This window comes from Wyeomyia smithii, chromosome 1 (genome assembly GCF_029784165.1).
Source record: "Wyeomyia smithii strain HCP4-BCI-WySm-NY-G18 chromosome 1, ASM2978416v1, whole genome shotgun sequence".
NCBI lineage: Eukaryota > Metazoa > Arthropoda > Insecta > Diptera > Culicidae > Wyeomyia > Wyeomyia smithii.
This window is the reverse complement of record NC_073694.1, coordinates 175,871,140-176,129,239: the sequence shown is the minus strand read 5'-3', so window position 1 is coordinate 176,129,239 and position 258,100 is coordinate 175,871,140. Positions and strand designations below refer to the sequence as shown.

General features: G+C 38.9%; 2 protein-coding genes across 6 annotated transcripts in view; one reads left to right on the top strand and one right to left on the bottom strand.

Moving 5' to 3' along the window:
* Nucleotides 1-59,520: 59,520 nt before the first annotated feature.
* LOC129732761 (uncharacterized) lies at nt 59,521-250,548 on the bottom strand. 4 transcript variants are annotated; one of them, XM_055693990.1, is made up of 7 exons: nt 250,232-250,548; nt 181,484-182,944; nt 130,019-130,115; nt 117,062-117,244; nt 73,462-73,724; nt 73,301-73,393; nt 59,521-60,152 (listed from the first exon to the last, which is right to left on the bottom strand). In XM_055693990.1, the coding sequence occupies exons 2-7, from the start codon at nt 182,162-182,164 to the stop codon at nt 60,045-60,047; spliced, it is 1,425 nt and encodes a 474-aa protein (XP_055549965.1). In that variant the 5' UTR covers nt 182,165-182,944; nt 250,232-250,548; the 3' UTR covers nt 59,521-60,044. The 4 variants fall into 4 exon arrangements, with proteins under 4 accessions (XP_055549965.1, XP_055549937.1, XP_055549946.1 ...); XM_055693962.1 differs by lacking the exon at nt 250,232-250,548 and adding an exon at nt 196,638-196,802; XM_055693971.1 differs by lacking the exon at nt 250,232-250,548 and adding an exon at nt 196,399-196,565.
* Nucleotides 250,549-255,838: 5,290 nt separating this feature from the next.
* Nucleotides 255,839-258,100, top strand: part of LOC129729249 (uncharacterized) — a 2,367-nt gene continuing 105 nt past the window's right edge. Inside the window, exons 1-3 of one of the 2 annotated variants that reach the window (XM_055687767.1) lie at nt 255,839-257,603; nt 257,663-257,779; nt 257,937-258,100. The exon at nt 257,937-258,100 is cut by the window's right edge and continues 105 nt beyond it. In XM_055687767.1, the coding sequence (XP_055543742.1) occupies nt 256,287-257,603; nt 257,663-257,779; nt 257,937-257,954 (1,452 nt within the window). In that variant the 5' untranslated portion in view covers nt 255,839-256,286 and the 3' untranslated portion in view covers nt 257,955-258,100. Of the gene's footprint in view, nt 257,604-257,662 lie in introns of both variants that reach the window. The other variant, XM_055687761.1, reaches the window with a different exon arrangement.

Sequence of the window (258,100 nt, the reverse complement as noted above, 5' to 3'; positions counted from 1 at the left end):
TTTCTGATCGATTGATGCCAAAACCTCGAAAACCTGATTATAGATGACTGCAAAATAAGCGCTCAAAACCTGACCACTTTTCTCTGGTTTTCCCTGGTTGAATTACTAGATTTTCAAATTCAGGGGCCTAACTTCGGTATAGACGTTAGCAGTGGTGGGCACCGCTAACCGAAAATTTAGCGACGCTAATCGCTAAGCCGCTAACCGGAAAATTTAGCTCGATAATCGCTAAACGCTAAACGCTAAACCCACATTAGCGGAACTTTCGCTAATCGCTAATCGCTAACTTTTTAATATGTAAATAGTCATATCGCTATATTAATTGCTCGTGTTTCGTAAGATTTGGACCACTTTGATCTGTTTTGGTTAAACAAATGAAAACAATTACTTTTTAAAGCTATTTACAGCAAGAGGTTCACGAAACGGTATTCATATTTGATTTTGTAAAAACAAGAATAACAAAAGTTATTTAGCTTGCATTGAAAATAGATACTCTTAGGAATGTTTTCGTAAAAATTCAAATATTATCTGAATCCAAAAAGTAGAACCAAAGTTGTCATGATTTCAAGCGCATTGCAATTTACCAAAGTTCTTGGTGTACCGTAAATTCAATCTAGAGCTTGTGGTTGTTCTTTAAAATGCTCCTGTGGCTTGTACGATAACTGGAACTCCATTCTAGGGTAAAAAAACTGACAAAAGTAACTTTCGCAGTAAAGTATGTTCATCGTTCAAAGCAATTTACGTACGCCATCAGCAATTCACAGTTTTTCCAAATATTTCTATTGTCGCTTCTCTACAAAATTTAGCGAATTAGCGATTAGCGTGTCGAAGGCTAAAATTTTAGCGACGCTAACAGTTTCGCTACCCAGCTCAAAAATTAGCGAAATCGCTAAATCGCTAACTGAATTTTAGCGTCGCTAATTAGCGAATTAGCGAATTAGCGGAATGGTGCCCACCACTGGATGTTAGTCAACGTCATAAATGACAGCTGTCACATTTTACCGTTAATCTCGGTTCAACCTAACTGAAATTTCGCCAAAAAATATTACCGCGTCATCACTACCGAGATTACGGATATTTTTTGCCGAAATTTCAGTTAGATGAACCGAGATTTACGAAAAAAATGTGACAGCTGTCATTATTTTTTTAACCGAGCACTCAGTAGTGACGTTCCTGGAAAAAGTTACCGAGACCCGGCAATAAAATTTAAAAGTGTAACATAACGTACCGAGCAATTCGGCGATTTACACATTCCTGATAATAATGGATTCTGCTGTGGTAAGGTCGTTAGGTCTCTCTAAAACTCTTTAAGCTTAAAAAGCTATGTGTTGGTTTTTTAACGTTGACTAACGTCTATATCGAAGTTAGGCGCTTGAATTTGAAAATCTAGTAATTCAACCAGAGAAAACCAGGAAAAAGTGGTCAGGTTTTGAGCGCTTATATATCAGTCATTTCTATCCAGAATTTCGAGGTTTTGGCATCAACCGATCAGAAATTCTTTTACGGTTAAATGTATGTAACAAAAATAACCTATTGTTTGAGATAAACTATTGAAAAGTTGATAAATAACATCGATTGTCTAAATTATACCGAGCAACCATTCACCACCTCTATTCACAAGCACAGTCGACACTAACGGATACAACCGATCTGACTTTGCAAACGACTTGTTGTTGTTTCCTCGAGGTCGCTGTCTGTTCTTGATATTTTTTAGAGCTATGTTGTAACTTACGAACCAGAGACAAACTGGAAAGAACTTGTAATAAAGGCGGAGTCTTACAAGTACAAGACTCCGCCTTTATTTCAAGTTTCTTCCTGTCTCTGGTTCGTAGTGCGAATGCACAAAATATTAATTTCATTTCATACTGGCAGCTGGACCGGTAGAGCTCTCACACACGCAGCATTATACCTAACACGTATAGTTTTGTGTTTTGGAAGACAATCGAATTCTTCTTTTTATCGGTTGCGTATTGTACATATACAGTTATTCTATACGTGGCGGATGAAGGCAGATAGCAGGCAAGCAACAGTATAACATCACGGTGTTGCGTGTTTCCATGACTGACCGATACCACACGAACGTTGGATGCTGATCGTGACGGAGAAAGAAAAGCCGGGTTTCAATTTCTGGCTGATCACGCTGGGCGCGTTGATACTTAAGCACCTGTCTATCTGGCGGCTGTTATGGAGTTTTCGGTAGCTGCAGAATTATTGGAAGTGGCAGGCAATTCTACTAGAGAAAACGGGAGAACTAGAATCATCGGCGAATGGTTATCCAAAATAATGATAACTGAACAAACTTGCCAGTGTTGTTACTGATATGAAATATACCTTTTGGTGCTCTACAATTATGTGATTGAAGTACCTAGTTAAGATTTTTCATCATGTGTAATAGACGGAAAACCGTAAATTTCAGCATTTGCAAGCCAAGAAAAATTCAACTTTGCCTCAAGAACGTGTTGGTAACCCTGAGCAGGGCTAGTTGTAATTTATACTTGTTCTCGTGCTGGATGGCAGCAGATAACAGAAATGCAGCACTTACGCTATTGCGTCTTAAAACAAAACGTTTATAGTTTGACATCACAGCAGAATTACCACCTTCATACTCATGTCTACCATAGGCGATATCAAACACGCAACAATCTGCTTCTATTCGACACGGAGGCGGGAACATATTCTTCTTCCAAGCCGCACAACACAACACTATACATGTTATTTCGTTGCCTCTATGAGAGCTCTATCGTCCGGCTTGACAGAATGTTCACAAGAAATCATTTTTGTACATCCGTGTTACGAAACTGAGAAAATCTGTAGGAACTGAAAATATTTTTCGTACATTAGTATTACCACATACGAAATAAAAAAAATTCGACCGCTGTAGAATGGTATAACTGGAAATAATTAAGTCACACCCCTTTTCCCAGTTATACTATTCCACAACGTACGAAAAATTTGTTATGTCAGAGCGGATATCGCGCGCTTTCTGACCATGAAGCATTTATGCGATAATTGAATGAAAATTGCAATTGCAGCAACCGGCCTTTTTCAAGGCTACTAAATGTATTTGGAAGAGCATAATGAATGGTTATTAGTAAATTGCAGCTGTGGTTTGATGCTGCTGGAAATGCACAGCAGTGTGATGTTTATTACGATTTGTTGATACTGCGATTCAATCCGATTGTAAACAGAAAATTTCTGCTCACGGTGCTGAGTCTGTTTTAAAAAATTCACAACACTATTAGCAAGGATGTAACGTCTTGGAGAAGACGGTTATAGTTTGACATCACTGCAGAATTTCGATCGCTTCATACCATTAAATTGATTAACCCTAATCGAGTGTATTTCCAAAGCTATTGCCAAAAATTTATTGACATAAGACAAGCTGTCGTAATTCCATGTTAACTTGCGGTCGTATATTATAAACAACCTCTTCCACTTTTTTCAAATACATGAAGTTATATGCTGGGCTGGAGCTAACCTAGTATAAGCTTTATAAATTCAATGTCAAACAATTTTTAAATTTAAAATTTCCCTTGAATCGTTCTGGTCTCCAATTTCAGATAGTTTCGTGGAGTTTGCTTTTTGCTTAGATAGGAAAATTTTACCCAATTCGCTAAATTAAATGATTGTCTTGGTAGTGCAGCTATGAACAAAGGTTTGATTCGAATATGTATGAAATGACAGCGATTGAATAAGAGAGATCCATTCTTTTAGTATATATTATTATTTATAACGTTTTAAGGTCTCAGCATTCAGAAATGCACTGTTAGATAAAATTGCAGCAAATACTGGAGTTGCAATTCCCTCTACTTCTTGTTTTAATGGAATGTAAGAATACCGTAGTCAACGTCATGCGGTCGTGTCTTGAATACCACCCTCCTACTATTTACGGTCTCTCTAGAATTCTTTTTTCATCACGATATCTTGACAAAACTGAAACCAGAAATACTAATAGCACTTTATGTCTTTGAAAAACTAATGAATTTTATGGCAGCACGGCACTAGGTCAAGTGCACTCTACGGCTTTGTCATCAGATGCTACTGCAACTTAAAGTTCTGGTTGTGCTTTCTAATATTAAAAACATTAAATAGTATAAATCTATTATATATTTTCAATGTTTTATTGAAATAATTTTTAGATGCTGTACAAGATTGTTCAGACCATCGAAAGCGGAGGAGCTTTCCTAAGTGTTATTTGCACTAAGTGGGAACTAAACGAAACATTGTAGGTATTGGTCGACCAAAAAATCTCATAGCAAAGCTATCACTTGAAAAATTGGAAAATTTTAACTGCATGGAGAAGCGGTAATTTACAAGTCGTAGAATTTTGAGACAATTTCTCTTATTTTTCCGTTTGAAGTTACCATTATTTCAGTTTTATTCCACTTATTAGCCATTATTTAATAAAACTTTATAGTCTCGATATTATATTAAGACAAAAAGAATCCTTTGACACAAGTTTTAGTGTAGTTGTAAGGGTTTGTTTTATCGTACCGTTGTATCCCTATTTAGTAACAGTGAATAATGCATTGAAGAAAAACATGAATCTTAAAGGCCCAAATACACACACGGCGCAATGACACCTTCTCCATAAAAAAATAGAAGGCGTGATCGCTTCATTTTTACAAAAGTACATATAAAAAATAAAATATTGCAGGTGGTTGTATGCGATGACTACCGTCAAGCTACCCATTATTACATCATTGTCGATCGCGTCGTGGCGACCAACGCTTGTGTGTTCCCCGAAACTGCAAGCCCTCGGTTGTCTCATGTGGCGAAGTTAAAAACCATCGGCTCGCGTGTTAACGAATGGATCTCCGGTGTTTTGTCTTTAGTTAGCGACGGAGGGTAATACAAATAGCCCTGCGTGGTGTGTTTGTCAGCAGATGGGCCACACGCGCTTTGGTGTGCTGTATTTCACCCATGCCTGAGGTTAACTAAAAAGACCGTGGACATAACTTCTTCCCCATACCTGTAATAATTCTTTTTTATAAGGCACTTCCTAATTTTTTCCTTATTTCTTCAAAAGTTCTTGATTAAATAACCATTTTGAATTTCCCTGGATTGTTTCCTTATTTCAAATTATATTATTATATTACGTTTTATATTTGCAGAAAGGAGTCTTAACTAAGCATCGACTAAATTTACCGTTTCAAGTGCAGCGCAGCGACTTATATACTTTCGTGACAATGCGTAACATTTTATTTCAATTCATATTTTTAGCTGCAAAAAGTAGCACAATAACCTCTCTTGACTAGAGATATTCAGAGGATGAGATAAGCGATAAAAAATAGTAAATTTGGTAACTGGCTCTTATGTAAAAAGCTGCCGAAATCCTTTTAAAAGTTCAAAGTTGACTGCATCGCAATTTCGAAACAACCGTGGAGGATTCAGTGAAGCACAATTAAAATGTATAAATTGAGTTTTCACGTTTGCATTAAAAAATGGACTTTTTCGGTTGATGATAAAAAAATAACTAAGACAGATGATTGAGTTTGATAAATTTCACATGACCTTAGTTAACCGGAACGTTCGCCATGGCGGACGAAAACATGCGTGTAGGTATGTTTTTGAGCTCTTTCTTCGTTTTGTTTATGAATTCTTCCTCAATTTTCACCACAAAATTGTTGGAGTTGGAGTCTTACATTTCAGGTTTGCCCAGAAATTCTCGATGTGATGCAGCTGAGGGACGTTGGGCACATCGATAATCCGATCCATCTCCTTCAACGGACGCTTCGAGTAGTGGGGTCAGCCAGATCCGGCCAGAACACCGCGTCTTCTCCCTTAAGATATTTCTTGATTAAACAGGCAACTCACGACAGGCACTTCGTATTATAAATTTCCTCGTTCACAACAAGTCCGGAACGATAGAAGAACGGCTTTGACATTCGTTTTTCGCTGATTGTCGGCCACAGCAGTACCTTCTTGGGGAACTTGGTGTGTCAAATGCACTTCACCTTGGTGCTCACTTCTTTCGTAGGGGAAGTAAAATACGAAGCGCCCTGCCAGTCGTTACCACCCTGGGTGAGATTGGTCTCGTCGTCCATCACCACCGCCGGGGATGGGACACGAGGCATATGGACGCTAGGCATATGGATGTTAGGCATAGTATGCTAGGCATACAGACGCGAGGCATAATGGATGTGAGGCATAATGGATACGAGGCATACTGCCACAAGGCATAACGGACGCGAGGCCGAATGGACGCGAGGCCGAATGGACGCAAGGCCGAATGGACGCAAGGCCGAATGGACGCGAGGCCGAATGCGATGTTGTACGATCGCATGAGATCCAATTATGTAGTTCAGGTGTTATTATATTCCTAGAGTTTAAGTTGGGTATAATACCTTTCTTGAAATCATGCGGCGAAGACGCATAATCGAGGGCAAGGAAACGAGGCGGCACTAAGCCGCCGTGGTTTCCGCAGTCCGAGCCGGCCGCCGACCCGCCGTCGGAAGCGGTGGCCTCTCGCACCCAAACGACTGATCTACTGGTTTGCTAGGTCTACTCAAACAGAGTTTTCTTCCCTTAGTTCCCTTAGACTCGGACAGCGAGTCGGCCGAAGGCCGCGAGTGTATTGCTTTTCAAATGACACTTTGAAGCGAAATACATGTTATCGAATGCTGTGTTGATGATGACGATAATAACACATTCCATATCACTTCCCCTTGGCCTTGTGTCCTTTCGGCCTAGCGTTTATTCGGCCTCGCGTCCGTTCGGCCTCGCGTCCATTCGGCCTCGCGTCCATTCGGCCTCGCGTCCATTCGGCCTCGCGTCTATTCGGCCTCGCGTCCATTCGGCCTCGCGTCCATTCGGCCTCGCGTCCATTCGGCCTCGCGTCCATTCGGCCTCGCGTCCATTCGGCCTCGCGTCCATTCGGCCTCGCGTCCATTCGGCCTCGCGTCCATTCGGCCTCGCGTCCATTCGGCCTAGCGTCCATTCGGCCTCGCGTCCATTCGGCCTCGCGTCCATATGCCTCGTGTCCGTATGCCTGCCGTCCATTATGCCTAGCGTACTATGCCTCGCGTCCGTATGCCTCGCGTCTGTATGCTTAACGGGGTGTCATCACCACCGCCACCTCGTGATTCGTGGGGAAAATCGACTTGACCATTTTTACTCAGCCGCTGCGTCATTGCCTGCGGCTCCGAGACCAGTGGACTAACGTTTGCGGTAAAAAACGGGACTTTTTCAGATGATGATTAAAAAAACTAAGACAGATAATTGAGTTGGATAAATTTCCCATTGATGGTAATTATATAATCTTATTTGCAAAAAAATCTACGTTTTTGCAAGCAGCCTTCCGGTAGTTAAACGGAGCATTCGCCATGGCGGACGAAAACATGCGTGTAGGCATGTTTTTAAGCTCTTTCTTCGTTTTTTTAATTATTTCTTCCTCCGTTTACGTGACAAAACTGTTGGAAAAGATCTTGCGCTTCAAGTTTGCTCAGAAATTCTCGATGGGACGCAGCTAGAAGACGTTGGGTGGATTCGCCGACTTCGGTACCACATCAATATACAGCCGCTTCATCTCCTCCAACGATCGCTTCGAGTAGTGGGCCGACGCCAAATCTGGCCAGAACACTGTGCCCTTATGGTATTTCTTGATGAACGACGCAACTTCTAACAGGCACTTCGTACTATAAATTTCCTCGTTCACGGCCAGCTCGGAGCGAAAGAAGAGCAACTTTGACATCCGTTTCTCGATGATTGTCAGCCACAGCCACAAATTCTTGGGGAACTTGTTCTGTGAAATAAACTACACCTCGGTGCTCACTTACTTCGTGGGGGAGGCAAAATACGAAGTGTCCTGCCAATCGTTGCCATCCAGGGGGAGATAGGTCTCGTCGTTCATCAACACTGCCACGTCGCGATTCGCCGGAAAAATCGACTTGACCATCGTATTCAACCGCTGTCGTTGCGTCATTGCCTGCAGCTCCGAGATCAGTGGACGGGACGGTCGCTCGGTCTTCCTCTTAAGCATCCTTTGAAGCTTCTTGTCGCTCAGGGTCGTTGGCAGTCCAAAACCGGGCTTTCTTTCGATGCTCTGATCGTTGTGTCAATAGTGTCAAGATGCTGTAGATGCCAAAACGGGCATACCCGGCGTCCACAAAGTACCGCACGATGTCCGTTTTTGACGCGGCGAGGTACCGTTCTTTGAACGCGCAACGGAGTAGCTTCACTTTTTTCGCCATCACAGTTAGAGTTTGACTGATAGAGCTGTCAAATTTTCTTTGCTTACTCATGGGTTACTATGATTGATGATGCATGAGTAGTTTCGTCAGTCCAATAGAGGTAAACTATCAATACTCAGAGGGAGAGATATGCGAAGAGAGTGTTGTGAGCCAAACGAACATGTCAAAATTCTAGCTAAACGAACAAGAAAGGTAACACATTGAAAGGTATTGCAATAAGGGTCAATTAAGAATATATTTATTATTACACGTTTTTCATGTTTTATTGCCAAAACATGAATTGAGAGAGCTCCGAAGTTGCTTCATCACAGTGATTTTTAACTGGTGGTTCACAAACCCTTTGTATAGTCTACAGAATAATGATGAAAGTATATAAAATTAAACATAAACATAAAATTTAACACCTTCACGGTTTTTGTGATGCACTTCCACCGTCACCATCAGTTCTACGAGCCGAATCAAAAAGTTAGTGAACATTGCGCTCTGAGAAGAGATCTGGCACCTCTGATATGTGAAACCTAGTTGCCAAATCAGTGGTTTTTTTCATCGCTTATCTCTTCCTCTGAGGAACTCTAAGGTATACCCAGAGTGGGGAAATGTACTGGTACGCTACAGTATTCACACGACAGAAGCAAGATTTTTGTTATTACCTTTGTGGAATGAAACACTACGCGACAGTAGCCGCTACCGAAGTTTCATACGATCTGCTTTATCTCTTGCTTTTTGTCACGAATTCAATATGAACAACAATTCTCTCACTCACTTCTTTTTATATTGTTGTCATTGTATAGACAATCTCTGGTTCGTGTGTTATTGACTGTAGCTGTCTGTGCTATTTATTGCATTTATTACGAATTGAAGTAGAATCAATTTACTTAGCATCGATTTTTATTTGGGTCCGAGGACGTAAATTGAATTTTTAAGATTCATGCTTTTATTGTCCTACTTTTGCTTAAATATACTAAATTTGTATGAGACTTTCGCCACAGCGAACTATTTTCGAATGAAAAAGCTCAGAATTTGGGATTCAAATCTTCTGGTGTCAACGATTGATGATATTTTTCGGCAATACATATAAAGAAATTATTTATTTTCCATCTTATTACTGTACTAAACTGTCGGATGATTGCTAATTATTGTCATTCGCACAATGCTACAGTCGAGATATCGAAGCGGCCGGAGATGGGCACAAAAGATATCCGTATTGGTTTCTAGTCACACGAGTCTCTCAAATAGGGAAGCGTACAGTTGAACGCTGCTGTCGCAGTCTGCAAGAGAGGCAACAGTACTTTTCGATACGGTGTCACGCAAAAATGTCAACTGTTCGACACACTGGGTATACCCATGAAAAATTTGCAATTTTTGTCCATATTTTTTACCACAAACGTTAAAACGTATGTTCATGTTAGGTAGGTACTTTTTCACTGTTTGGCCGGTTGTACTGACATTCCGGCGATGTAGCCAGTTTTCCATCGACCTTCCTCTTCAGCATCCTTAGGAGCTTCTTGTTGCTCAGAGTCGTCGGCCGTCCGGAACCGGGCTTTCTTTCGATGCTCTGATTGTTAGTGCCCAGATGTAAAAGGGCGTATGCGACGTCCACGAAGTGCCGCAGAATGTCCGTTTTCGATGCGGTGGGATACCGTTCTTTGAACGCGCATATTTCTGAACGGAGTTGATTCACTGTTTTCGGCACCACGGTTTGAGGTTCACCGATAGAGCAATCAATTTTTATCTGCTGACACGTGGGTTACTATGATTGATGCTGCATGGGTAGTTTCGTCAGTGCGTGCGAAGGTAAACCCATGAGCGGCAATTTTTGTTCATTTGTTTTACCGCAAACGTTAGTCTATGTGTTAATGTACTTATTTTATATATTCGTAACAGTTAGTTTATCACAGTTTTTGTTCTCGTCAATGAAATTTTCGATATTGATCATAATTCAGGATGCCCGCTTCTTTGTCTAATGAAAATAGTGGACTCCCGGTTAATACGCCTACAGAACGAAAATCAAATACAGCTCAACTCTAACTCTGACTAGATTTGTAAGTGCAACCCCCGACTGAAGATGGCTTACAAACACACACGTACAGACTGCTGGAACAAATCTTCCTCCCAATTCACGAAATAATCAAACCGTACCCATTGGCAAAACATTCGTCATCAGGTGGCCATCAAGCAGAACAAGTAGACGCAACAAGATGCTGGTATCCTGTCTCAATGAACCGAAAGAGTGGATAAATGGTCAGCATTGTAAATCTATCGTCCTGCTTCTGACTGGGAGAAAGTCTGGCTTCGACGTTGATTCGAGGATAAAATAAGTTGGTAGGCATCCCAGCCTCCATACATAATCGAACAGGGCCGAAAAGCAATAAACTGCTATTATCGTCATCAGCGTCAGCATCATCATCATCATCATCATCATTGTTGAACAGCTCGACAAGCGTCATTCAACGGCTTCAATACACACCAATTTTGTTTTGCCTACATTCTCAGTGATCGATTGAAATTTTTTCACCATCCCAGTTTGTGGAAGACAAAAGTGTACAATGATTTTCCAATAATAAAACAATTGTGCTCGATAGTAATTTACATTTATGCAGTTGAAGTGAAAAATAGCGTGTAAATCGGTTCCCTAGGTTATTTCTATGATCCAAGTCACAGGTCAAAAATATTCGACGTCATAAAATTGGATTTATTCTCCATCAAAAAGGTAGCATGAATTGTAAGCAGGTAGGTAGAGTAAATGGACGAAAAGAGAGTACACTGAGGTCGCTTTTTACGCGGGTTGTTTTTATGCGTTTTTTCAAACGGGATATTTTTAAAATAACGCGGATTATTTTCACTCGATTCGGAAGATTATTCGTACGCCGTATCAAATAAGTTTAGTATAAGTATATCTAAACTAATCTTTTAAATGTGGCACAACCAACCGCGTAAAAAGCGACCCCAGTGTATGTGATATGGTACGAGATTGGCATTAAAAAGCTACGTCGTGCATCGTTTGGGTTTTATTTTGAGTTTCAGCAAAAGCGGATTAACTTTACTGTCGGATTTCCCCAGAGGCGAAAAGACCTTCAGTCTGTAGAGATAGGAAGCAGGAACTTTGCTACGTGGCGTTATTGTTTTTTCAACAACTATCGATGTAATGATGCTTCAGTTCAGTAACGTCGTGTATTGATGAAAACATTGTTCGTCCGCGAACGGCTTGAGTTGGTATTTAAGTGATATTGCACTTTGACTTTGCATGTATTCTATAGAGCTCCGGTAGGAGCTAGGATTGAATAGCTTTCGACCGCATTCAACGCTGCTCGCCATTCCGAAACAACCTGCTGCATATTTATTTCTTCGGATGCTGTGTGCAACGGATCGGTGGTATCTTTGGAGGGCCGGCCCTCCACCCTCGACAGTATTCTATCAATTGTAGAAAAGCACCATTCTAGTAGTTTCACCAACAGTTATTTCGAATAAATCTAACTATACGCAATTCGAGTTGTAATTGAAACAAGTACGTAGGGGCAGGGGCCTGAAGGAAACCAAGAGGAAGAAACGTTCTGATCAGTGTTGCCATAAAATCAAAAAGCTTTTACTACTTCAACTACTACTTCAACTAAAGAAAGTACAAAAAATATTACCGTCTGAGGTTTTTAACAAAAATCTTTCATCCTTCATTTAAATTGATGCATATAAATCTGTTCAAATGGCAACTTTGGTTGCGATTGTAAATTGAGTAAATTGTTAATGGAGTGTACTTTCCGGTTGCGCGGTTGAAAAAGAGGTTGAGTTGTGCAGCTGTTGCCGTTCCGACAAATAATGTACATTCTTATTGTAGAATAGAATCATCCTTTTCCTCTTGCTCTTCGTGTACTTGGGTCTAATGAATGTGTACCTTAAATGTAATAGTAAGCCTTCGTTGAAAACTACTGGAGAAAGTAAAATTAGATTCAATTTATTCAGCGGTATACGGTAACGGTATCTCTGTTATATCGTTATAGTGCTTCAATTCTCAGTTACTGACTACTATTACTACTAGGAGAACTGCTCCACTATCCATCTCATCAAGCAGATATTCACGAAGAATGTACGGATTAAACACCAATTTTCTACGAAATCATTGAACAAATAAACTAAACATGCCTACGTGCTCTTATGGAATCGTTCAGTATTGTATATTTAGTTAAATTAGCTAGATTTATCCTGAATTTTGTAAAACAAACCATTTTTCACAACGCTTCCATACCCATCTCAAAACTCGAATCACTGCTCAATTATTCATCTCATGACCCCCATATTTATCACACTGTTATTCATGAATGAATCACATTATCATGAATGAACGTAGCCGCAGCCCGTCGTAGTAGGTTATCTAGATATCCGCTGTAGTTGTTTACGTGCATAATTGGTAACCTAGGTAACCACTACAGTGCTGTAGATCTATGTCAATTATGTCGGAATAATTCAACATTTTCAGTATGATTTTTTCGTATCAACAGAAATTGATTTGGCAACTTTCGACTTCCTTCAACGCAGTGAAAACAGATGAAAATACTTACAGTAGAAATGAGGGAATTGTAGAAATTCATTTCATATATTTCTACTAATTCAATCTTGTTTAAGGAAATTTGAAGTGAACATCTTAAAGATTAAAGTATTCTTAGTGTACTGAGTGATTTTGTTTAGTGATTAAAATAGTGATTAAATAGCTAGTGATGAAAAAAACTTTAGCTGGCTGCTGAACGAGTCCCGTTGTAGCCGTATAGAACAATGCGCGGATTTCGTTTTCTGATTGAATTAAATGAGTTTTCACATGCGGATGTGCTTCTAAGTGAGTTTTTGAGGATTGTACTTTTTAAGGAATCTAAAGTGAACTAAGAAGAATCCATTCCATGGATTAGCAGATTGGTTTTTGAATAAAGTATGCGTTTTTTCCTGTTTTAAATTTTGTTTTCATGTTGTTTGAGGTGAATATATGGGCTGAGATGAATAATAGAGAAGTTCCCCTATCTATTGAATTATTTTTACAGCCTGTTTGAGGATTATCGCTCAAAACTCCGTTGAAAGGCAGCGCCATCTCGGTTTCAGAGTGATTCTTACACCTATCTAGGAGAGGTAAAAATATGAATACCACAACAAAAATGGCGATTGTGTTGCGCTCCAACTTGACTTCTTTTATTACTAGATAATATCTAATAGATATACGACTTGAATTGTGTCAGAGCATCGTAAACAAAAGCGGTATACGAATTCATTAAACCGTGTGTGTTCCATCGGTAAATCCGTTTGGAATCGTTAGCACTTTTATCCTTCGATTTACTTTCACTGGGTTGTGGTTCCGTGGTTGGTGGAAGATAAACACCTGTTGGTTGGAGCTAGTACAGCACAATAGTTCCGTCGGAGATTTTCCCGTAGGTTGTGAATCTAATTTTCATTCTGAACAGCCGTCGTTTTATTCGTTCACTTTTTGTTTGCGCTTCAGACGAAAACAGCAACTAAATTGTGCACTCCGTTAACTCTCCGGAAGCTCCAATCGCGCTTCTACCTTCTTTCTCACGTTCGTCGTATGTGGGAGTATCTATAACTGTGGGATAACGATCACCGGACTCCAATGGCAATAGTTTCTGTTGTTCAAGTTTCATTACAAGTGCATTAGTGTACGTGACTGATTTTTAATTGTGTTCGCTGCTCGTGGACTTCCACCGATTACCGGAACAAAAGTATTAAAGTTGAACTAAAAATGCTTTTAATGGCAAATACTCTGCTGATGCGCCGAAAGATTTACGATTCCATTATAGCAGCCTGCGAAGAAAGGATTGAACGCGGTCACAGTTCAATAAACATTCAAGTTTCGAAGACATAAATTGTCTCGTGTTTGGCTACACTGTAGAGCTTTGCCACAAACCAGCAAATCAACAACTCATACATAACCAATGAAATAGGAATCTCGAATTCGGAATCTGAAATTTTTATAGCCACCTATTTCACCACCCTGGCGAACCACGAATCCAACGCTGTGGGTTCTGCAAAACGAGCACTTTCAACAGGAATTCCGTTTCAAATTTTCAACTGACGACAGCAGCGCGGGGGCGGTTTATTTGTTGTTATCTGCTTTTTGGCGTACTTTTAGGTGTGATGCGATTTGAATAAGCTGACTCTGCACTTGCTCCGGCTCCATTCACACAGGATTTTTGAACAGTAGGAAATGTTCTGAAAAGCGCTTCTGTTACAACAAAGAATTCTATTTGCGCCCCAGTGCCCTGACAAGATTGTGCGTTTTGTGTGGGTGGATTTGGCTAGAGCTTTTCCCCTATGTTTATTGCCATCTCGCGCGGCAATATACTGGCATTAGTTGCGTGTTCGGGATGGCAATCGGGTGTTTTTTTGTGAGGGAATTTATTTGCGTGGAGAATGCCGCTACTAATCCAATTTAGATCGAATTTAAGAGGGAAGATTTCGTGGCTGGAACAAGTTGTAAGAGCTGCTCGGCGAGGATTTGGTGATCACCTTGCTACGATTCGGGAGTTTTATGACTAGGACTCAAGGACATTGGAGCGATTTTGCGTCAACCTTCCGGTGAGGTTTGTTTCTCTCAACTTGGGAATTATTTGTTGCATGTAGGTACAGTCAAACCTGTTTTTGTGCGAGGGATAGAGACCGCACAAAAAAAATCGCATAAAAAATCATTTGAAACTTTACGTGCAGCTACAAAACAATATTCCCACAGTATTATTGAAAAAAAAAACTTTTTTTATGCGGTGGATAGGGACCGCATAAAAAAAAGTTTTCAGTTTAAAATAACTCGAAAGTTGTTGATTCTGATTTAGAATACCTATGAGAACAATTTTAAAACATCGGATTGATAAATGAAACTTCTTTAAACATGCTAATCCTTTCAACCGCTTTCCTTCGTAGGCAAGCAATTCATGACTTTTCCTACGTAAAACTGGATCAAATAGTAATTTTTGGACGCAACACTTCCGTAATGCGTTGGAATTCATTCCAAGAATCGGAAAAACTAAATGGTTGAAAATGTTGTCGGAAGTGGTCCTTTTTCATATGCCGCACAAAAAAAATCGCACAAAAACAGTCGCACAAAAAAAAAAAAATCACATAAAAAAAGTCGCACAAAATAAATTTCGCACAAAAAAGAGTCGCACAAAAACAGGTTCGACTGTACTAATTTGTTCTGTAATCATGTTTTCGAATAAATCTTGGTTCTCCTCATTCCTTTCTTTACAAGGCCATAAGATTCAAAGACTCATCCAAGGTCTTCTTTCCGCACAAAAAAATGTACGTGCAAACAAGTATATCCGAAATTTGATCCGAAACGGAAGTAGCATTCAGCTTACACTGATATTTTTGACAGTCACATTCAATAACGGTATCGGTCGTTTTCGTGTCGTATTCACTCTTTACGTACTTGAAAACGATAGAACTGATCATCTGGATGGGACTTCACCGTCTGTCTACATGCTAGCTGTCGTAGTATACTTAGTAGTTAATAAAGTTCTGAATTGTTAGAAAATGTTGCCGAGATAGTAACAAAACGAGAATCATTCAATGTTATATGCAAGTGAAAATCGGCAATGAAAAGAAAGAGAATTTACATAAAATTACCAGGTGTCAATTTCCCCAGCAAAATTCTTCGAAAATTACAGCCAATCATTTTCAATTTTCACTTCCAACTATCTCAGCACTATTTCAGATACACTAGATTTTCGTCCTAGTAACGTGATGTTATACTCAGTTTAAATATTTCGCGCGCATCGTTCGAATCCAACCAAATAATCTTCAATGACGAATCCAACAACTAATCTTCGCTGTTTCTTCGTCAAAGTGAAAACGAAAAGCAAACATGCGTTATCAAGACGAAACGTCAAAACTGATCCAAGCAAGAGTGAATCCAAGAGAACAGTAGTTAAAATGTATCCCCATTTAACTCAACCGTTCTTTTGCCCTTTTTTTGTTCTTTAGTGCCGGTTTGTTTCTGAAGCATGAAGAAAAACTATGTGATTGCAAGCCGCTAAGGATTCTGGTTGCGGCTGTGTCATTTTGTTCCCTTATTTTCGAAAATTGCAGATTGAGATTTCACCAAAACCGGGAGAAGCGGTGTTTTTTTAGTAGCTGGTGGCACGTCGTTTAAATATGAATGATGCAATTGCTGTGACGCAGAGTATCTGCAGAGCAGTTGCACAAAAAAAACGGGCAACCAATTTATTCAACCATTTTTGATTTGTCTGAAACTTTGCATAGACGTTTCTATATGCAAAAGATTCCATTTTGTGCTATTGGTTGAATTTTTTTGGAACACCACTCATTTTTGAGAAGCTATTGAAAAATACTATATTGCGAAGGTATTAATGATTACAAATATTTTTAAGGCCTAAAACGGTTTGTTTGATCGATGTGACGTCTTCGGAAAAATTGTAGATAATAAGTTTATTTTTCCGAAAAAAATGTACAGCCTTTTTATTGTAGAAAAAAAAATTGTTTTTTGAAGGAAAATATTGATATCTACAACTTTTCCAAAGACACTATGCCAAACATTCAACCCGTTTTGGCTGTAGAAATATTTTCAATTTTCAATAGAGCCCTCTATGGGGAATTAAAAAAATACAGTCTGTTTGTTTGATTGGCATAGTGTGTTTGGCGAAGTTGTAGATAATAGTTTTGTCTCTCCATAAAAAAATTACCCTGTGGAAAAATAATTAATTTGTTTTTTTTTTTCAAAAAATCATACCTTTTTTTCTCGATTTCTCCATGATCGGATCGGTTGCATTTTTTAGGTGATTTTTTGCAGTTTTTATAAAAAAAATAGATTTGAAAAAAATGAGCTTTTTTAGATAATTGTATTCAGTTTTTTTTAACTTTTTTTCAAAAATTAAATTGGTTTTTTCAGAGTGTACATTTTTTTCAGAAAGATAAAATTATTATCTACAACTTTGCCGGAACATCACACCGATCAAAAAAAAAAAAAAACGGTTTCGCCCAACAATTATTTGTAATCATCAATACCTTCCCAGAATAGCATTTATCAATAGCTTCCTAAAAATTAGTCGTGTTCCAAAAAATTCAACCAATAGCACAAAATGGCATCTTCGCCTTTAAAAACATCTATGTGGATCTTCCAGAGCCAGTTTCTTGTTTCGTAATATTTTTGTCCATGTTGTCGTCGATCGCTATTTCGTTCGACTCAGCCAAAATGAACCTCACCGAAACACATTTTCACTGACACTGACCGATGACTTGACAATCTTCGTTAACGAATAACGAAAGAACGAAGAAAGAGTATATGAACATAGCATGGAAGTGAAATATTCCATAGCCATAGTAAAAAAAAAAAAAACTAATTTTGCTGTATTGTTTCCATCGCATGAAATATAACGAGGGGCCATCCACATACCACGTGGACAGATTGTGTAGGGGGGGGGGGGGTTGTGGATTGTTCACGGTCCTTACAAAAAAAAAAGAATTTATATGGGCATTTGTCCACGGGGGGGTTCAAAATCGTTAAAAATCTGTCCACGTGGTATGTGGATGGCCCCTGAGGTGTGCTGACACTTTACTTCCATGCAAAAAGCGGGAAGGGAGAACTCTGAAAGGATTGTAAAAAAATTAACACTTTTTTTCACTTTCACTCAAAAGTGTCAACAAATATTAACCCTGATTGCAACACACCAATCAGGGATGCTGTATGTACCTATGGACGGATTTCGCGCCAAATGAACCCGCGGTTGGCAGCACCCTCTCCAATTGGTTGAAACTTTTTGGGTGTGAAGACATCACCTAATTAAGCATATTTGATACTTACTTTTTCCAAAATTAGTCTAGACTGCCTTCTGGAAAGGGCGAAACTTTTTTTGCCGATTTTTGTAAATCAATATAATTCAAAAACGGTAAATTCTACAAAAAAAAAAGTTCTATAAGTAACTTTTAGGAAATTGTCTGAATTTCATAAAAAATATGGAAGTAATTATATATCAAGTCCTACACTGAAAAAAATGCAATTTAAACACAAAACATCGATTTAATAACAGGAGGGTTGGGTGCAAATTTTTAAATTTTGCGATGAATTTTTTTCGGATGTCGTGCTCATAACTGAAGAAAAAGATAATTCAATACGTTCTGAGACACGAAACTTAAGTAAAATTTATAAGTTTTACAAATTTAAAAATGTAAATTAACATCCTGAAAAGGACAATTCGTAGTTGAATTTAGTATGGGATAAGATGCCGATTACATCTTTGCGTTGTCTTGACAGTGCGAACAAAGTATTCGTTGTGATAAAGTAAACAGTGAAATGCTGATATAACACTCAAAACTAGACCGCTCACGTGTTGTCAAAATGAGTCAACTTTTCATTGAATGCATTTACTAGTGCCCACTATCACACAGAGACTGCATTTCACTAAGTGCCTCACTGCATCAGCCGCTATCGATGCTGAGATCCACTGCAACTGGTTCGCTATCCATAGCCATGCCACAGTTGTGGCTGCTATACGCTGCCGTTGGTGTTCGCTGTCCCTGCATCAGCTGGCCTAGCTGCTATAGCTGCTGGGATCCGCTGCAAATAGTGCGCTATCCATTGCTACGCCACAGCTGTGGCCGCTTTTCGCCATCGCTGGTATCAACTGCACTGCTAGTGCTGCTGCTAAGGGAGGACGACTGCTGTTGTCGCTGTCTAGAACTATTATGAGCGGCTCCGGCTGAAACAGGCTCTTATATAGGCTAAATAGCATGTTTTAAATTGCAAGGTATAAGATTCTGTCGACCGTGCTTGGGAAGCAATCATATAACGACCAATCAGAGGTCGAATTTTTCGTTTTGACAAGGCTTGACTATTTTCAATAGTACAATAGTTTGAATAATAAAATTACCATTATCTTTATTTGGGAAGAATCTTAGAATATTTTCCAATTTATTGCTGCAAGAACGAAGGAAATCCATCGAATACTAACCGATTTATTTGCAGTTGAATTTGGACATATTTTTCACTTTTTTCGGTTTTAGATTTTCATTTCACATCCTGTAGCCGAACTTCCTGAGAGAAGTATTCTACTTAAAAAAAGGTCATCTCCGAATTGGCTAAAAAAATTTTTGGTGAAAGACAACATTGTTGGCTGCATTTCGTTCATGCATCGCAACTTGACCATATTTAAGGATAAAAAGTTATTCTCTAAAATAAAAAATGAAAATGCAAACTAAAACCAAGGTATATTATTTTTTAGTGTAAAACACCTTGATAGAATGAAATACTTGTTATGTTGTGTAAATGTGTAATGTCTATAAATTAGGTAATAGTTCAACCAGTGTTTGAGTGTTGTTTTTGACTCTGGAAGCAAAATCCTGCGTGAAGCATGTGGCCACTGTAGAACATAGGTAACCCAAACGCGGTAGGTAATTTTCTCCCGAGGGGAGTGCTGCTGCTGGTGTTTTGACTGCTACAATACATGTTTAGTCTACCTGCAGAATATATATTTATTCTACGTACGTATTTTTTACCTATTGTATCTGTTGTGATATGTATGCACGTTACTTACTTACTTACTTAGATGGCCGTACGTCCTAAGACATGGCCTACATAACGTGGTTCCGCCAATTCACTCGGTCCATGGCTCCCTGCTTCCAGTTCCGCGGGCACCCGGTACTTTGCAGATCGTGCTCCATCTGGTCCACCCATCTCGCTCGTTGCGCCCTTCGCCTTCTCGTTCCCGCCGGATTTGAAGCGAACATCAATTTTGCAGGGTAGCTATCCGGCATTCTAGCTACATGCCCTGCCCAGCGTATCCTTCCAGCTATAGCCACTTTCTAGATACTGGGTTCACCTTAGAGGCGCGCAAGCTCGTGGTTCATCCTACGCCTCCACACTCCGTTCTCCTGCACACCGCCAAAGATGGTTCTTAGCACCCGACGTTCAAAAACTCCGAGTGCTCGCAAGTCCTCCTCGAGCATTGTCCACGTCTCATGCCCGTAGAGAACGACCGGTCTTATTAGCGTTTTGTACAGGATACACTTGGTGCGAAGACTCAGATTATGCGACCGTAGTTTTTTATGGAGCCCATAGTAGGCACGACTTCCACTGATAATACGTCTTCTTATCTCCCGGCTGGTATCGTTATTCTCAGTTACCAGAGAGCCGAGGTACACAAACTCGTCGACCACCTCGAACTCATCCCCGCCGATTGTTACCGTATTGCCTAGGCGTGCCCTGTCGTGCTCGGACCCACCTGCAAGCATATACTTAGTTTTTGACGTATTAATCTTCAGTCCGATCCTATCTGCTTCACGTTTCAGTCGGGTATAATGGTCTGCCACCGTCTCAAATTTTCTGCCGACAATATCCACGTCATCCGCAAAGCAAATAAATTGACCTGATCTGTTGAAAATCGTGCCCCGCATGCCAAACCCCGCTCGTCTCATAACACCCTTTGGCGCGACGTTAAACAATAAGCAGGAGAGACCATCACCTTGTCGGAGCCCCCTGTGAGACTCGAATGGGTCCGACGTTCCACCCGAAATTCTCACACAACACTTTACATCCTCCATCGTAGCCTTAATCAGTCTTGTCAGCTTCCCCGGGAAGCCGTTTTCGTCTAGAATTTTCCATAGCTCTTGTCGGTTTATTGAATCGTATGCGGCTTTAAAATCGACGAAAAGATGGTGTGTAGGGACTCTAAACTCACGGCACTTTTGGAGGATCTGCCGCAGTGTAAAGATTTGGTCAGTCGTAGACCGTCCTTCCATAAACCCGCCCTGATAGCTTCCTACAAACCGGCTGGCTAATGGTAACAGGCGTTGGGAGATGACCTGGGAAAACACTTTGTAGGCGGCATTCAGGACTGTGATCGCTCGATAGTTCTCGCAGTCTAGTTTGTCGCCCTTTTTGTATATGGGGCAGATAACCCCTTCTTTCCACTCCTCCGGTAGCTGTTCTGTTTCCCAGATCTCGACGATCAGCCGATGCAGCGAGTTAGCCAGTTAGTCGGGGCCCATCTTAATAAGCTTAGCTCCGTTGCCGTTTTTTCCGGCCGCTTTGTTGTTCTTGAGCTGCCGGATCGCCTCCCTAACTTCGCTTATTGTCGGGGGTGGCACATCTTCATCGTTCGTTGCACCGACCACGTCTTCTCCGCTCTTGTTGTGGTCTCCTGCTTGCACGCCATTCAGGTGTTCATCGTAGTGCTGCTTCCACCTTTCGATCACCTCACGATCATCCGTCAAAATGCCTCCATTCTTATCCCTACACATTTCGGCTCGTGGGACAAAGCCTCTTCGGGATCCGTTGAGTTTTTGGTAGAACTTTCGTGTTTCGTGTGCGAGGTGCGGCTGCTCGAGTTCTTCACATTCCTTCTCTTCCTGGCGACGCTTTTTTTCCTTGAAGAGTTGGACTTGCTGCCTCCGTTTCAATCTATATCGCTCCACATTCTGACGAGTGGCTCTACGCAGCATTGTTGCCCGCGCTGCGTTCTCCTCGTCCAAAATCTGCCGACATTCTTCGTCAAACCACTCGTTACGTCGATTCGGTTGCACGTGTCCAAGGACTTCCTCCGCAGCACTGCTGATAGCTGTTTTCACGGCATTCCAGCGATCCCCTAGAGGGGCTTTTTTAAGCTCTCCCTATTCTGGCAGTGCAGTTTCGAGCGTTACGAACCTGTTTAAAAGCTTGATAAAATAACAACGCTACTCAATCAACTTACAGCAATTGTGAAGAGAAGTTCGACTAAGTTTTGTTATCATGTATCAAAAGGATATATCACGGCTGAAATATTCGAAATGCTGTGCAGCTGTTGGCAATAAGAAGTGTATCCCCCGCGTGAAAAGCGACTCTAGTGTATATGGAAGCCCTTTCCTTCCAGAGGAGGGAGAGGTCTCAAACTACCACATAAATATTTCCTGCCTCCAAAAACTTCTGCGTGCCAAATTTGGATCCATTTGCTTGATTAGCTCTTGAGTTATTCATAAATTTGTGTATCGGAGCCCTCCCTTTTAAATGAATGAGAGACCTAGAACCACCATAAGACCCTTTTCCGGCTCCAAAAACTCCTACATAAAAATTTTCACTTTTGAACAGTAAGCTGACCGGCGTTTGTTGTTATACACGTCTCAGCACAAAAATCACGCAAATAAGGTGAAATGAGGAGAAATATACCCCGTGGTTCTGTGGTTAGCGATGTCGGTCGGCTAGCTCTCCCACACGGTTGTGACATCCGGTTCGATTCCCGATCAGGTCGAGGATCTTTTCGAGCTGGAAAATTTCTCGACTCAGCACTGGGGCACGGTGTATCGTTGTACTTATCCTACACATGCAAAATGTGCCAAAAAACAATATCGATAACGAATTCTCTCAACTAATCTAAAAAAAACTTTCATTTTTTAGGACCTTCGCAACAAAGATAATTTGTGCGTTAGATCTTCTTCTCTCCAACGTCTCAATCCCCAATAACATGCAGCGGTGTTCATAGGGAGGCAGCCTCGTAGCGTCATGCCAAGGAAGATGCCTTAGTGCCATACGCACGATTTTTTTCTGAACAGCTTCCATGCAATCAGCCCAGACCTTGGTGTCCAAGCGACAACCGCAGATTCGAGCATCGATCTTACCAGGGCGCAGTACAAAGCTTTCATGCACAGTGGATCGCGGAATCCATCGGCAATTCTAAAAATAAATCCTAGTTGCTTGTTGGCGCTTGAAATGACATCTTCGTAGTGTGCCCGGAATGTAAGCTGACTATCCAAAATTTTGCCAAGATCTTTAACTTGGCTTACCGGCTGAAGAGCTTGCCCAGACAATATGTATGGAAAGCTAATTGATTGAAGCTTTCTGCTGAAGGTAATCACATGACATTTTTCTACACACAGGGTAAGAAGATTACGATTGCTCCAATCACTGCAAGCATGTAGTTCCAAACAGTCTCCAAGACAGGCCGGAAGATCCGGAAGACATCCGGAAGATTTTTACATCGTCTGCGAAAAGGAGTCGTGTAGCGCGCGGTAAAATTGTAGCAACGTCGTTAATAAACAGTGAGAATAAAAGTGGACCCTTGCGGCATTCCAGAAGACGTTGTAAATGGCTCGGAATGTGACGACCCTAGACTGACACATACAACTCTGCCGGTCAGGTACGAACAAAACCATTTCACGAGCATGCCGGAAAGCCCCAGTGTATCCAGCTTTCGTAGAAGGATGTCGTGATTAACACGATCGAACGCAGCCTTGAAATCCGTGTACACAGCATCCGCTTGCATTCCCGCGTCCATTGAGCGAGAGCACAACGAAGAGAACTGCGACAGATTGGTTGTGACGAATCTCTTAGGATAAAAACCATGTTGGTCACTAGAAATATAGTTTTTGCACGATGAAAACAGCTCTGTTCTGACGACTATTTCGAAAACTTTGGAACAAGCACATAATGATGTAATTTCTCGGTAATTAGCTATGTTGCACTTGTCCCCTTTTTTGTGTATCGGTGTGAGCAATGAATATTTCCAACTAGTAGGAAACAATCCTTGCTGCAGGGAATGATTAAACAGCTTAACATGAGGCGCCACCAATTCGTTCGAGCAGTTTTCCAACAATAATGGCGTCTGGCACACAAGTGAAATGTTTCAGCTTTCGAATTGCACTCAAAACGTGCGCTTCTGTCACTTGGAAAACTCCACAATCGAAACTCTCCTGCGAAGTAGCGCGTATTGCAGCGTCAATCTGATCTGGCATAGCAACTGAAGATGAAAAAGCGGCTTTAAAATGCTCAGCAAATAATTCGCATTTAGAAGAAGCTGAGCTAGCAGACAAATCACCGAGGAACATGGAAGCTGGTAATCCATTTTCCTTTCGTTTAGAACGAACTTAAGACCAGAACTTTTTGGGATGTCGACGTAAACTTCTTTGAGTTCGCTCAATGTAACGAGAGTACAGGAATTGATTGTAAAATTTGTATGTGTTGCTTGCGAGTTTAAACCGCTGCTTTGCTTAGAAACGTGCGATTTGTTTGGTAGTTTCGTTGAGCAGCTCGTCTACGGCGCTTCAGCTTACGGAGATGTCGATTATCCCAAGCAGGTTTCATCGCTTCAATTACTGTTCGAATCGTTGCGGAAAACATGTCGACAATGTCTGTCAGATCCTTTTGCGAAGCTCTCGCTGGTTATAATAAATGGAACCATCCCTATAGAGTCCTTCCGCTAATGTATTCGTTTTGTTCCTTTTTGGCACAAAAAATCAACGGCAATCGTAGCTGCGACAGAGTAAACCCAAAAATACGCAAATATAGGCTGGAAAAGGGCAAAATAGACCCTTTTCCGAGCCCTACACAGGTTGAAACCATCACCAATCGATTTATTGACAAATTTTACATAAGTAGTGCTATATTCAAAGTTGCCAGCTCAGCGGTGTTTATTACCTGAGAATTGGGGTCCATTTTATTCCAGTGTGCAGTGCTACCAGATCAACAGATATGCGAATATTTATTTATTTTGTTGTTGTTATTGTTTATCGCGTGTTCGCTTGTAATCAGTACAGATAAAAATTGAAATATATTATCATTATCTCAACTGAATCAACTTTTTTTTTTCTTCATCTATAGTTTATTTGACACGACACAAATACAATTCAATGTTTAACGGCGCCAATTATATCTGGTAGCTTACTTTCTAAAGTATCTTAATAACTAAAAGCAAATTTTTTATCCTCGCTGCCGACTACGAGCTGAAACTAAATCTTACTTAAAGCTAGAATATTTTGCATTGAAAGCACAGGTTTGCTGTTTGATGGTTTTCATTGCCATAGGTAAGCAGCATATTAAATTTGTTCCGCTGCTGGGCCAAGACATAACGGACTGGCATATTGGGTTGTCTCCCTCGGGCCTTGAGAATATCGTGCGGGTCTGATTACTGTTTCCGGATCTGGGGTCTTAACGTGTTCTTGTCGTTTGGTTGGATGTAGGCGGAAGGGGATAGGACAAAACTGGGGCGTGGATGGATTTCAGGAAAACGTATATAAGGGACATGTAGGATAGATCACGGCTCGCCAAGACATCACGAACAGGAACAGCCGGCTGCCTACCTTCGGCCTGCAGGGAAGCTATTAATTTAGACCTGGCGTCACGGTGTACAGGGCATGACCAAACAACGTGCTCTATGTCGTGATAACCTTCACCACAGGCACAGATACCACTTTCCCCAAGCCCAACACGACGGAGATGCGCGTCAAAACTATAGTGATTGGACATAAGCCGGGACATCACGCAAATGAAATCCCGACCTACATCCAACCCCTTGAACCACGGGTTCGTCGACACCTTGGGGATTATGGAATGTAACCACCTTCCCAGTTCCCCCTTGGTCCAAGAATTTTGCCATCTGATGATCGTATTCTGACGTACAAATGCGAAAAATTCATTAAAGGCAACTGGTCTTTCATAAATTCCACCGTTTGTTGCTTATGTCCAAAGAGTCCACTTTCTCATTGCCCAGTATCGAGCAGTGAGAAGGGACCCACGCTAAGGTAATCTGAGTAGATTTTTCGGATAAAGCACTCAGATGTTCCCGTATTTTCCCCAGGAAATACGGAGAGTGCTTAACATCTTTCATCGATCGGAGAGCCTCAATGGAACTGAGACTGTCCGTAAAGATGAAATAATGGTCCGTGGGCATTTTTTCGATAATCCCTAGGGTGTACTTAATTGCAGACAATTCTGCGACGTAAACAGAAGCAGGATTATCGAGCTTATGGGAGACGGTTAAATTGTTATTGAAAATACCGAAGCCAGTGGACCCATCAAGAAGTGATCCGTCAGTGTAGAACATATTGTTGCAGTTGATGTTTCGATATTTATTGGAAAAAATTTTGGGGATCTGCTGCACGCGTAAATGATCCGGGATTCCACGAGTTTCTTCTATCATGGATGTATCGAAAAACACAGTAGAATCAGAAGTATTTGATAAGTCGACACGATTTGGAATATTCGAAGAAGGGTTAATATTATGGGACATGTGATTGAAATACCATGTCATAAAACGGGTTTGAGAATTAAGTTCGATTAACCTTTCAAAATTTTCAATCACAGGACGGTTCAAGATCTCACATTTGATAAGAATACGAGAAGACAGGCTCCAGAAGCGGTTTTTCAATGGTAGTACTCCAGCTAAGATCTCCAAACTCATCGTATGGGTCGATTGCATGCAACCCAAGGCGATACGCAAACAACGATACTGTATTCGCTCCAGTTTGATCAATAGTGTGTTCGCTGCGGAGCGGAAGCAGAAACACCCGTACTCAATAACAGACAGTATCGTTGTTTGGTAAAGCCTTATAAGGTCTCCTGGGTGGGCTCCCCACCATTGTCCGGTTATTGTACGAAGAAAATTCACTCTTTGTTGACATTTTTTCATCAAATACCTCACGTGACAACCCCAGGTGCCTTTAGAGTCGAACCAGACACCAAGATATTTGTGTACCAAAACCTGAGAAATCATTTTACCCATTAATTGTGTTTGAAGCTGAGCAGGTTCATGCTTCCTAGAAAAAACTACTATCTCAGTCTTCTCCGGAGAGAATTCGATACCTAGCTGTAAAGCCCAAGCAGACAAATTGTCCAAGGTATCTTGTAATGGTCCTTGCAAATCGGCAGCTTTGGCTCCTGTAACAGAGATTACACTGTCGTCTGCAAGTTGTCTTATCGTGCATGAATTTGCCAGACATTCGTCGATATCATTTACATAAAAGTTGTAAAGAAGGGGGCTTAAACATGAACCCTGGGGAAGACCCATGTAGCTAATGCGAAAAGTTGCCAAATCGCCGTGCGTAAAATGCATGTGCTTTTCGGACAACATATTGTGCAAAAAATTGTTCAAAATTGGAGAAAATCCCTGTCGGTGAAGTTTACCCGAAAGAATGTCAATAGAAACGGAATCAAAAGCCCCCTTAATGTCCAAGAACGCAGACGCCATTTGTTCTTTGCGAGCCTACGCCAGCTGAATATTTGTTGAAAGCAACGCAAGACAATCATTCGTCCCTTTGGCACGGCGGAAGCCAAATTGAGTATCTGATAGTAGACCATTTGATTAGACCCAATAGTCTAAACGACGGAGTATCATTTTTTCCATCAATTTCCGGATACAGGATAGCATTGCAATCGGCCTATAAGAGTTGTGATCAGAAGCTGGTTTCCCTGGTTTTTGGATGGCGATCACCTTCACTTGCTTCCAATCCTGCGGTACAATGTTTTTCTCCAGGAACTTATTGAACAAGTTTAACAAGCGCCTCTTGGCATTGCCGGGTAGATTCTTCAACAAGTTGAATTTGATTCTATCTAACCCAGGCGCGTTATTGTTACAGGACAGGAGGGCAACTGAAAATTCTGCCATCGTAAAAGGTGATTCTATCGCGTCGTGACCCGGAGACGCATCGCGAACAATGTTTTGCTCAGGAACAGAGTCCGGACATACTTTCCTGGCAAAATCAAATATCCACCGACTTGAAGACTCCTCGCTTTCGTTGACCGTTACGTGATTCCGCATTCTTCGGGCTGTGTTCCAAAGAGTGCTCATCGATGTCTCCCTCGACGTCTCGTTCACGAACCGACGCCAATATCCGCGTTTCTTTGCTTTAGCCAAGCTTTTAAGCTTGGTATCAAGCTCCGAGTACCGTAAATAGTCGCCAGGTATACCTCCCTTCTGGAAGGCCAAAAACGCGTCGGATCTTTGCGTGTAGACATCGGAGCACTCTTGGTCCCACCACGGAGTGGGAGGCCGTTCTTTGATCGTTACGCCGGGATATTTCTTCGTTTGGGCTTGCAACGCGGCGTCGAGGATTAAGCCCGCGAGAAGGTTGTATTCTTCAAGTGGTGGGTGATGTTGAATCGACTCGACCGCTTTTGAAATCATTTCCTCGTATAACTTCCAATCGACATTCCGTGTGAGGTCATACGGAACGTCAATTGGTCGCATGCGAGTTGAACCGTTAGTAATTGAAATAAGAATAGGCAGATGGTCGCTACCGTGAGGATCGAGTATTACCTTCCATGTGCAATCCAACCGTAGCGACGTCGAACATAAGGATAGATCCAAAGCGCTTGGGCGCGCTGGAGGTTTCGGGATACGTGTCATTTCACCGTTGTTTTAAATAGTTATGTCGAATTCATCGCAAAGGTTATAGATTAAAGAGGAGCGGTTATCATTGTAAGGGGAACCCCAAGCCACACCATGAGAGTTGAAGTCTCCCAAAATCAAACGTGGCGAGGGAAGAAGTTCTATTAAATCAAAGAGCAGCCGTTGCCCAACCTGTGCTCTGGGAGGAATATATATTGAGGCAATACAAAGCTCTTTACCTTGTATTGACATTTGACATGCGACAACTTCGATGCCTGGAATCGAGGGGAGGTTAATACGATAGAAAGAATAGCACTTTTTAATCCCTAGAAGTACTCCTCCATATGGGGTGTCTCGATCAAGGCGAATAATATTAAAATCATGGAAGTTAAGATCAATATTTGAAGTAAGCCAAGTTTCACAAAGGGAAAATGCATCGCATTTGTTTTTATTTATCAAAACTTTAAGTGAACCAATTTTTGGTAAAATACTTCTACAATTCCACTGTAAGACAGAGATAGAATCCTTCATATACGCAGTTGAATTAGGCATCGAAGGATACAATCGCTGCAAGGAGGGGCCATTGGGCAGTCAACTGCTTCAAAAATGATCTAACTGTTGGGAGGAATGCTGTAAGAAAAATTTTAATTGGATCGGGTACATTGAAATTTTCAAAAATCCAGTCCACAATGTCAGAAAATTTCACTAATCCAGAGTTTGTTTCATCAACTGGATGTGCAAAAGGAACAACTGGAGTTTTAGATGTTCCTCGGTTTTTCCGCAGCACTGTCTGGTTTGTTCGCACTTTTCATTACACTTCGGGAAATCTTAGGACCTTTACGGGGAAGTTTAGGAGAAGAAACATTTTTTCTCTTCCTAGACTCCCCAGGATTGGCATAAGATGTTCCCGCTGGTGAATCGTCAGAATCGGTTTCATCAGAGGACAACAGATCAAAGGGGTTCGATGTTAGGGTAGAAGTGGTCACGGTCTTCTTCAGCATCTCAGCGTAAGATCGCTTTGAACGCTCCTTAAGTGACCGCTTGATTTTATCTCTGCGCTGCATGTACACCGGGCATGTGGAGAGCTCATGCTGGTTTTCCCCACAGTGAATACATTTTTCAGCATTAACACTGCAGGAATCTTCCGCATGAGTCTCCCCACACTTGCTACATCGTGCCTTATTGCAGCAGTAGGCGGCTGTGTGGCCTAACTGCTTGCAATTGGTGCAATTCATAACACGGGGTACATACAATCGCACAGGCAGATGAACCCGGTCGATCGAGACGTGGCTAGGGAGTGCAGATCCGGCAAACGTAACGCGAAACGAGTCTGACGGAGTGTACACTTTTGTGCCGCCGACGAGAGATACAGACCGCAATTGCTTGCAGTCGAGCACCTTCACATCGGGACATGTGCTATTCTTGAAGCACCCTTTAGCACTTTGCAAAATACACTCGACGGACAGACTCGAATCGGTTATGACACCGTCGATCTCCTCGTCTCGTGCGGGTATGTACACGCGATACTCGCGTGTGAAGAGCTCAGAGCAAGCGATAGCATTGGCCTGTGCCAGATCACTGACCACGACACGGAGCTTGTTAGGTCGGACCTTGGAAATTTCCGTCACGGCCTTGTACCCCTTCGTCAGGTCTTTAGAAATTTGCAGTATGTTTAATCGCTTTGAATTTACTCCTGCCTTTGGACGAAAATAAACAGTATAGCTGCCCTGTTGAGATCCGTCCGGGTAAAGCCTGGGGCGAGGGGGGACTGAAGAATGAACAGGGGAGGGGGTAACAGAAGGGTCAGGGTCAGGGAGGTTCGGGGATGGTGGCACGGGAGGCGAGGGATCTATATCCTTCGCGCTAAATCTAGCGCACTAGCGCACTAGCGCCGACAAGAACACGTACCTCTTTACTTCTTCCTTCCAGCAGTGGTTGTCCGATTGTTCGAAGTTGCACCCAAAGCAGCCAGCAGCACCAGTATAGCAGCACCAATACAGCCACCAGCAGTGAGCCGGGTGTAAGATCACTCAGCACAGCGACACGACTCGACTGTCAACTGATGGCCTTGAACTCGAAAGATCTATTCACTGTGCACAGATCAAAACTGCAGCTGGTATTTTGCACCAATACAGCCAAGTTGCGAGCCGGGTACAGAACGTAGCGACACAACTCACAATCTAGTTGACCTTTAGCGCGAATAATATACTCTTTTGTTTGGCTATTCGTACACACGGACCGGATTGTAATAGAACGACCACTTTGCACGTCTGTTTCTGTCGTGTGTTCGACGCGGAATGAGCTGAATCAACTTGATGGTTGCGATACAATCACTTTTACAGCGACTACTGTAGATTAAAGTAGGATTCCTTCTAAGATAAACAGATACCAACAAGATACACACGAGGCTTCTGAAGTCTTTGAAAACCGCCTACGTTTTGTAACTAAACTATCTATATAGTTGCTGGTAGACTCTCGAAGAGGTGGTTTCATTGCCATTGGCAAATCATCTTGAAAGTCGACAATTCCATCGAACTCAGTTGGAATTAATTCATTGGCATTTAACCCATCAATCTTGGCTTTTTTTACTTTCTCATAGTTTCATGTTGCTACCAACCGCAATGTCGAGCAAAGGAAGATTGTGGGAGGTTGAACAATGTGAAAAGTGCCTGCGGAAAATCAGAACGCAAAGGTCACATCAGCTATTGACAATCTGCACAGTTTATGATTGTTCGGTTCGCATATGATGGGGAACGACCGTTCGAGACTAGAGGGTGAGTGAAGGATTCTGTTGTACTATATTTATTGCTTCACTTTACAATAACGTACTCATCCCAAAAAAACAACTTTGAACATCACAATTGTGACTACGCTGCATTCATAATCCATTTAATGTATATGTGCTTCGATTCCTACATCGCAAGCTACTGTATCTGCTGATGGTAACTGCAAAACTAATATGCTTAAAATTGCCAAGAAAATATCGACTATATCTAGCCATTGGCTTTGCAGATACAGTATGGCTTAAGAGCTTATGGAAATTTGTAATCATGTTACAAGTGGTCGGCTACCAGAGCAGAAGGACACTCGCATGATGAACGTAAAGTGGATTACAGATCAAGCATGTGTGCAAACCGACCACAATGAACGGTGAGTCTTTTTACGAACGGTGCTAACACAGGATTTGTTCCTGTCTCTTAAATTTACTGAAACGAACATAATGTACGGGTAATGACGGTTAGATTAAATTATCGTTCGACTAAAGTACAACGTAATTCGTATCGTTTGGGTTCTAATATTTTATAAAATGTAACGTAAAATGTCCAAGGCAATTCATAATCTCGATTGAATAAAATAACCATGGGCGATTTGGGAAATGATTGAATCTCCATTTATTAAAATATCAATGTTGTGGTAAACCCTTTGGCGTCACTGCTTACATACGTTAAATTTTGTAAGCTTTCAAACCAGAGTCGCCATAACAAAAAGAAAAATGATCATTAATTAAGCTTAGAATCGTCGTAAAATAATAGATAGAAAAGGCTAACATTAAAAATTATCTCTTTTGAAGCCAAAATAAAAATGATCTCAAATAGGCCAAGAATAATACTTAAAACACTTTTGAAGGCTAGAAAAGGCCATATCAGAAATTAATCCTAAATTAGGCTCGCTCGCCAAGAACCAAAATGATCCCAATTTAGCCTTCGAAAGAATCAAAAAAAGATTCTGAGGCCAGAAAATATCACAGTAGAAAACGGATACAAATTAGCTTTACAATAGGTGAAACAGCTTCGAAATGGTAAGACAAGGCTAGTAAAGAATAACACAGGTCAGAATAGAAAAAGATCGTGATTGCTAGATCGCTAGAAAATCTAGAAAAAATCAAGCAAATATTACAAGGTAGGGTAAATCAGCCTAATATAGACCATTTCCTTCAGTGGACCACCTGAACTTCTCACACCAAATTACACATTATAAATATACTTATTTTGATTTATGCTTTGACAACTTCAATAATGTTCTTCATTAGAAATGTTGCAACAGACGTGTACTATAATATTCTTCATTAAAGCTGCAAAAATGTCTTTCAATAACAGCTAACTGTATTGACATCACACTTTCCGAGCGAAAATAATCAGATTTTCGATGAACGGGTAGGATAAGAGTGTCTTTAAAAGATAAGCAAAAAGTTTTACTAGAAAAACACTTGAAATGTTGAAAAAAAAAATAGTGGCCCAATTAAGGGTGGAAATAATACTGTTTTCCTTATTCCGGCATGCTTCATTTCGAACAAGAGCTATCATGGAAATAACGCCGCGAATCATAGTTACCATAAATTTGTTATGATTGAGTTATTGTATAAAATTGCTGCTAAAATGGAAAAAACGCCGGAAATTGGTAAAAAATACTCTGAAGTAGCTGTCACTGATAGCGAATTTCTTCATTCCACCAGCTCACCTCGTTTTGACCTGGAAGCGCACTAACTGCTGTCAAAACCCTTATTTATTCGGTCGGTCGATATTGACCCAGTTTTGACCTGGCGTGCTACCCGAAGCGCACTGTAAAATTTGTCAGCTTCAACCCACCACCGCACGTGCTAAGTTCGTAAACAATTATCTGGCATCTCTTTTTTACTTGCGTCTCATTATTCCTCGGCAGTTTTGCCCGCACACAGTGGAATAAAGAAATTCGCTATGGGTGTCTTCAAGCAATAACAAGTGGTGTTTCGACTAGAGAAGCTCGCAGGCGCTCCAATGTTCCACGATCCACCGTAATGTTCCGTGCAAGCAGCAAGTGGTCAGGAAAGCCACGAAAAGGTAAACAAACTGCATTGACTGCCGCGGAAGAGGACTCATTTATTCGCTGGATAACTCGGATGGAACGTACAGGATTCCGTATTACGAAAGAACGGGTGCAGTCTACAGTTGATCCAGATCCAGAACTCTCAGTGCGTAAGCCAGAGTTAGTTTCATCAGCGGCAGCTACGGATGAAGAGATGTATTATTTAGACCTGGCCCAAATTAGGAAATTGATGTGGTCCAAATAAGAAAACGGAGGCCCATTAAAGGAAACTGAAGCGATGATTTATTTCTTTTATTATGAGAAAATAGAGGTATTATCTAGTTATTTTTCATGCAGAAAAGATGATAAACATGTTACTTCATGTTTATACATATAGAAATACTTAGGGTGAATTAACCCATAATGGACCCCTCTTTTATGGTGGACCATCCGCCAGAATAACTCAATTTACGTGAAAACTCGAAGAATTTTCAGGAAACTTTTACCGGGAAACATGTTATCCAGCCAATATGCATCATAATCACGAGAAATTCCGATTTAATGTTAAGAGAAATTGAGTTAATCTGACGAGTGGTCCACTATAGTTTGATAAAATAAAGGGGTCCACTATAGGTTAATTTACCCTAATTCAGTTTAGATATTTACCCTTTTTCTTGCAAAATTTTCAGCGACGCTACTAAGTGGTCCATTAAAGGCAGTTATACCCTATACAGCCCTAGGGGTTGTATGAAATGGTGACGTAGGACTAAATGTATATATTATATGCTGCACTAAACTGTTTATAGGCAAATCTCTCGTTTCGCAATGTCGCGTACCTTTAACAGCTGCACTGCACTCGCTATTGTGTAACAAACTAAACTGAGCACACGCAGTCATTTGTTTCGAGTTCAGAGTAGATTTTTGCCATTAGGGCGTGGCCACACAGCTTGGAGAAAGATAAACAAAACAAAACACCTTCGATACTACTGAGTGATTTTCATAAGCATCAAAAGAATGTTTTTGTTTTCCCGATGCGGAAATCACTCTGGTTCTTAGATTAACTAATTTTCGTTTCTAATATTTGACTGATAATGGTGTTCGAGTGGGCACAAACAAACAATTAAACCGGAAAATCACTCAATTTAGCAGTGAAAATTCTTGGAATGAGGGTTATATCTTGTTGTGATAAATTGTTCATAGGCAACACTACCGATTATCTTTGGTGCGCCCTGGTCGTTATTGTAAAAATGATTATTGAGAAATAGATAAACATTTCACACTAGGAGTTGTTGTGAAAATTCTCATAACTGTTATCTTCATGTATTTATAGTTCTGAAAAGAACCGATTTCATAACCTTCAGCTCGAAATGTGTGCTACAGAATGCTGATGATCGCACCACCATCGGTAGTGTTGAATATTTTGTTGGCCGAGCATGAAATTTTCTATCCGCTGTTCCCCTCAAAATATCATGCAGTGTACGATGGAGCCTGTTACTGCCATATGCAAAATAAAACCGACCCGATTCCATAATCTTCACGTGTGCTACAGAGCGCTGATGATCGCACCAACGGTAGTTTTGAATATTTTTCTTGGCCGCGCATAATAACATTCGCTCTCCGCTGTGCCCTCCAGTAGCTGTGCCAGCAAAATATCCTGCAGCGAACGATGGTAACTGTTGCTGCCGTATGCAAAATATGCAGCTCTCGTTTCTCAACGTCGCGTACCTTTGACAGCTGCACTGCACTCGCTATTGTGTAACAAACTAAACTGAAGCTGAATTTTCTGCACGCAGTCTTTTGTATCGAGTTCAGAGTAGATTTTTGCCATTAGGGCGTGGCCACGCAGGATGGGTCGAAGCAAGCCATGACCGAAATCGGACGCAAAAATTTTTCGCTCGCATGTTATATCGGAAGAAAAATTGTTTAATTTAGTTGTGCATGTTCGTTATAGATGTTATCGCGGAGTGAGTTTATTTTCTAAATTTAAAATTGTTTTTTCTTGGAAAAGTTCGCGGATGGTTGTGCGAGGCCGTGATCAAGATTGGCCAGCTGGTTCCTGCTTTGAAATCATCACATTGTTTGGTGATTTTCGGTTATTTTACACCTAAAGAATTGTTAAACATATATACAGGTGTTCTATTGAAATGTGCTGAGTGCGAAAAGTGTGAAGTTCCACAAAAAAAAAGTGAATTTAATTGTGAAAATTGAATATCATTGCGTTGCTTTTTAGATTCACCAAAGTGTTTATTTTTTTTTTTTTCTATCGGTGTCTTGGCGACGGTTTGAAAGTGTGGAGTGTGTGGTGTTATTACATACAATAAGGAGAGTGTTTTTCGAGCAGCTGCTCCACATAGTTTTATAGTGATTGAATGCTCATTAGGGATTTATTCATTGGCATAGTGCAAATTATATTTGGCTTGTATCTAATTAAACTTGAAGTGAAAATTTGCCAATAAGATCAAAACCATGCATCGCCGTTTACAGTTTTTATGTGCTATCTTTTTTCAACGAATGAAATGTTGTATGGATTAAACGAGTGTGTGAAGGCATATATGCATGTTGCCACTGTCCTTCCATTTAAAGAAAAGTCCAAAAACGATGAAAACAACTGGAAAATGAAGAGATGAAAGCTAAGTATACGTTTTGTTCTGTCTGTATTGTAAAGTGATATTTTGATGCTTGTTTCTAGTTTTACTTTATGTGAGAAAACAGATACAGAGAGATTTTGATTTCATCGTTGAAATTGTGTGCGCGATATTTTTTTCCGCAGGGTTTCAGTAACAAGTTTTATTTTTGTCCACAAAGTGTTAGTGTGGTTTGTGGAGTTTGGAGTATGTGTTTCTCAGGAATCATATGCTTTGATTTTTTGATTGTTCTAGCTTTTGACCAGTTGTTTTACATAATTTGTTATATTTATGACTAGTTCGGCACTTTGTCAATAAATTTAAAAATATATTCAGGCTTATATGTATATTTGCTTTTATTAAACTGTTGAGGCTTTGGATGCATGGAACATTGCCAATTTTCATATTTATTAGGCGTATTAGGCGTACATTGTTAAGAGATAATCGACGTAAACGCCGAGTTCCTGCGCGTATGTGTCGGCCGGGGGGATTAAAGCGGTTGTTCGTAACGCTTCGGTGTAAACGCGTATTCAGCCCGGGCGAGTTTTGCTGATATATGGACTTCCGGCGTGTGGTGATTTCGCGAAGTGAACCCAGATATTTCATCATATCTTTCTCATCTGCATCAACGTTAAGTCGGAGACTGCTCGCGCGATTTCGTTCAGTCGATAAATATCATTTAAACCCCCGCGTCGGTACCTTCCATGAGGTCGTATTATCTACAGGTGGATCAACAACGCGCAATAGTTTTAGGTATAAAGAGCATCACCTTACGAGGAGATATACGGTAATTTTAAGTTGTCTCGGTTTAGTCAAAAGTCCAAATCCACATATTACACGCGCATCGTTCACGTAAAGCGAAAAAGGGAATCAAACAGTGAGCATGATCAAATTGAAACGTTGAAATTGATTCAAGAGCGGATTTTCAGAAGCTAGTTTCTTTCGGGATAAGATTTTTCCCATCGAAATCGAAATTATAAAATTACAGTCCACTCAACAAAAAGTAATAAATTTTCAAAATATTTGAAACGGTGAAAATCAAACGATTATGTTTGCACTGCGACTGACGGAGACTTGACACTCGTTTTTACGAATAATAAAAAAACGAAGGATGTGAGAATGAACATTACATGAAAGTGCATTATTTCATTGTCATGATAACTCAAACGTTTGATGTGGCTATTCATCTAATGAAGGTGAGGAGGTTGTATGAGTAAATGCTGCAAATGTAAACAACTAGGCGAGCTCAATGGTAAATCCAAATAGTTACGTCACTATTTGCCATCAACTGTGAGCAGAGGGGTTTGTGCAAGTGTTAGTAGGTTTCCCCCTCATCTTTTTTATATACTCTTGCAATTCATCCAAAAGTGCTGAAAAATATCAGCCCTGATTGAGAGATGATTATAAATAGAATGAAACACATGACCTTTAACCTCTAACGTAATTTATTATTTTCAACAAAAGTGAATTTTCGTACAGATTGCTTAGGTCATTCCTGGTTATGGATGGAGAAATTCTAATACCCGCCTCTGCCTTTCTATTAATACGTATATGTATACGTAAGCTTTCGCCATTCAGCGCAATTACTGGAGCAAATCCTGTACAGCGTATTTTAGATCCCTGTTTTGCATGACGCTGCGGGGCCACAAAATTTTGTGCTTCGTGGAATATCTTCATACCACCGCCTACCGGAACGGTATTATTTGCATTCTTCTCGTCATGCACCGGAACGGAACCGAACGTAACCACTTTTTGCTTGCTGCGCAAGATTTATTCTAGCGATGTCTGGAGCATCAGCTGGTGGTAAATTCAGCTGGAAGTTGGAAGTGGATGCAGTGTGGGATGTGATACCTGGTTGAATGTTTAATTAAAGTTTGGTTGGAATCTGTGGTAATGGGATCAATTGCATTTATGAGTGGGTAAGATAAAATATACCAGGAACTGCGATTCTACTAAGAAATAGAATGTATTAGTTTGTCCATCGAACAAGCAAGTCGCCCCACATGGATGGGAATCGTAATGCAATTAGAAATGAGCAATAATTTCATTTCAATTACCGTCCCAGAATTGAATGAAAGGAAGTACTAGGAAGATAACTATCAGTTAGTGCTTTTTCCAGGCCAAACTAAGTACCGTAATTATGATAGCATCACATACAAACATCAGAGTAGCAACTGTATACAGCTGGTAGAATTGCAACACATTTTATACTCTTTCGTGTCGTCACAGTTTAGTTGAGATATGAGACCAAATCCAACAACATTATCAAAACCCTCGTCCGACAACCCGTTCGTATTCTACCCTGTCGAAAGCTTAGCAGTTTAGCACATACTGTGTCGATACATCAAGCGGAGCCTTTCGATGTCCTTCGGTGCAGAACGAGTAACTTTTATTATTGCGTTCCAGCCAGCCAGATGGACACATAACTTAATTTCTGCGTGCTTCCACTGTCGGAAATGGTTTACAATTTATTTTTCTTTGTTCTCTAGTCAATCTGCTGGCTAAATCTGAACCAAGCTTGGCAGAAAATAAGAGGACAGCTGTTTCCTTTGTCCCACCAATTCGCTGCAGATTTGAACACTTGTTATCAGAACTTTAGTAACAAACTTATCCCGGCAAACGGTCACTGTTTCAGATTAGTATTAGGTGTCATTGCGGAAGTGACTTTAACACAAAGAGGTAAAAGTTCTTTTTTTATTGATAACATAATTAAGTTACTGCGGAATTAGATTACGACCTACAAACACTTTTCAAAATTATCATGAGTCACACGCACCTCACATCTTCACCAGAAAAATATTTTAAAGTATCAAAAGTCATGAGGATCTTCGTGACATCCAACTTCCCCAGCGCGTATCTCCAGATGACACTCCGTTAGGCATACCGACGCAAGGCTTGCTGCTGACGGAAGTATTGAATGTGGCGATAAAAATAATGTGTGTTGCTTGGAAATAGCTATCAAAAAATACTCAAGAACTAAATAAACGTTGATAAGTTGATGAGTTGATGAGTAGTAGGAAATGTCAATAGTGTGAATGAAATGAAATTTGAAATGCGTAATAGTCAATTCCAATGAAATTTTTGCTATGTGCAAATTTCCGGTGCTCTGTTCGACAGAAGCCTTTCGGTTTTTTCTCTTTTTTTTTGTGCTACATTGGGACATAACAACTATTGAAATCTAGTTGTTCTTCTTTTTGTTTAAAGTAGCCCTCATGCAATATCACCCCTATGGCATCGTGCTATGTTTCAAGGGCTAATATTTCAACATATGAGTAAACGAGATAGCGTATCACCGCCTCTTTTCATACATATTTATATTACTTCTGACAGCGGGCACAAATTAATTTGAGCCCAGGACATGAGTTCAGTGTCATTCACTGTTGCTCGGTATAGGGATGCCAAAGGCTCGTGAAATATTTCATTTTTTCAGCACGACGCTTGCCAGTGTTTCCAAAAATATTTAATAAAGAAAATATCAATATCTGGGATTTTTCATTTTCTGATTTTGAATATTATTAATTCATTTGATAATGGTTGCAAATTGAATCTTTATATGATTTAAAGATGTATTTCGGATTTATTTGAACTAGTCAAAATAAATCTGCAACCGTTTATGACACTTAGTTTCAAAACCATGATTAATATTTCGAATGTTGATTTTTACAGATATTACACAGTCCGGTGTATGGAAAAATTTCGAAAAATTGCTGAACCAAACACAATTTATCCACTTGGTAAGCAAAAACAGTACAAAAATATCGATAGTTTTTATAGCACGGCCAATTGTACCGCCTAGTAATGAAATTCAACGAATGTGCTGAATAAAATCGATCAATCCGAGAGTGCTTTTCCTAGAAAGAAACCACTTGATTTTCCGCCATAAATATCTCCTATAGAAATCATAAAGTTATGTCACAACACTGCGAGACGTGGTCACCTCCAGTTGTACAATCATGAACCGCTGATGGTCGGTGAACATCTCTGGATCTAAGGGGAGACATCTGGCTTCTAACTCTTCTTCCTCACCCATTTCGATGATCCCTGTTGTATTTTTCCTAACTGATGCCATTCACTCGGAAAACACTTGAATGTTTTTAATGCTTTCATCAGCATTAAGCACAATTCCTTCTGCAGGTGATAGTTTCACTATCTGAGGGTTTTTTTCTTTTCCTGTATGGGGTTCTTCACTGCGACCAGAATCGTAGATCTATTGTGAGATGTGCCCGGGTGTCTGTTGTATCCCGCACTTCTATAATTAGCAATACCGCTATTGAGAAGTGGCATGCTTATTATTATAACAATAATATTAGTGCTTTTCTGCCCATAATTCCAAAATTGGCTAATATGCTAATATGGCTAATATGGCATCAAATCGAGAAAAACGCATTTCAAAGCTTTTGTCGGTACAACATATTTTGACTGTCCATGATAACTTTTTTATTGAGTATATCACCCTTCATATATGCTGGAACCTTGCCGTTGAGTTGAAACAGAGAAATCTGCAGGAAAACACCATCCACCACGTATTTTTAACGCAGTAGCCGTTTTGAAGTAGAATACTTCTCTCAGGAAGTTCGGCTACATAGGGATGTGAAATGAAAATCTAAAACCGAAAAAAGTGAAAAATATGTCCAATTTCAAATGCTAATAATTCGGTTAATATTCGATGGATTTCCTTCGTTCTTGCAGCTATAGATTGGAAAATCTTCTAAGATTCTCAAATGAAGATAATTGTAATTTTATCATTCAAACTATTGTCCTATTGAAAATAGTCAAGCCTTGTCAAAACAAAAAATTCGACCTCTGATTGGTCGTTATATGATTGCTTCCCAAGCACGATCGACTGAATCATATACCTTGCAATTGAAAACATGCTATTAGGCCTATATAAGAGCCTGTTTCAGCCGAAGCCGCTCTCAACGTCAGCTTTGTGCAACACTGGCACAACTCAAAAATCATAGTTTGGAGAAAAACGCGTTTAAAAATTTGCGTCAAAAATTTATTTTTCGATTTTCAAGAAAACTTTAACCCTCTAGTGCCCAAGTTAATTTCTAGACGGGCTTCGGTGAAATCACTATGAAGCATTATAAACACTTTTTAAGTATTTATTGATGCTTTTTAGAGGTTTGACTGAAGCCCGCCAAATGGCGGCATTGGGCACTAGAGGGTTAAAGTTTAAGATTATCAATCCTCATTTAACACTTTTAGGTCTATTATGCACATATTATGAGCACGTTGTCCAAGTTAAAACCTTAGTTTTACTAACTTTATGGAGAAATTTCAATTTGTGCAGCAAAGGCACTTGTACTCATTTTTAGGGAATTTTGAAACAAGGTTTCGTGGGATGAAACTTAACTAGATTTCGCATCGTTTGCCATCAAAAACTCAAAAATGCAAAATTTTGAGTTGTGCCAGTGTTGCACGAAGCCGACGATAATAGTTCTAGACAGCGACAACAGCAGTCCCCCCTTAGCAGCAGCAGTAGCAGTGCAGTGGATACCAGCGATAGCACTAGCACTAGTATGCCGTGTCAAATAAATGTTGTGTGTGTGAGAGCACTAGTTGCAGCGGATTTCAGCATCGATAGCAGCTAGGCCTGCGAATGCAGGGACAGCGGATACCAATGGCAGCGTATAGCGGCCACAACTGTGGCATGGCTACGCATAGCGTAGCAGTTGCAGCGGGTATATCTGACCATGAAGCATTTATGCAATAATTGAATGAAAATTTCAATTACAGCAATCGGCCATTTTCAAGGCTACTATATGTTTTTGGAAGAGCATAATGAATGGTTAGTAATAAACTGCAACCTAGGTTTGATGCTGCTGCAAATGCACAGCAGTGTGATGTTTTTTTATGACTTGTTGATACTGTGCATAACAAGCGGTATATACGAAACAAATCCGATTTCAAACAGAAAAGTTCGGCACGTTCTGCTCACGATGCTGAGTCTGTTTTAGAAAATTCACAGCACTTTACTAACAACGATGTAACGTCTCGAAGAAGACAGTTAAAGTTTGACTTCACAGCAGAATTTCGATCTTCATACTCATGTCTACCATCGGCAATATCAAACACGCAACAATCTGTTTTTATGCGACACGGGGACGGGAACATTTTCTTCTTCCAAGCCGCACAACACGACACAATACATGTTATTGTTTTGCCTTAATGAGAGCTCTATCAGCCCGGCTCGACAGAATGTCCATAAGAAAACATTTTTGTACATCTGTGTTACGAAACTGAGGGAAAACTGTAGGAGCTGAAAATTAAGGCGGGGCTTACCAAACGATCGCTCTGAGCCAGAATGAATGAGATGTATTTTCGTACATTAGTATTACGACATACGAAATAAAATTTTTCGAACGTTGTAGAATGGTATAACTGGAAATAATTAAGTCACACCTATTTTTCGAGTTATATCATTCCACAACGTTCGAAAAATTTATTATGTCAGAGCGGATACCGCACGCTATCTGACCATGAAGCATTTATGCGATAATTGAATGAAAATTGCAATTGCAGCAATCAGCCTTTTTCAAAGCTACTAAATGTATTTGGAAGAGCATAATGAATGGTTATTAAAAATGACTGACATGCAAGCAGCCGGGTTATCTTTCTCGTAAAAGTATTTTACTTCAACCTGCGGTCATGGCTTTGCACATAACTCTCTTGTGATTTTTTTCAATTATAAACGAAAGGTCAGTCGACAAACCGGTGTGCAATATGGCTAATATCCATACGATGTGAATTATATCGTGCTCGTTGGTGATGAAAATGGTTTCAAATTTAGTAGAAAAACACGTAAGCACAAGTGAGGACGGAAAGGACGACGAGACAATTGTTTCTTGCAATATTATAACATTACAACGAAAATATTATTATTCATGATAATCTCACAATCCACTTTGCTATTTTTCCTCATCAAATTTCAAATGAAATCTTAATCTTCTCTTTATTATTACTTCTAATCGAAGAGCTAAATAGTATTTTAAAGAATGTAAAGATTTATGACAAAAGGAAACAGTCACGCGTTTTGATCATTGAGTTTCGCAGCACCGCAAATCAATTCTTGTTGCATCAAACATATTGTTCGTAAAAAAGTCAAATTTGATGCAAGGGCCTTACGATCGCTTCCCTGTCGCCAGTAACCGCCAGGTTACAACACACTCGAAAGTTTGATGAAACAAAGTACAGTAATAATACACTGGTTCGTGAACATGCCACAGGTTCATATTGGATATTGGATATTAGCCAACTTCTCAATTATTTTGGATATTAGCCAAAATCGTTTCACATTTGCTGCCTTCCCAAATGCATTTTTTGACAATCGGCTTCCGTAGGGACCTTGTTTAGGGTGCTTACCGTCACGAGAAACTGTTTTCTCGATGTTGGTGAAAATGGCATATTAGCCAATTTTTGAATTATGGGCAGTTGTGTGTAATGTGATACTCTTTCTTTTACCCGCTTACTGTTCTACTATACCGATGCTCGTTCCTCTTGCCAAATATCACCAATTATAATTCCCTGGAGAAGTTTCGTAGTGCGTCCTTCTGGCCAGTTTTATTAATAAGAGGGACTTATGTATTGTTAAGAGAAAGTCACGCAAAGAGTGTTATAGATTCCAACGTAAAGGAAGGGTAAGTGGTGGGGAGCCTAAGAATGAACCCATACTTAAAAAAGTCCAGCTTTGACATCGAAAGGCCTGATTCTACTAAGATTCGAACCTACGATCGTTCACTTGACAAAGCGGACTTTGTAACCTTGCGACTACGCAGCTCCCCTAGATCTGAGGGTTACCGGAGAATCTGCATCTTTAATATCCTTAAAATCAATCGTGTAATCCATCAATGATTATGATTCATTCATTGACCCATCTGAATTGTACTCTTCGCACAAGCAATATGCCTGAACAGGTATGCTCCAAACTTTATCCAGAACGGGTTCAAAAGTAAAAATAAGCTTACACTACACTATTTACTTCCGACATTGAGCTGCGGTATGCTGTTCTTATGCTTCACGCAAAACCGTTTAAACTCCTTAGGCAGTTTTGGATCTTTTGGTAATTGATATAAGTGATTATCCAAGTTGGATCTCTTACTTCACCCGTATTTGTACGCTTTGTACTTTATTTTGAATGCTCACTTGAAAATATTTGAGATTATAACAGGTGACATTATAAAAAAAACATAAATCAAAACAACGAAACATGTTGTTCAGCAACACAGCCAGCAAGCCTGATGATAAATTTTAACGCACTCGGGGTTTCTAATTTTAACCAATCAGCGAGTGGTTCCCAAAGTGGATGCAAATCTATACCCAGTTGTCTCCCCTTAGCTTTGGATGCTTAACTGTCTACGAGGATGTTGACAAGTGGAGGTGCAGATGAAAGGTAAAACTGTCCAAACATAAAAGTGCGCTCGAATAGTTACAAATTAAAACGAGGTTTAAAAGGAATTTCTTATATTGATTGAAATTGGAATTTATCTTACAACATATTATACCTAAATCTAACTTAAACTATCAGTATGTGTATTTTTATAAAATAATATTGCCTGGTACATAAGGTAAAATTAAAATTAAATCTAATCACTTAACCTAAAATGACACGTTTGTTGCAGGAACACTTTGTTATAGTACGGATTGTTAAAGTACGTGAGTAAAAATATAATTTGTTAACTAAATGATTAAAAAATTGTTCTAAATCACAACTGGACATGCAAAGTTTTGGACAATTCTGCTCGGATAGTGGTCTAAACGTTAACGCTGAAAAATGTTCAGTTATGACATTTTCTCGTAAAATATATCCTATCGAGTTTAAATATCATTTCAATGGAACTGAGTTACCACGTAAAGAAAAAGTTCGTGACCTAGGCGTTATATTTGATCGTCAACTTTCGTTTACAAACCATATCAACTCACTCCCTAGGACCCCAGGACGAAGTAGTAATGACGGAATAAATTGTATTTTTGTAATAATTGTAGGATGGTGTTTTATCCTTGCTGTCTTCCAACAACTGGGACGCAATGATAATAGTAATATGGAAGCCCCTAATCCCCCCTCCGCAGTCGTGCCATTCCAGCCAGCGACCAGCAGCCGTCCCAGGCCTGCGTGTGGGCGTGGAGAAGGGGTCTTCCAAATATCTAACGCAGGCAAGTATGATTCTATTTCAACCCTTGACAAGATCTGATCTGCCTATCGCTTCCAGCATTTCCTCGTTACCGCCTACCATATCTCATCCACTATCTGTTACGACCGAGCTAAGACGTCCTTTGGTCAATGTACGAAACGAACGAAAGTTACGCATCTTTTACCAAAATGTTCGTGGACTCCGGACAAAAATCGACACTTTCTTTCTTGCTGCTTCCGACTCTGAGTACGATGTTATCGTTCTCACTGAAACATGGCTGGACGATTGCATTTTATCGCCGCAGCTTTTTGGCAGTTCATTCACTGTATTTCGAATGGATCGCAGTAGGGTGAATAGTCGAAAATCGCGTGGTGGTGGAGTCTTGATTGCCGTTTCCTCCAGGCACTGCTGCTGCATAGACCCAGCACCGATTAGTAACACGCTTGAGCAACTGTGGGTAAAAATCCAACTGGATAGGTCATCCGTAAGCATTGGAGTGTTGTATCTGCCCCCTGATCGTCGCATCAAGATCATGATGCTATTCAGAAACATGCTGACTCAATTGGATCCGTTCTATCCCGTCTGAATCCCCTTGACATTGCTGTTCTTTTTGGGGATTATAACCACCGAGAGCTACATTGGGTACCTTCGGAAAGCAGTGGCCTTGTTGTTGATACAAGTATATCACGTTAAACCGCAGCTGGAAGTGCTCTGTACGACGCATTCTGTTTCAACGGTTTGACGCAAACAAATCCAGTCAAAAACGCTCGTGCTAGAACTCTCGACCTAGTGCTGGTGAACGAGCCAGCGCTTCAAAACCTTTCTGTGATGGAGGCCGACGATCCTATGGTGAAAATTGACCCGGATCATTCCGCTCTGGATGTGACTGTGACGGAAGTAGTGCCTATTGCACTTGAATTAGCTCCACAACATCGGGGATTAAATTTTAAGTATGTTGATTACGATGTGTTGAACGAAGCGTTATCAGCAATTGACTGGCAATTCATCGATTCGCAAGAGGATCTGGCGGACATTGTCGACATGTTTACCGCAACGATTCGAACAGTAATTGAAGCTCATGTTCCACTGCAACGACCGCCGATGAAACCTGCTTGGGATAATCGACATCTCCGTAAGCTGAAGCGCCGTAGACGAGCTGCTCAACGAAACTACCAAACAAATCGCACGTTTCTAAGCAAAGCAACGGTTTAAACTCGCAAGCAACACATACAAATTTTACAATCAATTCCTGTACTCTCGTTACATTGAGCGAACTCAAAGAAGTTTACGTCGACATCCAAAAAAGTTCTGGTCTTATGTTCGTTCTAAACGAAAGGTAAATGGATTACCAGCTTCCATGTTCCTCGGTGATTTGTCTGCTAGCTCAGCTTCTTCTAAATGCGAATTATTTGCTGAGCATTTTAAAGCCGCTTTTTCGTCTTCAGTTGCTACGCTAGATCAGATTGATGCTGCAATACGCGATACTACGCAGGAGAGTTTCGATTGTGGAGTTTTCCAAGTGACAGAAGCGCACGTTTTGAGTGCAATTCGAGAGTTAAAACATTCCACTTGTCCTGGGCCAGACGGGATCCCGCCATCATTGTTGAAAAACTGCTCTAACAACCTGGTAGCGCCTCTTGTAAAGATGTTTAATCTTTCTCTGCAGCAAGTATTGTTTCCTACTAGTTGGAAAAATTCATTGCTCACACCGATACACAAAAAAGGGGACAAGTGCAACATAGCTAATTACCGAGGAATTACATCATTATGTGCTTGTTCCAAAGTTTTCGAAATAGTCGGCAGATCAGTGCTGTTTTCATCGTGCAAAAACTATATTTCTAGTGACCAACATGGTTTTTATCCTGAGAGATCCGTCACAACCAATCTGTCGCAGTTCTTTCGTTGTGTTCTCGCTCAATGGACGCGGGAATGCAAGTGGATGCTGTGTACACGGACTTCAAGGCTGCGTTCGATCGTGTTAATCATGACATCCTTCTACGGAAGCTGGATAAACTGGGGCTCTCCGCTATGCTCGTGAAATGGTTTCGTTCGTACCTGACCGGCAGAGTTGTATGTGTCAGTCTAGGGTCGTCACATTCCGAGCCATTTACAACGTCTTCTGGAGTGCCGCAAGGGAGCAACATGGGTCCACTTTTATTCTCACTGTTTATTAACGACGTTGCTACAATTTTACCGCGAGGTACACGACTCCTTTTCGCGCGTATTCGTAAAAAATTCGTGCGTATGGCACTAAGGCATCTTCCTTTGCATGACGCTACGAGGTTGCCCCCCTATGAGCACCGCTGCATGTTATTGGGGATTGAGACGTTGGAGAGAGGAAGAGCTAACGCACAAATTATCTTTGTTGCGAAGGTCCTGAATAATGAAATAGATTCACCCGCTATTCTCGCAGAATTGAATCTCTACGCTCCAGAAAGGAATCTGCGGAGACGTCAGCTTTTGAACTTGGAGGCCAGGTATAGTCGGTACGGCCAGCATGATGCAATTAGGTTTATGTCTACGAGGTTCAACGAGGTTGCAGAACTGTTCGACTTCAACGAACCCATCAACACTTTTTTACGTCGCCTGCGGATTCGCTAATTATTTATTGTTAATCGTCTCTAGTTGTTAATTTTATTCATTAAGACAAAAATTGTCAGATGGAATTTGTAAATATAACATAACATAACATAACATAACATATCGACAATGTAGTAACAGTCAGCTCAAAATTGTTTTCTCTTGTGAGCAGTGCTGATAAAAGTCATTCTCCCCAGCAAAATTCTTCGAAAATTACAGCCAATCATTTTCAATTTCCACTTCCAATGATCGCAGCACTCTTTCATATACACTAGATTTTCGTCCTAGTAACGTGCTGTTATACTCAGATGAAATAGATCGCGCGCATCGTTCACGGTTACGGAATAAAATTTGACGACAAATCCAACCAAATGATCTTCACTTCAAAGCGAAAAAGAAAAACAAACAGTCCACTCAACCAAAATGAACCTTACCGAGACACTTTTTCACTGACACTGACCGATGCCTTGACAATCTTCGTTAACGGATAAACTGATTTTGTTGTCTTGCTTTCATCGCATGAAATATAATGAGGTGTTTTGACAGTTCACTTTCATGCAAAAAGCGGGAAGGGAGAACTTTGAAACTTTCACGCAAGAGTGTCAACAAATATCAACCCTGCTTGTGAGACGGTACGGACGGGATCTCAAAGACCCTTACTCTATATTAGCCATTTACAAAGCGTTAGTGCGGAGTAAGCTAGACTTTGCGTTGTTTGGCGCCCCCAATATGTAATACATATTCAACGAATTGGAGGAATTCAAAAAAAGTTCGTGCGTTTTGCTTTACGGAACCTTAGATGCAATGGGGATCAACTACCTGCCTATCAAGAATTGTGTGCATTAGTTAACATTGACATAGTACATTGCCGACATAGGATTGCTGACATAGTATTATTCACCAATGTATTGGCAGGATGGACTGATAGTCAAACCCTTTCAGCTCGAATACATCGTAATAGCAATACGGTTACACTAAGAAATCCAAGAGTGTTCAACCCTCCGCAACGAGCTCGGAATTATTCACAACATGAACCTACAAGCCGTTTCATGAGCTCATTTAATGAACTACAGCATATTGTTAACCTCGACATGTCGCCTGAAACCTTAAAAAAGCAGACTAAGTTTATATTTGAGAGGACAACTTCATGAGTGTTAATTGATTGTATTTTTGTCTTTAATTTTTTGTATTTTAATAATAAGTGTGGATAACGGGCCCAAAGCCTATATTTTCCAGAAGAAATAAAAAAATAAAAAATAAATGTTACATACGTAAGGTAATAAAAATTGTATCATTATTAATATCCCCCAAAGAGATTTACAACTCTCTTTCTCTCTGTTATTCCCCAATGTTTTTTTTGCTAGTTGCGTCCCAATCACAAATTACATCGCGATCTGTGAACTGCGTTAGGAAAAAAACACAAACATTTGCTTTCTCGCAAGCGGATGCAAGTCATGTTGAAAATACACTCATCGCTTCATGGAAGCTCATTTGGACCTATATTCGCATCTCTGGCAACTCTAGTCACCCGGCATTAGGTAATAGGGAGCGAAACAGTGATGTTTCTAATTAGAGTGTTTGCGTATGCGTGAGCCTCCCCACCTGGTCTCGAGGTACGATGCTGGCCTAACAAGCCAGTCGTCGTAGGTTCGAGTCTTGACTCGGAAGAGACCGTTAGTGTTAGTAGGATCGTAACGCTGGCCCCGCAACTGTCCTGTACACTTAGCGGTTGACTGCGAAATCAGTGTATAGTAAACAGAAGGTCAAGTTCCGAATCGGAATGTAGCACCAAGGCTTTGCATTTTTTGCGTATGTGTGAAATAAACCAGATCGCTGCATCAATACAAATGCAGTGGATGAAGACTCGCTATACATGCATTGTGACTCTTGGTTTTATATTCCACTGCAGAAACGCATACAAGCGCGGTGCTGTTTTTATATTTTATTATATTCAGTTTGGTACTTTTTTATCTAATGCGCGATCACAAGACCCAAGAAGTAATAAAATGTTGCTTAAAAGTGATAAAATTTTCTCCGTTTGTGTTGGGTGTAGTGAGTACTGTTTAGGAATTTGCTATCCGGAATAGTGTTAACTCGCGTGGTTTATTGAACAAAAGTTTGCGATTCTTTCGTTACGCTACACTACCGAGAAGCAGTTTGCATTGCGGAAAAAATCCAATCGATTGGAAGAATAGTACTGCGTACAGAACAATAAAGGGTTTCGGAATGACCGGCGGGAGAGCAATTATCAAAGGGATGTGTTTGATTTCAAGTTCTTTATTAGACTGATTATGTGACTGTGATCTGAGTGAGTGCATGGGTGTACCGTCTGAGGAGCTTGCGTGGGTGCTCATTATACACTTGTTTATGAATGTTTCCAGCCAAAATGACCAGGAAATTCGTTTTTTTTCTCCTAAAAAACTAAGTATCTTCAACCGTTAGAGTTATTATTTTACCTAATGTATTTTAAGCAAATTAAAATCGAATCTCGATTTACTAAAAAACATATTGAATTTTTTGCTCCATTATTTTAAATGGAGAATCGCCTGCCCTTTTTTAAGCCTAAGTATGAGGCATTTTTTAACCTTTTTTGCCTTTCTCCTAGAAAGGTATAGCAATCACTGGAAAAACCGAAGGTATAAAAGTGGTCCCAATAGCCGAATGTCATATACCACTTGACTTCTTTCGACGAACTGAGCATTTTCTGTATGTATGTGTGTATGTGTGTGTGTATGTGCAACTTTTTTTTCTCACTCATTTTTCTCAAAATGGCTAGACCGATTTTCATAAAATTAATTGCAAATGAAAGGTCTAGTTGCGCCATAGGTTGCTATTGAATTTCATTGTAATCGGATTTTTAGTTTAGAGGTTATGTATCAAAATGTAAAAATCACGAAACATCAATATCTCAGAAACCACACAACCGATTTCAATAAAACTGGTTTCAAATAATTGGGCTGTCCCCAGAACCCTTAACTTCAGAATTTCGTTATGATTGAACATATGGTTCAAAAGTTATGTAAACAAAAGTTATCCTTCGGTTGTTTAAACTCACTCGTTTTTCTCAGAGATGGCTGAACCGATTTTCACAAAGTTAGTGTCAAATGAAAGGTTCAGTTGCCCCATAGGTTGCTATTGAATTTCATTGTAATCGAATTGTAACTTTGTCCGTTGTTCATAAAAATGTGAAATCACATAACGAAAGTAAACATATTGACTTCCTCCCAACGATCACTGGCTAGTTAAAAGGTAGAAAAGTGATCCAAATAGCCGAATGTCATATACTACTCGACTCAGTTCGACGAATCGAGCATTTTCTGAATGTATGCATGTATAGGTGTATGTGTGTGTGTGAGTGTGGGTGTGTACGTGTGTATGTGCCCTTTTTTTCGCACTCACGTCTCTCAGAGATGGTCTGACCGATTCTTTCTATCTTGGTGTCAAATGAAGGGTCAATTTGCCGCTTAGGTTGCTATTGAATCTCATTATAATCAAACTTTTAGTTTTGGCGCTGCGTCAGAATGTGAAAAACGCTTTTATATCTCAGAAGCTATGAACATAGTTGAATTCAAATAAATGCGCTTTCAAACCCTTAAACAATGAATTTCATAATGGTTAAACAAGTGGTTTGCAAGTTATAGAAAGAAACGAAACCCGCAGACTATTTAAAACTATAGCTGCGATCAAAATATGTGGCCTCAACATTATTTAAATTTGATATTGTACTATTTCAATGTTTGCGGCTTTGCTCGGGATTGAAGTTGAAATTAAATGCCATTTCTATCATTTCACTTTTTGCCTTTCTCCTAGAAAGGTATAGCAATCACTGCAAAAACTAAAAAAAAGTGTGCTCAAAGTGCTCAAAAGGGCCGAATATTGTAAACTCAGTTCGACGAGCTGAGCATTTTCTGCATGTGTGTTTGTGTAACGCTCTCCCAATCTCACTCGATTTTCTCAGAGATGGCTGAATCGATTTCAATGAAATCAATTGCAAATGAAAGGTCTAGTTACCCTTTAAGACCCTATTGAATTTTATTGTAATCTGATTTCTAGTTTAGAGGTTATGTATCAAAATGTAGAAATCACGAAACACCAATATCTCAGAAACTACACAACCGATTTGAACAAAATTGGTTTCGAATGAACGGGCTACATAAAAACCCTCATATTTTGAATTTTATGAAAATTGAACATATGGTTCAGAAGTTACAGAAAGAAACGTGTTCTGGAGACTGTTTAATCTCACTCATGTTTCTCAGAGATGGCTGGACCGATTTTCATAAAATCAGTGTCATATGGAAAGTCTTGTGGCCCCATGTGACCCCTGATGATTTTTTTTTGCGAACGGATAATTCCTTTCCTGTTATGTTTAAAAATGTGAAATCACGTGGTTTCAAAGTTTGGCTCCCCCATACGTTCCCTTTTCATTTGATTGTAATCAAACTTAAGCAACCCTTATGTTTTAATTTGAAAAACAACGGAAGTCTATTATCTCAAGTATTACACGACTTATTTGAACATAACTAGTTTCATACAAACGAGTTATCTCTCAAACTTACAAATAACAAACTTCATAAAAATTTGATACACTGTTCAAAAGTTTTGTAAAGAAAAGAAATTCAAATACTAAAGCTGCTTTGATCAATATATATGGCCTTAACATGATTTAAATGTGGTATCGTACTATTTGAATGTTCCCGGTATCGCTCGTGATTAAATTGTTCGAAATTAAGAGTCATTTCTTATGTTTCGCTATTTCTGAAGCACTAACATTACGTCAAATTTCATATTTTATACTTTAATTACAACATCAATATTTTAGAACCCAAAGAGTGAATATACCTTTTTGGATTTAAGCATTCATGTAAATCTATTTTCACAAATAATAAGTTTGAATGAGTAATGCTGAGTCTGACCGCTAGGTGGAATAATTTAGGTTTTTTCCATACTTTTCCTAAATACTATCCAAAACTATAAATATACTTTCCAAAACTATTTGTTTTCGAGATGTTCAAATTAAGCATTAGGAAATTTGTGTTACACTGGTCATTAATAGCGAAAAAATGTTGCCCTTAAGTTCAAGTTCCAAAACGATAGAACATTCCTTTTTAAACATTCCTGTGAGGCCATACTGTATGCGGAAGTGCGTTGAATGGCCGCAAAGTAATTGATCTCCAGGTTCGTCGCTTCTACTTTTGTTTACAGGAAACCTCATTAAAGTCGCTGTAAAATATATGTTTGCTTGGTATCAAAATTTGCAGAAATGGTTAAAAAGCTATGATCTTTCTTTTTTTTTTAGTGTTAAAGTTCTAGGGCGAAACCTGTGTTTGCCAGTGTTATTCTCAAAATTAGACCTTCATATTAACTTTTTGTCTCCTTCGTTATTCACTGGCAACTGCCGTAGGTTCATCGGAATGTATGATACACCACAATACACCACAAATAACTCGTCGGTAGCAAGACGATTGGATGAATAATTAAGAAGTTGAACCTAACTTTTGTTTGCCCGATTCGCAGGTAGAAACAATGGTCTTTAGAAACTAATAAAAATAACGAATGAGGGTCCCGCTCCTGTTGGTTTGGGTAAAATATGATTTCTCCGTAAATAATTTAGTTTGAAGAGTCCTCATAAAATTTATAGACATTTTTTTTCGACTGTATAAGCTTACAACAATTTTTAGTATTTATTGGCAGAGAAAATTTTCCAAAAAGAACTTGAATGTTATACAATACAATAATACGGTCATTAAGGAAGTCTCTCCATCGGACGGAAGAAAGCGACACAGAGAAATGATGATTTGCATATATTAAAAAAGTAGTTTGAACATGACAACAATTTTTCCAGAGAATCCAGAGTACGCCTCCATAAAACGCGGCCTTGAGCTGCTCTTTTCCAGGCGCCCCTTACATCCGCTCCTCGGGCATCCTCGTCGACAGTACACATCCAACGGGTACGGGGTTTGCCTCGAAGTCTACGTGGCCAGCCCACACTAACCTGCCGTGTTTCGTCAGCTTGACAATATCAGCGTGTTTGTATACGTCGTACAGCTCGTGATTATTGCGCCTGCACCACAACCCATTTTCTTGTTTGCCACCGAGTCGCAGGATTCTACACTCGAAGACCCCAAGCGTTCACTGATCAGGCTTCTTCCAAGTCCTTAATTCATGTCTGTAGAGCACAACCGAAAGGATCAGCGTCATGTAGAGCGCAAATTTTGTGCGGATCTGTAGGCTGCGGAGCCTAAGCTCTGTTCCCTGCCACAATCCGTCTCTTCACCACGCGACTCACTTCGAATAACGCGCTACGAGTGTACCTAAATAGGCAAATTCATCAACCACTTCAAAACTATCCCCATCCATCACCATCGCAGCACCAGGCCCGTAGGACTACCCTGCTCTCTGCCAACCACCATGTACTTCATTTTGGCAGTGTTTAGGATAAGTCTAATTCTCACAGTTATCTTTCTGAGAGCTGTAAAGGCTTCCTCCACAGTTCTACGACTAACACCGTTGATACTGATGTCGTTCGCGAAGCCTAGAAGTATGTGTGGCTTCGTGATTATGGTGCCGCTCCTCTACACACCTGTACATCATACAGCATCTTCTTAGGCTATGTTGATGATCGAGAGTCTGTCTCCTTGCTTCAGACCATCCAACGTTAACACGTCCAAAATTTCACCCGATGTCCTGACGCATGATGTAAAACCGCCAAGAGTCACACGACTCAGCTTAATCAGTTTTATTGGGAAACCATGTTCAAGCATAATCTGTCACAGATCGTTACGTTTCACTGAATCGTACGACATTTTGAAGTCTATAAACAGGTGATGTGTCTGCAAGTTGTGTTCTCGAAACTTGTCGAGGAGCTTCCTCAAGGGTAACATCTGACCCGTTGTAAATCAACCAAGGCTCCCTACAACGGCCTCAGTCTATAAAACTCGTTGCGGGATAGAATTGCAACACTCGAGTCAGTAAATTTTTAATAAACAGGGATTGAGACCCCTCAGGATAATTTGGTGAATTGCATTATATAGTGGTGCTTATTACGGGAGTCACTTCACGGTGAAATCGAAGTAAAGTGAATAAATCCCTATTACGGGACTCACCTTAATGAGGAAAACGTCGCAAATTTTTGAGCTGCGGTCAATGCAATGGTACGTAAGAGAAAAAATGACCTTGGAATTTCGTTTAGCGGCTCAATAGTTTCGTCTTCTTCGAAAATATCCTCATACACAATTCCAGCTCAATCGACTTTCTGGCTCTTAGGAACTTTTGAGCTGGAAAACTCCCTTATGTTCTCATTTTCACTTTTCTGTCAATCTCACTTTACGGAGCTGATTTTCTTCACTACATTATAGGTGGCGTGAGAGTGCAATATATTTCACCGTAAAGTGACTTTCGTAATGAGTACCAGTTACTCGCTCCCAACGGTGAAAATTTCGGCTAGTAAGCCGTCCTTCCCAGCGATTTTGTGCTCTTCAGTTATCCGCAGGATTTTTTCGTCTCACTGGGCCTTCTCCAATTTCACTCTTGTTCCCCTCGACGACTCTCATACCTTTCTCACCAATGCAAAATGATGTCTCCAACGACTGGCAGCTCGCGACTTATCGGGAATCAGGTTCCCATCCCTGTCATTTCACATGACTTTCCGTTTGAGTTGTCAGTTGTCAGCGACGAATCAGTGTGCTCGAATCCCGCATAATCAATAAACATGAAACGTGTCTAACAGCTTGTTCGGGATATATTCTCAGCTCTATGGTTTTTGAAGTAGAATACTTCTCTCAGGAAGTTCGGCTACATAGGGATGTGAAATGAAAATCTAAAACCGAAAAAAGTGAAAAATATGTCCAATTTCAAATGCTAATAAATCGGTTAGAATTCGATGGATTTCCTTCGTTCTTGCAGCAATAGATTGGAAAATTTTCTAAGATTCTTCCCAAAATAAGATAATTGTAATTTTATTATTCACGCTATTGTACTATTGAAAATAGTCAAGCCTTGTCAAAACGAAAAATTCGACCTCTGATTGGTCGTTATATGCTTGCTTCCCAAGCAAGGTCGACAGGATCATATACCTTGCAATTGAAAACATGCTATTTGGCCTATATAAGAGCCTGTTTTAGCCGGAGCCGCTCATAATAGTTCTGGACAGCGACAACAGCAGTCGTCCTTCCTTAGCAGCAGCACTAGCCCTGTGGTTGGTCACCACGTCTCAGGAGCAGCGCGGTTTTTCTCAGCGTGTGTCGCCAGACAGCCATGATTCCCCCCGTGTTGGGACAGCATGATGATTGCCATCAGGGAATCCAATTTCGGAAATCAAAATGCCTTTTTTAAGGCAAACAAACAAGTCATTGAAAATTAATAATTTTTGTCAACGCAAGCAAGCATTCTGTGTTGCATCCTAGCAATTCAAATTTGTCGCACCCGTCTAATTTACTGAATGTGAAATAGCTTCCACAGTGCATGTTGTCCGTGTATCTTAATTCCCCCAATGTTAGGGCAGCTCAAAGGTTGTAATTAGCAACCGATTTTGAACCGCAACATGCTTTTTTCAAGGCAAATAAAAAATAATTGAAGGTTAATAATTTTCTGGCATCAACACAAGCAGACATTCTGTGCGGGATGCAATCAAATTCTGTTGTAGTTGTCTAATTTTCACTTTATTTAGTTAACTCCCCACTGTATGGGCAGCGCAAAGGCTGCCATCAGCATAACCGACATTGAATAATAAACTGCCCTGTTAGAACGCATTCACAAAAGCAGTTAGTTCGACTATGCAGAGCTTATATGAAGACGATTCAATCAATCAGCGTAAACAGAATTTCGTCGTCTCCCAGCTGCCAAGTTGTCACATGATGCAACACGCAACAGCGAGCAAACGAAATCGCTTGATGTTACAAACCGCAATAAGATACGGGTTAAAACCGTTGCGTGTGTGAGAGCACCATCGGTGTTTATTCGCTGGATACACTATCTACTGTCTACTGAACGCAATAATCTGCTTACATGCGACACGGGGACGGGAACATTTTCTTCAACGAAGCTGCGCAACACGACACAAAACATGTTATTTTGTTGCTTCAATGAGAGTGCTATCGGTCCGGCTCGACAAGAAAACATTTTTGTGCATCCGTGCTACGAAACTGAGGAAAAACTTTAGAAACTGAAAAAAGAGGTGGAGCTTATCAAATGATCGCTCTGAACCAGAATGAAGTCACACATATTTTTAAAGTTATATCATTCCACCACGTACGTAAAATAATTCATTCCTATTTTCATCCCTATATAAGAGCCTGTTTTAGTCGAAGCCGCTCATAGTAGTTCTGAACAGCGACGACAGCAGTCCTCCCTTAGCAGCAGCGGGAGCGAGCAGTGGGTACCATCGATAGCGGATAGCGGCCACAACTGTGGCATGGCTGCGAATAAGCGTAGCAGTTTCAGCGGATCTCACCATCGATAGCAGCAGGGCCAGCAGATGCAGGTACAGCGGATACCAATGGCGGCCACAACTGTGGGCTACGGATAGCGTTGCAGTTGCTCAGCAGTTGGGCCAGCGTATAGCGGCCACAACTGTGGCATGGCGATGCAAAGCGTAGCTGTTGCAGCGGGTATATCAGCATCGATAGTAGCAGGGTCAGCTGATGCAACGACACTCCCTTCACTGAAATGCTGTTTCAGTGTGGTAGCGGGAAGCATCAGCAGCAGGCTTGCATGAAGTGAATACATCAGCCAGCAACTTTCTCTAAGGCCTCTGCCATAGTAGACGCGAAAAGCGGCGCGAACCGATTCGCTCGGCCGTAGGTTGATGTACAGCTCTACTGATGGCTGTACATTAACCTACAGCTGAGCGAATCGGTTCGCGTCGCTTTTCGCGTCTATTATGGCAGAGGCCTAATGGGAAAGTTGTATCATTTTGTTCAGAAGAATATTATTGTCGGTAATATTACAGAGATGCGATTGCGTAAATCCGATTTTGAATTGAACAATTGTTCTTTTGAGAACAAATAACACACTTATTTGAAGAGTTAATAGCTTTTGGTACCAATAGCAATATAGTGACAGCCTCAGCGGTAGATGCAGATGCAGCCGGTACTTCCCTGAGGCCGATGTAAAGGTAAATGGGAGCAGCACGGCGCAACAGTTCGGGTTATGCTTAGACGCGCGTCATTTTTCGTTGTTGATATTCCCCACATGAAACGACGCGCTTTCGTATGATAGCGGTGGTATTAGCGGTAGATGCATTTGTCAACACTTCCTCCAGTAAAGCCGTGTCTAGTTTTCAATGTGAAAACACCTTTCTCATTGTGTTGACCGTGCGCCTTAGTCCTCACTATCAAGGTAACACAGAGATGTAAGATAAACACTACATCCTATGATAAATTGAAGAATTGTCCTTATAAGGACAACAAATGAATTAATGAAGGTTTAATTTTGAATTGGAATACTTCTCTCAGGAAGTTCGGCTACATAGGGATTAAAATGAAAATCTAACACTGAAAAAAGTGAGAAAAATTTCAAATGCTAATAAATCGGTTAGTTTTCGATGGATTTCCTTCGTTTTTGCAGCAATCGATTAGAAAATCTTCTAAGATTCCTACCAAATGCATGAAATTGCAATTTCATCATTCGAACTATTGTACTATTGAAAACTCTTAAGCCTTGTCAAAACACAAAATTCGACCTCTGATTGGTCGTTATACCGCGCTTTCCCAAGCACGGTCGGCAGAGTTATGGACCTAGTAAATTGGGATTGCATCATTTAGCCTATATAAGAGCTTCATCAGATAATAAACAAACATTTCATCGGATATTAAATTGAACAACTGAAATTTGAAGAACACAAATGATTATTTGAAGAGTTAATATTTTCTCGTTTTGCGCTATAATCCAAAGTTAATTATCTTCATCTACATGCATACTCTGATTATTATTACGTGTTTGCGTCGCTTAGTGTTTGGCTACGGTCATGCAGAACGCAAATAACGGCGCGATGCGATTCGGCAAGACGAAATCTGTTGAAATGTATAACTCTACTTCGCCTTAAAAAGAGCTGTACATTTCACCACGGTAAGGCGAATCGCATCGCGCCGGCATTCGCGTTCTGCATAACCGTAGCCTTTGTTCCGTTCCCGTTTAATGATGTCGTATTAAATGTGCATATTACAATTCGGCAGCACTTCAACTTCTCATTTGCACAAAATTTAAAAATATCCAATGAACTTCATTCAAAATATCAGACAAAAAGAAATTACAATACTGCCAATGAACGGTAAACGTTTATTTACTAGAAAAAATGGCTGACACGCAAACAGCCAGGTTATCTTTCTTGTAAAAGTATTCTACTTCAACCTTGCGGTCGTGGCTTTGCATACAACCTTCTTTTGATTTTTTTTTTGACAAAAAAGCTGAAGAGACTCCCTTGCAAATACTTTCATGATTATAGCGAAGGAAATGAATTGTTTGACCGACGTAAACGTATGAAATAAAGAGAATTCTCTTGGAAAAAAAAATCCTTTTCAAAATTCAATGTTCAGTTTGAAGATTTCATTAATAAAGTACGTAGCAAATGTTTGAACGAGTCCGCTTCACGCTTAACACCAACATGTATGTTTAAGGAAAGATCAGCCAATAAATAGGAAAACTTAAATCAAATTATGATTGAACGACTGCTATTTTACACATCCTTGACAACAAATCTCAAGCACGGCCTTGTACTAACGGAAAGTAAATTAGTTTATCCAACGTGCCTTATTTGGCAAAACTAAAATGAACTTAACACCATAGTGGGACGCGATGGTGCAGCGAGGGGAAGCGAAGCGAAACTGGAGAATGTTGTACATGTGATCCGGTTGTGACCAGACCATTTCTTTTGTTCGTTCCTGACGTTGCCGGGTAAAGATCGAATCACACTCATCCGAACTATCAGCATTATGGCATGGTGCCACCATTAGTGGCCCCGCTCCGGGACGAGGCTGAACGAACGAATAAATAACCCGCAATTTTCGATTACGTTTCGCTCCGGGATGCTAACAGTAGCCAATCGGGGAAGCGAACCATTGCCATTGCCCTGTAATGGAAGTGTGTGTGTGTGTCGGTTCGGCTGGACGTTTCTTTATTCATGGGTGATTGAAGGCCTGCGTTTTCTAAAGTGTGGTATATTTTTGCAGTATATTTTCAGTCGTTTCTTGTTCGGTTGTTTATTACTTATTGGCAAGAGTTTTGTTTCAACCTAGGTATATTTTACACTTAATTACACGCTTGTTCAAATATACAGTTAGGTTTAAATGTACTATCCTCTAGGTTTGTGATGCTTAGCAGTTAAAAGTATGTAATAATTTATTGTCATTTTCTAATGCCGCATATGCAATTGACGGAAGACCTTTTTTTCGTTTATGTCTAAAAATGGTGATGATTTTAATCAGATTTAGTTTGTCGAAAAAAAATTTAATATTACTTTAAAAAAACAAAACACATACAATTCATACGATTGGAGCATTTGGATGTCGTTACTTTGATTCCTACAGTTCACTTAACTTGAGCGTTCCGATACTATACAAAACGTTAGCATTACACGAAATAAAATACAACCACAAATACGCAGTCTCGTTTTTGCTTGTTACAGGCGGTCGTGTTTAGGTGCTTTGAGGTTAACTATTAGAGCGCTCAACAGGTAACGCAGAGCAGCCGCTTCCAGAGTGGCCGCTTTCGGTCGAATTCCCTCGCCTGGAGTGCGTCCCAAATGGCGGTGTCGAAAACCTCCTTGATGCTTTCCTGCGGAAAAGTACAAAGAATTAATAGTTAATACGTTTTGAGGGGACTATAAACAGAAGATTGGTATGTAATTGGTAAACTCTAGTAAACTGTTTGCCATCACAATACACAAATCATTTCGAAAAAGTATGTGCAAATTGATGCTAAAGTTTATAGGAAATTCAATAGCCTTTTAATTTCGATAGGTTTAGTATCCGTTACTTATTCCCGAAACACGTACATCAAATCATTACAGCGTTATACTTCTGTATGAATGCAATACCTTTGCAGCAGCGAATCGTTCCGAAGTATCAAATAGTACGAGGGTGGTATCCAAGACACGACCGCATGTTTGACGTAGGACTACGATAGTTTCATATTTCATTTAGAAAATTCAGACTTTGTTCGATTTGACTACGTTTCACTTCCGACACGGTTTGACTTTGGCACACATAAGCCAAAAACGAGCGGTTATGTTTGATCATAATTTATAGTTTTCTTTTTTTGCTTTTAAACAATTCAAACTCAACAACCACCAAGAGAAAGGCATTTTGTCCATTATGTTGCCGAAACCGAAACCAAAATGGACATGATCAAAGCAGTACTTAATACCGTGCTATACCTCTAATTACTCGGAAGGGTCATATCAAGTGTCTGGGTCGTTGAAGGCTTCATGCGGACGTTGCGTTCCGAATACTTTCAGATTATTGAGCCTAAATCCATCAAACGACACCTCTAACAACTTACAGTCCTAAAACTAGTTCATTGGTGGCCACATATTGTTATGGTCATATGCCACCAGAAAGTTATAAAAAGAAAAGCGTTTATTTAAAAAAATAATTTAGATTATTTATTTGCAGACATCTATTTAAGAAGAAAAAAATACTGTTTTTAGCATTGATGAATACCTTTCATCCAAAGGCAGTCAAATTTCTTCAACACGCGATAAGACAATTTTTTACATAGGTCTTAATTAAGAACGATTTAGTAGAAAGCAAACTTCCTTTCATCTTCAGTTGCGCTTGTGAAAGATAGTTCACTCACCGATTTCAAAGCAGTGTCATTGTCAGTTTCTTACAACTGCTTAGCAAAGCAGTCACATAAAAAAATCCTGTATTTACAAGTTCGTTGGAAAAGTGACGATAAAGAGTTGCAGTTTTTAGTGGAAAGTCTATATTCACAAAAAAATTTAAATTGACATTGGAATTTATGAGGATGTAACATGTAACAGTCATTTTTTTTTTTTTCATTTTAGGCCAATTGAAACATTTATTCATTAAGCAGAACCAGAAGAAAAAAATCAGTTTTAAGACACCAATGAAATTCAAACAACAAAATGCCACATTTAAAAGTCATCCGTCTGTTTCCTTCAAAATAAACCTAGCTCGGTTTGATAAACAACATTAACCTCTCCAACTGATGTTTGCATAATGTTGTTCAATTACAAGTCTGGCATGACAGGTTGTGTTCATATGTTAGTATCTTTACACGGTTGTGTTTATATGTTGTGTTGTGCGACAGGTTGTGTTTATATGTTTAGTAATATTTTCTTGCAGATGCTGATGTAATATTTTTGTAATTGAAAAATACGAATATGATTGTTTAAAACCTAACGTCAAGATGCATATAATTTGGGTTTTCTCTATACCACAACCGCGTAATGCAACTAGGATTGTCATATTGAATTAAATTTATTTAACCCGTAAAGACCCGGGACGGAACTTTTTTTTAGAAAATGGTCGTTCTCAGCGATGCTGCGGCCGATTTGAGTAAACTCGGAATATTATTCAAGGGGAATAGTTGCTCTAAGTTTTAGTAAGGGTGCCACCCCTCTGAACCCCTCCCAGTTTATGTGAGACCCAAATATGTCTGTGCCTTTTTTTATTTTTTCCTACTGATTGAACAAACGCATGGATTTATCATACGTATCAAATGTCCTTTGCATCAAATCATGTCGAGTAGATGAAATACGATTAACAAAAGTAAATTTTGAAGTTACCAAATTATTTCAGTGCAAAATCACATAACTACGTATTTTCATAGAAAGTCAAAAAAGATGTTCTACTGAGGGAGATTGTAGATGTGTCCTTCAAGTTTTCTACTCTACATAATATGTTAAAAGATTCATTCTAGCATATACAGATTTTGAGAAAAACAAGTTTGAATTCACTAAAGTACGAATTTTCATGGAAATTCGATTTTCTCAATCTCTCACAGTAGGTTTCTTTTTTGTTTTTCCATTTTTCAACTTTGCATTTCTAGAAAAAGGTCTCCTGAATTCAAATATGGCGAAAGATTTATTCTAGCATGAACAGATTTTGAGTGAAACATGGTTAAAACTATCAAAGTATGTACGTCTTAGACAAGTAATTATATCTGTTTCTAACTAGATACCAGCAACTCGGTATCAAAGTTTTGGTTCATAGCATAGAGCAGAATTCGTATATTTATAAACCATACGGAATCTCGGGTTGGTTTAGAAATATACGAACTGAAAAAAAAAAATTAAAGCCTTTCAAGTTTTAAAACAAAAAAAAGAGTCACGTGGCTTGTGATTAGTCTTTAGAGTAAATAAAGCGGACGATAGAGTTTTTTTTTTGTTTTCTTGGACAATTTATACGGAGACTACGGTCGGAACTACGAATAACTAACCAAACCAACGAAGATAAAAAAATCGATGTGAGCACTGGCACCGCAAAAAGTTTGTGTTAGTGTGTACCTTAGTGTACCTTAGTACCTTAGTGAGTTCAAACTCGTTTTTCTCAAAATCAGTTCATGCTAGAATAAATCTTTCGCCATATTTGGATTCAGGAGACCTTTTATAAAAATGCAAAGTTAAAAAATGGAAAAATAAAACAAAAATCTACTGTGAGAGACTGAGAAAATCAAATTTCCATGAAAATTCGTACTTTGGTGAATTCAAACTTGTTTTTCTCAAAATCTGTTCATGCTAGAATAAATCTTTCGCCATATTTGAATTCAGGAGACCTTTTTCTAAAAATGTAAAGTTGAAAAATGGAAAAACAAAATAGAAACCTACTGTGAGAGACTGAGAAAATCGAATTTCCATGAAAATTCGTACTTTAGTGAATTCAAACTTGTTTTTCTCAAAATCTGTTCATGCTAGAATAAATCTTTCGCCATATTCGAATTCAGGAGACCTTTTTCTAAAAATGTAAAGTTGAAAAATGGAAAAACAAAATAGAAACCTACTGTGAGAGACTGAGAAAATCGAATTTCCATGATAATTCGTACTTTAGTGAATTCAAACTTGTTTTTCTCAAAATCTGTATATGCTAGAATAAATCTTTCGCCATATTCAAATTCAGGAGACCTTTTTCTAAAAATGTAAAGTTGAAAAATGGAAAAACAAAATAGAAACCTACTGTGAGAGACTGAGAAAATCGAATTTCCATGAAAATTCGTACTTTAGTGAATTCAAACTTGTTTTTCTCAAAATCTGTTCATGCTAGAATAAATCTTTCGCCATATTCGAATTCAGGAGACCTTTTTCTAAAAATGTAAAGTTGAAAAATGGAAAAACAAAATAGAAACCTACTGTGAGAGACTGAGAAAATCGAATTTCCATGAAAATTCGTACTTTAGTGAATTCAAACTTGTTTTTCTCAAAATCTGTATATGCTAGAATGAGTCTTTTAACATATTTGGACTTAGAAGACCTAATTCTAAAAATGTAGAGTAGAAAACTTGAAGGACACAGCTACAATCTCCCTCAGTAGAACATCTTTTTCGACTTTCTATGAAAATACGTAGTTATGTGATTTTGCACTGAAATAATTTGGTAACTTCAAAATTTACTTTTGTTAATCGTATTTCATCTACTCGACATAATTTGATGCAAAGGACATTTGATACGTATGATAAATCCATGCGTTTGTTCAATCAGTAGGAAAAAATAAAAAAAGGCACAGACATATTTGGGTCTCACATAAACTGGGAGGGGTTCAGAGGGGTGGCACCCTTACTAAAACTTAGAGCAACTATTCCCCTTGAATAATATTCCGAGTTTACTCAAATCGGCCGCAGCATCGCTGAGAACGACCATTTTCTAAAAAAAAGTTCCGTCCCGGGTCTTTACGGGTTAACTGGAAAAATATAACCATCAGTACAGCTTAAACGAGCTATCTGAACTATTTGTTTAAAAATCTTTACGAGGCATATTGGTTTTCTATTGTCTTTTGAATAGCCTATAGTTGGTCATTTAAATAAATCTGAGAAAAACAGACCCAATGCAACCTCTAATATTAGGAGTTTGAAAGAAGGTTTTTTCATTAAACATGGATATGAAAATCGCTACGGTTGCAGTTCAAATGCCATCTACTCGTCACGACAACCAAAGGGAAACGAGCAACGGGGTAGCAAACTTCTGATTAGTAGAATGTTAACACAACTTTTGTTGAAGAGATTTTTTAATTATCATATAACAATCTTTCGCAATATTCTACCTGTCGATTAAGACATCGGTGTTTGAAATCTGTTCAGGGGTAGTAATACAATAAGTACTTTAAAACGATGAGAAAACATCTGTTGCAGCTATATAAAGCGAGCTCGTGATTGGTTGAAAGCTGCGAAACTGAACTAGAAGAAGTGGATTTCAACTGAACTTTTTACTAATTTACTGTTCATCGTACAATGTACAATGATATGCCAATTATTGTATAACATGCTTTGGCAACCGTCGTCGTTCGACCAAAGCATTGGTGGTCAAAATCCGTTCAGTTATAATCACATATTGGATGCAACATCCAACATCGGGATATGCTGTTGCGTACAGAATTTTTTTTATCCCCGGTCGCACAGCGTAGTGTGCGAACACGCACCACAGTACTTCGACAGCAGCTACATTGTTTCCACTTGGATTGACTGCACACACGACGAGCGACCGTCTTCTCATACATGGATCGGTGCAGTACTGTTGCCTGTGTCAGCATGTTTTCCTACAAGACATCAGTTTTAATAAGATTCTCACAACAGATCGTTTAATTGTCTGATAAAGGAGGTTGTTACGAACTTTCCGAAAAAGCTTTACTATCAAGACATCAAAATAGTCTAGATTCATAGAAGAAAATATTAGTTGACCTATTGGGACGGGGAGATTCTACCAAATTTTTTTTTGCCACTGAATAGAGGTTGCCAATAGAGGTTGTCATAGCAGGCAGTTGGTGTCCACTCATGAAGTCTGTGCCAGGAGTGCTCGCATGTGATTGGTACATTGTTCATCATTCATTCCGATCTTTCATTCCGACGTTACATCTTGGTTTTTAGTTTCCTCAGAATGTATCTCGATATAGTGCGGTTAGACGTAGTCCTACGTCAAAAAACCGATCAAAGCAAAAAAAAAACGTGAAAATGAAAATGAACACCTGAACCGCAACAGTATCATGATGGAGTACTTCCGATATTATGATGAAGCTGATATTCTTAAGATTCTGAATAGTAAACAACGAATCACAAGTTGATAGAGACGTATTAAAATGAGCTTGACCGTTCAATATTTTTAATTTTGCAATAACGTTTTCGTTTAATTTGCGTAAGCTTGATGAGCACCGATGATCAGGAAAGGGTTAACAGCATTTGGGCTTGGTGTATTCATCTTCCGAAATTTTAATAATTTTTTAATATTTTTTTTGTATTTTCCGAAATATTAATAATTTTTCGAGCTTAAATTTAAAATAACTCGAAAACCGATGCCTTTAGAATGTTTACTTCCAAGAGTTTTATGATTCAAAATGACTCTCTGCATCTTTTAAAATCATCAGAATACAAATATTTTGAAAATTTTTATAAAAAAAATAAAGTACCATTAAAAATATTCTTCATTTGTCCATCCTGGACTTTTTTTTAAAAGTTGCGTATTAACGTCAAGTTTCCAAAAAAAAAAAAAATAAAAAACATTCAACTCTTTTTTTTAATTGAAATTTAATGTTTATTTTTAATTTTTTTTGGTCAAAAAAAAATTTTTTTTGTACAGTGTATATTTTTTTCAAGGTGCATTTTTAATTCCCTACAATTCATTCTCAGACTGTTTTTCTATAAAACCAACGGTTTCTGGGCTACAATGCTTCGAATAAAACCTATGCCAAAAGGCATACGCCCTTTTAGAATATAACTCATGGGTGTAAAAAATCTCTCCATCTGTGAAAAATGCTCAGTTTGCTAAGCCAAATACGTGTGCAAAGTTTCATTCAAATCAAAAATGGTCGATATTCGACCATAGGTCACTTGGCGCGATCTTGCTCTAAAGGAAAAAATGCTGTAGAAAATTACTCATTGGGTATTTTGTCTTGAAAATGTTGGTAGAAGTAGTTTGGAGTGTATTGTTTACACACTACACTGTCAGTTTTTCGAATTGATTTGGCGTAAGCTCCTGCAAAATCGAAATTCTGAGCATGGAACGGAAGGGAAAATGCGGTCAGAATGGATGTTCTGTTAATGATCAGGACCTCAAGCGTATTGTGGAAGCGTTTACGCAGAATCCCTATGCTTTGGTCAGGGATGTGAATCTGTCCAAGAGGGACTGCATACGTACAAAGTTCAGAAGGCTCGAAATCGTGACGAACTGCAAAATACGGTGGAAAAGACACGGGCCCTGAAACTGTACATTCAGATGCTGACGAAGCCTCTTTGTCTCATCATGGATGATGAGACTTACGTCAAGGCGGACTTCTGGCAGCTTCCGGAGCTAGTGTTTTTTACTACCCATGATGTTTCGGAGGAAGTAACGAAGCTGAACTTTCGAACTTTACCAAGAAATACCTGATTTGGCAAGGAAACTGCTCATGTGGCTAAAGTCTTCTAGAAATATCAATATTGAGGGCTATTGAAATATTTTGCTTAGTACTATATATCTTTGAAGAAACCGTCGACCTCAATTCAAAGAAGTTTTGAGGTGTCGGCTCGTTTACAAGTCCTAAGCCTTTTTTTCAAGGTGGTGGGAAACCTGCTAACAGACACCTGAGAAGATAACTGCTTCGGGGCAGGGCCGACGGTTGATGCTTCGATAGGCTATGTGCGAGTGCCAATACAAATCCGTGGGGTGACGCCTACAGGATCGTAATGGCCAAGACTAAAGGCGCGCTGGATCCTGCGGAGCGATCACCAGCGATGCTGGAGCGTATCATCGAGGGACTCTTTCTGCGCCACGAGCCAAGTCCTTAACCTCCGGCGGTCGAGTCTCACGTCCGACGTTCCAGTATTTCAGACATAGACCAGGGATGGTCGGCCAACCTGCCGAGCATCCAATCCGTGAGTGACGACAGCCGTGTCGAGGCAGGGTTACGAATGAGGAACTCATCGTGATCGACAAATCCCGAAAGGTGAGCAAGGCACCGGGACCGGATGGTATCCATAACCTGGCGATCAGGCTGGCGATAAAAACGGCCTCCGGGCTGTTCAGGGCAGTCATGCAGAGGTGCCTGGATGACTGTCTCTTTCCGGACAGGTGGAAGCGGCAGCGACTGGTCTTACTGCCGGAGGCTGGAAAACCGCCAGGGGATCCATCGGTATATAGGTCTATCTGCCTGCTGGACACCGCGGGCAAGGTGCTTGAGAGGATGATCCTCAACAGACTGGTGAGGTACACGGAGGGTGTACACGGTCTGGCAAGTTCGGCTTCCGTAAGGGCAGGTCCACGCTGGATGCAATCTCTCCCATCACCAAGACGGCGCACACTGTTTCCAAAGCTGCAAAAACGTGATCGAAATTATTTTGACCCAGAAAACTAGATTTTAGAGCCATAGTGCCTCCAGGAAAGTTGATCCATTACTTATTCTCCATTTCATAGAAGTTGCAATTTTGTGATTAATCCATTTAACAGTGAGAAGCGAATATTACTTTTTTCATTTTTGCATATAAAAATTCACTTTGTTCAGCAAAGTTGTTGCACATTTTATAAAAAACAACTTTCTCAAACGTACCATACTTCTATCTGCCTTTTTAAATGGACTTTTGTGAAGGTTTCTATAGATGGCCAGTAAAAAATTTTTTAATATAACTTTTAGTGGTGATTTTCCACAATTTTCCAATGTTTTACATTGTTGTTTACTATCACAAAACACACAATTTTATCCAAGAAAGTTTATTTTTATCTCTCATATTTCATCGGTTATTGACGATTTTCATTGAAACAATGCACTAATTTACTAACAGATATCTTTAAAATCTGCAAATATCTGCAGACTAAACCTTTCCTATATTGAAGTATAAGTGAAACGTCATTTAGTCCAGATATAGGCTTTTGTCTCTCGCTGTCTCCTGTGCAGATATTTGTAAATAAATAAGTGCATTATTTTAATGAAAATCTTTAATAACTAAATAAACTTGAGAGATAAAAATAAATTTTCTCCGGTGAACTTGTGTGTTTTATTGTAGTTAACAACATTGTAGAACATTGAAAATTTTTAGAATATCACTATAAAAAGTTATATTAAAAAAATGATTTTAAGGGGCATTCTAGATAAAACTTGACAATAGTTCATTCAAATGACCAGATACAAGTATAGTGTCTTCGACAAAGTTTTTTCTTACAAAACATTACGTTTCTCACTGTTGAGTGGATTAATCATGGAATTTTAACTTCTATAACATGGAGAATAATTAATGGAACAACTTTGCTGAAGACGTTACGGCTCTAAAATCAATGTTTTTAGGTCAAAGTAATTTCGATCACGTTTTTGCAGCTTTGGAAACAGTGTGCGGCGGAGGTAGCAATCCAGCGCAAGAGAAGGGGAACACGCTATTGCGCAATCGTTACGCTCGACGTGAAGAATGCGTTCAATAGTGCCAGTTGGGACTCCATAGCGCTCGCGCTCAGGAGCATCCATGTACCGGTGTCGCTGTACACGATTCTGGAAAACTATTTCCAGAATCGAGTACTTGTTTACAACACGGAGGAGGGTCAGAAGTGCGTCCCAATTACCGCAGGAGTTCCGCAAGGTTCTAACCTGGGTTCGGTGTTGTGGAATGTCATGTGAACAGGCCTTCCAAGAAATTAGGAAACATTTTTGATTCTCATAAACTTTTGCATTACATTCCCATGGACAGGAATATCCTTGTCCATGCATGTTTCTTGAATTAGGAATAAATCGCGACATTCCGTTCTCACAGACAGGTTCTAAAATAATAGCCGCGCGTGTATGGTTAATAAGCATTTTTGAATGCACTTAGCAATTCTACTTATTCCGATGAGAACGAAACGATGACGGCCACATAGCCAACTAAAAAAATAAATACCGAACGTATGTAATAATCGAGTAAGTAAATGATGAGCGTGAGTCCGCGAGGAGTAAATAGAGCGAGACAGAAGATTGTGAATAAATAACTAATTGATCAAATTTGATAGGATTAGACAAGGACAGGACGAAGAATCGGACAAGAGAATTGTTTCTCTCTGGTACTTTCGATAGGGTAGAATTGAGTTGAGTTATTTTAATAAATTCAATCTTGTTTCATCAAGCGTTCCGCATGGTCGAATGACCATGCGTACAGGACTCTGATGTTTTATTTCGATTTATTACAGGTCCTGGCGGAGTCTACACGGGTAGGCTCCGCACATGTATGACGAAGTGTTGAAACTCAAGTTCCCTGTAGAGGTTGTGATCGTCGGCTTTGCAGACGACGTACCGCTGGAGGTTTACGGCGAGTCGATCGAGGAGATCGAGTTGACGGCCGCGCACTGTATACGCAAGGTCGAGGACTGGATGCGCTCCAGGAAACTGGAGCTTGCGCACCATAAGACGGAGGTCACGGTTGTGAACAACCGTAAATCGGAGCAACAGGTGGTGGTCAGAGTCGGAGACTGCACCATCACCTCAAAGCGATCTCTGAAGCTCTTGGGGGTTATGGTGGACGACAAGCTCGCGTTCGGGAGTCACGTCGACTATGCCTGTAAGAGGGCCTCATCGGCTATTGCAGCACTATCTCGTATGATGTCCAATAGCTCAGCGGTTTATAGCAGCAAGCCAAGACTTCTTGCCAGCGTGGTTTCGTCCATACTTAGGTATGGAGGGCCAGTGTGGTCCAAAGCGCGAGATACTAACAGTTACCGCGGTAAACTGGAAAGTACCTACAGGCTCATGTGCCTGAGAGTTGCGAGTGCGTATTAGGGTGGGGAATCGTTATATTGAAAAAACGAAACTTGGTAGCAGAAAGCCAGAACCAGGTTTTTTTGTTTTCTTTGGAGCCCCAAACAACCCTAAATTTATCGGAAGTTGATTGGTATAGTCTCTGCTTGGCGCATTGCATTTTGAATTTATATGGAGATTTGTATGTAAAACCCAACGTTTTTGCATTTTCCATTTTTAAGAGCTCAAATTGGCTCAAATCATTGGTTTCATAACTTCAAATGGTAGGTTTTTTTAATGCCTAACAACATGGCCGAAGACATCAAAGAGCTAGGGTGTCCAAAAAAAAAAATACTGAAGCTGTTCAAAGTTGAGTATGTCGAAATTTAACAAGATTTTCAGCATTCAAATCGACATACTCAACTTTGAACAGTTATAGCTCTTCTTAGGGACATCCTAGCTCTTCAGTGCCTTCTGCAAAGTTGTTAGGCATCTAAAATACTATACTTTCACATAATGTAGTGCATTATTAGATCATTATTGAGCTCTCTAGAAAGGTAAATGCAAAAAAGTAGGTTTTCCCATATAAATTTTCATACAAATTTGAAATGCAATGCGCCAAGTGGGGACAAAACCAATCGACTTCCGGTAAGTTTAGGGTTGTTTGGGGCCCCAAAAGGAACCAAAAAAACTTGGTTCTAGAAAATCGATCACTTTGCCCCACCCTAGTAATTATATTATTGACCTCGTAAATTTACCAGTGGTGGGCACCATTTCGCTAATTCGCTAATTCGCTAATTAGCGACGCTAAAATTCAGTTAGCGATTTAGTGATTTCGCTAATTTTTGAGCTAGGTAGCGAAACTGTTAGCGTCGCTAAAATTTTGGCCTTCGACATTAGCGATTAGCGCTAATTCGCTAAATTTTGTAGAGAAGCAACAATAGAAATATTTGGAAAAACTGTGAATTGCTGATGGCGTACGTAAATTGCTTCGAACGATGAACATACTTTACTGCGAAAGTTACTTTTGTCAGTTTTTTTACCCTAGAATTGAGTTCTGGTTATCGTACAAGCCACAGGAGCATTTTGAAGAACAATCACAAGCTCTAGATTGAATTTACGGCACACCAAGAACTTTGGTAAATTTCAATGCGCTTGAAATCATGACAACTTTGGTTCTACTTTTTGGATTCAGATAATATTTGAATTTTTATAAAACATTCCTAAGAGTATCTATTTTCAATGCAAGCTAAATAACTTTTGTTATTCTTGTTTTTACAAAATCAAATATGAATACCGTTCCGTGAACCTCTTACTGTAAATAGCTTTAAAAAGTAATTGTTTTCATTTGTTCAACCAAAACAGATCAAAGTGGTCCAAATCTTACGAAACACGAGCAATAAATATAGCGATATGACTATTCACATATTAAAAAGTTAGTGATTAGCGATTAGCGAAAGTTCCGCTAATGTGGGTTTAGCGTTTAGCGTTTAGCGATTATCAAGCTAAATTTTCCGGTTAGCGGCTTAGCGATTAGCGTCGCTAAATTTTCGGTTAGCGGTGCCCACCACTGAAATTTACCTATACGGTTTTGAAACGCATCTAATGTGAAGTGATTTCAACTATTCAAGTGACACGTTATTTTTAAAAAAAATTCTTTGTTTTCAAATTAATTTTTTAATATACTCTATATCCGCTTAAGTTAAAACCGAAATGGCAACGGTAGAGGTATGTTACACTACATTTCAAGTACCGTAAACTGGGGTGACTTTGATCACCGGGGTGACTTTGATCACTATACCTCTTTTCTGAAAGTGTGGTAAGAAAGCGCTCGTAGTGCTTGGGATTTGTCGTAATCTTCACTGATTGTGTGGATATATGTTCGCATTGCTACTATTCATGCATTTCCTGCTATTTAAAGAGTGTTTTTCATGCTAAAATATTATTTGAAAATAAAGTGTATTTTTGGCGATTTTTGTTGCACACAAACAATTGGTTCAAGCAGATTCAATACAACAAGTTGCAATACGTAAAGTGTTTTTATTTTGTTCCCAGATTAGTTCATAAGATAATTTTTCTCCACAGCGTATTACATATTTCTTCTTAACAAAAACCCAAGACGTGAAGTAACATGCAAATTTGGACAATTTCATAAGTCATATTCCTCGTGGACTAGTTTTTGACGATTTTAGACCACCATCTCTCTCAGTGAATAATCATTCATATATATTCTAAAAATTTTGTATGAATCTTGGACATTCGCCATTATAAACTGTTCACGTAGAATGTGAATGGCCCCCAAATTGCTTTCCATATTTATAAACTTGTTTAAGTCGTTTAAGGCTGTTCAATTTAGTGAAAGTAGCAAAGTGTTACTCCAAATTCATCAAAACAATGAAGTGATCAAAGTCACCCCGGAATGATTATTGGTGTAAAATTTTTAGAGCATATTTAAAAACAGCAAAATTGTTGCTAAACTTTTGAAGTAGTGACTGAATCTTTTTCAATGCATGCCAGTACTTATTTTGAAAATGTCAAAGAATATTGTTTTCAGTATATTCTGAAAATATTTGAGATACGATCAAAAAAATGATCAAAGTCACCCCAGTTTACGGTACCCAAAAGTACCTCTCTAAATTTCACTTTTTCCCCTTATTTGGAATATCCTTCAAACTATGGGAGTGATTGCCATTGCTCAAGTTTGCTCTTTCAAACGAAATTCGCGTTTTCGAATGATACCTCAGAAACTATGAGTATGCAATTTATCGTACATCTGTCCCTTATTTTTATGTATAATACGTAATTTACATAAAAGATGCCTGCAATAATGAGGTCTAAATGTTTTACAACAGTAAGGCGACATCCATAAATTACATACCGCAAAAAACCAATTTTTGGACCCACAACGGTTTGAACCCCCATTTTTCGTGTCACACCAATTTAAAAGAATACTAGAACGGCTGTTATGATATTTATCCCGCGCTCCCATACACTCAACGTACTGTGCAGTGGGACTGTTTCAGCGGAATCGCTCATTGAAACAATAAATTTAACAATACCTATGTACTACTTCTCGATGACACTTACCTTCCGGTGCGAGGACGTTTCAATGTATTTGGCTCCAATTTTGCGGGCAAAGTCCCAAGCTGCCGATACTGGGACCGGTTTCTCTCCTTGAGCCTAAAAAAAATCAAAAAAAAGTTCAATCAATATTGAAATTCGAAACGAGAATTGTTTCATCAACCTACCTGCAATTTGAGTATAGTTTTACGGTCGTTACGCAAATCGGACTGGGTTCCCACCAGTACAAGTGAGCAACCTTTTAGCTTGGCCACTTCCGGTTCCCACTTGGTAGCCACCGATCGGAACGAGCCCGGTTGAACGACGGAGAAGCATAGCAGGAAGACGTCGGATGCGGGATAGCAGAGCTGCCGAAGCGGATCCAGCGCATCCTGGCCGGCGGTGTCACAAAGCGTCACGCAGATCGGACGACCATCGACGCTGACATCAACTGTGGAAAAGAACAATGTAGATAAGCGTTATTTTCTGTGTGTTTTTGAGGTGAGGCTAGTGCTAGAAGATTCCAACGAAAAGATAGAAGGTAGAAATAATACATTTGCTTGAAAGTAAAACAAAAAACCCAAATAAATGACTAATCTTCAAAATTGCCTAATTGCCGATGTCACCAAACCGCCAAAGTTTAATTGAAATCTAAAACAATCTCGTGTGACATCGTTTCATATTTCAATCCGAAAACTTAACACAACTCGGCTACATATTCTGGGTAGAATCGCTTGCCCGGAGAAAAGTTTCGTATCATTAAGCATCACACTTCAGTCGATAATTACTCTCATCCCAATGCGCAATGTGTTCATCTTTGTTTGACTTTGGAACCGGTGCCTATCGGAATTAATTGGCCCTTGGTTTCCTAAAACCGTGTCAGCTCATCTGCTGCTCCTTCCGGACGGGGATATGTTTATCGATGTGTACTTCATTAAAGCAATGCATATGCATGAGGATTCAAAGTTCGAAAGACTTGTGGATATTTATACATTCGCTGAAGCTTGTGCTTGGCACCGTTTACTCCTCCGGTGCGGAGCCTGAGAGAGCATTACACCACACAATCATCATCAACAGCAGCAGCAGCAGCAGCAGGCAGAAAGGTCATCCAATCCGGGTACGTTATTAACATACTATAAGCGATTTCCTCCATTGCCATTGACCCCCACTGTGGGTTGGGATATTGACAGGACCATCGTCGGGCAGGGCATGGCAATCCACACCAGTTTACGATATAGCTCCGCTTTTCTATCGAAGTACCATCGACGACGAACGATCGAGCTCGAGATAATAGCTAGGAAAATTTCCATAATTAAGACATCAGCTGGGCAGCCGTTTCTAATCAAGTTAAAACTGGCTCCTGCCGTCGCTCGGTCTCGGTTCCGCTTTGGGCTCTGCGCCCACGCTTGCGCTACCCAGATTTGATGGACCTGCAGTTCAGCGGGATGATGGTATGCTGAAGATCAATCGCAACCGCTCTGCCATCGCGTTGCATACAGTGTGAACTCATAAATATTACCCGGCCAAACGATCCAAACGAACGGTTTCATTTAGCGTTGGCGGGGCCTCAGGGCCGCCTTTGAGACTAGGTCAGAAAATGGATTCCGCAGAGCGTTGTAAAGCTGTTATGAAATACGATAATAAAACAACCACTCATTATTGACCAGCGGCCTGGTGCGTTGACTGGCGAGACTCGGTGGAGACGCTCTGGTGAGGAATTGCGAGAACAAGTTTATATTTCCTTTTATAATTATACTGGATCTGGCTCGACTGAAGTAATTTTTTTAAGGTTTTTGTAATCTTGCATAGTTGTTCGAAAACTGAGTGAATTTCATTGTTTCAGTTCATTATTTAGGGAAACTGCTCCATTATTCATCTCATTAAGCCGATATTCACGAAGAATGCACGGATTAAACACCAAATTTTCACAAAATCATTGAACAAATAAACTAAATATGCTTACGTGTTCTTATGGAATCGTTTAGCATTGTATATTCAGTAAAATTAGCAAAATTTATCCTGAATTTTGAAAAACAAACCATTTTTTACAACGCTCCCATATCCATTTAAAAACTTGAATCACTGCTCAATTATTCATCTCACAATGCCCCCATATTCATCACACTGTTAATCATGAATGAATCACATTATCATGAATGAACGTAGCCGCAGCCCGTCGTAGTAGGTTATCTAGATATCCGCTGCAGTTGTTTACGTGCAAAATTGGTAACCTAGGTAACCACTACAGTGCTGTAGATTTATGTCAATTATGTCGGAATAATTCAACATTTTCAGTACGATTTTTTCGTATTAACAGAAACTGATTTGGCAACTTTTGATTTTCTTCAACGCAGTGAAAACCGATGAAAATACATACAGTTGAAATTTAGGAATTGTAGAAATTCATCTCATATATTTCTGCTAATTCAAGTTTGTTTTATGAAATTTGAGGTGAACATTTCAATGATTAAAGTATTCTTAGTGTTGTGAGTGATTTTGTTTAGTGATTAAAATAGAGGGTGGTCCTTTAGTGATAAAAAAACTTTGGTTGGCTGCTGAACGAGTCCCGTTGCAGCCGTATAGAACAATGCGCGGATTTTGTTTTCTGAGATAGGTGATTGAATTGAATTAGTTTTCGAGTGCAGATGCCCGACTATAATATCAAATTTAGTGCTTTTAAGTCAGTTTTTGAGGATTAAACTTTGAGGAATCTAAAGTGAACTAATAAAAATCCATTCCATGGATTAGCAGATTGGTTCAAGAAGAAAATATGCGTTTTTTCACGTTTTCAATTGTGTTTTCATATTGTATGAGATGAATATATGGGCTGAGTTGAATAATGGAGCAGTTGCCTTAGTTGTTTTAATTCACGATTACCTTTTATTTAGAAAAGACACTGCTGAATAAAATATCATGAGATGAAAAATTGAAGCATTTGATTTTAATAGTCTCTTTTGCAGATAAATGTAGTGTAGGGAGAGAAATTGAAAACATGCTGGTTCAGGTAACAGCAAACTTAGTAAAGCACACACAGCACTTGGGCAGAGCCGAAAAAAAGCTTTTCCTTCCTTTCTAACATACACTCGGTGCTTGATGCTCGTCTTCGGATTGGCACGCAACGAATAAAGAACAGCACAACACAGCGAATAACTCCTTTTTGGGCCTATCTACAGTAGCATGGAGTGTGGAACGACTCTGAGATTGTCTGTTTGATTTCTTTGATTTGTGCCGTCTTGTGCGACAGATCAATCCCAACAAACAATTGCTTATTAAGCTGCAATCAGGGGATTTTGGTTGACCTACAGCCTAATAAGTTTGTATATGTACAACAAAATTGTTTGTTGGACTACTGACAATATGCTGTAGTTTATTGGGAGACCTGATAAAACGGCATGTAGATGCGTGTTGTGAATTTTTCCGAGTACTCTTAAACTCTTTTACTCTTTCACTTTTTTACTCTTTTACTTTTTAACTCTTTAACTCTTTAACTTTTTAACTCTTTTACTCTTTAACTCTTTAACTCTTTTACTCTTTTACTCTTTTACTCTATAACTCTTTTACTCTTTTACTCTTTTACTCTTTTACTCTTTTACTCTTTTACTCTTTTACTCTTTTACTCTTTCACTCTTTTACTCTTTTACTCTTTTACTCTTTCACTCTTTTACTCTTTTACTCTTTTACTCTTTTACTCTTTTACTCTTTTACTCTTTTACTCTTTTACTCTTTTACTCTTTTACTCTTTTACTCTTTTACTCTTTTACTCTTTTACTCTTTTACTCTTTTACTCTTTTACTCTTTTACTCTTTTACTCTTTTACTCTTTTACTCTTTTACTCTTTTACTCTTTTACTCTTTTACTCTTTTACTCTTTTACTCTTTTACTCTTTTACTCTTTTACTCTTTTACTCTTTTACTCTTTTACTCTTTTACTCTTTTACTCTTTTACTCTTTTACTCTTTTACTCTTTTACTCTTTTACTCTTTTACTCTTTTACTCTTTTACTCTTTTACTCTTTTACTCTTTTACTCTTTTACTCTTTTACTCTTTTACTCTTTTACTCTTTTACTCTTTTACTCTTTTACTCTTTTACTCTTTTACTCTTTTACTCTTTTACTCTTTTACTCTTTTACTCTTTTACTCTTTTACTCTTTTACTCTTTTACTCTTTTACTCTTTTACTCTTTTACTCTTTTACTCTTTTACTCTTTTACTCTTTTACTCTTTTACTCTTTTACTCTTTTACTCTTTTACTCTTTTACTCTTTTACTCTTTTACTCTTTTACTCTTTTACTCTTTTACTCTTTTACTCTTTTACTCTTTTACTCTTTTACTCTTTTACTCTTTTACTCTTTTACTCTTTTACTCTTTTACTCTTTTACTCTTTTACTCTTTTACTCTTTTACTCTTTTACTCTTTTACTCTTTTACTCTTTTACTCTTTTACTCTTTTACTCTTTTACTCTTTTACTCTTTTACTCTTTTACTCTTTTACTCTTTTACTCTTTTACTCTTTTACTCTTTTACTCTTTTACTCTTTTACTCTTTCATTCTTTTACTTTTCAACGCTTTTACTCTTAAACTCTTTTACTCTTTTACTCTTAAACTCTTTTACTTTTTTACTGCTTTATAGTTTTAATGTTTCACTGTTTTACCACAGACTAACAGACATAACACTTCGAACAAATTTTCAATGAAATCATCGTTCGAGTGATACCAGTACTTAACGATAGTAACACTAGCACCATCTGCTGTAGTGTTCGCGCTGCGTTCATGTATTTCGCTAGCGTACGTGCATGTGTCACATTGGGAACCACAACACATGTATGAGGTTGCATGACAACGCCCAGGCGATGTTATCGCGCGATGACTGTTATACGTTTGGAAATTTGAAAACATCGTTTTTTTTGTGGCGATGGAGCTAGGATTCAGTGTCACGTCTGTTAGTCTGTAGTTTTACTATTTCACGGTTTCACTGTTTAACTAATTTGCTGTCTTATTTGTTTAGTGGTTTAGGGTTTTGGTGTTTTACTGCTTCACTGTTCAACTGTTTTACCAAAGACACACACACGAATGATGACGTTTTTTTCGACCAGAAAAAAACGGTTATTTCGAAGTTTTGTCTTGCAGACAACGTGCACATTTATTATCAAAGACAAAAACTCACATGGTGGCACATGAGTGTGACGTTTCGAATAAAGACGAAGATTCAGTATTTTGCTTCGAAGAGGCACGTCTGTTTCTCTGTGGTTTTACTGTTTTGCTGTTTCTCTGCTTGCTGTGTTACTGTTTTTATTGTTTAGAGTATGTTTTCTTCTTTTGAATATATATTTTTTGGGTTTTCGGGGACACTGATATACGTAAGCAATTTGTTAATACTTTGTGGATACTCATTTTGTAATGGCTACGGGTACCAAAATTCACAGGAGCTTAAATATTAGCTTAAAAGCTATGACTTTCCTAAGGCAGCTATTTCGAACTTTGGGGCAGCACTTTTTTCGCTTCTGTCGATCAGTGTCTTTCAACTTCATGCTTTTGTTTTCAGCAGCCATCGTTCTTGTGTCATTGTTTCGTAGTATTTTAGTTAATATTTTCTCGTTTTTTTGTTTTTTTTTTTGTAACAGTCTCCAACAAGAAATCTTTGTCAGATCTGGTTTTCCAATACACTTAACAGCGTAAATCTGATTTAAATGGAATTCATCGGATTTTAACAAACACTTTTCAAACAAGCTTGGTGAGAGTTTACAAAGCAGTTTTATGTTTGTTATTCGTTAGGCAGATTGATAGCATGGAAAGCTACACATGAAAAACGGAAATGAAAAGTCGATTTTGATTCACCATTCTTATTAGAGTTGATTTTCTGTAAGATGCAAGAAATTAATTCGATTAGTTTCTGTAAGCTGATTCCAATTACTAACTTGTGTCAAAGACTAACAGACGTAACACTGAAGCATATCTCCCTCGTCGTAAAAAACAGTCATTTCTATCATTGAAAGCATTGTTGTGTAATCCCATACATTTTTCGTGGTTCCGAAGTTGACACATGCACATACGCTAGCGCTGCTGTCTAAACAAAAGGCACAGCACGAAGTCAGCAGTAGATGGAACTCGTGTTACTTATGCAGGAGATACTGTCAAGATGTGGTCTGCTAAATTATAACCTTTGAAATGCGAGTATTGCAATAATAAATAGTGTATTCTTGAAAAAAAATTGTGTTTCTCAGTCGAGAGGATAACATAATCTCTCCGATTCTCAAACTCCTATCAAGCGTTCATTTCTTACTGTTTCCTTAGCTTCGCACCCCGTCGTGCATCCTTCTAATGCCGCATTAGCCGCCGGGTTTTTGCGGTTGATAAAATAAATAGCAGGTGTCAGTTATGGTTAATATTCCCACGGCACCGACGGACTCGCTTGAGCCGGTGGCCATGCCATTCCATCGCACAGTGGGGCAGATTGGTATGTTGGTGGGACAAAACCTCAAACCAACTTCTAAATGGTTGTTTTCACAGTGTTTATGTCTTCGGCAATGTTGTACAGCATAAAAATATCTTTATGAAAAAAGTATTCGAGTAGCTTCAATTTTCTTCCTGCAGATGGCGCTGACATCTATCTTCTGAATAAATGGTGCTAGCCATTTTGTTTCTTCAGAAAAGTTATTCATATCATCAATTGATATAAAGTTGTCGAAAACATCAAAATTTTAGGATTGACTGTTAACGAGATAGAACTAATTTTATTGTTCACAAAACAAAACCCCATAACTGCTCAAATTCAAATCATAGAATATTGGTGTCTTCGGCAAAGTTGTTCGAATGATTGTGATCTATCTTCAATGTTTGGTCTAGATCGGTTTATCCTTATCTAAATCACTTTGTTTGAAAAAATAAGCCCAATAACTTTTTAGATTCATGTTCTAGCCCTTTCCGACCGGGCCCATATGAATGCGTAGATAGAAGGTGACTTAAACTAAACCTTCTCTTCCGCTTATTGAAAGTTTTATTGTTTAATTGCTCACAAAGCTAGTGTTAACTTCGCAGCTGCTACGAAAAATAAGAAACTGAAGCAAGCAAGTGTTTTTATACAGGAATTACTTTGATTTAAGTTTTGTTATCCGTCATTTTTTACCTACACAATTGTGTGGGCTCGGTCGGAAAGGAATAGAGGTCACATGTTTCACGCGAAGTTGATCAACTATATACGATTTACCATTTTGCACATCATGTTTTGATCCAGAGGACTTTTTTTATTTATAATGTCAAAATAAGAAGGTTTGACATTTTCAGGTGAATTTGTTGGCAGGATTTCTAGTACATTCATGTACAACATGCCTGGATTACTGTTTGATCTAGATCGCTCAATTTTGAAAGTGAAAATCGTTTTGCTACTCAAGTTCAAGTCTAAGCAATTCTGTGTTCTTAGATCAGTTGTTAGGGTCATTTAATTGTTTGAGTCATGCATAAAAAAGTTAAAGTCACTTATTTCACACACATACACATACACATTCTAAATGTATTGATCATGATTAATGATATATAACAAAATGATTGAATTTGGATAGATTACAGAAACATTAATTCATCGTCTTCCATATCATTTTCAACGTAAAGGAGTTTCACGACCGCTTTTTTGTTTTGCGGGTATCAGTTGAATCGATGTTTGTTCTTAAACTGGACGAAAAAGGGGTCAGATATAACCAACATACCGTTTAATACATCTTGTATGGTTTCAACTCTGCTGGACTTTTGGATGTGCGCTTCACGAATTCGTTAAAATGTGATGTCGTCATAGAAAGCTGCCGCGGAACGCATGATTTATACTAAAAAACATGCTGTACCAAAAATCGAATAACTTTTGAATAGGCAAAAAGTGGCAGCAAAAGTTGGATTTTTTGAATAGCTGAGACTGGCATCTTCAAATTTGAGAAGAATATAGAGTGGGTACTCGCTGGTAAATCATTTTTTCAAATGTTTGAAATTAGTGAAAAATTGGGTTTTTTTATCTGCGTGAAACGTTGTGCTCAATCGTGGTATAGTAGGATATACTCAGCTATCTAAGTTTTTTCCTTTAATTTAACTCATATTGAAGAGATTTCATGCATAATATCATTATTATTTGGGAGCTCCTGCATTTTGTAGGTTGGTAAGGATGATCGAAATATTTTTTTTGGTTTTATGAAATGTTAATCCCCAACTTCTCCTACCTCACGATGTACTAAAACATGCGAATTTTTTACAACCTATGCTTGATTCTTGGTCTGTAGGCATTTTAGTTTCTACAAAAAATCGATTTTGAACCTAATTCCGGAAAAAAAATTAGGTTTTGTCCGAGCTTTTGTATGAGGCTGTCCCAGTGTGCATCGGTTGTCATCATATCAATAAAATGACATCTTCTGCAGCGGTTTCTGTACGGGTTTATAATGTTGTCATTCGTTTCCGGACCACAAAAAAGCCGAGCGTGGGCTGGATCGGATCGATTCAATAGAATCGAATGGATTTTGGGACCAAAGTGAAAGCTGTTCCAAACCTGCCAGCCGGTATCTTAGCGAAGTGAAAAAATTAGAATAGATATCATTAGTATTATACTATTGATAGAAATGATGACGTTATTAATCACTGTAATAGAGCACCCACGCTAGCCATTAACCAATGCTGCTAGTTGTTGACAATATTTTTCTACCGTTCTTCTACTACGAGCTTCATAATTTGATGGAACACGATTAGTCTTATTGAAAAATCAAATCTAATAAACACTCTAAAACTTAACATTCAAGAATTGAATTGATCGTTTCCTAAAACATTTAACACTGAAGCTAGAACTAGTAAAAAAAAACATAACAATAAACTGTCAAATACAAGCCTATGAAAACAATGTTAGCAAGCTACATTAATTGCCCCTAGTACAATTACCTCCTTCTCCAATCGAATCAAGGCAGTCGGAGGCCATTTTCGGCGGAGTCCAATTAGTGGCATAGTGTGCTACTACCCAGGGCCAACACGGCGGCAGTTTGTCCAGCAGCATCAGCAGCTGAAAGGTTTTGCAATAATCGGACACCAAAACGACCGGCACGGCTGACCAAAAGCATCAAATTAGTGATGGACATTTTGGTTTCATCGTTTTTTTTTGCTTCTACTTCAATCTAGGACAAACCACATTGAACCCCTCGGGCTAATAACCTTCGTGGCACTTAAGCAAATTAATGGTCAAGTGATTACTAAACAAATCTAAATTGAAAATATTGTGTACCTACCTATGAACACAAAAAAAATGCAATTCGAAAATGGTGTGTTATTCCGAACACAGCTTGTTTCGAATAATGTTTTGATTCGGTTACTGTCCCCGGGGTCTGAATTGAAACTTTCAGTGCGAAACAGCAGGTCAAACTCACCGTTGTGCGAAGGTAATGTGCAATTTTATTGTTTCTAGCTGCACTAACTACCGAATCGGTTATGTGTAATGAGTGTAAACGCATGTCCAGCAGCTTCCAAACCCACCTCTTGCGTTTTAGGGTGGAGGCACGATGTATCGGAAGTTAACGCGAAAGTTCCGGTGTACATGTTTTTCCATCGAAAGTAGCTTCATTGCAATACACGCAAGTATCTGTTTGCTTTCGTGGTGCCCTCGTTTGCCTCGGTTATTTTAATGTTTTCTGTTGGCCAAGTGGAAAAATATTCAAAAAGCTTGTTCACCAGCGACAGTGGTATGTTATGACTGTTTAATTTGACAAGTCTGACCAACTTCTCCCAGGCACTAGGCAGTAAGTAAACAAAAACACTTGAATGGTGCCGTTGAGTGCCCTGCGCTCTTCTGTCTTCTGTTCACTGAACCCGAACGTCGCGCCCAAGTGCGAGCATGTTGGTAATTTCAGTGGAGTTGAATCGCTCTGTAATGCTCTCAAAATTCAATTTTTTTTTCGTCAACAGTGAAACAGTAAAACAGTTAAACAGTAAAACAGTAAAAGAGTTAAACAGTAAAACAGTGAAACAGTAAAACAGTTGAACAGTAGAAAACAAAACTTTCATAATCACGAAAATTAAAATAACGTAATCAAACTCGTAGAAAACTCAAATAACTGATACAATTTGAACAAATCAAAATAAAAAAAATAAAAAATGAAAGATCAGAAATCAAAAAATGATAAAATCTGCAAAGCAAAAGCAAAAACGAAACAACAGTAGGAAAAATTAAAACAACAATAAACACACAAACATACTAACACAAAAGAGAACAAATCGAAATAAAACAAAGCAAAAAACAAAGAAATAGAAAACCAAAAAAATAACATGATACAATATTAGGAATAACCAAATTTTGGAAAACAAAGATAAACAAAATAAAGAAACCAGAAAAACAAACAAGCAAAACTCCAAAACAGGGTGGACTCGAATATCCAGAACATCAAAAAAAATTCAATCCGGTTAATCGAGTTTCCCGGATAATCGAATCACAGAAAAAAAATTCAAATATGCTATTTACGGACATCAAATAAATATTTCCTTTATTTTATTTTTCTTGTATGATGGCGTAACCAGAATTTAAAAGGGGTAAAATCTTAGGGAGCAAAAAAAATTGGACATTGGTTAGGTTCACTTAATTCGAACATATTCCAAACATGCCGGAAGAGACATTAATGGACACAAACATGCCAGAAGGGATGGTAAAGGTTAAATTTCGGAATAAAAGTTAAAAAGGAACACAAAAAAAATTAAATTCCGGATAATCGAGTCCGACCTGTATAAGAGAAATGAAACAGAAAACATAAAGAAACAAGACTTACTAGAAATAAGAAAAGAGAACAAAAGAAAATCAATAAAAATTGAACAGATACTTAGAATACCAGATAAAGTAATAAAAATAAAAATAGACCCTGAAAAGAGGTTCGAAAAACAAATAAATAGAGGGACACAGAGCGATACAAGTGAAAAAAAACATTAATGAAAAAAAAAAATAAACATAATCATACGAAAATAGAGGAGAAGGTCTAACGAATTAATTTAGGAAAATCAAAATAATAGGAATTTGAAAATCTTGAAAAATATACAAAAAACAGGAATAAAATAATAATAAGATGAGCAGAAAAACGGGTCGTCAAAGTATAGAACTTCTGCACAAAAGTACAAAGCAAGTAATATGAAACGAGCACGAAAAAAAAACAAAAACAGAAGAATAAAATCTGTTAAATAACAAAATCAAAACAACTTTCAATGCAATGCAAAACAGAGCTACAAAAAAAAAACAAAAAGTAGCGCGTATATCTGACACGCAACCGCATTCTTGACATAGGACAACGACGAGTTATCATTTATTACAACACAATAAAATTATCACGTCTTTAATTGTTGCTTGCCAAAGTCATAGGTTTCAATTTCATCACCGTTTTAATATTATTTGGTCTCATGGTAATGACATATTCAGCACATAACTTCTCCCTAACCCCCAATTAGAACCGGTTGTTGGTATCGTTTGTGCCTTGTTATGTCATAAATTATGTTTTATTGTGTGTAGAGAGAAAAAAAAGGCCAGCTTCGTAAACGCAGAAGCGAGAATGACGGAACTTGAAAAAGTTGTATAGTTGCATGTGCTTCATATCTCGGAAGATATTTAAGAACTGCTGCAGATGCCTCTGTGTCAGAAGCCAGCTTGGAAATGAGCGCGTGCCTCAAGCCTGTGCTGCTTTCATGCGTGAAATGATGCGTAAGGCAATATTCGGTACATTTTTTCGATATCTGTGTATGGGGGGTGTGCTCGTGGTTGATTGAATGATATTGATACTGAATTAAATTTGGACTTGTTGTTGTTTTTTTTTTAAATAATAACTATTGTAACATATTATGCCTTACTGTTGATGTTGCTAACAAATCTTATAAAATACAGGAATCGAATGATGTATAAACCATGAACATATGTGTCGATCTTACATCGCTATACATGATTGAAATATTACATATAAAAAAATTCACAAGATGCGAGAGAAATCTCAAAATGAACCCTCACGGAAAGACGTAGTCCTACGTCAAAAACGTAGAAAGAAAATGTAATTTTCAGACTAGATTACATATAGTGCAATTTTTTTTTACGATTGCAAATATGAATTATCTAAAGCTAACATGTCGTAAGGGAACTGGGTTGGGAACTACCTGACAAAGCGGTGCAACCCATACGGAAAATTTTAAAGATCTGTACAGAAGAGGAGGTCGAAAATAGTCATTTTAGTGCTACGTAATTTATGGACGTTTTTTAACTGATTTATGAATTTAATAAAAATTTTCGTTAAATTTTTTTTACGTTTGACAGCAATGGCATTTAGAAAAAAAAAGAAAAATAGAAATTAGGCAAATATAAAAACAGAAAAATAAAAAGAAGGAAGGATTGAAAAACTACATTAAAATTCAACTAGAAAATTGAAAAAATGATAAACACACTAAAAATAACGATAAACATTTGAAAAGATTACAATAAAATTGACTTTAGTAACTCAAGATTTTCTATTCATGGGGCGTCGTACACAAATTACGTAACACAAAAACGTGAAAGGGAGCTGAGACTGCGTTACTTATTGTTGCATATGTTGGGAAGATGGGGAGTTAGTAGAGACAGTTAACTAACTGTACCCAGATCTCGACAACCTATCCATTTCTAAGACATTTGCGTTAAACAATTTTGAGGTAGGACTACGTCTTACCGCACTATATCGGGATACATTCTGCGGAAACTAAAACCAAAGTGTGACGTCGGAATGAAGGATTTCAAACGGTAACTGATGTAACCACATGATCGATCACAATAGTCAATAAATCGTTGGATTGATGAAATGATGGACATTTTTTTGATATTTTAGTAATCCTTATTACTTCATTGATTAACAGTGAAAATCGAATAAAAGTTTCAAGGTCGAATTTTCACGAACAATATACCATTCATATGCGAGCACACCTTGCACAGACTTCATGAGTAGACACCAACTATCTGTTGCGATATCCTCTATATCAGCGGCGAAAAAAAATGACAGAGTCTCCCCGTCCCAATAGGTCAATTAATGTTTTGCTTCCCTGAGCCTAGACTATTTTGATGTCTTGAAGTTGAAGCTTTTTAGGGGAGTTCGTAACCACCTTCTTTATCAGACAGTGAAACGATCTGTTGTTAGAATGTTATTGAAACTAATGTCTTGAAAGAAAATATGCTGGCACAGGCAACGGTACTGCATCGAGCCTTATATGAATAGGGCGCATATCACTCGTCGTCTGTCAGTGCAGTAGAACTCGATATTCATTTGTGTGCAACCAAGCCAAGTGAAAACTACATTGTCACTGTCGACGCGTAGTGGGGCGTGTTGGGCTAACGTGTTGCAATATGGAAGACAGTCGAATTGCGTTAGAATTGTTCTCTTCTTCTTTCTGTTTTGTACGGAAGCAAATATCAGATGGTGCCGCATAATACGCTCTTCGCAGTGGACAACAAAATTCTGTTCCTTTCGGTAGAGGCAGATAGAAGGTTAAATAAATTTGGAGCATTGTACAGATAAAAATCGTTGTTCATTTTTGAGCTCTGTTTTTCTCAGATTTATTTGAATTACTAAATATAAAGTACCTATAAAGAAGACAACAGAAAACCAAAATACTCCGTATTTTTGAATAGGCAGTTTTACGATATTTTTCTAGCTCAACAAATTTAATTCAATATGATAATCCTAGTTGCATCCCGCGGTTGCAGTATAGAGAAAAACCAAATTCATTTCATCTTTGTATGAAGGTTTCCTCAATTATATTTGTATTCATCAAATCATTTTTTTGCATCAGCATCTGCAAGAAAATATTTCCTTCCAGTACCTTACTTGTAATTGAACAACACTATGCAAACATGAATTGCTGAGGCTAATGTTGTTTATTACTCTGGCATGGTTCATTTTTGGTGAAAACAGAATTTTCGCAGTTTATTGATATCTTGAAACTGATTACTGATACAATGTTTAAATTGATCTGAATTGAATGTTAACATGTTCAAAAAGTTTTAGATCAGTTTTAAAATTTCAGTAATACAGGCAAACTTCGATATAAGGTACCCTCGTTATAAGGTACCTTCGATATAGCGTCACTCGATATAAGGTACATTTTACCTCAATATAAGGTACATATTAATATTATTTTACAAATAACTCCGAAATTGGTATGGAAACTTTTATAAACAACATATTGGTTATCTTGTCAACATGTCTGCTTACTATTGATTATTCAGGGAGTGTCCAAAAATCACGTTTCACTTAGCGGAAGTTTGAAAAAACGTACAAAAATTTAATTTTGCCGAGAAAACATGATATAGTGTGGATGGGAACGGAGAAGCTGATAAAAAAAAATATTTCAATGTTTGACCCCTGAACAATCTGTTTAAAATTCAAAATACAATGTTCAAAAAAAATCCCAATCCCAGTTTTTTTTTTTCATAAACCGCACTTGAACACCCTCTCAGCTGAAACAAGTTTTGATTTAAAAAAGAGCATTTTTATCAAAAACGTCATAAAACCTAGGAAAAAGATGAAAATAAGCTTAAATTATGTTCGGCAGAATAATGTTTTTCGCAAATATGAGAAAATGTCTAGAACATAGTAGGCCAACTTTGTTAAAGATTTCATTCAAGATTTGATAAGTAATAATAAAAATAAATTTTTCATCTCACTTTTAGGCAGATTAATCTAAAATCTATTTTCATCAAAAGTTTCTCCTTAAGATATACTTCGAATACACTACAGCATTAAAATGGCATTTTTACACTCAAAAGATTGACGATCACGTTTTTCACGTTTTAAACCACTATGCAAAGTGCATTTTTGAGCCACTTTTATGTGTAATGAAAAGATAGTTCAAACGGTTTTAAAATTCAACGAGGAAAATGCAAGTTTCGAAATCCTGAAGGTTGGAGAAATAATTGAAATAGATCTCAATCCGCAAGCAGATATTCATGGTTCTTATACATCGGACCAAAAATTAAAAAATAACAAGAAGAAAAAAAGAAGTAGTTTCGATAAAAATTTGTATGTAAAATGGTAAATAAAAACTAGTAATAATAACATAACGGCTTGAAAATTTTTCACCTTTTAATGCTCTAGAATACTTATTTTTTGAATTCGGCTGAAAGTCTCCTAAAAAGCAAAAAAAAACTATGTGATTTGAATTGTACTTATAACAAATTGGTTCACACTTATAGTTGGATTCTATTTCCAAAATAAACTATACTTAGACAAAAGACAACAAAATAAAGTGTTTGAAGCCCTCTTGTTGGAAATGTTTCATAATTCGATATAAAGTACAAATTCAAATTCGAAATGTACCTTATATCGAAGTTTGCCTGTATACATTTACAACAAGAAATTGTAATTTTTTTCGTTACTTTTCTCGCGTACTTGTAAGTGCAAGAAAATATTTCATGTGACATCTTTGCTTCGCAGTTGTGAGGCACAGACAGGAAAAGCTAACAAGATGCTGCTTTGGTTTCTGTGAATGAACCATCTTTCACAAAACAATTAAACATAGAAGATAGTTCACTTTTTACTAATTTGTACTTAATCACAAATAATTTCAAAAATATGATTGAACAAAATCGCTCGTTTTTGGCACATGTGCGCCAAAATCGAACCGTGTCAAAAGTGAAACGTGCTTAAATCAAACATAGCCTGTAGTCAGTCTCAAAATGAAATATAAAACTATTGTAGTCCTACGTCAACTTTGCGATCGTGTCTTGGATACCACCCTCCTACTTTTTTTCGATATCAAAAAATTAAGTGTCTTTTTAGGCCAAAAAAGTGAAGCTTTAATTCCTTCGAGACACGACTTCCAGGAGTCTGATTGCAAAGGCAAAGGCTAAGTCCTTTCCCAGGGATTTGTAAAACAGAATTCTTCATATGTGCGGAGAAAATAAAGATCGCCCGGATTCAAGTCTGTTTCTTTTATTTATTTTATTCAACAAATTTCACTGAATCCCGGAGTGGAAGAATTTTCTTCTCCGATTTTTCCCCCTGTCCTTCCCTAGTTTTTTATTTCTTGGTTTTGAAAACTTTATCGCTATCCTGTTTTGTTGCCTACTTAAATGCGGACGTCGTTGGTTCTCCCATGGACAACAAGGTGTCTAGTTTCAACACTTTCCGGACGAACACATAAGATTCGCATGATTCCCTAAGATTCCTCACATTGGAATCGTGAAGCGTCCTCGATAAGGAATCCTGAAAAAGGAATCCTCAGGAATGCCCTGTCTATAGTGCAAGGATTCTTGAATGAGAATCGTGTAATGAGAATCCTTAAGATACCCTAGGATTCCTCACATTGGAATTATGAATCTTCCTTGACAAAGAATCCTGAGAATAAATCCTCAAGACTGCCCTGTCTATGGGGTTAGGATTCTTGAATTAGAATCGTGTAATGTGAATCTTTCGGATTCTCTAGGATTCCTCATATTGAAATCGTGAAGCATTCTTATTGAGTTCTGAAAAAGGAATTCTCAGGAATGCTCTGTCTATGGGACTAGAGTTCTTGAAAGAGAATCGTGTTAGGAGAATTCTTAGGATACGAAACCTTTCGCTTCAACCTTTATGTGCTCGACGGGGTTCTTGGGCACCCCAAATTAAAGCACTAGTAACTTTTGCAATTTTCATTCGATACTTGATACTTGATTTGATACTTGTAGCATCGAAAGATTCAGTAACTTATCTACTTTCAAGCGTTAGCAGTGCCTCGAAAAAATTCTCTCATAGCCGGAAATCCGGTTTGTCAGGCATATATTCCGAAACTGGGGAATTATATGCATATTTGAACAGAATCTTACAATTAATGGTTCAAAGTTCTTAAAATTACTTCCACAGAACATTTGCTAGTGTTTAATTTGAGTGTTTAAGTGACTGTCGAAACCAGATGGAAATTGCAAAAGTTACAAGAATTTTAAATTGTGGGTACCCTTGTACCCTGTCGGTCACGTAAGGGCTAAAAAAACAAGTCCTCATTATTCACACCCCTTTATTATTATATGAAAACTAATGTTATCAGAAGTTACCTTTTAATGAGTTCTGATATGGTACTGATTTTTATCACTATTGATTGAGGTGAACTATAAAATTTCGTCTTGTGAAACCTAAAGAGCTGCCTGGGTATCCCGTCTAGCATTTAACTAATAAAGTAAAACGTTCTCGTGTTCGTCCGGGCGTTTCAAATTCCGAGAATCCTTTAAAGTGAAAGCTTTCGAATCCGATGGATTCTCTTTTTACGATTTTCATTCAAGAATCCTAGTACCATATACAGGGCATTTCTGAGGATTCTTTTTCAAGGATTTTAATGTGAGGAATCCTAGAGAATCCTGAGGATTCTTTCATCAGGATTCCTTTTTGCGGACGCTATGCTAATCTTATATGTTCGTCCGGATATGTGTATGAATTTATTCTATCCGGGACGTTACCCGGGCGAACACACAGGTATCACACAGAGTCCGCGATAAAGAATTCTGCGAAAGAATCGAAATGAAAAGTGCAAAAGATACAAGAATTTTAATTAATCGGTACCCGGGAACCCCGTTGAGCACAAAACGGTTAAAATGAAAAGTTTCGTATCCGAAGAATTCTCATAACACGATTTTTACTCAAGAATCCCACTCCCATATACAGGGCATTCTTGAGAATTCTTTCGTCAGGTTTCTTTATTGCGGACGCTTTACGATTCCAATGTGTGGAATCCTAGGGAATCTATGCGAAACCTATGGTTGCGACTAACGTATATATGAATTTATTCCAACCGGGACGTCAGTCATGTCGAATAGTCTGTCCTCGTTAGAGTCAGTTGTTCAAATTTGTAATTCTGTTCGCATATTCAAAGAAGTTTCGTTCGCATTCTAATAGGTTGAAACAACTTCGGCTTTATGCTAGAAGGACGCAAAGCCCATGTACAGTCGAAGTGTTCAGTTTACTTTGAGCGTCTTAGTAGAAATTAAGTTAGATATTGAGAATATGCAATGTTTCCATTTAATTCTACTAGTACTGAAAAAAATCGAATACCGCTGAAATCGTCCGCAGATACATATTTCGGTTATTACTTATAACCATCATCAGTGTCTATGTGGACTGCTGAAAAAGGATCTTTTTAAGAGCGAAATTTTCATTTGTTAACCATCAGTTACACGATTGTTTGGTCAATATCAATTCCAGACATAGGTTTTGTATACCTCTAAAGTAGAATTACCAAGTTACAGGATTAAATTAGGAAGTAGAACACTCTGAGAAAGAAATAACTAACTTTCTCAGAAACGCAATTTGATCCAAAACGGGAGCAAGTTTACCGCCTCTCGTGATAAGCATAATATTCTTTATGATGTTGGTTAGATTCTTCAATTTCATCTGGAAAAGAGATAGACATATGACGACACGTTTTCCTCAGTCTTATGCTATACACTCAGTTTTTTTTACGCTGGGAATACGTACCTCGTAAAAAACACGTTAAATACGCGGAAATCAAATCAGCGTTGAAAAACCGCGGTAATTCGAAATCCCGCGTAAGAAACATGGTTGATTCGAAAATGCGCCTAAAAATACGCGTTCATTCAAAATACCGCGTAAAAATATCCTCGTAAGAACCGCGTAAAAATATTCTGTCCGGATCGTATAGACGATTCCTCTCACGATTCTGTCACCGAGTCGCCGAGATTCCTAAATTTGGATTCTTGAGGTTTTCCATAAGCGATTCGAACAGATTCTGTCCGTATCGCAGAAACGATTCCTCTCACGATTCCGTCACCGAGTTATAGGAATCCTGGGAATTTTTACTCAGGATTCTCGACGTGTTAGTTTGGGTTTATTATGGCGAAGGAGTGTCGGAAAAATATACTACACTAAGGTCGCTTTTTACGCGGTTTTTTCACGCGTTTTTTTACGCGGTTTTTTTTTACGCGGATTCCGGAATTAACGCGGTTTTTTTTCACGCGGGTTCCGGAATTTACGCGGTTTTTTTGACGCGGCACGTATCCCCCGCGTAAAAAGCGACCTTAATGTATTTCAGACTATGCAACAGAAGGTTGTATCAAATGTCTGTATGAGGGAATGAAATTTTGTGACTGTACCTCTGGGTGAGAGGCTGTTGCTTTTTCGAGAAGACAGCGTTTATGAAACCTACTGCCAAACGAAATTCCAAAAGTTGATTTGAATGTTGTTTTCAAATTGATTGTTGATTGAACTACGCAACGGTTAATTTGAACTGCACGTGCGTAGCACGGTGAGCAGTATCGCTAACGATAGCAGAGAAACACTTTATCTCCTACGTTGTCCTTTCCAATTCTCTCTTTTCAATACTCTCTCGCTCTCATTTCTCCACTGCAACGCAAGCCGCATCGAGAGTAAGTGATGTGAGCGCGCCAAACCACTGCTTTTCTGATGCCGTTTTGTAACCTGATAGTAATTGATTTAGGTTACTACCTTTCTTTTTAATACTATCAAAATTAATTTTTTTTTATTAAACCAACCCAGACGGAAATCCTGGCAACGCCACTGTCATAAGACGATTATACGCGCATCCACCCGAATACATAAAATTTTGATTTGATGAGGGACCATCCATTAATAATATCACGCATTTAGTGAGAGAGGGGGTTTAGATTATTGTTACATTTTGTGACATATGTGGAAGGGAGGGGCTTGAGTGTGACATCACATTTCAACTCAAAAAAAAAAAAAATAAAGAAGACACATACCCGTAACACAGAGTTCAGAACTTTTTATGATGCTTGCATCACTCATCCATAGTTCTACGATCCCTTTTTTTTCAAGATATAAGATATAAAATGATGGATTTTTTTTTTGTCATTTTAAAATCATAATCTCACACGAATAACTCATTCTGTGCCGAACACGCATCAGTACTGGACGTGTTTGGTGATCGGTCCGATAGAGTATAAAACAAAAGACGTGTGAACAAGTGTTGGCATTGTTTGCCTGGTCGAGTGAAATAAATCCGGGTTCAAGGTCGTTCCTTTGTGCAACTGTTTCGCATCGTGACTGCCAGCTGGTGCGTAAGCCGATTTGGCTGCTGGCTGGATTGTGCTACAGCAGTGGACGAGACACAAACGAGGAAAAAGAAGAAGCCATCAGTGTCAGCGAGTCGTATCGCTGTGTGGAGTGATCTCACACCTGGCTCGCTGCTGGTGGCTGTTTGGTGCTGCTGTATTGGTGCTGCTGGCTGTAACGGCTGCTACTTCGAACGATCGGACAACCAACCTTACTGGAAGGGAGAAATAAAAAGGTACGTGTTCTTGTCAGCGCTAGTGCGCTAAACATAGCGCGATGGATGTAGATCCCTCGCCTCCCGCGCCACCATCCCCGAACCCCTCTGACCCTGACCCTTCTGTTACCCCCTCCCCTGTTCATTCTTCAGTCCCCCCTCGCCCCAGGCTTTACCCAGACGGAGCCCAGGGCAGCTATACTGTTTATTTTCGGCCAAAGGCAGGACCGAAATTGAAAAAGTTGAACCTCTTGCAGATTTCTAAAGACCTGACGAAGGAGTACAAGGGCGTGACCGAAATTTCCAAGGTCCGGCCTAACAAGCTCCGTGTCGTGGTCGGTAACCTGAAAGAGGCCAACGATATAGCTTGCTCTGAGCTCTTCACACGCGAGTATCGCGTTTACATACCCGCACGAGACGTGGAGATCGACGGTGTCATAACCGATTCGAGTCTGTCCGTCGAGTGTATACTGCAAAGTGCCAAAGGGTGCTTTAAGAACAAAACGTGTCCCGAAGTAAAGGTGCTCGACTGCAAGCAATTGCGGTCAGCATCGATCATCGGTGGCAAAACAGTATACACTCCGTCAGACTCGTTTCGAGTTACGTTCGCCGGGTCTGCACTACCAAGCCACGTCTCGATCCACCGGGTTCGTCTCCCTGTGAGGCTCTACGTGCCCCGCGTCATGAACTGCCTGAATTGCAAGCAGTTAGGCCATACAGCCGCCTACTGCTGCAATAAGGCACGTTGTGGCAAGTGTGGGGAGTCTCATGCGGAAGATTCTTGCAGTGTTAACGCTGAAAAGTGTATTCACTGCGGAGAAAATCTGCATGAGCTCTCGACATGTGCGGTGTACATGCAGCGCAGGGATAAAATAAAACGGTCTCTCAAAGAGCGTTCAAAGCGTTCCTACGCTGACATGCTGAAGAAGACCGTTACCACTTCTCCCGTTACTTCGAACCCCTTCGATCTGTTGCCCTCTGAGGAAACCGATTCTGACGATTCACCAGCGGGAGCATCTTACGCCAATCCTGGGGAGTCTAGAAAGAGGAAAAGTGTTTCCTCTCCTAAACTTCCCAGAAAAGGTCCTAAGATTTCTCAAAGTGAAATGAAGGTTACAAACAAACCAAACAGTGCTGCGGAAAAACCGAAGCAAACTCCTCCTGGGCTGGCAAATTTAAAGTCCCAGAAGGAGTTCCCAGCACTGCCAGGAACATCTAAAACCCCAGTTGCTCCTTTTACACTCCCAGTTGATGAAACAAACTCTGGATTAGTGAAATTTTCTGACATTGTGGACTGGATTTTTGAAACTTTCAATGTACCCGATCCAATTAAAATTTTTCTTACAGCATTCCTCCCAACAGTTAGATCATTTTTGAAGCAGTTGACTGCCCAATGGCCTCTCCTTGCAGCGATTGTATCCTTCGATGCCTAATTCAACTGCGTATATGAAGGATTCTATCTCTGTCTTACAGTGGAATTGTAGAAGTATTTTACCAAAAATTGATTCGTTTAAAGTTTTGATAAATAAAAACAAATGCGATGCATTTTCCCTTTGTGAAACTTGGCTTACTTCAAATATTGATCTCAACTTCCATGATTTTAATATTATTCGCCTTGATCGAGACACCCCATATGGAGGAGTACTTTTAGGGATTAAAAAGTGCTATTCTTTCTATCGTATTAACCTCCCCTCGATTCCAGGCATCGAAGTTGTCGCATGTCAAATGACAATACAAGGTAAAGAGCTTTGTATTGCCTCAATATATATTCCCCCCAGAGCACAGGTTGGGCAACGGCTGCTCTTTGATTTAATAGAACTTCTTCCCTCGCCACGTTTGATTTTGGGAGACTTCAACTCTCATGGCGTGGCTTGGGGTTCCCCATACAATGATAACCGCTCCTCTTTAATCTATAACCTTTGCGATGACTTCGACATGACTATTTTAAACAACGGTGAAATGACACGTATCCCGAAACCTCCAGCGCGCCCAAGCGCTTTGGATCTATCCTTATGTTCGACGTCGCTACGGTTGGATTGCACATGGAAGGTAATCCTCGATCCTCACGGTAGCGACCATCTGCCTATTCTTATTTCAATTACTAACGGGTCAACTCGCATGCGACCAATTGACATTCCGTATGACCTCACACGAAATGTCGATTGGAAGTTATACGAGGAAATGATTTCAAAAGCGGTCGAGTCGATTCAACATCATTCACCACTTGAAGAATACAACCTCCTCGCGGGCTTGATTCTCGACGCCGCGTTGCAAGCCCAAACGAAGAAATATCCCGGCGTAACGATCAAAGAACGGCCTCCCACTCCGTGGTGGGACCAAGAGTGCTCCGATGTCTACACGCAAAGATCCGACGCGTTTAAGGCCTACCAGACGGGAGGTATACCTGGCGACTATTTACGGTATTCGGAGCTTGATACCAAGCTTAAAAGCTTGGCTAAAGCAAAGAAACGTGGATATTGGCGTCGGTTCGTGAACGAGACGTCGAGGGAGACATCGATGAGCACTCTTTGGAACACAGCCCGAAGAATGCGGAATCGCGTAACGGTCAACGAAAGCGAGGAGTCTTCAAGTAGGTGGATATTTGATTTTGCCAGGAAAGTATGTCCGGACTCTGTTCCTGAGCAAAATATTGTTCGCGATGCGTCTCCGGGCCACGACGCGATAGAATCACCTTTTACGATGGCAGAACTTTCAGTTGCCCTCCTGTCCTGTAACAATAACGCGCCTGGATTAGATAGAATCAAATTCAACTTGTTGAAGAATCTACCCGGCAATGCCAAGAGGCGCTTGTTGAACTTGTTCAATAAGTTCCTGGAGCAAAACATTGTACCGCAGGATTGGAGGCAAGTGAAGGTGATCGCCATCCAAAAACCAGGGAAACCAGCTTCTAATCACAACTCTTATAGGCCGATTGCAATGCTATCCTGTATCCGGAAATTGATGGAAAAAATGATACTCCGTCGTTTAGACCACTGGGTCGAATCAAATGGTCTACTATCAGAAACTCAATTTGGCTTCCGCCGTGCCAAAGGGACGAATGATTGTCTTGCGTTGCTTTCAACAGATATTCAGCTGGCGTATGCTCGTAAAGAACAAATGGCGTCTGCGTTCTTGGACATTAAGGGGGCTTTTGATTCCGTTTCTATTGACATTCTTTCGGGTAAACTTCACCGACAAGGATTTTCTCCAATTTTGAACAATTTTTTGCACAACTTGTTGTCCGAAAAGCACATGCATTTTACGCATGGCGATTTGGCAACTTTTCGCATTAGCTACATGGGTCTTCCCCAGGGCTCATGTTTAAGCCCCCTTCTTTACAACTTTTATGTAAATGACATCGACGAATGTCTGGCAAATTCATGCACGATAAGACAACTTGCAGACGACAGTGTAATCTCTGTTACAGGAGCCAAAGCTGCCGATTTGCAAGGACCATTGCAAGATACCTTGGACAATTTGTCTGCTTGGGCTTTACAGCTAGGTATCGAATTCTCTCCGGAGAAGACTGAGATAGTAGTTTTTTCTAGGAAGCATGAACCTGCTCAGCTTCAAACACAATTAATGGGTAAAACGATTTCTCAGGTTTTGGTACACAAATATCTTGGTGTCTGGTTCGACTCTAAAGGCACCTGGGGTTGTCACGTGAGGTATCTGATGAAAAAATGTCAACAAAGAGTGAATTTTCTTCGTACAATAACCGGACAATGGTGGGGAGCCCATCCAGGAGACCTTATAAGGCTTTACCAAACAACGATATTGTCTGTTATTGAATACGGGTGTTTCTGCTTCCGCTCCGCAGCAAACACACATTTGATCAAACTGGAGCGAATACAATATCGTTGTTTGCGTATCGCCTTAGGTTGCATGCAGTCGACCCATACGATGAGTTTGGAGGTTTTAGCTGGAGTACTACCATTGAAAAACCGCTTCTGGAGCCTGTCTTCTCGTATTCTAATCAAATGTGAGGTCTTGAACCGTCCCGTGATTGAAAATTTTGAAAGGTTAATCGAACTTAATTCTCAAACCCGTTTTATGACATTGTATTTCAATCACATGTCCCAAAATATTAACCCTTCTTCGAATATTCCAAATCGTGTCGACTTATCAAATACTTCTGATTCTACTGTGTTTTTCGATACATCCATGATAGAAGAAACTCGTGGAATCCCGGATCATTTACGCGTGCAGCAGATCCCTAAAGTTTTTTCCAATAAATATCGAAACATCAACTGCGACAATATGTACTACACTGACGGATCACTTCTTGATGGGTCCACTGGCTTCGGTATCTTCAATAACAATTTAACCGTCTCCCATAAGCTCGATAATCCTGCTTCTGTTTACGTCGCAGAATTAGCTGCAATTCAGTACACCCTAGGGATTATCGAAAAAATGCCCACGGACCATTATTTCATCTTTACGGACAGTCTCAGTTCCATTGAGGCTCTCCGATCGATGAAAGATGTTAAGCACTCTCCGTATTTCCTGGGGAAAATACGGGAACATCTGAGTGCTTTATCCGAAAAATCTACTCAGATTACCTTAGCGTGGGTCCCTTCTCACTGCTCGATACCGGGTAATGAGAAAGCGGACTCTTTGGCTAAGGTGGGCGCAACAAACGGTGATATTTATGAAAGACCAATTGCCTTTAATGAATTTTTCGCACTTGTACGTCAGAATACGATCATCAGTTGGCAAAATGCTTGGACCAGAGGGGAATTGGGAAGGTGGTTACATTCCATAATCCCCAAAGTATCGACGAACCCGTGGTTCAAGGGGTTGGATGTAGGTCGGGATTTCATTTGCGTGATGTCCCGGCTTATGTCTAATCACTATAGATTTGACGCGCTCCTCCGTCGTGTTGGGCTCGGGGAAAGTGGTATCTGTGCCTGTGGTGAAGGTTATCACGACATAGAGCATGTGGTTTGGTCATGCCCTGTACACCGTGACGCCAGGTCTAAATTAATAGCTTCCCTGCAGGCCGAGGGTAGACAGCCGGCTGTTCCTGTTCGTGATGTCTTGGCGAGCCGTGACCTATCCTACATGTCCCTTATATACGTTTTCCTGAAATCCATCCACGCCCCAGTCTAGTCCCGTTCCCCTCCGTCTACACCCAACAAAACGACAAGAACACGTTTGAGCCTTAAGCACAAAACCAGCAACCAGACCCCGCACAACAGAACCAGGACCCAAGGACTACGAGCCTCTGTCCCAACTCACGACATCGTGGCTCAGCAGAACGAATCCATACATGCCATTCGACGATTATCAGACGACCATTGAACAACAAAACACTGATTGGAAATCCCATGCTAGTTTTAAGTTAGACTTAATTTCAGCTCGTAGTCGGCAGCGAGGATAAAAAATTTGCTTTAGTTTTTAAGTCATCAGATATAATTGGCGCCGTTAAACATTAAATTGTATTTGTGCCGTGTCAAATAAATGTTATGTGAAGAAAAAAAAAAAAAAAAAATCATAATGTTCGTTAGTTCTGTTTTACCGTGCATGTTTGTTCATGAATGATAGCGCAATTTCATTTATTTTTTAGTCTCTCTCAATCCTACTAACATGTGAAGAAAATTTGGGTTGTGAATTGATTGAGGAAGAGGAACGGAATATTTCAGAATTCAGCAATGATGCTGCAGTTACTGCCTCGGCTTTCTATGTCGTCGATTTGCGACTCCATCAACAGAATCCTTGGACTGAGGAATAAACGCCTTCTCTAGTTATATTTTATGATCTTCTTTTCCTTCTAGTTTAAGTTTTTCTTTCAGCAAAATCGTTTTAATTTCAAAAAATGTAGTTTTTACACATTTCTCAATTTTAAGTCAATTATAACCAAACAAGGGGGAGGGGCATAAAAACGTGACTTAATTGAGTGGGGAAAGGGAGGGGGCGTCAAGAAAGTTGTGACAGTTTGTGACAAGGGGGGGAGTAAATTTTTTCCAAATTTTGCGTGACATCATTAATGGATGGTCATTTATTTAAACTATCGTGGTATTGAAAATTGTCAAGGCTTATTGGAGCTAAGAGTGTGCTTCTTCTCAAACAAATCATTTTGCTAGCTGCGAGCAACAGCACCAAGCTGGATAATTTTTTTCTAGTATTGGGTTTTTGTTGAGTAATTCTACTTTGAACTTGCGCTATTGGGTTTTTGTTGAGTAATTCTACTTTGAACTTGCGCTCGTGGCCTTGCACACAACCCTCTTGTTAATTTTTTATTTGCCATTGCATTACTGATCTGTAATCAAGTTTGAAATATATAAAATAATGTAATACTAAAACTCCTTGCTATTCTATACTCAGTAGGGGTACAATAAGCAAAAATGTCAAGCAAGTAACGTTTTGTTAATGGCGTCATTTGTTTTAATTCCAGCTGGATTGTTTCATTCCGTTGAACAATCGGAGCTTGCTTGCCGCGTAACAAAAACCAAATTAAACGACTCATTTCAACCCTTCCAGTTTATATACCCCAGCCACCCGACCGCCGAGAAAATGGCCAGGCTTAATGGTAGCTTTTCCGCCGTTTTAACTTTGCTTCTGCCAGAAAGGGATGTTAAAACAAACAAACAAACCAGGTGACATTGCGAAGAAATAGTCTTCCATTATCTCTAGTGGACATCATTTTTCACTCGGCGTCTTCCGGTTGAACGTGTACGTGTGTCTGTGTGTGTGTGCGCGAGAACACTTTTCTCTGCCACTCCGGTTTCCCAAAGAGCATTCTAGCGTTTAACAAACAGTCGTTTGCCGAAAAAAGGTGAAAAAAGCCACCGAAACATCTTTGCAGTTGACAGTGATGTCAGAATTTTCGCCGATGGATCCTTCAGGTGGACACTAGGGAGGTGGCAAATGGAAACGGGTAGGATCCTTTACATTTCGAAGCTTCTGGTTTCAAGAGACGATTGCCTGTGGTCGGGTGAAAAGTAATCCTATTCACAGCAGAAATTCTAGGTATTTCTGACCGACTGGAGCGCGGAATCTTTGTGTTTGAATGGTCTCCGGGAGAGGATACATCGTCTAGCGGTGACAGGTTTTTCGTCCCGTGTGGTAGTTGATGGACACATTAAGGTTTTCTTTCTCATGCCGGAATACCATTATCGGTATATGGTTTTCCCGTAAATTCTATCCCTACGCATTTAGGCCGCATTGACGTGAGCTGTCGATTAATGGTGTTGATAAAACCCCACGGGTTAAAATAACCGAGTAATTTTATGTCGTATAAAGATTTTTTTTTTAAATTTGTCATTTCAGATTGACACATGGCTTGGTCCTTTCAAGAGAATAGTTCAATCTTGATTTTTTACCCCCATAAATAGTACACAGTAAAGGCACTAATGAATAAGATATACCATGTTGGAAAAACATTCAGTTCTACATTGTATCTTTCCTATAAAGCATCAATATGTAATGGAGTTTGAAGTATGATATAACACGCATGGCGGTTTCATTTCCGCTTTCACAGAATGTACACCAGAATAGAAAACAACGCCGGAGTCATATGTCAAAATATTTTAGGAATTGAAGCGTATGTAAATTATATTTTAACCACAAGGATAACTTGTTTTGTTTTATTATGTATTCGTACGAGCCTTTATGCATTCAGTAAATCATGCCCAGCTCGGGTCAGAAAATGTGACACGCAATACTCTGTTTTTCAGCAAAAAAAAAAAAGAAAGAACTTCAATCTGCAAGTGCAATCATTCGAGTCAAGTATCCGCGGAGGCAGGGATGTAGACCATGACTGGATGCAGGTCGCTGGTGTATGAATATTCAACGACAACATTGTTTCTACCACCTTTCTGAAGCGGTGACTGTTGATAAAGTGCAGTTCGCTTGCTCGTTGACACACACATGCATGCACGGATACACGTTGACTGCCGAACCCATCAAAGTCTCTTGGCGGTCGAATGAATATTTACAGCCATGTTTTCGTCCCTATCGACACAGCTGTCGGGAAATGACACTTCGCCAAAGAGTGCACTTATCTGATGGGAGAGGCGTGGAAAACGGGTTGCAGATGGAGAGGGGCGTCGGTAACAGTGTATACTAAATGAGACAGCGTGGCGCGCTCGATCGACAAGTAGACAAGCAAACATGGGGTGGGGGAGCATGATAGAAAACGTCGTCCGGCATTGCTGCTGGTTCGATTCATCACCACCAGAGGTACTGCCAGTAGGGGAGGCCAACAGAACGAGTTGATAATTAAAAATAAATACAACATAGTTACAGACCGGGTTCTGCGTCGTTCATGGAATTCAATTTCCTTCGGTGACAGTTGAGTGTGCGCAACTTTTCAAAGCGATAATTTTTGGAAGGGGGGAAGGTGAGCTGTAGCCTTTCGTAAATAAAAATGCACGCTGCAGCGGGCGGCTGTTGCAATAAAAATGGAAAGTTTGTGCAATAAAATTTATCATCTTCCAATCGAGCACAGGTCTCCAAAGTTTCGCGAGTGAATTGAGGCGGCTGCGTGCAATCGTGTCGTAATGGGGCCCTGTGGCTTCGCGTGAACACAGTGTGCACTGTGCTGCACAGTACTAAAAAATGAAATTTACAACTAATTCAAATGAAAGCACATAACGGTTTCTAGCACATAAAGTGGAAAACATATACATTTTCACACCGAATAATGCACAATACATAATTGTTTTAAGCCATGTTAATTTGTCCTTTGATTGATATAAACTTAAAGTTTCGAATATAAATATGCATGCAAAAAAAAAAAAAAAACAATATATTCATTTACATTGCATGTGAATATAATGTCACACGGAATATTACATGGTTTCCAATGCTCCATTTATGTGCATTTAAGAGCCAGTTCGCGAGAGCCGCAACCGCCTTTCTGAGGGACGTTGTTTTGATGTTTTCCGATTGGGCTTAAATTTTCAGCGTTTGTTTGCCTATTCAAGATAGGAAGTTTTGCAAAATTCCATTTTTTTTTCATTGAGGTTAAGTGGGGTAAAACGGCCCTTGAAAATGATATGTCCAAAAACGTTTAAATACTAAAAAGTGCAATAACTCCTGCTAGACTTGATGAATTTTTCTAAAAATTTGTGGTATTATTCTACACTAAGAGTACTTCAAAACGCATGATCACTATATATGGCAAAGAGGTAACGTGACGAAAAAAACGCATTTTTTTTTAAATTGTCAATTTTCAGGGTCATCCTACTCTTCTCAACATCACTAGAAAAAATATCTGAATATGGCGTTTTGTAGAGCAACTCAAGAGCTTCAATGTCATGTATAAGCCAAGTGCGCCAAATGGGGTAAAACGGCCCTAGTAGGTTTTTTTCAGAAAACCGTCAAAATCACAAACCTCACTATAGTTTATACTAGTCCTAATAGATTTTATTGAACATTTGGATTATCACTTTACCTTACCAGAACTACCTACTTTACCAGAAGATACGCAATTTGGGGTAAAACGTTCCTTGAAGATTTTTTTTTTCGAAAAAAGCCATCGAAATCATCAAAACTGCAAGAACTTGGGTTAGACTTGACAGATTTGCTGAAAATTTAGAATATTACTCTAACTTAATACGAACTTGAGGGCAAGATGACAAAAGTGACAAAGAGATTTACATAATGAAAAAAAAAAAATTTCTTGAAAAATACTTGGCAATTTTCTGCATGCTATTTTCTAGATACAGAAAAAGGTCCAGAACCCGAAGTTAGCATTTTATAAAACAACTACAGAGCTTTTTTTGGCATAATGTTCAGATGCATCTTTTGGAAACTGACTAAAAACTGACCAAAAAAATATTCAGATATTTTGAGATGTTGAGAAGAGTAGGATTACCCTGAAAATTGACAATTGCGTTTTTTCGTCAATTTACCTCTTTGCCATATATTGTGACTTTACGTTTTGAAGTACTCTTAGTGTAGAATAATACAACAAATTTTTAGAAAAATCCATCAAGTCTAGCAGAAGTTATTGCACTTTTTAGTATTTGGACGTTTTTGGACATATCATTTTTAAGGGCCGTTTTACCTCACTTAACCTTAATGAAAAAAAAAAATGAAATTTTGCAAAACTTCCTACTTTGAATAGACAAACAAACGCTGAAAATTTCAGCCCAATCGAAGAACATCAAAACAACATGCGGTTGCGCCTCTCGCAAGCTGGCTCTTAAACAAATGAAATTTTTTTTTTTACTGTGTGGTTTTAGAGTTCACAAAAGGCACTTTGGTTTAAACACGGTTAGTACGTTTCTAGACTGTGCTCCTAAATGTTTACTCTATCATTATTAGATGAATAGGCTAGAGTAGAAAAATCCCTATTAGGTTGATTGAATTGTCCTCATGAATCAAAGAAGAAAACCTTAACTAACCTGGTCTTTATAAATTGGTATTGGTGAATTCCATAATATTTGGTAGGATCAATCCTGATCGAATAATAGTAGATCCGATTTTTTTATTTTGTAAATTAGGCCGTATTCTACGTAAGACGATATTTTTATGTTTCGACGTAGAATTACGTCCTAGGGCAAGATTCTCAAAGAAAATTCACGAATGTTATCCAATTTCAAGTGCTTATAACGCAGTCAGTTTTCAACGTATTTCCTTCATTCTTGCAGTAATCGAATGGCTGAATTGATTACGCGTCCTCCAGAATGCTAAAAATCGCGATTTTATGACGCTAGCTATCAAAAAATATAGAGCTTTGTTTTGAATGCAGATTTCGACCAGCAGAGTCATATATCATACAATAAGAGTATTTTCGGAACCAACATGATATCCAGAGGCCAGTCTCAAAATTTTTAATAGGGGTCATCCACACTCCACGAGAACACCCGCTGGGTGTTATGGGATACGCAAATGGCACGTACGTCCACGAAGAAGGGGGGGGGGGGGGAGGGGTAATGATAATGACCACATGGACACGAAATTTTTCCAAAAAAATGGAAAAGATACACTGACTTAAAATTCTATAGATATACTACTTTATAGAGTCGTTGTCAGTTATATTTGAGATAAATTTGGAATCTTTTTTTTTTGACCTCTTTGTTTTTTTAGACAGCTTTTTCAGACATGTTGAGCACATGTTACGTACCTGTCAAGAATTTCAGGAGAAATCTAAACATATAAAAATGCAGTCCTCTCTGTCTGGCTCAGAAACTACTGAACCGACTTACGTGAAATTTTATATATAAGGGTTTTAGGGGCCGAGAAAAGTTCCCAAGATAGTTCGAACCCCATCCCTATTTGGGAAGGAAGGGGCCCCATACAAATGAAACACAAATTTCTGCACATCTCAAGAAGAGCAATTCTACAAAAAACGGGCAACCAATTTAATCGAACATTTTTGATTTATCTGAAACTTTGCACAGACGTTTCTATACGCAAGAGATGCCATTTTGTGCCATTGATTTTGGAACACAAGTCATTATTAAGCAGCTATTGAAAAACGCTATTTTGGGAAGGTATTGATGATTACAAATATTTTTTGAGCCAAAACGGTTTGTTTGATCGGTGCGACGTCTTCAGCAAAGTTGTGAACAATAATTTTGTCTTTCCGAAAAATATATACACTCTAAAAAAATATTTATTTTTTGAAAAAAAGGAAAAATTAAAAATTAATTATCCCAAAATGCTCATTTTTTAAAAAACTGATTTTTTTTTAAACTACAAAAGATTACCTAAACAATGAAACCGGTCCGATCATGCGAAAATCAATAAAAAAAAGTTATGATTTTTCGAAAAAAAAAAATTTGTTTTAGTTATTTTTTCCGAGGGAAACATTTTTTTTAAAGACAAAACTGTTCATTAAGCAGACAGTATGTGAAGTAGGGAGAGCGAAAAATAAGCGAACTGGAAATATGACACAGATTTGGGAAAATTTACCGCATCCCGACGGGACTTGAACCCGCAATCTCAACTAATAACTTTTTTTAATAGCTGCTCAAAAATTAGTTGCGTTCCAAAAAATAAACCAATGGCACTAAATGACATCATTCTATAGGCAAAAGAAACGTCTATGCAAGGTTTCAGCCAAATCAAAAATGACGATTCAAAAAAATATTAAAACTGGGACGTTTTATGTGGAACTGCTCTGACTGATCATGTAAATAGAACCAAATTTGGCAGCTAACAGTTTTTAAGGCACCAGCTCGAAAACCAACCAAGCAAATAAAACCAAATTCGGCATGATAAGGTTTTTGAGAGCAAGAAAAATGTTGATGAATGTCGAAATTTATATAAGCTAAAAGAACCAAATTTGGCGTGGCGTGCGATGGTTCACAAAAGCAAGCAATATTTCTGTGGTAGATCGACACCGCTCCCTTTCCTTAAAAGGGGGACTCCCATACAAATGAAACACAAATTTTTGCATAATTCATAAACGAATCTAGTACATAGAACCAAACTAGGCATGTGAAGGTTTTTGGGGGTAAGAAATGTTTCTATGGTGGTTTGACATCCTTTCCTTCTCTGAAAAGGGGAGCATGACTCCAGAAATAATCAAGAAAATAAAACCAAATTTGACATGTGAAAATTTTTTGTGGCAAAAAATATTTTCATGTTAGTTTCATACAAATAAAACACAAATTTCCGCACAACTCGAGAACTAATCAAGCAAGTGAAAACAAATTTGGTATGTGAAGGTTTTTGGGGATGCAAAATGTTTCTATGATGGTTTGACACCCCTCTCTACTTTGAAAAGAGGGGGGTTGGAAAACAGTCGAAAGTTACCATATACCATCAAATATGGATATTTCCGTAATCGTTATGACGCACAAAAGCTAAAATCCACCCTCAGACACCATTTTGAATTCTAAGATGGCGACTTCTGGTTTCTGGGAAACAGCACAAAATGGCCGAATATCACCCTATATAGGTGTTTTCGGAACCAGAATGACTCTCAGAGGCCAGAAAGCCATTTTTTTAAATCCAAAATGAAATCAGTCGAAAATGACCGAATGTCATCCAAAATGGGTATTTTTTAAATCGAGATGATGTACAAAAGCTGAAAGGCAAGGATGTTCTCATTTCGATAAAACTAATCATTTCAAACGATTTTTCTTTTAAGTTTGAACGTATCCAATGTCCGATTCGTTATGCATTTGCAAACTATAAACAAATCGGAAGTTAAATCTTTGGGTATAGGTGAAATCAATTAAAAGTGTTTGAAATCATTCAAATAAAAAAAATGGACGAAACGAAGTTTGCCGGGACAGCTAGTTAGAATTTTTTTTTGGGTTTTTTTGTTGTTGGCAGCGGTACTTTCAAGTTTATTTAGGCCAATTTAGAACCATTTTTCATAAACTCTTTGAGGCACTCAGTTGAAAGGCCGTGACCTCAATGTGGATTTAGTTTTGTCATTAGTCTCATTCATCTATGGAACCACTTTTAACTAAATCTGGAATAAATTTCTGCTTCGGCTTACATTCAGAAAAGTTCTCCAAACATGAATTCAAATTAATTTTTTTTTGCCTTTTCCTACGTCTTTACTATTTTAAACCAAATTTAAAATCATTTTCGTTTTCGGTTTTAATTGTATTTTAGAAGCAGTTCCCACTTTTGGAGAAAAATTTATAATTCGTTACATTTCGATTTTTCTTACCGTTTAGAATTTTTGTTTTTCCTTGACGTGTTTTTAGTCACGTAGATTGTTCTTATTTTGACTTTTGACGTTGACTAACGTCTATATCGAAGTTAGGCACCTAAATTTGAAAATCTAGTAATTTAACCAGGGAAAACCAGGGAAAAGTGGTCAGGTTTTGAGCGCTTATTTTGCAGTCATCTATAATCAGGTTTTCGAGGTTTTGGCATCAATCGATCAGAAATTCTTTTACGGTTAAATTTATGTAACAAAAATAAACTATTGTTTGAGATACACTATTGAAAAATTGGTAATCAATATCGATTGTCTAAATCATACCGCGCAGCCAATCACTACCTCTCTTCCCAAGCACAGTCGTCACTAACGGATACAATCGATCTGCTTTGTTGTTATTATTGTTGTCACTTTCTGTTTCCGATGTTTATTTGCGTTCCTTGTCAATCCATTCTCTATGCAGCCCCTCCTTCTTTCTTACTAACTGACGAAGCCTTGGTATAAAACGTACCGTTCGAACATTCACCCCATCAGTTTCATTACTAAACCGTACCGATTACATGCGGACGCTAGGTGTTAGCAGCTGAAAGGAGGAAAGACAAAAGAGCACCGGTCATCTCGTGCCAGTTTCACCCGTAATGCTGGTGGCTGTTAGTAGTGAATGGCTACTGCAAAATACTAAAATGACTGGATTCCTGGACGGAATAACCAGAAAACAAGAATATAATCGGCAACTGGCACCTTTTGGTGACTCGAAGTTTTGTAATAGACGCGTTGCAATTCCCTCTACTATTTGTTTTAATGGAATATAAGAATACGGTAGTCAACGTCATGCGATCGTGTCTTGAATACCACCCTCGTACAATTTTTCTGGATTTTAGGGATGCTTTTTAGCAAAAACTTTGTTTTCTCTCTTTCTACCTTTAGGAGACGTTTTAAAGTTTTTCGAGGTTAATGTAGGATAAATTTTTGATAGTAACTTTTAACTATTCCTTTACGCTCAATTTATTGGATGTTTTTGTACTTCCTGATTTAAACGGTTTCTGTCAGTTTGCTTTTCGGAGCGTTTTCATCAAAAAGTTTTTATCTTTCTAGCTTCTGCAGAAGTTCACAGCCATATTACTCTCACTGTTGAATACTTTTTTCATCTTTCATTTGATTTCTTCAAGTGGTTAACAACTCAATTAGTAATCAATTTTTGTTTTGGCCGAAATATGTTTTCTGGAAGTTTGAGCTATAATTTGGTGACTTTCTGTTTGACCAGCAATTATGTTTCGCTAGAAGTCATTCATGAGTAGGTTTTGGAGTCTATTGTGTTGTTTTTCTCGCTTTCAGAAGTGTTTCCAATTATTGAAAGCATGTTTTGTAATTATATTTCTTCTGGTTTCTTTTAGACTAGAAAGGCGTTTCAAGTATTAGGATTTCTTTGCTGGTTTGAAGAAAAGCTATTAGGCCTTTTGCATCAACCAATATGAGATCAACATTCAGCTTTCTTTTCAACAACAATTTTCAGCAACCGGTTTTGAGCTGAATTTTGATGAAATTTTTGTTTTCATTCATGATTTTTCTAGTCTAGATGGTTTTAAGCTGTATCTAAAATTATTTTTGTTATTCTTTTGCTGACATTAAACTCAGGAAGTACTTTTTTCCGTTTTCCTTCCATTTCTTAGTTGCAAAAAATCACAAGAAGGTTGTATGCAAAGCCACGACCGCAAGGTTGAAGTAGAATACTTTTACAAGAAAGATAACCTGGCTGCTTGCGTGTCAGTCATTTTTTCTAGTAAATAAACGTTGACCGTTCATTGGCAGTATTGTTATTTCTTTTTGTCTGATATTTTGAATAAAGTTCATTGGATATTTTTAAATTTTGTGCAAATGAGAAGTTGAAGTGCTGCCGAATTGTAATATGCACATTTAATACGACATCATTAAACGGAAACGGAACAAAGGCTACGGTTATGCAGAACGCGAATGCCGGCGCGATGCGATTCGCCTTACCGTGGTGAAATGTACAGCTCTTTTTAAGGCGAAGTAAGTAAGCTATACATTTCAACAGATTTCGTCTTGCCGAATCGCATCGCGCCGTTATTTGCGTTCTGCATGACCGTAGCCAAACACTAAGCGACGCAAACACGTAATAATAATCAGAGTATGCATGTAGATAAAGATAATTAACTTTGGATTATAGCGCAAAACGAGAAAATATTAACTCTTCGAATAATCATTTGTGTTCTTCAAATTTCAGTTGTTCAATTTAATATCCGATGAAATGTTTGTTTATTATCTGATGAAGCTCTTATATAGGCCAAATGATGCATTCCCAATTTACTAGGTCCATAACTCTGCCGACCGTGCTTGGGAAAGCGCGGTATAACGACCAATCAGAGGTCGAATTTTGTGTTTTGACAAGGCTTAAGAGTTTTCAATAGTACAATAGTTCGAATGATAAAATTGCAATTTCATGCATTTGGTAGGAATCTTAGAAGATTTTCTAATCGATTGCTGCAAAAACGAAGGAAACCCAGCGAAAACAAACCGATTCATTAGCATTTGAAATTTTTCTCACTTTTTTCAGTTTTAGATTTTCATTTTACATCCCTTTGTAGCCGAACTTCCTGAGAGAAGTATTCTAATTCAAAATAAATCTTCATTAATTCATTTGTTGTCCTTATAAGGACAATTGTTCAATTTATCATTGATAGTGAGGACTAAGGCGCACGGTCAACACAATGAGAAAGGTATTTTCACATTGAAAACTAGACACGGCTTTACTGGAGGAAGTGTTGGCAATTGCATCTACCGTTAATACCACCGCTATCATACGAAAGCGCGTCGTTTCATGTGGGGAATATCAACAACGAAAAATGACGCGCGTCTAAGCATAACCCGAACTGTTTCGCCGTGCTGCTCCCATTTACCTTTACATCGGCCTCAGGGAAGTACCGGCTGCATCTGCATCTACCGCTGAGGCTGTCACTATACTGCTATTGGTACTAAAAGCTATTAACTCTTCAAATAAGTGTGTTATTTGTTCTCAAAAGAACAATCGTTCAATTCAAAATCGGATTTACGCAATCGCATCTCTGTATTATTACCGACAATAATATTCTTCTGAACAAACTGATACAACTTTCCCATTAGGCCTCTGCCATAATAGACGCGAAAAACGACGCGAACCGATTTGCTCAGCTGTAGGTTAATGTACAGCCATCAGTAGAGCTGTACATCAACCTACGGCCGAGCGAATCGGTTCGCGCCGCTTTTCGTGTCTACTATGGCAGAGGCCTTAGAGAAAGTTGCTGGCTGATGTATTCACTTCATGCAAGCCTGCTGCTGATGCTTCCCGCTACCACACTGAAACAGCATTTTAGTGAAGGGAGTGTCGTTGCATCAGCTGACCCTGCTACTATCGATGCTGATATACCCGCTGCAACAGCTACGCTATGCATATCCATGCCACAGTTGTGGCCGCTATACGCTGGCCCAACTGCTGAGCAACTGCAACGCTATCCGTAGCCATGCCACAGTTGTGGCCGCCATTGGTATCCACTGTACCTGCATCTGCTGGCCCTGCTGCTATCGATGGTGAGATCCGCTGAAACTGCTACGCTTATTCGCAGCCATGCCACAGTTGTGGCCGCTATCCGCTATCGATGGTACCCACTGCTCGCTCCCGCTGCTGCTAAGGGAGGACTGCTGTCGTCGCTGTTCAGAACTACTATGAGCGGCTTCGACTAAAACAGGCTCTTATATAGGGATGAAAATAGGAATGAATTATTTTACGTACGTGGTGGAATGATATAACTTGAAAAATATGTGTGACTTCATTCTGGTTCAGAGCGATCATTTGATAAGCTCCACCTCTTTTTTCAGTTTCTAAAGTTTTTCCTCAGTTTCGTAGCACGGATGCACAAAAATGATTTCTTGTCGAACCGGACCGATAGCACTCTCATTGAAGCAACAAAATAACATGTTTTGTGTTGTGTTGTGCAGCTTGGTTGAAGAAAATGTTCCCGTCCCCTTGTCGCATGTAAGCAGATTATTGCGTTCAATAGACAGTAGATAGTGTATCCAGCGAATAAACACCGATGGTGCTCTCACACACGCAACGGTTTTAACCCGTATCTTATTGCGGTTTGTAGCATCAAGCGATCTCGTTTGCTCGCTGTTGCGTGTTGCATCATGTTGCAACTTGGCAGCTGGGAGACGACGAAATTCTGTTTATGCTGATTGATTGAATCGACTTCATATTAGCTCTGCATAGTCAAACTAACTGCTTTTGTGAATGTGTACTAACAGGGCAGTTTATTATTCAATGTCGGTTATGCTGATCGCAGCGTTTGCGCTGCCCCTACAGTGGGGAGTTCACTAAATAAAGTGAAAATTAGACAACTACAACAGAATTTGATTGCATCCCGCACAGAATGTCTGCTTGTGTTGATGCCAGAAAACTATTAACCTTCAATTTTTTTTTATTTGCCTTCAAAAAAGCATTTTGCTGTTCAAAATCGGTTGCTAATTACAACCTTTGAGCTGCCCTAACATTGGGGGAATTAAGATACACGGACAACATGCACTGTGGAAGCTATTTCACATTCAGTAAATTAGACGGGTGCGACAAGTTTAAATTGCTAGGATGCAACACAGAATGCTTGCTTGCGTTGACAAAAATTATTAACTTTCAATGACTTATTTATTTGCCTTGAAAAAGGCATTATGATTTCCAAAATTGAATTTCCTGATGGCAATCTTCATGTTGCCCTGACAGTGGGGGAATAATGGCAGTCTGGCGACACACGTTGAGAAAAACCGCGCTGCTCCTGAGACGTGGTGACCAACCACAGGGCTAATGCTGCTGCTAAGGAAGGACGACTGCTGTTGTCGCTGTCTAGAACTATTATGAGCGGCTCCGGCTGAAACAGGCTCTTATATAGGCCAAATAACATGTTTTCAATTGCAAGGTATATGATCCTGTCGACCGTGCTTGGGAAGCAAGCATATAACGACCAATCAGAGGTCAAATTTTTCGTTCTGGCAAGGCTTGACTATTTTCAATAGTACAATAGTGTGAATAATAAAATTACAATTATCTTATTTCGGGAAGAATCTCAGAAGATTTTCCAATCTATTGCTGCAAGAACGAAGGAAATGCATCGAATACTAACCGATTTATTAGCATTTGAAATTGGACATATTTTTCACTTTTTTCGGTTTTAGATTTTCATTTCACATCCCTATGTAGCCGAACTTCCTGAGAGAAGTATTCTACTTCAAAATATGTCAACTTGAACAAATATAAGTGGAAGGGTTTTATCAATGTCCACGGTTGTCCACCAGGGAGGACGGGGGGTCTTAAATGGCGATTTTTCGTCCACGCGAAATGTGGCCAGCCCCATACATGGAAAATCCCTAAATTTCCAGAATAATATATGGCAAAAATAGCTAATGTTTTTGTTTCTGTACATCGGAAAGACAATATTACTATCTACAACTTGGCCGAAGTTCACGGATCAAACAAACCGTTCTGGCTCTTAAAATATTTATAATCTTCAATACCACTCATGCATAAACATTTTTCAAAAATCACTCGTGAATAGAAACAAAATACTTATTTGTGTCAATGACACCTTTAGTTCCTAAGATCAACTGTGCAAAGTTTCAGCCAAACCAAAAATAATAATAAAAACTTCTCTCATTCCATTAAAAGAAAACGGCGGCTGAAACGCATTGAGAGTTGAAGGAAGTTTGAAAACCTTTGAAGACGCTGAATTGAAGGAATCGCCCGATACACATCTGAAATTTATTGCCGTATCTTGGTAATTTTTGCCGAAAACGGCACCATAGCTGTGATATTTTTTCGTAAATCGGTTCACCTAACTGAAGCTTCGGCTACATGCCTACAAAATATGTCCGAAGGTGCACAAATCGATGCGGTTTATACGGACTTGAAAGCAGCATTTGATCGCGTCTTGCTTGCTAAGATGGAAAAATTAGGAGCAGCTTCAGCTATCGTACAATGGTTAAGGTCCTATTTAGTAGATAGAACGTTATGCGTTAGGATTGGATCACAGCATGTTTCTCGAATTTATCGGGTGTGCCGCAAGGCAGTTATTTGGGACCACTGCTTTTTTCGTTATATATAAATGACGCATCTTTAGTACTACCAGAAAATTACCGCATGTTTTTCGCGGATGATGTTAAACTGTTAAAGATTATACGAATTATCACAGACTGTAAAGAGCTACAGCGACTACTCGACATTTTTCACGACTGGTGTTCTAACAACTTACTAACAGTTAATGTCCAGAAATGTTGTGTGATCTCATTCAATAGAAAAAATGACCCGATACTGTACAGTTATAGCATGTCTGGTCAAACTTTGACTAGAGTTAAACAGGTTCGAGATTTGGGTGTTACACTGGATGCAGCGCTATCGTTTAAACCGCACTATAATGAAACTATATTGAAGGCAAATCGGCAACTTGGATTTATCTTCAAGATAGCATCGGAATTTCGTGACCCACTGTGTCTTCGTTCGTTGTTCTTCTCTCTGGTACGATCAGTTCTGGAAACTAATTGTGTAGTGTGGTGTCCTTACAACGCAAACTGGATTGCAAAAATAGAGTCCGTGCAGCGGAAATTTATACGCTATGCCTTACGTTTTCTCCCGTGGTGAGATCCGCAACAGTTACCGGCATATGCTGATCGCTGCCAACTTCTAGGTATGAAAATACTGCAGTTAAGACGGTTCAAAGCACAGACTGTATTTATTTTCAAAATTTTAACTGGTGAAACTGCTGCCCCGAGAATTTTTCAGCAGCTAAATGTGTATGCTCCGGAAAGGCCACTAAGACGAAGGAACTTTCTCTCTCTGCCACATCGCAATGCATTATATGGGCAACACGACCCCATACGCTCTATGTCAGCCAGCTTCAACAACGTAGCAGCACTATTCGACTTCAACATGACGATAACAATGTTCAGGCGACTCCTCCGTCGACGACAATCCTAAGTGCTTTGTTTGTTAATATTTGTATTAGCCTTATGATATTTTATCATTAAGAGCACCAATGTGTCAGATGATTTTACCAATAAAAAATAACAAAATAACAAAATAACAAAATATCCGTAATCTCGGTAGTGATAGCTCGGTAATATTTTATGCCGAAACTTTTAATAGTATTTTTTTGTTAGATAATATCGGTCTGTGGGAGCACCGTGACGTTTGCTTTTCAAAAACAACTTGGACTTGGGTTCTTTATGATTTCAAGCCAATGGACCGTAAGCACTTTTTTCCCATATGAGCAACTGCTCCAGCGGCGAAAAGGAAGGGTTTTCTTCGTCGCATAGTGACGGGCGATGAAAAAAGAATTCATAACAGCAACCTAAAGAAAAGAAAGTCATGAAGACTGCTAGGTTATGCTTCTACGTCATCGGCTCACTGTGAAGGTTTTCCTGCATATTTGGTGGGATCAGATCGATGTTATTCATTATGAGCTATTGAAACCAAACGAAATTATCACTGGGAACGGCATTGAATTCAATTGATGCGATTAGGCCAAGCACTGCGCGAAAACCGGTTACAAAATGAGCAGAGGTACGAAAAAGTGATTCTACTGCATGACAATGCTCGACTTCGTGCTGCCAAAGGTGTTAAAACTTACATAGTAACGCTTAAATGGGAATCTTAACGAAATTTTAACAAACAGAAATAGTTTGATAAAATCGAAGAGTTCATATGAATGGATTTTCGTTCAAAACTTTCTAGCTCCCGATCTACTTAAACTTTTGCATCTAAGTAAAGGCTTTAGCTTCCGTCTATGATTTTGTTGCAATTTTGTTGTTGTTGTTGGAAATTAAATTCATATTTTAAATTCACTTATAATTACAATTTACATAAAAAGTCAAAAATATTTTTTCTCCCCGACAAGTTGTAAAAGTTTTGAAATGCCATCAATTTTACGACTTTAAGATTGTAAAGAATAAAAAAATAAAATTAAAGTTTTCAGTGTATATTTATTTTCCAAGTTAAGAAATCAATCTGCTTTAACTCGTCCACAGACAGTTTTTAGTGTGGAGATCTAAGTTTAATTTTTTTTCAAAGATTTCACCTACTTTTACATAAACGACATTTTCAAAAATGAACCTTGAATCGAAAGGGTCTAAATACCCGTGGAAAAGTCATGGAAGTAAAGATTTAAAGAGGTTCAGGACGCTATCGGTTGTTCGCTTTTCGCTTGCTGTATTGGATGAATTCACACTGTGGCCGAACGATGATTGCTTTGGCAACTCTTAGGCAACTTTCGGTCGAATGTTTCGGTCGCCTCACTCGGGATTATAATAACATCTCCAACCACCACAAATACTTGCCACAACGTCAGCAAGCTATTTCCGGCACGTTGTTTGCCCCATCGATGAAAGATAGACTTTCCGACTCATTAGGTAAATGTTTCATTTCAGGCTCTGTGTGCTTTGCTAGGATAAAACCGATTCTAAGATTTACGCCGCGGGTAGTAATATAATTTATTCACAGAGGAATCCTTTCGGGTTCCACTCGAAAGCTCGCTTAAAGCAGGGAGATGCTCTGTCAGGCACATTTAGACGAAATCTCCTTCAGTGAGTTGCTGCGCGGCGACTAGACTGCCCCTGTTTACATAGTTGACGTAAGAGTCAAAATGACCAAAATGTACTTTTTCGTTGATTCAGCTTCCTTTTCCTAAGATACATACACTACAATTGGAAAGAAAACTATTTTGTTCTAAAACTTTTGAGAAATATTGGAAAAACGTTTTGGCGTAATTGCCAATTGGTTGCAAAACCTGGCGTCACTCCATACAAGGTGCAATTGTCTATGTTAAGTCGTAGGAAGAAACATGCGAAAAAGTTTTCCTATACTAATTTTCATACAAATTCATGTACATACATATGTAATGCAACAATCAGAGCCACGAGTAATCCATATTCGGCAGGTTTAGCATTGTCTGGGGGCCTAAATTGAACGAAAAAACGGTTTGTTCTGGCTCTGTGCTGTCAAGTTTGCTTTTTTCCTTGTAACGTTTACCCACCTTAGCGTAAATGTAAGTTTTTGTGCATGTGTTTGTGTGTGGGTTTGTATGTGTGTTTGTGCGTATTTGTCTAATTGAACCTGCCGATGAACAATAACTGACGTTTGACCGAAACACGCTTGATAAAACTGATTCAACTGCGAAGCAGAGTAGGAAGTAGTCGAGTTTTTACGCCAAGCTATGCGAGCAATCTGCGAGAAAAATGCATGTTTATTCGCATAAACTGGCGTAGCGGTTTTTCTGGATTAATTACCATGGGCAGACTTGTATAATCCATGGGGCCTCTATTCAAACATCAATCTTCATAAAATTGACAGACTATTTTGTTGAAATTTTATCTCAATATAATTTTTTGGGTTAAAATAACAAAAACGCGTTTTTCTCGCAATGATGATGTTGGTTGTTACGTCAACTATGTAAACAGGGGCAGTAGAATTGATAGTCAGTAACGATAACCCCTCTCTTCTTCCCACTTAGTTGCTCCGGCTAGCCATGGCATCCCATCTATCGCCCCGGCGGTGTTGTTATTAGTCTTTGAAGTAGTAACGTTCCCGTTCCATTCCATCGCTCTCGATGTTGCCGTGCTTGGAATAATCTCGGATAAAAGTTCTCAAGAAGTAAACACAAGTCAACTGCGCTGGGCAGAAATGCGAAACAGAGTTGAACCATGTGTCAAAGGGTGGTCCGTTTTGTTTCTTTTTTCTAAACAATATGGATGTAACTATCTAAGCGTATCGATCTAATCGGGGCTTTCATTGATTTTTCTTGGAATTTATACGAGCATCTTATCATAATACATTCTCAGAGTGATAACAGCTTCAAAGCAGGTAAACCTACACGGAATGCTCTCAAGAAGAAGTGCTTAGTGTGTCGTTATAGTTTCTATAATATCTTATTCTTTTACGATGGACTTACCGTTGTACTTGTCGAAAGCCGTCGGCACATACTCTGGAATGAATCGATCCTGGATGTAGGACACGATTAGATTCGTTTTCCCCACGGCACCGTCTCCAACCAGTACACATTTTACGTTCGGAGGTTCTTTGGCGGCGGATCGGGAAATTTCCTTCTGCTTTTCCGACGCTTTTTCTGTTTTGTCTGCAACGAAGCGAACGAGAAATATTGTTTAAGCTTGCTTTTAAAAATCGAAATTTCATTCATATAACCTTTAATTATAACACACCTTTCCTAGATCAAAGTGACACATTATCATGAATGAATGTTCAATAACGATGAAATTCCAACATTAGCATATCTCTCCCATTCCCACTCTTACTTTTAAAAGTGTCACATAAAATGCCCATTTCTATGCCATATTTTACACGATTTGCTCCGTCCGAAAGGTGTTCGTTTCCAGGGAAACTAAAACAAGCGAAGCCACAACACTCTAATCGTGTGGATTTCATCTTTTCGCTGTCCACTTTGAAGTTAACGATCAGCTCGTTGATAACTGACTTGTTTTTTTTTTTCACTCATTTCTTTCTCACTTTAATGATTAAATTTTTTCTCGGCCATTAAAGCTTTTTCGTTGAAAGGGTTATGTTGAAATAAACACGGTTAATAAAAAGATGTCTAGCGGCAAAGGTTACGTCGTTGTTTTTTTTTTCTTTTTGCTAGTAATGAAAAAGTTTTGAAGGAAAGTAACTTAATATCAATAATTACTATCGATCTCATGATCTCGATATTCACCCAATGAACCCTTTTTTAACTATTATAGACCCGGGGTTCATTATTCATAAATTGAACCCGTACCTATGATACGCGCTCCGTAGAATGTGATCATGAACGGGTGCTTCATTTTTATTTACAAGTGATTTTCCGGGAATTTTGATTTGAAATTACGTTGCCTTTTTTCAACGTTGCCTTTTCCTTCCCGGAAGGGGTTTCGATAGCTTCTGGTGAACATACTCGTAAAAACAGTTTTTGATTGTTTATATTTTTCACTTGTTTTCAATATTCAGTAATTTCAATTCATGGAAATGGAAATTAGAACAACGAGCAAACTGAGAAGTAAAAATAAGGTGAAACTACGCTGTCTATTTTTTTCTGAGAATTGAGTTGTTTATGATAGTCTGTTTTAACAAACAACATATGAGACGCATTTCGCATCAACTCGACTGAGGGGCTGGCAGCACCCTCTCGGAATTGGATGAAACCTGTGAGTGTGTAGGCCTTAATACCCTAAACATTTAAAAAGTCTGAAGTTTTTTAACCTATTTCGTATAAATCAATTGATGAAATTCTGAGTTTCATAATTTAAGGCTCGTCGAAAAAGGCTTTATTCATTTTACTTTCCATGGCATGCAGGTTTTCTGGTGGTCATGATTATTAACGGAAGATTCTCTCCTGCACTTCCAGACCAGGTTTTTCGAACGCTATAGTTTACATGTCGGTTTTATCCCGACGTGGTTATGGATCGTTTCAATGCACTACTGCACATTATTTACTCCTATTTAACTCACGAATATTTAATTTTATTTTGTGCACGAATAACCGAATTTGTTTATTTATAGACAGTAACTGACGGAGTACCTACTTAAAATTAAAATTCATTGTTGGTGTTAAGTATTAACAAGATCAAAACAACTTCCATTACACATAGGTTATCATACTACTTCGACAGGTTTCCTACAGTAGTTTAATGTAAAATCTGCCAAAAAAACCATTCGGCAATCCACGTAGTCCAATGCCTAAATTCAATGAAAAAAATCAAATAAAAACTAAATTACCAATAATTCAGAGAAGGGAATTGCAAATGGAAGTACTAATTAGTTCACTTCTTCCACTGGAGACGTTTCTTTTTCTGGGTCACTTCCGCTCGGACACCGGAAACTGCTGGGGTTCGATTTCAGTTCATTGAATTATGCATTTCAAGGATTTTCCTTACTAGACGCAAGAAGCCAAACAAAAAAAAAACAGCGCACACACACAGTCCAGTCTATAAAGGCCGAACAAAATTGGAACAGCACAAAAGAGAGACAGAATGAGCAAGCTGCTTTGTGGGAAGCTCGAGCGGGCAAACGGCAAGGAACTGCGGAGTTGGCAAGGTGAGAACCGAAATCACAAACAGCCCAGCCAGCAGCACCCCGCAGCATCCGCTTATGAGAACCAGTCCGAAAACGAAATCTCACGTTACAAACATTGTTAGGGTGTGTGTGTGTGCGTGCCTGACAGGTCGGTTGAAGCTAAACAGTGTTGTTCTCGCTGTGACCAGAATGACTCAACAATGAAAGATTGGCGTGTTTGCTGTCGTTTTTTTTTCTTTTCTTTCATTTTTTTGTTTTTTTTTTCAGCGCAACTTGTTAGTCACATTGCCGATGAATCAGCGGTTGTGCCGGCAGATTTACCGATCTGCGCTTGTATCATGAAACGATCAAGATTGGTTGGTAACCTATGTTGTTTCTTCTCGACAATAATTTAACTGCAACCGAAAAGGTTCCTCACCATTGAGAGTTAATTCAGTTCTGGATTCTATTTGTAGTGATCACTTGAATATTTTCGTTGTCAGTGTTGGATTAGTAATTCAGTGTGTTCAGCAACAAAAGTTTTACTGATGCATAAATTTGGTATAAAATTTTGTCCAAATATATTTATCAATGACGTAAAAACTATTGAGTGCATTGAGTTCCTGCCTTTTATTATAATCGCTGCCAAAATTCCATAAGCAAATCCACTCATGTCATAACGATAGGCTGGAGGCGCTTAAGGTTTGTGGGTGTGTCATAATCAGTCAACCCTTTGGGAATCTAGCAGAGACTGTTATCGGCTTAATCTTTGAAAGATTCCTTCGGTACTATCGACCAGAAACTTTGCAGGAGACATGTGTCAGATTTACGCAAACTGGATTCATTCCAATAGACACGTTTTCGAATAAAATGAATAAGGATGAATTGGGCGTCCTGATCACATTAACATGAAACAAAACAATAAAGAGCACGTAAACAGTTGGGGTTAATGAAGCAAGTTGACGATTGACTTAGTTGATTATAGCGGAAAAATACAGCTTGAATGTAAGTTGGTAGTCCAGCATCCAAGATCCCTGACTTCGATAATCCGTTCAAGCATTTGATCACCGATGACATAGTTGTACAGAATAAGTCTTTTGAGTCGTTGATATTACCAGGATATTAGACTTGCACCAATGAACGAATTCATCCTGTAGTTTTTGGATTTCCCTGCAATCTGCTTCATTTTGTATTATCAAGTAGATTTGCAAATCGTCAGCGTAGATAAGTATTCCACCATTCGCAAGGAGTATCGTCACGTCATTAAAAAATATCACAAACAGCAGTGGACCTAGATTGCTTCCTTGAGGTACGCCAGAGAATGGAGTCAAGCTTTCCGATACTGTTGATCCGATTTTCACGAACAGCTGTCTGTTGCTCAAGTAAGAGCGAAGCCAGCTGCAAACACTGTCGGAAATTCCAAGAAGATTGTCGTCGGTTTTATCGCCTTTCTTATGCACCCTATTATTATCGCCTTATCGACTTTCGCCTTTGGTTTCTGTAGAAGTAGCATCAACATTCTCTAGGTGCATCAAAATAGGGAGACCATTCTCTTTACACTTCGAGTTTACAAAGATCCAAAAATGTTTAGGGTTTCGCCGGTGATCATCCTCTCTTCGCCTCATGTACCTTTTGTATAGGGAACGATTATAACCTCGATAGGTTCGACTCGCCTCGTCAAATTGTTGCTCCACATATAGGCTTCTATGCTGGCAATACTGTTTCAGTTAGTTGGAGCGCCGTCGACGTAGAATACAGAGGTGCTGTTGGGCCACACAATATTTATCGGCGGTCTTTTTAGCGGTACAGCTTGAACGATACAATTCTGAGTAGTACGATTAAAACTGCTAACGGTTTGAAAAACCTCAGACCAATCAACCTCGGACAGCAACTCGTTTAGGGTGTCGTAGTCGCCACGACGAAAGTAACGTTCGGTCACATCGATATCTTGGTGGAATGGAACAGGAGGCTCACAAAGTTCGGTGAAGTAAAGAGGTGGGTGATAAGGATCAATTGGTACAAGTTCCTCTACTGCTAAAGGGACGGTCCTTTATAACAGAGTCGCTGGAGAAATCTAGGTCCAAAACCCGATCTAGGTTATTTCGTAATAAATTATGCTGTCGTAATCTGAAGAACGCCATGTTATGGACAAGGGATTGACTGGCCATGGACAGCTGTGACTGTACAGTATCAGCAAAGGTATACCCACTACCAGAACTCTTCCAAACTTACCGCGGTTGATTGAAGTCACCCAACGAGACGAGTTTATCGCTAAACTCTCTGCTAATTTCAGAGACAGTATCTAGATGAAGCATCACAAAGTTACCGCCTCGGCTTTTATCTGGTGGCAAGTACAGTACTCCAATGAAAAGAGGCAGCAGTGGCTCTATGGCGATTTTTACCCATAGATGTTCAATGTTATCAGCAGCCGTGAACTGGACAACAGATGAAGCATATACCCGCTTTACGGCTATGAGCACACCATTCCATCGTCCAAATTATTCTCCGTGAACACGTATACGTCATTGTCTAACTCAGTATAGGATAGAAACAGCTGATCAATTCTAGTCCTGAGACCGTTGGTATTCAGCGATGAGCGTTACGGTAGGACAGGAGCGACTGAGAATCACTGGCTGGAGTGGCTCGGCTGCTTTGGGCCCAACAAGGGCACCGACAGTGCTGGTAGCAAAATTATGTCCGGGTGTCAGACAGAAGAAAAAGAAACTCGGTTGTTGTAAACGAGAAGGTCTAGAAATAGTAAACGATTCAGAGTACGAAGTGCTCAGAAAATCTGCATACTTGCCTGGGTTTACATTTCAGAAAGTATAGTGAAGGATGGAATATTGATTTTAACAATTTGATAGTAAAACATGACTACAGATAGGTAACAAAGTTTATAGTGCAGCATTAATCATAACAACCTATGAGTTTGCCAAAAGAAAATTTGACAGCTATATCAGCCGAATTCTAACCATGACGGCGATAACAATGAAGCTGCTCGGTTCAGAAGTGTGCGAGTTCAAAGAATGATACCCTGTCGCGCCGAAAACGGCGGCAGTTCGTGGACACCTCTTCCGACATCTACAACATCTTGGTACTATTGGACAACAATCAGAACATTGAAAGGAAGCCTGATTCCGGACGGCCGGTGACTCTGGGTGACAATAAAACTACAAAAAATGTTTGAGAAGGAGACCGAGTAAACAATGGCTGCGTTCGCTTGGCCGGGAGGTCTGTGCAATCGGCCAAACAGCGAAAAAGTACCTGGCGAACATGGACATACATGACAAAATGCAGGGGCAGTTTCGTTCACTGGTCTCGAAGCTGCAGACAATGACGCAGCGGCAGCGCCTGAATAAGAAGGTTAAGTCGATTTTCCCGGCGAATCGCGACGCTGCGGTGATGATGAACGACGGGACCTGTCTTACCATAGATGTCAACGACTGGCAGGGCATTTGGTATTTTACTTCCCCCACGAAGGAAGTCAGCACCGAGTAAAGTTCATTTTCCACATCAAGTTTCCCGAGGAGGTGTTACTGTGGCTGACAATCAGCGAGAAGGGGATATCAAAGCCGTTCTTCTTTCGCTGCGGACTAGCCGTAAACGGGGAAATTTATAATACGAAGTGCCTGCCAGAAGTTGCGTTGCTCGTCAAGAAATACCAAAAGGTCGAAGACGCGATGTTTTGGCCGGATCTGGCGTCGGCCCATTACTCGAAGCGATTGTTGGAGGAGATGGAGCGGCTGAATATCGATGTGACACCTAAGTTGGCGAACCGGCCAAAGTCCCCAAGTTGCGTCCCATTGAGGATTTCTGGGAAAGCCTGAAGCGTAAGATCTATTCCAACAAATTTATCGCGAATACTGAAAAGGAATTGGTAAATAAAACATCCGCATTAGCGAATGTTTTGGGTAACTGCTGGAAGCCGCTCGCAAGGGCGTAAATTTTTTTGCAGTTAAGCTAACAGAATTACCTTCCATGGGAAATTTATCAAACTTTATTATCTGTCTTAGTTATTTGTTTACCATCATCCGAAAAAAGTCCATTTTTTTACCGCAAACGTTACAAAGTACAAAGTACAGAGTCCAGAGTACAGAATACAGAGATCAGAGCACAGAATCCAGGGTCTAGAGTCCACAGTTCAGAGTCCAAAGTCCAGATTCCAGAGTCAAAAGTCCAGAGTATAGAGTACAGAAAAAAGAAGGATAGAGCTCAGAGTACAAGTACAGAGTTCAAATTCAAAATCTAAGGTACAAAGCATGCTTGTCATTCTCCTCAGTATTTGGAGAAAAAATTCACCGCGCACTTCCCTTTCAGTAAGTGCCTGCGTGTAGCAAATGCTTTTACCACACTGTTTCTTCCTCCACTCCAAAGTGTCTCAAACAACTTCCAGAGAGACAAACACACTTCCAGCTTACCCCACATCTGATGGAAACAAGAGGGATGAATCACTCTATAGATAAAATGCAGAAGTACACCTCAGTGTCCACTGGCGAGTAGTCCCAAAAGTGAAAAAAAAACTACCGGGCAAAAGTGTAGTCCTCGTGTAGCTACACCGCGAAAACGAATTCGACCAGAGTAAACTCGACCGACACGAGCAACGCAGTCTATTTTTTTTCTCCCAATCTCTTTTCCTCTTCTGCCATGCTCAAGAAACAAACTGTAAAACGCACCGCAGATAGCTCTGCTGTGTTATTATTGTGCGTAATGTCCATATGTGTGAGAAAGTACACCATAGTTCATTGTCTCGAAAGAGAGAGATTTCCGATTTCACCGCGGTGCTTTCAGAAAGCTCACCAGATAAAAATCGTCCGACGTTCTCTTCTAGCATGTGCGTTGATTAGCTTTTTAGTATGAGAGCAGTTGTTTTCGCAGTGCAAGATGTCCTCCTGCACTCTAGAGGTTTTCTGAGGAGAAAAGACAAGCATGGTACAAAGTACAGAGCCCAGAGTCCAGAGTTTAGAGTTCAGAGTCCAGGATACAGAATACAGAGTACAGAGTTCAAAATCCAAAGTATAGAATCCAGAGTCCAGAGTTCAATGCCCAGAGTCCAGCTCTGTACTTTGTACTCTGTATTCTTAGTACAGAGTACAGAGTAAGAGTTCGGAGTACACAGGCCTGAATTCATAGTACACAACCCAGTATCCAGAACACAATCCAGAATCCTGACCAAGGTACAACGAAGAGCACAATATACAGAGTTCAGAGCACAGAGTCCAGAATCTAGAGTCCACAGTTCAGAGTCCAGAACCTAGAGACAAAAGTCCAGAGTAAAGAGTAAAGAACAAAAAGTGAAGATTACAGAGTACAAATTTCAAAGCCCAAAGTACAGAGTCTAGAGTACAGAGTCCAGAATCCAGAGTACAGAAAACAAACTCCAGAAAACAGAGTGCAGGCTCCAACGTCTAGAATCTATAGTCCAGAGTCGAGAGTTCAGTGCCCAGAGTTCAGAGTGCAGAATACAAAGTACAGCTTACAACGTACAGAGTACAGAGTTCGGAGTGGACAGTCCAGAATTCAGAGTACACAATACAGAGCACAGAGCCTAGAGTCTTAAGTCAAGAGTTTAGAGTCCAAAATTCAAAGGCTAGAGTCCAGATTACAAACCCCAGAGTTCAGAGTCTAGAGTACAGAGCTCGGAGTACACAGTTCACAATTCAGAGTACACAATCCAGAATCCAAAGTGCTACAAAGAGTACAACGACCAGAGCACAGAGTCCAGAGTACAGAGTATACAATACAGAGTATGGAGTTTAGAGTACAGAGTGCAAAGTACAGAGTACACAGTACAGAATACAGGGTTCAGAGCACAGAGTCCAGAGTACAGAGTCCAAAGTCTAAAGGCTAGAGTCCAGAGTCAAAAGTCCAGAACATTAAGTACAGAATAACGAGTACAGAGTTAGGAGTACAGAGTATACCGTTCAGAGTCTAGAGAGTTGCGCTCCAGGAAACTGGAGCTCGCGCATCATAGGACGGAGGTCACGGTTGTGAACAACCGTAAATCAGAGCAACAGGCGGTGGTCAGTGTCGGAGACTGCACCATCACCCACCCACGAAGCGATCCCTGAAGCTCTTGGGGGTTATGGTGGACTACAAGCTCACGTTCGGGAGTCACGTCGACTATGCCTGTGAGAGGGCTTCATCGGCTATTGCAGCACTATCTCGTATGATGTCCAATAGCTCAGCGGTTTATGGCAGCAAGCGAAGTCTTCTTGCCAGCGTGGTTTCGTCCATACTTAGGTATGGTGGACCAGTGTGGTCCAGAGCGCTAGGTACTAACAGTTACCGTGGTGTCATACGGTGTCATACGATGAAATCTGTGTCTTGTTCGGCATGATGCCTATCAGCATCGCCATCAAGGAGGACAGAGAGTGTTTCGACCAACGTGATACAAGGGGCCGCTGGCAGCGGGAATGGTCCAACTTCACAAAGGGTAGATGGACGCACCGACTCATACCGGAGATATGCCCCCGTTTCGTAAGAGCGAGGAGTGACATGATGGCTGTGAGCTGGCCTGGCACTGCTCCGGACAATCTAGTAGATTGTCCTGGAGCTGCAACGTGTGTGGCGCGTCAACCACCAACACGCCAGTGGTAGCTAATTACCAGTCTCCAGGTAGTTAGCTAGGAGGTTATAAGAGTAAAGAGGGTGCATCACGCACAAAAGCCACTCCCCGACGTAATACTTAACCGTCATTCCGGGTAGAACAGGGCTGGAGACTGGAGGGGTTTTAGTGGGTCGGGACAGGGATCAGTAGGTGCATGGGGGAGTGTAACTACCCCAGCATCTCTCCCCTAGTCTCATCCCCACACCCTGAGTTCTCTTCTCAGGTGCCTGTTTGCAGATTTCCCCACCACCTTAAAAAAAAAAGAGTCTAGAGAACAGTAATACAGAGTACAGAGCCCAGAATGTGGGTGATGGACTGAGCGGCAATAGCCGCAATTTACGTCATAGGCAAATTCCCTATCGAAGAAGTAATCTCAAGCTCACATGAAGACTTTGTGATTACCAAAATCAACGGCATCTTTTTGTGTAGCTGCTATGCATCACCGAGATGGACCTTGGAGCTGTTCCGACAAATGTTGGTTGGTCTAACCGAGAAAGTTTTCGGGTGAAAACCAGTTGTTATCGGCGGAGACTTCAACGATTGGGCCCTAGAGTGGGGTAGCAGATGTACCAACGCTAGAGGGTACAGTTTGCTAGAAGCCCTGGTAAAGCTAGAAGTCTCACTGTGTAATGAAGGTGCCCTAAGCACTTTTCGTAAAGATGAACGGGGATTTTCTATCAAAGTTACCTTCTGCAGCCCGTCACTAAGGGCAAATATGAATTGGAGAGTGTGTGAGGGGTATAGTTACAGCGATTACCAGGCGATTCGGTACTGCATCGGTCAACAGAACCCTTTTGCAGTACAGAGAACAAAGTCTTGCGAACGAAAGTGGAATACGAAGGCTTTCGATAAAGACCTCTTTGTTGGCTTACTGTAAAGCTGAGGCGTGCGATGCACTCATGCCCAGAAAACAAAAGGCCTCCGAGCTAGTTGTCTTAGAGCTAGGAGATGTCGAAGGTCAAAGGGCCAATGACAGCTTGCAGTTGAAAACGATCGTTGGGGGTCTTTTCCAGTGACTTGGCCGACTACGCCTTACAGCGAAGAAGACGAAAGTGACACCAATGAGCCGCAAGTCTCCAAGGAAGAGCTCTCGAGTGTGGCAAACAAGCTGGAGGCGAAAAAAGCGTTTGGTCCAGATGGAATTCCCGGCGTAACTTTGAAAGCAGCAATCCAAGCATTTCCGGACATATTCAGAACGACGATGCAGAAATGTCTGGAAGAAGATCACATTCTAAAAAGCTGTTGCTGAAACTGGGCAAGTCAGTAGGGGATCCAGCATCTTACAGGCTGATTTTTCTGCTGGATACAACTGGTAAGCTCTTGGAGAGGATTAACCTCAACAGGCTGACGGAATATACGGAAGGCGAACGAGGCCTGATGAAAATGCTATTTAGATTCCGGAGAGGCAAGTCTGCAGTCGAGGCTACCCGTACAGTGCTTGAGATAGCCGAAAAGGCAGCCAAACAGGAGCGGAGAGATAAGTACTATAAGTAGATAGAGTACCAGACTGTCTGTGTAAGACCTTAGGTAGTTACTTCCATAACTGGGTTCTGGTATACGATACTGCCAGCAGACTTCAAACATCACAGCTGGAGTTCCACAAGGTTCAATTCTCGGTCCAACAATAAGGAACGGAATGCATACTGGAGTACTAACACTGAAGCTGCTCAAAAGGGTGACCATTGTTGGTTTTGCAGATGACATTGTGCTATCAGTGGCAGGCTTAGGAGTCTTTGGAAGAGGTGGAAACACTGGCTTCCGAGGCGATCGTAATGATCGAAAACTGGATGCAGAAAATGAAGCTGAATATTGCATATAACAAAACAAAGGATCCTATTGGTCAGCAACTGTAAGGCGGTCAATCGAACAGAAATCACCTTTGGCGACGAAGTCATACTTTCAAAGCGCGCGCTCAAGTATCTAGGAGTGATAATCAACGAACTTCAATAGTCACGTCGACTATGCCTACGAGAAGGCAACAAAGGCTGTCAACGCGGTAGCTATAATCATGCCAAATTGTTACGGTCCTAGCAGTACTGCCGTGGGCTGGGATTTTGACGTAAGCGCCAAATTTTCAAATTTCGTTTTTTCACGTATTACTATAGTATAGGTAGCACACTTCAAGATGCTTGATATCGTTTTTAAAAATATTGAAAAATAGCTAAGAAATATCAAAAATAATAAGTGACGTTAGCGCCATTTCACATAGAAATGACGATGAGGTAGGAGTGCTGGGATGCTTCTGGAGCGATTTTGTGTTTCTAGCGCTTACGTCAAAACGCCAGCCCACGGCAGAGTAGTAGGCGGCGTCAACTGGCCAGTGTATCATCTTCAACACTGGGGGTGGGGCATTAAAAACTAAGAGGAATCAGACGAAACTGTGCAGTGTGTTCAGACTCATGGCCATTCGGGTCGTGAGTGCGTACCGAACAATCTCACCAAAGGAGTTCGAAAGATGCTGGCCAAAGGGCAACGAGATTGGGATGCGACGGCTAAGGGCCGTTTGACGCACCGACTCCATTTCGATCTTGATGAGCAGAAAACATGGCGAGGTGAACTTTTACCTGACACACGTAGCACGTAGTTCTTCAATGCCCAAGATTCGAAGCGTTAGGAGTGGAAAAATTAACGCTGAATGTTGAGAATATTGTGGCACAAATGTGTGGAGACAAGAATACTTGGAATATCGTCATTAGTGCAGTATCACAAATCATGATGGAGAATCTGGAGAAATCAACAGCGAGCTAGTGGCGTAAGTTAACACTGGTTCCGGGGAAACCGAGGCAAACGAGGAGTAAGAAGGTGTCTAGTGGGGAAGCGCTCCGGCGGATACCATACCGTACCAAGGGATAATATAAAGGTACACTCAAGTTAACCACGAAACAACAACAAGCTACAGGCCAGGCTTTCGAAGCTTCACATCCTTACTATAAAAAAAAATCCAGAATCCAGAGTCCAGAATTTAGAGTACAAAGCCCAACGACCAGAGCCTAGAGTCCAGAGTTCAGAGTCCGGAGTCCAGAGTCCTGAGTACAAGGTCCAGAGTTAAGAGTTCAGGGTTCAGAGTCCAGAGTCCACAGCCTAAAATCCATAGTATATGGTAGACAGTTCAAAGTACAGAGTACAAAGTCTAGCATCCATAGTCCAAAGTCCACAGTCCAGAGTCCAAAGTCCACCGTCAAGAGCACAGAGTATAAAATTAATATTACAAACTACAAAGTTTAGAGTAGAGTACAATTGAAAACGAAACGCTAGTGTATGAACCAAAATTAGACTGCGCATTGAAGGCTGCTTCAGATGAGCCGCGACAACTGTTCAATTTTACCATAAGTCAAACGACTGCTGAAACCATAATGAATGGTATCTTAGCACGCAAGCTACTGTCGCTCAAATGCTCGACCCCAATATGCCCAGGTGATGTTGGAAACGGGCACACGGCAGCTAATTCAGCGACGACTAAAGAGTCAACTCGACGTAATAACTCAAAGCCGCTCCACATCGGTAAGCTTTTCGTTCTGCGAATTAGCTCTAAACGTCTAACCGTGGCGCTGCAGCGACGGTGGCGTGGACCCCTCGTCAGGCACGCCACTGACGTAGGGATAAATTACATCGCATAAATCGAGATTTGTGTTGCGTTTGGTTACCTTCTTACTGTTGCAAATCGTATCACGAGCATAACGGAATGGGTTTCGTACACAACACAGACAGGTCGAAAGGAATAAAGCGAAAATCGAATGTTTATCGCTTTCCGGTTTCCAGATGGTGCCCCCAGGAGTATGTTTGTATGTACCCATAGCACAAATGGATCGCAAAAGTGGCGATAGTACTTCGATAACAACTTTGGTACGAATTGGACTTTCGTTCCGGATACGGATCGAAAGGAGGACGAAATGTATTCTGTATCCGTAAGTGAAAGTATAGCAACGCTCTGTACTGCAAAAGTGGTGCGATTCATCAGACTTCATGGGGTTTTAGATTTCGACAGGTAAAAAATAGCGGCAAATTTCTCAGTGTTTATCGAAACGATTGGAAAACAGGCCGTAAAAAGTACTGCTACAGGCAACTGGTTTTAAGGCGCCCTAGAAAACCAGTTCAGTGTAATTGGCTGTCATTAATTGTCATCGACTGGCCGTCGCTGGTTGCCAGCATGTCTACCGTGTGTAATCTGTAAGTTTTTTTTGTGTTATTGCTTAATTACTTTGCTTAGCTGAAATCGAATCGAACGGGACGCCAGGGAGCATATGTTTCCAAACCACTTACCTTTTTTCGTTCGCTTCGAATACTTTTTCTCCTTCACAAGCGCTCGTCTCTCCTTCTCACTGGACGTCGTGTTCCTAGAGCTAATATCACTGTTATTCTGAAAAGAGGCAAACACGAAAAAAAGTTGTTTATTAGCCGAGGATTATTAGGGATATAATGTTGAGGATCTTTTTTTTTTGCTTGATAGATTTGCTGTAACCAATGCGAACTGCTTTAGCAGATATGTAATATGATTCCGCTTGACTTCATACGTTTCAGTTACAAGGTAATCAGCCTTTGTCCGAAGATCTTGCCATTCTGGTAATATCACAGAGTCGTACAATCAACACCTCTGAACACTGAACAGAATAGTGCTTCCGCTACCAAATCTCACTAATACTAGCTTGGCCGTGTAATCGTGTGAAATTGATTTGGCTTTGTTTACAATAGTATGTGAAAAATTTTGGCAAAAAATCGGGTTGTAATTTAACTCGTGACTTGTAGGTATCGTGCATTTCATAATCAATTCGACTATTTGTAACCACTTGAACTTGACAACTGACAGTTGATAATTTTTCCGGAGTTCGGAATATTTTTCTACAAATATATTTGCTCGGTAGCAAAGTTTGACCTAATTGTTTGTGTTAAGCAGGTATTAGACGAAGCAAATATTTACTATTTTGGTACGAATTTTAATTGGACAAAATAAAATTCGTACGAAAAATAGCAAATATTTGCTCCATGTAATACCTGCTTTAGTCACAATGTTTATTATTTGACAAAGATATTTATACTAAGTGTATAACATGCAGGAAAATAATGGTGTAATTGATTGGAGTAATTAGAATACAGGAATAATAGAGTAGCAATCGTAGACAGTTAATCATGCTCATGCTCATAAAAATGACGGGTTGCAATGACTGCTGACCTTCTATGGAGAATTTAATCTGAAACTATCGCTAGTTGTACCATTCATCTACCAATCCATGATACATCGATGAACGGCCCTCAAACAAAGTTTAGAAATCGATTTCACTAGAACCAGGAAATTAGAAAATTCACCTGACTTGCTGGAAACAACTAGTATTGCTAATGAGTTTCATCTTCCGGAACGAACGAGGCTCTGGTTAAGCTTTACAACTAGTCAATGATAAAAGCAAGTGTACAAAGCCTTCAGTCATTCCAGTGAGTCTTTCCGATATGACGACGAGCTACCGGTTTCTATGCTAGATGAATTGCACCTGGAAAACTACGAACGGAAGCGACACAAACGCAACTCTTTGTGCCCCCTTAGGGCTCAATTACAGGGCCGAGGGCGTGACCGATAGGGCACTAATTTCCGTCAACTTTTCGCTCCACTTTAAAGTGCGCTCGCAGACCGCAGATGGTGACGCTCTCAAGTAGAATGTGCCATTAGAAGAGCGGGCGCCGCTGGTAGGCCATTTCCCGCGCGCAATACCGAAATCCTGGTAGCGCCTAGGTACGAATTGTAAAAGGGGGGGGGGGGCATGCCGCGCCGCCCTCTGTACAGGTACATTTCGCTTATTATGGTGCATTACATGTACCTTTTTTCGCAATTAACTTCAATTTGTGTTTATGCAAATGAGCTTCCTACCCCTCCTTTCTCTTCCGTGGTTCAACGTCGAAAAACAGCTTCATGCAGCTAGCTCGCGAAACAAGTCGCGCGGCGGGGGAAGGACAAAAATCCCCAAAACGGAAACTAAGTACTGTGGTAGTTATTATTTGAAAATCGATGCGTACCCGGGGAGGTCAATGAACCATACGCGGATGGGATTTTTTGACCATCGACAAAATCACTGTGCGGGGGCTCGAGCATAATGTTGTACATCAGAGAGATGCGAAACAAAAACTGCAAGCCAATGGCAATCCTCTTTCACGTAGTTACGGACGCACACTCGACGGGGTAGAAAGGACCGACGACGACGAGAACGGCGAAGAGCGGCAAGTGAAAAGCGGCATCCGCGTTGTTTGAAGTGTGGTTCACCGATTCAGATGCAGAATTGGTGTTGTACGTGGGTATAGTAGCGCAATGCTAATGAGGCTCTTTCACTTCAATGCTGCAGGCTGCTGGCTGTGTGGTTCGGTGGTTTCTTAGGTTCCTGCTATTTATTGCATTATGTGCGCAATGTGTCGGAAAACATATAGTTCTATTGGCAGTCAGTTCGTGCAGGCAATGCTCCGTATGGCTGGCGCTCTCTATTAGCGTTTCTGTAGAATATTAAAAGCAGTAAAGCGGCCGCCGATAAGCCTGGGCAGGTTAAATAATGCGCGGAAAGCTTTTGGTGCCGGCGATAAACATAATACTGAAGCTGTTGAAGTTGTTTGACTAAAATTTCGCATAACAATTCTTACTATGAAGAGTTTTGTTTAGATATTAATATCATTGAAAAACAGTATGCATTTCTCAATTATACGTTTTTGTGCTGCTCTTATGAACCAGTTGATATAAAAAAACGTTGCAAAACACAATATATGGCCACGAAATAATTAATTGAAAATTTTAGGAATGTATACATACTGTTTCCACATGAATGCTTTGCTTTCCGAACGCAGACGTTCAAAAGGTATGCGTTATAAAAGCGAACCTTCAGTGGAGCAGGAATCTCGTAGACGACAGACTGGAAGAGAAAACAAAACATTTCTCTGCTGTTTTCTATTTGCAATGCTTTGGCAAGTGGTAACGACAACTAGTTCAAATGAACAATTTCGGGCCGCTAAGAAGTGCCATTGGTGTTGTCGGAATAGTGACACCCAGCAAGTGTGTTTTTTGGTAATAGAGATTTGCCATTCGCATATGACGGGGGCTAATTCTCCTTTTCTTGTTGTTTTTAGTAGTATATTCCTTTCACCGTATTTATCAAACGATTTCCCATGACGTATTGTTGCATAAATCTGACGATTTCATTTGTGTTACAGATTACTGGATAACTCAATCACGGCAACATACAAATTTTAATTTACATAATTAAAAAATGATCGCATTTAGTGAAAAACAATTTTTCTTTTAAGGATTTTTAGCGCCACTTTTTAGCCGCTTTGAATAAATGAATAATTTGAAAATTTACAACAGATAATGCATTGGAACTAGCAATCATTTTTGTCCCACCCTAAGTTGCAACGGAGTCCATCCTCTTTTTCGAATTCCCTCATTCTATCACCTACACACTTAACTGCGTAATGCTTTCTCGGTAAAGTAAAATACCGAACTGCTTGAAAATATTTTGGTTTACCGTTGTTCGGTAAAAAAATTACTGAGAAATCGGAAACATAACGTGTTTACCGCAATATCGTAAATTTGTTTACCGAAAAAATCCGTAAACCCAAAAACTTCCGAGTTCAGTAAACTAAAACACCGAATCTCGAAAACCAGACATTATTTAACCTAGATTTCGTCGAACAAAAACGCTCTTACCGAGATTCCTGAAAACTGAGCTGTCAAAATAACGCGTGTTTCACTAACAGTTTTTTCGTGTCCGGGTGTAGAAAAAAAGGAGCAGGTTTTGCGGCTAAATATTATTACATGAAGAATCTGCAATGATCTGATTAACTAAAACAGCGGTTCTCAACCTTGTTTTGTCCGCGTACCCCTTAGCGATATTTTTTATATCGATCGTACCCCCTGGCTAGGAATGTTCTCGAAAAGTGGTAGAGAGTAGTGGTACACACTACAAACTGCATCTCGAGCTCAGCTGAAAAACGAAATTCAGTTTCCATGTCTCATTTTATTTTCTACTTGCAGTAGACATGTTATCGACTCAAAATCATGATAATTTACTTAGAAAAATAATTCAGAAAATGTGCTACAATACAGGTATACCTCGATTTTAACGCACATTCTCGTTTTTTAAATGTGCGTAAAATCGAATTGTGCGTAAAATCGAAGCAAGATTTTCAATATTATTAATAACCCAAAAATAATTTTCGTAATCAGAAATTTGCAAATAAACATGTAATGGAACATCCAATTATTACGTAACGCCCAGAGAGGGGGTTGGAAAGTTTGTCAACCTATATAAAAAATTTTAAGGTCCGAAAAATAGTTACATAACTGGAAGGGGGGTCGAAGAAAATAATTATTTGCGTTACGTAATTACTAGACGTTTTCTACTGGGCCGTTTATGGCAAAGAACTCACTCAGAATATCTGGAAAATGACTGAAGGGATTGCATAAAACAATGAATATGGGTGCGTGTATATATGTGTATGTATGTGTATGTGACCCACACATTTTTACCTATACTAAAGCCGACTTCCATTGAAAAGATTCCATTTATCTTGCTTGAAATTTCATTCATGAATTGACTAGGTCGAGTTCCTCATGATGATAAAAATATTTTCAGAGCCAATACGGTTTGTTTTATCGATAAACTGTCTTCGGCAAAGTTGTAGTTATTAATTTCGTTTTTCAGAAAAAATAAACTCTGTAAAAAAAAATAAAAACAAAATTTTTTTGGTGTATATTTTTTGGTACTATCTTATTTTGAAAATTACTGTCAAAAATTTTGCCAAAGACATTATACCAGTCCAAGTCGTTTTGCCTTCAAAATTGTTTACTCTTTATGCAAAATTTCACATTTGCTGTTTCTTACTTGTAATTTTTTTCCCCTTGACCAGATAACTATAAATTTTCAGCTGTGCTTTGGTAGTTGTTATAAAAAAATATAATTGAGCTTTTTGAGATAATTAATTTTTTTGTTCACGATGTGTATCATTTTTGGGAAATACAAAATTATTATCTATAATTTTGCCGAAGACATTGTATCGATCGAATAAACCGTTCTGGCTTTAAAAATACTCGTAATCATCAAATAAATTAACCATTTTCACTAATTAGTATGTGAAAATGATTAATTTATTATATAACTCAAAGACGGCACAAGATATCGACCTCATTCCATTCACGTTTTTCGGTTGAGGACACAAGTAATCATATATCAGTTTTGAAAAAAATTCACAACTTTCGGTGTAAATACTGAAAATTTATAATATTGTATTTTGGCCTTCAGAATGACCACTATCATATGAGCATGAGCATGAGCATGATTGACCGCCCGCGGTTGCTACTCCGTTATTGCCAGATCAGCTGTAATTACACAGAGAACCAACAGATGATGCTTGGGACCAACATGCATCCTCAATGTGTAAAAACTGGTGACCTTAATCTTTATATTAGGCAATACCAGCGCCGGCCGCATCCGAATGCAGGTCAAAGAAGGAATTTGTATAGGAAAATGTTGACGTGATACTCGCTTTTTGGAAGCCGAGAACACCTCTGCACTTCCACGAGAAATCACTGGGATGTTGGAGAAAGGGCAAGGTACACAGCAGGGTTCGTTTTGGCAAACGATGCGCTGATTTCGAGTGTCGGGTTCTTTAGAACAAGTATCGCGCGAGCAAGTTCATTATATCCGTCACGATATTCATAATGCGATTCGAAGTCATTCAGTTTGACAATGTAACACCGCAACAATAAATCGTACGCAAGGATACTGGACCTTTGATCAAATTGGGACAACTTCAAATGATATGATATCTCCTCGTAAGGTGATCCTTTTTACACCGAAATCAGTTGCGCGTTGTTGACCTATATGTAGATAATTCGACCTCATGGAGGTACCGACGCGGAGTCTGTAGGGGTTCGGTCAACCGGACATTTTCTACCTAACAGATCGACCAACGACGTTTCTCGTATACACTTTGTCTGCTCTAAAAAACGATAAGATACCGCGAAAAACGCTTATTACGAAAACTAACCATGAGTATATTTCTAGCTAAACGTCGCGATCCTCTGCGTACGACGCACGCGATGTAGCCCATGCTATTCGTGGCAATCAGCTATTTGTCTATCCCGAGTCAATCCCAATCCCGAGAAGAAACGAACGCACGTCGGCCGTCGCGATTCTTGGGAAGGTATACATCGCGTTTTCGTTAATCGCGATATTTATCGACCGGACGAAATCTTCGGTTAAACAGTCACAGTGAGACATGAACAAGTATCTGGGTATACCCCTCGAAATCATTATATTCCGAAAACGTTCATATAAGTAAAATTCTCCCGAGCCGGAAACGCGGTTTACATCGAAACACTACGACATTTCACGCCGATTCTATCTTAGTTGTCGATGCGAATGTTGCCTATTAAATAGAAAAATTGGCAAAGTTTCATGCATACAAAGCCTTATTAATTTAAAAATGAAAATTTCCATATTGACCATCCATCGAGCTAATATAGTCTTAAGTTTGTTAACAAAATGCCGACCTAGTCATTATTGGAGCATAGTATACAAAACATAAGCAGCCCAAAAGCTAGAAAAATCGAAAAAGTGAAACATAAGATTTCATGTATTATCCACAACCATTGCTTTCGAGGTGAACACATGTTTGGCTGATAGAACCCTACTTGAAGCCTGACCGTGCAAAAACGTGGTAGATGACGGATTCGAGGCATACTATGCGTCATGTTGGCTCATTACTAAGTTGAGCTACTCATTACCTTGGGTGTGATCCTGTTGGAAAGATAGAAAAATGGCAAAGCTTGGTGTATCTAAAACATTAAGTGCAAACATCAGGTGTAGATGTACATACTAATCCAAAGTCTTAAAATTATTGATAAGACCAAACCAATAATGATTATTTCAGGCTGACTAAATAGTCATCAGATGTCAAACTCAACTTTGTTGAATTTTCTATTACCTGTCATGCGAGAGTCAGTGCGTTCAAAAATTCATTGCACACGACATATCAGTGAATACATATCAATTAATCTATTCCACCATAAATTCTAATAAACAATACTATTACACAAAACTACACGAGAAAAAGGCTCCAGAAAAACACCTTAATTGCACTCTGTTTTCAATTTGGACATTCAAAACTGTAACAGTTAAACATTCATGACGAGCACAATCAAAACGGCGTGCTACGTCGTTCCGCAAACTGGCAACTACGTGGTATTCGGTGGATCATCACATGATGTGAACCATATTCAAACGCGGACCATTTAGGAAAATAAATATAATACCAAACGCAAATCGTGTATGTCGTATCGAGCCCATTGATAAGTTAACTCACCTGACAATTCTTAGTGCTTTTACTTGTGGGAGAAAAAAGTAAAACATCATCGCACAATCTGGTTTGCAAACAAAAAAAACTACTCGCAGCCGAAAAGCTACCACACCTCGTGCACCCAACAGATCACACATTCACACTTCTGCCAAAGTCCAAAGCCCGCTAAAAACCACTACACACAGAGCCTATGCATTCTTGATACAAAAAAAAACATATACTCATCTGTTTTATTTTGGTTATGCCTATGCCAGCGAAACAAACGCCGACTAGCACAGCGCAACGCTACTCTCTCCGCTCTTCAGGTAGTGCAATTCTCTTCGATCACACCACCATGCACTCCATTTTCGCACGTTAATAATGAACCGCTAGTTAGCGCGACGCACGAAGTTGGCACTCACACTCACGCAACCTAACTTGCCTTACAATTTTCAGTTTGATTTCGTGGATAAATTATAACTTCCACTCAAGAAACACTGCGTTTTTCACAAAACCTTCACTTTTCTCACTTAGATGAAGCATCACAGATCACAACTTTACACTTTTTAACAAGTTTGGCCCCTAAAATCACTTATAAATCAATGACTTTAACGGATAGCTTTCGGGGCACGTATTATCAGTTCCCTTCAGAATGACCACTATCATATATAGTCAAAGTTCAAACGTTATGGAACGGTTTTCTACGTTATTTTGTCAACTCAATTTAGTCTTTTTTACGCGGTCCCTTACACATTGGGAACATATTCCCCGCGTAAAAAAACTTGACATATTTTAGGTGATTTCAGACCTCCGTGGATGAACTTTAATATAAATTCTCGAAAAATTATATGGACCGTAGACATCTTCCTATCTCTCCCTTTTTTTTTTTTTTCCTGTATGGACTTCCTCACTGCGACCAGAATCGTAGATCTATTGTGAGATATGCCCGGGTGTCTGCTGTATCCCGCACTTCTGTTAATAGCAATACCGCTATTGAGGGGTGGCATGCTTATTATTATTGTTCATCAGTGCTTGTGTGTAATGTGATACTCTTCCTTACACGCTTACTGTTCTACTATACCGATACTCGTTCCTCTTGCCAAATATTACCAATTATAATTCCCTGGAGAAGTTTCGTCGTGCGTCCTTCTGGCCAGTTTTATTGATAAAAGGGACTTATTTTTTGTTAAGAGGAAGTCACGCAAAGGTATTGTAGATTTCAGCGTAACGGAAGGGTAACTGGTGGGGAGCCTGAGAATAAACCCATGCTTAAGTCCTTTTTGACATCGGATGGCCTGATTCTACTAAGATTCGAACCCATGACCATCCGCTTGACAAAGCGGACTCTGTAACCTTGCGGCTACGCAGCTCTCTCCCATAAGTTTCCACGTGATAAATGGACAGCCCCCTATTTGTGAACGATGCCTAATTTATATAATCCTGCAATATGCACAATTCAAACAAAAAACATTTGAATTGAAAATGTGTTTGAAAAACGTGTGCATAAAATCGAGGTAAAATGTGCGTAAAATCGAAGTACGTAAAATCGAGGGTGCGTATAATCGAGGTATGCCTGTATTGTGAAAGTGAGGATTTACAAGGCTTATATTACAAGCCTTGTAAATCCTCACTTTCGAAAGGAAAAATTTTCACAGATATTTTCGAAAGAAAAAATTTTCACAGATATTTTCCAGTAGGGAAGCAAATACTTAGAAACCAATTAGCTAACTCATATGATCCTCATAAAATAGAGTATAAACTAAAAAGTAATGTGATATTAAGACAGTTTTGTTGAAAATAGGTTCAAAGGAGGCACCGTATGTAAAACAAGTTTTTTTTTGTAATTTTTCCTCATTTTCGACAATATGAAAAATATAAAGTTCTACGTTGTTCTGCTATGACACTATTATTGTGCTAAAATACAAGGTATTGGTTAGTACTAAACCAAAAATCAGCTGCTACTTGCGACTTACTGAGTAATTCGAGTTTTCACAACGATTGTTTTCATGTCAATTAATGTAAAAAATCGTTAATCAGCAGGGTCCGTATCGATGTTTTTCCTACAATAGACTGCTCAATGCCGGTGTATGCAACACGACCACAATCGTGTTCGGGGGTCTTCCAAAACTGACGTCCAGTAGCATGAAGACCCCTCAGAAATAATTATTAGTACTAGGAAACAGTTTACTAATGGATGAACAGTGTCTTAAACAAAAGTAAGCGTTTAGTATCTATGCCAAATGGAATAAAATATAACAAGAGGAGCTCTTAGAAAGGGAACATGACCAACTAATCTTTAATTGAACAATGTTCCTATTTGAAATATTTTGTCACAAACAATAACATTAAAATTATATTTTATATTCTTTCCCAAAAATGGTGACACATCATAGGTTGGCAAAAAATTATACAAAGGCAACTACAAACTTACAATAATTCATTTCATGATGACTCGGAAATTCGAATATATCTGAAATTGAAACATATATACTTAAGTCCCAGCTATGATTCATTGCTGAAATTTTGGGTTTATGGATAATGAAAATAATTTTATCTTGTTAACGGTCCGTCCTACAGTTGTTATATGTTCGACAACTTTATGTCAATTGATGATATGAGCAACTTTACCGAAGAAACAAAAAAGATAGATGTCAGCGCCATCTGTAGAAAAAAATTAAAGCTGCCTGAATACATTTTTAAAAAAGATGTTTTTATGGTGAACAACATTGCCGAAGACATGAACACTGTGGAAACAACTGATAAGAAGTTATGAGGTTTTGTCGCGCCAACGGACCAATTTGCCCCACTGTGCGAGGTCAGCATTTCAGCAATAACATTACTGACATCTCGACACAAATTTTACTCATTGCCGTGTTTCGACAACACAACTGCCATTCTCATAAACGACTTGCCGCCAATTTTTTTAGTGCAAATTTGTGCGTGTTACGGGCGAGCAAACAGGAAGCAGATAAAAATTCGGCTGAAATTTGTCCAAACTACAGGTGTCAACAATCAGGCAGCCTAAAAAATGTTGTACAGATTCGTAAAAGTGGCTGGTACTCGAAAAAGTGTAGTTTAAAATCGTGTAAATGCAATATTATTATAATCGTTTTAAGGCAAAGCATTAGACGTAGTTTCAGACTAAATGTTTTGCAGTAGAGCATGACGACCAAGATAAAGACAAACATTTAAAACTCAATATGAATAAATTTATTTACTTCCTAGATATTATCGACCGTACAATTGATCTCTTGGAAGAAATTTTCAGCGAAATTGTTCTCTGCGGTTGGACTACACCTAAAAAAACGGCTCTTTACTGTGCTGAAACATTCAGCTTATGTAACCGAAAAAGCGTTAAACTGGTTTGCCGCCTCTCAGCAGGATTTGCCGAAAGCACAGTAAAATGTGTACCGCGATTTTCGGCATGAAACGACATCTGTCAAATATTCAGCCGAGATGGTTGCCGAGGACTCGGCTGTCCAAATCTCGGCAAAAACGATTCAGAGATTCGGCGAAATTTTCTAAGTGTGTAGATCATGTTGTGTTGTATTGATTGCTGCAGTCATCCAATCATTAAAAAACGAGAGAAAAGAAAGAGAATTATTACTGAAAAATACCGCCCCAGGCCATCGTATTGATTAACCCTAATCGATTTTGTACTCTAACTTATTGCAATAAAATCCATTGACATCTCGTAGTTCAACGTTAACCTTGCGGTCGAGTCGCATACATAACCATTTTAGTTTTTTATGTAGAATTGACCCACTTCTCAGCAATTGCTAAGAATATTTTACCTACCCCTGGCTATCTTCATACCGTGAGGGGTTAGGCTCTGAGGGGTTTTTAAATAATTACGTAAAGTGCTCCCAGTGAGAATGATTCTCTTTCAAGGGAGCACAAACAAAGTTACTCTAACAATTTTCTTAGGGCAACAGAGAGGAGGAAAAATTAACTATTTGTTCTTCAAGTGAATATTGTTTCCTTCGAAAGAAACACATTAAAAACATTCATTGAGAATTAAAAATTATGTTATAACTATTGCTTTCTAGCGGTAAATTAGAGAGAGAGAGAGAATGTCAAAAAAGAGATAACCGCTCTATCTGATTAATAGATGCGAAATTTGCTCTTGCAAGTATTGTATCATTTTATTTTTAAAATACTACAAGGTATACAGCCCTGAGGTTGTATGAAATGGTGACGTAGGACTAAACACTGTAATTAGGGTTTTTTGTTACAAAATATACAGAGTCTGCTGACAGAATCAATGTGTTTGCTCAGCGACTGTACGTATTTTTATATTTAGCTTCCGCTCGTTTATATTTGGAGATATTATGCCTGTAGTATTTTTTGTGCTAACAACATGTATGTGACAAGGCAAAAGCATATCGTGCTTGTTGAAGAAGCACCAAGAATTTCTCGTAATGCATCAAAGTCAGAATTAACTCTATATCCTCAAAAACCAAATCCAATTATACTTGGGTTATCATAATGAATGGTTTTGTCTCTCTGATTAAATCAAATCTATAATATGGATCTTACTTTCAAAATAATATGGAAGCCCTCACAGAGGTTTATAAATTGACAAACATAAGAAGATATGTTAAACACAATTATTAACAAGTTTCAACAAAAAATTGTAGCAATCAACAATTTCATTTTTGTTTTTTTTTTTTTGCTTGACAATTTTCTTCATTTGTCTACAACTACATTCGCTGTATTACGAAGACAGCTTATATACGTTTATTATAGTAAAGCTTAGAATAATGATACATAATATAACAGTCTTGAAATGTAAAAAGAGATTCTGAATGAATCTTAGTAAATAAACCAAAAATTCACAAGCATTCGCAGGCTCTTACTCTTCTATAAATGTGTATATTTGGGATTTCACTCTTTCGATACTATCTGGTCACAATAATTTAGTGAATATCGAAGATAGAATTAAATAAATAAAAAGCAAAGCAAAGCCTTGGTGCTACATTCCGTATCGGAACTCGACCTTCTGTTTATTATACGCAGACTTCGCAGCCAACTGGTAAGTGTACAGGACAATTGCGGGGCTAGCGCTACGATCCTACTGACACTAACAGTCTCTCCCGAGCCGAGACTCGAACCTACGACGACTGGCTTGTTAGGCCAGCATCGTACCTCGAGACCAGCTGGGAGAAAATTAAATTATTATTCGTTGCAAAAATTTACAATTCTCGTTGGGTAATTTATGGTAATAATATTTATGAGATAAATTTTCAATCACCACCAACAGCAGCATTGCAGTTTTTCCTCGATTGCACACGTATAGAAATGTACCAACGAAAGTGTACCACTGCAAAATGAATAGTACCGCTGAAGTACGAATAGAACTGTACTGTTGCAATCATAGACGAAGAGAAACCTGCGGTTCTTTACTCCACTGGTTCTGTTCCTTTACCGGCATGTTTTTTTTCTAGACATCAGTTTTTATTAGGTTCTGAAGGCAGGTTTAGAAATTGTTGAAGAATGGGGATTGTTTCAAAAGAATGGGGATTGTTTCAAACTTGTTGGAAAACTTTTACCTTCGAGACATCATATTAGTCCAAGCTCATAGAAGCAAAAATAAATTGACCTATTGGAACGGGGAGACTTTGTCAATTTTTATTTTGATATTGATACAGAGAATATCACAGGAAAAGGATATGGTGTCCATTCACGTCGTCTGTGCTAGGAATGCTAGCATGTGATTGGTTCATTATTCGCGTAAATTTGTCATTGAAACTTTTTATGAATTTTACCGCTTAGCAATGAAATTAGCGTGATAACTAGCATATTACAAAATTGTTCTACATTTTATCTCTAACACATTTCCAATTTTACAGAATGCATCCCAGTATAGTAAACAAAGACGTAGTCCCACGTCAAAACAAGCTCAAGCAAACAAGTTATTTGCTGAAGGGCTCTTGGTAAGTTATTGTATTTTGTAGGTCCAATAAAAGAAATCCTGTTTTAACCAAAATTGAATGTGCATGGGATCTTTCGCCTGGTATTGTGAATCCGGGATGGCATGTTGACATTATGCAACTGCTGTGGATTGTGTAAGCAGTTATGAATCAGAACCAAAATTTGTTCTTCACATAGCCCGAGGTTTGGTAGTATTTTATGGGAAAAGTCAGTGTACAGTCGTACTGATGGGTATAAGAAAGGTAATTCTATGTGGCATCCCAAGAAAAAGTGGAGTCGAGGTGGATTCCTTAATATTTGTAGGACTCAGCTTTTTCAATTATGTCAGCATTGATAGTTAATGTTGGTACTTGAGAAAGAGTTCTCCTTGGTGATCGAAAAATCTGAGATTTAGTTTTCTGCAAGTTCAGAGACAGGAAATTATTAAAGAAGAAATCTATTAACAGTTGTAAATCTTGCTTCATGTTTGCAGTTACATTACACTGAATTCTGTTTTACGCGACTTTTATTTTACGTGATTTTATTTTACACGAATTTTTTACGCGATTTTCTCGAAATTACGCGATTTTTTTACGCGATTTTCTTGAAATTACGCGATATGTGACATGGGAAATATTGTTTATCAGCCAAGATGTAACACACACAAACATACACATATATACACATACATACACACACACTTACCACATAAAGAAAGATTTTGAAAATGTTCAAAATTACGCGATTTTTTTTTACGCGATTCTTTTTTTGCGCGCACGCATCAATCGCGTAAAAAGAGAATCCAGTGTATTTAAATTGACATGAGGGTAAAAAATAGCCGTATCGTCAGCAAATAATCTAGGAGTCCCTGCCAGGTTGATTTTACTGATATCGTTGATGTAGAGAAGAAAAGTAAAGGGCCAATGTTGCTCCCCTGTGGGACTCCACTACTAATGCCTTTGCCTGGATGCCTGGAGCTACTTCACAGTTCAATTTAATTAGTTGACAGCGTTAATTTTGAATTGTTGGAAGTTTTTCCTAGTATTGCATTAATGTTTTTCCATAGTTTGGAATGCAGTGTCTTGTTAAGTAGGTTTCAAAAACATTTTTTGGCTTGTTTTCCAGCGACATCTAATTTTTTTGGACACATGTTTCAACAGTTCCAATGCTCGCGTGTTGTTGGGATCTCTGCGACATTTTTCAAGATACGTGTTCTTGATCTTTATTTTAGTCCACAAGTTAAAGTTCATCCACACGCAAAAGTTGAAGTCTACGTAGTTTACAACTTTTTTCGTAAAAATGTTATACCTCGAGATTGGTTCATATTACCTCGGGATGATAGCTGTTTCTTATGTGAAATTTTCCAAGGAACACGATAAAATTATCAAAGTTAAAATAAAAATGGCTGCATTTGTCGAAAAATGGAAATTTAGTTTTCAAATACAAAAATAATTTATCTGGCAACACTTCCGGTCAAAGCTTATATTTTTTCTGGATTCCTTGGTTTATTTTCTTCAAAAATCTTCTATCAGTATTTTTTGGACATCTTACGACTATGAATTGTAACAAAAAGAAAAAAAGGGATTTTGAACAAAAATCACAGGAGGGTTGTGAGCAAAGCCACGACCGCTATCGATGCTGAGATCCGCTGCAACTAGTGCGCTATCCATTGCTATGCCAAAGCTGTGGCCGCTATCCGCTATCGCTGGTATCCACTGCACTGCTACTGTTGCTGCTAGGGAGGACTGCTGTTGTCGCTGTCTAGAACTATTAGGAGTAGTGCTGGGACTATCCGGATTGAACTATCCGGATATCCGACCTCGGATATCGGAAAAAAACTCAAAATCCGAATCAATCGGATATCCGGATATTATCCGACAGGATATCCGGGTTTTCGGATAGTCGGATATCCGGGTATTCGGATATTGTATTCGAACATAGTTTAATGAGAATTATGTAAATAAATACTAACGAGGGGATGAGGGATTGTGGGAAAAGGCATTTTTCGCGTTACATTTCATTCGAACGGGCCTAAAAGCTAGAAAAAAATTCCGGATATCCGGATAGTATATCCGGATATCCGACTATTCGATTATCCGTATCCGGATATCTGGACACCCGAATAGTATTCGTTCACACATCCGTGATCCGAGCTTCGGATAACCGGATCACGAATATATCCGGTTAAAAGTCCCAGCACTAATTAGGAGGGGCTTCGGCTGAAACAGACGTTTGACAAGGCTTGACTATTTTCATTTCACATCCATCATTTCATTAGATTTTCATTTCACATCCCTATGTATCCGAACTTCCTGAGAGAAGTATTCTACTTCAAAAATGCGTGACATTGCAATAAACAGAGGGGTCCCACAGAGCGGGGGTATTCCAATCGACACCAAATTTGGGATTTTTCCAAAGTGACAGTAGATGAATAATTCCCCCAACTTTGAGCAAAATCTGTGATGGTCGTGTCCATGTGGCATGTACACTTCGTATGGAATGACCCATATGTGGAATAATTGTGATCTCAAATCAATTAGACTAAGTACGCTTTTTATACTAATATTAAAAAAAGTCCCACAATGTAAATCTCACAATTTTTGTTCTCACATAGAAACATTGCCTTCGACAAACGGCCAGCAGGAGTGAACATGTTTGCTAACGAGAAGGAATAAAATATCAGTCTCTTGCCGTCACATCCAGAGCTATGTCTGTTTGTCCGACAGACAGCGATGACGGTGTCGCTTTCGTACGCGGTAAATACGTGACGCTTCATAGCGCTGCATAGTTTATGGCAGCCACATTGAAATTCCCTGCTACTGACCGGATTTTGCCAGGAAAAGAAAAAATCCTATTGGAACATTCTGGCTCGTTACTTTTCGGTATTTGGAGTATGCAAATCCTGTCACAGACGCTGCCGTTGTCGGCAACATCGTCAAGTTTCCGGAGCGGACAAAGCCCACTCCAGCTGCCTCCGGGAAGTAGTCCAACCGCAACGGTTGCACGAATCATACGGAAAAAAATGTATCGTCTCACAGCAACATGGTTGAGGAACGTGCTGAAACTTTATATCCTCTGATTTAATAGAGTCACTCCTTGGCCTCATGATATTGCAACTGGCTGCGAGGTTGGGATGGTTAGATTCGTTGGAAATCGGGGTGAAATGTATGACCGCAGTTGTACTGGAGCATCTCTAGTGTGACTCCACCCACGCCACACGTCGTAGAACGCCGTTGCAGGATCCGAAAGCAAGCTGTGGTTGATTGTCACTTAATTGGGTTTGTTACACGGTTAATCAATTTACACTCTCCTCGCTTGTTGATTCCCGTCCGAGGGGTACATTCCAACAAGAGCGCGGTATTGAGGCGATTCCATAGGAAACCATGCATGGGGGCCACTGGATGTCATTAGAAGACAATAGGCTTATTATGTTATCCTTTCGCAGCTAGTCAAACTGCTGCACGGGCTATCGTGGATGTTTCGGGTTGCTGATAGATTCCACAATTTTGAAGTTATGTTAAAAATTATGATTGGCCATGACAAAAAATTCGTTGTGATAAATTGTTTTTTAGTTGTATTACACTGATCAACACAGAGCTCCAGAGCTCAAACTGAAAAAAAGATTTTTCTTTTTTTAGTTTCTGTAAATGTTTGTGCCTCCAGCAAGCTCTTTAATTATTATATTAACAGTAATACTTACTATAGTAATACTAAAAATCTTAACTTTTTTCCATTGATTCAAGCTAATATATTTTTAGGCGTCTTATTATTTACAAAATATTCAAATCTCAAAAGCCATCATTATGTTTATCGTCTAAAAGCAAACGTCAAACATGTGGTAGTTTTTTAGAACACCCACTGCTCACTATTCAGATCGTCAGGAACCAGAACCGAAACTACTTCTTACTAGTGGTGTCCAGCACAACAGTTGAATCCTTTCGCATAAGCTGGCAATCGAAAACTTACCATCATCGTTTCAAGATTTACCTGGGAAATTCACCGGCATGTCCACGGAACATTCTCCACTTTATTGCAACTTTCTGCAACGGCTGTTACTGTTATTATCGAGTCCAAGTTGAAAACAGATGATAAAGTATTTCATGGAAACAGGCTTACAGTAAACCGCTTATTTTCGTTGTCCGTAGTTGTTTGTTCCTAGCTGGAAGTGCAGCTAGTGACTGCAAAGCTTTGTAAAGGGGAGGCGGAGGGAGCACTGGACTTCAACTATTTTGTGCTTAATTATATCGAAGATGTTTGATGTGTGAACAAGATTAGGTAACCCAAAAACTTCTTCCAGTTTTTCTTGTATTAAGTAGAATCCGGATTCTTTTGTGCAGTGCAGTACTGTCGACCGTTTCGGATTGATTCACGAACTAGCGTGGAATGACTCTGCTTTTAAATATCGCCCTCGCCAGCTTACTTTGAAAAGGAAATTTTTATAATCTACTTAAAGTTTCTCGATGCCCATGCTCGTCTTCGCTTCGTGGGGCAAATATTACGCAAAGTGATTAACAACTGCAGCAGCTTAGTCTGTCGTAAAAAGTTTTTTATTTTGCACAGAAAAGTTGACTGCGTCAGTACAGTACTTTGTCGGTTAGGAAGCACATTATCACTAAGTGGACATTCTCTTTAGCTTATTAATCCGAAACATAATCTAATTTTGTGAAACATTACCAGTTCTGGCAATCGTTTGATGGGGGGAAGACAACCTGGTCACTTCTTCTGTTAGCGGTTTGCAATGATAATGATTAAATGAGTCAGCGATTACCCATACTCAGGTGTTTTTCCTAATATAGCACCTCAGGTAGCTAACACAATTAAACTGCTACATAATATCCGTTTATTAACATTTCACTGGTATTAACTTGGTCATACAATAAAATCGTCATAAAAAAACACTAATAAATAAGGTAGTAATGATCAAAAGTTCTCTTGCACTGTTGAAAGCAATAAAACGAGTTCCACTCGAAGAAGCAAGCTGAACTCAGGCATGCGTAAGCTGCCATTAATAGCTTTTCTTTACGGAACTCAGAACGCCAACTTCGGAATAACGCTTTGCTCGCGATCCAATGCAAGTACCTTCCGGTAGGTGATTCTCACACCTTCCGGCGGATGTGTGTGCATTTGCTTTAGCATTTGTACCGTGCTTGTGCCATTCCTGCTAACCTAACCAGCTTCAACCGACAATAAGTCTTCTCGAGGGGCAGAAAATAAAGCTTACAGGCATTATGACCCCTCCGTTCGTGGCCTATTTCTTTTTCCCACACTCCCCGGGCACCGGCACCGCACCACCGGTTGCACGATCGCACATCTCCATGGAAGGTTGGGCTTGTTTTTATTTTTTCACCTTTTCACTGCGACCGCACTCACTGTTTTTAATGGCGGGAGGTTTAATTTTATGAACCTGATGGAGTTGGCCTAAGAACAAATGCCAGTTCGCTTCTGGATGACTGAATTAAACTTTTCAAGTCGGAATTATGTTTGGCTGGGTGCCAACTAGACTGTATTCGCTGTATTTTTCTGTCGTTTGGTCGTTTATGGTTACAATTTTGTGGTCGGGGAAATAGCTTCAAAAGATTTTATGTTTACTGTTTGTTTAGAGTTTTTCACTGGTTACACGACTGCTGTAATTATTTGCTCTTTCACTTCGAATGTTTTGGCAATGGAATTCCACTGACATTGTGACTTTTCACTTCACTTCACATGATTTAAATGGTCGCGACCTATAAATTGTGGTTTCAAATCATTATTCTACATATGATCCTTGTTTTTTTTTTCAAAGGTGTCGAAAAATTAAATACAACAAATTTTTTACTAAAGCCGCTTTAAAAAAACGACTCTTGAGTGAGAGATCCAACATACTCTTCCCTGTGTGAAGGCAGAAAGAAGTAAGAAAAAGAGAATAAGCACGAGAGTATAGGTGCTGTCACTCTGAGAAATTTATAAACAAGAAGCTTTGCAAAAAAGTGTGCGACGAGTTCCTCGATTTCACATGGAAAAGAGTTAAAAGTTTCGAGTTGATAAAAATAAGCTGATCAAAATGTTGTACTATTACAGCACTTCACACACGCTAATAACGCTAATGAAATTGAAGTAATAATGAGGGTGGTGTTCAGTTGAAGATGTTGGTTTGATAAACTAATGCAGCAACAAATGATGAACTGTTGAAAATGAATGAATTATGAAGATCTCAAGCTTATACTGGTTTCCAACGATGAGATAATCACTAGCCCATCATTGCGGACCATAATGGGATGACCCCAAGCAGCACGGATTGTTGCAAGCAGCGTGCGTATACGATATAATAGTTCGAATCCTTCAGATTAACTCATCTGTAACATAACCTAATTGATTGGATGCAACTGTGTAAACCTATCAAATCTGATATCCAGAGAAAGGCTCATTACAAAACATTTCACGTAAAAATGTGGAGTAAGGAGAGCGATGCTTAGGTGATAACCACGTATCAAGCAATACTTACGTACTTTATTATTGAAAAAAAAAAAAAAAAAGCCGCAGCATATTTACCATTTCAATGCACACGCGAGCTCAAAAATTATTTTAAAGGTGATTTACAAAAACTCACCAGAAATCGTTCGAAATTTTTCATAATCGGCGATTTTAACGCTAAACATCGTTCATGGAATAATTCTCAAAGTAATTCCAATGGCAAAATTTTATTCAATGATTGTTCTTCAGGATACTATTCTATTTTGTCTCCGAATAGTCCTACATGCTTTTCTTCTGTAAGAAACCCTTCAACAATTGATTTGGTGCTAACAGATCAAAATCATGTATGTAGTGATTTGATCACACATGCTGACTTTGATTCTGACCATCTTCCAATAACTTTTTCTTCATCACATGAATCAGTTTTGAACCCTATGAGCTCTGTTTTTAATTATAACAAGGCTAATTGGGAAAGATACAAAACTCATATTGAAAGAAATTTCAATAATGAGCTTGATTTGCAAAACGAAGTGAATATTGATTCCGCTTTGGAAGCATTAAAATGTGCAATTGTTGATGCCAGGAATTATTCTGTTCCAAAGGCTCAAGTGAAATTTGATTCATCAATAATTGACGAAAATCTTCAACTTCTAATTCGTTTGAAAAATGTCCGCAGACGTCAATATCAACGTTCTCGTGACCCTGTTTTTAAAACTATTTATAAAGATTTACAGAAAGAGATTAAACATAGATTAAACAAACACGTCTTCTGAGAAATCAAAATTTTGAGACTAAAGTTGAAAAATTGAAACCATATTCAAAACCATTTTGGAAGCTGTCGAAGATTCTTAAGAAACCTTCAAAGCCTATTCCAGTTTTAAAAGATGGTGAACGTTTTCTTGTATCCAATGAACAAAAGGCTCAAAGACTTGCTCAGCAGTTTGAGAATGTTCATAACTCAAATTTGAATTTTGTGAGTCCAATTGAAAATATAGTCACACGTCAATTTGATTTAATTTCTTCCCAGAATTTTTTACCTGCAGAAATAATTGAAACTAACTTGAATGAGATTAAATCAATTATTAAAAATTTCAAAAATATAAAAGCACCTGGTGACGATGGAATCTTTAATATACTAATCAAATATCTCCCTGAGAGCACAATGGAATTTTTAGTGAAAATTTTCAATTGCTGCTTCAAAATTGCATATTTTCCCAAATTATGGAAAAATGCAAAAATTACTTCCATTTTAAAACCAAATAAGAACCCAGCTGAAGTTTCAAGTTATCGATCAATCAGTTTGCTTTCTTCAATAAGTAAACTGTTTGAGAGAATTATTCTTAACAGAATGATGTCACACATCAACGAAAATTCAATTTTTGCAAATGAACAGTTTGGATTTCGCCATGGGCATTCCACAACTCATCAATTGCTCAGAGTTACTAATATGATACGAGCTAACAAATCTGAAGGTTATTCCACTGGAGCTGCTCTTTTAGACGTAGAAAAAGCATTCGACAGTGTTTGGCATAAAGGTTTGATTGCGAAATTGCAAACTTTTAATTTTCCAATTTTCCTAATCAAAATTTTAAAAAATTATCTTACTGTTCGAACTCTGCAGGTTGTCTATCAGAATTCAAAATCTGATAGATTTCCTGTCAGAGCAGGTGTACCTCAAGGTTCAGTCTTGGGTCCAGTCCTGTACAACATATTCACTTCAGATCTTCCTGATTTGCCTCCAGGATGCACACAGTCATTGTTCTGCGATGACACAAGCATTTCCGTAAAAGGAAAAAGCCTTCGTGTCATATGCAGTCGATTGCAGAAAAGTTTAGATATTTTTTCTTCCTACTTGCAAAAGTGGAAAATCTCTCCCAATGCTTCTAAAACTCAAATGATAATTTTTCCGCATAAGCCTAGGGCTTTTTTCCTCAAGCCAAACAATAATCACGTTGTCAAGATGAATGGGGTTATTTTAAGTTGGTCTGACCAGGTTAAGTACTTGGGACTAATTTATGATAAAAAACTTATTTTCAAAGAGCTCATTGAGAGTATACAAGCCAAGTGCATCAAATATACGAGATGTTTATATCCTCTCATTAACAGGAATTTTAAACTTTGTTTAAAGAACAAACTTTTGATTTACAAACAAATTTTTAGACCAGCAATGCTTTATGCTCTACCGATCTGGTCAAGTTGCTGTTCAACAAGGAAGAAAACGCTCCAAAGGATTCAGAATAAAATTCTGAAAATGATTTTGAAGCGTCATCCTTGGTTTGGTACACTCGAATTACATAGACTTACTGGTGTTGAACCATTAGAAGCTATGTCAAATAAAATTATTGACAACTTTCGACAAAAATCGTTGCAACCCTCAATTGCTACGATAAGCTCTCTTTATAGCCAATAAGTTATCAATTAAGTTAGTTGTAAGTTTACTTCCCCTTTTCTGACAAGTAGGTTTAAACCCCTACGAATGATAAGTCCTAATTGCGAAAGCAAACAAATCCTTACAATTAGAATTACAAATTTTTAACAGTGTTGAGAAGTCACCATTTGTGATTGGACACACATACTCATTATTTACTAATATTTATCATAAATACTTAAGCTACTAACAAATCCCCCCTTTAAAAAAAAATTAAAAAAAAATAAACAAAAATTCCGTTCGTTGTGCAAATTACAATTTTAAAAATGTAAAAAAAGACAGAATGCAATATTTGAATAACGTAGTTTCTTGCAATATCAACTACGAATATTAAGACGGTGTAATGCAACATTTGGCAACTTTTTTGAAAAAAAAAACACAGGAGGGTTGTGTGCAAAGCCACGACCGCAAGGTTGAAGTAGAATACTTTTATATACAAGAAAGATAACCCGGCTGCTTGCGTGTCAGACATTTTGAAATCGGATTTGTTTCATATATACCGCTTGTTATGCACAGTATCAACAAATCGTAATAAACATCACACTGCTGTGCATTATCAGCAGCATCAAACCACAGTTGCAGTTTAGTAATAACCATTTATCATGCTCTTCCAAATACATTTAGTAGCATTGAAAAAGGCCGATTGCTGCAATTGCAATTTTCATTCAATTATCGCATAAATGCTTCATGGTCAGATAGCATGCGATATCCGCTCTGACATCACAAATTTTTCGAACTTTGTGGAATGGTATAACTAGAAAAAGAGGTGTGACTTAATTATTTCCAGTTATACCATTCTACAACGTCCGAAAATTTTTATTTCGTATGTCGTAATACTAATGTACGAAAAATACATCTCATTAATTCTGGCTCCGCCATGTATTGTGTCGTGTTGGGCGGTTTGGAAGAAGAAATGCTCCCGTCTCCGTGTCGCATGGAAGCAGATTGTTGCGTGTTTGATATTGCTGATGGTAGACATGAGTATGAAGTTCGAAATTCTGCTGTGATGTCAAACTATAGCTGTCTTCTTCAAGACATTACATCCTTGTTAATGAAGTGTTGTGAATTTTCCAAAACAGATTCAGCACCGTGAGCAGAACGTGCCGAATTTTTCTGTTTGAAATCGGATTTGTTTCGTTTATACCGCTTGTTAAGCACAGTATCAACAAATCGTAATAAACATCACACTGCTGTGCATTTGCAGCAGCATCAAACCTCAGTTGCAGTTTATTAGTAAACATTCATTATGCTCTTCCAAAAACATTTAGTAGCCTTGAAAAAGGCCGATTGCTGTAATTGCAATTTTCATTCATGGTCAGATATACCCACTGCAACTGCTACGCTATCCGTAGCCATGCCACAGTTGTGGCCGCTTCACGCTGCCATTGGTATCCGCTGCCCCTGCATCAGCTGGCCCAGCTGCTATCGATGCTGGGATCCGCTGCAACTAGTGCGCTATCCATTGCTATGCCACTGCTGTGGCCGCTATCCGCTATTGCTGGTATTTACTGCACTTCTACTGCTGCTGCTGCTAAGGGATGACTGCTGTTGTCGCTGTTTGTTTTCAACTTCGGGTTCCTTGTTAAATATTTTTAATATCTGATATTGCTTTTTTTCATATGTTCATTATTTTGATCGTTCAACCATCAGTATTGAAATTTGAAAATCCTACTTTCACGAAAATTTTATAACCTAATTTACCAGGCCTCGAATGAGTTGGTGCTCTGAGGAGAGAGCCTTCTTCACAAAACTGGCGTAGGAATCTTCTATTCGCTCCTGTACTGTCTTGCATCCGGCCGCTCGATGCAGGTCTGTTATTCGGATGTCGTAGGGGGCATTCATTATTTTCCTTAGCAGACGATTCTGGACTACCTGGAGTTTCTTTTTATGGGTCTCGGCACAGGAACCCCATAGTGGCATGGCATAGTTTACTACCGGAGCGACTATCATTTTGAAGATTGCGATTTAATTACGTTGCGACAACCGCGACCTACGGCATCTCAACGGGTATAATTGCTTCATCAGTCCGATGCATCGTTTTCTGAGGCTGTCTGTGTGAGCATTGTAGAGTAGTTTTTCGTCGATGGTAACACTGTGTGATGGGCCTGTAGCTTGTCGGTAGAGTTGGGTCCATACCTGGCTTCAGAATGGGAATAACTTTCCCTGTTTTCCATCTGATCGGGAAGTGTTCCAACTCGAAACATCTTGTGAAGATGGCCGCCAGGAAACCGTAAGCTTTGCTGGACAGTTTCTTCAGTACCAGGTTGAAGATGACATCGTTGCTTGGCGCTTTCATATCTTTGCCACATTTAACCGCAGCGTTCACTTCCCTCTCTGATACCTGTCTGGCTGCCGGAATGTCGTGGATTTGATGTTCTGGCTGGGTGATAGTCTGTCGAACTATGTCCTCGTGCGGGCTTACCATGCTGTCTCCGATATTGTGCGCCAAGACGAGCGGACTTTCTCGGGAGGAGACACCATAATGCCTTCTTCGCTTTCGGTTTCTGCTTAAGTAGTTTCGCCACCTTCCAGAAGGGCTTCGAATGGTCACCCATTTGACCAATGTCAGCGCCGAATTGGTCGTTTCGAATTATTGTCACTCGGTCTGCGATGGTACGATTGAGGTTGGCTGCTTGTTGTTTCTTTAGCAGGCAGCCCGTACGCTGAAATTGCGGATGGTGTTTCGCTGTTGGATTAGCCTACAGGTTTGGGCGTCAATTGCGGTAAATTGGCGCCTTACCGGTACCCAACGGACGCAGGATTCCTCTGCGGCATGAATTGCTTCCTCGAAGATTTGCAGCTGGTTGTTTATGGATCCAACGGATGGCAGGATCGGTTCGTCGTCAGGTAGGCGTGTGTCAACCAGTCGGCTGAATGTGACCCAGTTGACCCGATGATAATTTCTCCTCATCTGGACCGGAGCAGGTGTTGGATCCAGATCGAGTTCAAACACCACCGGGTAGTGGTCGGAGCTCAGTTCGTGGTGGGTGATCTGCTTAGACAGGGCCAGGTCGGTTAGGAATACGTCCAGTGTCGACGTAGTACCAGCTGGGGATAGAAAGGTTGGTTCGTCTGGAAAGTGGATAGCACACGTGCCCGAGCTAAGATTTTCCGCCAGCAGATCACCATTTTTGTTGCAGCTTCGGTTCCACCACAGTGTATGGCGCGCGTTGAGGTCACCAGCCACCACAAAGCCGGTTCTGGTATCGGTGAGTTTTTGGAGGTCTTCCGCGTAGAGCTTGGATGTACCGTTGCGTTCCCCACACTGACGAGGATAGTAGACAGCAATCAGCATGATGCCTCCATGGAGGGCATGGATCTTTACTCCGATGGCTTCGATGATACTCGTCTTCGAATGCGAGAGGATTGCGTAGCGGATACCGTGTTTGACGATTACAGCAACACCACCACTAATGGAGTTGGGGCGATCTAGCCGGACCATGGTGTGGTTGGGGAGCGAGAAGTTGGATGTTGGATTTAGCTTGGTTTCGATGATAACTCCTGTGTGGATGTTTTGTTGAGCAAGGAAGTTGCTCAATTCGATCTTTTTCGCCCTTACAGAGCGCGCGTTATGAGCGGTTTCGGCTGAAACTGGATCTTATATAGGCCAAATAGCATATTTTAAATTGCAAGGTATATGATTCTGTCGACCGTGCTAGGGAAGCAATCATATAACGACCAATCAGAGGTCGAATTTTTCGTTTTGACAAGGCTTGACTATTTTCAATAGTATAATAGTTTGAATAATAAAATTACAATTATCTTCATTTCGGAAGAATCTTAGAAGATTTTCCAATCTATTGTTGCAAGAACGAAGGAAATCTATCGAATACTAACCGATTTATTAGCATTTGAAATTGGACATATTTTTCACTTTTTTCGGTTTTAGATTTTCATTTCACATCCCTATGTAGCCGAACTTCCTGAGAGCAGTATTCTACTTCAAAAACACCAATTATTTCCTCGGAAGCCAGTGTTGTATAAACACAACAATACTAGATGCATATTGCCATCATTCAGTGACAGGTTACCAGAGGGTAATGTATCTTGTATTTTGATAAAAAAGCAAAATGTTGGCGAATTTTGTTCTTGGCTGCAATTTTCGATTTCGTCCGATTGGCGGCGCTAAGCTCGCTCCTCCGGCCAGGCTCTCTATTGTTGGTCATTGGGCCTCCAGCGTAAACTCGAGAGATCATATTGCAAATCTAATTTTATTGTAATTCCTTGTAAAAAGTGCCTTGCCATCCCTCCAATTTTGGATGCATTGTGAATAAACAAAAAAGCTCTAAGCACAAAGAGGAGAACAAATCCACACATAGCTGTTGTCTCTTTCTAACGCGTATGGCAAAAAACGTGACATGAAAGTAGTCCAGCTACTTACGGCTCATCCTGACCCGTTATGTTGGTGCATTACAGCAAATAGTCTGATGTGATACAATATTTAAACAATCTTGAAAATACAGCGCAATTCATATCAGATTTTCGGGAAAAGCGTCACAAACGGGTCTAAAATAAAAAAGAAATATCAGAACATCTCTTCATCAATACTTGCATATACTTTTTTTCGCAGAAAACCAGCATTAATATCAGAAAAACTGAAATTAATATTGTTCTTGACCAGAATGATTTTCTGGAAGCCGAACACAAAAACTGAGGTAGGATAATTGATCCAGTAGGAGGGGAAATGAGAGCGAAAATTGATGAAATAATGTATCTCAACAGTCGGTGCAATATACAATTACAGCCATAATCAAACCTCAAAAAATGTTAAGATTAAGTTATCGCATAATTAAACCTTAACAATTGTCTAGCCTGAATATGCGAGCAGCTATACTATTGAAATAGTCTATAGTTTTGGAATGCTAGCATTCAAAATATATGGGCCGTCAAATTTTCAGTATAAAACAGCTTTCTACTGTGTTATAAGAAAAATACCTTAATTGTCCTTATAAGGACAACAAACAAATTATTGAAGATTCAATATTTTCTCGTTTTGCGTTAAATTCAACAGTGAAATGTGATTTTAATCTGCATGCACTCTGACTGGTGAAACTTGTTTGCGTTGTATAGTGTTTGTTCCATTCCTGAACTGAAATTCGGCAGCACTTCAACTCCTCTTTTGCACAAAATTTTGAACATATTCAATACAAATATTGTAACTAACAACCTTAACCTACGTCAATCTTGCGGTCGTGGCTTTGCGCAAAACTCTTGTGATTTTTTTTGATATTTAGTAACTCTTATAACTCCATAATTGTTCAAAAAGATCTGCTCTAGCGAATAAAAATATTTCTAAACACAGCTTAAGATTCGATTCTTGCTCGAACATCGAAAGTATTGCACTTTTTGACGAGGCAAATAATAGAAAAACTGCCCTTAATTTATAGTTGATATGATCATATCAATCGAACTGTCGAGCATCGAGATGTTCTAGCTGACGTGACGCCCACACGAATGCGAGACGAAAATGAAGCAAAAAAAAAAACAACCGGTAGCACGGCGAAAATTGCTGTAAATTACGACGATATCGAGTTAATTTGTGAACGAATCGGTACCCGTGCGGAGTGATTGTCTCGGCCACAGAGGTGCAATATCGCTAATTAGCGCAGCTGCTTTCTGATCCTTCGTGTTATGGCTGTAATTATATATTGCACCGACTGATGAGATACATTATTTCAACAATTTTTGCTCTCATTTGACCCCCCCCCCCCCCCCCTACTGGATCAATTATTCTACCACGGTTTTTGTGTTCGGTTTCCAGAAAATCATTCTGGTTAAGAACAATATTAATTTCAGTTTTTCTGATATTAATGCTGGTTTTCTGCGAAAAAAAGAATATGAAAGTATTGATGAAGAGATGTTCTGATATTTCTTTTCAATTTTAGACCCGTTTTTGATGCTTTTCCCGAAAATCTGATATGAATTGCGCTGTATTTTCAAGATTGTTTAAATATTGTATCACATGCAGATAATAACAAAAGCTGTTCGGGTGTTGCAAATTACTGAAGGAAAAGATACTTTAGAACGTTCTGAGGCATGTAAATGAAGCCAAACCTATAACCGTCCCAACATTTGAATTGAAGTCTAATTAATGCATGAAATTAGATGTATCTACTACTGATGCTGCTCGCTACCGCACAAAGGCAGTATTTAGGCCTTTCTAGAATTAGAAAACATTTTATTCCCGTAAACTTTTTGCATTCCATTCCCATTGACATGAATATCCTATTCTATGCACTTGATGCACGAGCTTCTTTCCCCGAATCTAAACAAATAAAAATGCAGCTCTGTCTGTCTGTCTGTCTGATCCATAGGCTTGGAAATTACTGAACCGATCGGCGTGGAATTTTGTATGTAGGGGTCTTAGGGGCCGAGAAAGGTGACTAAGATAGTTCGAGACCCCTCTCTCTTCTGGAAGGGAGGGGTCACATACAAATGAAACACAAATTCATTCACATCTCGAAAACGACGTTTGATGAGTATTCCGTATCTAAAATCCTAATGCAATATAGCGTCATTTATTCAGTAAACAACTTGAAAACTATGATTTTTCTTGACCACCGTGCAGTTCTAACATAAAGATATATTACCGTGTAAATGGTGGTACCAAAATTATCACAATAATGATTGTCATTACTGGCAAATCTTGTCAAGTATAAATTGAGACATTCCGTTCTCACAGATAGTTTTTGTTTTTTTTTTAATTACCCGCCACTCCCCCACACCAAATAGCTCTTTTTGAGCCCCCTGGTAATGGACGCAACTAATCCCAGCTCGACTGCAAGACAAAATTAAAAATTCAAGCTAGAAACTAATAGGCAGAGATTGAAAATTTTGAGTAAGAATATTAAAGAGTGAAGTTATATTAAGCTGCTACTAAATCGGATTCCTAGTGGAGCTTGGCTCCTTTTAAGGGATCATTCAATACAAATAATTAAAGCTATATAGTTGGACATATACACTGTTTGGAATTAGCAACAAATTATTTAATTAGAAATTCATTGATTTTACTTTTAAGATGTAGTTTTGTTTTGATTTAAATTTAAATTGGCTCTGATTTGCTATTCCTTTAAGTTCGTTAGATAAGGCATTAAATTTGGGGAACAAAGTATGAAACCCTTCTCAATACTCTACATAATGTTACTATTCTTTTCCCTATTGATTTTATTTGTATTTCCCATGAAAATGTCGGATCCAAATAGATACCAAGATATTTGAATGAATAAACCTTTTCAATTAGAACTTGGTCAAGCCTAGGATTCGTATGATAGGATATAACTTTTCTCGATGACTTAAAAATTATATATTTCGCTTTTTTGGAGATTAAGCGACAGAAGATTATTTGAAAAATAAACTTTGAGTTCGCACAAATCATGATTGATGCTTTCAATAACAGAGTGTGGATTGGAATCTGGATAAAAAATTGCTGTATCATCTGCAAATAATCTGGGAACACCTTTCAAAGGCAAATTACCTAGGTTACTACCCTGTGGAACCCCAGTTGACACACGTTTCAACGAACTTCTAACAACATTAATACTTACAATTTTTTTCCTATTATCAAGATAAGTTTGTATTAGGTTATGTACCACAAGCCGTATGCCATACTTGTAAAGTTTTTCTAGTAAAATGTCATGTTTAAGAGTGTCGAAGGCTTTCCGAACATCTAGGAACAAAGTCTCAACCATCTGCTTAGAATCGATTCTATTAATAATCTAGTCTACTAACTCAGTAATTGCAATCGACGTACTGCAGGCTTGTCAAAAACCGTATAGAAATTTGTAAAATAATTCGTTTTTTCCGAAGAAGTCTTACCTACTTACCAAGAGTTTTTCGAAAATTTTATTGAATATGCACAGTGTTGATATCTTAAATATGAAAGTTACATATGTGCGACTTTCCGACAAAAAGGGATTCCAAACTTATGACGGGTAGTGTAAATGGTTCTTTACTCTGTGCTCGGAAATCGTTTGTTTGAAGCTGTTGGTATCTCTCTTAGACGAAATTTGCTGGTTTGTAAAAATCTGTATCATTTTTACAGAGTTCAACAGTCGTAGATGCCTTGCATGATTACACTTGGTATGATAAACCTATATTTGTGCAAAAAGCAATAGCTTTTATGATGGCACGAGCTCAGCGTCCTACTGGAATGGCCGTTGGAAAGCTCTTATTCTCGGACCACAGACGTTTGCAACAGATGTTACAATCCACATACCTATACATATTTTTTATCCCTAAAAGAAATGTATTCGCGATTTGAATGAATATGTCAGTTTGAGTATTTTGGAGCGTTTCTCTTAGCGATATAAATTGTAAAACTGAACCTGTTATTAATTATTCTTTATACTGAGTTAACGACTTGTAAGCTGTACATTTACTATTGGTATCCATTTGTTAAAATTCATAATACTCCCTATTTTTATCCGCGATAAGAAAGCGAACCAAACGACGGAATAAATGATACAATTTAGTCACGAGGTTCCTGTATATAACATGTGTGGGACTTAGTCATGCCGGATACATAAGTGTACCATTTTTTATCTTTACTGCAGTGCCTGCATTGGCATCAAACTTATAGCGAAACGAACGCATCATTTTCTAACGGCTTTTCTAATCATGCTAACCTTGGAGTAATATCAACGGGAGTGTTCGAAGAAGCAGTGTTTTGCAAAGCACTATTGTCAAGGTTTACCCAGACCAAGGTTAAGATAACGAGACTCGATCCTGTCCATTGGCGTTCGACCGATTCATATGAGATATCTAGCGAAATGCACTCCAAATACTATGCTCCACCGGAATAGAGAAAGTTACAACATCGCCAGCTGCAGCAACAACATTTCGAATGGTCGTAAATGCTCTAGCTTTGTTCGGTGGAATGTTGCCAAATATTGATAGGACGAGTGCCACTGTTGAGATTGGCAAACGGAATTTTCAATATTTACATTGAACCAATAAGCCCTTTCGAAATGGATGCTTTTGATCTATGAATGTTGTATACACGATATAAACAAAGCGGGTAGAGAACAAGGCCAGACATGCAGTCCGCCATTGAATGTATAGCGAGGAAACTTCAATTGCATCGTAGTCCGCAATTGGCGCCCATTCGCGCTTGCTTGTGGGGTGGTACGGGGCAAAAGTTCGCATTGGCCTACAATAGACAGAGCATAAAACAATTCTATTGACGAGAATAAACAAACTATTATTCTACACTAGAACTGTGGAGTTTTTAAACTCTAGTCATTCTAGACTCGAGTCCACTGCATTTATCGAATCAAGGAATACTGGGTATTCAATAAAAAAAAAAAAAAAAACAACTTTATATTACGAAAACTTTTGCCCCGCGTCACTCTATGTGCCATTGCTTCAGCCGAAACACGAGCCGGCTGTACACTTTCCGGTTGGACGAACGAATGAATCTTTTGCCAACAATCCACCAGCACAACGACGATCAGCATCATCATCATCATCACCATCACAAGGAAGTCTTTTCCCCTGCTGTCGGCGTTACTGTCCGCCATCATATTGATACCTTGGGAAAACTGTTTCCATTTCTCGTTTGATTGAGGTTATGGTTGTCTAGTATGGCCATCTATTTTTGTTTCACTTTTCAAGAACAAACAAATTATGTTTACCGCTTGGTTAGAGGGAAAAAAAGATATTTATATAAATCGCATTGAATCACGGTGGTCTGGATTTCAACATTGATTGTCGCAAGAGTGCCGAGTCGGCTCCGTTTGGAGGCAGAGAAGCAGAGAACGGGATCCGTAGAAGTTATAACATACAGGGGATAGTCGAAATAAGTAGGATAGGCAAAATTTTGATGAAATTTGAAATGCTATAGCTTTGCTAAACGTTATTCGATTTTAATAATTCAAATACCATTGAACTGGAAAACTTTTGAAGTTTCATTTTCTGACCCCAGATCTGGCCTAGGTCACCGGATAAAGGAAATATTCCTGAGTTCCGGTAGGCATGTCAAACCTGCTAATTTTTGGATGGATTTGGTAATGGGTTGCCTGATAAAAATGCCCATTTGCATCATTGGCATAGATGAAAAAATCATTTCTGAAGCGAATGGTTCATCAAGATCCGAAATCGGCCAAGAACTCATCGAGAAATGGCTATTTTTCATCCGGAAGTCCTCAGAGGAACCTTTAGTAGGGGACATTTACGTTTTTGCACCAAATATGGCGGGTTCCTCCGGGGCATCTTGATCGTTCCGAGAGTGGCCAACGTAATCTGTATTTAAAAAATATGTCTTTTGGATGATTCCTGATGAAAAATCCTGAAGATAGAGGTGTCGCATGCTATATTTTGATGCAGAAATGTGAATTCTCCCACTACGGGTTTCTTCGGGGCCTCCAGGTCGTTCCGGAAGTGGCCAATGCAGCCTATATTCAGATATATGTCTTTTGAAAGATTCCTGATAAAAAATCCTGAAGATAGAGGTGTAACACGCTATATTTGGTGCAAAAACGTAAATGTCCCCTACTAAAGGTTCCTCTGAGGACTTCCGGATGAAAAATAGCCATTTCTCGATGAGTTCTTGGCCGATTCCGGATCTTGATGAACCATTCGCTTCAGAAATGATTTTTTCATCTATGCCAATGATGCAAATGGGCATTTTTATCAGGCAACCCATTACCAAATCCATCCAAAAATTAGCAGGTTTGACATGCCTACCGGAACTCAGGAATATTTCCTTTATCCGGTGACCTAGGCCAGATCTGGGGTCAGAAAATGAAACTTCAAAAGTTTTCCAGTTCAATGGTGTTCGAATTATTAAAATCGAATAACGTTTAGCAAAGCTATAGCATTTCAAATTTCATCAAAATTTTGCCTATCCTACTTATTTTGACTATCCCTTGTAAGTATATTATTGGTTGGAAATATTGTCGTAGAACACAACATTTGCTATGTTTATTACGAACCCAATCAAACAATTCGCTCTTGCTTGTTTTCTTGGTCAAATGTTCAACAAGAAAGTTACAAACTTTATTGAAGTTTTATGCATTACTTTAGCCAGTTTTTTAATAGCACCAATGTGCCAATGTAACCTAACCTTTCTGTTGAGACCCTGTTCGAAATCACCAAATCATTAATGTGTCAATTCAGTTATTACTACCCTTGTACCCGATAATTGATTCTTGCGAACTGTGTCGCAAAAATACTCTGCACAAAACCGCTTTCGGCCGTCAACCTTAATCGACCTTGACATAGACTTTTTCCGATGCTTAAGGGGCATTCGAACAATTCTTCTCCCTCCGGGGCAAAATACACACCATGACATTTCTCACGAAAGTGATCACAACAGGGGGAGAGTGGAAATGAGGAAAGTAATTTACCTTCTCGCCTAATAAGTGGGTAGCAGTCGTCTTACATGTCTACTTCCGCGCTTTCTCTCTGCCTGCTAATCCCATCTTTTTGTGCACATAAACTTTTACTTTTTTTTGTCTTTTTCTCGACCGGAACGTGGGAACGAAATTCGTTGAATTTGATGGCAGGCTGAAATTCGCAGGAATTTTACGAAATTAATTTTTTGGATTGTGTTTCAGTATCTTAATGATTGATCACAAAACATGTTAGGGTTTTTTTTTTTCAGAAAATGAAAATCATTATTTTTGGGCTTTAAGGTGCTTTATATACTTCATTAGTTTGAAAATACAAGGAAGAGATTGTTTTTTTAGTTACCACTGAATTAAAAATATTTCATTCTGATTCTTAATCACCAGAAGGGGAACAAACGAGATCCGAAGCAATGTTTGCCTTGTCTCTGCCTGACTATAATTAAGCTCTGTGATTCTCGTGACGAATAAACAAATTACCATTAGAAGAGTTAATTTGTTCAAGATGTACTTCAAAACTTAATCGAGTGCCAATGCTCCTGAATGAGATCGTTTAGGCTTAGGTAGGTATATAAAAGATCGAGCTTCTAATCTATTTTCGGTATGTCGCAAGTCAACTAATTCACAATCCAAATTCGAGCTTGCGTTACGAAGAAATGGAAGATTTGCAACGCTGATAACTTTCCTACCACTGACTTGAACTGAGCCAACATTATGTTATCGCATTGGTAGAAAGTCTAGTAATTTCAGGATTGTATAATTTTTTTAGTTGCTAAACCGGGTACCTCGACTTGATCAATGGGAAATGTTAATCGAGTTTGGACATTCTCAAAGGGCATATCACACAAATCGTTTTCCGATAGCACTTTTTTAATGTTTATGAGCCAGCAGAAGGTATTTTATTTTTATTTTTATATTAATTACTGAATGAAGTTTGATGACATCGATGTTAATGAGAATTTTAGAATTTCCAATTATTCAGGAGGTGGCATCAACGAGTAGATGGAAACATAACGGACCTAAATGAAATCCTTGTGGGATCTCAGATGACAGTTGAGCGAGACTCGATACCCATGCTATTTTAGGGATTCATTTACATAACAAACGGTTTCGCGGAGACGACGTCCCTGTTGAGTGTTTTTCGTATTTTTATAATGCATCATAATTTGGTCTTTTGTCATGTTTTTGTTACTACTCTTATGTTTCAGATTTTGTTTGTATTTAAGATACTGTTTCGATTATTTTCGAAACTGCTTTTCTTATTTTTAATTGTTGTGATTCAACTATTTTATTATCTTGTCTTGAGTCCTTTTCAATCTACATATTTAACTTCGAGTTTAGAAAACCTGAGTACTATATTTCTATTTATTTGAATAGTTGCCCATACAAATCCTTTTTCAATGCAGTTATTATTTTATTTTGGACTTTTAAATTCTTCAATTATTCTATTGTTAAATTAATATGTTAAATTGAAGTTTGTTCTATCGGTTTTTCTACCACTTCTGTTGCTTTTTATTCATGTTTGATAAATTCATTATCACTGTTTGTTAGAGTGCCAATGGGAACTCTGGCGGAAATTTGACCTACAAATTCAATTTAGTAGTAGATCTCCTCGAAAAAAGTCCGCATGCAAAATTTCGGCTCAATGGGATTTTGGATAGGCCACATATCGGTTAAAGTTTCATTTATATTATTGATGAAAAATGCACAGGTATTGTCGATATAAAAAAAATCGTCTTCTAGTTTGGAAACCTACTAACTCTACTATCCATCAATTTTTTTAATATTTGGCATAAACAATTTTTCCGATATCTATTTATTTATTTTATGTGTCTTTTTCATCGGCCAAAAAAGTAAACCCTTAACCGCTTTGAGGCACGACTCCCGGATGTCCGTTCGCAAAGGCTTAGTTAATCTTTATGACCTTTGCCAGAGATTTGTAATACAGAATTCTCCGTACGTGCAGAGAAAATAAAGACCATCAGAATTAAAGTCTGTTGTTAGATTGATTTTATTAAATAAATTCTACTGAAACCCCTTCTTCTCTATTCATTTTCTAGCTTTTTATTTCTTGGCTTTGAAAACATTATCACAATTCTTTTTTTTTTGTTGACTCCTCATTCTGCTGCCATGCAGTCGTCGTTGTTTCTCCCGTAGAAAACAAGGTGTCTAGTATCAGCACTTTATTCTGGCGAAGGATTGTCAGAAAAATATACTATTTCAGACTATGCAAAAGAATTTCAGGCTATGCATAATATCTATCATATATCTGCATGTGGAAAAAGAATTTTGCAATTCTACTTCAGGAAAAGAGGCTGCTGCACATTTGAGCTGGAATTTTGCGTAGGGACTTTTTATCGAGAATACAAAACTTTTGAGTTGATTTTAATGTTGTTTTCAAATTTATCGTTGCCTGAACTACACAACGGTTAATTTAAACAGCAAGTGCGTTGCACGGTAGGCGGTATCGCTAATGACAGCAGTAAAATACTCCTCCATCACCTAACTTGGTCTCTAGGTGTGCTCCGTAGCCGCAAGGTTACAGAGTCCGCCTTGGAAGCGGGTGGTTGTGGGTTTGAATCTTAGTAGAATCAGGCCATTTTGTTGCCAGAGGACTTCAGCATGGGTTTATTATCAGGCTTCTCACCAAGAACCTTTCCTTCAATCTAAGACTACAGTACCCCTGTTGACCTCCTTCTAACAAAAATAATTCTCTATTATCATAAAACTGGTGTGAGTAACGTATGAAAGTTCTCTTCAGGGAATTGGCTCGGTTATAGTATAGTAGAAAGCTTGAAACGGAAACGTAAAACTTACACACAAGCACGGATATGAATGATAAGCGTATCACTTACTTCAATAGTGATAGTGTCGCAGTGATGAGTCCACATAGGAAAAAAAGTTGGTCTCCTTAATTCGCTCTCTTTCCAAGATTCTCTTGTGCTCATTTCGCTAATACAACTCAACCCGGTTTGAGGATAAGTGATGTAAGTGCACCAAACCAAACCACTGTTTTTTACTACCTTTTTGTAACATGATAGTAATTGATTTGGGTGGGTTACCCCCTGTCTCTCAACCTGCCTCTATCAGATTGTTAAACATAAGAAATCTGAAAATTAAGGGCGGAATAAATTTGCTAAGGAACACCGCATTTAACAGCAATTCTGCACAGATCTTCTGTTACTTGGGTATGTGCAGTAAAGCTATTCCCAAAACAAAAAAAAAAAGATTGTATTGTACTTTTTTTACTGAAAATTTAGCTGAAATTCGAAACAAGCTTTTGAAAAATATTCCAATTTTTTCCGCTTGCTGTGAAATCTTTATCGGTATCATTAAAAAATTCAAAAAAAAAAGTTTAAGTTAACAATTCCATCCAAGTTAATGCAAAAAATATCGATCTCCTCATTTTTTCTAGTTGTTTGGTTACTTTCTAGATTTGGCATGAAAAACTCACATTGGAAATAGCGGATTTCCCATGGATGCTCCTTCGGTTTGTTTATTAAATTTACCTTGAAATGAGATACAGATTTTTTTCTTCTTTTACGCTTTATCATTGTAGTGAGAAGTTATACTGTCTTCCTAAATATGGTAAAATAACCTATAGTGGATCCCTACCCTAAAACAGTTATGAAGTCATTTTCTCGTCAACACCAGCTTTACTACAAAAGGCCCTATCACTAAAAGAAGGAAAATTAACCTATAGTGGGTTCCTTTTCTAAAGTAAAGGTAATTTGGCGGGTGGTCCACTATAGGAAAGGAGTCCACTACAGGTTAATTTACTCTATACTAAGAGAATAAATAGTTTTAGGTCCGCTGAAGTAAGTGGTCCATCCAAGAAAGTTCTACCTTGTATCGAATATGCGGAGGTGTAAATAATTATTATTCACCTACCTACTTGAATTAAATTAAAACCGTCATGATCTTCTCAGTATTTGGTATTCTGGTAACCCGCTCAAACAAGGATTTCTCGTCATTGTTCGGTATCAACTTGAAAAGCGAAATTTCATTCGGTTCAGTCGGTCATATTGCAAAATACTGTTACATGGGAAATTGCCGACGCTGAATGGATCGATAATAAACTTTTTCTTTCACAAGCATTCTCCCGGAAAGAAGCTCCAACCGAGCAGGTCGATTACCGAACACACCGACGACCGGCCGCCTGTTTAATGGAACCCAAAATATTTGCTGCCCCCTTTGCGACAGGGCCAGATATATTGGCATCATTACCGAGGTAGCGCAGCAGGGAGGGCCCACCCACTTATGTAGCAACAGAACGTTGGAAGCAATCAATGGAGACTTGGGAAAAAAACCTCCGTCATTATTGCATTTGTAAACTGATCACTGGCTTTGCCCCCTCATTCGGTAACCGGCAATAGACAACAGACAGCAGCAGAGAAAATAAATCAAATTTAAATAAACAGCATTAGCTCGAGTGTTCGTCGTTGACGACGGGTGCGCAGGTTCCTCCTCAAGCGTTGGTTCCGATGAATGAGCCCAAATTTGTCCTCTATTCTTTGCTTTCTTTCTGTTCGCTCGGGAAGGCACATGGGCCCGTCTCCGAGTACAGGAAATTGTACATTCAAAACGTAGCCCAACCGCCGTATCGGTGAGGCGCAGCCAGCTTGAGTCGGCTTAATTTGCTATGTAAATCAACAATTAACAGCAATGCCAGTGTACGCTGCCGAATACCAAAGAGGCACAAGAGTATGTACACACAAATGAGCTCCTGATGAGCTGAGCTGTCAGTACCGGTTATAACCGGTTGAAATTTGTTTGGGAATACTTAAATCTGTGCTTTTAGAAGCCCTGCAAGAATTGCATTATCCAAAAACTCTGTCAATACGAGGGTTTTTATAGCATAGGTCATCTCAAATATAAGCGATTTTTGTTATTCTCACAAGCACATTTTTTGTTATTGATGTTTTTACTGCTTGTGACCAGTGGATTTTTGAACTTGTTCGACACTGTTAACTCCCACTCCTCTCAAGCCCAAAAAAAAAACAACCCCCGGAGGCGAAATAGCATAAAACCCCAAACGAGCCGCTCGGAGAATTCTACCAATAATATTTTTCAAAGTATGTTTACAGAATACCCGAGTGGGTTTCCAGTATGTTGTGTGCAAATACAACTTTCGCTTAATCTAGCTACATCAGGGTTTTTTTTGAACCGATGACGTAGTTTTACCATAATCTGTAGGCAAAACCTTGTCCAACTATTTCAATGTTATGAAGGCAATCTCTTTGCTAGATGTAAAGTTAACGCTTGACTTTTTCCCTTCAATTCACACAGCCCTACGCTGTTTAGTGCCACTCGAACTCAACGCACAGCATGTTAGGGATTATTGCTCAACAAGAGACCTCGCAGCTGGATAAAACATAAAATGCCATTGCCTAACATGGGGACGGCCGGCGGTGGAACCACACTGGGTTAGTGTGATCGCGCGTAAATTAGGAAGATAGTAGTGAAAACCGCGTGCCGCCATCAGTCACATTCGAATTGAATCGACGGGCGTTGAGGTCAAGTGGCCAGGACCGGGCCGCGCTCTCAGCGAGAACAGCATGATGGAATCTCAAAGCATCGAACCGTTGTGTGAGTGTGAGTAGATGCTCACTAAAGCGCAGATCTTTGCAACGATCACCTACACAATGGAACTGAGCTTGATTCGATTAAAATTCGTTGCTGTAGCGGAGTTCACAAGACACCGAATGTGGAAAAAAACGTTCGAGCTGAAGTGAAACAGTAACAAGTGGTTTTTATTCTACCATGCAATTTATGAAATTTATTTTACATTTCTCGCCGAGAAACGCCTTGATATTCATCCAACTGTGAACTCTTGACTAGTGTTATGTGTTTGTTCTCTGCCAGCCCAAACGTCACATGTACCAATTATGTTTTCAGTCGATTTTTTGGCTCGTCGTTGACAAGCTTCTGACAAAATTTAATATTAAAGAGGGGACTTTGTGCGTTGGAGATAATTCACCTATTGTTGGTATTTTTCTTAAGTTCATGAATAACAATGCGTTGCCTTGATAGTGTTTTCTGTATGACAAGTATGTCAAACCAATGGGTCAATCTAAAAATGGTTGAGGACATTTCAATTTATTTATAGATTTGTCATATCCGATTTTAATTTCACATTGCACAGTGGTTTGAGTATGATAGACATGTCATTTCATGGTTTCATGGTGACTTGACTTCTTGTCCACTGTCATAATTCTGCTCTACTTTTTATTCCTGACCTTTTTCCAATGAAGCTTGATTACCTGGATTTTGATTTTATTTTCGATTTTATAATGTAAAAGTATGCGATCACTGTTCCATAAAAAAAAGGTCATCTAATGTAAGCACCATCATCATGATCGAAACCAAAATGGTCAAGGTTTTATGTGCCATTGCAATAATCTGACTCACTCGAAGCCCCACGGTCGCGCGTAACAAAAATGCTATTCTGGTAAACCACACCCGGTATAGTTGTTGCTCAACCTTCGAATGCAGCGGATATGCTGTTACCACAATGCCACAATTAGGTTAAACATGCTGGAGCTACTAAAAAACGCATCTAGCGAGCGGCTGTCAACGCAACCGCAGAAACCATAACGAAATTGGTCAACACAAGTTAACTTATACATACTGGAGGGTAAGACGGCGAGCCGTACGAGCTATGTGCGTAAATATAAAAAAAACTCAACTATAATTGAGTCTCCATAACTTTTTTAGACTAACCTAAAAAGTATTCGATTTTTTTTTTTTGATTTTTATGAATGCACATATTCAATTCCTGTTCTGGAGCGAATGAAGAGTTGAAATAACTTTTTTTATCTAACCTTTTAAAGAATTACATGAAATTCAGAAAACAAACGTAATTCTCCAGCAGCAAGTATACATTCATTGTAATATTTGATCAAGATTCCACAATAAACTCCTTGACGGCAAATTGGTTGAGCCAGGGGTTCCCAGATCTTTTGCTCGTTGGAGCACTTTTTTAAGATAAACTATTTGGCCTTAGCTAATGGGTAAATTGATTCAAAAATGCAGCTTGGTGTCGTAAACACGTCCGTCTTTCTCCAATTCTTTCTCGAGCCTCGAATCATTGCGTTTAGCACTCTGCATTTTACACGTTAATTTTATTTAATCGCCCTTCAGAAACCCTCCAATCTAAGACTATGAGAATCTAAATCCAATATTTTTAAACCAACCCGTAGTGGCTAGCCACTTTTAAAATGCAAGTTGGACTGTTACTTGGACTCACTAAAAATACTGGTATTTATTCTAAAATGATGAAGCTTCTTCAAAAAATCTAGTTTGGAATCAAAATTCAACTATGACAATTCGACAATTCGATGCATTGATTGATTAATTTTCGTTTAAGCTGTATAATTTAAATAAGAGTTCAATTTTTCAATTGTATGATGTTACTTTTAAAGTAAAACTTACAAAAAAAAACAAAAACAATTCGCTTATAAACTCGAAAGTCCTACTTCTGTTTATGTCGCAGAATTGGCTGCTATTCAATACACATTAAGTGTTATTGAAAACATGCCTGTGGATAATTACTTCATCTTCACGGACAGCCTCAGTGCTATGCCTATTTGAGGAGGAATAACCATATAGATTCTACTCAAGCAGGCCTTTTTCTACTCCAACAGAATTTTCGGCCCCGTTATGCTTTCTCCGTCTGGGCCTTCTATTATAATTGTTGATAAGAATAAAAAAAACAAATGTGATTGAGAAAAACATAATTTGCAAAATAGTTGCCTACGATACTGAACTACTCCAGAAATCATTCACTCGTGCAAAAGTTGAAAAGCCTGTCCCGCGCGTTCCCTTGTTCCTGGTTTTAAACCTGAAATGTGTGGTGTAAGCCTTGAATGTGTATAAGGTTTTAAACGGGAAATACACTAAAGTCTTTTTACGCAGATTTCGAAATTACCGCGTTTATATGCGCATTTCGGATTCTACGCAGATTTTTCAAAATAGTCGTTTTTGTCGCGGCATTTTTTAATGGCATTTCATTTTAAAATCGCTTATCTAGAATGTCTGAGGATCGTTCGTTTTACATTTTTCCCTTATGTTCAGCTCAGTTCGTAGGTAAAAATAACACTGTTGTTTATTTTATTTTATTTTTTTTTTGATAGTATTTAGCAGAAATGGTTAAAAACCTTTGGCAAACTAATTAGGCAAATTTGACATCATGTTTCAAAGTAATGACAAATAGTGTAAGCTTATACTGTATCTGTATTTATAAAGCAATGACATAATATCTTATAATTTAATAACGTATTGACTGGTGATATTTTAACATATCGGCAAATGAGTTATCGCTTTAACCATACAGTTTGAACGTCGGAGTATAGTTAAAGGATTACGATCATGTTCTTGACTTTTTCATTGTCGGGTACTGTCTTATGCCATCACTTAACAACCTAATTTCGATGAAGCTGTATGATGTTACAGGACTAATTGGATATGTTACTATAGATTGACGCTCATGATCAACTGATAGTGGTTTGGTTATTTTTAAATCTCTGGGACATGCAGAATATTTATGACACTACGTTCCTTTTACATCCCGAAATCATCTTCCTCTGTCTGCAGCGAAGCATTATATTTTTGGCGGTTTTTGTCGATGCAACTGGATTAAAACATTTAGCCATGTGCGAATAATAACACGTGTGCCTAAGAAAGTTAAAACTTAGTTCACTCTGATTTCCTCACGCTTCATTGAGTACGAATCAGGCGAGAGGAGGTGTGTAGAGGACTAAACGCAATCTATGGTAACTTGTAGTTGCTACACATAAAAAAATAACAAACTTTGGTGTACCTCAGGTTCATAGTTTGCTAGGAAAGAAGACAGTTTTAGTAACTTGCGTTTGGCGTGTGCGTGACCACTGACAGCTTACGAAACTATATATATTCCGATTAATATAATCGATTCAGGTCAAATACCGAGATCGGTTAATTCTGATTGACAGTGCAAATATCAATAATACTTTTGTAATGTTCCGACAACCCAGTTGATTTGAACTGTTGCAAAGTTCTATTTTTTGACAATCACTGTCAGTAGGTATTTCTTTCTAATCTGGTAAGTCTTATTCACTACACTTGGTTACCAAATTTTGACTGCAGTGTAAATCAAGGCTCTGTTGAGACCTGTTACCTCTAGCGAGAACGTCATTACCATAACCTGTTCGGGGTGATATCTGGGATACGAGTAACCTTGGTGAAAATCGGATCCCAACCTCGGTGGAAATCTTGGGCGTGTGTTAACTTAGAAGACTGTCTGTAATCGCCTGTTTCCCATATTGGGCAGCGTAAAACTGCGTCTGATTCGAAACGGACGGCTGAGCTATGGAAGACTGAAGTACCCTACTACGAAAAATTCAGATGTAACTTAGAATCGAAACAATCGGTACACCCCAAACGAACAAAACGAGACAATGACTGTAAATCGGTGCTTGGAATATCAGAAATATACTCGAACCAGCACGTGTGAGGGCTTGATAGCATTAAACTTTATTCTCGTGGTATTCAGTTTTCTTCCTGTGGGAACTATTCGTTGTGACCAAAAACATTGTTCTTTTGTGATATCGCCCGAGTATCTGCTGTATTCTGCTGCTGTAAGAAAGAGAAAGTATAATATTGCAACTCTAAAGTTGGGAGAAACACAGTTGGAGCTATCCAAGCAAACCAAGTACCTAGGTGTCATGCTTGACCATAAGCTTAACTGGAACGACCACCTGGAGTACGCAATCTCAAAAGCCAACAATGCTCTTTGGGCTTGCAGCAATACATTTGGTAAGAAGTGGGGACTCAAACCAAGGATGATTCATTAGATTTACTTGGCTATAGTGAGACCCAGAATAACTTATGCCTCATTAGTGTGGTGGCCGAAAACTACACAAACATCAGCTCAGAAAAAGCTGGATAAGCTACAACGTCTGACATGCCTATTAATAACTGGAGCATTAGCCAGCGCACCATCCAAAGCCTTAGACGCTCTTTTGTATCTTCTACCTTTGCATCAATATGTGCAACTTGAAGCGGAAAAAGGGGCTCTCAGGCTCAAACGCGTTAAACTTCTTCAGGAAGGGGATCTAGTAGGACACTTACGAATCCTTAAAGATTTTCAACTGGACAACGTAGTAACAATGCATGAAGACTGGATGGAATCCAAGACTAACTTCAATATTCCCTTCAAAGTGATTGAATCCTCTCGCAGCGAATGGGAAGAAGGAGGTCCTAAAACTCGCCTAGGATCACTTTTGTTTTTCACAGATGGCTCTAAAATGGGCGAATCTCCTGGTGCTGGGGTTACTGGACCAGGAATTAATATTTCAATTCCAATGGGACAGTGGCCCACAGTCTTCCAAGTTGAAATAAATGCTATCCTAACATGCACAAATATTTGTTTAGCTAGAAAATATAGATATGCCAATATCTGTATTTTCTCTGATAGTCAAGCAGCTCTTAATGCACTTAAAGCCTACACATGCCAGTCGAAGTTAGTTTGGGATTGTATTTTATCCCTACGGCAACTGACTGTAACAAACGATGTAAATCTATACTGGGTGCCTGGTCACTGTGGTATAGAAGGAAATGAAAAAGCTGATCTCTTAGCAAGAATTGGTTCTTCAACTGCATTCTTCGGACCGGAGCCATTCTGTGGGGTTTCTACATCCTGCCTGAAATCAGAGCTCAGAGGCTGGGAAGCAATGATGATTGGTGCCAACTGGAGGGCTACTTCCAATGCAAGACATTCTAAACTATTCATTACACCTTGTAATAGAATCACCCGCAACCTCCTCAGTACAAATAAAGCTGATCTGAGTACATTGACTGGCCTACTGACTGGACACTGTCCGAGTAGGTATCACCTTAAAAAAATAGGTAAACTGACAGAAGATATATGTCGCTTCTTTAATCTTGAAGTTGAAACTTCGGAACATCTACTGTGCCAATGCGGTGCATTATTTCAGCAAAGACAGCGTATTTTTGGAAAAGGTGTCCTCACGCCTAACGAGGTATGGAATGCTGAACTAACAAAGGTAATGAACTTTATCAAAGAGGGCATTCCTTCTTGGGGGGAAATGCAAAGTCCTAGGGCGACCGTCACTGATACCCATAGTGATGAAACGAACTGACAGTGCATATATATTAACGCGGAGTATACCACAATATATCTAACTAATGGTAGCAGTGGTCATAAGCTCCTACAAGGGGAAAAAAAATCTGCTGTATTCCGCACTGCTATTATCAGCAATACTGAGTGCATGTGACATACTCATACTAGTAGCCGTGCTTTTCACTCTTTTTAATCACTCTTTTTGCTCCGAGCCACGTTGCTCTTGACAATATAATCGCCAATTCTGAAGTGGTTTCAACTGAAGGCATCTCTGGCCAGTTTTATTGTAAGAAGCGCTTTTTACCTTTGTTATGCTAAACAAAGGTTATAAAATCGGTCCAAAAACGCAAAATAGATCCAAGATCTGAAGGGCCGAATCGTATATACCATTCGACTCAGCTCGACGAACTGAGCAATGTCTGTTCGTGTGTATGTGTGTGTATGTGTGTGTGTGTGTGTGTGTGTGTGTGTGTGTGTGTATGTTTGTTGTCTGTATGTATGTGCCGCAAAAAACTAACGCACTTTTCTTACAGAACGCAATATCCGATTTTGATGATCTTATACGCAAACGAAAGCTACCCGATCAGAGAGAAAAAACAAAAATGTAACAGAAGCTGTTAGTTTGTTACGGGAAAAACCTTACAGGCTGTGTTTTCAATTTGATTTCGTTAGGTGTGGTAAAATAACAGAAATTATAACAGAAATGATTCTACTAGTATCAAATACATATCATAATTTGTTACTAATGTATCAGTTTTCTAACAAAATAAGATAATCTATAGAACAATATAATAACAAACATTGTTAGAAACAACAGGTTTTGATAAAAACGAAAAATTAGTTAGACTTGTTGCAGAACTACTTCATTTCAGGTTTTGTTATTATAACTCATTCAGATTCAATTTTGTTATCAAAATTATATGAAAAAATTCAAAATTGTATCAAAATATGTTATTTATATCTCGCGTTGATAGAATTTTGTAATTTTTTAGTTATGCTCTTCTGATCGGGTACTGTTCTCCCCCAAAATGCTACCGAGTGGATTTTCGATTAGTGCCTTAGATTTTGAATTATTGATCAAAGAGTAAAATGAATGACACGGAGGGCCATGTGTTGTATACCAATCGACTCAGATCGACGAACTGAACAATTTCTGTATGTATGTGAATGTGTGCCTGTATGAATAGATGTGTAAATATGTTGTTTATATGTGTAGTATATCAAAATCGAACAAAAAAAAAAATAACAAAAAAAAACACTCTTTTTACAGTACGCATATTCCGATTTTGATGTTCGCATGCTGAAAATCATACTGAGTGCGAATTTTTATTGGTTGCTTGAACTGTAGAGTTTTAACCAAAGTATATTTTAGACATGGAATGTTTTACTTTCTGGATAATTTATCTCTCTCTCCATGCTTTTCCTTCTTCTCTATCCCTCTTTTTTCGTATCGTTATGCATTTCTCAAAATAAACAACAATCATTGACAACTTTGCATAATTTTTACACCTTCTGTAGTGCGTCTTAACTGGTGTAAATAAATTAATTTTAGAGCAAATTGCAATGCTTACTCAGCTTCTTTTCTTGCTTGCGAAGCTACCGTCCACACTTTCTTTAAAATATATAATCAATTGTACGTTGAACCCAGATTTGCGAAAAATAGAAAGCTTTTACAGCTTTCGGGGAGCATTGAAGCAAAACCTGATCCCACAGTGTGCAAATGTAACACAATTAGCGATGCAGATATTACGGATGCAGAAAACATAAAAAAATCGCTGTTTTGTTTGCAATGCTACGTTTTGAACAGCTGGAAAAATTTTCAGTTGAACTTTCATTTGATGTTTAATATTAGGTTCTAGATATACTTTTAACTCGTGACCAAGAATTGAAAAAAATGTGAACATCGAGATGCGATCATTTGTAGTATGGATGAAACTGAAGCAACTTTACATGGCTATACACGTTTACTAGTGTGCGCAGGTGGAAAGTCACTTATGCCTATGATATGATACACTACGCTCATATAAGATATAAATATTGGTTTCTAATTTAAGACAAAGTGCAAATATGTTATTCCATTTCTCGTTATCGCAGGAAGTTTTATAAAGTCTTTATTTCGGATTTTATCGTACAGCCTAGGCCTTCGAAACGAATAATGTTCTCGTCTACACTCGTAAAATCCAAAACTCTCAAATGTCGCGAAAACCTTCATTTTCAGATTATGCATTTGAGATAGAATTGAATTGACAACTTTCGTCAATGGTTATATTTTTTTTATTTGTAATGCTGATCTGAGGTTAGTAGAAGTTTGCTTCAATTCGTAAAAAAGACTTGATGCTGATTCATAATTCTAGGTCTAGGTCGATTTCTGAAAATAATGCAAATGTGGTATTCAAACCTGGATTATGGCGAATTAAAAAATTAGAACTGCCTTGAACTAACATACATATTTGCTGTTCTAGCATGAAATCAGCATCTTTGTTATCTATTACTATTTACTGTTTCTGTTTATTTAAAAAAAATATGTTGCTTCTATCCAGCATTTAAAAATTGGCTCTCGAATGAAAAAATAAGACTCATATACTCCAGTGATAACATCCATAATATTTGCGAAAACCACGTCATGCTATAGTTCAAAGATCGTCTTTGGTTCACCTTCTGAAAATTATCTTTTGAATTCATTTTATTCATAATTGAAATTGGACTTACGTTGCTATACGATTTGTGATTTACTGGCCTACTGCCTATAATCGCATACCAGTCCCACGTGCATTCTTGTCGTTCTTATAAAGAAGTTATGGTAAATAAAACCACGCTCAACAGTTGAAATAACTTAAGCACGAAAAATACCTTTACGTGCTGTTTTCTCAACTTGATGAAAATGAAGATGGGACTGATATGCGATAGTAGGCAGCCTAATAAGCTAACTAATAGCCTAACAATCATAGTTAGTATAACAAAGGTTTCTGCACCATTAGGTGGATTAATTTAGGTTTTTGTCGAGAAGAAGTCATTGAGGTTTTGTAGACGTGAATAACCCTTCCTTCACGTGAGAAGCCGGAGAATAAAACCATGTTCGTCGAACAACCTGAATTCTACTAAGATTCAAATCCACTACCACATATTTATCGAAGCAGACACCGTTACCTTACGACGATCTAAGAGGCGGACGCACAGACCGCTCTACAGATGTCCGGGTCTTCGCACATCTTCCGGACTAAGGACTAGGTGGCGTATCCACACACTCGAGAAACATGGAAGATCCCGCGTGACCGAACCTGTGCTGATATTCCTTCAAGTAACCATGGCCTACCAGGAGCTGTGTTAGGAAGAAATTCTTCTCCAAGGCACCTACTGACCCAACCAGAAACAATTGAAATGAGTCGGTGATACTAGCAACATTTCGTCGACTGCCATCGGGTCGTCAAGGATAACCTTCTGGTACCTTGTGCCACGTTGATCGTACACTCAAAAATTGGACTGTGCGTAACCACATCAATGTTTCATCTTTTCAGAGTATCTGTTGTACTGTTTCGGAACCAGTACAACGGGTATTGGTAATATGCAGAATGCTGCTATCGTTAGAGCAGTGCAAGCAGTAATCAATACTGATGATCTTGGTACTGACTAGGTTAATGCAAATATGAACTGATCGATTCACTATCATGAACCCGGTCATTCAAAAACATCATCGAATCAATAACAATTAAAAAGACATTGGATTTGTTTAAAACATTTTGCATTTAACGATGACTCTGGTTTTATTCACATGCATTCGGTTCCACGTTACTGGCATCAGCGTCAGTAATTTCTGTTGCAACGAGGCTCGCTATTCGCTGTTTCGGTTGCTGACGGTGATGCACGAGCCTTTGATACGCACCGACTCGCGAAAGTAACCAGCGGATTTTTGAGCGCCCCAAAAATGATCGTTTGCCCAAAACCGAAGTCTACCGAAACATTACGATTTTGTGTGTATTATACATATTCTGATTTCGATCGCTGTCAATGTATTCATTACACAACTGTTGCGTTATCATTTTGACACATTTGTTGTGCAAAGCCAGAGCTAATGTGCGTTTTGAGAGGACACATCGGTTGATGCAAGCTTGAACTTTTGCGTGTAGCGATGCTGATAGACATCACACCGGACAATACGCAGATTGCATCATTTGATACTACGACACGCACTCGCCGCCCCTCAGGCACATGAGCCCGTAGATACATTCCATCCATTCCACCCTGGCCCACCATACCTGAGCAAGGATAAAACCACGCAGGCGAGACGTTTCTTCTTGCTGTTATACACCACTGAGCTACCCGAAATCCTACCAGATAGTGCAGCAATAGCCGTTCAGGCTCTCTTACCGGCATAGCCGACGAGGGTCCCAAACGAGAGCTTATCGTCGACCACAACCCCCAAAAGCTTCAACGATCGTTCAACGGTAACGGTGCAGTCTCCGACTCTGATTGCCGCTTGTTGCTGTGATTTACGGTTATTAACAACCAACACCTCCGTGTGATGAATAGCAGATGCCCCTTCTTTTGCGTTAGAATGCTATCTCTACCGTATTGGTGATGGTTGTCTAATAGTTTAGTTCGGAATTCTTCTGAAACGTGGGGCTATTGCGCATGAAGTTTTGAGTATTTTTCATGCCAGACGACATTTTTGAAATGCAAGATGGTAACTTCCGGTTTATGGAAAACAGCCCACCTAAGAACGGTGTTTTCAGAACCAGAATGTGAGAGGCGCTATGGAATTGAGTTTCACTTTTTGCCTTATTGGTCCAATGTGCACTGTTGGCACTGGCCGAAGACTGCAACTTTATAGGGCTTAAGAATTGTGGGATAGGTTATTATCAAAATACGAAGAATCGCGTGCAAAGTGGTTCCGTATTGAACTGTCCACCATCCAGAAAACACTGAACTCCTTAACAAGTTTGCTGAAAATCGCAACTTTCCAGAAGGACAAAATCGGAAAATGTATTAAAGTCAAAATACAGCGATTGTCATGCTCACTAGCGCCACCTAAGGGTTGAATTTCGCACCAAATTGTTCACCATTCAAAAGCGTTTGATTTGCTAGGCAAGCTTACTGAAGACCGCAATTTTCTAGGCCGTCGGAAACACGAGATATCTGTTCCAGATGATGCTCAACTTGTTTGGGGTGTTGCAATATTCAAACTGGGTGTTGCAATACTCAGGAAAGCGATTCCAATCTTCTAGCGAGTAGTATATAGTGAAAAAAATTTGAAGACCATATATAATTGAGTCCGACCTGTAGCACAAAATGACATCTTTAACCCAAAAAAAATTGTGCAAGCTGTTGGCCAAAACAAAAACGGCAATAAAAATTGAATTGAAATTTGCACATTTTGCATGGAATTATTCTATTGTAGAAGTGTCGATTACACAGTGCAACAAAAATTGACTTTTTTCTGCCTTGGTTTCTATATATAATTTTTCTATGTATTTTGATGCAAAACCAAATGTCCCCAAGTTTGAACATGTTTCAACTCAAGGAGTAACATGGCCGCCATTTTAAATTTTTGAGAAATCGGAATTTTCTTTTTGTTTGAACACCAAATATCAAAATTCTAAGAGTTTTTCCACATATTAAAATCTTCTGACCCATCTTTTAGAAGAACAGATCTTAAATCGGACAAAATTGTGCTCAAAATGGTGATTCTACGAAAACGGTTTTGGCATGGTTTTAGTATTGTATAGTTCACAAAGCAAAATAATATCGAGAATGTCAGAGCATTAATGGTAATGCGCTAATATCTAAAAGTGGTAGTCAAATTATGTCTTATATTGAGTAAAAAAGTCTCAGGAATCGATTGGTAGGTGTTTGATCCACGTAAAATGTCAACAACATATCAATTTTGCCCCAATTCCCCTACAATACTAAAATAGGTTCTTCTCAACGTTAGATTAACTTATTTGAAATCTGTTTAATGTGAAATCAAGAGTGTTAACGTTATTCAAAGCTATAATAACAATTTGTCTTCACATGATACTCCCCCTTTTGTGGGGAGGGGGTTGCAGTTTCAAAGTAATCCTAGTAAATAGATAAAACGTTTTCCTAGAAGAGGCTGCCGCTTGCAACGATGAGTCGGTTATTCACATAATCTTAAGTTGGGTTTTTGAAAATAAAAAAGACATAATACAACTACTGCACGGCTTAAAGTACGTGACGCTGGTTCTCAAACAACAGACAAGATTGGTTCTGCTGCTGATTGTTTTTGCCAAGGTTTTTGGTAGGGATTTCTTGCGAAGCTATCACAAAAACTGAGTGAATAAAATGAAGTCGCTATTTCACGCGGGAGATACGTGGCACGAAAATTCCGAAATCGGCGTTAAAAAAGGCATAGATTTCGTAATCTACATAAATTCCTAAAAACGAAGTTAACAAATTGCATGATATGGATATTGTTGGAATCAGGACGATCCTCAGAAGCCGGAAACAGACTATAACTAGTCTCGACTGTTAAAATAGCCGAGCTAGTAGCGTTTTGATCCAGCAAGCAGTAAATTTAGCTTCGTCGTTGGAAACATCCAGACTACAAATACTGACTCACATTGAATAGGTTTTAACTATGTATTTTTGAAACACTTTTTTCCTCTTAGTGATAATCGATGAGACAAAAGTCTTGTATCATATAATTGTAACTCTGTCTGATCCGGAATGAAAATACAACAAACCTGCCAGAAAGTGTTTGTGCTTCGGCGAGCATACTCCTAAGCCCAGCGATCCATCCAACCCAACACATGAAAAAAAGATATTCCCGCAATAAAAAATCCTGCGAGCGTTTGTGAGAAAACAGATGTTCTCCGGTTCCCAGTTTATGGTCTACCCACTTTCGCCTATGAATCGCAGCCAAATCTATAAATTATCTACTTTTCCGAAACTGCCGAAGAAGAAGGCCACCGGAAAACGCACTCGCAAACAATGTAACAAATCTTGGCCGCAGAGCCGATGAAAAACAACTAAATCATTCCCGGGTAATTGATTGCACGCTGCATTCGATCCTGCCGCTACACAATTTCTTGTACTCTCGCATCCGAGCTACCTGCCCGGCCGACCCTGATGCATTACCTGTCCGACAATGAACCCAAAGGCTAGGGAATTTTTCGACTAGATGACTGCAAGATTAATGGACCTACCTGAATGGAGGAGTTGGGACTGCTGCTATTGCTACTATTGCCAGCACCGTTGCCGATGACGGCATCCTTGCCTTTGCCGTAGGCCGGTGTAAAGGTATTTGGATGATGAACACCGAACACGAACGGTCCACCATGTTCGGTGGTATCTTCCCTGCGCGGTAACGGTGGAGTTTCCACCGGAATGATTCGCTGCGGTGGCACGGGAGGAACGCCGGCACCGGATGATGCGTCGATCAAACGCCGCCTCGGTGCTACGGGAGCCGGCTGAACATTGAGCTGATTGTGATGATACACTAACTCATCGTAGTCGTCATCATCGTCGTCCTCATGGTCACTGTTGTTACGATTGGTGCTAGCAGAGATATAACGGGTGGCTGGTGCTACCGGTCGATAGTGTGATTCATTCACGTCCGAAAATTGAAAGTCTATATTGTTAAGATTGGTCGGTGAGGGAGGACTGCCATAAGGATAACCTTTGTTGGAGTTAAGACTCTCGTACTGGCGAGTGATTAAATTGAAGTCGTTGTATCCGCGAGTGGGTTGCGTCTTCGCGTTAATCTGCTTGCTGCTCAGCACCTGTGGTTGTGCCATGTTAGCGCGACGCTCCAGTAGCGGTCGAGTAGAACGATTAAAAGGATGCTCACGAGATTGCATCTTTGATGGTAAAATCTGTGGCGGCATCTATGTAGCAGCGTTAGAAATACTTCCACACGTCTCAGTGGTTCACAAAATGATGGCTAATTGAATTGATTTTCCCTTCGGATCTACTGAACGCTGACTATGCCAAAAACCAATTTTATCGACCCAAGCGGCTATCGGCGGTTTTGGTCTTCATGCTGCGCTTGGTAGCACAATTTTACGTACAATAATTTTTTGCTGTCGAACGGTTCCCTGAACACGAACAATAGCCACCACCACTAGCGAGCACCGTTATTCATTTTACAATATACCCGTACATTCCTTCCTTTACCCACGATTGCCATAAACTAACCGCTGTTGCGCTTTTTGATTTTATTTCACCCTCAACTAGCAGCTCGGGTATTTCTATATGAATCGAGCACCGATTCAGCCACTATTCGCGATTCTACACTTTCACAAGCGACGAAAACTAGCCACCCAACAGTGGTAGGCCTCGATATGCACTGCACGCAAACTGGCAGCACCAGCTTTACACACTAAAACTTTTTTTCTTCCACCAGCTGCAGCTGAAATTACATCAACTGATAGCAATCGCGCATCGCGCTGCAACCTGACTTTCCAATCACTTATTGTTCTTCCGTTTTGTTGCTGCTGTTATCAGAGATAGCACGGCACCGACACACACACCAAGTGCACACTAATAGTCGACACGTCAATCACTTATCTTCTGGTTATTTTTGCTGATTTTTTTTCTCTTGGCACAAACTCGACAGGTTCTGATTTATACGACACTCCGCTGGCCGGTCGGTGGTTCGGGAGCTCCTGTGTAAGAAACGGGAGAAAGCGAAAAGAAGTACATGAGAAAACCGAACTACAGTTAAACAACCCTAAATTAGTGTCACGTTGTAGCTGCTGTCACCTGTTCGGAGCGGCGACAGTGATAAGCTGTCGCGGAGCGGACGGAAAAACGTTCGTCTTCGCGTGTGTGTCGCTTCGCCCGTCTCTATGCAAAAAATGGGTGCCGAAATCGAAATATCATCAAAGGCAATCTGGAACGTGACTTTTTCTGGGCACAAGTTCACGATCAGCCAACGGTGGCTGCTCCCTACATGGCGCAATAGGTTTGGCCTTTGCTGCGATAGCAGAAATCTACAATTTTTGGGTGCGTTGTTTACGCTAGGTACATACGCCATTCAAGCTGGCAAGTGCCGGTGTTGTAGAGCCAATATGGGGTACAAATATCCCTTATCTGGGCGTCTTGTGTTGAAACGAAGATTTCAGCTCCCGTGACAGGAAGGGCTGCGGATATTGGACAGGGTGTGTGCTGGAAATGGTGTCGTAAGCGGTGAAGCGAGATGAGTTAGCAACGCTATTTTCTGATATCATAAAAAATTCATCAGCACGAGTTACGGATATTGTGAAATAGCCAAATTTATATGAGTTTTGTTGTATACCAGTACTGCAATTGAGAGTATGATATGATTTATGATTTATTAATTCCCGGTGGCCGGATGCCCAGTGACTGTAAAATGTTCGTATTATAAAGATCACACTGGTAACTTCAAGAGGTTAAGATCGGTGCTTCCACAGTAACACTTCCTATGATACTTGTAATTTTTAAAAGTGAAAAAGAGTGTTAAATCTCAGGATGTTAGTTTTTTTTCAAAAAAAACATAATCGGAGACCCATATAAAATCTAAAAAAAATATTAGAAACCATGTGATGGATATGAAAAAAAGTAATAGTTTTTGAAAATAATCATTGTCGAGACTAAATTAAATGTACCAACATGACATAAAATGTTACAAAAAAGGTATGTTGAAATGGATAAAAATACAATAAATGAAGAGACGTAATATAAATATAATAACATCATCATCATAATAATCAAGATAATCAGATCACATTAGTTTGAATTTGAAAGTTGCCGACCCGCCGTCGAAAGGGACGGCCTCTCGTGAACAAACTACTAATCTGCTTGCTTTCAAAACTTACACACTGCTTGAAATTATCTCTTACATTCTAACAAGTCGAAAGGAATTGTTTTTACCTCGGAAAATCGAATCGACTGAAGATCATAAGTGTTTTTCGCAATACGTTATATCTTTTTTTTTTTAATTGCTCCTGATGATTATTGAATATTGATTTTTGGAACCTAATTTTAGATGTTTACACAAATTTATATCAAATAAACGAACTTGCAGACTTTAATAGAACCACATTAGAAGATTAGTTTTTTGTGAGCAAGAGGCCGCCACTGCCAACGATGGGTCAGTTATCGATTAGGAAAGCGGCTCTCGACTGCTCATCACTCCGATGCACAGTGTTCCAGTAAGGCAAAACGATGAAACTTAATTCCATAGCGCCTTTCACCTTCATCCTAGCTTATTAGTGTCTTCGGAACAGTTGTTCGTATGAATGACTCGCATAATTCCAAATTGTCAAATATTATGAAAAATTTACTATACGGAAAATAAATAACTAACTTTTTGTGTTTTTTTCCCTTGTAGAAGACTGAACCACTGCGACCATTGTTTGATCTATTGTGGTAAACTTTTTGTGTTAAGAGACAGAGGAATAGGAAAGTTGTAGAAGATTGAAAAATATGAAATTTTGTTGAAGAAATGTAAATCCTAACTTTTTCGGTGCAAAGTTATAAGTATATTATATGGAACTTACCTAAAATTTAGTTTTTTTACTTAACTTTTGTTAGTTGCATTTTACACAAAATTCGTGTTCAAAGGAATTGTTAGGACACACAAAACACACATTTTTACCAGAGATCATACCTCTGCAGGTCTTTTCCTTAGTTATATTATTTTCATTTTACAGTAGGTTTTTTATATATTAAATATACTAGCTTTTTTGATAGATGAATAGTTTATTTGGCAAAGTTTTAGAACGTGTAAAAATATGAAACAAAATTCCTATCTTCATTGGGTACAGATTTACAGAGTATATTATTTGAAGGTTAGTTTTTCGTACTTAACTTTTGTTAGTTACATCTTACAAGAAAACATTGTTCTAAAGAAGCATGTGGGCATACAAAACACACGTTTTTGTTGAAGACCACATCTCTCCAGGACTTTTCCTTACAAAGTTATAGCATGTTTTGGCTTATTTTTTCGATAATTTTAAGATTGTATAAGGTTGAAAGGAGCAACTGGAATCATGATCATGTCAGCACTTTTTCAGAAAGTTTAGCTCGAGTACTAAAAATTTTTATAAGTTCCGTCCATCGTAATCAACCCACTCTTTATTCTACACGTTGTTAAAATATCGAAAAAATATGCCAAAATATACTACAACTTTGTAAGTAAAAGTACTGGAGATGTGTGGTCTCCAACAAAAATGTGTGTTTTGTATGCCCAATTACTTATTTAGAACAACATTTTTTTGTGAAATGTAACTAACAAAAGTTAAGTACAAAAAACTAACTTTTAAGTAACTTTATATAAAATACTCAGTAACTCTGTACCAAATTAAGATGGGAATTTCATTCATTCAGCAAAGTTTCATATTTTTGCATGTTCCAAAACTTTGCCAAATAAAACATTCCTTTATCTCTTAATATGGGTGGATTGGGACAAATGGAACCTACAATAGTTCATAGTACTTCAGCTTAACTTCAAGGAAAAGTATTGACATCACGATTCCTCCTGCCTCTTTTTAACCTATACGTTTTTGAAGTTATCGAAAGAAACAAGCTAAAATATGACATAACTTTGTAAGGAAAAGTCCTGGAGATGTATGTTCTCTGTCAAAAATGTGTGTTTCGTGTTTCCTAACAATTCCTCTGAACAACATTTTCGTGTAAAATGCAACTAACACAAAAGTTAAGTACAACATACTAAATTCTCAGAAAGTTCCATGTACCGAATAAAGATAGGTTTTTCATTTGTTAGAATTTTTCGAGTACAAACTTGTCAACGACCTTCTCAGATTTGGTTCAAACTTAGTCAAATAATTAGTCAAGGAATCCAGAAAAAAAAATTTTTTTTTTCTATTTTTATTTTGAAAAATCAAATTGTATTTTTGGGCAAATGACTCGAGTTACAGCATTTTTGGACATAAAGTTGAATATTCTCTGGTTTTACACGATTTTCTCTTCTAAGTTTTTTTCATGTCTTCGTAAATGTTACATCAGCGGATATTTTGGAATTTGCATTCTGAAGAAAATTAGTTAACGAATTCAGAGAAAAAGACGTCATTGAATTCTTTAAGGCAGGAACTGAGCGAATTGCTATGGCCATAGCTTGTCCTGTGCCCGGGTATGGATATCATTGTCCAGTGTCGCAACTGGCACTGAGAAGCATTTATTTGAGAAGGTCGGAGCAGTCGATGTTGATCCCCTTGCTGAGAGCAATACCAGGTCAATTAAACGACACCGTTGTAGGTAGTCGAGCAGATGTACAGGATCATTCCACGGTAGATGACGAACAGTAAAGCGTAAAAAACATTTTTGAACTCACTCAACGCGAATAACCTGAGAGCTATGGTACGGGGCTCATATGGGAGCAGTGTACTCTAGAACACTGCGTACTAAAGCACAGCGCAGTGCCTTAAGCGCATACGTTAGTAAATTGTGAAGCATTACGGCGAATGAATCCGAGGACCGAAAAGGCTTTGGCGGCAATGGCGGAGATGTGTTGTTCGAAGTGGAGCTTGGAATCGATAATGACACCCAATTCACAGATAGACTGCGCAGGGTCCAGTGGAGTAGTGTTGATGTTTAGTGGAATGATTAATCGAATTATGACAGCGACTGAAAGTGATAACTTTGTATTTGTTAATGTTCACACGCATGCCGTTCTCTTTGCACCAACTTAGAAGGATATCGATGTCTTTCTGTAAGCAAATACAATCCAACATAGACTTAATTATTCGGAAGACTTTAAGGTCATGGACGAAAAGCAGCTTTGCAGAAGAAATTGGCACAAGTCGTTAATGAAAAGCACGGAAATCAGCGGTCCCAATACACTTCCCTGTGGAACTCCAGACGGGATGTCGAACTTTCTATAGCGTGCAGAGTTCACCTGGACGAATGCGCTTCTACCGATCAAGTACGACATTAACCAGTCGGATATCCAATCGGGGAAGCCCATATGCCTCAGCTTCTCAATTGCGAAGGTGTGCGGAACGGTATCGAATGCTTTTGAGAAGTCGATGTATACCGAGTCCGCTTGATTTCGACATTCAATTTCCCGAAATAATACGCTAGTGTAGCATAGTAAGTTAGTTGTTGTAGAGCGACGCGGGACGAAACCGTGCTGATCGGTCGATATTATCGATTTAACTGCGGATAGCATGACCTCATGCATCAGAGATTCCAGAAGCTTTCCTAGACAGCAGAGAATTGATATTCCGCGGTAGTTTTCAACTTTTCGTGTGCTCCCTTATTTGTGAACGGGTATCATTTTGGCCGTCTTCCATTCTAGTAATTGCATTCGGAAGAAAATTCGTCTACGAATCCAGCACAAAATATCTATCTTAGGGAGAGCGGGGGCCTAGTGTGGTTGGTAACGTCTCCGCCAACCACGCTTGACGCCTGGGTTCGAATCCCACCGTCGACATAGGTGTCGATGGTTGTGGGGTGGCGTGATCCACTTACAACCAACCCAACTGGTCTAGATTCAATCCTAGCCGACACCGGGAGATTTTCTGAGGCGAAAAATCTCTGGGATCACGCCTTCCATCGCATGAGGAAGTAAAGCCGTTGACGCCGGTCCGTTAATAAACGGGTCGTGAGTTAGGGACCTGGGTGTGGAGTCGTCTCCCTGGGCGTCGGTAATTGGCCACAACAGTGGCGGAAATAGACCGACGGAAAATAAGCGAGAATAAAAAAAAAAAAAATCTATCTTGGGGGCAATGTTGCTAGAAATGTTATTTTTGCGTTTGAAAAATAGAACTGCATTTTTCGGCAAATGAGTGTATTTTGATTTCAAATTTGTCAATTTCATCGTGTTGCTGAAGACATTTGAGCCGTTGAGAACAAAAGTGGTACATGTGCCATTAAGTAAATCTTTCAGGAGACGCGATAAATGAAAACACTCAAATAGTAAATTATTTTCAACAATTTTTCCCAACATAACTGCACTAAATCATTGCTGGAAAGGTGTCAAAAGACGGTACATGAAAGGATAACGAGTTCTGGTTAAGAAACTTACACAAACTTCAATGGAAAAACATATACCACTTTCGTTCCATGGGAAAAATAATGACAACCAGAAAACGCTGAGAGCAAAAGTGGTACATGTCCAGTCTAAGCATGAAGAATGCATTTGCTCGCTAATCTTAAAACATAGAACATTCATGTCTTCAGCAGAGTTGTTCTAGTGATTGAGTTCTATAGAATGATGATCTGTTTGTTAAGGAATTCTGTCACTTTGTGGCGCTAGTGTATATGTAACAGAAGACATTCTAAATAATCTAGATCGACTGGGGCCAATTCAAAGGAAAATACCCTGGTATCTCTAGAATTGCTATTTGGTCGATAATAACTTCACGATGGACCCAGGTTCAATTTTCGGTAGACTACCGGTTGCCCTCCGGATCCAGAAATACCATAGAAGAGGAAAACTGAAAATTATTTCGGCTATAACTCCGGTATAAGTTATCAGATCTCGGCATTTCTTTAATACTATGGTATATTTTTGCATGTGATAGTTTCGAAAAAAAACACGGAAAATACTAGGACCTGTTCATTAAAGCAAAAAGTGTATGTAGTTATAGGAGCGACAAATTAGCCAACTGAAAATATGATACAGTATTGGAAAAATATACACCGTATCCAGATGGGACTAGGACCTGTTTTTCAAAATTAATCTCGTTTACGATAATTCCGGATCTTTCGGAGGGCTATCTGATGGTAAATTTGAGTAACATTCTGTCATGAGATCATTCATTTTCGTCTGGGAGTGGTTTAGAAAAAAAGTGGGACTGTTCTTAAAAATTAATCTCTTTTATAGTAGTACCGGTGGTTCACGTGGTGACCATCTTGGAGCATATTTCGTTAAAAGATCATTTTCCTTCTAGAATTGGTCTCAAAAAAAAAACAGGAACCTTTAGGAACACTGCTGAAAATGGACATTTTACGCTAGTTCCGGATCTTTCTGTGAGGCCATTTCGTTTCTAGTCAATCCCGCAAAAGCAGTCTTGAAAAAATTAGGAAGCTCTAGAATCACTTTAAAAAATTGACCTCAATTACGGTATTTCTGAAACTTCCGGAAGGCTATCGGCGGCCTGCCTAAAGCCAAACCTGGGTCCAGTGTGTAAATATATATCTATATCACAGACCTCAGAGAGTTATCTTCTGAATTGGCCACAGCATACGAGTTGATACTGAAATAGATAAAACTCTTTCTGTTACATAATAGTCACGGGTACACTAGCGCCACGTAGTGAGAAAATTCCAAAACAGATATATCTTCATCTGAAAGTACTCAATCACTTGACCAACTGAATACATGATTGTTCTATATCCTAAGATCTTCGACTTACAATTTGTCTCATATGCACAGACTGGACATGTACCACTTTTGCTCTCAACGAAATGGCTCTTATGTTAATAACCAAAAATTGTTCTGGCTATAACTTTGGTTTAGGTTATCAGATCTCGGTTTTTATTGGATATTCTAGTACGTTATTGCGTTCTGCATCAATTTATGCATAAAACCCAAAAAGTGTAAAAATGGCACATGTACCACTTTTGCTCTCAACGGCTCATTTTAGAAGGAAAAGATTCATTACTCAGAGCTTTTTCGAGTAAACTACGAGTTACAGCATTTTTAAGAAAAAGTTCAAATGATTTGAATTGGTTTGATTTTGAACATTTATGATTATGCAATTTGAAGGAAATTAGCCAAGAAATTCACAAATTTATAAATTTTCACGGAAGTGTTGCCAATTGCTTGGATATCAATGTTTTCAATTCTAACTTACATAAACAAAGACTTTTTTATTGATAGAATTTTCTCTACGATTAGTTTCTTGTTCATGAAATATTTTTTTAACGCACCATAGATTGTTATGAAGTATTGTTTTTTACAATCCATACATTTAAATATGGAATTTTGTCTGTCTGTCTGTCTAATCTTTATGGACTTGGAAACTACTGAACCGATCAACATTAAATTCGTAAGTAGGGGTTTTTAAGGCCGGGGAATGTTCTTATGATAGTTTGAGACCCCTCCCTCTTCTGGAAGGGAGGGCTCCAATACAAATGTAACGCAATTTTTTGCAAAACACTAGAATTAATCGAGCAAATGCAGCCAAACTTGCCACGTATTGTATGTAGAAGCAAGAAATATTCCTGTGGTAGTTTGACATCCCTCCCTGCTCTGAAAGGAAGGGCTTCCATACAACCGAAACACAAATATCTGTCGAGATTTAATCAAGCAAATAGAACCAAATTTGGCGTGTAAAGGTTCACGAGAGCAAGAAATATTTCTGTGGTAGATCGATACCCTTCCCTTTCCTAGAAGGGGGCTCCCATACGAATGGAACACAAATTTCTTCGTAGGTCATAAACTAATCAAGTAAACCAAATTTGGCATGTGGAGGTTTTTGGTGGTAAGAAATATTTCCATGGTGGTTTGACAACCCTTCTTCATTTGTAAAAGGGGGTTTCCATAACAAATGAAAAACAAATTTTTGCATGACTCCAGAATTAATCAAGCAAATAGAACCAAATTTGGCATATATCGCCACAAGAAAACTAAGAAATTTTACTGAGATTTTAGAAGTAGATTGCTGATAATGTGGGATCTGGTGTATAAATAATTAAGAGTTGAGTTGGTAAAAAAACCATTGAGTTTTGAGAATCTATTCCTAGAGAATATTTAATCCATAAAACAAATTGGTTTAAGTTAGAACGCCGAAATTCCAAAATAAAAAATTACTGTTTTTATTCAAGCAAATGGCGAAACTATCGAAAAAGAATTATATATTTTCTAAATTCTTTGGCCAGTATCCTTCAAGTTGCTAATTACAAATGTTAAAAACAAATCTCTGCTTTTGTTAAGCAAAATAGGAATAGAAATTATAAGCAACCACTTTTTCTTAAAAATACTGTAACTCGAGTAATTTTCATAAGATCTCTGAGTGATAGGACCTTTTTCATGTAACAATTTCTCAAAAACACAATGAAATCGTCAAATAAGAAGAAAAAACATACTCATTTGCCGGAAAATTCTATTATTATTTTCAAATGCAAATGGAAACACTACCGCGCAAAGTAATATTTATTCTATGGATTCGTTGAACAATTTACTCAAAAATGCAACTTCCAGAACGCCCATTGATATAACATATCTGGAGAAAGGAAAATACTTAGAAAAAAAGATTGCTTTAACCCAGAGAAAATTTAACTTTAATTCTTAAAAATGCGTAATGGAATAACATGACGCCTCCATCAAACCAGAAGTTCAAAATCAAAAATCCAGTTCAAAGTCTGATTGTTTCATGGCTCTTGATATTCGTTCATTTCAGGTTATAGGAAAAACGTTATTATCATCCATCAAGATGGCAACTTTAAAAGATAATTGAGTGAAGCCATATAGAAAAAAACGCACACGACGGTCTTCAACACATTGCTTCGATAATTAAAAAAGTCATTCATTTATTTATTTAACATCGCCGTCTTCGACAAAATTATCGCATAGACTGTAAACTTATTCTATAATATTCTAACAACTAAACTATTCTACTAGTGCGGTTTTTAAAATCACATGTACTCATGTTGGAATCGAATTTGTCGTACACATCGTTGAATACATTTCTCCAAGGGATTGTTGTATCCATAATTGGTTCTGTGGTAGCGAGTAGCCAGTATAGTTCCGAAAACGACGAGGAAGGACATTTATCGGCATTTACTTGATGGCAGGGCAGTCAATTACTCTTTGAAGCACATCACGTCCTTGAAGCTTTATCACGTCTGACTGAAAGCGACTCTCAACATATAAGTTGACATCTATCAGAGTAAGGGAGAAGCTTGACTGGGTCGTTCCAATGGAGTGATCGTAACGCAAACCGTACAAATTCCTTCTGCATGCGCTCAACCGCCAGGTTTCGTCTTGGGCAGTGTGGGGACCAAACAGGCGAAGCGTACTCCAGAATGTCGAGAGATAAACTTCAAAACAGAAAAAAAAACTTTGGCAGTCATAATTCCGATATGGTCATTGAAGTTGAGCTCTTCGTCAATAATCACACCGAGATCGCAGATAGACAAGACACGTTGAAGCGCTTCAGCTCCTATACTGTACTGGTGATGAACTGGATTGGTAGAGTATAATTTTGCATTTTGTACTGTTGACACGCATACCATTATCATCGCACCAAATCAGCAGAATGTCTTCCTGAAGGGCAGTGTGATCATTCGTAGACGCAACTACACGAAATACTTTCACGTCATAGGCGAAAAGCAAGAACAGGTAGAGATCATTCACGTAGATGTTAAAAAACAGCAGTCCAAGAACGATACCTTGGAGCATGCCAAACGTGATACAAAATGGCGGGATCGAGCTGAGTTGACTACAACATAAGAGGTGCGGCCGGATAAGTATGACAGAATCCAGTCCAAAATCCATTCTGGAAAGTCAATATGCTTCATTTTTTCGATGGCATGGTAGTGAGGAACGGTATCGAATGCTTTCGCAAGATCAACGTAACCCGCCCCGGTTTGCCTCCTCATTTCCATTTCCCGTGATAGTGTGGTAACATAGCACATCTATTTTATTGTACTTAGAGTGGCAGATGTAGTTTTCCAAATTGTCGGGGACGTTCTTTCATGTAGCGATCGGTTGAACAATGCTGTAATTGGAGCTGACAGTTCTGCACAACATTTTTCAGGAACAGCGGTGGAATGCCATCAGTTCCAGGTTTTTTTTTCGAGTCGAGGTTATCGATGGCTATCCTCACTTCTACCGATGTGAACTGGATAAGGGGAAGGTTGTGAGGGAATGTGGGCGAAACGGTTGTGACGTGATAACTTACTGAAAACACTTTCGAAGTAAAGGGCGAAAAGGTTTGCAGCTTACAAATTAGAGCTGGACTGAACATCGTTGAGGTTTACGTTGGATGAAACGCGAGAATATGCTTTTCGTTTCTTCACGAAATCTCAAAAGCGTGAGGGATCCTGTTTTACACTGGCCTGGATCCTTGATATAAAATTTTCGTAAGTGGCCTGTAGAAACGTTTTATACAAAGATTCAACATCGTGGTGTATTAGTCTGTCGCTGTCAGATTTTGTGAGGAAGAAACAGTGGTGTGCTTTTTTTAGTTTGTTTAGCAGACGACGCAGATTAAGGGTCCATCAGGGTTGATTGAAAATGGAGGGTAACAGTCGTTTTTTCCGTGGAACGAAATCGTTACGAACTATGTAGAGCTGGTCATAGAAGGATGTTAAAGCGCTGTCAACTGAATCGGTTTGCAGTACAGAATCCCAGTTAAATTAATTGAACGACAATTTCACTCGATCATAATCACACGTATTAAAGTCAAAACTAAAATTGCCTAAACTGTCAAACAGTAAAACAATATTGACAGCTATCGTTTTACTAACGTCTAGGTGTAACGGTATACCTGTAACTGATGCGTTACATACGTCAAGATGTTGTGTCAGATTGAAAACCATTGTATAATCGTAAACAAGAACCACCATTGATAATGAAATTGAAACATGTGCCAAAACAATACTTGTTCTAATAATATACATAAACGAAAAAGATTGACAACATGTTTAACCTAAAAGTTGTAATCAGTTCAACAGACACCCAACTAAAATTGACTTCCCTGCTACAGATCTTGCAAATTCACCCGAATGATTGACATGGACGGTGTCATAACAGAGAGAAAAAGTTGTCAACACAAACTCACCAGCAGTAGATAAGCTGGCAGTGGTAATGAAAGCAAACTTTTTCGGTATTCACAATTACTTTTTCTGTGACTTTATTGCACAATCAGCACAACGGCTGTTATTCGCACAAAACTTTGGTTGCATGTTGTTTACCCCAAACCGTTCCAGCAAAGTGCAAATAAAATGTTGTTTTTGAAATTCGCGATATTTTCGCGCCCCAATGGGTAAATATTCAATTCACTTCTATTCTTTCTCTGTCCCTGAACGAGAAACGGCTGACGTAATGCAGCGTTATTTTCAGTTCATCATTGTCACCGCTGCGAGTGACGTGAGAACTGTTCTGAAGCTGGTTTTTTGTTTTGTTTTCTGGCTCTGTGTTTAAATTACCCATGTTAATTTTTTTTTGAATTTCTAATTTTGGACAAACTGTCTTGTTTGATACTTCATTCGCAAGCCCACTCCAATTATGCAAGTTATCGTAGGTACGGCAAAGTAGCTCTCCTTCAAAGCAACCAGTAGGCCTGGGAAATATTGTTGGTTGAAGCAACCCTTCAATGAAAAATTCTCACACATTATGCTCCCTTTTGTTTTCGTGCATGGTTGACTTTTCAAGGGGGCGGGAACGAAAATTCCCACGTCATTGTTGGTCTGGCGTCGTCTGTGAGAAAGTGCACTCGACTGTCTCTTCGAGTGCCTTCCCGCAGCTGTGACCTCGCAGCCCCCTAATGATCTGACCTGCCTCTGCAGTGAAGTGAAGGTTCCATCCGAATTAGGCGAAAAGAAATTGCCCCCCAATGTAGGACAACATTAGAGCGGCAGTCGAGTGAGCTTGCTCTAGCTGTTATCAGTTTTCCGTCAATCTAGCGTTGATGAACCTATATTTGCTCTATGCGGTAGAATAACTTAGAGGGTCGAAATGAGAACCGTAAAAGCAAAAGAAAAAGAGTAATCCGAAATGTGACCCAAAAACTACGTGATTGCCACACTGCTATCACAGTTTGACTGAGTTAACTTTTTCGTTACGTTGTTCGACACCCGACAAACGTGTCTAGGACTGTCACTTGGTAAACTTACAAGAGGGGTTGCACATTATAGCGCACGGAAACGACTTCCAACAATAAGCATCTATTTTATTCAGTATGCATCGCTCGGAAAAAAGAAACCCGTTATCAGGCAACAAACAGCTGAGCACTGAAACTTTCGTTCCCCACTATTTAGAATTGCTGCAGCAAACAACAACTGCGCCCAATATGAATTTGGGAACGATGAGATAACGCTCCTGTGGCCTAGCATCATCAGGCAGCCGGTAATTAAAGCTGTCGAAAAGAGGGGGTGCACACGTATTTCTAGCACTGCCGGGTTATGGTAAATAACGGGCGGGTGTAGGGGAGGACATCGACATCATTTCTTTTCCGTAAATATTTGCCGAAGAAAACGAAAAATGCTGCTGCCACTGCTGCAAGGATGGCAATTTGCTTATGATACAAAACTACCTGAAACGGGGGTTCAAACACACAGCCTCACAGGTAGTATGCGATCAGTTGCTGTTTCCTTTTTAGATTTGGTATTTGAATAAAAACTTAAAAAAGAGGTAAATGTTGTGCTCAAATTATTTTCTTGAAACTTGACATCATTCCAAAGTCCTGGATGGAGGAAAAATATATGAGAAATTGAGATCTTCTCTCATCCTACATCATAGAAACCGAAAAAAAATAGATTGCAAGTGTTGGATACACATTGATTGAGCAACACTTTATATGACGATTTTTAGGAACAATAATTACCACGCTTGAAATTATCATTAATGGAAGGATTAAGTCTAATATTGTAGCGTAGCGTATGTAATTCAAAGATCATTGATTGTTGCATTTTTATGCAAGCCCATCTTTAGTTGACAATGCTGAACACAATTTACCGACATGTTCCTCCTTGTAATACATAAGCTCTGTCCCATCACAACCCGATCCGGGCAACGACCGCCACTCACCCCGGAACGAGGAAGCGTTTTTTTTTTCGTTTCTTCACCTGCGAGACAGTCAGCAGAAGCTATAAGTCACGTGCAGGCTATCGCTTACGGCGCGACACACAATTCAGTCCAAGGCACCGCGTCGCGAAACCGTTAGCTTTGCCAGTGCGCCGTCGTTGTTGGTCATACTTCCCCGCTAATGGCAGCAGCAGCTGGGGGCATTACGTGTCCGCTCTAATGGCATCGGTACAGAGCCATTATCGTTAGAAACACATCAACCGGTTGACCAACGATTAAGACCCCACAGGTGACATTATTTTTTCGGCAGTTTTCTTGCTCCTCGGCCTCCATGCACTTAGAAGTATATCTTTTCCAGCTCTTCTCGTCCATTCGCATGTGACTAATTAGCACCGAATCCAGTGGCATATATTAGACCAGCAAAGAGACGAGTCATACCTTTAAAACGTTAAGAGTCCACTTAGCCTCGACGAAACTTGCACAGCTAGAGTCTTCTTGTGTGCCTTCTGTCTGCACATCACAACACAAATACACCGGAGGCTGGCAGTTTCTCTTCGTCGCTCTTCCGCAACCAACAGATGATGGAGTTTAAAACTAGCGCAAGTAACGCGATCCGTACCTTAAGTCCCCAACGAAGCCAAGTTAGGCAGAACTGATTGAAAAAAAAATCAACGAACCTTTAGCCAGCCAAACACTTACGCAGACCACTGATAGGAAACAAAAAAAGCTCACTAGTAACACCTAACTTTCGATAAAACTAACGACAAAACATACAACAAAACCAAAAACAAAAAACAGAACTAAATCAAGCACGCGCACCGTTCACGTAAGCAAAGTTTACACGATGGCAACCGAATTGCAACTGGTTGAGCGCACGGCGCGGCCGAGCGCAATCGAAGCAACCTGGTCTTGGTAGTTGTCTGGCTATCTTGGCTGCGGTGCGACCTGTTTGCATTATACGTACATCAACCAATACCAGCCAACAATCGTACAGGTGAGCAAGCATAAAAGCCTGAGCTCGGAGAGCTGAGTTAAAAGTGAGCGTTGCTCAAAAGCGTAGCGGTTTGCGTGTACGTGCGAATGTGTTTGTCTCTGGCTAGACAAGAGTTATAAAGGTGCACAATTCTTACCTGAGCTGGGATTTATTATGATGCGATTCGGCATTTATGTCTGCGTACGAAATTCGTTTAAAAGGAGGACAAAAGAGGCTTGGATGGGAGAATCGGCCGATAAACCGGAGAGAATGATGTGTGTGTGGCAAAAGGTGAATTAAAGCGCAACGTAAACTTCTCGAGGTCCATTGATGGCTGGTGGCTTACGAACGAAGTTAACTGTCCAGGTTCAGAGGGACCCGTTCCGAGTAGATGGTCCGACGCAGAGTGGCTTAAAGTGGAACTCGAGAAGGTTCAGAAAGAGAGTAAAAAGGGCACAGGATAACAAAACCTCTAGCTGTTAAAAGTATTATCTCGGTACCTATTCATAATTACTGATCGATGACATATGTTAGTCATTTAAACTTTGCTGGAGTAGATGTAAAAGTATTCTGGATAGCTCAAAATCTCGAATCACTTTGTCTCAACTATTTGAAGTTCAACTTTAGACTTTACTCGGATGCTTGTCAGGATGTTTAGCAATGTAACAAACAATTTATTCTCACATATTGAGATTTTTACCGAAAGGTAACAAATTTCCATAGGACACTATCAAGTGTTATAATAATTAGACTTCAATCCACCTAGTAACCTGAAACATAATTTTGTAATGCTACCACATCACTCCAGTTTTAAATTCCTGTTAAGAGCTCATGCGATGTTGTTTTTTAAACATTCACTATAATTTTATAATACCTGTAAATGATGTACCTATTTGCAACTTATGCTTTTGAATTCAAGCATTTTTTCTCAAAATTAAAATACATTGAGGTATATACTTACTCTTTGTTAGTTTCAATTTAGATGCATAACGCTAATTTCATTACCAAACTGCCTCATATTTCTACACTTAAGTTAAATAGTGTTCAATATTCACACAAATTTCCGAAATGTTATTTCCTAAATCTAATACTATCTAACTTTTTTGCATCTGCATCAAACATCATCTTTAACGCAAGATATATTACTTTTACTTTTATGGCACATCAATCGATCCTTGGCCTGTGTTCATCAATCGCCCCTAACACCCATCATCATCCGCACTGTGGTCCAAAGCTCGTCCACTTCTGCCGGGTTCTCTACTGAATATTACACTGGTCAACACAGGTGCACTCCAAAAAAATCCCCGAAAAAAATGAAAAATTATATATATTATATTATTATATTATATAAATTATTAGCCTCTAACTTTTTATCCAGAGACTATACGACACTCTCACGTAAGTTGGCGCGTTTTGGTAATGGCTAGGTTTGAGCTTTTTGAATGCACCTTTTTCATTTTGTCGACCAGTGTTATCTTCGACGTAAGCTTCATTCGTACCACGTGTCCTGTCCACTGTATGCTTGGTGCAGTATATGCGCCTATGCCACACTCCATTTTCCAGTTTGTCACGAAGTATCGAACGCAGGTCCTACGCTTGAAGACTCCAGGTGTTCGCCGGTCAACCGCTTTGTTTACAATCACAATCTTAACACCAAGACTCGACGAAGTTCTAAGCTCTTAACCCTGGAAAGATAATCTTATTCTGGTGTTAAATTGATGCATAAATTCTAAATCATTTTAAATGCGAGTTTTTGCTCAAAACTTAATAATGTATTTATTCATTTCGTCAATCAGAAGTAGACAATATACAATATTCTGATTTTCTAATACAATGTTTACTTACAAACTATTTTTTTATTCAATAAGCGTTGCGATTGCGTATTGAGCTAAAAAAGTGTTTAAGTTCATGCCGAGACATTGTAAAGTCAATGGTTTCGCAGTATTGATTGTAAGTGGCCATCATACGATTCAAGGGTCCGAATTTTGCATAATTTGTGCGGTAATGATTGGTGGCAAACGTGTTTCGATTTCGAAGTTGTCTTAGAGGTGCGTAGAAATTTAGCTTGGATAAAAGTGTAGCTGAATCAATGCGCTGCGAAGCTATTGCGTTTACAAATGACACTATTGCAAATTCACGACGCTCTTTCAATGATTGTATGTTTATGAGCATACAACGTGCTTCATATGATGGAAGAGGAAATGATGTTCAACCTAATTTACGAAGAGCATACAATAGAAATTGCTTTTCTACTGATTCTATTCTTCCTTCGTGCGTGATTGTATAGGGAGACCATACAATGCTGCAGTATTCCAGTATTGATCTTACATAGGCTATATATAATGTTTTGATGGTATACGGATCCTGAAAGTTACAACAAAAGCGCTTTATAAATCCATGCATGTTATTAGCTTTGTGGATTATTGTGTTGTAATGGTCATTGAAGGTTAGTATGAAGTCTAAGACAACTCCTAAGTCCCTAACTCTTTCACAGTTTGTTACAGTTTGGTTTCCTAATGATATTGTAATGTTTGGTGTTGTTTATTTTCGACAGAATGATATGTGGTTGCATTTTTTACATTCAGCTCTAGTAAGCTTTTTTTACACCATGCATAGAATATGTATATTTCATTCTGGAATGCATTGATGTCTTCTTCATTTCTTATTTCCAAAAAGAGCTTCATATCATCGGCATAAATTAACACTTTTAGTTTTTTGAGAATAAAGGAAATATCGTCAACGTACAAGATGAAAAGAAGAGGTCCTAAATGAGAGCCTTGGGGGACACCAGAAGGGACTAGAATCGGATTTGAGTTTTGTCCTCGAAATTTAACTATTTGTCGGCGATTGGTTAAATATGATTCGAGCCACTTCAGAAGTTCTGGCTCAAGTCCCATTTTTTGCAATTTGAAAAGTAGCATTTGTATGTCTATGCGATCAAATGCCTTACTGAAATCTGTGTAAACAACTTCTACATAGTTTCCTTTATCCATTGCATTCAATGAATAAGTTATAAATTCAAGTAAAGTGGTCGATTTTGAACGGCCCTTGAAGAAGCCATGTTGCTTCTCAGTTATTCAATTTTCAATTTGGAAAAATAGTTTTTCATTCACAATTGCTTCTAATAGTTTAGGAATGCAAGAGATTAGGGCTATTCCACGATGTCGGATTTCCGGCCTGATTTGAAAATAGGCACTAGAAACGAGCTTTTCCATTTAAATGGGAAGCATCCATATTCCAGTTGACGAGCCAGAACAATGGAGCAGTAATTTCTGTTGCAAGATTTTCATAAATACTGGCGGAATGCCGTCAGGTCCAGGACATTTTGAGGCATCTAAGTTATCCAACGCCTGAATAATATCCTGCACATGAATTTGGTTTACACCAATATCTCTTGAGAAGTTTGGATAAAATGCAAAAATAATCGCGGACGCGATCCTCTTCAGAAAATGCTGTATAGATTTTCTGGAAAAATTTCGCTAAAAGATTGCAAATCCTTTCCGAGTTATCCCCGAAATTTTCGTCAAGATGCATTATAGAGGGAAAATTTTCAGATTTTAGTTTAGTTTTTACGTAACTATAGAAGTTCTTCGGACAGGATTTTATTTCAAGTCCAGTTTATGCATTATATTCATCAAACGCATTACTGATTAGCTTGATCACATATATCCAAATAGATTGCTACATTTTCACTACTGGTGTCCTTTATAGGTTTAATGTGCTTTTTGTTTACGGTTTTTAAAATTTTTAATATGACTATTATACCAGACAGGATTTTTGTATTTCCAGTACGTCTCCTTTTCTTCAGGGGTATTTCCTGTTTAATTATATCAAATAAAATTTCTTAAAAAGTCCTTTATAGGTTTAATGTGCTTTTTGTTTACGGTTTTTAAAATTTTTAATATGACTATTATACCAGACAGGATTTTTTGTATTTCCAGTACGTCTCCTTTTTTTCAGGGGTATTTCCTGTTTAATTATATCAAATAAAATTTCATAAAAAGTATCTACCGCCACGTCGACATTTCCTCTATTCTTAAGAATGTATTGCCAGTTAACGTTGTTTAATTTATTGCGAATATTTTCATAATTTGTCTTTCCATATTCAAAGACTTCCTCGTATACATGGTCGTTTGGTCTTTGGTGCGCATTTAATGACTGGATCATTACGGTGTTAACACATCGATACCAGTTTTTTTGAAAAGCAAGAACTTATCGCACTATCTGTAAAAGAAGAGAGTAATGACACTAGAAGCGAGGAATCAAATTGACGCAGACTATCTTTCTAGGGTTAACAAGCTACTGTGTAGTTTGGTTTCTGGAGGAGTTGATGCTAAATCCAATCCTCGCTGTTTTGCTCTTGGACGGTACGAATGCCTCTTCTACTGCTCTGCAGTTAATACCAATTCTATCAAAATCATCCGCAACACCAAACAGCATATGCGACATGCAGATCGAACTTGATTATATACAGTCTTCAATTTTCTTTCACGGTATATAGGGTGTTCACTAAGGTTGAATACACTTAAAAAATGCGTTGAAAATTTTTTCTTGGATATTTTCTAATCAATTTTTATTGAGGTAATGTTTATTGAGAACCTTCATGACATATGTATTTGTGCTGAGGTGTTTATAAAAAAAAACGCACGTGGCGCGAATTTCGTCCTAGATCTTGGAAATGAGCTTCGTAAATTGGCCATAATGCTCAATTTATTCTCGTTTTGTTTGGTCTGCATGTACGACCAGGGCCACAACCTTCTCCAAAATCTCAGATTGGATCTTATGGTACGCGACGTTGTTTTTCAAATTTTCCTCGATAAACACCAGTGGAAGCTTACTACGCCTCACTGTGGTGGTTGTGTCCGTATCGATGGTATTCTTACAATAGGCTTCGCTGAACGCCGGTTTATGCTCTGGAAATTAAACATTTCCTCATCACCACCCCCGCGTGCGTTCACCAGTCTAGGACCGAACGAATTAGAGATGTAGAGAAGCTTTCTCTGTCTTGCACAGCCGTTCTCCAGTCTCCTCGTACCTCGTACGAAGATGCATCTTCTTCCACTGCGCACATCCACCGCGTGCGAGGCCTACCACGGAGTCGACGGCCTCTTCCTGGTTCTCAACTGATGATAATTTTGGCGGCTCTCTCGTCAGGCATTCTGGCTACATGTCCAGCCTACTGAAGCATACCCCGCTGTATTACCTTCACTATATCAGCATGTTTGTATACCAGGTACAACTCATGATTCATGCGCCTGCGCCACACTCCATCTTCCAGTGTACCGCCAAGGATCGATCGCAGAACTTTACGCTCAAAAGCTCCGAGCACTCGTTGATCAGCTTCCTTCAGCGTCCATGCTTCATGTCCGTAAAGAGCCACCGGGAGTATCAGCGTCCTATACAGCGCTAGTTTTGTGCGAGTTTGCAAACTACGGGACCTTAGCTGGTTACGCAGTCCGTAGAAAGCCCTGTTCGCAGCTGCAACTTGTCGTTTCACTTCACGACTCATATCGTTGTCACATGTCACAAGCGTACCAAGATAAACGAATTCGTCATCGTTCTCCATCTATCTCCACCTCAGCACCAACACCACGAGATCTCCCACGCTCCCCACCAGCTACCATGTACTTCGTTTGGGCAGAGTTAATGACAAGTCCCAATCTCGCTGCTTCCCTCCTAAAAGGTACGAAGGCCTCCTCCACGGCCCTACGGTTGAAAGCGGTTATATCGATGTCGTGCGCAAAATCAAGAAGCATGTGAGATTTCGTGATGATCGTACCGTTTCTTTCGACGTTCGCTCTTCGTACTGCACCTTCAATAGTGATGTTGAACAGCAAGTTGGAGAGCGCATCCCCCTGCTTCAGTCCATCCAACGTTACGAACGCGGCTGATGTCTCGCCAGCTATCCGCACGCACGATTTTAATCCCTCCAGCGTCATACGACTCAGCTTAATTAGTTTCGAAAGGAAATCGTGTTCCAGCATGATCTGCCACAGCTCGTTTCTCTTCACTGAGTCCACGAACAAATGGTGCGTCTGCAGGTTATACTCCCGCAACTTATCGAGAATCTATCGCAGGGTGAAAATTTGATCCGTCGTGGACCGCCCCTGTCGAAAACCAGCCTGGTATTCGCCAACAAAGGATTCCGTTAACGGTATCAATTTGAAGAACAGGATACGGGAGAGCACTTTATATGCGGAGTTGAGCAACGAAATGCCTCGATAGTTGCCACAATCCAATCGATTTTCCTTCTCAAAGATAGGGCTTATGAGGCCTTCCAATCAGTCGTTCGGCGTTTGTTCATGCGCCCAGATCCTTAGTATTATCTGGTGGATCACATAGTACAGCCACTCGCTTCTCACTTTTAGAAGTTCGGCCGGGATAACGCCCTTCCCAGCGGCCTTGCCATTTTTCAGCTCACTAATGGCCTTTTGAAGTAGAATAATTCTCTCAGGAAGTTCGGCTACATAGGGATGTGAAATGAAAATCTAAAACCGAAAAAAGTTAAAAATATGTCCAATTTCAAATGCTAATAAATCGGTTAGTATTCGATGGATTTCCTTCGTTCTTGCAGCAATAGATTGGAAAATCTTCTAAAATTCTTCCCAAAAGAAAATAATTGTAATTTTATTGTTCACACGATTGTACTATTGAAAATAGTCAAGCCTTGTCAAAACGAAAAATTCGACCACTGATTGGTCGTTATATGATTGCCTCCCAAGCACGGTCGACAGAATCATATACCTTTTAATTGAAAACATGCTATTTGGCCTATATAAGAGTCTGTTTCAGCCGAAGCCGCTCATAATAGTTCTAGACAGCGACAACAGCAGTCGTCCTCCCTTAGCAGCAGCACTAATAGTGCAGTTGATACCAGCGATGACGGAAAGCGGCCACAGCTGTGGCGTAGCAAAGGAGAGCGCACTAGTTGCAGCGGATTCCAGCAACGATAACAGCTGATGCAGGGACAGTGGATACCAATGGCAGCGTATAGCGGCCACAACTGTGGCATGGCTATGGATAGCGCACTAGTTGCAGCGGATCTCAGCATCGATAGCGGCTGATGCAGTGAGGCACTTTAGTGAAATGCAGTCTCTATGCGATAGTGGGCACCAGTAAATACATTCAATGAAAAGTTGACTCATTTTGACAACACGTGAGCCGTCTAGTTTTGAGTGTTAAATCAGTTTTTCACTGTTTATTTTATCATAAGGAATACTTTATCCGCACTGTCAGTAATAACGCAAATCCGATACTAAAATGGACAACAAATTGTTCTTTTCAGGATGAAATAAAAACTTGATTGATAAGTTAATATTTTCTAATGAGCTAATTCACATTTTTAAATTTGTAAAAGTAATAAATTTTACTTCATCTTCGTGTCGCAAAACCATGACAAGCAACTTACTAAATGGTCAATCCTTGTTGTAGCGCAAAATTCGATTGATCTGATTAGTCAAAGTTTATTTACTAGAAAAAATGACTGACACGCAAGCATTCGGGTTATCTTTCTTGTAAAAGTATTCTACTTCAACTTAGCGGTCGTGGCTTTGCACACAACCCTCCTGTTTTTTCACCTCCTCCTGTATTGGTGACTCCACAGCCTGTTCGTCACTCATAATCGTCATCCTGTTCTTGCTCTGCTCATCCGGCTCCTCACCGTTCAATAGCGCCTGAAAATGCTCCTTCCTGGCTGCAACCGTCAGTTTATCAGTAAGCAGATTGCCGTCCTTGTCATTACACATGACCGGCACAGGGAAATTCCTGCTTCTGACTCTGCTGACAGTTCTATAGAAGCTCCGCACGTTGTTGCCCCCCTGTACCTCTCTGTTTTGACGCGTAGCCGCAGTGAGCACGCGGCTCCTGGCACGGTTCTTCTCATCTGTCACTCTCTGGCACTCGGCATCGAACCAGCCATTACGCTGTCTTTCACGCGTCGTACCTACCACCTCTCTCGCAGTCGTTTCGATGGCGCCGTGGATACTGCTCCACAGCCCATTTATGTCTTCCACTTCTTCCTGCTGCTGTTCTGCGATCCGTTGATTCAGCTCTCTGGCGCATTCTGCTGCCACACCATCAGCTTTCAACCGATGAATGTTGAAACGTGTCGTCCTCTCTGTGCGAGATTTCAGCACGTTCGACAACCGTGCGCGGATCTAACAAACGACGAGATAATGGTCAGAGTCAATGTTTGGTCCCCGAAAATACCTAACATCAGTAACATCCTAAGAGTGCCGACCGTCAATCAGTACGTGATCGATCTGGGAGCAGGCTTCTCCATTTGGATGCCTTTAGGTGTGTTTCCGAACATTCAAACGTGGAAAATAGGAGCTACATATGGCCATTCCTCTGGCCGCGGCAAAGTTTATCAGCCTCAGGCCGTTTTCGTTGGTTGACGAGTGGAGGCTATGCCTTTCAATGACCAGACGGACCTGTGTGTTTGCGTCTCCGATGTCGACTTTAACGTCGTGTTTTGGGCACTCGTCATAGATTCGCTCAAGCTTGTCATAGAGCTCATCTTTGACTTCATCGGATTTGTCGTTTGTCGGTGCGTAGGTGTTGATTAAACTGTAGTTGAAAAATTTGCCCTTAATTCTCAATACGCATATACGGTCATCTACGGGCCAGCTCCGGGCCAGGTTCCGCTGCTTTGCCGCCACTGTAGTAGATGTGGTACTTAAAAGAAGTGCGTGCAATAAGGTCTACTGCACGGAATTCCCTTTCTCCGGAATTTGGCCACCGAACCTCCTGAATCGCTGCGATTTCGACTCCCTGCCGCTGTAGTTCTCGAGCAAGCAAGCCAGCCCGCGCCGGTTCATTGAGAGATCGGACGTTCCAAGTACCCAATTTGCAATCGTTAATCTTTTTCCGTGTTCGTAGCCAAGGTCGTTGCCGTTTGATCCGTTCCGTATTTCTAAATTCGTTGTTCGTGGTTGAAGAAAGGTTTCGGTATGCTACCATACCAGAGTCGCGATACCTACATCCTGCTGATGGGGCTGTCATCTTAGCTGTAGCTGGCGGGATACAGCCTTCTATAATTCAGCTGCCCGCTCCGGGTTAGACGCTGTTATACGCCGCCCCTAATATGGGGACACAGCCGCGTACGACCCGCTTCCCAGTCAGCATACGACCATAGTTTCCACCGGGGGTTGGTTACCCGATCTCCGCTAAGGTTACTCGTATCCCGGTAGACACCTCGTGAAGGTTGGGATATGAGTTGCTGTACAGAGGTGAATGACCACATTAGGGTCTTAAGTTACACGTGTCCAACCATTTGCCAACCCCTTTTCCCCAAAAGGTTACGTATTTTTTGGACGCTCCCTTACGACATTTCATTGATAATAATAACTGTATTCGCTCGTCATTCTCGTCCAACGGCACGAACGCGTCTGAAATGATGTCCGCTATCCGGACGCATGGTGAGAAACCGTCACTTTAGTTGGGAAACCGTGTTCAAGCATAATCTGCCATAACTTGTTGCACTTAACTTAATCACATGCAGCATCGAAGTCTAGAAACAGATGATGAGCTTGCAAGTTTACTTTTTTGAACTTGTCAAGGTCGATCCGTTGGGAACCACCGTTCCCGGAACCCGCTCTGGTACTCTCCAACAAAAGTTTCCTACAATGCACATAAGACGGTCTCCTTGGATACCACCCTCCTACTTTCTCTTCTAATGTTTCCCATAGTTTTTCTCATCAAAAGCTTTGGTTTCTATGTAGATCACTATAACATTCTAGTTGACTAGCAATATTAGATTCCAATTTTTTTCGTTGGTTTACATTTAACGACTAACCTGCTGATGGCGCTAGATATAATGTCGGTCCCTAAAAGAAATATCAATGGTGTTGCAGCTTCGAACGAAGTTCACCTCCGCTGGAAAACATATTACGAATATGATTATCGCTTTCAAATTGTAAGTCTAAGTATCAGAACATTTTAATGCTCTCTATTACACAGGCTAGCACTGAGAATCGCCTCTTCCATTTACGTTTACATGCGCATTAGAAAATCCAAGAGATCATGAGTTCTCGACTCCGACCAATCAGAGGCAATTAAATCAGTTTCATAACCGTTTCTGCTCATATAGCGGGCCTCCAGGCCGCACGCCAGAGAGCGGCGATGCGAAGCGTTACAGAAACAAACCGCAACACGGACTGCTAGAGACTGCGTCTTCTCGGTGCAAGCAAGAATGATACCAATCAGTCCGATCGATGGAAAAGACCATTTGCGAAACTCGTTTGCCATCATTCTGCCCCCGTGAACGGAGCGGCAAGCGGCGGCGGTGTGATTACCGAGACATGTAATTTATTAAATTACATTCTGAATGGGGCCAACCACACTCCCGGCGAGGGTTAGAAGAATCGCCAGCAATAAAAACCGTTCTCGAGATGTGGTATAACCGAAATTAGCGTCTGATTCGATTCTAAAATGAGCTCATTTAGGCTTTGATTCTATCAATCAAACAAAACCGGTCACGTCCATACTGGGGGAAGTCTTCCTTAATCTCGGAAACCTCCTGTGTGTGTGTGAGTATGGGAAACCAATCAATAACTCCAATAGTACCATCTAAACCATTGCGGGGCAATCTGATACTGGAACGAGCGGAGTAAAAAAAAAAGAAACAAACATGGTGCAACATAACGTTTTGGCGGTTCGAAAATTGCCTGTCATAGCTACTTATAATTTATGACAGCCAACAATGGTAGTGTATTCGATAGGCCTCGAAGCGCGATAGAACGCCTTCGCACTTCGTATGCATTTTTTTCCCAGCACTAACTAGAGTACCCCAATCACAGTGGGGAATCGCTGGCCATCAGCCAAAAAATTTTTTTTCGTTAGCTGTTTCATAATATTTTTCCTTTATTGCTATAACATTCAAGTGTCTAAATCCAAAATTTGGGCGCAATATCATAAAATCTGAATTTTTTATGACTTTTCAAAGCTTGGCGAACTGACGTTTTTTATCACTTTTTTGAAAAAAAGTACATTACTTGAAAACGCTCTGTAGCTTCAATGATAGCTTGGATTTTTTTTGACGTCAAAGGAAAAGTTGTTGTGAATATTGTGCAAAACAAACCCTTTTAATTAGATATTGTAAAATTTGGTCATAGAACATAGAACACTAGAAAAAATTTAAAAAAACGTGATTTTTTGTAGAAAAGTAGCTTTAAAGTTTAGTTGCCGCAGTTTGCCACGGTTGTGACTTCATTCAAAATTTAGGTAAAACCGTATGCTTTCGAATGCATACTGTCCGCTGCTGCGCAAAACTGCGCAAATTGTCACTTTAGTGAAAAAAGCGATAGCGGATTTTTTTAGTTTTTATTTTTGAAGTTGAAATTTCATCCAGGATTAATTTTAATCATAACCATGATACCCCATTAATGAAAATTTATGATATCGTACTCAATCCGTAAGGATAAAATATTAATTTGGGCAAAAATCACAAAATTTATTAATGAAAAGTTATAAAATAAGTGTTAAACAAGAAAACAGTAAACAAATATGAAATTTTAATTATCTCAAACTTTATCACTTTCTGCAAGTTTAAAACAATACTAAAAACATTCAGCTTTTTTCAATTTATGATCATGAAATTCGCTAAACTGATTGAAGTGTCAAACCCTAGTAGCAAATTTATACCATCAAACTCCGGCCAACAATAGCCCGTTTGAAGATTGCTTTTGCTTCGCACTCGTTGGCATACAAAAGTAAAACACACATTTTGCTTTATGAGAAAAAAACAAAGAACAGTCGTCGCCCTCCGCATCTTTTCGTATTCATTTAGAACGTTGTGTCATTCCAGTATCTTAGTTTTCAAATTCATAAATTCGTTGAATTTTATTATGAAGCCTTCAACTTCAGCGGCACCACCTAGTTTAATGTCTAGTAAGTTGTCAATTCATGGTGTTACACATGTATTTAAATGTCCTCTTTCAACCATAGAAACCGGATTAGGAAGATAACATATATATGAAACAATGAAACATCGAAAATTACTAGAAGAAATGAAAATTGCAGCGAAAGACATTTTTCCTGCTGATAAGTATAATGAACTTCAAATTTTCTGGAAACAATTCAACACGAGATTTAAGCGATCACAGCGAAAGATGATGATGCTGTTGATATTTTTTTCAATTTGTAATTAGTTTGTATTACTTATGTTGTTTTAGTTTACTAAAATATATATATATATATATATATATATATATATATATATATATATATATATATATATATATATATATATATATATATATATATATATATATATATATATATATATATATATATATATATATATATATATATATATATATATATATATATATATATAGGCAAAATTTGTTTAGTTCGAGGGCTCGTCCATAAATTACGTTTTTTTTTTTCAATGGGAAGGACGCCCGGTGGCACTACTTGTGGTCAAAGATAATGCAATTCTATAAAAAAGGAAAAAAAGCCAAAAAAATATTAAAATTGGCTCTCGTACTTTGTGAACGGCCCCAAACAAAAAATGGATGCCAAATTCGTGTTCAGCGCCCCGAAATTATGTAAATACCATGTTTTTGTCGCATTTATCGACACTTTTTTTGCTTGGCCAGCCTTTGTATGGAGTCGCCCCACTGTGCAATGTGGTGAATCATATGGAGTGATTCGATTTTTTCCCGCTCGATGCAGATTGGGCTGCCTGTATCGTATCTACAAGCGTGCATGTGTTGGGTCGGGAACACTGATAAGGCAACTGCTGATGCAGTTGTTGTACTCTTTTATTAGATTGGCACACTGATGACAGTGTGAAAAGTTTACTAGTTTCTAATAATTGAGTTCACTGTAGCTTTTGGCAGTTTTTTAATTTATCAAGATTGAAATTTTGTGACATTCACATAATTCCTACTTATAGTTGATACACTACACTATACACTTCATAAAATCAACATTGGGCTTTTTTAAGGAAAGACATCCAATTAGCTACATCTTAATTTAATGAGAACTGATATTTACCCACTGCTTTTTTCAAAACCAGCTCGTTTTTTAAAAACTTAGGACAATACTCGGTATGCAGTGATTGCTGTTTTAAGATGTTTCTTCTTGTAAATTTTCTAGCCCTTTGCCTTGACTGTAACGTAGAAGCCGGATTTTCTATCCGTAACAAATGTATCAGCAAAAAATAACCTAGCCTTGCTTAGAATGGCCCCGGTTTTGCTGAACTGTGTTTTATGACTCTGAAAGTTTGACTAATTGTTCTCCTTTTCTTCAAGCTTAGCTTCCGATCGAAGTTCCTCATAAATTATTTTTTTCAGCCATGATGAATGAAACTAATGTCGATAGTCAGCGAAATGGCACTGATAAGGATACATGGGGGTACGTGAAAAAGCTTTCCGTTGATGCATGGTCTCGCTCGAAAACTATAAACTTGATTTAGCTCAATTCGTAATTGTGCTTTCTCAAGTTGTCTAAAATCTGTAGTTACCCGTAGAGTAATTCTATGTAGTTTTATTATGAAACTTCATAATAAAACTCTTCGAATTATAGCGTAGTTGTTACGTTTTGTCCTGAAACAGGATTAACATAATTTATATATTCAAATGTGTCCACATAAGTCTGACTTGGACTTCTCTGAACGAAGCAAACTCGACTTAAACAATTGCTTGGCAAACCGAAATAAACTAAACACGATCTACGAGGGGGTCCGGGAATAAAATTTTACGACATCGCTTATTTTCAAAGTTCAACCGAAGCCTTCCCCCTCTTCTCATACGCGTTGTTCTTCAGTAGCAGTAAGCCCATCTTTCCGAATCGTTCTCACAAAGTGCTGGACAATTCGCTGGCAGGCATTTCGCAGTCAGGATTAAATTCACCATAAAGCGCAAATCGGCAAATAACTTACAGCCGCAAAACATGGCGCGCTGGCTGTAATGTTTAGAGTGAGCCCCCGAAGCCGATGGACGCAGCAGAGTACAAATTTAACAAGCAACACGCAATTTTTCCGAGTATGATGATAATGCTTATTAAGGGTCGCTGTCGAGTTGAGCTCTTCCTAAGAGCGGTGGCATTTCAGAATGCTGTAAAAATAATATGGCGCTCACGTTAAAGCTGCCTGGCAACATTGCCTTCCGATGGCGATTTTTCGAGAGTGATTATATATTCATCATAATAATGATGGATTGTTGAAGAGTGTTCTCCAAGTTCTGCAGCATCCTGGCCACCGGCTCGAAACTGTTTTCTTCGGGCAGACGTTTCCGTACCGTCTCCGCACGCCAAGACATCAATCATGCGTGAATGCATTCAATTTTGTCTGAAAATTATATGCAACCTCATGACCGAACGGTTGAATACACAGAAGTGACGTTCCAATTTCATAACCACCGCGAAATAAATTCATCCGCCAAGTCACCTGCCAGTTGTCGGGCTTGCAATCCAGTTCAGCACCTTGTTCGGTGTCATTCACGCCGGCCAGTGCCACAATAAAGCGCATATATCGTGCGCTTGCAATGAAAGCATGTCCGCGTGTCGCGAACCTTGAGCCTGTCGGAACCGAAACCAACAGCTGCAAAAAATAACAAACCCGAAAATAAATTGCTTATAATTAATACCACAACGCAGGCGAACCGTTTCGCTACTCAAGAAACGCCGTACCACCGCTGCCCGTTCAGAACCCTTTCATCACTTCGGAAGTGGCCCAACTTGGCATCCTTTCCAAGCAAGCCCTTGCTCTCATACCGAGACCAAACTCCGGCGCCCCAGCAGCGTCTTGTAATTCCTTTTCGGTAAACTTTCGAAAATGCATTCCGCTGAACCCAGTCCTCAGGATACCCAAGCCTGCATCCTCACTGCTAGCCGATGACATCCGCATACGCTCGCGATAATTATTATGCATTATGCTTTTCTGACCCAACCGCAACAGGCGCTGCTGGAGAGTTTGAGCCCTTTTCGCGAAAAAACATGCCGCTTGCTCTTAAAATTATCCCCAGTTTGCGTGCTCCCACCCTCTACCCTGGTCCACGACCTGCCTCGGTCCGTGATATTCACTTTAAAAGTTTAAGCCCGCATTCGCACCATTTTGCAGGCGCCTTTGCTGCTAAGCCCTCTGTGACTGGCATGAACAGTCATTTCAAAGGTTTTTCGTTTCATTCGGTTCAACTTGTACGCGGTTAGCACCCAAGTATGATGACAGTTCTACAAGGTATGCTATTCATGTCGATGCATTAGTATTAGTGATCGTTATGAACTTTTTCCAATTTTGTATGAAATTTGAAATGATTTTGCATTTTAAACTAAACTTTTAAAACATACTTTCCTGAAAAGTTATAGAAATGATGTTGAAACATGTTTTATTTGTGGGGAATACATAAACATGCTGCGGTTTAGGTAAAATATGCTGTTTTTCATCAATTTGCCGGTAACCTTTTTGCACTGTTCGTTTTTTTCTTGTACTCTAATAGCGCTTCTAAATAGAGTCGCTTATGTTTCATACAGTAACAAAAGTCGTGAGCTATGACAATGACTAAGATTATGCTCCAACTATTAGAAAAATATCATTTTTATATATTTTATTTCGACATATTGTCGCAATTTTTCACACTAAATCTAAATTAATATCAATTTCTAGTGTGTTACAACTGAAGATTCACTCTCCAACTAAAAAAATCAGATATAAAACAACATAAAACGAGAAATTTCCAAAAATGTTCTGAATTCCATACAAAACGCGAAATTTTTCATAACGAGATTCGTTTGTGTGCGTGGATAGACAAAAATGTAGCATACACGCTCGTGAAAAGTAACACGGCGAATGAATTAATTTTAATACAATTTCATAAGTTGCATGGAACCGTCAAAAAATGAATACCGCATTTGGTGATTCTGTGTAATTTTTACACTGATTAATCTAGAATAACTCATTTTTGAATTTACCACTATAACTCAATTTTGGGTACCAAGCATGAAAAAACGACACCATTATTTGACACGAGTGAAAAAGAGGCACCATGATTCATCATTTGTGCACCATTATTTAGCCTTTGCGGCCGTGTTATCTGTTCTTGTGGCTGTTTGAGTGATTTCAAAAAATGAGAATCGCTGGGAAGGTGGTCACGGACATTTTAAAAAACTTTAAGGTACACATATAAACTTTTTTCATTATTCATTCTAAAGAACCAAGAGTTTTCAGGTTGTTCGTGTCATCAGGAAGATTGTGGGAGAGTAAAATATCAAGTGGTTATGCATCACAAAAAAAGAGTAAAATACACCTAAAAAATAAATATAATTAGACAACGTTCAGATAGAATGTAACCTAAGTTTTGTTTTGTTCTGACTGTTACCGGCACAAATCTCCCTCTCTACGCTAACATCGCATTTAAAACTGAGTGGTTTTCAATTCTTAAACTGAGTACTTTGAAATTCTGAAAATGGTTAGTTTTAAATTCAAAAATGAATATTTTTCTATTCAAAAATTTGATAGTTTCAAAATCTAAATCTGTGTAGGTTTTAATTTTAAAACTGAGTAGTTTTAAATTCAATAAATGGATAATTTTGTACACATAAACTGATATTTTTTAAGAACTAAATGAGTTTTATTAAACACAAAAAATGAGTTCAATTGTATACATCTTTCTGAAAAATAAATACACAGTATTTGCCTATACTATGGGTTACTCAATTTTGAATAACAACAGAGTTACTCAATTTTCGTGTTGTTCCACTTTTTATGGAAATGAATTGTTTTCGAATCATTTTTGAATTCATTTTAGGGAGCGTGTACCTTGTAGAACTGTCATCATACTTGGGGTTAGCACAGCAAACTTTCAAACCGACCGAGGTGCCAAAAGGTAACGTTGAACCTAGCCGTCCCCACCCCCATGGAAGCCACTGGCGCACTAGCACAGACTGTCCGAATTTCTGGCGCTAATTGCCCGCTGCCACGTTTGCCGGCGCTTTTGTAAACTTTTACTTGTTGATCCTATATGTGCGTTCGACGTGTGCTGACGGCGGAAAATTTACTTGCACGGTTTTCCGCTCCCGGTCGTTCGGGTTTAATTACTCTTTTGAGCTGTCTGGCGTGGTACGGTAGCCAGATAAAATATGCCAACCGCGGTGTGGAATTAGCGGTGTTTGAATGTACGTTTTACTAACGCTGTAGAAATGTTGCACCCGTCCAGGAATCAATCCAGCAGTGCAGTGGAATAAACGCTGTATATTAGACACCGATTCTGGAAAGGAATCGCCATTCTTTCAATCTATATTTCCGTCGTGTATATTCTTATTATAATCACACTATTTGAAAACTTTCTCTTGGTATCAAAATTTAATAACGCGTTCAATATACAGCATATCTAACTATTTTTTCCGTTTTCAATTAACAGTAGCAATACTCAACAGTTTAATTGTTTTCGTCAGGTGTGGAAGATAAATATTAATGATTGAACAAATTTGTTAAAATGTAGGTACGTAGTAGCAATGTCGTATGCAAGGGTGCCAGCCAAAATGGTCATCTCGAATTTTAAAAAACCCTATACAAAATGTTCACCTGCTCGAAAAAAAACCCTGTGCAAAATTTCAGCTTAATCGGACTTAAAACGATTGAAGTTTGGCCTTTTTGAAAACCGAAAAATCACCCAAGGGGGTACGTGAAATTTCGGTTTTCGAAATTTTTTTTGATGCCAAATGACTTAAAACGTCGAGAATTGGTGTTATCTAAAAAAATTTTTTTTTGCAAAAATTGACTCTCTGGGACTTCTTTTTTCAATTATGGAAGGCGGAGTTCAAAATGTTTAGAATTTATCTTTTGAAATTGATTACGAGTCTCTCGAAATAGCCTGTAAAAACCTAAATTAATCCACCTAGCGGTGAGACCCAGCCTTTCTCCTTCGAACTTATAATTTGTTAAAATAGATTTACTCCAACATTTAGAAAATACACCTTGATTATTTCTGCTGGATTTGTTATTCATTCTAAATAAAAATTTTTTGGTAGCCAACAGCACAACTATACCGAACATTTAAAATTAAACATATCATCGGCTTCGTGCAACACTGGCACAACTCAAAATTTTGCATTTTTGATGGCAAACGATGCCAAATACTGTTAAGTTTCATCACACGAAATCCCATTTCGAAAATCACAAAAATTCCAGAGTTATGAGTAGAAGTGCCGTTGCTGCACAAATCGAAATTTCTCCATAAAGTTAGTAAAAATAAGGTTTTAAATTGGACAACGTGAGCACGTAATATGTGCATAATAGACCCAAAGGTGTTAAATAAGGATTGGTAATCTTAAACTTCAAAGTTTTCTTGAAAATTCAGAAATAAATTTTTGACGCAAATTTTCAAACGCGTTTTTCTCGAAACTATGTTTTTTGAGTTGTGCCAGTGTTGCACGAAACCGACGATATGAATATAAATTAACACACATACATGCAAATAACGTTAAATTCTTCAACTATATGATGCGAATTTGTTTTTGATTGTGGTATAATTGATTTGTACTCATATACTGCCTATAAATATTCAGATTCTTTAAGTCAACGTTAGTCAGTAGATTTCAAATAATGTATAATTAACTGTAGTTCCTTATACATTAATTTGAATTATCTTATCAGTGAAATTGAAATTCTTTAACGCAGTTGATATTACTAATCGTTTCTGATAGGCATCCAATGAATGTCCAATTACCAATCAGCATGGGTTCTTGAAACCTGGATTACACCCAGTGGCCAGAGTCCGACCTAAAACCCAATTTTCAATCCAGATGACCACTTCTGGTTGCCTGATAATCATAAAATCATAAAATCCATCATAAAATTGCCGAACTGTCTAATCTGGGTATTTCTATGGCGAAGATGGTGACAGTTACCGATCAACAGCCTAAAGTGACAAATATCATCCAATACGATTTGGGGAAGCGGTATGATACCCCGAGGCCAGAAACCATCTTCAGACGCCATTTTAATCTTCTAGACAGTAGCTTCCGGTTTCTACCAGTCTAAAAGGGGCAAACATTATCCAATGTGAGTTTTTCAGTACCCGGGATGATGCTCAGAGACCAGGAATCAACTTCATACTTCATTTTGAAATCCGAATTTGCGACACCAGTTTTCCTTAAATAAGTCGTGTAATCTTTGAAATTTATTTATTTATTTATTTCGTCAAGCAAATGTAGACTACAGTTATAATAATACAATGTTTTCTTATATTTTATACATTATTTCCAGTAGTTAGTCGTTTTTTTATTTGATTTCTGCCCATGATGATGTCGATATTTTCGCAGTGCTGATTATAGTTACGCATCATGCAATTTACTGGGCCATTTTTTGAGTAGTTAGTTCTGTGAGAGTTTTCCGAAAATATTTTACGATTTCTTAATTGACGACCGTGCATAAAAATTTAGTAGTGATAATAATTTAGTAGATTGCACGCGTTGAGAAATAATGTCATTGATAAAATAAAGCATTGAAAGTTCGCGGCGTTCTTTAAGTGCTTGTATGTCTATAACCATGAAGCGTGCTTCATATGATGGTAAGGGAAATGCTGTCCAATTTAGCTTACGAAGCGCGTTCAAAAGAAATTGTTTTTGGACAGATTCAATGCGTTCTTCATTTGTGACAATATAAGGATTCCATACAATGCTACAATATTCCAGAATTGGTCGGACGTATGTAATATACAATAGTTTGATTGTATATGGGTCTTGATAGTTGTGGCCGAAGCGTTTTCTAAAGCCCAGCATACTATTTGCTTTGTTTATTATTGTGTTATAATATTCTATGAATGTAAGTTTGGAGTCTAAGACTACGCCTAGGTCCCTTACGATTTTGCATTTTTCTACTTGTTGGTTTCCTAAGAAAATGTTTCTAGGTGGTGTTACTGTTTTTCTGCTGAAGGCTATTGAATTACATTTTTTAATGTTGAGTTGTAATAGACTTTTGTTGCACCAAGTGTAGGATACATTTATTTCATTCTGGAATATTTCGAAGTCTTCTGCATTGGTTATTTCTATAAAGAGCTTCATATGGACTTAAGAAGAAAAGAAATGTCATTTACGTATAATATAAAAGAAGAGGGCCCAGGTAAGAACCTTGAGGAACCCCAGAAGTTACTTCTATTGGTTTGAAAAGGAATTTTGAAAGCGGACTATTTGTGTTCGATTTGATAAGTATGACTGCAGCCATTCCAAAAATTTTGTTTCAGTTCCGTATTTTTCGAGCTTGAAGAGCAATAAAGGTATGTCGATTCTGTCAAATGCCTTGCTAAAGTCCGTATAAAGAGCTTCTACTTGGTTGCCGTTGTCCATTGTAGTAAAAGTGGAAGTTATGAATTCCAAAAGATGAGTGGTAGTTGATCGGCCTTTGTAAAAGTCGTGCTGTTGAGTTGTAATTTGGTGTTTTACTTGCTGAAAGATTTTTTCATTAATTATTGATTCTAATAATTTTGGAATGCATGAAATAATCGCAATTCCACGATAATCACGAATGTCAGATTGAGCGCCAGATTTGAAAATTGCCACTAAATATGAAGTTTTCCAGAGTTCTGGGAAAATTCCATTCTTCAGGGACATATTAAAGAGGTGTTGTAATGGTGTAGATAGTTCTTCTGCCAAGTTTTTGAGAAAAATTGGAGCTATTCTGTCAGGTCCAGCACCTTTCGTAGCGTCTAAATTTTTAAGTGCGTTCTGAATTTCGAATTCAGATATTTGATTGACAGATAAAGAATTCGAAAATTCGGGAAAATACGAGAAGTATTCGCGGTCGCGATCTGTTTCTTCATATGTGGTGTATATTTCTTGAAAAAAAGTGGCGAAAAGACTACATAATTCATTACTAGTTTGTCCTACATTACTGTCAAGATGCATTCGTGATGGAAAGTTGTTACTTTTTAGGTTGGTTTTTACGTAATTGAAGAAGTTCTTAGGGCAAGACTTGATTTGATGTTCAATTTTACGGTTATGTTCTTCATGTGCAATTTGAACCCTCTAGTGCCGCCATTTGGCGAGCTTAAGTCGAAGTTCCGAAAAGCTTCAATGAATACTTAAAAAGTGTTTATAATGGTTTAAAGTGATTTTACCGAAGTCCATTTAGAAATTAATTTGGGCACTAGAGGGTTAATGGCTGCGTCAAGTTGACAGCAAATTTCTTGGTAATTTTGAAGATTTTCGCTATTGTTGTCTTTTTTGTATATTTTATGTGCTTTTTGTTTTCTATTTTTTAGGTTCTTCAATTGTGGATTAAACCACACTGGATATTTGTTGTTGTTCGTTCGTCTTCTTTTTTTTTAGCGGTACGTTTTCTGATATAATTTGATTAATTATTTCATAAAATTTTGGTACTTCTTCGTTGACATTTCCTTCTTTACAAATTATACTACGCCAATTTATTGTGCGAAGTCTACGTTTGACTTGTTCGAAGTCAGTTTTGTGGTATTCCGGTACATCCTCGTACTCGCAGTCGCTAGGGTACGAAATGTTATTTAAAATGTTATTACTATTGAATATTCAATTGCTGTTTGAAATGCTTCACTTTTCCAGATAGGAGTCAATGATGCATCTACACAGAAGTCTTCAGTGCAGTTTGTGAATAATAGGTCTAAATATGCATTTTATTAGTTTTTGACATGATTGATTTGATATAGACCGAGTTCTGAGGATTTGCCAAAAAGATATTGCAGTTTTTCGTTTTCGCCTACGACTGGGAGTAAGATAGACTCATTTTCAATGTCTACAATAAAGTCTGCATTACGTTGATTGAAGTCGACATAGACATGCAGTTTTACTTCTGGTTTCATGTTAGACTTAATAGATTCTAGAGTTTTGAAAAATAATTCATTCGAATGTTTATGAGCATGTTCCGGTGAAAAGTACACGGAACAGAAGATATGTTCTTCGCCAGCAATGAATGCTTTGGCCCATACGTGTTCAAATTCTTTATATTTGTTGGATATTATTTCTTCAGAAGTAAAGTCTACATTAATGGCAATGAGGACTCCACCGCCTGACTTTTTTGACTGGAAGACAAATTCCGATAATGCCGGAATACATTTTAATTGTTTCCATATACTTCTTCGCTTCTTACGCTTTTGTCCCAGCTACTTTCAGTTCCTAAAATTATTTTAAAAGATGACGACAATAGATTTTGTTGAATTTCTTTCATTTTGCTTGGGATTTTCATGCGATTGAAATTCTGACAGTAGATAAGAATTTCAGTCACATTCTGTCGAAGAAGTGAAGAAGTGTTAGTCAAGTTGTTACTTATGTTAAAATTTAATTTTTCTGTCTCAGAAGAGGGCGTCCTTACTTGCGAAAATTTGATGTGCAGAATTTGTTTGCACTTTCGCGTAGTTGTTGAAGGCGATGCGTGCGTTCATTTAACAAAAAATGACGATATGACTGAAGGTCGGCTACTGCTTCGGCTGGCGTGAGTCCATATTCCTGATGGACTTCAATAAAGACGCGTTGGAGTTGAAAGAAGAGATTTTTTGCCTTTCTCCTAGAAAGGTATAGCAATCACTGGAAAAACCAAAGGTATAAAAGTGTTCCAAAGGGTCGAATCTCGTATATCAGTCGACTTGGTTTGACGAGCTGAGCATTTTCTGTATGTGTGTGTGTGTGTGTGTATGTGTGTGTGTGAATGTGTGTGTGTGTGTGTATGTAACGCTCTCCCAATCTCACTCGATTTTCTCAGAGATGGCTGGACCGATCTTCATAAAATTAATTGCAAATGAAAGGTCTAGTTGCCCCATAAGACCCTATTGAATTGCATTGCAATCGGATTTTTAGTTTAGAGGTTATGTTTTAAAATGTGAAAAACACGAAACTTCATTATCTCAGAAACTACTCAACGGATTTTAACAAAATTGGTTGAATGAACGAGCTACTTAAAAAACCCTTAACTTTTGAGTTTCATGAAGATTGACTGAGTGGTTCAGAAGTTATTTGAAGAAACGTGTTCTGGAGAGTGTTTAATCTCACTCATGTTTCTCTGATGGCTGAACCGATTTCCACAAAATCAGTGTCATATGGAAGGTCTAGTTACCCCATAAGACCCTATTGATTTTTTTTGTAATCGGACTATTACTTTGCCTGTTATGTTAAAAAATGTGAAATCCAGCTTTGAAAAAAAAACATATTCCGAAGACTACTTGAACTCACTCACTTTTCTCAGAGATGGCTGAACCGATTGCCACGAAATTAGTGTCAAATGAAAGGTCTAGCTGCCTCATAACACCTTATTGAATTTCAATGTAATCGGTCTGTTACTTGGTCTGTAATGTATCAAAATATGGAAATCACAAAACTTCATTATCTCAAAAAGTACACAACCGATTTGATCAATAGTATTATCAGATGAACGGGCTAGCTGAAGGTTAACTGATGAATTATGATTTAACACGTGGTTTCAAAGTTTGGCTGCCCTATACGTTCCCATTTCATTTGATTATAATCGAACTAAGCAACCGTTATGTATTAAATTGTTAATAAAACAACGAAATTCTATTATTAAGATTACACGACTTATTTGAACATAACTAGTGTCATACGAACGAGTCATCTCTCAAACTTACAAATAACAAACTTCATAACAATTTGATATGTGGTTCAAAAGCTTTGGAAAGAAAAGAAATTCATAGGCTATATAAAACTTTATCTGCTATGATCAATATATGTGGTCTCAATATAATTTGAATGTGGTATCGTAACATTTGAATGTTTCCGGTATCGCTCGTGATTGAATTGTTCGAAATTAAGAGTCATTTCTTTTATTTCGCTATTTCTTTAGCATTTACATTACGTCAAATTTCATATTTTATACTTCTATTACAACATCATCATTTTAGAACCCAAAAAGTGAATACACACTTATTGGATTGAAGCGTTCATGTAAATCTATTTTTACAGATAATAAGTTTGAATGAGAAAGGCTGAGTCTGACCGCTAGGTGGATTAATTTAGGTTTTTTACAAATTAACACATAATGGATAAAATAAAAGTCCGATTACACTGGTCAACACAAGTGTTGCCCCGAAGGTCAAACTAAGAAAAAATGAAAATTATAGCTTTTCCTGTGAATTTTTTTCTTTCTAAGGCAACTATTATGAGCTTTAGAGCAGCATTTTTTTCGATTTTGTCAACCAGTGTTATAATCAAATTAAATGGGTATCATAAAATTCGTTATTTAGGGGGTTTTAAAGACAGCCCGTTCATTTGGTACCTATTTTGTTCAAATCGGTTGTGTAGTTTCTGAGATAATGGAGTTTCATAACTTTTACATTTTGATACATAACAGACAAAGTTACAGTCCGATTACAAAAAAATTAAATAGGGTTTTATCAGGCAACTAGACCTTTCTATTACAACTTATTTTGTGAAAATTGGTCCATCCATCTCTGAGAAAAGTGGGTGAGTTCAAACAGTCTTAGAAACATGTTTCTTGTCATAGCCTGATTTCACATTATTATACATAACGAACAAAGTTAAATTCCAATAACAATAAAATTCAATAGAATCTTATGGGGCAACAAGACCTTCCATATGACACTAATTTTGTGAAAATCGGTCCAGCCATCTCTGAGAAAAGTGAGTGAGTTTAAACAGTGTTTAAAACACGTTTCTTTGCAAAACTTTTGAACTACAAGTACAATCATTATAAAATTATTTCACAAATGGTTCAAAAAACAAGCCCGTTCATTTGATATCAATTTTGTTCAAATCGGTTTTGTAGTTTCTGAGATAATGAAGTTTTGTGATTTTCACATTTTGATACATAACCTCGAAACTAAAAATCCGATTACAATGAAATTCAATAGAGTCTTATGGGGCAACTAGACCTTTCATTTGCAATTAGTTTCATGAAAATCGGTTCAGCCATCTCTGAGAAAATCGAGTGAGATTGGGAGATCGTTACATACACATACAGAAAATGCACAGCTCGTCGAACTAAGACGATTGATATACGAGATTCGACCCTTTCGAGCACTTTTATACCTTTGGTTTTTTCAGTGATTGCTATACCTTTCTAGGAGAAAGGCAAAAATATGCACCAAAGAATCTGATTACACCATTCGATTCGTTATGACGTCCAGAACCTCTGGTCAAAATTTCAAAATCATCGTACCCTTTTGAAGGTGGTATAGTACAAAAAATTGATATAAAAACGACGAAATACTCGTTGTAAAGCACGTTTTTCAACCTCCATTTTATGAAATAACTTTCAAAATAGTTTCTACACATTCCGAGTATTATATTTCAAGACATTCAGCAAAATTGTTTCAGAGAACAAGGGTTTACTTTTGGCCTTTTCGGTTTTTCGATCAATCCACCTAACAGTAAGGTAAAAATATTTTTTTTTTAATTTTCAATATACCAGATTACTTTCTTCATCAAAGTTGAGAAAAAATTTAAAAGAAAAACAATTGCTGTATACTGCGATGTCCTATCTGTACGTTGAAGACGACAATATAGAGTTTTTTGTGGAACACCCCTCCTTGAAATCAGTTTTTTGTCTATAATTTTGTCTGTAAGGGTCAAAGCAATGCAAAATGTTCTAAGATTTTGTGCATTCAACTAAGCTTTCCTCAAGACTTTGTAAAATTTATTGTTTTGACAATCACAGAAAAAGAGGAGTGAAAAAGAAGCCCGCCTTATGTGCACGCTTTGTTTATCGCGTCTGTTATAATCGCGTTTATTTGTGGTGCATAATGCAAAAAAATGTGAAATTCGAGTGATAGTTGTAGCTGAGGGTATCCCTTGTTGATTACAGTAAGTTTGATGTGAATTACGAGTGAAAAGAATTCGGGAATTAGCATTTTAATACAGTTTTCTTGTACAGTTTGGCGCTCTGCAAATGGCTGTCTCAATAGCGCAGTGCTGTGTTGATGACATTTCTTAAATGCGTTCGTGTTCATGCGGAGAGTGTATTGTGTCTAAAGTTCATCGCAGTGAAACCTCTTCTCCAGTGTTACGCAGACATGTTTATTTAAACTGCTGGTGGCTTTCACCGACATGAATCAAATACTTATTTTTTAGTATCCGCGAATGTATTTTAGCTCACGATTTCTTGGGCTGACTGTGTGCTGAGGCTAGACGGCGCAAAGCGCAGCGTGTTTATATATTTTTTTATTGTTGATATTCATATTACTTACCCGAGGAAAGACGCGTACCGCACAACTTGTTTGTCTGTTTCGCGATATTTTTGAACTGTGAAAATGTTTTGAAATTAAAATTTGTCCGATTACTGTGTTTCGATATTCATTGTTTTTGCCTTTCTCCTAGAAAGGTATAGGAATCACTGGAAAAACCGAAGGTATAAAAGTGGTCCCAATGGCCGAATGACATATACCACTCGACTTCTTTCGACGAACTGAGCATTTTCTGTATGTATGTATGTATGTGTGTATGTGTGTGTGTGTGTATGTGCAACTTTTTTTTCTCACTCACTTTTCTCAGAGAGGGCTGGACCGATTTTCATAAAGTTAATTGCAAATGAATAGTCTAGTTGCGCCATAGGTTGCTATTGAATTTCATTGTAATCGGATTTTTAGTTTAGAGGTTATGTATCAAAATGTGAAATTACGGAACATCAATATCTCAGAAACCACACAACCGATTTCAATAAAGCTGGTTTCAAATGATTGGGCTGTCCCCAGAACCCTCAACTTTTGAATTTCGTTATGATTGAACATATGGTTCAAAAGTTATGTAAAGAAAAGTTATCCTGGGGTTGTTTAAACTCACTCATTTTTCTCAGTGATGGCTTAACCGATTTTCACAAAATTAGTTTCAAATAAAAGGTCTAGTTGCCCCATAGGTTGCTATTGAATTTCATTGCAATCGGATTGTAACTGTGTCCGTTGTTCATAAAAATGTGAAATCACATAATGAAAGTAAATATATTGACTTTCTCCTAACGATCACTGGCTGATTAAAAGGTAGAAAAATGTTTGAAATGGCCGAATGTCATTTACTACTCGACTCAGTTCGACAAATCGAGCATTTTATGCATATATGCATGTATAGGTGTATATGTTTGTGTGTGGGTGTGTACGTGTGTATGTGCACCTTTCTTTCGCACTCACTTTTCTCAGAGATGGTCTGACCGATTCTTTCTATCTTGGTGTCAAATGAAGGGTCTATTTACCGCTTAGGTTGCTATTGAATTTCATTGTAATCAAACTTTTAGTTTTGGCGTTGCGTCAGAATGTAAAAAACGCTATTATATCTCAGAAGCTATGAACATAGTTGAATTCAAAAAAATGGGCTTTCAAACCCTTAAACAATGAATTTCATAATGTTTAAACATGTGGTTTGAAAGTTATAGAAAGAAATGAAACTCGCAGGCTGTTTAAAACTATAGCTACGATCAAAATATGTGGCCTCGACATCATTTAAATTTAATATTGTACTATTTCAATGTTTGCGGCCTTGCTTGGGATTGAAGTTGAAATTAAAAGTCATGTCTATCATTTCACTTTTCGCCTTTCTCCTAGAAAGGTATAGCAATCACTGCAATAACTAAAGGTATAAAAGTGCTCAAAAGGGCCGAATGTCGTATACCACTCGACTCAGTTCGACGAGCTGAGTATTTTCTGCATGTGTGTGTATGTGTGTAACGCTCTCCCAATCTCACTCGATTTTCTCAAGATGGCTGAATCGATTTCAATGAAATCAATTGCAAATGAAAGGTCTAAGACCTTATTATTAAGACCCTATTGAATTTTATTGTAATCTGATTTCTAGTTAAGAGGTTATGTAACAAAATGTGAAAATCACGAAACATCAATTTCTCAGAAATACACAATCGATTTGAACAAAATTGGTTTCAAATGAACGGTCTACCTAAAAACCCTCAACTTTTGAATTTTATGAAGATTGAACATATGGTTCAGAAGTTACAGAAAGAAACGTGTTCTGGAGACTGTTAAATCTCACTCATGTTTCTCAGAAATGGCTGGACCGACACCGACCGAAAATCAGTGTCATATGGAAAATCTTATTGCACCATAAGACCCTAATGATTTTTTTGCGAAAGGATTATTACTTTTCCTGTTATGTTTAAAAATGTGAAATCCAGCTACGAAAAGAAACATATTCTGATGACTACTTGGGCTCACTCACTTTTCTCAGAGATGGTTGACCCGATTTCCACAAAATTAGTGTCAAATGAGAGGTCTAGCTGCCTCATAACACCCTGTTGAATTTTGCTGTAATCGGAATGTAACTTCGTCTGTAATGTATCGAAATGTGAAAATCACTAAACTTCATTATCTTAGAAACTACACAACAGATTTGAACAATATTGATACTAGATGAACGGGATAGTTAAAGGTTAACTGATGAATTATGATTGAACACTTGGTTTCAAAGTTTGGCTCCCCTATACGTTCCCTTTTCATTTGATTGTAATCAAACTTGAGCAACCGTTATGTTTATGTTATGTAAAACAACAAACTTACAAATAACAACCTTCATAAAAATTTGATATACTGTTCAAAAGTTTTGTAAAGAAAAGAAATTCAAAGACTATTCAACACTATACCTGCTTTGATCAATATTTATGGCCTCAACATGATTTAAATGTGGTATCTTACTATTTGAACGTTCCCGGTATCGCTCGTGATTAAATTGTTCGAAATTAAGAGTCATTTCTTATAATTCGCTATCTCTGAAGCACTCACATTACGTCAAATTTCATATTTTATACTTAAATTACAACATCAATATTTTAAAACCCAAAGAGTGAATATACCTTTTTGGATTTAAGCATTCATGTAAATCTATTTTTGGAAATAATAAGTTTGAATGAGAAAGGCTGAGTCTGACCGCTAGGTGGATTAATTTAGGTTTTTTTTGCTGTACATGACTTCTCTGGCATTTGAATGATTATTTCTAGCTTCAAGCTACATTTTTGCTGTATATTCATAGACGCAACACAATTAATTTAGAACGTTTTGGTTTTGGTGTGTGTGCCTCTTTTTTTTCTTAATTTATCTTTTTATCTTTTATTATGTATTTTTGCGTTAACGATTGATATCATAGATGCGACGACTTTTTACAACTCGCATTCCAATATAAGTCACATGTCAAATGGTCGGCGTGCGACCAGACCGAGCCAAGCGCCAAACACATTGTTTTGAGTAATTAGCATTTGAAGTTTGACCACCCATAAATTAATCGTGTTTGAACTTATCATTAATTCAATGCTAACACGTTATGAACAGGGCTTAATGAATGTCCTGTTATCATAAATACACGAAAAATAACAATAATTGATAAAATATTTGGTTTTTATTTTTGACACTTATGCACTCAGTTCACTCTGGTCGAACAAAATTTTTAAAAAAGGGTCTTCAGTTCAGTCTGGTCAAACGTATTTACTACAACATATCAACTTGACTATTAAACAAGCTAATTTTTCATACTAATCAAACGTAATACATAGATATCAATGCTGCTTCAACTCTCAGTCCAAATCAAAAATTATACAGCTGATAGACGAGCAAAGCTTAATTTCTGTTGTTCTATTTCCTGGTGCCAAAGCGCACCAAGTGCCAAGTGTTATCAATATAAAATGCTCTGGTATTTTGAAGCGGGTATTGCCTAATTTTATTGATTTAACGTATATAAACACAGTCCTGACGTTTGTTACAAGAAAAAATTCAATTTCATTTGAAAAATATCAAATGAAAATAAAATGCACTTGGTTCGGTTTGGCTCAACAAGATCTTGAAAAAAAAGTGATGTGCCCATTGAAACAAAGTTCGGGTCTACGAAAACCACCTGGCTGTTTATTTATCTAATTCTGATGACAGTCGTATTAACGAGCTGTCCGAAGCGGAGGAATCAGTTACTGGTTATAATAAATCGCAAAGTTTGCTTTTAAATCACAAACAATCATCTTCTTTAGACGCCATGTCTGTGTTTACGGTTCACTCTGGTCGAACGCAATTTCGTTCTTTTCACAAAGTGCTATAGAGATTTTTTATTATAACACGCCTATGAACTGTTAAAATGATTTCATTCTTTATTGGAACATAGATTATCAGTTTGCACATCCACTGGTGCTAATAACTCAATTTTAAAGAAAATGGCGCTTGGCTCGGTCTGGTCGCACGCCGACCAAATGTTAAGAAGACAGCGACTCAATACCGTATAGTGGCCGCTTCAAACAACGTTATCACGATATTTAATAAATAGTCACAATATTGTTTGTATTATTAAATATATTAACTCTATTGATACTAAAATAGCAAAAAATAAAAAGGAAGATAGGTTTGCTGTGACTGGCCATCTGGAGATACGAATATCGCGTAGCTTACTCTTAAAGAACATAAAATCAGTGCCTGCGAATCAGCTCGATGATTCGCGCTTAGCTTTTGTATCTGACGATTTTTTATTTGATTTGAAAGATAATAATCTTTTCGCGCGCGGGATTTGGAAATATCTGATCGTATTGCCTACCACGGCGAATCCTGATCTTTCCTACCCCATCATACTAACACAAATACCCTTCCTGTGACATCCGTAGAGATGCAGAGGTGAACTCGGTCTCATAACAACGTTTGTCGAACTAACAATCATGTTCCTGTTTGTCCCCAACGACTGTAAGGACGTGGCCGGCGCCGTTATTGATCTTTTTAAAGTGAGAGTTACTGAATTGTTGTACATCGAAGATGGTATAACATCCCAAAAGCTATCTATGTGGTTCTCTGTGCAACTTCACTAGCTCAGGTCAATCACGGAGGTGCAACTACGAAATGTACGGTCGTTAATGCTCATGCTCATGCACAAATGTTTCTCTTCTACAGTGCGTGAATATATCGCGGCTGTCATTATTCAAGCTACATTAATTCCGAAGTTCAGTGAAAAAACTGAGAAGAAAAATTCGTTTCAACGAAACCAACGGGCAAAATTGGTAGTGAAAAACCAAAAAAAAAGTTAGAAAAAAACTATGAAAATTGAAAATAGACGAGCCAGCATCATGGGATGAGTTTACGAAACTCTTAAATTGTGGCAAAGTTATATCACAACAAACTAACTTTTTCGCTGAGCAGTTTGCCAAATTCTTTGCGTCAACCACATTCACAGTAAATTATTCAGAAGATTTGCAGCATCGGAACGTAATCGAAAGAAGCTTACTTTTATTAATAAACTGGGGCGAATGCCAAACTAGGCGAAGTCTTTATAATGCTTAACAAGAAGAAGGTTTAAAACGAACACACTCATTAGTGATGAGGGTAAAATGAGTTTTTAAATACCCGCACAGCTAGCCTAGTCATCATCGGCTGGGCAATGTCCTAGCAGTTGTCGGACCCCCAAAGTTTTGAGCCTATATTAATTCCGGATACATGTAATCAAAGTAATTTGATCATGTTGGCTGCAGCCTTCTCTACGGTTTCTTGCTACAACCGAAGAAATTTCGAAATCCATGCTAACACTTCCAAATCAAGACTTGTTGTTGTTGTTGTGATCTTGCGGAAAAAGGTACAGCGAATGAAGTGAGCGGGTGATGGATGAACGAAGAAAAACAACAGTAAATAACAAAAAAAATCACCTCTATTCATCTGGCAGTGGGTGAATTCTTTTCTCATTAAGTCATCATTTTAAGTTATAGTTATTTGAAAACTGCTATAATTGAACTAATCGAAACACATACATCGACCCAACGATTTTCAGCTACATCCAATGACAGCCTGGCTGACCTTTGAAGCGAACTTACAGCCTTTCCTCCTCGATGCACAGTGCACAAAAGTAAGCAGCACCAGCTCTCGTGACTGGTTCGAATTTACGCAGTTTCATCTCCGACGGATTGGCCGCCACCAATTGGAGGAACAGGTTGCCGCCGCACGAGACGAGGGTCTCGAGCGAACTCTCAGGCTCTTAGTTTCTCGCATCGCGCTGTATGGCTTCACGGCGAAGGGCACACGATGGGGAGAAGGAAAATTAATGTTTGAATGATGTTTTTATCTCCTTTATTTCTCCCCTTCACTTGTTTCGAGCTTTTGCTGAACTTACCACCGTCAGTACGTACGACTAGCAGCGCAGCCGGCTCTAAGTTTGAACTCTCGCTGCCGGAGTCACTGAAACCGCCAGTGTTTGAACTCGAAGAAAAACGACGAGGTAATGAGAGTGATGTGTTTATGATGAATGAAAATTGCGCTCGCTTATGACTTGAGTAGATGTATATGGCTATGGGACCTCCTCAACACAGCGTGCGTTGAGAGTTCGGGAATCACCGCGAGCCGTGCTGATCGCACACACACGGTAGGTTCGAGGAAAACTAAATATGATTGATTATGATGTGGAGTTTGAGCCGCATAGACTGCCCGAGTTGACAGCTTATCGAGGGCTCTTCAAAGGATCGACACCGACTGCGGTTAGTGTAAATTCTTCTCGGGTGCACAGGAGACAGGCACCACCGGATGGATGCTATGGAATGACTTCACATAACATAGCAAGGAATATTGGCGTATTGGATAGTAGACGCTTTGGAGATGAGACAGGTACGCTTCTGGGATTGTTTGCGAACAAATTATTTTGGAGACCCGCTTCGAAGAATCATCCTTCTTCGCCCTCGGTAGAATAAGTTCTCGGAAAGTTTCGTTGGTCCTTGCTTCGGGAAGAGCCGCACGACGGCTTTGTTTTTTATAGATGCCATTTTTACTTCTGACCAGTTAATCTGTGGTAACTTCAAGAGGAATGCTTTTAAGTTACCGCGAAATGGATAAATAAAAACGAGCCGATTTTCACAGAGAAAAGTTTGTGACCAGTTCCTCGTTTTTTATTCGTAAGAATGATGAATGCGAAAAAACTGAAATCATTTGACAAACCCTTGTCCTATGTTCTTTTACTAACAACGTGGTTTAGGAACGATCGCATACGAGTAATTGTCTAATATTACAAAATTTAAACATGACAGTTACAAAACAAGTCATCGCATTATAAATCCCACCATCAGCTATTTCCTCTGGGCACCTATTTCGGCTGCCAGTCAATCAGGGGGTGAAAATGGATGAAAACATTTGAGACGTGTTGGGACTGCTACGAGAGTGGATTGAATTTCTGTTCCGATCGACCTGGTTGGCTTTTTCCAGCACCGATGTCCTTCGATAAAATATCAAATGTTCAATTCGTTCCATTCCGTTCCATTCCGTGCCACTACTGCAAGAGCTCGAGAGCAGCAGCTGCAAAAGATATTCGGAGGCTCCAGTCACGTTCCGAATCTCGGTTCCACTGCTGATTGGTTTAGATTACGTATGGCACCGAGAACGTTCGCTTACCGACTTGAGGTAAGTTTTTGATGAGAGAGATTTTCGACTGGATTTAGCTGCAAGTTGACCGCATGTTGTTAATTAAAAGGGGGACAGTGTGCAATATCCGGATGAATTGTTTTCTGGTTTGAATGCATCGTAATGAACGATGTAACTCACCCGTTTTGTAATCTGAACATACGACGTTTTAGTCAGTTGAATGATATTAATCAATTTAATATGAAGGATTTGAGTTAATGGTGTTTTTTTTATATAAATTAAAACAGCAAAAAAAATTACTGCCCCATTTTTACAATCTTTTTTCAAACAAAACGTGATTGTTTGTACCTATCTTTAACTTCACCAAAGCTAGTATAATAATAAGTTGTCTGTAAGATAGTCATTCGTGGAACTCTTTCTTTATTTCAATGTTGTACACGTATAAAACATCACTAAAACTAATATACTATTCAACGGATTTCTCTCAGCAATCGATTGATTCACGGATGGCAGGAGGAACGAGGTTTCGATAAGACTCCTTCCTTTTGACACAATAAGTCCTTCTTATAGGAAAATAGACCAGAGAAACATTATTTCCCTCCAGGGAATCGTCTTGCGTCATTGGCACAGGGAGCAAGGACTCCTTTCTCTTGACAGTCTTGACATAATAAGTCCCTCTTAGATGTTGGTACGAGAGGAATGTTGGGTTAATTTCTCTTTCCGGGGAGCTGTAATTTGGCAACACTGGTAAGATGGAAAGAGGCTCGTTATATTAGAGCAGTGTTAAGCTTGAAACGTAAGGGTAGAAAACCTCACACCCAAGTACAGATATAAATAGTAAGCGTGTCACTCACTTCAATAGTGATAGAGGCAAACTTCGATATAAGGTACATTTCGGATTTTAATTTGTACTTTATATCGAATCGTACCTTATATCGAATCATGAAACATTTCCAACAATAGGGCTTCAAATACTTTATTTTGTTGTCTTTTGTCTACGTATAGTTTATTTTGGAAATAGAATCCAACTATAAGTGTAAACCAACCAGGGGCGGACGAAGGCTGATTTGAGCTGCAGGCGAAGGCTGATTTTGCCGCCCCCCCCCTCAAGTTTTTATTTTATATGAAACGCATTTTCTATAGACTCGAAAATTTGATAAGACAGCATGTGTTGTGTTAACAATTCAAAAATTAACTTTTCATGCTTTCAATGTTGCAAATTTTTTATTGTTTCCGACATATCAATTTCTTGAAGCACCTGTCTTTCTATCGATATTATCGCCAAGCCACACAAACGTTCTTGCGACATGGTCGATCGTAGTTACGTCTTTATAAGTTTTAATTTTGAGAAACTTTTCTCGCCACTTGTTACTTACTTACTTTACTCTACTTTACCTTTAAGGCGACAGACCGATTATCAATCCAGTGCCGAATCCAGAATACGTCTTGGGCTGCTATACTTCCAATCGCCCCTAACACCTATTTCGCGTGCATCCTCGTCGACAGCACACATCCAACGAGTGCGGGGTCTACCTCGAAGTCAACGACCTCTATCGGGATTCCTGCTAAATATAGTCTTCGCTTGACGCTCATCCGGCATTCTCGCTACATGCCCAGCCCACTGAAGCCTACCGTGTTTTATCCGCATGACTATATCCACCGATTTGTATGCCTGGTACACTTCATGGTTCATGCGTCTGCGCCAAACACCATTTTCTAGTTTGCCGCCAAGGATTGAACGCAAAATCCTACGCTTAAAAACACCAAGAGCTCGCCGATCAGCCTCTTTCAGCGTCCATGATTCATGGCCGTAGAGAGCCACCGGAAGAATCAGTGTTTTATAGAGTGCAATTTTTGTACGGATTTGCAGACTGAGAGACCTTAGCTGGTTACGTAATCCGTAAAAGGCCCTGTTTGCGGCTGCTATCCGCCTCTTTATCTCAAGGCTAACCTCGTTGTCACATGTCACTAATGTTCCAAGGGAAATAAATTCGTCGACTACTTCAAATGTTTCCCCATCTAGCACCACCGCAGCACCAACCTCCAACGGACTACCACGCACTCTGCCAGCCACCATGTATTTCGTTTAGGCAGAGTTCATGACAAGCCCTTATCTCGCAGCTTCTCGCCTGAGAGGTCCGAAGGCCTCTTCCACTGCTCTACGATTAATACCAATAATGTCGATATCATCCGCAAAACCTAGAAGCATGTGCGATTTCGTAATGATGGTGCCGCTTCTCTGCACACCAGCTCTCCGTATAGCACCTTCCAATGCGATGTTGAACAATAAGTTCGACAGCCCATCACCCTGCTTCAAACCTCCTAACGTCACGAAAGGGTCCGATATCTCACCGGCTATCCTGACGCTTGATGCAGAACCTTCAAGGGTGGCACGTATGAACCTAACCAGCTTTGTTGGTAAGCCATGTTCGAGCATGATCCGCCATAACTCATTTCTCTTAACTGAATCGTACGCTGCCCTGAAGTCTATTAACAGATGGTGCGTCTGTAAGTTGAATTCTCGAAATTTATCGAGGATTTGTCGCAAGGTAAACATTTGGTCCGTCGTGGAGCGTCCCTCTCGAAAACCGCATTGGTACTCGCCAACAAAGGTCTCCTGCAACGGCCTCAGTCTGTGGAACAGGATGCGGGAGAGAATTTTGTACACGGTATTGAGAAGAGTTATGCCACGATAATTGCTACAGTCCAGGCGATGACCTTTTTTGTAGATCGGGCATATGAGACCCTCCAACCAGTCCGAGGGCAATTCTTCATTAGACCACACTCTCAGCATGATCCGATGGATAGCACGATAAGGCTGTTCGCTCCCGACTTTGAAGAGTTCGGCGGGAATGCCGTCCTTCCCAGCTGCCTTGCAGTTTCTCAGCTCTTTCACTGCTTTCTTCACCTCGTCCATGGATGGTGGATCCACAGCTTGACCATCATTCTCAATAGTCATCCTGCTCCTTTCAATTCCACTATTTCCCTCACCGTTCAACAGCACACTGAAGTGTTCCTTCCAACGCCTGGCCACCTCTGTTTCATCGGTTATCAGGTTCCCCTCCCTATCGTTACACATGACAGGAGCTGAAACGTTTCGATTCCTAATTCCGTTGACCTTCTTGTAAAAGCTCCTCGCATCGTGCCTGGAGAAGCAACCTTCCGCCTCCGCAAGAAGACGCTCCCAATGCTGTCGTTTCTTCCGGCGATGGAGTCTCTTTTCAGCGGCTCTAGCATCTCGATATCTACCCGCGCTCTGACGAGTCACAGCCGTGGCCAACATGTGACCCCTGGCGCGGTTCTTCTCCTCCGTCACTCGCTGGCACTCAGCGTCAAACCACTCATTGGACGCAGCTGCCGCAGTTGTACCCAGCACTCCTCGCGCTGTAGTGCTCATCGAACTGTGGATGTGTCTCCTGCGCTTTCATTGTATGTCTTTTCCAGGGGCTCAAAGAACACCACTTGTTACACTAATGGGTAAAGTGAGTAAAATTCTCAAAGATCCAAAAACATTTGAAAAAGTAACAATCAGTTGATTTTTTGTGATGTAGTTTAACGCATTCATTGGAGTCGTCTCAGCTGGCAACATAGGTGATAAAATAACAAGTTCTTGGTGCATTTCATGTTCATCGATGTCACACTCTTTCTTGTGTGTGAGGATTTTCTGTAAATGTAGACAGCTTTTCTCTAACTGATCTGTACTACAACCCATTAAACTGTGAATATCACACAAGAAGCTGAAATTGTTACTGTGATTTTTCATTAACTGGAATCGATCATCGAACGATGCAATAGCTACATCCAATACAGAATAGAAGAAATTCACTTTGAAAGAGAGTTTTTTCGATGTAATTGGTTCATCTGACTGTTCGTATGCAAACTGTTTCTTTATCATTCTCGGCCGAATTCGTGTTTCTGTTTGACACTCCGGATTTACTTCTAAAATGTCGGCACGTTCTTTAGCATCAGTAATGACGCTATTCAAACCTTCATTTCTCATATTTTTCAAAAAGTTTTAAACGCTGCCTATCAAGTCTATAGTGTTTTCGAGACTGCTATTTATTTTTTGAAGGTACTTACTCACTAAATTGATTTTGAACAAAATTGAATGCCAGGCTACTAAACTGCATAAGAATTTGATTTTTTTAATTTTTTTTGCTAGGCTTTTTGCAGTATTTCTTGCAAACGCATCTTGCTTCAGATCCTCGATTGCTTCATATAGGGCATAATAAATTTCTCCTATATTAAACCTCAAGGGAGTGACAGCATCAATTCGACTTTCCCAACGCGTTCCACTCAGAGGCTTTACCGTAAGAGAAGTAATGTGTTTTTTGAACGGTGAGTTGAAGCAGAAAAGAAGTTGAAAATTTCTTGCACGACACTGAAAAAGTCTACTGCATCAAAACATGACTTGGCACCATCGCTAACAACAAGATTGAGAGAATGGTTGCTGCATGGAACGGATTGACTTTTACAAAAATTGATTTTTACAAAAAAAGTTTAAGATAATTAGTTTAAGAGATTATGACAGATCTCGACGTTTCATGTATTTCTAAGACCATTTTTTTCAATATCGAACATTTTACGAACTACTTGTGCATATTTTATCGGCCGAAAAAGTGAAACTTTGACCGCTTCGAGGCACCACTTTTCGAAGTCCGACTGAGCTGAAATTTTGCAAGAAGACTGTGGCATGTGGAGTGTTAGTACAACGTTAGTACATGAAAATGTGGATGGTCGCGTCGCACGTGAATGGAAATCCTGCTAGAAAGAGAAAAAAATTCCTCGTCGCTTAAAAAATAAGCACACGCATTAGCCGTCTGTTTGCCGCCCCTCGATGATTGACGAGCAGGCGACCGCCTGCTTCGCCTACGCGTTAATCCGCCCCTGAAACCAACTTGCTTTAAGTACAATTCATATCAGATAGTTTTTTTTATTTTTAGGAGACTTTTAGCCGCATCAAAAAAATAAGTGGACTAGAGCATTGAAAGGTGAAAAAATGTCAAGCCGTTCTGCATGGCCGCAACTACGGGGGGCTAGGGGGGGCTTCAGCCCCCTCTAGAAAGTGTTTAACCCCCCTAGAATTTTCCAGAGAATGATTGTATTCAATATAAATACATTCCATACTACTTATCAGTGCATCAAAATCAACACAAATTGAGACGTCGTCATTCATTGGCTAAGAACTAGTTCTGCACCCAGGATCGTTTCTCAAGCCTTGCTCTCTTACTCACCTTACCAGTCAGACAAGAGCTGTAGTAACTCGTGCTGTATCAAGAAGTTGTCGCCATTTTACTCGGTTTTGGGCTGTGTTTCACCAGGTGCGCAATGGGGTTCTCTCCAAGCAGCGCTGTCGCCGTTATCCGTCGTCCGTTTGTACTCCACCGTAGATAGTCCACAGTACCTTCCGTTCGAAAACACCAAGAGGACTTCCGTAGAGGACTACCGGTTATATCAGAGTTTTGTAGTTTTTTGTATTGAAGTAGTCATATCCGATCAGCACTGTGATTGGTGCGTACGTATATAATGTCTGTGAAGAACGGGCCGTCGATGAGAACGTGGTCAATTGTTTTGCTGTACGTTGGTCGAGGAAAGAAGGGACTTTGGACTGCCAGCCCGTGGGAAGCTGCGAAGTTGGTGCATATCTGGCCGTTGTCGTTCGTCACGGTGTACAGGCTGTGCGGGCCGATCACCGACTTATATAAGTCTTTCCTTCTGTTCATGTCCCCAATGACGATCTTGATATCTCTACGCGAGCAGCTATCGTAAAGTTTCTCCAGCTGTGCGTAGAACGTTTCTTTTTCTGCATCAGGTCTTCCTTCGTGAGGGCAGTGCACATTGGGAATAGTGTAGTTGTAGAACCAGCCTTTTATTCTCAACAAACACAACCTGTCGCTGATTGCCTGCCACTTCATCACACGACTCTGCATCCTGCACAGCACTATAAAACCGCTACCAAGCTCATTGGTTGTGCCACCGCTTTATTGGTACTGTGCCTTGCGGTCACAAGTCCACCGTACCTTCTCTCCTTTCAGGCAAAGCTCCTGGAGCGCAACGATATCGAAGTGGCGGGATTCTAGCTGATTCAGCGGAATCCAGTCGACATCCGGGGCGTTGAGCGATCTACTGTTACATGTACCGAGCTTCTAATCGTCGTCCTTATTTCGTCGGCTGGGTCATTGCCTATTGTTCCTGTTCGTTTTGAATTCTTGATTATTCGTAGTATGCTGCCTTACTTGGGCTGCGATGCCTAGTCTCGCGACGGGGCTGCCGCCATAGGTGCAGCTGGCGAGACACCGCATTTCATAGTTCAGCCGTTCGGTCCGGATCAGTCGCTGTTTGAGCCGCCCCTAGCCTGTGGGGTTCAGACAAGCTGCTCTCTAAGGAGAACAACTACACGCAAAACTTTTCCTTATTACTTTAGAAGCAATAGCGTAAAATTGCCTTTTGGGTAACAAACCTATTATTTTAAAGGCAATAAAATTCTTCCCCAGTCAAGTAACAACACATACTGCCATATATTTAGCACGTGTTACGGGAGTACGACTATCTAATAATGGTCGTTTCAACCACATGCAAGTTTTTTTCTGTCCATCTCAAGCAAAAAAAAAAATCACACACCGTCGCATATGTTGCACATGTTACAAGTTTCTTCAATCTCCAATTCATCCGGTGTGCGTGTTCTAGTTCGCATACGGAGTAGAGAAAAAATATGACATGAGCTGCCAAGCAGCATTTTCCCCGTCATAGAGTATGCAAACGTTGATGATTTCAAAGACTTGAAATGCGTCTTGAAATCACATCACGATCTGTAAACTGCGTTAGAGAAAAACAAAAACATTCGCTTTCCTGCAAGATATCTAAAACACATACTCATTGGTTCATGGAAACTCATTTGCACCTGTTTGAAAATACAATACTCGTGCCTAACCAGACATTATTCGCAACTTCGGCAACTCTGGTCAGACAGTATTACATATTTCCATTTCAAGTAAACACTGGGAGACGAAACGAAAGTGTTTCTAATTAGACATTTAAGGTTGACGGGTAAGGTTCTCATTATGTGTGGATGAATGGTACAAAAATGAACCTGATCGTTGCATCAATACAAATGCAGCGAGTGAAGTCTTGCTAACACATGCATTGCGAGGCTTGGCTGTATGTTCTCTTCCAGAAACACATACAAGCGTGTGGCCGTCATAATTTTTATTACTTTTTGTTTGTTACTCTTTGTGTATAATGCGCAGTCATAGGACACAATAAGTAATAAAAAATTGTCCTAAAGTAATAAAATGTTCCCCGTTGGCGTTGGGTGTACCCCTTTCCTGTCAGCATACGACCAAATTCCCACCGGTTCACCGGTTTTCTCTTGGTTGTTCGTATCACAGTCGGTAACACGTGGAGGTAGGAATAGGGCATTATGCCTTGAACCACACTGGGGTCTATTTTATTCCAGCTAGTACGGGTGTGCTGTTAAAAAGCACTGCCCAGCCATTTACCAAACCTGGCTCTCCTCAATATCAAATCAGTGTTGCTGAAAGAGGTTGGCGTTGACGCTGTGTTCAAGATATTCAGTACATCTTCGGAGATTTTATCCCGAAGTGATTTTTTCTGCTGTTACGACACTATTTTAAGCGTTATTGAATAAGCATATTAAAACTCCTTTTACCGTTTTTTTTTAAATTTCATACATGAAAACTAGCCCCCCTAGAAATTTTCCTTAGTTGCGCCCATGCCGTTTAGTTATCATTACTAGTTTTTATTTACCATTTATTTACAAACATAAATTTTTTTATCGAAACTTCTTCTTTTTTTTCTTGTTGTTTTTTAATTTTTGGTCTGATGTATAAGAACCATGAATATCGGATTACGGATTGAGATCTTTTTCAATTATTTTTCCATCCTTTAGGATTTCGAAACTTGCATTTTTCTCGTTGAATTTTAAAATGACCGTTTGAACTAACTTTTCATTACACATAAAAATGGCCCAGAAATGCACTTTGCATAGTGGTTGCCATTTGAATGCTATAGTGTATTCGACATTTTTTTTTATATCTCAAGGAGAAACTCTTGATGCAAATAGATTTTTGATTAATCTGCCTAAAAGTGAGATGAAAGTTTTATTTATTTTATTATTTATCGAATCAAAGTGAAATCACTAGTAAAGTTGTAGGTAATTTTATGTAGAAAAACTTTGCTAAAAACACTTTAGATCTATCTCATGAAAATAGACCACATACAGGTGTCTTCCAGGTGGTATCGAGGTACGACGGTGACCTAACAAGCCAGTCGTCGTAGGCTCGAGTCTCGGCTCAGGAGAGACTGTTAGTGTCAGTAGGATCGTAGCCCTAGCCCCGCAATTGTCACTGTACACTAAACAGTCGGCTGCGAAGTCTGTGTATAAATAAATAGAAGATCAAGTTCCGAATCGGAATGTAGCACCAAGGCTTTGCTTTGCCTTGCTTTTTACAGGTAGTTTTATACACGCACATTCTCAAAATGTCTAAAAAACAAATACCATTTAACTTTTTGGCGTGTGATTTCAGAGGCCTACTATGTTCTAGACATTTTTTCATATTTTAGAAATACATTACTCTGCCGAACATACTTTAAGCACAATTTAAACTTTTTCCTAGGTTCTACGACGTTTTTGATAAAAATACTCGTTTTTAAATCAAAACTTGTTTCAGCTGAGAGGGTGTTGAAGTGCGGTTTATGAAAAAAAAAACTGGGTTTAGAACATTTTTTTAAGCATTGTATTTAAAATTTCAAACAGATTATTCAGGGGTCGAAATTTAAGTTAATTTTTTTATCAGCTCCCCCGTTCCCACCCCCACTATACCATGTTTTCTCGGCAAAATTAAATTTTTGTACGTTATTTCAAACTTCCGCTAAGTGTAACGTAATTTATGGACACTCTCTAAATAATTAATAGTAAGCAGAGATGTTGACAAGATAACCAACATGTTGTTTATAGAAGCTTTCAAAACAATTTCGGAGTTATTTGTTGCATAATATAAATATGTACCTTATATCGAGGTAAAATGTACCTTATATCGAGTGACGCTATATCGAAGGTACCTTATAACGAGGGTACCTTATATCGAAGTTTGCCTGTACTCTATATAATGAAGTGCGGAGTATAGAAAACACAATAGAATCACAATATAATAAATGTCTCTGGTTGCAGTGATGAGTCCACACAGAGAAAAATAAATCTTACATGGAAGTAAATATTTGGCCGGGTTGCAATCGTAACGTACATTGGGCTGCCAGTACTTCACGATATGGTCCACTAGGGGAGGACAAAAAATAAATGCACTTTTCGTGATCTATAAGGGTCCTATAACAACTGTGTAACTTTTCAGATCGATCGGTGAAACTATATTTTTGCGCCCGATTTTTAAAGTTTCCATACGATTTTATACGGGAAAATACACTTTTTCAAAACTTATTCTCTAGAGACGTCCAGTTGGCTCCTAAAAATATATTAATACACGGTATTTGTAAGAAATTTTCCTAGGAAAAACTCCTCTAAAGACCGTAAGGCGCTACGAAGCTTGTAATAAAAGTTATTCGCCCCAAACTGATTGAATGTCTGATGATCGGCAATTCTGCTATATCAAGGAGTTGCTTCTGTTCAATCCGCACTGTTGGAAGAATATGTATCGAAACAAGACAAAGGTCTTTTCCATTCATATTCGTTTGAATGGGAACGACTTCAAATTTTTTAAAAGAGGTCGATTCTGTAAAAGGAATAACACTTTTTGATTCCTAAAAGTACCCCTCCACACTGTGAGTCTCGGCCTCGATGAATTATGTTAAAATCGTGGCTATTGAGTAGGTTATTCGAATTGAGAAAAGTTTCACAAAGAGCAAATGCGTCACAGTTATATGTGTTTATCAAATGTGAAAAAAGATCAAATTTGAGGATGATACTTCTGCAATTCCACTGTAGTACGGTGATCAAATTCCTAACCTCCTTCGACGTATTAGTAATCGAAGGCTATAATAGCTGAAATGAGGGGCCAAGATGTTGCAAGTTGTTTTAAAAATGTTTTCACTGTAGCGAGGAGGGCAAGAAGGAAACTTTGAAGGGGATTTGGGTTGCCAAAAGTTTTAAATATCCAGTCCACAATATTAGAAAATTTTAAGAACCCTTTTTCTTTCGAATTCTCTGGTCGAGGAATGAGTGCACAAGGGGGTTTTTGGTGTCCTGGAAAGCGGTAGATATTCCAGGTTTGATTCGAAATTCTGAAAACCAAGGGGTACCAGCTTCGGTTTTTCTTCACCGTTTCCTTTTTGTGTTGATCCTCCTATGATTCCGCTAGGGGTCATCTTGCGGCCTTTGCGAGAAATATTAGGAGAGTTTATCATTCTCCTCTCCCTAGATTCTTCTGGGAAGGCATAAGAACACCCTTCGTCGGGATCGTCAGATGTACCCTCATCAGTTGGCAAAACGGAAAAAATGTTCCCTGTCGAGAGTGACTCAGCTCTCTTCGGCATATCTGCAAGAGAGCGCTTTTATTGTTCATTTAAGGAACGCTCTATTTTTTCCGTGCGCTTTTTGTACGCGGGACATGCCGACAGGTTATGCCTAATGCCATTGCAATAAAGACACCTCCGCATTTACTGCAGCGTGCCTTGTTGCAGCAGTAGATGGCTGTATGTCCTAGCTGCTTAGAGTTCTGGCAGTGCATGATCCGCGGTACAAACAGGCGTACAAGTAGACGTACCCTATCCAGAAAGATGTAGTTCGACAATGCAGATCCGGCAAAGATCACTCGAAAGGAATCCGAAGGTAAGAATTTCTTCTTCCCTTTTTCGATGGATACCGAGTGCAATTGCTTGCAATCCAATATCTTGACATTTTGCATCATGGGGTTTTCAAACCAGCCAGCTCCATGACGCGAAATGTCATCGACTGTGAGATTCCCTTCGGTAACCACACCGTCGATCTCTACATCCTTGGCAGGAATGTACACGCGATACTCCCTCGTAAAAAGCTCGTAACTAGCAATCGCGTTTGCTTGCTTCAAGTTACTCACGACAACTCGCAGTTTGTTTGGTCTCACCTTTGTGATTTCGGTTACGTCCGTAAACTGTTTTGCCAGATCTTTGCCGATTTGAATGATATTCAATGGTTTATTTGCTGGCCGGAAAAAAAACAACGTAGGGACCCTTCGAAACATCCGGGTGGCGAAATGTGAAGCATATTTCTTCAATATCCTTGTATTGTCCTGCCATCTAATTTTCTAATTTTCAATATCCTTGCACGGTGCAGCCCTACACTTTTCAACCTCTTTATTCGGTGCTGCCATCTAGTTTTAATTTTTATCAGGCGGATTATGCACGATAAATAAATTTTGCTAATACGCGCATTTAAGTCATCAGATGGTAGCGCTATACATTGTAAAGGTGTCGTGAGCAAAATGAATGAAAAAACTGGAACTCAGCTACTGTAAACTGGGGTGACTCTGATCAGCGGGTGACTTTGATCACTCTACCCTTTTTTGAATTTGTGATAAAAGCGCTCGGATAGCTTGATATTTGTCGTAATCTTTACGAATTATGTTTAGATATGTCTACATTGTAACTATCCATGCATTTCCTGCTATTAAGGAGGGGGGGGGGGGCTTTAGGATTTTGAGGGTTCAAAAAAAGTGATTTTTTTATTGCATTCTTGACGAAAGTTCTATATTCTATGGTCCCGGCATTGATGATTTTATGTGAGTAAAATAAAAAATTAATAGCTTACTAAGTTTTATCGGGGTCTTTTCGCTACGAAAAACTTTAAACGCGTTTTTCTCAAATCGATGTTTTTTGAGTCGGTGCACTCTGTATCTCAATATCTATTCAACCGATCGTTCTCAAATTTTTTACAGTATTTCCTTACATAATTTATGAGGTAACCCTGTTGAGATTTTTTCGTTTTTGATTTAATTTTTTATATTATTAACAACAATAGTCATGAATTTAGGCCAAAAATCGGTATTTTCACTTTCAAGTCTTGTAAAAAGTTCAAAAATTTAAAAAAAATGGAAAAACTCGACAGAGATACCTAGAGGGACATAAAAATTGAAGGAAAAACTTTGGTTATTTCATTTCAGATGATCCAGTGCTGAGGTATGACGTGCACCGCAAAAAGTATTTTTTCTGAGGCGCCTGCGAAGAATTGCTGCCATTCGGTCAATTTTCAATATTTTTCAACCAATATTTTACAGAATATAGTTCAATTACTACTCTTTAATGTACAATAATCAGAAATAAATTTACTTTCACCGTACGCCCAAAAAAAAATCTGTAAAAACCTGTTTTTTTCTGCCTTCAAGCAGAACTGTTGCTAAACTTTTACAGTAGTGACTGGATCTTGCTCAATGCATGCCAATACTCATTTGGAAAATATCAAATAATTTGGTATTCAGTACATTCCTAAAATATTTAGGATATATTCAAAAAAGTGATCAAAGTCACCCCAGTTCACGGTACCTTGTTCAAGTCATCTTTGCTCGTACGCAACACATTTGCACAAATTTGATCAGATCAAAATGGCGGCCAACTCGATCATCAGAATAACAGCTGTGTTGCCGAAACTCTGCAACGAGCAAAATTCGTGCCGAGATACCAGCAGGGGCGGACGAAGAGTAATTTGAGCTGCAGACGAAAACTTATTTGGCGCCCTATTGTTAAGTTTATGTTATGAGCATTTTAATTTTTTTTTTAAAGGGGGGATTTGTTAGTAGCTTAAGTATTTATGATAAATATTAGTAAATAATGAGTATGTGTGTCCAATCACAAATGGTGACTTCTCAACACTGTTAGAAATTTGTAATTTTAATTGTTAGGATTTGTTTGCTTTCGCAATTAGGACTTATCATTCGTAGGGATTTAAACCTACTTGTCAGAAAAAGGGGAAGTAAACTTACAACTAACTAAATTGCTAACTTATTGGCTATAAAGAGAGCTTATCGTAGCAATTGAGGATTGCAACGATTTTTGTCGAAAATTGTTAATAATTTTATTTGACATAGCTTCTAATGGTTCAACACCAGTAAGTCTATGTAATTCGAGTGTACCAAACCAAGGAGGACGCTTCAAAATCATTTTCAGAATTTTATTCTGAATTCTTTGAAGCGTTTTCTTCCTTGTTGAACAGCAACTTGACCAGATCGGTACAGCATAAAGCATTGCTGGTCTAAAAATTTGTTTGTAAATCAAAAGTTTGTTCTTTAAACAAAGTTTAGAATTCCTGTTAATGAGAGGATATAAACATCTCGTATATTTGATGCACTTGGCTTGTATACTCTCAATGTGCTCTTTGAAAATAAGTTTTTTATCATAAATTAGTCCCAAGTACTTAACCCTATCGGACCAACTTAAAATAACCCCATTCATCTTGACAACGTGATTATTGTTTGGCTTGAGAAAAGAAGCCCTAGGCTTATGCGGAAAAATTATCATTTGAGTTTTAGAAGCATTGGGAGAGATTTTCCACTTTTGCAAGTAGGAAGAAACAATATCTAAACTTTTCTGCAATCGACTGCATATGACTGCATTGCATATGACTTTTACGGAAATGCTTGTGTCATCGCAGAACAATGACTTTGTGCATCCTGGAGGCAAATCAGGAAGATCTGAAGTGAATATGTTGTACAGGACTGGACCCAAGACTGAACCTTGAGGTACACCTGCTCTGACAGGAAATCTATCAGATTTTGAATTCTGATAGACAACCTGCAGAGTTCGATCAGTAAGATAATTTTTTAAAATTTTGATTAGGAAAATTGGAAAATTAAAAGTTTGCAATTTCGCAATCAAACCTTTATGCCAAACACTGTCGAATGCTTTTTCTATGTCTAAAAGAGCAGCTCCAGTGGAATAACCTTCAGATTTGTTAGCTCGTATCATATTAGTAACTCTGAGCAATTGATGAGTTGTGGAATGCCCATGGCGAAATCCAAACTGTTCATTTGCAAAAATTGAATTTTCGTTGATGTGTGACATCATTCTGTTAAGAATAATTCTCTCAAACAGTTTACTTATTGAAGAAAGCAAACTGATTGGTCGATAACTTGAAACTTCAGCTGGGTTCTTATCCGGTTTTAAAATTGGAGTAATTTTTGCATTTTTCCATAATTTGGTAAAATATGCAATTTTGAAGCAGCAATTGAAAATTTTCACTAAAAATTCCATTGTGCTCTCAGGGAGATGTTTGATTAGTATATTAAAGATTCCATCGTCACCAGGTGCTTTCATATTTTTAAAATTTTTAATAATTGATTTAATCTCATTCAAGTTAGATTCAATTATTTCTGCAGGTAAAAAATTCTGGGAAGAAATTAAATCAAATTGACGTGTGACTTCATTTTCAATTGGACTCACAAAATTCAAATATGAGTTATGAACACTCTCAAACTGCTGAGCAAGTCTTTGAGCCTTTTGTTCATTGGATACAAGAAAACGTTCACCATCTTTTAAAACTGGAATAGGCTTTGAAGGTTTCTTAAGAATCTTCGACAGCTTCCAAAATGGTTTTGAATATGGTTTCAATTTTTCAACTTTAGTCTCAAAATTTTGATTTCTCAGAAGAGTAAATCTATGTTAAATCTCTTTCTGTAAATCTTTATAAATAGTTTTAAAAACAGGGTCACGAGAACGTTGATATTGACGTCTGCGGACATTTTTCAAACGAATTAGAAGTTGAAGATTTTCGTCAATTATTGATGAATCAAATTTCACTTGAGCCTTTGGAACAGAATAATTCCTGGCATCAACAATTGCACATTTTAATGCTTCCAAAGCGGAATCAATATTCACTTCGTTTTGCAAATCAAGCTCATTATTGAAATTTCTCTCAATATGAGTTTTGTATCTTTCCCAATTAGCCTTGTTATAATTAAAAACAGAGCTCATAGGGTTTAAAACTGATTCATGTGATAAAGAAAAAGTTATTGGAAGATGGTCAGAATCAAAGTCAGCATGTGTGATCAAATCACTACATACATGACTTTGATCTGTTAGCACCAAATCAATTGTTGAAGGGTTTCTTACAGAAGAAAAGCATTTAGGACTATTCGGAGACAAAATAGAATAGTATCCTGAAGAACAATCATTGAATAAAATTTTGCCATTGGAATTACTTTGAGAATTATTCCATGAACGATGTTTAGCGTTAAAATCGCCGATTATGAAAAATTTCGAACGATTTCTGGTGAGTTTTTGTAAATCACCTTTAAAATAATTTTTGAGCTCGCGTGTGCATTGAAATGGTAAATATGCTGCGGCAATAAATAAAATCCCAAGTTCAGTTTGAACGTCAATTCCCAAAGCTTCAATAACTTTCGTCTCAAGATGGGGAAGAGCACGATGTTTGATTCGGCGATGAATAACAATTGCAACTCCACCGCCGGAACCCTGAATCCTATCATATCTATGAACCACGTAATTGGGATCATATTTTAATTTTATGTTAGGTTTCAAAAATGTTTCAGTAATAATTGCAATATGCACATTATTTACTGTTAAAAAATTAAAAAGCTCATTCCCATTGGCCTTCAATGAGCGAGCATTCCAATTTAATATTTTAATTGTTTTATTTAAAATCATTGCTAAATTTTAAATTAGAAACAATTTTAATAGTAAAATTTGTGCCTATTTGAATGGCTTCAAACATTGATTTTGCCTGCAACATGGCGTTCATAAGATCGAACATTGCCTGTTGCAAAAAAGAAAGTTTACCTGCCGTAATAGGCCCCAGGCAGTTGACACTAGAAAAAATATTTTCGGCAGCAATATTAGCTGGAGCAATAGGTGTACAATTATTTTCTAGCGTGTTTTGCTTACCCATATTAACGGTCATTTTCGAACTGCCAACACTAGGCGGTATAATGTTCGAACTACCTGTAACCTGTGCATAAGTTAAACGGGTATGCAAAGGAGTAGGTAAACTATGCGTCACTGGTACGCGTGGAGAATTTTGTTTTGAAGTTGGTTTTAATTGAGAAATTGAATTTTGTTTACCTTGCCTTGCCTTAACAATTGCTAAACGGACTAGGCATTGATAAAAATTTGACATATGGTTGCCGTTACAATTCGCAAAGCGAAAATTTTTACTCTCTTTCACAGGACATGTGTCCTTTTTGTGAGAAGAGTCTCCACAATTAAGACATTTTTGGTCCATGTTACAGAATTTGGAACCATGGCCATAACGTTGGCAAGTACGGCATTGGTTGATATGTATTTCACCTCCGCCATACTTCCTATAAATTTCCCACTTTACACGCACATTATACAAAGCATGTGCTTTTTCAAAAAAAATTAAGTTGTTAACCTCATTGCGGTTAAAATGAATTAAATAATTAACTAGGGAAATTCCAGTTCTCTGACTGTTTTCGCCTCGTGATTTTTTTTTTCATTAGAATTACTTGGGTAGGGGCTATGCCAAGTAATTCTGTTAAAGTAAGTTTGATCTCATCAACGGTTTGATCGTTGGTGAGACCTTTCAAGACAACCTTGAACGGCTTGGCGTTCTTGGTGTCATATGTAAAAAATTTGTACATCTTGTCAGTTAAATACTATGAGCATTTTTAAAGAAGTAGGCACTAACAGGCAGTTTTTGAGAAGTTGATAACCTGCCGAACATTCAAATTATTATTATCATTTAAGTTTTAATTTTTAAAATTTTTCGCTCATTTGGCGTCCTTCGATGATTGACGAGCAGGCGACCGCCTGCCTTCGCGTTAATCCGCCCCTGGATACCAGTAATGTTTTTGCTGACCTCGGGATCAAGAGTGTTTAACGATAAATTCGCCAAAAATAAAGACGAGATTTGTCAAGTTTAGTTTTCCGGCGAAGTCTCGGTAAAATGATTTGACGATTTATTTTTATTTTATTCATCTAATCATTTGCTACCTAATGATAGTTTTCAAAGCTTGTGCAGATCAGTTTAATTTATTTTTATTTAATTCAATTGAGCAAAATACAATTTGCACGATCTTTTAAATGTTGAGTAACTTATAGTTCGTTTGCACACGTCTGGCAGGCGGTTCCATAAACAGACACTACGATGGCGGAAAGCTTTTCTACCAATATCGGTAGCACATCTGGTTAAAAGAAGATTTCTTGATCGGGGTAGTTGAGAAAACGTGTAAAATCTCGAGAAATACGGAAATCCGTCAAAAAATGTTTTGTAGGTCTGAGTGCATAGTCTAAAATCTAAGTAGTTTTGGAAGGTAAACCCAACTAATGATTTCTGGTAACTAGAAATGTGATCAAACCGGCGAATGTTATGTACATAGTGGGTGCAGAATTGGAAGCCAATTTTAATTTTACCGAAGTTTTCGTGAGAAACATTTGCCATAATCGAATAAGAGATCTAGCGAGTTGTAACCGGATAGCCTGACGAGTGAAATGCCGCAATGCAACTAAAGATTACATTGACCCATATACTTTTTTACATGCCGCCGATACTTGCACATCCCACTTCATATGATTGTCCATGAGTATACCCAGAGAAAAAGCGATGATATCTTCTCCAACTTCAATACGAGAGTCTACATTGAGAACCATTCGTTTCGTTTTAAATACAATTGCTTGAGTTTTTTAGCATTTAAATTAATGCTATTGAAGTTACTCCAATCAGTAGTCTTTTCAATATTTAAATTGACTTTATCGACAAGATCATCAATTTCGATTAAGGCTTCCAATAAAGCGAGTATCACGTCAACATATTCCTATACACACTCCTTCATTGACCTGCATTTGGATGCGGCCAGATTAAGGTCACCAGTTTTTACACATTGAGGATGGAGTCAGTCCCAAGCATCATCCGTTGGTTTTCTGTGTAATTACAGCTGATCTGGCAATAACGGAGTAGCAACCGCAGGCGGTCAATAATGCTCATGCTCAAGATCATCATCTCATTTAAGCTTCCGAAGATATACAATTGAAAACCGTCTGCGTATAAATGAAATTGACAGTACGACAACTGCTCTGGAAGATCATTTATAAACATCGAAAATAAGAGCGGTCCCAGAATTGTTCCTTGTGGGACACCGCTAGTTACAGCAGACAAATCAGATTCAGCATTATCAAACTCTACATACTGTGAACAGCCCGAAAAATATGAGTAGATTAGTTTGATAGCGGTATTTCCAAGCGAGAGCAAATTTTTCAATTTTGTACAAAGCAGATTATGGCTTATAGAGTCAAATTCTTTGTTGAAATCCAACAGTACTAAAACCATCACAAGTTTTCGATCCAATGCACAACGAATGTCGTTGTCTATTTTGATGAGGGCAGTGGTAGTACTGCAGTGTTTGCGATATCCAGACTGAAAAGTACATAATAGTTGGTTGTCCATTAAATAGGTATTCAGTTGTTTCGCAACTAAACTTTCAAAAATCTTTGATAGAGCGGGCAGAATACTGATTGAACGGTAATCAGAGTCAATGGAAGGATTGTCGGTTTTAGCGATTGGAACAACGCTATATTCCAAGCACAAGGAAAAGAAGACGATGTAACAATTAAGACGAATACAATTAAACAAATCGGTAACAAAAGGACTTTTTGAGGATATGCAAAGGAAAATGATCAGTTGCAGTAGAATCGCAACAAGCTGAACTAAATTTAGCCAGCACTTCATCTTGAGATAGGCCCCTAAACGAAAAATTGTCATTAGTAACGTCCGGCGTATAGTCGTGCGGAAAAGAAGGATTGAACTGAGATACGAAGAATGTATTAAGCGTCGAGGCACTGATATCTCCTCCACCAGCTTTGAAAGTTACATCCTTGAGACCGAGCCGTTCAATGTTACTCCAAAGCTTTTTTGCCGAAAGCTCAGGACTGAGGTGGGAAGAGAAAAATTCTTGTTTGGATCTCTTTCCGATCGACTATGTTTCTTAACGGTGTGAAATTATTCCATTTTCTAGGGCATTGCTTATTTTCTTTCCAACAGTTGTATGCATCAGATCGGTTTTTGAACAACACATTCAAATTCTGAGTAATCCAAGGAGAATTTGGATCGATGGTGGTTCTCTTTTTCAAAGGAGCGTGTAGATCGATAATTGACAGAAGTGTGCTATTAAATATAGCTAGTTTAGTAATAGTTTATTTGACACGGCAGCGTGAATATAGCTAGTTTGTCGTTAATATTGCTACATCGGTACATTGCACCAAGATCAGTATTAGCCAAATCTTCTATGAACCGGCGATAATTAATTTTGTTATATTCACGAGCGGAGCGTTGAACTTTTACACTATAGTCGAAACAGATTAAGTCATGATCGCTAATGCCACCAAAGGAAGAGTTGTATAAATTTAGTATGTTACGAGTACGATTTCCAGCAACTAAATCTATCCATGATTGTAAACAGTTTGGTCGATGGCAAGTGGGTGGTAAAGGAATAACTTTATCAAGCTGATTTGCCAGTATTCACGTTGAAGGATCGGTAGGTTTGAGTAAGTTAATATTCAAATCTACCATAATCAGAATATTAGGTTCGTGAGACGATAGTTCAGTTATCAGTTCAAACACTTTATTTAAGCTGGAAACAGAAACATCCGTTGGCCTGTAAATAATTCCACAAACTGTTCTGAGGTTATGAAGTTTTACAAAAACGTTGTCGATTTCACTTCCTTTTTGAGACTTCGATACGACCGCATATTTTAACGATTTGTTCAGATAACGAGCGACTCCTCCGCGATTTTTGGTTCCACTTAAACGATCTGAGCGAACGATGCTAACGTTGCTTATATGTATCGATCTATTAGTATTTCTTACTTTTAGCCACGTTTCTACCACCCCAAAAACAGTTATTTGCGTATTTTCAAAAAATGTCCGGTAATAATCTATACTATTTAAAAGACGAGCATTATGAAATGGAAACTTTGCAAAATTGCGCGATTTGTTGGAAATCAATCGTCTCAAGTTTGTATCAGAAATTCCACTAACTTTTGTGATAATTTCCATGCAAATGTTTATATCTTGACCCACCGAGACGTGGGCATCAGAAGCAATTTGGTGCGAAAGTAAACTGTTTAGACTGATTGGTGCAGTGTTACTTACAGTTGATCTGATTTCCAAGAGCGGATCCTCACCGCGGAGTTGTCGATTTTTGGTTGAAATTCACGTACAAGCCAGTAAAAGGAATCTCCAACGGCAGTTTCTAAATCAGCCGTTACTGATATTTCAAATGAGACGAATGTCAAATCATTGAGACGCTTGCCTTTAGGTACCAGTTTCACGCATTCACCGTTAAATTCTTAGTGCTGAGAGTTTCTCGAAGATACTCGATGACATCTTCTTCAAATTGCTCGATGTAAAAAGGAGTGACGTAAACCACAATCATACACGAGTTTTTTATGTTCTATTATTTTCGAGTTACTGTAGCTATCGAATTGGTAAACTGTAATTCTCAAAACTAAGAAAATTAGAACAAAACAGCTCAAAACACAACACACCTCATATTTGCGCAGCACTCAAACGAATTCGCTTGTGTTTACATGTGTGATCAGCTGACGTTTTAATGCTGCAAACTCATACAGTATTGCCAGTTTATTTTGCTCGTATGATTCGAAGAGATAATTGCGCACTTTTACCCTTCGCTACTCCATGTAGTTTTACGTTAACTTTGCAACCATTTAATAGCGAATTTCTTTATTCCACGGGGTTAGTGCCAACTTACGGGTGGAATAAAAAAAACGATTTCGATTTACGATCTAAAGCCTTGCGTTGGTGTGCGTGAGACCATGTGCGATGTAAACATAAAGCTATCAAAATACTTTTTCCGTATATCCGTACATTTATCAACTACGTCGATGAAAAAATTCGCCATGTTCTCGATGGCTTATTGAAAATTGTGATTAAAGCACTTCCGAACTCGAAATCGGAATCTAAATCTAAATCCGATTCCATTAGTTCCATAACAACATTTGCTGCAGCAATTATTTCTCATTTGCGTTTCATGATTTCACTGCACAGAGCGACAAATCACATTTTTCGTTTGTTTTCTGCATCACCCGCGTATTTTGATCGTTTTGACAGATACGATGTAACAGTATTGGTGAACCCACCCGCGAAACTGACAAAAGTTACAGTGCGAACCTGTCTGTTTTGCAGGCGCTTCTAGGTCAAAACTGGATCAAAATCAAACGAATAAAGAAGCGTTTTGACAGCAGTTAGTGCGCTTCCAGGTCAAAACGAGGTGAGCTGGTGGAATAGAGAAATTCGCTAGAAAAAAAAATACCGTTCCAAACCACCAAATAGATTAGCGCCAATCGAATGTATTTTCTACCCTGTTGCAAGAAATACATACGCATTAGGCTGTCCCAAAAAGACCGATGTTGGAAAAACCCTAAATTGAAAGATAACGTTATTTAAAATATTTTTGTAAAACATATCGACTTTTTAAAAACAGGTTTTCAGGTGGCCCAATCGTGATTTATGAAAAAAAATCGTTTTTAAGCTACAAAATCACTCTTTTGCACTTTTTGTTATTCTGATCGTTTCCCAAATTTTTCCATATATTTATTTGACTCACAGACCTCATTAAACATCGCAAAAAAGTGATTTTTTTCATGGTTTTCAGATAAAACCTTTTGAAACACATACAAAAAAACATTTTAGTCAGGAACTCAAATTTTTACTGCAAAGCAGGATTCGTGACAAAACTTTACATAAAACCTAAATTAATCCACCTAGCGGTCAGACCCAGCCTTTCTCGTTCAAACTTTTATTTGTATAAATAGGTTTACATGAACGCTTCAATCCAATGAATGTATATTCACTCTTTAGGTTCTAAAATATTGATGTTGTAACCTATACATATAAAAATGCAGTCCGGTCTGTCTGTCTGTTTGATCCATATAGGCTCGAAAACTACCGAACCGATCGACGTGAAAATTTGTATGTTGGGATTTTTGGTCCCGATAAAGGTTCCTAAGATAGTTTGAAACCCCTCCCTCTTCTGGAAAGGAGGGGTGCGATACAAATGAAATATACATTTCTGCACAACTCAAGAACAAACCAAGCAAATGAAACCGAATTTGGCATGTGGATGTTTTAAAGGGTAATAAATATGTCCATAATGGTTCGACGCCCCTCCCTCTTATGAAAGCACATGTTTCTGCACAAATTTCTGCACATCTCGCGAACTAATCAACTAGATGGAACCATATTTGGCAGGTGAATGTTTTTAGTGGCAACAAATATTTTCGATAATCGACCTCAGGCCACATTTTGGATTGTAAGATAGCAACTTCCAGTTTCTGGAAAACAGCCAAAAATAGACGATTTACACCCAATATAATAATATCCGGATAAAGAAAGATACACAGGAGCTAAATTCGACCACAGAAACCATTTTGAATTCTAAGATGGCGACTTCCGGTTTCGGAAAAACAGCGGCAAACGACCAAATACCACCCAATATGGGTATTTTCGGAATCGTAATGATGCACTGGAGCCACAAATCGACTTCAGACACCATTATGAATTGTAGAATGGCAACTTGTGGTTTCTGGAAAACAGCCAAAAATGGCCGATTTCCGTCTAATATGAGTATCTCCGGATCTAGAATGATACACAGCAGCTGAAATCGAACAAAGACCCCATTTTGGGTTCTAGGTTTGCGACTTCCGGTTCCTGGGAAACAGCGGAAAATGATCGAATTACACCCAATATGGGTGTTTCTTCAACCAGAATGACGCTTAGAGGCCAGAAATTATCTTAAATACCATTTTGAAATCGAAGATGGCGACTTCCAGTTTGTGAAAAACAGCCTAAAATAACCAAATACCATCCAATAGGAGTATCTCTGGAACCAGATTGATGCAATGAGCTAACAATTGACCTCAGGCAACATTTTGAATCGCTAAATGGCAACTTATAGGAAACAGTCGAAAATGACCAAATAATACTCAACATGGATATTTCCGTAATCGAGATGATGCATAGAAACCAAACATTGACCCTTGACACCATTTTGAATTTAAAGACGACCACTGTTAGTTTCTGGAAAACAATCAAAATAACTAAAAACCTCCCAATATGAGTATTTCCGGTGTCAGATTGATGCCAGAAAATTTGCTAAAAATGACCGAGCACCACCCAATATGAATATATATTCAGAATTAGGGCGATGTACAGAGGCCAAAAGTCGAGGATGGTGTCATTTCGATAAAACCAATTATTTCAAACTATTTGTCTTTTGATTTAGATCATATCTTATGGTCGATTCGTCGTGCATTTGCAGACTTTGAACACATCGCAAGGAATCAATGAAATTGAAACGTTCAAATAGTACAAAACCACATTTAAATTTTGTGGAGACCACATATATCAATCAAGGCAGGTATAGTTTTAAATAGCCTTTGAATTTCTTTTCTTTCCATAACTTTTGAGCCACATATCAAATTGTTATGAAATTTGTTATTTGTAAGTTTTGGAGATGACTCGTTCGTATGACACTAGTTATGTTCAAATAAGTCATGTTATCTTTGAAGTAATAGACTTTCGTTGTTTCATTAACAATTTAATACATAACGGTGGCTCAAGTTCAATTATAATCAAATGAAATGGGAACGTATGGGGCAACAAAACTTTGAAACCACGTGTCCAATCATAATTCATCAGTTACCCTTTAACCGCTCATCTGATAATATTGATCAAATCGGTTGTGAGGTTGATCAAATCGGAGTGAGTTCAAGTAGTCTTCGAAATATGTTACTTTTCAAAGCTGGATTTCACATTTTTAAACATAACAGGCAAAGTAATAGTTTGATTGCAAAACAATTCAATAAGGTCTTATGGGGCAACTAGACCTTCCATTTGACACTGATTTTATTGAAATCGGTTCAGCCATCTCTGAGAAATATGAGTGAGTTCAAGAAGTCTTCAAAACACGTTTCTTGTCGTAACTTTTGAACCACGAGTTCAATCTTTATGAAATTCAAAAGTTAAGGGTATTTTAGGTAGCCCGTTCATTTGAAATCAATTTTGTTTAAATCGGTTGTGTAGTTTTCGAGTTAATGATGTTTCATGATTTTTACATTTTGATACATAATCTCTAAACTAAAAAGGAGAAAGGCAAAAAGATCCTTGATATCTTATCGGGTAGCTGAGATATTGACATTTCTACATGTGATTTTTAGAAAAATACCACTAAACATTTTTAGAAAAATACCACTAAAACTCAATATCTCCATTGCACAGTGTTTGATTTTGCCGTTTTTGTGCGAAAAACTAAATAATGATTCCAATGCTAAAAATAGCCGTAACGTATATTCGAAGAAGTTTCCCAATGGTCAGAAATGGATCTTTTGGATGGCAGAAAGATGAGTTATCAATCCATCAATGAGTGAAAGAGAAAATTTACTTTTTATTCAGATTCTGACAGACGCAAGGTGTCTTCGACAAATCTTAAAAACAAGAAACTTGACCGAAGACATCATGTTTCTATCTCTTACATATTACAAGCAACGTGAAATTTTCTATGTGGAGGCACTAAGAATCACAATTTTCGTTCAAACTTTTTCCCAGATTTTTCCGAATTTTTAAACTTTCTATTAAATTATTAGCCATTCAAAAATGCATTTGTTTCCTGAACATTGTTATTTTTTATCTCCCAAAATAAAAAAGTTATTTGATACAGTTAAAAAATCCTGAATATCACACGTCGCGTAAAACATTTTCTCATTCAAATTTCAGTTACTTCTGACGAAATCCACGGTTTTGTTTAAAAGTTACCAGCAATACCATTGAAATTTGCGTGGAATGTAATGGAATTTTCTTCCATAAACGATGAAGGCAATTCTTTACATACGATTCGACATAAAGTTTTCTTACTGTGGACATATTTTCAAAAATGCTTGGTTTCCCATCACATATAAAAATGCCAATGCCCCCCAATAAGATATCAAGGATTTTTTTTCATGTAAATTTTCGTATTAAATCCCGGTTTGCAATTAAACATTTAGGAGGGTTTTATCTAAAAAATTATGGACAAAATTTACTGATATTCGATATTTAATGCGCTCTGTGAATCAAATAACTGAATGCGATGCTGACCAAAACCATGCACAATATTCAAAAATACCCCACAAAAATAAAAAATATGCGGAAAAGTTTAAGAATCGAACAGAATTGCAAAAAAAAAACAAAAAATTGGTTTTTTAGCTCGACAAGTCATTTCCTCATAAATCATGTTTGGGTAACCTGTGATCATTTTTTTATAAAATTGAAATGTTCTACAAAAATACTATATCTTTTATTCTAAGGTTGAGCACCTTGAAATTTGCACCATCGATTTTTTTTTGGTGTCTCAATACACAACATATTCACGTTTTTGCAAACTAAAAAGAACTACGGCAAACGTTTATTGCTGCGAAATTTTCATCTATAAACGGGATAAATTCCCAAAAACATTAACGTGCGTTATCCAGCATTCCAATCAATCAACACACCTTTGTTTGTAAACAAACATTCTGTTGTTTTAGTCGTTTTTATTTTCATGTGCAACAATTCGCTTTGCTGTGATATCACACTGCGCAGCGTGCAGCGATTCGTGCAAAAAACAGTCACTACAGCTAATGGCTAATAATAAAACTCACGCCGCGTCTACGACCACTGCGAGGACCGTCACTTTCACTTTTACGGCTATCCCTTCAACTAACAAATAGGCGCCAGTCACTAGGGGAAATTCGTTCTAACCTGATGGCGTGTGTCCGTGTGCTGATTAGAGTGGAAAACTGCAATCGAAACACTGAATCGAAACATTTAACGATCGCCAGATAAAAGCGACTGTTTACCTTCATCACGATCTTCAGAAGTTATAAGTTTTCATTATATAACATCGTAGAACGGGGCGCAAACCAGTCGACTTTCAAGGCTATCAACGATTTTCGGCTGATATGCTTAACAAACGCCACATTTGCTGAAAACCTGGCAATGCGCTTGCGCCGGAAGGCTATTTTTGTTTAGAAACGCCAGGAGAAAAACAGAGGCGCAAAATCGCCTTTTTTCACCCGCACATTGATCGGCAAATGCGAACAGCTGACGTGACAGTTTCCGTCTAAGCCAGACGGAAAGTGAATATTTGCTCCAGTGAAAAAAGGTGGAAACAATGTCGAAAAAGTTACCTGTACGAAGCTTAACGCAAATGGCCCTTGCGGAACTGGCTGACGCGATAGTGTCCTCAATCGGGAACATGTTGCAGACGGCGTACAACTATGGAATAGTGTCGGATTTCACTTTGCTTATAGTGGAGATCAATTCGTACCTGGAAAACATGGGTGCCACCGGCGCGGTCTACGAAGATCTGCTGCGGGTAATTTTGGCGTCGGATTCGCTGGAAGCGGCGATTCGCTTCTGCTGCCTACAGATGCTGCTAAACGAAAGCGTCCAAACGCTGGCAACAGACATGTTTCCTTTCTCGTACTACGAAAGAATCTTGCAGGTCATTATTGCCCAAGGCAGAGGACTCCGTCAGTTGAACATGAAAGGTGTCTGGGTTAAGGAGGAATTCCTGAGTTACATGTACGAAATCATCAAACACCTACCGTATTTGAGTAAGCTTACGATCCCACATATTGCGAATGATAATCTCCTGAAGCACATCGGAGATTACTCGAAACAAATGCGCAACTTGGATATTAGTGGCGATACTGATATCACCGAAATTGGGCTGGAATATCTATGCTATGGCGAACCGAAGGATCGCTTGACGATAGTGGATATCGGTTCCCTCGGTGAAGAGAACATCTGTCATACCGATATAGCGTTACTGATTATGAATCTTCCAAATCTAGTAAGTCTAGCAAGTTACTCGTTTGTAGGTCGAAGTCTCCTGTTCATTCTAGAACAAAAAGATCCAGCTTTCAAATGTAAGCTCGCTTACCTCCACGATACCCACACCAAACCGAAGATACTGGACGCCATTGTGAGCACATGTCCCAACCTCATGGATCTGTACCTCGACTGTCCCGAAACAGGTATTCTATCTAAGCTAGCAAATATTTCCCTCCGTCGGCTGAAACTGTACAAATTCAGTTGTTCAGAGCTTTTCACGCTACTGGAATCGATCGGAAACTCAATGCGACATCTAACTGTGATAAAAGGCCGTGAAACGATGGATTTACATCGCCTTGTGCGCTGCTGTCCGCATCTCGTTGATTTAGACCTTTACATGATGGATTCCCTCACATTTTCGGGCGAGCGGGGATTTCGAGATTTACAAGGTCTTGAAATTCTGAACAGTCCATTTTCGCAACTGGGGATGAGAAGTTTGCTCAGTGCTTCGACTACCCTGAAACGCCTAGCAATTGATAGCTTTCCATTCGACGACGAAGACTTTTGTTCGCTAATGATAGAGAAGGATTTTTACCAGCTAGAGGACATTTGGTTTACCACTGCGCCCCACATGTCAATAACAAGCGTTGAGGTAATGTGTGTGTGTTTAGCGGAACCTGATATTTACTAACAAATGTTGCTTGCTTGTAGACTTTAATGGAACGCTGCCCGGAATTGCAGAGCCTCGGTCAGCTGAGCGGTTGGTCCCTCACACACGACGATGTGACGCTCCTGCGAGGAATCCTCAGAAGCTGCAACTCAGCACTGGTACTGTCACCGACAAGTATTTTTCCGTAATTTCACTACGAATATTTTTACTAAGCTCACCGGTCATGTGTGTGCGTGTGTCTTTGTGTCCGTTCGATCCAGGCAACCTAACACTAATTGGCTCTCCATCCTCTCCTTTGTTGATTCCTTGTTCCAGATGGTGCAGTCACTTTGAGGCCGCGACCAGTGGCTCCGTGTCCGTCCTTCCTCTTTACCAAAGAAAAGATGTTTTGCACCAATTACTGCATAACCGATTTTTACAGTTTATATGACTGCAGTGGATTGGTAGCTTATTCATTGTGGAAGTATTGGTATCACCTG

Excerpts from the sequence above, each read along its gene's own strand:
- LOC129732761 (XM_055693990.1), bottom strand. The coding sequence starts at position 182,164 with ATGCCGCCACAGATTTTACCATCAAAGATGCAATCTCGTGAGCATCCT. Across the intron at positions 117,245-130,018 it reads TTCGAAGCGAACGAAAAAAG|ACAAAACAGAAAAAGCGTCG; the intron begins GTAAGTGGTTTG and ends GCTTCGTTGCAG. Across the intron at positions 60,153-73,300 it reads AAACGTCCTCGCACCGGAAG|GAAAGCATCAAGGAGGTTTT; the intron begins GTAAGTGTCATC and ends ACTTTTCCGCAG.